Source organism: Dasypus novemcinctus, chromosome 18 (genome assembly GCF_030445035.2).
Source record: "Dasypus novemcinctus isolate mDasNov1 chromosome 18, mDasNov1.1.hap2, whole genome shotgun sequence".
In the NCBI taxonomy this organism is placed as follows: Eukaryota; Metazoa; Chordata; class Mammalia; order Cingulata; family Dasypodidae; genus Dasypus; species Dasypus novemcinctus.
In genome coordinates, this window is record NC_080690.1 from 82,886,572 (window position 1) to 83,121,255 (window position 234,684).

The window sequence follows — 234,684 nt, forward strand, 5'->3', positions numbered from 1 at the left end:
GGGGGAGGAATACGGGTCCAAAAATAGGCTAGAGGGGGCCGTGCATGCGGCAGCTTGCCACGGATCAGATGGAGGGGGCTGCCAGGGGGAGGCGGAGCCGGGGGGGGCCGCTGGCGCGGAGGGCGCGAGAGGAGCCGTTGCCCATGCGGTGTTACAAAATGGCTGCGGGCCATCCCCAGCGGTGCTACAAAATGGCGGGGAGGGAGCTTCCGGCCCACCCAGGCAGGAAGTCGTCGGGGGGAGAGAGGGGCAAAGGGACCTCCCCTTTACGAGCGAGGAAGAAGGCAGAAGTTCACCATCTTCACCGGCGCTCGGCACTGCTAGATTACATTGTTTAGGGGGACAATTTTCGAGCGCGTTATTAAGGCGCTCAACAAATGACTCAGAGTCAGAATCGGAGTCGGTATCAGAATTCCAATCAGGGTCTCTGTTAAAGTCGCTGTCCTGACAATCACGGCGGCGGCGGTGGCTCGGCCGGGGGGAGTCAATGGTAGGGGTGCCTTGAAGGCAGGAGTGGATGATAAAAAGCGCCAGTAATAAGCCAGGAGGGAATCTTTTACCTTCCTGCTCCACAGCAGAAGTGACCCTATCTATAAGGCGAGTATAGGGGTCCGGGTCCCAAAGCTGACACGTGGTAAGCCACGGATTAAAGGGGAGAAGAAGGTCCCAATACACTTGAAGCTGTTTCAAAGAGATCTTACACCGGTGAGTGTCTAGGAGACCGGCGAGGGCCCGAACTTGTGGGGCTTGCTTAGCAGATAGGATGTTACCCATTGCTAATGGCCTTTTGGAGCCGATAAGCAAAGGGGCCCTTACCTTGAGAGCACGGCAATGGGAGCCGAGGTGCGCGGTGAGACGAGGGGTCGGAGCCGGTGGGGCTCCGACGGTGGTCACGGGCCAAGAGAAGGCCCCGACGAGGGGAGGGCGGGACGACGAGCAGTGGAGCAAGGCAAAGGGGAGCAAGCGCAGAGGGGAGGAGGCAGAGGTGAAGGCAGGGGTGGAGGTGCTCAGGCACGCGCTCCTGAGAGTTTTATTGGCGCCTCTTAATCATAGCGGGTCGGTATAAGCCCCCGACATGGAAGGAGAAAGCCATCCAGCGATTCTCCCAGACCGCCGTGGATCATATGAGGTCACCAAGGTTCAGGAGCAGCAATGCAGAGCGAAAAGATAGGGGTGAGAAGAGAGGAGAGCGTAGGGCTATGGTAGGGTTACTTCAGATGTGCAAGTGCGTGCTCCCGAGAAATCCAAGGCTCCTCTTAATCATAGCGGGTCGGTATAAGCCCCCGACATGGAAGGAGAAAGCCATCCAGCGATTCTCCCAGACCGCCGTGGATCGTATGAGGTAGCCAAGGCTCAGGTAGCAGCAATGTTGCACGAGAGAAGTCCCAAGGTGAGAAGAGAGGAGGGGGTAGGGCTGTGGTAGGATTACTTCAGACGTGCAAGTGCGCGCTCCCGAGAAATCCAAGGCTCCTCTTAATCATAGCAGGTCGGTATAAGCCCCCGACATGGAAGGAGAAAGCCATCCAGCGGTTCTCCCAGACCGCCATGGATCGTATGAGGTAGCCAAGGCTCAGGTAGCAGCAATGTTGCATGAGAGAAGTCCCACAGTGAGAAGAGAGGAGGGGGGGGGCCGCCAGGTTATGGAGTGAGGCTGTGGTGGGGTTGCCTTGCCCCACATTGGGCGCCAACTGCGACGGCTTGCTCGGTCGGTAGAGGTGGGGTCTGGCTGCGGATGAGGGGTCGGTCCAGCTCTGGACAAGGGGTCGGTCCCGCTTGGGACGAGGGGTCGGTCCGGCAGCAGACGAGGGATCGGTCTCACAAGGGGTTGCGCGGTTCGGCTGACGGGGTTGCCCGGCGAAGCCGGCGACGAAGGGGTCGCCCGGAGAAGCCGGCGACGAAGGGGTCGCCCGGAGAAGCCGGCGACGAAGGGGTCGCCCGGAGAAGCAGGCAACGAACTGGGGACAAGGGAGGCCAGGCCCTTGTCGGGGGCACTCAGGACTGGAGGGCGCACGGCAGAAAAACTACCGCGGAGACAAGGTAAACACGCAAGTCCACTTTATTGTGGGAGAGGCAACAGTTTTATAGGGGCTGGGGAAGGCTGATTGGTTGAAGCCACGCCCTGTTCTGATTGGTTGCCGGTGAAAGGTCAGTGGACGGTACTGGATGGGGGAGGGGTGGTGGTTAGGGATTGGCTGTCACTGTTGCTGGGGGAAGGGGCAGGGTTTAGGGATTGGTGGCTGCTGTTGCTGGGGTGGAGGGCAGACTGGAGTTTCCCGCCCACGCCTGGCTGTTGCTGCTGTCGGGGGGAGGGAAAAGGGCAGACTGGATTTTTCCGCCCACACCTGGCTGTTGCTGCGGTCAGGGGAGGGGAAAAGGGTAGACTGGATTTCTCCGCCCACGCCTGGCTGTTGCTGCTGTCGGGGGAGGGGAAAAGGGCAGACTGGAATTTTCTGCCCTGCGCCTGCGCAGGGAGAAGGAAGAAGAAGGGTGCCACCCCACAAGGCATCGGGTGGCGCCATCTGGGAGGAGGGGCGGCCGCGGAAGCATGGCTGCTGAGAAGGGGAGACCCGAGGGCACTCTGCGCCCATGCTGAGCTTCCTTCAGGGGTGGCGGTGGGCCCGACCAACCACCCTATTATGGGGGCAGCGGAATTAGGCCTACCGCGGCTGCTCCCCTGCCAGGCCAGCAAACCACACTTCAGCCCGAGGGGTGACCGCACTACTGGATAATTATTACTACTAGTAATAGTTGTTACTACTGAAGACTATTGCAGACTGGCAGAGTATTACCTTTATAAAAGGATATTTTTACCTTTTAATGGCCTTGAACATGGTGAGACTCATCCCATATTTATGGTCCATCCCTTATACTGGTTACCCACCATACTTCATTCCAGAAGGGGAAAGGGGGGGCTTGACTGTAACCATTCCCCACTGGCTCTGGGCATAGGTATTTATTTTCCCCACTCAGCCATCGCTGGTGCTTGAAATTCCCACAGTCTATTATTTTGCAGGCATCAAACTGCATGGTCTGGGACTCCTGACCGTTGGTTATATTTACTATCAATTTAACATTTTTGTCATAACCTGAATCTGAAACCTCATAGTCAGTATAATTATTCTCATTTTCAGAAACTTTAAATACTTCATCTGCTTGTCTCTTAAGGCACTAGACAAGTTGCTTATAGATAATAGTCTTCCCTCTAAGTGGAGGGATATCTTCCTGCAAAGTTCACTGATATAGAGTCTGAGTAGTCCTGCTCCCTTTCTGATATGCCCTCCCAACTACTGCCTTCTCAGAGTGAGCCTTAAGGGATTGGGAGTTGCAGTTATTTCCCAGGATTCAGATGGTGATGTTGGATACTCATCGTTTGGGTGGGGTACAGGTCCTTTTTCTCAAGAATAGTGGGTCCAGCCTTTTCTTGCTCTCCAGACTGCAGTCTAAGTTGTCAGCAGGACTTGATATGGTCCTTCCCATGTAGGCTGAAGTTTGGACTCCTTCCATGATTTGATTAGGACTCAACTGCCAGTTGGTGTTGGTGGACAGTGAATTCAAGAGGCAGGGTGTGGGCAAGCAAACCACGATGCCTGAGGGATGACAAAGTAGAGGACAAAGCCAGAATGTAATTCTTACAGAAGAGATCCTTCTACTCTAAGGATGGGAGATCTCTAATCCTTCTAGGAAAAGGCAAGCCAGAAAGCATTTCATAAGGAGAGATTCCCAGTACTTTCCTAGGGACGGTTCTAATCCCCAATAGGGCTATGGGGAAGCACTTAATCCTGGGTAACTTTGTTCCTAAGACCAACTTCGAAAGATGCTTCTTTAAAGTCTGGTTCAGTCTCTCCACTCTCCCTGAAGACCGTGGGTGCCAAGGTGTATGGAAGTTCCATGTAACACCCAGGCTTCACATAAAATTCTGGAGTACATGGGTGGTAAAGTGGCTACCATTGTCTGAGTCTATATTTTCCACTAATCCATGAGGAATGATTTGTTTAAGGATAATATTAGAAGTTCCTGATGCTGTAGCTGTGGCCAGAGGATATGCCCCCACCCATCCTGTCAGATGATCTACTATAACCAAAACATACCTTAATCCTCTGGAATGGCCTGAGGGTCAGCTCTTCTTTTTTTTAATTTTTAATTAATTTTTAAAAAATATTACATTAAAAAAATATGAGGTCCCCGTTCACCCTCTACCCACCTCACCCCACCACTCCTCCCCCCACAGCAACACTCTCCCCCATCATCATGACACATCCATTGCATTTGGTGAATACATCTCTGGGAATCTCTGCACCCCATGGTCAATGGTCCACATCACAGCCCACACTCTCCCATGCTCCATCCAGGGACCACAGGAGGATGCACAATGTCCGGTAATTGTCCCTGCAACACCCCCCAGGAAAACTCCAAGTCCCGAAAATGCCTCCACATTTCATCTCCTCTTCCCATTCCCTGCACCCAGCAGCCACCATGGCCACTTTTTCCACACCAATGCCACATTTTCTTTGATTACTAACCACAATAGTTCATGAATGGAATATAGTAAGTCAGCTCAAATCCTTACAGTGTTCCTCCATCCTGTGGAACTTGGATTGGCAGTGTCCATTCCACATCTATGTGAAGAGGGGCTCAGACTCCACATGGATGCTGGATGCAATCCTCCCGCTCTCAGTTGTAGGCACTCCTGGCTCCATGGTGTGGTGGTTGACATTCTTCAACTCCATGTTAGCTGAGTGGGGTAAGTCCAGTAAATCAGAGTGTAGGAGCTGAAGTCTGTTGAGGCTCAGGGCCTGGCTATCATATTTTCAGTCCAGAGATTCAGATCCCCTAGATATATCTTAAACCCCAGCACCAACTACAATTCTGGTAAAGTAACAGGAAAGGCTTATAAAAAGAGATCACATCTGAGTCCAGCTCCATCATGCAGAAACACCAACTCCAAAAAAGGGCCAACTGACATGGCAGTGAACTCCATCTGCCATGACCATAAAACCTGTCAGTCTCTTTAGCCCTCAGAAGGACCAATACCTGGGGTTGTATCTACTTTATCTGTCTCTGAGACTCTGCTCAGGTGTGCATAAGGGCAATCCTTCTGACAACCTCCAGACTCTTTTTTAGAGATTCATAGCCATATAAACTCATTTGTCCTTTCCATTTCCCCCTTGATTTAGGTCAAAAAACATTTTTAACTCCTGTTATTATATGTAGACAGGGATATTCTGCTGGTCTGAGTTGACCCTTTTATTCAAGGTCATTTTCTAGTTACATCATCAGTTGGTACTTGGTAGTGATCCCTCAGTGCCGGTGAGGCTCATCTCTGGGAGTCATGTCCCATGCTGGGGGGAAGGCAGTGCATTTACATGCTGAGTTTGGCTTCGAGACTGGAGGGCCAGCTCCTGTCCCCTTGTTCTTGCTTTCTTAAGACTTGCTTATTAACCTTTTGCCAAATTATGCATCGTTCACTTACTGTTTAGCTATAGCATAAAGGCCCACTCTTCCAAAATACTTACGGACCAGTTCACACATGGCCTGTACCCCTCAATGAATCCCATGGTATAAGACTGCTAATTCCTCTCTCACACTTGTTTATTCAACATTTGCTGGCCATCTGGGAGAAGCCACCTCCCTTGATCATCTAGAGTCACTCCTAACTGCTCCAGCTTTTTCACTTCCTTTTCAGATAATGCAGGGGGCCCCAAAGTCTTCGGGAATTGAGGATATCAGGATCATCAACTTCAAAGGACAACTAAGGGAGGCTTCCCTAGCCTCTTCATCTACTAACCTATTACCCTATGCCTCAAAGGTATGACTTTTCTGATGTCATTTGCATGCAACACTGATATTTCCCTGGGTAAAAGTAGATTGGCCAATACTTGTTTTATTATTTTCCCATGGACTAGCCCTTTTTTCTTTACTGTTAATCAATTCCCTCTTTTCTCAAATTTTCCAAAGTTGTAGACTACCCCAAAGGCATACATAGAGTCCAAGTAGACTGTACCATAGTCTTCCTCTAATAACTTGAGGGCTTGTTTTAATACATACAATTCACAAGTTTGAGCTGACCAGTCATTGGACAATTGGTCACCTGCTTTCACCACACAAGTTAGTCCATGCATAATTGCATAGCTCTTGTGCCTCCTTCCTTCTAGGACCCTGGAGGACCCATCTATGAATAATTTTCCTCCCAAGTTCAGGGGAAGGTCCCCAAGGTCAGATTGGACTGGGGTCTGATACTCAATCAGTCAAAACAGTCATGCTCAGGACCCTCCATTTGATCAGATCCCTTCCAAAAGAAGGAGGCTGGGTTTAGGGTATGGGCTGGTGTCAATGCCAAGTAATTTTTTCCATTAGGATAGCTTCATACTTCAGAATCCGGCAATCAGTCACCAACACCTTCCTGCTTTCTGAAACAGAACAGTTCTGACCTGATGAGGGGTGCTAATGACTAAGGCTCTCAAAAAAGTCAGCTTCCTGCTCTCTTCTACTAGGAGAGTAGTTGCTGCCACAGGTTGAATGCAGCCTGGCCATCCCCCAAAGGCGGCATCCAAAATCTTGGAACGTATGGCTAAAGACCTCCTTTGACTTCTCCAGATTTGGATCAGAATCCTGAAGGTTGTCCCTTTATCACTGTTAACAAACAGGTGGAAAGGCTTCTCAAGGGAAGAGAGGGCCAGAACAGAAGTTTGCACAAATGCCTGTTTGTGCCCCTCTAAAGCCTCTTATCTCTCCCTGAGAGCTTACACCTTCATTCTTAAAGGGATGCTGAAGGACCATAGTCATGGTCACTCTTTTGTAACTGCTTCCTGCTGGTTAGGGGCAGTAGGCCTTACCTGAAAAGGTGTCAATCCCTTCTGCTATTCTATTCTGGTTGGAGGAAGATGATTATGGCAACCTGCATGAAACTGGCTCACATTCTAGTATGGCTAACAAGATGGAGGAAATAAACTTAATTAGAATTTGGAGGACATAGGGTATCATTGAAAGGATGCTGGACCACAAAATTAGAAAAGGCCAGGTGCCTAAAGCCTGCAACCTCTCAAAGTTGCTGGGCTTTATTTTTCAGGTTTTCATCAGAAACTGGTTTCCCGGTCCTGGGTGAGGAAAGATTACCCATAGACTATCTTGAAGGGGTTAAGCTGAAGTGGATCCCGGCCACCTCATTTACTGCTTCCTTCCTGGTGGGAAAATGCTTAGCCCTGGCAGGATGGCATGTGGGTTTGCCAGTCCTCCCCAGGATATGAGTGGGACAGGTTTTAGAATAAGGGCTAGGAGGGAGACTTGGATTAAACATGTTCATTAACTACTTAGGAAATGAAGTCTACCAGGACTTTTGACCATGTTCCACATCGCTATGCATATGATCTAGAAAAGATGTCCCCATAATCAAGTGTATATATAGAATAGGAGAGATATAGGTACAGTACTTAACACCAATCAATGCACTAATGAATGCATAAGTTACTTTTTGAGTTGCAATTAAGAGATCTAAACTCCAGGCTTGCAACACCATACAAGTTGCCTCTACATGGGAGCAGGCCATGACACCAATTATATTTATGTTCTACACACAGCACTATGGTAATTACTGTTCCACTTAGTATGTCCTTCCCATAGCCAGTATGCCGCAGCACCTTTGACCCTAGAGAGAAGCTACAAAGGTTGGCTCCAGTATTCCACTGGTCTTGTGCATAGCATAAGTCAGCACCATGGAGCTTTTTATGTATACATCTTCACCATGATGACATTAAGTAACACATATTTTACTTCAGCAATACACATGCCCAATGGAATCAAGATTATCTTCCTTTACCAACACTTTAATATGCAGATTGAGGTGGCCTCTGACAGTTTTTCCTGTTATGAAGCTTCTTTTTGATATTAAAATCAATTCAGTTTCTGTTTAATAATAATGTACTGGAATTAGCCATTCAAATATTTTGGTTTAAACACTGTTTCTACAAACTTCTTATAACTATCCATAACCACATAGTTGCTTCATCTTGATAAATTCTACCTTCACAAAACACATTCCCTTACTTAATGCTACCTTCTACAATACCCTCTACAAATCATCATATGCATTCAAGTTTTGTCCTACATACTTCCATCCTGATTTTATGAAAACCAGCTATCTTATCTTAGGAAAAAACACATTCTTTTAAACAAACTTATGCCTTTCAGTATTTACTTAAGTTTCATATTCCTCATTCTGTTCTGTGAAAAAAGAATAAACCATTCTTCCCAATTTAGATTTCCACTTTCTCCACCTCAGTATTACAATTTCTTCATTTACTAGTCTAAATAGTTTTATAGTAGAATATCAGTATGTTTTTTAATGTTTTTAATGTAACAGTCTTTGTGATGTATTAACTTTAATTTAAAAAGTATTAAAATTAGATTTCCTTTATTAATGTTTCATTTTTTAATTTTTAGCCATTTGAATAGAGCTCTTTTAAGAATTTTCATTGTCATTTTAATATTACCACCCAGAGAAATTAAAACATACACTGAATAATCAGAAAAACACAAAAACAATTATGAAAGCAAGGTTGGCACAGAGCCAATCCTCATCTGCCCCAATTTTGACCAGATATTTCCTTTCCCTTAGTCCACTCATTATTTGTCCAATGCTCCAACATCCTCCCTAATGGACTACCTGCAGGAATGTTCCTGCGAGATCTTACAGATACCCACTCCCCAGTTGACCATCTGCCTCTGTTCCCCATTCTGAGTCTTGTCTGGGCTTCTTTCAAGTCCAGACTCATCAGAATTTCCCCACCAGCAAGGCAGTACTTAACAGTCCCTTTCTTACCTTGGCCCATCCACAGGGTTACCTGGTCAGTGAGAGGCAGGTTTTCCCTTCTCCTTTTCTCATCCACAATCAGCAGATCTAAGTATCTGGTCTCAGGTCCTTCCAGCTGTAGATATGGGCCCCCAGTGGTGGAGTCCAAGACTGCTCAGTCATCAAGGTGTGCCTTTCCCTGGTCCACCCTGGAAGACCCCCTCTGAATCTTTGGATCCTGGATGAGCCCCCAAGATTGTTAGAAAGAAAGCTGTACCTGTAAGAAAACAAAGCTCAACCAATTGTGGAGAAGAAAAGAATTTTATTAAGGATCTTGCAAGAACAGACATGCAACCTGGATAAAATGGCCAGCATGCCAAAAAGCAAGAAACACTGACATTTATACCCTAAACCTAATGAACTAGTTCCTCCCCTGTTCCCCAATTATTGGGTGCTTCAGGAGTCACAGCGTATTTTAATCACCTAAGTTATTCAGTTCCCACTGTCAGTCCCTGCTCCCATACTCTCTACATTCTGGCAGGCTGTGGGTGCTGGGGGCTGCTTTCAACCCTTGGGTGATTTTCAAATTTGGAGCCACTTTCACTGTTGGCCCAACCCCCAACTCTCACCATTGACTCTTCTCATTTTGACCCCACCCCTGCTTCTTATCATTGGTCCCCCTCATTTTGGCACCACTTTTGAAACTCTTGGCATGCCAAAGCCAAAGTCACTAGAATTCCTTTCCCTCACTCCTGGACCAGCAGAGCTAGTTCTGGCTTCTTTGTGAAAATTAAATTTAACCTTTTTCCACATTTGTGTCTTCATAAATAAACATAATTCATTTATAGGAAAAAACTTCTTTCCAAGCTTTGTACAAACTAAATTTGCATATATACCTAATTTCAAAGTATTTATGAAAAGTGTAAATACAAAATACCATCATAAATTTCAAAATTCATATAGAATTAAGTTGTATATAATACATTTTTTTTCTTGGAAATAGTGCCATACCTATATGTGCCATTAATCCTTGTTTAAAATACTGTATATTACTGTTTAAAAATACATTAACTAAAGTGTTTTAAGTATTTCAACAAATCTGTTAGTACAAAATGTATTTTCACAGTTTCATTTGTATAGTTTTGCTATATTATGTAGGGAAAAAATCAAGGAATAGTACTAAAAAACTTAACAACATTAATGTTCTCTGTTCTGTTTCCATGTTCATTCTAATTCAACCTGGATAACCACATTAATTAATTAGTGCTGTTACAATTTATTATCTTTTAAACTGAATAACTTTTTAGGAAAAAAGGTTTTTCCTAGGCTCCTTGAACAACCCTGCCCCTCCCCTCTCCAGGACAAGAGAAAGTAATTTTAGCTTAGAACTATCTCTACTTGGCCTAGAAATTAAGAGTGGTGGGGACAAAGAAAATGTTACTGAGTAAACCTGATTTTGTACAGTCTATCCTGTAAGGCCCCAATTAAATTTTAACAGTTTTGAGATTAAAGTAATAATCCAGTGTCCAAATTTCAGCATGTAAAGAAAAATACCCTTAAAATCTATGAAAATGGTTTTCCAAATTATAATTAAAACCAAACAATTACAATACATTCTCCAGAGCCTGAGTCAGGATGCTTTTGAGGTTCAGAAATTGAACATATTATGAAAACAAAGAACTTTTAACCTATGGAGGAAAAGATAGAAGGAAATAGTTATTATGTCAGCTATCATTATTTTAATTTTATTCTACTTAGGGCAATGTCCCTAGTTTTATATGGATACTAATAAAATAAGATAATGTCAGTGTGTTAAATCTTTAAGATGATGAAAATTGTAAGTTTTTGGTTAAACTACTACAAAATTTTTAAAACAATTGTTTTGTAGAGTGTGTGTAGGTCAGTGGTTCAGCACCTGCTTTGCATGTACAAGGTCCCAGTTTCAATCCCCAGTACCTCCTAAAAAATTAATTATTTTGCCAAAATTGAAATGACTAGTTCTTCACAGAACAGAATGATGGCCATAAGACAAGACTTAAAGGGATATGATTCTTATAATATTTATGTAATCTAAGTATCTTTTTCCAAATGTGTGTATATTTTAAAAAGGGATAAGAAAGAAGGAGAAGGTTTCTGAAAGCTTGTTTAAGAGAGTGTGTTTTGCCCCAAGATAAAATGGCTGGTTTTCATAAAAACAGTGCGGAAATATGTAGGACAAGACTTGAATGGATGTGGAAGGTTGTAGAAGAGTTAGTGTAAGTAAGTTCACATGCTGCTGGCTGTAATTCAATAAGTTTATTTAAAGGTGAAATTTACCTTGAGATGAAGTAACTAACTAGTCTACATGGCTAAGGATGGTTATGGGAAGTTTGTAAAAGGATTTTCCAAACTGAAAGATTTCAGTGTAAATGACTGATTCCAGGAAAACATTAAGTGGAAATCTAGGAGTTGATGTTAATTAGATAAAGTAACTTACAGCAGAAAAAACTGTCAAGTTGCCACCTCAATCTGTAATAAACTATACTAATAAGATCTCTTTACCAAATGATGTACTTTCAGTTAAAGTAACACAATTTCTTAAATCGCTCTTCTGTTTGGAGTGGAAGGATATAAAATTCCTTTTGAGATAATAGATGTGTTTATAAAAAACAAAGAATCTGAGTCTTATCAAAGTGGCTTCATCAAATCCTTATTGTTTAAGAAAAAATACACAGCAACTGCTCCTTTAGAAGTTAAGTCTTTTTCTAACTATTTTACTAACTTATCTGTCATTGTGATAAATCGAGGCCTATTTAAACATAATGTTCAGACCTGACAACATTTAATATTTTAATAAAACCTTTAAGTATATCTTAAACTGCAAACTGTTAGAAAACAACTTGTTCTTTCACCTTGGAAAAAGTCAGGTGCTAAAATATATACACTTACTGTGTGTAAAAATTCAGATTACATTTATCACTTTCTTTTGCTGGATATGTTCTATTTGTCCTTTTTCTTTAAACAGGGTAAGATAACCAAAGATAGAGAAAATGTTCAGTAAAATAAAATAGATAAACAAATTTCTAAGAGATTGTGATGTCACATGCTACATTTAACCTAATTTTATTCATGCTTGCCTTAGAAAAGACATAGACCATTCAGTAAAAATATACAGTAGAAATAAAATGTCTTATCATATACAACTTTTAATCTACAATAATGATGTACTTAAATACTTCCATGCACACAAGCCTAACATTACAATTTTTTAAAAATAAACACAATTAAGACTTCTAGGAGCATTTTATAATAAAGTACTTTCCAATTTTTTTTGGTAGATAGATCAAGCACCTCTGAAATACAAGTTCCTTTACATAGTGAGCAATTTGCTTAAAATGAACACGTAAGTAAATTAAGCATGTTGACAGCCTTAGAATAAACTGACATTATATATTCAGCTAGGTAGGCAACATGCCATAGTACGAAATGGAAAAAGTGTGTTTGCAAATCAATTTCCAAAACTAAGTTAACGTTCTATAATTAAATCCAGAAAATATACTGATTTGCTAAAATAAATAATATGTGATGTGTTAACACTTCACTATAAAGAATGCATACCAGAACATTTATAAATAGTGAATGAATCTTAAGAATAGTTTACTATAATAAATGCTGGCTAAATAGAAGTACATATTGTGGAGCACTATTGGTGGTATATGTTTTGCCACACACTTTTGTTACCTTGAGGTAGAAAGCACATATGCACCAAATTCAGCTTTCATTTTCAGTTGCTGCTGGTACTGTTACTAGATTCTATCTAGGTTTTTTGCTATGCTGCAGAAATGAATTTCAAGAGCATGCTGGGTGAGTTCGGCCAGTAATTTATTCAGGTAGGGAGGGAAGAGAAATGGGAGAAAATAACAGAAAATAACAGAGCAGGGGCCCCACGAAGTGCAGAAGGAAATGAAAAGGGATGAAGAGGGCTAATTTACAAGCTATAATTCCCCATTATAGGTTATAAGTTCCCAGGGTTACTTGTGTGGCCACATGGCAGAGGAAAAATGGTGACAGAAGCATGCAGAGGGCAGGACAGGTCTGCAGGCAAAAGAGGAAGGCAAGAGAGCACACTAAAGCCTCACGGTTTGCTTTAAAATTGTGAATTATTTCACCCCTTTGCTAATGGAAGGGGAGGGGAGTTTCAGCTGTTCCCAGTTTGGATAGATTATCCCACCCATCAATTTGTGAGGACCCAATGATAAAGTTTCTAGAGAACATCCGGGCATTTCTTTGTTCTAGGAAGTAGAATCCCAGGGCTGGGGTCCCTCCAGCAGCCATCTTGGGGGTTCCAGATGTACACGTGGACTCCTTGTCAGGTTTCAGATCCACCTATTAATTCCCTATCTTATTAGCCTGTTTTAGTATCATATGGGTTTTAAGAAATGTGTATAGTATGAAAAACTTAAAAATTTTCATGAATGAAAAATGTTTTAGGAAAAAAATAGATCCTTTCATGCAATTATGCATAATCTTCCTGTGTAAATTTCAAGGTGAGATTTGTTTCCTGCAAAACAGATCATTGTTCTTTGAGAATGTTTTCACTTCTCTTAATGCATTTCTTTTGTCTCCTCCTGCATTGCATTATTTCACTCTATTTTTAAAATTTTTATGTGCAAATCATATGCCAGTTAAAATGAAAACTCTCACATGCAGAAAATCAGTCTGGATTTTAAAAACCAAGAACTAAAGAAATCCTTACTAAAATGACACTGTCTGATTCAAGTAAAAAAATGACTTAAACACTAGTAATTAAAAAAACCTCATTTCATGAAGAATACAAAGAGAAGTGTCTGCTGAGTGTTTTAGGTCAGAACTTTTGGAATGCTGCTGTATGTTTTATGAGGAATTTGAGGAGAAGATTTCATAGCTAGAAGGTGTTAATGTGGCCTGTACTGACTTAAGTGGTGACCCAATGGGACCATGAAGCTATGGGATGCCCATGGATTCAAGCTGCTTGTCAAAGAGAATCTCCCCATTGCTGTTCAGAAATCCTTCCTCATTTCCTCCCTCCCCAAGCTTCCCATCCTCTCCTGGATCAGTTTTTAGCATTTTGGGATCTTATTTCCTGCTAAAGAACCTGTTAAGCAACTGGTGTAAGTGTTTTCCTTCTCATTTTGTTCATCCTTCCTTACCTCATAACAAAACTGACTTATGAGAAAACAGTCTTCCTCTCCATTCACAAACTGCCTGTCCCAAGAAGACAGGTACAAGACTTCTAACTGAGACAAATTTCCCAGTCCTTTTTCCTCTTATTCTTGGCTTACTGAATTTGATATCAAGCTTTTCAATTCTAGTTGGGATACTGAGCTAGTCAAGTGAATTAATTTATCAACAACATCTGTAAGCTAATGTTGTGAATGAAGTTGAATAGTTCCTGCAATAAAGGAATCAAAATCAAATCCCTGATTCTTTTCCCTTTCTTTTTCAGCCAGTTGCTGTGATGCTTCCTCTTGACCTATCTGGTCTTTAAACCATCCACTTCTTTCACATTTTGACTTGCCTTTCTTATCAGATTTTTCTTTGCTCTGTTCCTTCCAATTGGAAAGATCTATAATAAGCTTGGGTTCATAGTATTGATTAACTTCACTCTCTTTCCAAACTAAGTTATCTAAATACGATGATGACCTCATTATGTATTTCAAGTATGGCTACTCTCCAGATCAAGTATTTGTTTTTGTGATGATCTTGGTGCTGCCAACAAGGCTCCATAGAGTAATTCATGTCAAAAGCAGGATCCTCAAGATACTTTTCACAATCTCCATCCAAATATTTTCAAGGATCAACTTGTACTTCATCAGTGACATCAGACAGAGCTCCTGGGTCAAGCTGAACTTGCTCAATAACAAAATTGTTATGTATAGGCCAATCATGCTCTGAAAACTGACAATCATGGTATCTTTCTCAGTTATAAATGTGACTGTAAATTTCATCCATAAGCAAATATCATCAACTTCATATTCAATATGAAAAAGATGACTTGAAATTGGCTCATCTGTTGGAAAAGAATATACGCTTATGTAAGGATAGGAAAGTTGCTTTCTCTGCTGTGAATGAATCCATTGGAATAAATGTCAAGATCTGTTCCAGGAAATGCAGTGCTTCTCTACTAATTCCTGTGTTAAAGATTTTTGTTGCTCAGTCATGTCATTTCTAATGTAAACTGGAATTACACTGAGAAGATCCTGATGCTCTTCTTCATGTATAATGGGAATAGACTCTAAAATCAGCTGCATCTGTTTAAGTACATGTGCACCTGCAAAGAGGGTTTTACCAGTCAGCATTTCAGCAAAGATGCAGCCTGCAGCCCCCATGGCAATGGCTTTAGTATCATTATTAGTACAAAGTAAAAGATGTGGAAATCTGTCCCATTTAGTAACCAATCCTTCAGAAAGATGACCCCTATGGGAATAACGGGAATCCACGTTCCATGCAAGACCAAAGTCACCTATCTTCAGCACCACATCTCTGGTATTAATGAAAAGATTAGCTGCAGTATGTTTGCAGAATGAATATACTTGAGCCTTTGCAGCAGTTGATCAGTGAAAAGTCTGGCATGCTCCTCCAGTAAAGTGCCCTGAGCCAGCACTTTAGCCAAGTCTGTCTCCATGTACTCCTAAAAGATGTAAACACTGTTCAGTTCAGTAAGAGAGCCCACATCATCTGTTAACTGTCTTCTATTGGGGCCAAGAGGTTCAAATACTTTCACAGAGTCATCATGGTCAAGTCTTCTAATAATTTTTATTTCACATAGAGCATGTTTACCACTCTGGGGATCAGTAAGGACAATTTTCTTTTATTTTTAAAGTTTTATTTTATTTATTTCTCTCCCCCCATTGTCTACTCTGTGTCCATTTGCTGTGTGTCCTTCTGCATCTGCTTTGCATTATACAGTGGCAATGGGAAAATGCATCATTTTTGTTGCATCATATTGCTACGTAAGCTCTCTGTGTATGTGGTACCACTCCTGGGTGGGCTGTGCTTTTTCATCTGGGGACACTCTTCTTGTCAGGCACACTCCTTGCATTTAGGGCTTCCCTATGCAGGGGACACCCTTGGGTGTCATGGCACTCCTTGCACACATTAGCACTGTATGTGAGTCAGCTCATCACAGGGGCAAGGCAGCCCTGGGTATCAAACCCTGGACCCTCCCTATGGTAGGCAGACATTCTTATCAGTTAAGCCACAATCACTTCCCAAAAGTATCTTTCTAAAAGAAGAAAATGTGAAGAAATGAAATGTGTAATTTTCTTATATATTTGGGAATTTTATAAAAATATTTCTTATAAGACTTTTAAAATACTCACTGTCAAATCTGTCCTAATACTTATCTGCATGGTAATATTGTTGTTTACAGTTTTTTCTAAACATTTTAAAATTTATTCATTTCTACCCCTACCCCTCATTGTATTTGTGCTTGTTTTCTGCTCTCTGTGTCCATTCACTGTGTGTTCTTCTGTGCCTCCTTGTCTTTCGGCAGCACTGGGTACTGATCCTGGGACCTTCTGAAGTGGGAGAGAGGTGCTCAATCTCTTGCACCATGTCAGCTCCCTGGTCTGCTGCATTTCTTATTGTCTCTCCTCTATGTCTCTTTTTGTTGTGTCATCTTGCTGTGTGAGCTCTATGCATGGGCCAGCACTCCTGTGTGTGGCAGCTTGTCTTCACCAGAAGGCCCCAGAAATCAAACCCTGCGCCTCCCATATAGTAGACAGGAGCCCAATCATTTGAGCCACATCCAGTTCCCCATTTTACCAGTTTTTAATGGAAGTTGCACATGAGATTCTTATTCCTGCATCATCTAAATTGTTTCTTCCTTACATACACCCTCTTTCTTTCCTGCTTAGTGAGATTTGGCTTTACATTCAAAGGTCTTTTTGTGGTCTTTCTCCAGTTTTAGACTAGTGATGACTGCCTTGCTGGGGTGAATGCCCGTGTGGACAGTGGTGCCATTAGCCTTCTCCTGCTGCACTCATCGATGTTGATGACATAGTTCTTCCTATAAACCTGGACTACTTTGCCAATTTGCTGACCTTTGTAGTGTCCTTGCACAATCTGAACTTCATCATCTTTTCAGATAGGCATGGACTGAACATTATATTTCTGTCTCAGTTCCTGGGAAAGAAGGAAAGACATAATTTTCCTCTAAATGTAGAAAGGTGCATTGAAATGCTGTATTTATCAGCCAAAGGGGTGCTGATGCAAAATACCAGAACTCTGTTGGCTTTTATAAAGGGTATTTATTTGTGGTAGAAGCTTACATTTACTAGGGCATAAAGCACAAGTTACTTCCCTCACCAAAGTCTGCTGCCAAGTGTTGGAGCAAGATGGCTGCTGACATCTGCCAGGGTTCAGGCTTCATGGGTTCCTCTCTTCTCAGGGCTTGCTTCTCTTTCTTCACAACCAGGCTCTGCTGTGTGCTTACTTCCTGGGCTCCAGCTCAAGACTCTGACCTCCCTTCTCTGTGGTGCAGTTTCTCTGTGAGTGTCCACCCTTGCAAGGGGGCAGGACTCAATGTCCTAATGACATGGCCCAGTCAAAGCCCTGATCATATTTAACCAAGTAAAAGCAAAACCTCTGAATCCAATACAATCTAATATGCTGTATTATTCAGGGTTCTTAAGGGAAACAGAATCAACAAGAGATATCTGTCAATAGTATGTGATTCTATAAAAGTCTCTCGTGCAGCCATGGGGATGCACAAGTTGAGGTTCTGCAGGCAGGTCACAATCAGGGGCTGCAATGAAAGTCCAATGAAGGTTTTTGATGAGTTATGGGAGATGTTGACTGTCCAAAGATGAACTGAGAAATTCTCACTCAGTGCAGGAATCACTTCCCCTTTTAAGGCATTCAACTGATTGGGTTAAGCACCACTCATTGCTTATAACAATTTCCCTGATTGATGCAATTATAACCAACTATCTATGACTTACTACTGCAGTGAAGTCAATGGTGACTAAAGTCTATAAATGCCCTTGTATTACAGTTAGCACAGTGCTTGCTTGATCAAACAACTGTGCACAATTACCTGGCCATGTTGACACAATAGCCTAACATTACATATCCCAAGAGGAAAAGAGGAGTTCTTGCTCTGGACACAAGGGGATTGAACTTCATTTTGGCCACTGCCGCTTCAATGATGGCCACAAAATGGAAAAGCTACACTTTTAATTATTTTAAAAAATGTGATGTTATACAAAGAACCAAAATCTCTTATCAGTTACACTGTTTTGCTCAGATGCTTCTCCTAAAGAACATGCAGTCACCATATTGTAAACAAGAAGGGACTTTAAAGGAAAAGCAAGGCAAAAGTTTATTATATTTTGCCTGTTGATTAAAATATTTGTGGTAAGAAATAAAAGTAAAATGGAACAAACCTGCTACTATATGTTACAGTTAAAAATCTCTAGAAATAGATTCATGGAAGGAAATTAGGCCCTAGACTCTAAAGCTCTTGCAGCAGTCATTTATTCCAGGGCTCTGACCTCTAATTTTTATTTCTAAGTCCTAAGATATTGTATGTTTTGTGTGTAACCTAAAAGCTCCCTAGAAATTTTAAGTACCTGGAACCCACTTTTCAGCCCTAAAAGTGAAGAAGAAGCAGCCCTATGGCTACACAGAATGACTGGCCTGGAGGAACTAGCACCGGGAGGTAAAACACAATTGTCATTATGGCCAGCTCCTCTGGAGGGTCCCCGTGTGTGGTGCTGTAAGTCAGTGCCCTCCAAGCAAGTGTCCTTGGCCTGTGGAGGAAGCTCCACTGTCACAGCACTCACCTGAGGAAGCCTGCCCCTCTCCCTCCAGCACCTGCTGAGCACCTGTGCTTGCACCCTTAGGCTTCTCTTCCAGACTCACAGGCCTCTTCTAACTTCTTCTTTGACTGGGTGCCACCGTGGCAACATCCATGTTCAGTCAGTCTGTTAGAGGTGCAGGTACGTGCCAGCACCCAGCATCTCTGATCTCCCCTGAAATGTCCTTCCCTCATCTTTCAGATAAGAGCCGCCCTCTGGGTGGCAGCTCCTAGTGCCCATGAGCTCCTGTAATTGCTCATCTGGTTTGTACTGTAGCTGTGGCCTCTATCACAGCACTGCTGTGTGTAATTCGTGCTGGAGGAGGGCTCAGACGTGGGCTTTCAGCCCCTGGGTAGGCCTCAGGTACCAAGAACCATCATCCCCAACCTCAGGGCCACCTGGAAGCCTCACAGCCCTGACTAGGGATACCCAGTTAGCTGGAGGTGACCTGCTGGCAGAGGAGGGAGGCGTCTGTGCTGTTGCCAGCACACCCTGCTGCACCTGGGTCAACATCCCTGGACAAGTTGAGACCCACAGGGAACATTCCTAAAAAGCAAAACTGAGGGCAGAAGGTGCAGGAGGCCCCTGGGCTCTTGGCTAAGGCACCTAGAAGAGTTTCAGAGTATGCCCGTTTAGTTAGGCCAGCGAAGGTTTATTGAGAAACTAGAGGAAAGTGCTCACCCAGACACCGATGCAGGCTGCTCCAGGAAGAGGGGCACTTGGGGTCAGGAGCTGCCCATAGTAAAGCCTTTTCCCACTCCGCCCCTGCCCTGCTTCGGGGAGGGGCCCCACCTGCCTGCTGGCCTCCTTGCTTGCCCCACCCATTAGCCCTTAGGGGACCAGTGGGGAGGCCTTTAGTTCAGGTTTCCAGGGCTTCCCCTTGGCCCCAGGAGAAGTCCACATGAGGTCTCATGGGCAGGGGCTACTCAGGGTCTTTCCACATGGGGTCTTTCCTACTTGTTTCTTAGTAGCTGCATCTCTGCAGGGGCTTTCAGGTGGGGTCCCAGCTGTGACTGGCCTTTGGTCTTTTTTCTGTACTGAGCTGCCTCAAAACTAGAAAGAATTATGTTGCTGGATTTTGCCTAGGTCCCTGGCTAAACTGCAGGAAATGAATTTCAAAGCACACCTTGGTAATTAGGTCAGATGATTTATTCAGGTAGGGAGGGAAGAGAAATAGGAGAAAATAAGAGGTGATCTCCCAGGTGGGGAGGAAGGGGCTAAGAGTGATAAAGAGGCCGATTTACAGACTGCAGTTCCCATTACAGATTATAAATGCCCGGGGCTGCTTCTGTATTGATCCAGGCAGGTGTCAAGAAGCCAGAATAGGGCACAGGGACAGGGTGAAGGCAGGAGAGCAGGAGGCCTTGGTGCTGGTTTTCTAAACCTCTAATTACTCTGCCCCTTTGCTAATGGCACAGGCGTGGTCCCAGCTGTTTGCTGTCTTCACTGATTTCCCCCACCCACCCACCACCTGGAAGGGCCCAATGATGAGGCCCATTGAAAAGATCCAAGACTTGTCCTGACTTTTGGAGGAAGACTCAGTGTTTATGGTAGAATCTCACTGGGGTCTTCCAGCAGTCATCGTGGGGGTATCGATGTCCACATGGACTTTTTGCCAGGTTCCAGTTCTATCTTTTGACTCCCTATCTAGCCTGCTTCAAATAGATCAAAATATTAACAGTGGAACATCCAGGAAATCTTGAAAGAAGCCAAATGGCTTCACAGCCTGAACCCTGCAACCAAGGAACATATGGAACCAAGGATGGGGGTCCTGGTTAATGCCCCTTGGTGTATTCCCTCAATCGCCACTGATGATGCTGTTCATCATCCTTCTCCTCAACCTGTTTCTGTCATCATCATGCATCGTTCACTGCATGTCACCTTAAAGTCACCAGACTTTTATCCTGTTCCCTGTAGCTTTGGAGCAGTGGTTTTTCAAGGGGTCCTTGAGCCTGAAGTGAAATTCAAAAAAACTGTCCATGTGGAGATGTGTTGGTGTGGGTATGATATGTTTATTAATAATACACAGCACAGCGTGGACTTAGTAAGGGGTCTGCAGTTTTTCCCTGACTGGCAATGGAGTTCTTGGAACAAAAATGATTATGAAACCCTGATCTAGGTTATCAGTCTATGAAAAGCCTGAAACTAGTCATACCTTTTCTTCAGGAACTCAAAGGACTCCTTCAACCAAAAGGAGGGAATGTGAAGTTGGAATAATCAATGATTTCACTAACCATCTTGATTTACTTGAGCTTCCATTTTATCCAGGAAATTATAAAGAAACAAAGTTGAATGGAAGCAGGCTGACATACCAATGATCATTTGTGGTGCTAATTAAAACCCCTGCCTGAGCCTGGGAGAAAGAACTGTAACAAAGAGATGAATGGGAAATGGATGTGGCTCAAGCTATTGGCTGTCCACCTACCACATGGGAGGTCAAGGGTTTGTTTCCTGGTGTCTCCTAAAGAAGATGAGCAAGACAGTGAGCTGGCACAACAAGATGATGCAATGAGACACAAGGAGGAAAGCAGAATGAGAAACAACAAGCAGGGAGTGGAGGTGGCTAGAGCAATTAGGTGCCTCCTTCCCACATGGCAGTTCCCAGGTTTGGCTGCTGATGACTGCTGAAATAAAGATGAGCACATAACAGACAGAGAGCAGACAGTGAGCACATACAAGGTGGGGGAATGGTGTGGGCAGAAAGAAAGAAAGAACGAAAAGAAATCTTTAAAAGAAGACTTCAAGCCAACATCAGCAAATCTGCTGTTCTTCACCAAATGGCCAAATCATACATCAATATCCTGATTGCTTGATTGCTAATAAATGATCAAGGACATCCTGCTCAAACAGTGCTGATGGTCCCAAAGTAACCATAAACCATGCCCCCTTTTTCCCTTCCCTTTTCCTTTGTTTCAAGGAGCCATATAAGATGCTCCCCAGCTCACCCTTTTGAGCAGAAAGCTCTGTTAGTGCTGCTCCTGCATGAATGCAACTTTAGCTAAATAAAATTGTTCTGCACCCCCTTTTTAAATTCTGTTTGCTTTATTTTCAACAGAACACATACATCCTCTGAAACTACTTCATTAGCTAATGATTACTCAAGCTGTTGTTAGAGAGCCATTTCCCATCTCCCTTGGTATTTCCAAGGCTGTGGCCCAGCATGGCAACCTCAGGAAGCTGCAGACTGGTCTGTGCCAATCTCCTGCTTTCTTAAATGCTCAACTCCCTCAGCTGTGGGAAACAGCCAACAGCTGCTTCCAGGACTGCTGATGCCTGAGCTGCCAGAAGTTTCTGCAGGATGCATTTGAGATGGCTGCTGATTATATGTTGATAGATGGGATTCCTTTCCCTACACTAACTGTTAAAAACCTGGAATTTTTGCAGAATGAATTTGTGGTGAAGGACGAAGATGTCATTACACTTTCTTACCCAAAGTCAGGTAAGGAAGCAAGATCTGAAACTGAGGAAGGCTGTGGGCCTATGTCACCAAGGCCTGCTCTCTGCTCCCCATTGACTGTTGGTGATCAGAGTGGCATTGTGTTGATGCCAAGGACAGAGAGAGGCCCCCGTAATCCAAAGGCCCTGACAAATCATATGGAGACTTTCTGGACAGAATCCTACAGCCAGTGCTTGTGATCACAAGGGAATGTTTAGGGGGGAGAGTGAATGAAGTATTTCTACCCTGAGATTTCAAGAATAAATGTGAGATTGTTAGATGAGGGGGGAAGGTATGTGTGGAAAAGCCTAGAGTAAAAGGATGCGTATTCAAGAAATTGTAAAGCTAGGGACCATTGTCCCTTGGAGGATGGGGAGGAGAGCAATGTGGTAAGACTGGATGTGTTTATAGTGATAACCTGAAGCCCTAATCACCAAAGGGATAAGCAGTTTTCAAAAGGTCACTGGTGCCAAATTTACATTCTTCTAAAAAGAATTCACACAAGCAATTTTAAGGCTTGGATTTAACCTGCCCAATATCCCTCTACCATTCATAAGGTAAATGTATTAGCCAAAGAGGTGTTGATGCAAAACACCAGAAACTGTGTTGGTTTTTATAAAGGATATTTATTTGGAATAGTAGCTTACAGATACCAGGCCATAAAGCATAATTTACTTCCCTCACCAAAGTCTGTTTGGAGCAAGATGACTGATGATGTCTGTGAGGGTTCAGGTTTCCTTGGTTCCTACATTCCTGGGGCTTGCTTTTCTCAGGATTCAAGGTTCCTTCCTTCCTGGGCTGGCTTCTCTTTCCTCTGAGTGCTGACTTCCCAGGTCCTCAGCATCAAACTCTATCAAATCCCCAACTCTGTTCTTTGCCATGTCTTTTATCTATGAGTCCCCACCCACCAAGGGGTGGTGAAGCAACACCCTAATCATTACTCAATCATGCCCAGGTACAGGTCAGATTACAAGCATAATCCAATCCTTCTTTTTGGAATTCATCAATTATATCAAACTGCTACAGGTGCTGGTGCAAAATACCAGAAATTGGCTGGTTTTTATAAAGGGTATGAATTTGCAATAGGAACTTACAGATACCAGACCTTAAAGTGTAAGTAACTTTCCTCACCAAAGTCTATTTTCACGTGTTTGAGCAAGATGGCAGCTGATAGCTACAAGGGTTCAGGCTTCCTGGATTCCTCCCTTCCAGGGTCTTGCTTTACTCTGGGTTCAGGATTCCTTTCTTCCTGGGGCTGGCTTCTCTGTCTTCTGTGAGCTTACTTACCAGGGGTCCAGCTTAAGTCTCCAGCATTAAACTCCAACACCAGAAAACCCTCAACTCTGTTCTTTGTTATGCCTTTTTCTTGGAGACTCAATACCCTAATCATAACCCATCATGCCCAAGTACAGATCAAATTTCAGGCATACTCCAATATTTAATTTTGGAATTCATCTATAAGAGCAAACTGCTACACTCCACCCTCTGAATTCCAAAAGGGCATTGCAATATTAAAACAAAACAAAACAAAACAAAAAACTTGGGAAGTGGATGTGGCTCAACTGATGGAGCACCTGCCTACCATATGGAAGGTCCAGGGTTCAAACCCAGGGTGACCTGGCCTGTGTGGTGAGCTGGCCTATGCACAGTGCTGCTATGCCCAAGGAGTGCCATGCCATGCAGGGCATCCCCCACATAGGGGTGCTCCATGCTTAAGATGCACACCCCAAAAGGAGAACTGCCCTGTGTGAAAAAAGCAAAGCCTGCCCAGGAGTGGTGCCACACACATGGAGAGCTAAGACAGCAAGATGATACAACAAAAAGAGATACAGATTGCTGGTGCCATCTGACAAGAATTCAAGCAGACACAGAACACACAGTGAATGGACACAGAGAACAGAAAATGGGGGGCAGGTAGGGAAGGGGAGAGAAATACATAAAAATAAATCTTTAAAAAGACAATCAGTTTCACTGCAAGTACTAAATTATATCACAAACAATTTAAAGAATTAAAATTTGTCTAAGGGCAAAGTCCTGTTTGTTCTAGACCTCTGAAATTTACACAACAATTCATCTGCTTTCAATACACAAATAGACAAAGGATAAAAAATTTCATTAAATAAGGAGAAATGGAGAAGAAAACATGAGTCATGGGTCCTCTACAGTTCAGTAAACCTTCAGGACATTCTCCATTTGATTTCAAACTCTGAGAGTCATTCTTAAGATGATTTCTTCTCCTTGGGGCCATATGAAGACCCACCCTTTCCACAGTCTTGCCCAATGGCCATTTTCTTGGTTCCACCCTCATCAAGCATTTGGGTGTTGACCAAGCTCCACACCTCTCCCTCCAAGAGTGTTGGGGTGTTTGCCACACCTTACCCAATCTTTGTATTAGAGTCTTAATCCCCCTAGTACAGTGATGTGAAGACAACATTCCCCCTAAACTTGGCATACAGGCTCAATCCTCTCAGAGCAATGAGGTGACCACCTTGCTTTCCCTAACCTTTTGGGGAAAGATCCACCCCTCCTAGACCTGTGGGGTGCTTACATTAACCACCCTAATCCTTGGGGAATGTGTTCCAATCTCTCTGTACTCTGGGGTGGCAAAACTCTACCAGAACAAGGGACAGGAATATCCACCCTCTTCAACTGGTGGGGCAAACTCATCCTCCCTGTACATGTGGGTGGGGTTCCTCTCTTGGCCCAAGGTGATGTCCAAGTTCCAGACCTCAGTTTCCATGGTTTTCCTCTTAAAACTGTTTCTCCTTTAATCTCTTCTTTCTATGTTCTCTTCATTCCAAGCTGACAGTGATTTTGTTCGTATGGCTCTCTCAAAAAGTCCCTTGGTTTAGCATGCAGGAAGCAGGGGTCCAAACCATCAGACATTAAGACTTTCCACAAGTCTTTCCTAGATAACTGCATCTTCGATCTTGATTTGCCAGTTCCAAGTTTAGCTAAGTCCACAAATGGGGCAGTTCCATTGTGAGCTTGACTTCCAAAGGCTTGGAATTTCCAGAATCAGTTTCTCTTTTGTTTTTGCCAAACCATTCAGACCTTAGCTTATCTCTCTCATCTAGCATTTTGCTATAAGCTGCAAGCAGAAGCCAAGGTACATTCTCAGGGTTTACTTAGGAATTTTTTCAGCTAAATACCCAGGCTTGTGATTTTCAAATTTTGCCTTTCATACAACACCAGGAATTCATCTTGCTAAGTTCTCTGCAATTTTAAAACATGGATCACCTTTCTTCCAGTTTCCAATAAGAGTTCCATCATTTACTTCTGAGGCATCATAAAAAGTCTCTTTAACATCCATATTGTTATCAACAGTCTCTACAAAGCACTGTAGGTCTTTTCTTCCAAGCATTTCACAACTCCTCCAAGGAATACCCTTTACCCATTTATAAAACTGTCCCAGCAATTTGGTAATTGCAAAAGGACTACCCCACTCCCAGTATCATATTCTGTACTAGCCATAGGGCAGCTGATGCAAAATACCAGAAATTGGTTGGTTTTTATAAAGAGTATGAATTTGGGGTAGGAGTTTACAGATAGCAGACCATAAAGCATAAGTTATTTCCCTCACCAAAGTCTATTTTCATGTGCTGAAGCAAAACGGCAGCCTGTGGCTGTGAGGGTTCAGGCTTCCTGGATTCCTCTCTTCCAGGGTGCAGCATTTCTCTGGTGCAAGATTCCTTTCTTCCTGGTGCTGGGTTTTTTTTTCTCTGTGAGGTTACTTCTCAGGGCTCCAGCTTAAGGCTTCAGCCTCAAACTCCAACATCAAAACTCCAACATCAGAAAACCCTCAACTCTGTTCTTTGCCATGCCTTTTATCTGTGAGTCCCCACCCATCAAGGCATGGGGATTCAATGCCCTAATCATAAATCAATCATTCCCAGGTACAGATCAGATTACAAACATAATCCAATATTTCTTTTTGGAATTCAATAATAATATCAAACTGCTTCAGTAATACTGGCACCTCTAAATCCAAGAGCTTGTGGCCCAGTGCTCCACACAGGGCAGCCTCAGGCCAGGACAGCAGGCCCCATTCTTATCTGCTTTTCCCTAGGAGGGTAGGAGTTCCCCCTGGCTCACATCCTCTCTGCAGAGGAGCTGGCCTCTGGAAGCTTCTGGCTCCAGGAGCTTGCCCCTCACATAAACTTGTGGAGCAGCGCCCTGAGTATAGTGTTACATTCATCTAGTGGCCAATTCTTTTTCTTGTTCACCTCTGAAATCCTCACATTCAAACTCACCCAGCTCTGGATATGGAATAAGAGAAACTGGTTAGGGGTGGGTGTTGTGTGTTTGTCCAGGAGGGAGCAAGGGTGGAGGAGTGGGAGCAGGGGATGCCCAGCCATGTGCTTTACGTTTGAAGTACTGAGTGAGTGCTGCTGAGGAAGGAAAATGAGGAGCATCAACATACTTGGATTTATGGGCATTGGCATTATCAGTGGAAGAAAAAAGTGCCTTTCAGAAGTGGTGGCATGGCCAGAGATCAGGCTGTTGTAGGCACCACTTTTTTTCTTTATCTAGGAACCAATTGGTTGTTAGAGATCATCTGCCTGATTCATTCAAGAGGAGACCCCAGCTGGATCCAGTCTGTTGTCACCTGGGATCACTCACCATGGCTAGAAATTGTGAATGGGTATGAAAAATTAAGGAATCATACACCTGAAAAAGGCCCACGATTCTACATCTCCCACCTCCCCATTCAGTTCTTCCCCAAGTCATTCTTCAGTTCCAAAGCCAAGGTGAGCAAACCAGGGCAACGACCCTCTCGCCCTCTTGTGTGTGCTGAATGCCTGTGTTTTAAGGACCAAGTTAATATGACATTTGTTAACATGAGCATATTAGGCAAACTTGTTCCAAGCTATAGTGTCTGACAGTAAATAATCGCTGTGGTGTTGCTCCCAAAAATATTGCCTTCATTAGTAAGTTGAGCATTGTCTCACCCCAAGATTCAGTTGCCCATTTATAGTGTATAAATCAGAACCTATATTTCAGAGGAAATATGACTTGCCACTCACATCAGGAATGCAGTTGTGTTTCTGTAATCATGATATCATCTACACATGGCATGGTTTTCCCAATCAAAACACCACATGGGAAGTGGATGTAGCTCAGTATTTGAGATCCTGCCTCCCATGTATGAGGTCCTGGGTTCAATCCTTGGTTTCTGGCAAAAGAAAAAAAGCTCCACATGCCTCATGCATAATTCCAGGAGTTCTGAAGTGTGGCTCTAAAACTGAGTGACCCTGGGCAATAAATATGAATGTGTATTCTTCTTAGATTATTGTTGAGATCATGTGACACCAAAGATGTTGAGTCACTTGCATGACACTCCCCTGTTAAACCATCTTACATGATGTGGTAGTAGAAGTATTATCAAAAGGTTCTAAAACCACAGTGTGCTATATTATGTTCGTGTTGTGCTATATTTCTCTTTGTCTGCCTGTTTATTGTCAGGTTCATTTACTCACTGATTTCTCCAGTGTCATGGAGGTCATGTTTATTTTGTTACTAATTTTTTTTTTATCATTTTACACTAATGTGGCATATTGTTAGGCACAAGATAGAGACTAAAGGAAATATTGGATGAAGAAAATAATGAATGAAGACAAAACAAAACAAAAAAATGACCTATGAACAAGTTCTGGAAAATTATTGGGGTTTTGCATCAGAAAATTTTGGTTTGATTCTTGGCTTTTCAGCTTTTGTTTATCACCAATAGCACAATGCCTTTGCAGCTTAAATTGCTAGTAGTCATTCCTGAATTCATTTATTCCTTTGTGCATGCATTCCTGCTTTGTTTTCCTCATATATTTAAATATTATATCCCTAGTATGTATTTTGCTCTATGAAAGAAAAAATGTGCTGATTAACGTCAACTCAAGTCACCTACTAAAGGATTAAGTGGAAAAAGATGATGGATCAACTATGATTAGGTACTTTCATAGCAATAATACTGCTTAGTGATTGTCTGACATCATATCTGACTCCTGGGAATGCTCAAGAAATAAGGCCTATTTTTAAAAACATCATAAATATATTGAGGGTAAAGCAGGGAGAGAAATATAGGGAAGGTATTGGGCCTCCCCATGAGGGCAGGGGTTTGCAGATGGAGTATGGATGGAGGCTTTGGTCCTTCATTTAATGTCTGAGCAAGGGAAAGCTGGGGTGTTGAACTGGTGTGACTGGAGTTTGGGAACTGTTGAGATGGGATAACCTGGAGACAGAACGAGGTGGAGTGTAGCAAATGTGCTGTGGCCACCTGAGAAGATAGATTTAAAACTTCTTTACTGTGCCATTAATTTGCTGTAAACAGTTGTCTGCCTTTTAAGTGAATTACAGGAGGAAAAATATCTTTAATATTTACTCACTTAGTTACTGTTTCTGAGGCTCTTTGTTCTCTCCTATACATGCACTACTATTTTCTTTCATACTGAGAGACTTGTTTTAGCATTTTTAAAAAATATATTTTTTATTTATTTTTTAAAGAGACATGATCACACAAAATGTTAGCTTAAAATATATAGGAGGGAAGTGGACATGGCTCAAGAGATAGAGCATTGACCTACCATATGTGAGGTCCAGTGTCCAAACCCAGGTTCCTCCTGGACATGTGGTGAACTGGCCCATGCATGGTGCTGCCATGTGTAAGGAGTGCCATGCCACACAGGGGTGTCTCCCTCATATAGAAGACCCGTGTGCATGCAGTGCACCCCACATTGAGATGCCCCATGCAGAAAAAAGTGCAACCTACCCAGGAGGGTGCCACACACACGTAGAGCTGACGCAGCAAGATGAGGCAACAAAAAGAGACACAGATTCCCAGTGCCACAGAAAATGTGAGCAGACACAGAAGAACATACAGTGAATGGACAAAAGAGAGCAAAAAACTGGGGGGGGGGGGAGAGGGGAGGGGAGGAAGGGATAAGAAATAAATAATAAAATAAACCTTAAAATATATATATATATATATATATATATATATATATATATACACACACACACAGGAGATTCCCATATGTCCCATTCCTCAAGCATTTTTTATGGTAGGGTAGAGCTTCTGGTAATAAATTCTCAGCTTTCATGGATACAGGATTAGAAGCTAATGGTTGTGTGTGTGCTTATGTGTGGGTTTTCCCTCCAGCACTTTAAGGCCAGCTTTTGACTTTCTTTGGGCCTATATGTTTTCTGATGAGAAGCCAGGGGGAATTCTTACCCTTTCTACACTGTACAAAATGTTAGTATCTTTCTCTGGCTGCTGGGTTGCCTCCCTGGATGCAGGGGTGTTGATGAGCTAAGGGCAGCTGCCATCTTGTCTCCAGCCTCCCTGTGCCATGTCTGGAGCCCAGCTGTATGCCCTCAGTTTACAGGGTATTCTGGCAGATGTTTGAGTCCCCATCTCTCTAGACCAGTCTCCTTTCTGGGATGCCGTTCTGTCCATTTCTGTCACCCCAGGGGCCCCAAGTCATAGACCTCTGCCCCTGTGCCTCAGCATGACTGAGCTCACACTGCAGCTCCCTCCACTGCATTTGAGAAATTGTCCCCAACAGAGAATGGGGAGACCATGACTCTCAATTCCTTAGTTCCCTGCTCCTTTGAATCCAAGTCTTGCTCAGCTTCTTGGCAACTGCCTGAAAACTGTTGTCTGAAATATCGTACTTAGTTTTATAGTTTTCAAAGGCAGGAGGATTAGTTTTCTACCCTCTCCTCTTTCATGTTAAAAGAAGAAATCCTATTTCATTAGTATTTCTTGAAGGTGATGAAGAGAGAGAATTGAGGTAGAAGATTACTTAGAGGCATCCTGATTATTTGCATAGATTTCAGGGCCTGGATATTATCACAAGATATAAAGTTGAAGAAGAAGGAATATTTAGGAAACAATATTCCTTGAGGAACTTCTAATGTTAGAAGTTTAAATGCAAATGACTCTCCATTATGCTTTCACAAAAATAGGCAAAACCTCTCCTCCCCTCGTTTATGACAAAAATCCCACTGGACCTTGAGGCTCCCCTTATCTGCTGTCCATTATCCATGCTGAGGTAACTTTTCTCAACTGCTCAAGGTCAAAAACGTAGTTGTAGGCCAGGTCCTCTCCATGTCAATATGGTTCTCTACTGAAAACATGAAAGTGGTAGAGAGGGAGGAGGGAGGTTGAGAGGGGTGGAGAGAGGGGGGAGAGGGAGAAGGAGAGAGTGTGTGAGAGAAAGGGGGGGGAGGAAAGGGAGAGGGAGAGAAAACCAGCGAAACAGAGAGCCTGAGAGGCCCCCTTCCCTCTTTCACCCCTTCAGCAACAATCATTCAGGGCTGTCTTGTTGCAATACCCTCTGAAACCCCTGGGGATTAGTCACATTTCATGGTCACAGTTACTTGAATATAGAAATGCTGCAGGGATTTTAACAATATACAGTATGTTCATGAAAACAGTTAATAAATGCTTTGTAACATAGGTATGAATATATGTATTTTATGAATGTATGGTTATATGTACTGTATAAATATGTACTTCCAGAACATATCTTATGTACTATCTGTAATATTACATAAAATAGTTATGCATATATATAAATATATGAACCACATGTAAAATTTTTTTGTGCTATATAAAAATTTTGTGAACATGTTGATGTTTATTACATATGTGTAAATATGTGTATTACAAAATAAATGGTATGTCATATATTTTACATATATAAAATATAGACATATAGTAATACATGTACTGCAATATTGTGTTTTACTTGATATGCATATTTATATATACTTGTATACTGAGTTTAAGTTAAACATATACCATACTATATATTATATACCTATATATTATATTTAATTATATCATTATGTATCTATTGACACAAGTATATATTTTGCATGTAGAATAATATGAGTATAAAAATTTTTATAGTTTACATCATTTATATGCTATTCATATACTATAAACAGATAAACACTGTGTATGTCAATACAGTATATATACTATATAAATATGTATTTACATATAGTAGATATAATTTATTGATATATTTATATTATAAAAACACAAACACTTAGAAGCAATTTAAAGTAAAACATTTCTGAGTATGGTCACACATGAGGTGCCAAATGATGGGAAAAGCATGAGGTACACTGTTAGGTTGATATCAGCAATGTTCTCCTCCTCTGTTTGGCATGATCGTCATTTTATCAAACCATAAAGTTATCTTTTGAATGTTTTTTATACTTCACTAAAATAAAATCATAAAGGAAATGCTGTCATGTAAGGTAGACCCTCCCATTGTAATATCACACCTCTTCCTTTTGCCAATGTGCTGCTTTAGAGCAAATTTTTTAACATAAATAATATGCTGTTTTGCTTGTCCTCTCATATAAATGCTATTATACTGCAGACAAAGTGCTGCAATGGTTGGTTGCTGACATATGGCACATTCTCAGCAAGTGTTATTAGTTATCTAACTATTCATATTGTCCTGATGATTATTATCATTTTTCCTTCAAAGTACTGGGGAACATTTCCTTGGCTTGTATTGAAATGTCCTGGAGGGTAGAAACAATCCACGTCTTGTTCACTGTCCCATCTAGAGTATCTACATAATTTCTGGCACACAACAACAAACATTGCTGAATGAATGAACAGAAGACTGACAAGTAGCCACATGTTTTAATGGGGAATAGCTGTTTCACCATTTTCTAAGATCTAGGAGCAAGGGAATCAGATCCATTTATTTCACACTTTTCTTTTCTTTTCCATTTAGGCTATTTACATAATCGGAAATCCCAGAGATATTATTGCTTCTGGTTATTTTTTTTTTGGAAAGGAATGAAGACTGTGAAATCTCCAGAGTCACTTGAACAATTCTTTCAATGGTTCCTTCATGGAAATGGTGAGTCTGTCTTGAAATACAGCTCTCTATGGGATGGTGGAATTCTTGTACCTCAAATCCAATTAACAATGTTTCAGAGTAAATAGCCACATTGCCCTCCAACCTTGATATCAGTAAGCCTCTAGTACTGCCCACATTAGTCTAGACACTCTGCCTCCTCACAAGTTTTCCAATTATTCTTTTCAAACACACGGATACTCATGTTCTCCCACTCCAACCATTTTGTAGATCTCTGCATTCTGAAGATCAGCTAATCCTTGGATTTCCTCTTTAAGCCTTCTCTGCCCTTGATTGCTAGACTTCAATGTTTATTCATTCATTTTTCACCTTCCCCTTTCCTTTATCAGTTGATATTAAATCCAAATGTTCTCTGTTAATTACATTTATATGTCTCAGGAGAAATGTCCACTTAACAGAGAAGTGGACCATAGCATTCTAACAAAAGCATTCCTCTCTCTAATCCTTCACATCCTTTTCTTTCCCTTTGACACATTTCATCAGTTAGCATATTGGTTGGCCCTTCTTTGTCTCTCTCTTCTAGAATGGTTTTTCTTTGAACCCAACTAGAGACTGTGCCTTTTACTTGGTAATGTATATGCAACATAATCCCATGTTATCTGTATTATATTAGAGTTAAATCCCATGACCTGGACTTCATTTACACTATCTGATTTTGTTCCTGATTGCTAAAACAAATACCAAATGCTAGTTGGCTTAAAGAGTGGGGATTTATTTGCTCATAATTTTGAGGCCAGAAGTCCAAAATCAAGGTATCATCATTGAGGCAATGCTTTTTCACAGAAGACTGAGGTAATCTGGGCTTGGCAACTGGCAATGCTTGTCATCATTTTTTCTGTTACATGGCAGCCTCTCCTGGCTTTTCCAGGTTCAGCTGACTTCTGACTGTTTTGGGTGGCTTTCTCTCTATGTATCTGAATATAATTCTGTTTATAAAGGACTCCTGGAATAGGATTAAGGCCCTTCCTGCTCTGTTGGCCACACCTTGCTTGAAGTAACCTCATCTAAAGGTCCTATATAGGATGGGGTCTCACCCACAGGAATGGATTAAGGTTAAGAACCTACCCTTGTGGGATACATGACATGAAGCCAACTCTCACCTGCTTCATACAGCAGACTGTCCATCCTGTTCTTTCTTTGGACCCCTCCAGTTTATTCTCCGTGGAGTTTCCCTGCAGGTTTTCAAACCACAGATGATTGCTTCTTCATGATTTGTCCTCCTGCTCAAGCAAAATCTTTTCCTTTACAAACAATGCACTTTGTAATACAACTACTGAGCCCTCTAGTCTCCATTCCTGCCTTGCTGCAGGTTTCTCTTTGTTTACACTTGGTTGAAACTGCATGTGCTAAGCACCAGAAAGACCACATTCCTTTAGTCCTTGGCATGAAGTTTACCTCAACCTTTACTAAAAATGCTATCAATCGTTTCTCCAGCATTTTGTTCTAATTCCTGCCATGAAGTGTCCACTTGCTCAAAAGGACATTGCTCTGGGAATTAAGAAGAAACACAATATCACCACCATTTGCTTCTGTCTCCTTTAGGTGCACATGCATCTCTCTTTCAGTCAAAAAAAATGAGAAAAAGATTTTATCCAGATTATCCCAATAAGGACCGTCTGCTGCCCATGGTTAAAGAAAGTTTTAATACATCTACCTACATCAGTGGGGAGACCTGTGGAAAACAAAGCCTAGGAATAGGACTAAGTCCTTTGAACAGTCATGCATGCCATTCATAGAGGACCCCAGATGATAGCTATTGAGCTAGAGAGAGGAATAGCTGCCAGTGGCCAAGGACTGGAGGGAGGGTTGTGGCTGTGGACATTTAAGGGCACCCTGAATGATCTTCAGTTTTCATTTTAAAATTGAGAAAATAGGTTTTTCTCTACTGCCTAAGTAAAATACCTATGTAATTAATGTCTTCATAGTAAAAGTGCAGAAGTAAAAAGCTGGGTCCTAAAAATGCATTTAATATGTAATACATTCCATTAAAAGTGTTTGAAAGATATATAAAAATCAAGAGATAAACTCCAGCATTGTCAAACACTCTTGGGCATTCAAATCCAGCCTTGAATACACTGTAGGTTGCCTCTCCATATGAATTATTGACTAGGTTTGTCACTGACCCATAAAACAATAAAAGTATCTACTACAACTCTGGTTGTGCTCCTGAAGTCAATGAAAACTATGTTACAGTTTCAAAGTCCTGCAACAGCCAATAACAGCTCAATATAGCCAAATGTACAATGGATATCACCTCCAGACTGGGCTGTTTCATAATGGCAGAGTGCTATGCACCAGACAGTAGAATACTGGAAACTCCTTTCTTAGTTTCTCTATAGGGTCAATGGTGCTGAAGCTTCTGTAAAGAACATACCAATGGAGCAATGAATATTAGAATACTGGGAGTAAAACTTAAACACAGTTGGAACTATAGCTTGCTCCCATGGAGAGATAACATGTATGGCATTGCAAACCTAAACTTACAGTTATTAACTGCACCTCAAGGAGAAAGTAATGCTTTGAGTAGTACATTAATATTTATAGTATTTAATACTATACCTATATCCTATTCTAAATATATGTCTGATGATATGGTAATACCTCTAATAAATCATATGCAGAAGGACATTCAGCATGTTCAAAGTAATCATCAACTTCATTTTCTGAGTAGTTAATGAACATGTCTATAAGGTAAAGGAATGGCCACCTTGCCTGAGAACCGTGAAGCCAACAGCCCTCTTAATTAAAAAGCCACTAAATAAGCTTGGGTGTGCCCTCCACAATCTTCATCCCATATCATGTGCTTGAGGTCAGGGGCCGCCAGTGGCTTACGGGCAGCCAGTATCAATTACTAAAGACCCCAATGTGCAGAGAGGAGTATGTCAAACTCTCTACCCAACCACACTACCTCCTGTAGTGGGCCCAAAGTCAGATCCTGAGGGACCCCTTCTCCATTCCTGCCTTGAAATTCTTAACCAAAATACTCAAGCAGACCAGATTTAAAGGATAAGCCTCTTGTGAATGCAAATATCAAATGGTTCACAGATGGAAACAGTTTTATTAAGAAAGAGACAAAAAAGGCAAGCTATAGAGTGGTTCCTCAATTTGAAACCATAAAGCCCAAGTTCTTCCCCCTGGAACTTCAGCCCTGAAAGAAGAGCAATTTGCACTTAGCCAATGTTTAAAGCCAGCAGATGGAAAACAGGCTAATATTTGCACAGACTCTATGTATGCTTTCCTTATCCTTCATGCTCTCTCTGCTGTTTAATGAGAACAAAGATTGCTTACTAACAGTGGGTCACCAATTAAACATAGCTAAGAAATCCTAGATTTAGTAAAACCCATACTGTTACCTTGGGAAACAGTAGTTATGCATTATCCAGGGCATCAGAAAACAAACAGTGCTATTGCCAAAAAAGCAATACTTGTGCTTACACAGTTATGAAAGTGGCAGCACAAACCCACATTTCCCTCCTGTCCCTTATTCTAGCACCTGTACCCAGTACTTGGAGTTCCACAGTATAGTCAGTATGAAATAACCAGGGCTCCTAGCCTGTAGTTCATCCTGAAAACTGATGGGTGGCTTGTTAAAAATACTCAAGTCAACCTGCCGGGAGCTGTGCAGTGGAAAGCCCTTCATGAACTTCACAAAGGAACTCCTCTGGGGAGGTATACCCAGGTCCTATGATCATGGCAAATGGTTCTGGAGTTTGGAGCCTTGCCAGTGGGCCCTATTTTGGAGTTTGTACTCCTGAGAGTGACAGAGTACACAGTATGTAGCTTCTCTACACATGCCTCTTCTGTTACTTTTATTAAACCTTTGTTTGGAGCTGGGATTGGTGTATGCCCAGGGGACTTGAATCTCTGGACAGTCCATGTGCTAGCTGGGCCCTGAGCCTCAGCAGAGTTGCAAAATCTACTGTTCAGTTCATTGGATTTACCCAGGTCAGCTAACAAAGAGGTGAGGATGATCAACCACCACACCAAGGAACCAAGAAAGTCTACAACTACAAGCAGGAGAATCCCATGCATCAGCCATGTGGGATTTAAGACCCCTCTCAATTTAGAGTTGGAGTGAACATCACCATGCCAGGGTCCTTGGGATGGGAGAATAAAATATGGATTAGAGTGGACTTACTGGTATTCTGCTATAGAATTATTGTGACTCTAGCAATGGAAGAAATGATATCATTTGTGTAGAGACAGAGACCACGGGCATTGCTGAAGGCAGGGAGAGAGAAAAAGAGGTGTGATATGGGGGCATTTTTGAGCCTTGGAGTTGTTCTTAATGATATTGCAGGGACAGATGCAGTACATTATATACCCCCTGAATGGACTGGGGGAGAATGTACACTTTAATGTAAACTATAATCCATGCTGTGTGGCAGTGCTCCAAAATGTATTCATCAAATGCAATGAATATACTACACTAATGAAAAAAGTTGTTGATGTGGGAGGAGTGGGGGGTGTGGGAAGTGGGGTATATATGAACCTTTTATATTTTTTAATGTAAAAATAAATAAATTTATTTAGCAGTGAAGAAAGGAGAAAAAATGCATTGAGGCAGGTCAGAATGGGGAACTGGAGAAGGAAAAAGGGAGAGCAGTAAGCACTTCATATCAGGGACAACAGAAAGCACTGTATACAGCCAGACCAGAGCTATTGTGGGCATCCAGACCTGAGTTATTGCATATAAAACCTCAGGAAATAAGAGATAACATCATATTCTGCCCAACCAGAGAAAACAGAATATACTGGCCCTTATCCCTCCCCTACCAAATGAAACCACCAGGAAGAAGACACTCCCATTTCATCCCTACTTAAACCTGGGCCCCAAGGCACCGGGTTACCACTTTGCCAGTAAAAGCACCCACATGCATGTCTCAAGTGTGTACTTTCACTGCTTTCACTTTGAAATGAACTGTTTGCTTAAAAAAAAGAAAGAAAGAAAAAAACCCAAGCCCAAACGCCATATGATAGGAAAGTGAAAATAAAGAGGAAGAAATATTTGAGGTAACAATGAACATAAATTTCATAGGATTAGAGATGAAAGATTCTCTGAAGACCTGAAAAAGTGAGAGGTTGGAAGTTGACTTGACGACAGAGTCCAGGGCCCTGAAGATCTGAATGTCTTGTGGTGAATTAAATTGAACAGTAGCATCCATTAAGGTCTAAATTTACCCCTCTCCACCATCTACCCAAAATTCACCAGAAGATGGCAATTTGACAGAAGAACATGTGGAAACAAATCAGGCAGTGATTCCCGAGCTCAACTAACACGGCTTTGGGCTGTTGTAAGGAATGTGTGCTACTCCTCAGATGGTGCTAGAAGACTCCATCTCAGTGCGACCCCTATGCCCAATAATTATCGATCAGCCCAAGCAAGTCCAGGGGGAACAGCCAGAATATGACAGGCTCTTGAAACCCCACGAGTGACTGGAGGTAGTGGGTGCAAGCCCTTGCTCAGTAACAGATATGCTCATGCTCTTGATTATGGTGATGGTTTCACAGGTGTATATATGTCTAAAAATATATACTAATGTCTAGATATACTCATAGTGGAAACAATTAAAAACAACACCTGGGGGGGTACTGGGCCCCTGCCCGGGGGGTCACTGTCATGGACCCTGGGGGAGCAGTGGCAGTCCCCCAGGTGCAACGGCAAGAACGAGGAAGGAAGGAGGGCCGAACAGTGGGCTCCTGATACTAATGGCTATGCTTTTGAGCCTATACACCTGCAATAAGAATAAGGCCTAGAGTAGCACTGTGCCTGGGAATTTCCTCCTGACAGCCTTCATGTTACTCAAATGTGGCCACTCTCACAGCCAAACTCAGCATGTAGATGCAGTGCATTCCCCCCAGCATGGGACATGACACCCGGGGATGAGCCTCCCTGGCACCGAGGGATCACTACCACATACCAGCTGAAGATGCAACTAGAAAATGACCTTGAATTAAAGGTTCAATACGGATCAGCACAATATCCCTGTCTACATATAATAACATGACTTCAAAATGCTGTTTGACCTAATGTAAGGGGGAAATGGAAAGGAGAAATGAGATTATAAGGCTATTAGTCTCTAAAAAAGAGTCTGGAGGTTGTCAGAAGGAATGCCCTTATGCACAACTGAGCAGAGTCTGAGAGACAGATAAAGTAGATACAACCCCAGGTATTGGTTCTTTTGAGGGATAAAGAGACCCACGGGTTCTATGGTCATGGCAGATGGGGTTCACTGCCATGGCAGATGGCCATTCTTTGGAGGTGGTGTTTCTGCGTGATGGAATCGGACTCAGAGGGGAACTCTTTTCACAAGACTTGCATGCTGCTTTATTGGAATTGCAGTTGGTGCTGGGGTTTAAGATATATTTAGGGGATTTGAGTCTCTGGACTGATAATATGACACCCAGGCCCAGAGCCTCAACAGACTTCAGCTCCTACACTTTGATTTATTGGACTTACCCCAGAGTGTAGGAGCTGAAGTCTGTTGAGGCTCAGGGCCTGGCTATCATATTGTCAGTCCAGAGATTGAAATCCCCTAGATATATCTTAAACCCCAGCACCAAATATAATTCCAGTAAAGTAGCATGAAAGGCTTGTGAAAAGAGATCCCATCTGAGTCCAGCTCCATCACACAAAAACACAGCCCCATGACCATAGAACCTGTGGGTCTCTTTAGCCCTCAAAAGAACCAATACCTGGGGTTATATCTACTTTATCTGTCTCTGAGACTCTGCTCAGGTGTGCATAAGGGCAATCCTTCTGACAACCTCCAGACTCTTTTTTAGAGACTTATAGCCATATAAACTCATTTGTCCTTTCCATTTCCCCCTTGATTTAGGTCAAACAGCATTTTTAACTCCTATTATTATATGTAGACAGGGATATTCTGCTGGTCCACGTTGAACCTTTAATTCAAGGTCATTTTCTAGTTGCATCTTCAGCTGGTATGTGGTAGTGATCCCTCGGTGCCAGGGAGGCTCATCCCTGGGTGTCATGTCCCACACTGGGGGGAAGGCATTGCATTTACATGCTGAGTTTGGCTTTGAGACTGGCCACATTTGAGTAACATGGAGGATGTCAGGAGGAAACTCTTAGGCACAGTGCTGCTCTAGGCCTTGTTCTTATTTCAGGTGTATAGACTCACAAGCATAGTCATTAGTATCAGGGGCTCACTGTTGGACCCTCATTCCTTCCTGGTCCTTACCGTTGCACCTGAGGGACTCCCGCTGCTCGCCTAGGGACCACGACAGAGCGCCATTTATCTATTTGTTCTTTTGCTGCTCATGCTTTTGGTGTGAAGTTCATGAAGCCATTTCCTATTACAAGGTCCTGTAGATGTTTCCCTACACTTCTTTCCAAGGTCTTTATGGTCTTGGCTCTTATATTTAGGTCTTTGATATATCTTGAGTTGATCTGTGTATAAGGTGTGAGATGGTAATACTTTCATTCTTCTACATATATCCCCAAATTCTGTGTGTTTCTTTGGGGGAAAATCTTAATTCTATACAAGTAAGTAATTGCAGTTGGTAACAATTATAGAACAGCTTGACTTGTAATCTCAGGATGCTTTTCAGTTAATAGCGGTTCTTCCAAGGTTTAAAAAAAAAAAAAAACCTGTACAGAAGGATGATGCAGTTCTCCAAAGACAGGAAAAGTTAAGTGTATGTGGTATTTTTATCACAGCTTTGAAAAATAGTCTCATTTTTAAACAAGAATCAAAGTATGCATATGTGGAAACCCCAAAGGATCCCAGAGTTCCACAGGGTGTGATTTGAGAGCACCTCCCCCAGTCAACTTCAACCCCTTGGCATGGGCAGCATCCAAAGGTTCTCAGGTTCTGGACCCTTCCTTCTTCTCCCACCTTTTTATTTATTCTTTAACAGCCTAAAATAGTACCATTTATTATCTCAGTTGCATAGGTCAGGAGTTAGGTGGGTTTGGCTGGGTTCTTTGCTTTGGGGCTCACCGGGCTGAAGTCAAGCTGTCAGCCAGGCTACCTCTTACATCTAGGCTTGGGGAAGCATCCACTCACAAGTTCATTCGCTCAGTTGGCAGCATTTAACACTTAAACTGTAGGTCTGAGATCTCCATTTTCTTCCTGGTTCTTGCATGAGGGTCACTCTTGACTCTTTTAGACCATCTAAACTTCTTATGTGGTCATCTCCATCTTCAATGCCAGTGCTATCAAATCCACCCCTTTTCAACATCTCTTTCTGCCTCCATCCCCACCCACATTCCATTCTCTGTCCATTTTAAACTAAAAAGCACCACTTGAACCCCTCCTTTATGCCATTGCACATGCCAGTCCCTCTGTCTTGAATAGCGTTAGAGACCCTTTATCAGCCTAGATGCACCCCAGTCCTCAAGACTCAGCCAGACATGACTTTATTTGGGAAGCCAAAACCAGCTCTTGTTATACAGGGAGGACAGCTGAATGAATTGAATGGGATTTCATGCTCTCCTTGGCCATATTTTTAAGCACAAGTCGCACCATATTTTAAGTTTCATATGAGGGTGTCTGTGTGACCCACTACACCAGGTATCAGCAAAATTTCTTTCTAGAGAGCCAGATTGTAAATATTTTTGCCTTTGTGGCCTATACTATCTCTGTTGCAACTAGTCATCTCTGTGATTGTAGTGGAAGCAGCCATAAAGAATATATAAATAAATGGGCTGTGTACATGGACTGGTGAGTGGACAAAATGTGGCATATTGATTCAATAGAATACTACTCAGCTATAAAAAGGAATGAGATACTGATACATGCCACAACATGGCATGACAGAGAGGACCTTGAGGGGTCAGGAGCACCACTCTGACAAGGAGATGTTTGTGCTATAAGATGAAGAGGAGCCAGTGCAGTAAGCTCTGAGAAGCACCTTCCAGGTGGTGGAACAGCATGGCGTGTTGGAGGCACAAGGTGGTGGATCATAATCTGTGAGGAGTGTAGACTGGGGACAGTGGGAGGAAGTGGGATTAGAGCAGGTCATGTAGGACCCTGGGGGCTCAGGCAAAGAGTTTGAGAAGGAATGAATTTGTGAATAAATGTACAAATACATTTCTCTCTTCTTCCTTCTCTTTCTTAGAAATGACCCTTGCTGTTCCTTTTAGTGATCCTGCTCCATCTTAGCTCAATCTTTGAATTTCCTCCATCTCCCAGATATTTTCTTTCCCAAACAGTCTGCTCTGTGCCCTGGACTGCTAATTTAGAAGGTAATGACTTGGGTCCTTTGAAGACTAACACCTGCCTGCCCAAAGGCAAGGTGGGAAAATATCTCCTGTACCATGAGAAGATAAGCCCACAAAGTAGCTGAGTAATCATCTGTAGGGATTTCCCTACCAAATCCCCTTGTGATCCCTTTTCAATCCTTCCCAATTGTTTCTATAATGAACTGTATACTTGTTGAAATGAATGTATGGTTCCATGCTTCTTTGAACAAGTAAACAAAGCACAGGAACCGTCTTTCACTTATTTATATAACATGCACCAAGTGTGTGAAAGTCTTCAACATAAACCCAACACCAGAGAGAAACCTTATTAATGAAGGCATGCGGGAAAACTTTCTGCCAGAGCTTAGTCCTGATTTGACACCTGAGAATTCACTCGGAGAAAAACTTTAAAGGAAATGAATGTGAGCAAGTCTTCACATACAATTGAATCTCTAAATTTTTACATTTAATGAACTTCTAGAAAAGTGCCTTGTTCAAAATAGGCCCTTAGAATTTTGTTGAAGAGATCAATGAGGAATTGATCAATGAGGAGGCTCTTTGTCTCTTCAGAGATTTAACCTAAGCTCTCTGACTTGTGAGTGTGACACTAAAAAGGTGCAGTCCTGCTCTTGGTAACAATGGCAAGGACTCCAGTTCCAGGAAACAGTTTAACAATGCAAGGTCTATAAACTTTAAGTATTTAGGGGAAATGCAAACAAAATATGCTAAAAAGCTTATCTAGAATGTTTGAAGTCCATGCTAAAAGCTTACCTAAGATGTGAAAGATATATGCTGATTGAAGCCAATTGAGAACTGAAACAAAAGGACCATTTGGCCTTTCCTCTCTGTATAAAAAGGGATTCAAACTCTTGTTCAGGGCTCGGGATTGAAACAGAAAGCTCCCAATTCCGGCCAGCCGTCAATAAATCATTTTTCCTTCTCAAAATCATTCCTGAGTCCTGGCCTCTCTATACGCAAATAATTGAACCTCTCTCAAATTCTACAACAGAATAACTGAATGAACTCAATTCAGACAGTTGAGACATCACACCCTAAAATTACTCAAAAAATATAATGCACGTGAGGAATACAGCAAACAACCGGGATAGTGTGGCAGAGAGTTAAAATCAGATTGAGGTCAGGCTCTGTGTATATCTAGCTCCTCTTCAAACTCACTCTCAGGAGTAAACTCCAGTCACTAGAAAGCTCAAGACTCACTAACCTCTTATTTCTCTCCCACGGATAAGTTAAGATCAGAAACAAGAATTTTAAATTGGAGGCAATTGTTTGATGAGAAAAGCAGAGGGGGAAATTTATAAGTCCCATTGGAATGGCCTGTCCTTGGCTCACCTTCATAATTGTGCCTGCACACTCACTCACACAATGTCTCTCTGTCCTCTTTCCTTCTCTCTCCTCTCCATATCTAACTTTCTTTATATGCCTGTGTTCCTCTCTCTCTCCCTCTCTTTCCATCCTCAGGCCCTTTCTTGGAATTAAGCTCTTTGGAGCCTGCTTCTCTGCTCTGATGTGGCTGTCCTAGGAAAAGCGGTCAAGCAGGCTGAAGTCAAGGAGAAGCCAGCTGCCAAATGTTAAGATAATGGGCAGCAGTAGGGGCTCTGCTGCTTGAAAAACTAGACCTTCACTATTGGAAGTGAGGAATATTTAGATGGAGTGTCAGGTGTGGGGGATATTAAGGTTTGTCAGAAGAACCCAGCGTGGACGTCAGGCAGGGCAGCGAGCATACGCTGCCTCCACCGCTGACTGACTTTTCTACAGTGCTAGTTGTTTACAGTGAATTAAGCGAAGCCTCTCCCAAACAACACCAGACGAGTCAATGAAGCAGGAAGCCCTCCAATCCCTGCCACCGCCACCCACGTGTGCTTTCCAGGGAAGATTTCCATCGCCTCCTCCAACCCCCGACGCATGCGCTCACCGCCTCCTCCAAGCCCAAGCGCAGCGTCGATGACCTCTCCGGGGTCAGTCGCTTTTGACGTCACTCGGCAAAGGTGGAGAGAGAGCGGTAGGTGTTCCCATGGAGACCAAGATGCCGATAGAAAACGTCCGAGAGCGAGAGTCTTGCTTGCTACAACAGCCGGGAGACCCGGGAATGAGTCAGCCACCGCGGCGGGCCCCGCCAGGCAGGGGCGGGGAAGGAGACGCCTGGTCCGGAGACATTTCCCTGTTACACCGGCTGCCCCTTCGCCTCTGCTCTCCACTTCCGGAATCAGCCCGGTTCCAACGCATGCGCTGAACTACAACTCCCAGCAGCTTCTGCGGCACCCCCCTTCTTCCGGACCCCAACCATCATTTGGCCAAAGCATTTACTTAATCTCAACTTTACTAACAAGTGCGCCTCCCTTTTCTCTATTCTTCGGAGACTACAAAGCCCGGAAGTCTCTGGGCCCCTCTGCCCAGGCTCTGAATCCCGGGTTTCCTTGGAGACTGAGAGACGCGGGAATTGTGACGGAGGAGGCGGGGCCTGCCTGGAGGACGGCTTCCGATTGGCTGAGCTGACACACACCTATTTTAAAGGGCGGAGCAGGCGTGCACCAGCGAGTCGCGGGGTCCGCCCCCCTCCTCACGGCGTGGGGGTCGCGGGTCTTTCGCAAGCCGCTGTCAGCGCTCTGGGAGGCGGGGGTCTGCGCGTGCTCTGAACGGGCGCCCAGGGAGAGGAGTGCGACCCCCCGTCTTCCCGCGTTGTGGATGCCGACGGGACCGACCCCAGATAGGGGTTTCCGAAAGGATTTCTGGTCTCCATGGTAACACCCCCTCCTTGTTCCTATGCGACGTCATAGCGCCCCTTGGAAAGAGAGAGCAGATTTGAAGAGGGTAAGGAAGTTTGAGCCACGCCCCCTCCTCCAGGGCGCTTAACCTTTGCCCCAGACGCCGGGAACGGTGCGCTGGTAACTTTCACCGTCTACGGTCCTCAGTTTCCCCTTTTGTAAAATGATCTTTGAGACCCTGCTCTGCCCTTAGTAGCTCTGGGCCCTCCGGCAGGGTATAAACGCTCCCGATCTCAGCTTCCCATATGTAAAATGAGGATGGTAATAGTGCCTGCCTGTGTTGTCATGAGAATTAAGGTACCACAATGAGGATAATAGTGCCTCCTTCGGTTGTCCTGAGAATTAAGGCACTAACATCTCGGCTGTCCTGCTTAGCATCATCTCCCTAGTTTGACTGGGGCTTTGGACAAGGCGCTCCTCCTCTCTGGAGTGAGTCTCAGTGTCTGGATCTGCAGGTAGGATGCGCTGGATCTCATCATCTCTAAACTTCCTTCTTATCACATAACCGGCAGCTTTGTGTCCCAGGAAGGCTGCTACAAGGTTAAGTGGCAGGAAATCCAAATTCCAGAAATCTCTGTCATGCAATTGCTGTTGTCCCTCGTCATTCCCAGTTTTTGCAAGTGGAGTGATGGGAATGGACTTGGCCACCTTCTAATTGTAGCTTCTTGTCCAGGCCCTCCCCTTGACTCTACTTGTTGACTTTGGTCAAGATCTCTGGGCCAAATTTGTGCCATCTATAAAATAACCAGGAGGTGCACAATTGAATTTCGAGGACTAAAATCGTATGTTAATACAGTATGGCAATAAAATCTGTTACTCTCATTTACTGTGTTTTCCTCCTGGTGTTAGGTGTACTTTCACCATGGCCTATAAATACTTGGGCAGTGAGGCTATGAGGAGGTATGGATTTTGCTCAGTGGCTACAGTGAATCAGGTTCACAAAGTGTTGCTTTTTCAGATTTCTTTCAGTCTTTCTCATTAAAGAGTAAGCCTGTCCCTAAAAGCTTATCTGGTTATATCTCTTTTCATTGTATTTATTGTCCTGACCGCTTTCTATTATGGCAAGTGATACTGGTTTTCCATTAGGGACAATGCAGTAAGGTTTTTTCCTAAAATAAAACCTTCACATTGAATTATTTGCAATCCTTGTGCATCTTAGAAGTCACTTGGGGAGCTGTAGAAATATATGTGCTGCTGAAGCGAGCTCTTGAGTTGTAGAAATCTTACTGTTAGAAAGAAAGCAGCATCTGAAAGAAACAAAAGCTCACTTGATTGTGGAGAAGAAAGGAATTCTATTAATGATATTACAAGAATGGCCCCAAGACCTGGATAAAATGGCTGGCACACAAAACAGCAAGAAACACTGACATTCATACCCTAAACCTAAAACACAGGTCCCTCCCCTGTTCCCCATTGATTGGGTACTTCAGGAGTTACAGCCTATCCGAGAGGTCTAACTAACTTACCAGTTTCTGCTCTCAGTTGCTGCCTTTGCATTCCCTGTGCTCAATGGACTCTGCAGCCTCGGGACTACTTTCACTCCTGGTGCGCTTTTCAAATTTGGCACTGCACTCACTATTGGCCCTGCCCCCACTTCTCACCATTGGCCCTTCTTGCTTTGGCCCCATCCCCAGCACTCAACATTGGCCCCCTTTATTTTGGCACCACTTTTCAAATTCCTGTGGCACCAACGGTGCTAGAACCCTTTCCCTCCCTCCTCCTTCGGCAGAGCCAGCTCCAGCTGCTCCTTTGTGAAAGTTAAACTTCACACTTTCCTACAAATCCCCCTCTTTCTTTTAAGTTTCTCTTTTAAATTTCACAATTTAGTTTCTCAAACCTGCTAATACCCTTCTAACATTCTTCATCATAGAAATCTTCCTCCTTAAGTGGATACAAGTTATTTTGCTTATACTGTATGGACATCTGTTTGGTTAGGGCTGTTTCAGTGAGTTTTTGAGCTCACTGTCAGGAACATGGGATTTTACAATACCCAGCTGCTGTGGGTTCCCCAGTCATGATGATAAGGGAGGTCAGGACAGATAGTGCCACTCCTTTCCATTTTCCAGACCAGCTCTAACCCATCCTGTGAGTGGGTTATCAATGCCAGAATTTTCTGCTAACTCTTCAGATAAAGTTGTTAATCCTTGCAAGGCCTTGGTGATAGTCCTGTCTGGGGCCATATTTTTAGGGATGAAGGTACAGCAACTAATTCCAATCATAACAGAGATGCCCCCTTTTTCTGCTAGCATCATTCTAGGACTATCTTATTTTTACAAGCCATTTGGCGAGTAACACCCAACTGTTCTGCTATTCCCTTAACTGCATCACTAGTATAATTGATAAATCTTTGTTGATTATGATATACAAATTAATCCTATCCACATTTTTGTTAACAGTGATCTGCTGGAACAAGAAAGACTCAAATCCTGTAGCTATCTGAATTCTAGCATTAAATATGTTAGGGATTTCCCAGGGAACTCTTATACTACCTAGATAAATTCAGTCAACAAAGTAAGCGAGTGAAACCCTTTTCTTTCTCTTTCCCTGGTTTTGTGTTTTTTCCTCTTTTTCAAATGCCGGGGTAAATGAGATGGCCAATTGACCTAGAGCAAAGGTTCCTCCCCACTTCTCAGGTAACACTGGTCAGAGTATGCCCTTTCCACAGTACCACCAAAGGTCTGCTCACGGTATGGCCAAATTGGAGATATTGACAGTAATATCCTCACTCACGTTCCATACTTGTATACACAAGGCCATGGTCCCAAGGCCTACAGCCCTTTTTACCATCTTGAGAGACAGTCAGAGTGACTTCCTGGACGAAGGCAGGAAGCAGGTATGGCTTTGGTGTTTCCTTTTTTGACAAGAAGGAAGAGAGAGGACAACATACTATATATTTTTACCAGGAGTAGCACTCTGGAAGAGGAGTATCATGCACTTAAACTGCCTTTCATGCTTTTCCCTTCCTAGTGGAAATGTACAATATGAGCTGTGGGTTGGCCTGTTGCACTAGTGTAAAAGTTACTTTTGTTCAGACTCTGGACTGTGTATTTGACCCATTATACTGAGGCATTTGCATCTCCCTATCTGGTCTTATTTCTATGGTCTGCTTTAAATCTTCTGCCTTAAGTATCCTGACTGCTTTGGGATCATTTTGCATTGGCGAACTGACCTTTGGTGGGTTGCCCTTGTTATCTCTGAAGGGTTATCTGAAGAGGGCATTGTCAATGTCATATCTACAGGGTGAGGAAGGACTTGAACACCGAACCTACCCAGAGGATTTTTTCCTGTAATGTATACCCCATTATATATACTGTAGCGACTGCTTGGTCCCTGGTTCTACTCCCAGTTTCTAATTTGTCTGCCTTCTTAATAGTTATTACTACTGTGCGACGGCTTGCTCGGTCGGTAGAGGTGGGGTCTGGCTGCGGACGAGGGGTCGGTCCAGCTCTGGACGAGGGGTCGGTCCGGCAGCAGACGAGGGATCGGTCTCACAAGGGGTTGCGTGGTTCGGCTGACGGGGTTGCCCGGTGAAGCCGGCGACAAAGGGGTCGCCCGGAGAAGCAGGCAACGAACTGGGGACAAGGGAGGCCAGGCCCTTGTCGGGGGCACTCAGGACTGGAGGGCGCATGGCAGAAAAACTACCGCGGAGACAAGGTAAACACGCAAGTCCACTTTATTGAGGGAGAGGCAACAGTTTTATAGGGGCTGGGGAAGGCTGATTGGTTGAAGCCACGCCCTGTTCTGATTGGTTGCCGGCAAAAGGTCAGTGGGCGGTACCGGACGGGGGAGGGGTGGTGGTTAGGGATTGGCTGTCGCTGTTGCTGGGGGAAGGGGCAGGTTTTAGGGATTGGTGGCTGCTGTTGCTGGGGTGGAGGGCAGACTGGAGTTTCCCGCCCACGCCTAGCTGTTGCTGCTGTCGGGGGGGGGGGAGGGGGGGAGGGAAAAGGGCAGACTGGATTTTTCCGCCCACACCTGGCTGTTGCTGCTGTCGGGGGAGGGGAAAAGGGCAGACTGGAATTTTCTGCCCTGCGCCTGCGCAGGGAGAAGGAAGAAGAAGGGTGCCGCCCCACAAGGCATCGGGTGGCGCCATCTGGGAGGAGGGGCGGCCGCGGAAGCATGGCTGCCGAGAAGGGGAGACCCGAGGGCACTCTGCGCCCATGCCGAGCTTCCTTCAGGGGTGGCGGTGGGCCCGACCAACCACCCTATTATGGGGGCAGCGGAATTAGGCCTACCGTGGCCGCTCCCCCGCCGGGCCAGCAAACTACACTTCAGCCCGAGGGGTGACCGCATTTCCCCCTTCTTTTCAAATAAGGGCCAGGATGGCAGCAGCAACAAGTAGCCGAGGCCCAAGAGGCAGTAAGCAATGAGGGAAGCGGGGCTGAAGAGGGAGGTGAGTATGATGGGGACACAAATGTACAATTTGGGGGGCGGTATCTTGCCGTTGCAAGCAAGGGTGGCCAATGTCCAATTCTCGTTGATCTCGGTGGCTATAAGGTCCATCTGCTTGTTAAAAGTCCAGGATGACAGCGCGTTACAGGTAGTTGATCTCTTCTTGGCGGCGAAGAGCGGTAGAGGCAGACTGTGTGATGGTCTGGAGGATCGCAGTGGTGAGGACAAGTCGCATCAGGGCACCAGCGATGGTGGTGGCGGCAGCGTCGGGAGTGGTGGAGACGTAGGCGAGGACAATAAGAAGGCCAAAGTCTTCACGGGCGTGAGAGAGGCCGATGTTAATGGGGCGGGCCGACATGGGGCGGCCCAATCTGCAACGCAGTAGGGGTTCAAGCGAAAAAAGGAGGGGGGCGGGGGACGAGAAAGGACGCTTTGGATGGCTGAGAAGAGGAGTGAGGTCGAGACAGGAGGAAGCTCCGCAAGCTGCGGTCCGGGGAAAGCGGGTTGCGGGCTGTTTAGCGGGGCTGGTGAGAGGGGTTAGCTTGGCCAGAGGTGGCGAGGGAGAGCATAAGGAGAAGGAGAGAGACTATGTTAATTGGCTCGGCAGCATGGTGAGGGTTGCGGCGTCTGCACTGACGGTAGAGTGCGAGCAGTGAATGGACTTCAGGGTTGGATGGTTGCCTCTCATGGTGGAGGGTGAGCTGGCTCAGTTGGTGCTGGATCACTCGCATCTGGCGCTGTGCCCTGCGGGACATCTGCTGCTGAGGTGGCGGGTTTGACGTATCTCCCGGGGACCCAGATTGGCTGAGCGGCATCCTGCGGGAAGACACAAGCGAAACCTCGGCCCTGGGTAAGAAGGGGGCATGGGCCACGCCACTGACCTGTTTGAGGGTCCTTCCAAAGGACCAGGGGGGCCTGTGTGGGGCGATACGAGGGGCCCCAATGCCTATGGACTGCCGAGAGACCATCCTTATCAAAGGTCAAGAGATTTAGATGGATTAGGACAGCGGTAATGATGTCTCCGGGAGGAGCGTGAGGGAGGATTTCCCTCTGTTTTTCAATTTGTTGTTTCAGACGGTGATGGGAGCTCTCCACAATGGCCTGTCCTTGTGGGTTATATGGGATACCAAAATGGTGGGCGATTTGGTAGAGCTGAAGGAACCTCGCAAAGGATTCACTGCGATAAGCAGGGCCGTTATCCGTCTTTAGGTCCCAGGGGACCCCCATGAAGAGAATCCCTTGCCGAAGGGCCTTAATGCAGTGCTTAGCAGTCTCCCCAGGCAAGGGGACTGCATAGCACATGTGGGAGAAGGTGTCAATTATAACGTGCAAGAACTTAAGGCGTCCAAAGGACGGGACATGCGTGACATCCATCTGCCACCTGGAATTAGGCCTAAGGCTGCGGGGATTCACCCCCTGCGGTTGCAGAGGCCCCAGAGGCAGGAAGGGGGCACAGGTTTTGCATGTCCGCACTAGGTGCTTACAAGTCTCAATTGGCAACTCAGGCAAAAGGTGGTGGAGTGAGGCGGCAGAAAAGTGAAACCTCGAATGTAAGGATTTAGCCTGATTGATAGCATCTCCGACCGAATCAAGGGCAAGGGCGGAGACCGTCTGATCCGCGGTGTCGTTGCCTGCCGCTAGGGGGCCAGGCAACCCGGAGTGGCTCCGGATATGAGCAATATACCAGGGTGCCATGCGTTTTTCAAGAAGGGTCTTAAGGGCATCCAGTGCCTCATCAATAGGAGAGGAGGTCAGGAAGAATGTAGCTAATGCCAAGACCCTGCAGACTTGCAGAGAATAGAGGCTATCTGTAAAGATGTTAACAGGTTCACAGGGGAAGGCGCGAAGCGCTTCTACAATAGCCAAAAGCTCTCCCGTCTGGACGGAGTGTAGGTTAAGATGCGTAAAGACTTTCGGCTCTGCGACTCCGTCCAGGTACACAACCATGGAGTACTTAGTTCTAGACGCATCCGTGAAAATAGTGACGGACCTCAGAAAGGGGGAGGAAGATGGGAAGGGGAAAAAAGGACTTCGGAAGGGAAATTTGGACACGCCTTGGAGTAGGCGGTGACTAGGGAAATGGCAATTGAAATCGCCTGCAAATCCCTCACACAGCACCTGCATTTGCTCATTATCCCTAATGAGGGAGGTGGTTTCTTTTGCATTAAGCGGCCAAACAATTACAGCAGGCTGAGTTTCAAACGTATGGACGGACAGCTGCACTAAATCGGCTGCGAGAGCGATCCATAGTCTTACTGCGGGGCAGATCTTTTGCATCTTGCTTTTAGAAGGATGGAGCCAGAGGAGGGGCCCGTCCTGCCAAAGAACTCCAGTGGGCGTTCCCTTGGTGGGGAGGACCAATGCCTGGAGAGGCCGCTGGGGATCGAACCGCTGGAGGCAGCAGTTATTAAGGGCCTTATCTACAGCGGCAATGGTGGCTCGAGCCTCTGGTGTGATGGCTATCTTTGCGGACACGGCAGAGGGGGGTTTATGACTGGTTTGTAAGAGAGCAAATAATGACTGGAGCTGTGCTGTGGTAACAGACAGAGCCGGACGGACCCAATTGATATTCCCACAGAGCTGCTGGAGCTCTGTGAGGGTGACTCGGTCTGGCACATTTAGTCGCACAGCCATTGGGGTTACATGCTGGGAGATATGGAACCCCAGGAAGGTTAAGGGGGGTTCAAATTTGACCTTGTCATTCTGGATTGTTAAGCCAATGGCGGACAGATTATGCCGAAGTTGAGAGAGGACATACTGCAGCTTCTCATGGGTCTCACATGCGACCAGGACATCATCCATATAGTGAATGAGGTAGCCCAGATCTCGCAAGGGGGCGACTGCCGCGTTCACATACAGCTGGCAGATGGCCGGGCTATTGCGCATGCCTTGTGGAAGGACTTTCCACTGATACCTATCGGCTGCCCCTCGGTGGTTGGGGACAGGAACAGTAAAGGCAAAGCGCGGGCGGTCCTTTTGGTGAAGCAGAATGGAAAAAAAGCAGTCCTTAATATCTAGAGTAGCCACAAAAAAGTGTTTAGGAATGGCCACTGGGTGAGGGAGTCCCGGTTGGGGAGTTCCCATGGGGAGGATATGCTTATTAATCTCCCTCAAATCATGTAGGAGGCGGTATTTGCCAGTGGCCTTCTTTTTAATGATAAAAACGGGCGAATTGTAGGGACTTGTGGACGGTTCTATATGTCCAGCTTCAAGCTGCTCTCGAACCAACTCACAAAGAGCTTGGAGTTTGTGGGATGGCAAGGGCCACTGCTCCACCCAAATAGGCTCCTCTGTATCCCACCGCAGAGGAGTGGGTGTGGGAGGTGTTAATTGAGCAGTGGCGCAAACTATTGGGGGGGCTGAGTGGCTAACTGAACACCGCACTCCTCCAGGACATCTCGCCCCCAAAGTATAGTATCAAGGGTGCTAAGGAAGAGGGGCCGGAATGTGCCCACACATCCCTCACCATCCTCCCAGGCAATAGGGTGACTGGCACGAAGGGAGGTAGAGGAGCCAGTGGCCCCTTGGACAGAAGGGCCTTCTTGAACAGACCACTGGGCGGCGAAATGAGCAGGGAAACAAGAGACCTCTGCACCTGAGTCGAGGGTCCCAGAATACCAGCAGTGGTGAATCTTAAACCTCATGGTAGGCCTGGTGGACGTGATGGGGACTGTCCACATCAGGGCTTTGGAAGGTTGGGATGGGGAGCCTCTTTGGGGTGGGGCTGAGGCCTGCCCCTCCTGGAGTTTAAAGATGGCTGTTGCCGCTGCAGGGGAGGCTGCATACGGCAGTCGCGAGCCCAATGGTACCCCCGGCCGCAGCGGGGGCAGGGGGTAGAAGGGCCCTGTCGGGGCAGTGGGGGGGGAGGAACAGGAGGGCCCGGCGGTGCAGAGACTGCCAGGCATTCATGGGCAAAATGTCCTGGCTCGCCACATCTAAAACAAGAGGAGTTAAGTGCCATGGCTGTCGTGACAGCCTTGGCGAAAGAAGCAGCCTGTTGGTCAAGGCCGTTACAGGCAATTACCCAATTGTCTATCGACTTTTCTCTCACGGGAGCGATTGCCTGTCGACAAATGGGGCTGGCCCCTTCAAGGATAATTTCACGGGCGAGGGCGCACTGAGCCTGTTCATCGTGGACCCTGCGCTCACATGCCCGGAGGACTCTGGAAACATAGGTAGAAAAGTCCTCATCCTTGGTCTGTGTGAGCTTAGTGAACTTGTCAGCACTACTGGCAGTGCAGGCGCGAAAGGCCCGTAGGGCTACCTCACGAATCTGAAGCCAGAAGCCAGCCGGAGCACGGTAGTAGGCCGCAGCCTGGCTAAACTGACCGGTGCCGGTGAAGGCTTCTGGTGGGTGATTAACACCCCTTGCGACGTTGGCCGCAACCTGCTTTTCAGCCTCGGCATGAAAATGGGCGCGCCAATTTATAAACTGGCCAGGCGTGAGGATGGCACGGGCCAGTTGGAGCCAATCGAGGGGGATGCACAGAAGGGTGGACATCTCCTCTAACAAATGCTGAGCATAAGGGCTGCCTAACCCATCCTCCTTAACGGCCTTGCGGAGCTGTTTAACACTTTCCGCATCATGTGGGTACCATGGAAAGGGGCGCTGAGGGGTGGGAGTTACGTTGAGGGGAAAGCAGGTGGTAGGAGGCGGCAGGGAGGTAGGCGGAGGTGCCCCGACGGGGGAGGAATACGGGTCCAAAAATAGGCTAGAGGGGGCCGTGCATGCGGCAGCTTGCCACGGATCAGATGGAGGGGGCTGCCAGGGGGAGGCGGAGCCGGGGGGGGCCGCTGGCGCGGAGGGCGCGAGAGGAGCCGTTGCCCATGCGGTGTTACAAAATGGCTGCGGGCCATCCCCAGCGGTGCTACAAAATGGCGGGGAGGGAGCTTCCGGCCCACCCAGGCAGGAAGTCGTCGGGGGGAGAGAGGGGCAAAGGGACCTCCCCTTTACGAGCGAGGAAGAAGGCAGAAGTTCACCATCTTCACCGGCGCTCGGCACTGCTAGATTACATTGTTTAGGGGGACAATTTTCGAGCGCGTTATTAAGGCGCTCAACAAATGACTCAGAGTCAGAATCGGAGTCGGTATCAGAATTCCAATCAGGGTCTCTGTTAAAGTCGCTGTCCTGACAATCACGGCGGCGGCGGTGGCTCGGCCGGGGGGAGTCAATGGTAGGGGTGCCTTGAAGGCAGGAGTGGATGATAAAAAGCGCCAGTAATAAGCCAGGAGGGAATCTTTTACCTTCCTGCTCCACAGCAGAAGTGACCCTATCTATAAGGCGAGTATAGGGGTCCGGGTCCCAAAGCTGACACGTGGTAAGCCACGGATTAAAGGGGAGAAGAAGGTCCCAATACACTTGAAGCTGTTTCAAAGAGATCTTACACCGGTGAGTGTCTAGGAGACCGGCGAGGGCCCGAACTTGTGGGGCTTGCTTAGCAGATAGGATGTTACCCATTGCTAATGGCCTTTTGGAGCCGATAAGCAAAGGGGCCCTTACCTTGAGAGCACGGCAATGGGAGCCGAGGTGCGCGGTGAGACGAGGGGTCGGAGCCGGTGGGGCTCCGACGGTGGTCACGGGCCAAGAGAAGGCCCCGACGAGGGGAGGGCGGGACGACGAGCAGTGGAGCAAGGCAAAGGGGAGCAAGCGCAGAGGGGAGGAGGCAGAGGTGAAGGCAGGGGTGGAGGTGCTCAGGCACGCGCTCCTGAGAGTTTTATTGGCGCCTCTTAATCATAGCGGGTCGGTATAAGCCCCCGACATGGAAGGAGAAAGCCATCCAGCGATTCTCCCAGACCGCCGTGGATCATATGAGGTCACCAAGGTTCAGGAGCAGCAATGCAGAGCGAAAAGATAGGGGTGAGAAGAGAGGAGAGCGTAGGGCTATGGTAGGGTTACTTCAGATGTGCAAGTGCGTGCTCCCGAGAAATCCAAGGCTCCTCTTAATCATAGCGGGTCGGTATAAGCCCCCGACATGGAAGGAGAAAGCCATCCAGCGATTCTCCCAGACCGCCGTGGATCGTATGAGGTAGCCAAGGCTCAGGTAGCAGCAATGTTGCACGAGAGAAGTCCCAAGGTGAGAAGAGAGGAGGGGGTAGGGCTGTGGTAGGATTACTTCAGACGTGCAAGTGCGCGCTCCCGAGAAATCCAAGGCTCCTCTTAATCATAGCAGGTCGGTATAAGCCCCCGACATGGAAGGAGAAAGCCATCCAGCGGTTCTCCCAGACCGCCATGGATCGTATGAGGTAGCCAAGGCTCAGGTAGCAGCAATGTTGCATGAGAGAAGTCCCACAGTGAGAAGAGAGGAGGGGGGGGGCCGCCAGGTTATGGAGTGAGGCTGTGGTGGGGTTGCCTTGCCCCACATTGGGCGCCAACTGCGACGGCTTGCTCGGTCGGTAGAGGTGGGGTCTGGCTGCGGATGAGGGGTCGGTCCAGCTCTGGACAAGGGGTCGGTCCCGCTTGGGACGAGGGGTCGGTCCGGCAGCAGACGAGGGATCGGTCTCACAAGGGGTTGCGCGGTTCGGCTGACGGGGTTGCCCGGCGAAGCCGGCGACGAAGGGGTCGCCCGGAGAAGCCGGCGACGAAGGGGTCGCCCGGAGAAGCCGGCGACGAAGGGGTCGCCCGGAGAAGCAGGCAACGAACTGGGGACAAGGGAGGCCAGGCCCTTGTCGGGGGCACTCAGGACTGGAGGGCGCACGGCAGAAAAACTACCGCGGAGACAAGGTAAACACGCAAGTCCACTTTATTGTGGGAGAGGCAACAGTTTTATAGGGGCTGGGGAAGGCTGATTGGTTGAAGCCACGCCCTGTTCTGATTGGTTGCCGGTGAAAGGTCAGTGGACGGTACTGGATGGGGGAGGGGTGGTGGTTAGGGATTGGCTGTCACTGTTGCTGGGGGAAGGGGCAGGGTTTAGGGATTGGTGGCTGCTGTTGCTGGGGTGGAGGGCAGACTGGAGTTTCCCGCCCACGCCTGGCTGTTGCTGCTGTCGGGGGGAGGGAAAAGGGCAGACTGGATTTTTCCGCCCACACCTGGCTGTTGCTGCGGTCAGGGGAGGGGAAAAGGGTAGACTGGATTTCTCCGCCCACGCCTGGCTGTTGCTGCTGTCGGGGGAGGGGAAAAGGGCAGACTGGAATTTTCTGCCCTGCGCCTGCGCAGGGAGAAGGAAGAAGAAGGGTGCCACCCCACAAGGCATCGGGTGGCGCCATCTGGGAGGAGGGGCGGCCGCGGAAGCATGGCTGCTGAGAAGGGGAGACCCGAGGGCACTCTGCGCCCATGCTGAGCTTCCTTCAGGGGTGGCGGTGGGCCCGACCAACCACCCTATTATGGGGGCAGCGGAATTAGGCCTACCGCGGCTGCTCCCCTGCCAGGCCAGCAAACCACACTTCAGCCCGAGGGGTGACCGCACTACTGGATAATTATTACTACTAGTAATAGTTGTTACTACTGAAGACTATTGCAGACTGGCAGAGTATTACCTTTATAAAAGGATATTTTTACCTTTTAATGGCCTTGAACATGGTGAGACTCATCCCATATTTATGGTCCATCCCTTATACTGGTTACCCACCATACTTCATTCCAGAAGGGGAAAGGGGGGGCTTGACTGTAACCATTCCCCACTGGCTCTGGGCATAGGTATTTATTTTCCCCACTCAGCCATCGCTGGTGCTTGAAATTCCCACAGTCTATTATTTTGCAGGCATCAAACTGCATGGTCTGGGACTCCTGACCGTTGGTTATATTTACTATCAATTTAACATTTTTGTCATAACCTGAATCTGAAACCTCATAGTCAGTATAATTATTCTCATTTTCAGAAACTTTAAATACTTCATCTGCTTGTCTCTTAAGGCACTAGACAAGTTGCTTATAGATAATAGTCTTCCCTCTAAGTGGAGGGATATCTTCCTGCAAAGTTCACTGATATAGAGTCTGAGTAGTCCTGCTCCCTTTCTGATATGCCCTCCCAACTACTGCCTTCTCAGAGTGAGCCTTAAGGGATTGGGAGTTGCAGTTATTTCCCAGGATTCAGATGGTGATGTTGGATACTCATCGTTTGGGTGGGGTACAGGTCCTTTTTCTCAAGAATAGTGGGTCCAGCCTTTTCTTGCTCTCCAGACTGCAGTCTAAGTTGTCAGCAGGACTTGATATGGTCCTTCCCATGTAGGCTGAAGTTTGGACTCCTTCCATGATTTGATTAGGACTCAACTGCCAGTTGGTGTTGGTGGACAGTGAATTCAAGAGGCAGGGTGTGGGCAAGCAAACCACGATGCCTGAGGGATGACAAAGTAGAGGACAAAGCCAGAATGTAATTCTTACAGAAGAGATCCTTCTACTCTAAGGATGGGAGATCTCTAATCCTTCTAGGAAAAGGCAAGCCAGAAAGCATTTCATAAGGAGAGATTCCCAGTACTTTCCTAGGGACGGTTCTAATCCCCAATAGGGCTATGGGGAAGCACTTAATCCTGGGTAACTTTGTTCCTAAGACCAACTTCGAAAGATGCTTCTTTAAAGTCTGGTTCAGTCTCTCCACTCTCCCTGAAGACCGTGGGTGCCAAGGTGTATGGAAGTTCCATGTAACACCCAGGCTTCACATAAAATTCTGGAGTACATGGGTGGTAAAGTGGCTACCATTGTCTGAGTCTATATTTTCCACTAATCCATGAGGAATGATTTGTTTAAGGATAATATTAGAAGTTCCTGATGCTGTAGCTGTGGCCAGAGGATATGCCCCCACCCATCCTGTCAGATGATCTACTATAACCAAAACATACCTTAATCCTCTGGAATGGCCTGAGGGTCAGCTCTTCTTTTTTTTAATTTTTAATTAATTTTTAAAAAATATTACATTAAAAAAATATGAGGTCCCCGTTCACCCTCTACCCACCTCACCCCACCACTCCTCCCCCCACAGCAACACTCTCCCCCATCATCATGACACATCCATTGCATTTGGTGAATACATCTCTGGGAATCTCTGCACCCCATGGTCAATGGTCCACATCACAGCCCACACTCTCCCATGCTCCATCCAGGGACCACAGGAGGATGCACAATGTCCGGTAATTGTCCCTGCAACACCCCCCAGGAAAACTCCAAGTCCCGAAAATGCCTCCACATTTCATCTCCTCTTCCCATTCCCTGCACCCAGCAGCCACCATGGCCACTTTTTCCACACCAATGCCACATTTTCTTTGATTACTAACCACAATAGTTCATGAATGGAATATAGTAAGTCAGCTCAAATCCTTACAGTGTTCCTCCATCCTGTGGAACTTGGATTGGCAGTGTCCATTCCACATCTATGTGAAGAGGGGCTCAGACTCCACATGGATGCTGGATGCAATCCTCCCGCTCTCAGTTGTAGGCACTCCTGGCTCCATGGTGTGGTGGTTGACATTCTTCAACTCCATGTTAGCTGAGTGGGGTAAGTCCAGTAAATCAGAGTGTAGGAGCTGAAGTCTGTTGAGGCTCAGGGCCTGGCTATCATATTTTCAGTCCAGAGATTCAGATCCCCTAGATATATCTTAAACCCCAGCACCAACTACAATTCTGGTAAAGTAACAGGAAAGGCTTATAAAAAGAGATCACATCTGAGTCCAGCTCCATCATGCAGAAACACCAACTCCAAAAAAGGGCCAACTGACATGGCAGTGAACTCCATCTGCCATGACCATAAAACCTGTCAGTCTCTTTAGCCCTCAGAAGGACCAATACCTGGGGTTGTATCTACTTTATCTGTCTCTGAGACTCTGCTCAGGTGTGCATAAGGGCAATCCTTCTGACAACCTCCAGACTCTTTTTTAGAGATTCATAGCCATATAAACTCATTTGTCCTTTCCATTTCCCCCTTGATTTAGGTCAAAAAACATTTTTAACTCCTGTTATTATATGTAGACAGGGATATTCTGCTGGTCTGAGTTGACCCTTTTATTCAAGGTCATTTTCTAGTTACATCATCAGTTGGTACTTGGTAGTGATCCCTCAGTGCCGGTGAGGCTCATCTCTGGGAGTCATGTCCCATGCTGGGGGGAAGGCAGTGCATTTACATGCTGAGTTTGGCTTCGAGACTGGAGGGCCAGCTCCTGTCCCCTTGTTCTTGCTTTCTTAAGACTTGCTTATTAACCTTTTGCCAAATTATGCATCGTTCACTTACTGTTTAGCTATAGCATAAAGGCCCACTCTTCCAAAATACTTACGGACCAGTTCACACATGGCCTGTACCCCTCAATGAATCCCATGGTATAAGACTGCTAATTCCTCTCTCACACTTGTTTATTCAACATTTGCTGGCCATCTGGGAGAAGCCACCTCCCTTGATCATCTAGAGTCACTCCTAACTGCTCCAGCTTTTTCACTTCCTTTTCAGATAATGCAGGGGGCCCCAAAGTCTTCGGGAATTGAGGATATCAGGATCATCAACTTCAAAGGACAACTAAGGGAGGCTTCCCTAGCCTCTTCATCTACTAACCTATTACCCTATGCCTCAAAGGTATGACTTTTCTGATGTCATTTGCATGCAACACTGATATTTCCCTGGGTAAAAGTAGATTGGCCAATACTTGTTTTATTATTTTCCCATGGACTAGCCCTTTTTTCTTTACTGTTAATCAATTCCCTCTTTTCTCAAATTTTCCAAAGTTGTAGACTACCCCAAAGGCATACATAGAGTCCAAGTAGACTGTACCATAGTCTTCCTCTAATAACTTGAGGGCTTGTTTTAATACATACAATTCACAAGTTTGAGCTGACCAGTCATTGGACAATTGGTCACCTGCTTTCACCACACAAGTTAGTCCATGCATAATTGCATAGCTCTTGTGCCTCCTTCCTTCTAGGACCCTGGAGGACCCATCTATGAATAATTTTCCTCCCAAGTTCAGGGGAAGGTCCCCAAGGTCAGATTGGACTGGGGTCTGATACTCAATCAGTCAAAACAGTCATGCTCAGGACCCTCCATTTGATCAGATCCCTTCCAAAAGAAGGAGGCTGGGTTTAGGGTATGGGCTGGTGTCAATGCCAAGTAATTTTTTCCATTAGGATAGCTTCATACTTCAGAATCCGGCAATCAGTCACCAACACCTTCCTGCTTTCTGAAACAGAACAGTTCTGACCTGATGAGGGGTGCTAATGACTAAGGCTCTCAAAAAAGTCAGCTTCCTGCTCTCTTCTACTAGGAGAGTAGTTGCTGCCACAGGTTGAATGCAGCCTGGCCATCCCCCAAAGGCGGCATCCAAAATCTTGGAACGTATGGCTAAAGACCTCCTTTGACTTCTCCAGATTTGGATCAGAATCCTGAAGGTTGTCCCTTTATCACTGTTAACAAACAGGTGGAAAGGCTTCTCAAGGGAAGAGAGGGCCAGAACAGAAGTTTGCACAAATGCCTGTTTGTGCCCCTCTAAAGCCTCTTATCTCTCCCTGAGAGCTTACACCTTCATTCTTAAAGGGATGCTGAAGGACCATAGTCATGGTCACTCTTTTGTAACTGCTTCCTGCTGGTTAGGGGCAGTAGGCCTTACCTGAAAAGGTGTCAATCCCTTCTGCTATTCTATTCTGGTTGGAGGAAGATGATTATGGCAACCTGCATGAAACTGGCTCACATTCTAGTATGGCTAACAAGATGGAGGAAATAAACTTAATTAGAATTTGGAGGACATAGGGTATCATTGAAAGGATGCTGGACCACAAAATTAGAAAAGGCCAGGTGCCTAAAGCCTGCAACCTCTCAAAGTTGCTGGGCTTTATTTTTCAGGTTTTCATCAGAAACTGGTTTCCCGGTCCTGGGTGAGGAAAGATTACCCATAGACTATCTTGAAGGGGTTAAGCTGAAGTGGATCCCGGCCACCTCATTTACTGCTTCCTTCCTGGTGGGAAAATGCTTAGCCCTGGCAGGATGGCATGTGGGTTTGCCAGTCCTCCCCAGGATATGAGTGGGACAGGTTTTAGAATAAGGGCTAGGAGGGAGACTTGGATTAAACATGTTCATTAACTACTTAGGAAATGAAGTCTACCAGGACTTTTGACCATGTTCCACATCGCTATGCATATGATCTAGAAAAGATGTCCCCATAATCAAGTGTATATATAGAATAGGAGAGATATAGGTACAGTACTTAACACCAATCAATGCACTAATGAATGCATAAGTTACTTTTTGAGTTGCAATTAAGAGATCTAAACTCCAGGCTTGCAACACCATACAAGTTGCCTCTACATGGGAGCAGGCCATGACACCAATTATATTTATGTTCTACACACAGCACTATGGTAATTACTGTTCCACTTAGTATGTCCTTCCCATAGCCAGTATGCCGCAGCACCTTTGACCCTAGAGAGAAGCTACAAAGGTTGGCTCCAGTATTCCACTGGTCTTGTGCATAGCATAAGTCAGCACCATGGAGCTTTTTATGTATACATCTTCACCATGATGACATTAAGTAACACATATTTTACTTCAGCAATACACATGCCCAATGGAATCAAGATTATCTTCCTTTACCAACACTTTAATATGCAGATTGAGGTGGCCTCTGACAGTTTTTCCTGTTATGAAGCTTCTTTTTGATATTAAAATCAATTCAGTTTCTGTTTAATAATAATGTACTGGAATTAGCCATTCAAATATTTTGGTTTAAACACTGTTTCTACAAACTTCTTATAACTATCCATAACCACATAGTTGCTTCATCTTGATAAATTCTACCTTCACAAAACACATTCCCTTACTTAATGCTACCTTCTACAATACCCTCTACAAATCATCATATGCATTCAAGTTTTGTCCTACATACTTCCATCCTGATTTTATGAAAACCAGCTATCTTATCTTAGGAAAAAACACATTCTTTTAAACAAACTTATGCCTTTCAGTATTTACTTAAGTTTCATATTCCTCATTCTGTTCTGTGAAAAAAGAATAAACCATTCTTCCCAATTTAGATTTCCACTTTCTCCACCTCAGTATTACAATTTCTTCATTTACTAGTCTAAATAGTTTTATAGTAGAATATCAGTATGTTTTTTAATGTTTTTAATGTAACAGTCTTTGTGATGTATTAACTTTAATTTAAAAAGTATTAAAATTAGATTTCCTTTATTAATGTTTCATTTTTTAATTTTTAGCCATTTGAATAGAGCTCTTTTAAGAATTTTCATTGTCATTTTAATATTACCACCCAGAGAAATTAAAACATACACTGAATAATCAGAAAAACACAAAAACAATTATGAAAGCAAGGTTGGCACAGAGCCAATCCTCATCTGCCCCAATTTTGACCAGATATTTCCTTTCCCTTAGTCCACTCATTATTTGTCCAATGCTCCAACATCCTCCCTAATGGACTACCTGCAGGAATGTTCCTGCGAGATCTTACAGATACCCACTCCCCAGTTGACCATCTGCCTCTGTTCCCCATTCTGAGTCTTGTCTGGGCTTCTTTCAAGTCCAGACTCATCAGAATTTCCCCACCAGCAAGGCAGTACTTAACAGTCCCTTTCTTACCTTGGCCCATCCACAGGGTTACCTGGTCAGTGAGAGGCAGGTTTTCCCTTCTCCTTTTCTCATCCACAATCAGCAGATCTAAGTATCTGGTCTCAGGTCCTTCCAGCTGTAGATATGGGCCCCCAGTGGTGGAGTCCAAGACTGCTCAGTCATCAAGGTGTGCCTTTCCCTGGTCCACCCTGGAAGACCCCCTCTGAATCTTTGGATCCTGGATGAGCCCCCAAGATTGTTAGAAAGAAAGCTGTACCTGTAAGAAAACAAAGCTCAACCAATTGTGGAGAAGAAAAGAATTTTATTAAGGATCTTGCAAGAACAGACATGCAACCTGGATAAAATGGCCAGCATGCCAAAAAGCAAGAAACACTGACATTTATACCCTAAACCTAATGAACTAGTTCCTCCCCTGTTCCCCAATTATTGGGTGCTTCAGGAGTCACAGCGTATTTTAATCACCTAAGTTATTCAGTTCCCACTGTCAGTCCCTGCTCCCATACTCTCTACATTCTGGCAGGCTGTGGGTGCTGGGGGCTGCTTTCAACCCTTGGGTGATTTTCAAATTTGGAGCCACTTTCACTGTTGGCCCAACCCCCAACTCTCACCATTGACTCTTCTCATTTTGACCCCACCCCTGCTTCTTATCATTGGTCCCCCTCATTTTGGCACCACTTTTGAAACTCTTGGCATGCCAAAGCCAAAGTCACTAGAATTCCTTTCCCTCACTCCTGGACCAGCAGAGCTAGTTCTGGCTTCTTTGTGAAAATTAAATTTAACCTTTTTCCACATTTGTGTCTTCATAAATAAACATAATTCATTTATAGGAAAAAACTTCTTTCCAAGCTTTGTACAAACTAAATTTGCATATATACCTAATTTCAAAGTATTTATGAAAAGTGTAAATACAAAATACCATCATAAATTTCAAAATTCATATAGAATTAAGTTGTATATAATACATTTTTTTTCTTGGAAATAGTGCCATACCTATATGTGCCATTAATCCTTGTTTAAAATACTGTATATTACTGTTTAAAAATACATTAACTAAAGTGTTTTAAGTATTTCAACAAATCTGTTAGTACAAAATGTATTTTCACAGTTTCATTTGTATAGTTTTGCTATATTATGTAGGGAAAAAATCAAGGAATAGTACTAAAAAACTTAACAACATTAATGTTCTCTGTTCTGTTTCCATGTTCATTCTAATTCAACCTGGATAACCACATTAATTAATTAGTGCTGTTACAATTTATTATCTTTTAAACTGAATAACTTTTTAGGAAAAAAGGTTTTTCCTAGGCTCCTTGAACAACCCTGCCCCTCCCCTCTCCAGGACAAGAGAAAGTAATTTTAGCTTAGAACTATCTCTACTTGGCCTAGAAATTAAGAGTGGTGGGGACAAAGAAAATGTTACTGAGTAAACCTGATTTTGTACAGTCTATCCTGTAAGGCCCCAATTAAATTTTAACAGTTTTGAGATTAAAGTAATAATCCAGTGTCCAAATTTCAGCATGTAAAGAAAAATACCCTTAAAATCTATGAAAATGGTTTTCCAAATTATAATTAAAACCAAACAATTACAATACATTCTCCAGAGCCTGAGTCAGGATGCTTTTGAGGTTCAGAAATTGAACATATTATGAAAACAAAGAACTTTTAACCTATGGAGGAAAAGATAGAAGGAAATAGTTATTATGTCAGCTATCATTATTTTAATTTTATTCTACTTAGGGCAATGTCCCTAGTTTTATATGGATACTAATAAAATAAGATAATGTCAGTGTGTTAAATCTTTAAGATGATGAAAATTGTAAGTTTTTGGTTAAACTACTACAAAATTTTTAAAACAATTGTTTTGTAGAGTGTGTGTAGGTCAGTGGTTCAGCACCTGCTTTGCATGTACAAGGTCCCAGTTTCAATCCCCAGTACCTCCTAAAAAATTAATTATTTTGCCAAAATTGAAATGACTAGTTCTTCACAGAACAGAATGATGGCCATAAGACAAGACTTAAAGGGATATGATTCTTATAATATTTATGTAATCTAAGTATCTTTTTCCAAATGTGTGTATATTTTAAAAAGGGATAAGAAAGAAGGAGAAGGTTTCTGAAAGCTTGTTTAAGAGAGTGTGTTTTGCCCCAAGATAAAATGGCTGGTTTTCATAAAAACAGTGCGGAAATATGTAGGACAAGACTTGAATGGATGTGGAAGGTTGTAGAAGAGTTAGTGTAAGTAAGTTCACATGCTGCTGGCTGTAATTCAATAAGTTTATTTAAAGGTGAAATTTACCTTGAGATGAAGTAACTAACTAGTCTACATGGCTAAGGATGGTTATGGGAAGTTTGTAAAAGGATTTTCCAAACTGAAAGATTTCAGTGTAAATGACTGATTCCAGGAAAACATTAAGTGGAAATCTAGGAGTTGATGTTAATTAGATAAAGTAACTTACAGCAGAAAAAACTGTCAAGTTGCCACCTCAATCTGTAATAAACTATACTAATAAGATCTCTTTACCAAATGATGTACTTTCAGTTAAAGTAACACAATTTCTTAAATCGCTCTTCTGTTTGGAGTGGAAGGATATAAAATTCCTTTTGAGATAATAGATGTGTTTATAAAAAACAAAGAATCTGAGTCTTATCAAAGTGGCTTCATCAAATCCTTATTGTTTAAGAAAAAATACACAGCAACTGCTCCTTTAGAAGTTAAGTCTTTTTCTAACTATTTTACTAACTTATCTGTCATTGTGATAAATCGAGGCCTATTTAAACATAATGTTCAGACCTGACAACATTTAATATTTTAATAAAACCTTTAAGTATATCTTAAACTGCAAACTGTTAGAAAACAACTTGTTCTTTCACCTTGGAAAAAGTCAGGTGCTAAAATATATACACTTACTGTGTGTAAAAATTCAGATTACATTTATCACTTTCTTTTGCTGGATATGTTCTATTTGTCCTTTTTCTTTAAACAGGGTAAGATAACCAAAGATAGAGAAAATGTTCAGTAAAATAAAATAGATAAACAAATTTCTAAGAGATTGTGATGTCACATGCTACATTTAACCTAATTTTATTCATGCTTGCCTTAGAAAAGACATAGACCATTCAGTAAAAATATACAGTAGAAATAAAATGTCTTATCATATACAACTTTTAATCTACAATAATGATGTACTTAAATACTTCCATGCACACAAGCCTAACATTACAATTTTTTAAAAATAAACACAATTAAGACTTCTAGGAGCATTTTATAATAAAGTACTTTCCAATTTTTTTTGGTAGATAGATCAAGCACCTCTGAAATACAAGTTCCTTTACATAGTGAGCAATTTGCTTAAAATGAACACGTAAGTAAATTAAGCATGTTGACAGCCTTAGAATAAACTGACATTATATATTCAGCTAGGTAGGCAACATGCCATAGTACGAAATGGAAAAAGTGTGTTTGCAAATCAATTTCCAAAACTAAGTTAACGTTCTATAATTAAATCCAGAAAATATACTGATTTGCTAAAATAAATAATATGTGATGTGTTAACACTTCACTATAAAGAATGCATACCAGAACATTTATAAATAGTGAATGAATCTTAAGAATAGTTTACTATAATAAATGCTGGCTAAATAGAAGTACATATTGTGGAGCACTATTGGTGGTATATGTTTTGCCACACACTTTTGTTACCTTGAGGTAGAAAGCACATATGCACCAAATTCAGCTTTCATTTTCAGTTGCTGCTGGTACTGTTACTAGATTCTATCTAGGTTTTTTGCTATGCTGCAGAAATGAATTTCAAGAGCATGCTGGGTGAGTTCGGCCAGTAATTTATTCAGGTAGGGAGGGAAGAGAAATGGGAGAAAATAACAGAAAATAACAGAGCAGGGGCCCCACGAAGTGCAGAAGGAAATGAAAAGGGATGAAGAGGGCTAATTTACAAGCTATAATTCCCCATTATAGGTTATAAGTTCCCAGGGTTACTTGTGTGGCCACATGGCAGAGGAAAAATGGTGACAGAAGCATGCAGAGGGCAGGACAGGTCTGCAGGCAAAAGAGGAAGGCAAGAGAGCACACTAAAGCCTCACGGTTTGCTTTAAAATTGTGAATTATTTCACCCCTTTGCTAATGGAAGGGGAGGGGAGTTTCAGCTGTTCCCAGTTTGGATAGATTATCCCACCCATCAATTTGTGAGGACCCAATGATAAAGTTTCTAGAGAACATCCGGGCATTTCTTTGTTCTAGGAAGTAGAATCCCAGGGCTGGGGTCCCTCCAGCAGCCATCTTGGGGGTTCCAGATGTACACGTGGACTCCTTGTCAGGTTTCAGATCCACCTATTAATTCCCTATCTTATTAGCCTGTTTTAGTATCATATGGGTTTTAAGAAATGTGTATAGTATGAAAAACTTAAAAATTTTCATGAATGAAAAATGTTTTAGGAAAAAAATAGATCCTTTCATGCAATTATGCATAATCTTCCTGTGTAAATTTCAAGGTGAGATTTGTTTCCTGCAAAACAGATCATTGTTCTTTGAGAATGTTTTCACTTCTCTTAATGCATTTCTTTTGTCTCCTCCTGCATTGCATTATTTCACTCTATTTTTAAAATTTTTATGTGCAAATCATATGCCAGTTAAAATGAAAACTCTCACATGCAGAAAATCAGTCTGGATTTTAAAAACCAAGAACTAAAGAAATCCTTACTAAAATGACACTGTCTGATTCAAGTAAAAAAATGACTTAAACACTAGTAATTAAAAAAACCTCATTTCATGAAGAATACAAAGAGAAGTGTCTGCTGAGTGTTTTAGGTCAGAACTTTTGGAATGCTGCTGTATGTTTTATGAGGAATTTGAGGAGAAGATTTCATAGCTAGAAGGTGTTAATGTGGCCTGTACTGACTTAAGTGGTGACCCAATGGGACCATGAAGCTATGGGATGCCCATGGATTCAAGCTGCTTGTCAAAGAGAATCTCCCCATTGCTGTTCAGAAATCCTTCCTCATTTCCTCCCTCCCCAAGCTTCCCATCCTCTCCTGGATCAGTTTTTAGCATTTTGGGATCTTATTTCCTGCTAAAGAACCTGTTAAGCAACTGGTGTAAGTGTTTTCCTTCTCATTTTGTTCATCCTTCCTTACCTCATAACAAAACTGACTTATGAGAAAACAGTCTTCCTCTCCATTCACAAACTGCCTGTCCCAAGAAGACAGGTACAAGACTTCTAACTGAGACAAATTTCCCAGTCCTTTTTCCTCTTATTCTTGGCTTACTGAATTTGATATCAAGCTTTTCAATTCTAGTTGGGATACTGAGCTAGTCAAGTGAATTAATTTATCAACAACATCTGTAAGCTAATGTTGTGAATGAAGTTGAATAGTTCCTGCAATAAAGGAATCAAAATCAAATCCCTGATTCTTTTCCCTTTCTTTTTCAGCCAGTTGCTGTGATGCTTCCTCTTGACCTATCTGGTCTTTAAACCATCCACTTCTTTCACATTTTGACTTGCCTTTCTTATCAGATTTTTCTTTGCTCTGTTCCTTCCAATTGGAAAGATCTATAATAAGCTTGGGTTCATAGTATTGATTAACTTCACTCTCTTTCCAAACTAAGTTATCTAAATACGATGATGACCTCATTATGTATTTCAAGTATGGCTACTCTCCAGATCAAGTATTTGTTTTTGTGATGATCTTGGTGCTGCCAACAAGGCTCCATAGAGTAATTCATGTCAAAAGCAGGATCCTCAAGATACTTTTCACAATCTCCATCCAAATATTTTCAAGGATCAACTTGTACTTCATCAGTGACATCAGACAGAGCTCCTGGGTCAAGCTGAACTTGCTCAATAACAAAATTGTTATGTATAGGCCAATCATGCTCTGAAAACTGACAATCATGGTATCTTTCTCAGTTATAAATGTGACTGTAAATTTCATCCATAAGCAAATATCATCAACTTCATATTCAATATGAAAAAGATGACTTGAAATTGGCTCATCTGTTGGAAAAGAATATACGCTTATGTAAGGATAGGAAAGTTGCTTTCTCTGCTGTGAATGAATCCATTGGAATAAATGTCAAGATCTGTTCCAGGAAATGCAGTGCTTCTCTACTAATTCCTGTGTTAAAGATTTTTGTTGCTCAGTCATGTCATTTCTAATGTAAACTGGAATTACACTGAGAAGATCCTGATGCTCTTCTTCATGTATAATGGGAATAGACTCTAAAATCAGCTGCATCTGTTTAAGTACATGTGCACCTGCAAAGAGGGTTTTACCAGTCAGCATTTCAGCAAAGATGCAGCCTGCAGCCCCCATGGCAATGGCTTTAGTATCATTATTAGTACAAAGTAAAAGATGTGGAAATCTGTCCCATTTAGTAACCAATCCTTCAGAAAGATGACCCCTATGGGAATAACGGGAATCCACGTTCCATGCAAGACCAAAGTCACCTATCTTCAGCACCACATCTCTGGTATTAATGAAAAGATTAGCTGCAGTATGTTTGCAGAATGAATATACTTGAGCCTTTGCAGCAGTTGATCAGTGAAAAGTCTGGCATGCTCCTCCAGTAAAGTGCCCTGAGCCAGCACTTTAGCCAAGTCTGTCTCCATGTACTCCTAAAAGATGTAAACACTGTTCAGTTCAGTAAGAGAGCCCACATCATCTGTTAACTGTCTTCTATTGGGGCCAAGAGGTTCAAATACTTTCACAGAGTCATCATGGTCAAGTCTTCTAATAATTTTTATTTCACATAGAGCATGTTTACCACTCTGGGGATCAGTAAGGACAATTTTCTTTTATTTTTAAAGTTTTATTTTATTTATTTCTCTCCCCCCATTGTCTACTCTGTGTCCATTTGCTGTGTGTCCTTCTGCATCTGCTTTGCATTATACAGTGGCAATGGGAAAATGCATCATTTTTGTTGCATCATATTGCTACGTAAGCTCTCTGTGTATGTGGTACCACTCCTGGGTGGGCTGTGCTTTTTCATCTGGGGACACTCTTCTTGTCAGGCACACTCCTTGCATTTAGGGCTTCCCTATGCAGGGGACACCCTTGGGTGTCATGGCACTCCTTGCACACATTAGCACTGTATGTGAGTCAGCTCATCACAGGGGCAAGGCAGCCCTGGGTATCAAACCCTGGACCCTCCCTATGGTAGGCAGACATTCTTATCAGTTAAGCCACAATCACTTCCCAAAAGTATCTTTCTAAAAGAAGAAAATGTGAAGAAATGAAATGTGTAATTTTCTTATATATTTGGGAATTTTATAAAAATATTTCTTATAAGACTTTTAAAATACTCACTGTCAAATCTGTCCTAATACTTATCTGCATGGTAATATTGTTGTTTACAGTTTTTTCTAAACATTTTAAAATTTATTCATTTCTACCCCTACCCCTCATTGTATTTGTGCTTGTTTTCTGCTCTCTGTGTCCATTCACTGTGTGTTCTTCTGTGCCTCCTTGTCTTTCGGCAGCACTGGGTACTGATCCTGGGACCTTCTGAAGTGGGAGAGAGGTGCTCAATCTCTTGCACCATGTCAGCTCCCTGGTCTGCTGCATTTCTTATTGTCTCTCCTCTATGTCTCTTTTTGTTGTGTCATCTTGCTGTGTGAGCTCTATGCATGGGCCAGCACTCCTGTGTGTGGCAGCTTGTCTTCACCAGAAGGCCCCAGAAATCAAACCCTGCGCCTCCCATATAGTAGACAGGAGCCCAATCATTTGAGCCACATCCAGTTCCCCATTTTACCAGTTTTTAATGGAAGTTGCACATGAGATTCTTATTCCTGCATCATCTAAATTGTTTCTTCCTTACATACACCCTCTTTCTTTCCTGCTTAGTGAGATTTGGCTTTACATTCAAAGGTCTTTTTGTGGTCTTTCTCCAGTTTTAGACTAGTGATGACTGCCTTGCTGGGGTGAATGCCCGTGTGGACAGTGGTGCCATTAGCCTTCTCCTGCTGCACTCATCGATGTTGATGACATAGTTCTTCCTATAAACCTGGACTACTTTGCCAATTTGCTGACCTTTGTAGTGTCCTTGCACAATCTGAACTTCATCATCTTTTCAGATAGGCATGGACTGAACATTATATTTCTGTCTCAGTTCCTGGGAAAGAAGGAAAGACATAATTTTCCTCTAAATGTAGAAAGGTGCATTGAAATGCTGTATTTATCAGCCAAAGGGGTGCTGATGCAAAATACCAGAACTCTGTTGGCTTTTATAAAGGGTATTTATTTGTGGTAGAAGCTTACATTTACTAGGGCATAAAGCACAAGTTACTTCCCTCACCAAAGTCTGCTGCCAAGTGTTGGAGCAAGATGGCTGCTGACATCTGCCAGGGTTCAGGCTTCATGGGTTCCTCTCTTCTCAGGGCTTGCTTCTCTTTCTTCACAACCAGGCTCTGCTGTGTGCTTACTTCCTGGGCTCCAGCTCAAGACTCTGACCTCCCTTCTCTGTGGTGCAGTTTCTCTGTGAGTGTCCACCCTTGCAAGGGGGCAGGACTCAATGTCCTAATGACATGGCCCAGTCAAAGCCCTGATCATATTTAACCAAGTAAAAGCAAAACCTCTGAATCCAATACAATCTAATATGCTGTATTATTCAGGGTTCTTAAGGGAAACAGAATCAACAAGAGATATCTGTCAATAGTATGTGATTCTATAAAAGTCTCTCGTGCAGCCATGGGGATGCACAAGTTGAGGTTCTGCAGGCAGGTCACAATCAGGGGCTGCAATGAAAGTCCAATGAAGGTTTTTGATGAGTTATGGGAGATGTTGACTGTCCAAAGATGAACTGAGAAATTCTCACTCAGTGCAGGAATCACTTCCCCTTTTAAGGCATTCAACTGATTGGGTTAAGCACCACTCATTGCTTATAACAATTTCCCTGATTGATGCAATTATAACCAACTATCTATGACTTACTACTGCAGTGAAGTCAATGGTGACTAAAGTCTATAAATGCCCTTGTATTACAGTTAGCACAGTGCTTGCTTGATCAAACAACTGTGCACAATTACCTGGCCATGTTGACACAATAGCCTAACATTACATATCCCAAGAGGAAAAGAGGAGTTCTTGCTCTGGACACAAGGGGATTGAACTTCATTTTGGCCACTGCCGCTTCAATGATGGCCACAAAATGGAAAAGCTACACTTTTAATTATTTTAAAAAATGTGATGTTATACAAAGAACCAAAATCTCTTATCAGTTACACTGTTTTGCTCAGATGCTTCTCCTAAAGAACATGCAGTCACCATATTGTAAACAAGAAGGGACTTTAAAGGAAAAGCAAGGCAAAAGTTTATTATATTTTGCCTGTTGATTAAAATATTTGTGGTAAGAAATAAAAGTAAAATGGAACAAACCTGCTACTATATGTTACAGTTAAAAATCTCTAGAAATAGATTCATGGAAGGAAATTAGGCCCTAGACTCTAAAGCTCTTGCAGCAGTCATTTATTCCAGGGCTCTGACCTCTAATTTTTATTTCTAAGTCCTAAGATATTGTATGTTTTGTGTGTAACCTAAAAGCTCCCTAGAAATTTTAAGTACCTGGAACCCACTTTTCAGCCCTAAAAGTGAAGAAGAAGCAGCCCTATGGCTACACAGAATGACTGGCCTGGAGGAACTAGCACCGGGAGGTAAAACACAATTGTCATTATGGCCAGCTCCTCTGGAGGGTCCCCGTGTGTGGTGCTGTAAGTCAGTGCCCTCCAAGCAAGTGTCCTTGGCCTGTGGAGGAAGCTCCACTGTCACAGCACTCACCTGAGGAAGCCTGCCCCTCTCCCTCCAGCACCTGCTGAGCACCTGTGCTTGCACCCTTAGGCTTCTCTTCCAGACTCACAGGCCTCTTCTAACTTCTTCTTTGACTGGGTGCCACCGTGGCAACATCCATGTTCAGTCAGTCTGTTAGAGGTGCAGGTACGTGCCAGCACCCAGCATCTCTGATCTCCCCTGAAATGTCCTTCCCTCATCTTTCAGATAAGAGCCGCCCTCTGGGTGGCAGCTCCTAGTGCCCATGAGCTCCTGTAATTGCTCATCTGGTTTGTACTGTAGCTGTGGCCTCTATCACAGCACTGCTGTGTGTAATTCGTGCTGGAGGAGGGCTCAGACGTGGGCTTTCAGCCCCTGGGTAGGCCTCAGGTACCAAGAACCATCATCCCCAACCTCAGGGCCACCTGGAAGCCTCACAGCCCTGACTAGGGATACCCAGTTAGCTGGAGGTGACCTGCTGGCAGAGGAGGGAGGCGTCTGTGCTGTTGCCAGCACACCCTGCTGCACCTGGGTCAACATCCCTGGACAAGTTGAGACCCACAGGGAACATTCCTAAAAAGCAAAACTGAGGGCAGAAGGTGCAGGAGGCCCCTGGGCTCTTGGCTAAGGCACCTAGAAGAGTTTCAGAGTATGCCCGTTTAGTTAGGCCAGCGAAGGTTTATTGAGAAACTAGAGGAAAGTGCTCACCCAGACACCGATGCAGGCTGCTCCAGGAAGAGGGGCACTTGGGGTCAGGAGCTGCCCATAGTAAAGCCTTTTCCCACTCCGCCCCTGCCCTGCTTCGGGGAGGGGCCCCACCTGCCTGCTGGCCTCCTTGCTTGCCCCACCCATTAGCCCTTAGGGGACCAGTGGGGAGGCCTTTAGTTCAGGTTTCCAGGGCTTCCCCTTGGCCCCAGGAGAAGTCCACATGAGGTCTCATGGGCAGGGGCTACTCAGGGTCTTTCCACATGGGGTCTTTCCTACTTGTTTCTTAGTAGCTGCATCTCTGCAGGGGCTTTCAGGTGGGGTCCCAGCTGTGACTGGCCTTTGGTCTTTTTTCTGTACTGAGCTGCCTCAAAACTAGAAAGAATTATGTTGCTGGATTTTGCCTAGGTCCCTGGCTAAACTGCAGGAAATGAATTTCAAAGCACACCTTGGTAATTAGGTCAGATGATTTATTCAGGTAGGGAGGGAAGAGAAATAGGAGAAAATAAGAGGTGATCTCCCAGGTGGGGAGGAAGGGGCTAAGAGTGATAAAGAGGCCGATTTACAGACTGCAGTTCCCATTACAGATTATAAATGCCCGGGGCTGCTTCTGTATTGATCCAGGCAGGTGTCAAGAAGCCAGAATAGGGCACAGGGACAGGGTGAAGGCAGGAGAGCAGGAGGCCTTGGTGCTGGTTTTCTAAACCTCTAATTACTCTGCCCCTTTGCTAATGGCACAGGCGTGGTCCCAGCTGTTTGCTGTCTTCACTGATTTCCCCCACCCACCCACCACCTGGAAGGGCCCAATGATGAGGCCCATTGAAAAGATCCAAGACTTGTCCTGACTTTTGGAGGAAGACTCAGTGTTTATGGTAGAATCTCACTGGGGTCTTCCAGCAGTCATCGTGGGGGTATCGATGTCCACATGGACTTTTTGCCAGGTTCCAGTTCTATCTTTTGACTCCCTATCTAGCCTGCTTCAAATAGATCAAAATATTAACAGTGGAACATCCAGGAAATCTTGAAAGAAGCCAAATGGCTTCACAGCCTGAACCCTGCAACCAAGGAACATATGGAACCAAGGATGGGGGTCCTGGTTAATGCCCCTTGGTGTATTCCCTCAATCGCCACTGATGATGCTGTTCATCATCCTTCTCCTCAACCTGTTTCTGTCATCATCATGCATCGTTCACTGCATGTCACCTTAAAGTCACCAGACTTTTATCCTGTTCCCTGTAGCTTTGGAGCAGTGGTTTTTCAAGGGGTCCTTGAGCCTGAAGTGAAATTCAAAAAAACTGTCCATGTGGAGATGTGTTGGTGTGGGTATGATATGTTTATTAATAATACACAGCACAGCGTGGACTTAGTAAGGGGTCTGCAGTTTTTCCCTGACTGGCAATGGAGTTCTTGGAACAAAAATGATTATGAAACCCTGATCTAGGTTATCAGTCTATGAAAAGCCTGAAACTAGTCATACCTTTTCTTCAGGAACTCAAAGGACTCCTTCAACCAAAAGGAGGGAATGTGAAGTTGGAATAATCAATGATTTCACTAACCATCTTGATTTACTTGAGCTTCCATTTTATCCAGGAAATTATAAAGAAACAAAGTTGAATGGAAGCAGGCTGACATACCAATGATCATTTGTGGTGCTAATTAAAACCCCTGCCTGAGCCTGGGAGAAAGAACTGTAACAAAGAGATGAATGGGAAATGGATGTGGCTCAAGCTATTGGCTGTCCACCTACCACATGGGAGGTCAAGGGTTTGTTTCCTGGTGTCTCCTAAAGAAGATGAGCAAGACAGTGAGCTGGCACAACAAGATGATGCAATGAGACACAAGGAGGAAAGCAGAATGAGAAACAACAAGCAGGGAGTGGAGGTGGCTAGAGCAATTAGGTGCCTCCTTCCCACATGGCAGTTCCCAGGTTTGGCTGCTGATGACTGCTGAAATAAAGATGAGCACATAACAGACAGAGAGCAGACAGTGAGCACATACAAGGTGGGGGAATGGTGTGGGCAGAAAGAAAGAAAGAACGAAAAGAAATCTTTAAAAGAAGACTTCAAGCCAACATCAGCAAATCTGCTGTTCTTCACCAAATGGCCAAATCATACATCAATATCCTGATTGCTTGATTGCTAATAAATGATCAAGGACATCCTGCTCAAACAGTGCTGATGGTCCCAAAGTAACCATAAACCATGCCCCCTTTTTCCCTTCCCTTTTCCTTTGTTTCAAGGAGCCATATAAGATGCTCCCCAGCTCACCCTTTTGAGCAGAAAGCTCTGTTAGTGCTGCTCCTGCATGAATGCAACTTTAGCTAAATAAAATTGTTCTGCACCCCCTTTTTAAATTCTGTTTGCTTTATTTTCAACAGAACACATACATCCTCTGAAACTACTTCATTAGCTAATGATTACTCAAGCTGTTGTTAGAGAGCCATTTCCCATCTCCCTTGGTATTTCCAAGGCTGTGGCCCAGCATGGCAACCTCAGGAAGCTGCAGACTGGTCTGTGCCAATCTCCTGCTTTCTTAAATGCTCAACTCCCTCAGCTGTGGGAAACAGCCAACAGCTGCTTCCAGGACTGCTGATGCCTGAGCTGCCAGAAGTTTCTGCAGGATGCATTTGAGATGGCTGCTGATTATATGTTGATAGATGGGATTCCTTTCCCTACACTAACTGTTAAAAACCTGGAATTTTTGCAGAATGAATTTGTGGTGAAGGACGAAGATGTCATTACACTTTCTTACCCAAAGTCAGGTAAGGAAGCAAGATCTGAAACTGAGGAAGGCTGTGGGCCTATGTCACCAAGGCCTGCTCTCTGCTCCCCATTGACTGTTGGTGATCAGAGTGGCATTGTGTTGATGCCAAGGACAGAGAGAGGCCCCCGTAATCCAAAGGCCCTGACAAATCATATGGAGACTTTCTGGACAGAATCCTACAGCCAGTGCTTGTGATCACAAGGGAATGTTTAGGGGGGAGAGTGAATGAAGTATTTCTACCCTGAGATTTCAAGAATAAATGTGAGATTGTTAGATGAGGGGGGAAGGTATGTGTGGAAAAGCCTAGAGTAAAAGGATGCGTATTCAAGAAATTGTAAAGCTAGGGACCATTGTCCCTTGGAGGATGGGGAGGAGAGCAATGTGGTAAGACTGGATGTGTTTATAGTGATAACCTGAAGCCCTAATCACCAAAGGGATAAGCAGTTTTCAAAAGGTCACTGGTGCCAAATTTACATTCTTCTAAAAAGAATTCACACAAGCAATTTTAAGGCTTGGATTTAACCTGCCCAATATCCCTCTACCATTCATAAGGTAAATGTATTAGCCAAAGAGGTGTTGATGCAAAACACCAGAAACTGTGTTGGTTTTTATAAAGGATATTTATTTGGAATAGTAGCTTACAGATACCAGGCCATAAAGCATAATTTACTTCCCTCACCAAAGTCTGTTTGGAGCAAGATGACTGATGATGTCTGTGAGGGTTCAGGTTTCCTTGGTTCCTACATTCCTGGGGCTTGCTTTTCTCAGGATTCAAGGTTCCTTCCTTCCTGGGCTGGCTTCTCTTTCCTCTGAGTGCTGACTTCCCAGGTCCTCAGCATCAAACTCTATCAAATCCCCAACTCTGTTCTTTGCCATGTCTTTTATCTATGAGTCCCCACCCACCAAGGGGTGGTGAAGCAACACCCTAATCATTACTCAATCATGCCCAGGTACAGGTCAGATTACAAGCATAATCCAATCCTTCTTTTTGGAATTCATCAATTATATCAAACTGCTACAGGTGCTGGTGCAAAATACCAGAAATTGGCTGGTTTTTATAAAGGGTATGAATTTGCAATAGGAACTTACAGATACCAGACCTTAAAGTGTAAGTAACTTTCCTCACCAAAGTCTATTTTCACGTGTTTGAGCAAGATGGCAGCTGATAGCTACAAGGGTTCAGGCTTCCTGGATTCCTCCCTTCCAGGGTCTTGCTTTACTCTGGGTTCAGGATTCCTTTCTTCCTGGGGCTGGCTTCTCTGTCTTCTGTGAGCTTACTTACCAGGGGTCCAGCTTAAGTCTCCAGCATTAAACTCCAACACCAGAAAACCCTCAACTCTGTTCTTTGTTATGCCTTTTTCTTGGAGACTCAATACCCTAATCATAACCCATCATGCCCAAGTACAGATCAAATTTCAGGCATACTCCAATATTTAATTTTGGAATTCATCTATAAGAGCAAACTGCTACACTCCACCCTCTGAATTCCAAAAGGGCATTGCAATATTAAAACAAAACAAAACAAAACAAAAAACTTGGGAAGTGGATGTGGCTCAACTGATGGAGCACCTGCCTACCATATGGAAGGTCCAGGGTTCAAACCCAGGGTGACCTGGCCTGTGTGGTGAGCTGGCCTATGCACAGTGCTGCTATGCCCAAGGAGTGCCATGCCATGCAGGGCATCCCCCACATAGGGGTGCTCCATGCTTAAGATGCACACCCCAAAAGGAGAACTGCCCTGTGTGAAAAAAGCAAAGCCTGCCCAGGAGTGGTGCCACACACATGGAGAGCTAAGACAGCAAGATGATACAACAAAAAGAGATACAGATTGCTGGTGCCATCTGACAAGAATTCAAGCAGACACAGAACACACAGTGAATGGACACAGAGAACAGAAAATGGGGGGCAGGTAGGGAAGGGGAGAGAAATACATAAAAATAAATCTTTAAAAAGACAATCAGTTTCACTGCAAGTACTAAATTATATCACAAACAATTTAAAGAATTAAAATTTGTCTAAGGGCAAAGTCCTGTTTGTTCTAGACCTCTGAAATTTACACAACAATTCATCTGCTTTCAATACACAAATAGACAAAGGATAAAAAATTTCATTAAATAAGGAGAAATGGAGAAGAAAACATGAGTCATGGGTCCTCTACAGTTCAGTAAACCTTCAGGACATTCTCCATTTGATTTCAAACTCTGAGAGTCATTCTTAAGATGATTTCTTCTCCTTGGGGCCATATGAAGACCCACCCTTTCCACAGTCTTGCCCAATGGCCATTTTCTTGGTTCCACCCTCATCAAGCATTTGGGTGTTGACCAAGCTCCACACCTCTCCCTCCAAGAGTGTTGGGGTGTTTGCCACACCTTACCCAATCTTTGTATTAGAGTCTTAATCCCCCTAGTACAGTGATGTGAAGACAACATTCCCCCTAAACTTGGCATACAGGCTCAATCCTCTCAGAGCAATGAGGTGACCACCTTGCTTTCCCTAACCTTTTGGGGAAAGATCCACCCCTCCTAGACCTGTGGGGTGCTTACATTAACCACCCTAATCCTTGGGGAATGTGTTCCAATCTCTCTGTACTCTGGGGTGGCAAAACTCTACCAGAACAAGGGACAGGAATATCCACCCTCTTCAACTGGTGGGGCAAACTCATCCTCCCTGTACATGTGGGTGGGGTTCCTCTCTTGGCCCAAGGTGATGTCCAAGTTCCAGACCTCAGTTTCCATGGTTTTCCTCTTAAAACTGTTTCTCCTTTAATCTCTTCTTTCTATGTTCTCTTCATTCCAAGCTGACAGTGATTTTGTTCGTATGGCTCTCTCAAAAAGTCCCTTGGTTTAGCATGCAGGAAGCAGGGGTCCAAACCATCAGACATTAAGACTTTCCACAAGTCTTTCCTAGATAACTGCATCTTCGATCTTGATTTGCCAGTTCCAAGTTTAGCTAAGTCCACAAATGGGGCAGTTCCATTGTGAGCTTGACTTCCAAAGGCTTGGAATTTCCAGAATCAGTTTCTCTTTTGTTTTTGCCAAACCATTCAGACCTTAGCTTATCTCTCTCATCTAGCATTTTGCTATAAGCTGCAAGCAGAAGCCAAGGTACATTCTCAGGGTTTACTTAGGAATTTTTTCAGCTAAATACCCAGGCTTGTGATTTTCAAATTTTGCCTTTCATACAACACCAGGAATTCATCTTGCTAAGTTCTCTGCAATTTTAAAACATGGATCACCTTTCTTCCAGTTTCCAATAAGAGTTCCATCATTTACTTCTGAGGCATCATAAAAAGTCTCTTTAACATCCATATTGTTATCAACAGTCTCTACAAAGCACTGTAGGTCTTTTCTTCCAAGCATTTCACAACTCCTCCAAGGAATACCCTTTACCCATTTATAAAACTGTCCCAGCAATTTGGTAATTGCAAAAGGACTACCCCACTCCCAGTATCATATTCTGTACTAGCCATAGGGCAGCTGATGCAAAATACCAGAAATTGGTTGGTTTTTATAAAGAGTATGAATTTGGGGTAGGAGTTTACAGATAGCAGACCATAAAGCATAAGTTATTTCCCTCACCAAAGTCTATTTTCATGTGCTGAAGCAAAACGGCAGCCTGTGGCTGTGAGGGTTCAGGCTTCCTGGATTCCTCTCTTCCAGGGTGCAGCATTTCTCTGGTGCAAGATTCCTTTCTTCCTGGTGCTGGGTTTTTTTTTCTCTGTGAGGTTACTTCTCAGGGCTCCAGCTTAAGGCTTCAGCCTCAAACTCCAACATCAAAACTCCAACATCAGAAAACCCTCAACTCTGTTCTTTGCCATGCCTTTTATCTGTGAGTCCCCACCCATCAAGGCATGGGGATTCAATGCCCTAATCATAAATCAATCATTCCCAGGTACAGATCAGATTACAAACATAATCCAATATTTCTTTTTGGAATTCAATAATAATATCAAACTGCTTCAGTAATACTGGCACCTCTAAATCCAAGAGCTTGTGGCCCAGTGCTCCACACAGGGCAGCCTCAGGCCAGGACAGCAGGCCCCATTCTTATCTGCTTTTCCCTAGGAGGGTAGGAGTTCCCCCTGGCTCACATCCTCTCTGCAGAGGAGCTGGCCTCTGGAAGCTTCTGGCTCCAGGAGCTTGCCCCTCACATAAACTTGTGGAGCAGCGCCCTGAGTATAGTGTTACATTCATCTAGTGGCCAATTCTTTTTCTTGTTCACCTCTGAAATCCTCACATTCAAACTCACCCAGCTCTGGATATGGAATAAGAGAAACTGGTTAGGGGTGGGTGTTGTGTGTTTGTCCAGGAGGGAGCAAGGGTGGAGGAGTGGGAGCAGGGGATGCCCAGCCATGTGCTTTACGTTTGAAGTACTGAGTGAGTGCTGCTGAGGAAGGAAAATGAGGAGCATCAACATACTTGGATTTATGGGCATTGGCATTATCAGTGGAAGAAAAAAGTGCCTTTCAGAAGTGGTGGCATGGCCAGAGATCAGGCTGTTGTAGGCACCACTTTTTTTCTTTATCTAGGAACCAATTGGTTGTTAGAGATCATCTGCCTGATTCATTCAAGAGGAGACCCCAGCTGGATCCAGTCTGTTGTCACCTGGGATCACTCACCATGGCTAGAAATTGTGAATGGGTATGAAAAATTAAGGAATCATACACCTGAAAAAGGCCCACGATTCTACATCTCCCACCTCCCCATTCAGTTCTTCCCCAAGTCATTCTTCAGTTCCAAAGCCAAGGTGAGCAAACCAGGGCAACGACCCTCTCGCCCTCTTGTGTGTGCTGAATGCCTGTGTTTTAAGGACCAAGTTAATATGACATTTGTTAACATGAGCATATTAGGCAAACTTGTTCCAAGCTATAGTGTCTGACAGTAAATAATCGCTGTGGTGTTGCTCCCAAAAATATTGCCTTCATTAGTAAGTTGAGCATTGTCTCACCCCAAGATTCAGTTGCCCATTTATAGTGTATAAATCAGAACCTATATTTCAGAGGAAATATGACTTGCCACTCACATCAGGAATGCAGTTGTGTTTCTGTAATCATGATATCATCTACACATGGCATGGTTTTCCCAATCAAAACACCACATGGGAAGTGGATGTAGCTCAGTATTTGAGATCCTGCCTCCCATGTATGAGGTCCTGGGTTCAATCCTTGGTTTCTGGCAAAAGAAAAAAAGCTCCACATGCCTCATGCATAATTCCAGGAGTTCTGAAGTGTGGCTCTAAAACTGAGTGACCCTGGGCAATAAATATGAATGTGTATTCTTCTTAGATTATTGTTGAGATCATGTGACACCAAAGATGTTGAGTCACTTGCATGACACTCCCCTGTTAAACCATCTTACATGATGTGGTAGTAGAAGTATTATCAAAAGGTTCTAAAACCACAGTGTGCTATATTATGTTCGTGTTGTGCTATATTTCTCTTTGTCTGCCTGTTTATTGTCAGGTTCATTTACTCACTGATTTCTCCAGTGTCATGGAGGTCATGTTTATTTTGTTACTAATTTTTTTTTTATCATTTTACACTAATGTGGCATATTGTTAGGCACAAGATAGAGACTAAAGGAAATATTGGATGAAGAAAATAATGAATGAAGACAAAACAAAACAAAAAAATGACCTATGAACAAGTTCTGGAAAATTATTGGGGTTTTGCATCAGAAAATTTTGGTTTGATTCTTGGCTTTTCAGCTTTTGTTTATCACCAATAGCACAATGCCTTTGCAGCTTAAATTGCTAGTAGTCATTCCTGAATTCATTTATTCCTTTGTGCATGCATTCCTGCTTTGTTTTCCTCATATATTTAAATATTATATCCCTAGTATGTATTTTGCTCTATGAAAGAAAAAATGTGCTGATTAACGTCAACTCAAGTCACCTACTAAAGGATTAAGTGGAAAAAGATGATGGATCAACTATGATTAGGTACTTTCATAGCAATAATACTGCTTAGTGATTGTCTGACATCATATCTGACTCCTGGGAATGCTCAAGAAATAAGGCCTATTTTTAAAAACATCATAAATATATTGAGGGTAAAGCAGGGAGAGAAATATAGGGAAGGTATTGGGCCTCCCCATGAGGGCAGGGGTTTGCAGATGGAGTATGGATGGAGGCTTTGGTCCTTCATTTAATGTCTGAGCAAGGGAAAGCTGGGGTGTTGAACTGGTGTGACTGGAGTTTGGGAACTGTTGAGATGGGATAACCTGGAGACAGAACGAGGTGGAGTGTAGCAAATGTGCTGTGGCCACCTGAGAAGATAGATTTAAAACTTCTTTACTGTGCCATTAATTTGCTGTAAACAGTTGTCTGCCTTTTAAGTGAATTACAGGAGGAAAAATATCTTTAATATTTACTCACTTAGTTACTGTTTCTGAGGCTCTTTGTTCTCTCCTATACATGCACTACTATTTTCTTTCATACTGAGAGACTTGTTTTAGCATTTTTAAAAAATATATTTTTTATTTATTTTTTAAAGAGACATGATCACACAAAATGTTAGCTTAAAATATATAGGAGGGAAGTGGACATGGCTCAAGAGATAGAGCATTGACCTACCATATGTGAGGTCCAGTGTCCAAACCCAGGTTCCTCCTGGACATGTGGTGAACTGGCCCATGCATGGTGCTGCCATGTGTAAGGAGTGCCATGCCACACAGGGGTGTCTCCCTCATATAGAAGACCCGTGTGCATGCAGTGCACCCCACATTGAGATGCCCCATGCAGAAAAAAGTGCAACCTACCCAGGAGGGTGCCACACACACGTAGAGCTGACGCAGCAAGATGAGGCAACAAAAAGAGACACAGATTCCCAGTGCCACAGAAAATGTGAGCAGACACAGAAGAACATACAGTGAATGGACAAAAGAGAGCAAAAAACTGGGGGGGGGGGGAGAGGGGAGGGGAGGAAGGGATAAGAAATAAATAATAAAATAAACCTTAAAATATATATATATATATATATATATATATATATATATATACACACACACACAGGAGATTCCCATATGTCCCATTCCTCAAGCATTTTTTATGGTAGGGTAGAGCTTCTGGTAATAAATTCTCAGCTTTCATGGATACAGGATTAGAAGCTAATGGTTGTGTGTGTGCTTATGTGTGGGTTTTCCCTCCAGCACTTTAAGGCCAGCTTTTGACTTTCTTTGGGCCTATATGTTTTCTGATGAGAAGCCAGGGGGAATTCTTACCCTTTCTACACTGTACAAAATGTTAGTATCTTTCTCTGGCTGCTGGGTTGCCTCCCTGGATGCAGGGGTGTTGATGAGCTAAGGGCAGCTGCCATCTTGTCTCCAGCCTCCCTGTGCCATGTCTGGAGCCCAGCTGTATGCCCTCAGTTTACAGGGTATTCTGGCAGATGTTTGAGTCCCCATCTCTCTAGACCAGTCTCCTTTCTGGGATGCCGTTCTGTCCATTTCTGTCACCCCAGGGGCCCCAAGTCATAGACCTCTGCCCCTGTGCCTCAGCATGACTGAGCTCACACTGCAGCTCCCTCCACTGCATTTGAGAAATTGTCCCCAACAGAGAATGGGGAGACCATGACTCTCAATTCCTTAGTTCCCTGCTCCTTTGAATCCAAGTCTTGCTCAGCTTCTTGGCAACTGCCTGAAAACTGTTGTCTGAAATATCGTACTTAGTTTTATAGTTTTCAAAGGCAGGAGGATTAGTTTTCTACCCTCTCCTCTTTCATGTTAAAAGAAGAAATCCTATTTCATTAGTATTTCTTGAAGGTGATGAAGAGAGAGAATTGAGGTAGAAGATTACTTAGAGGCATCCTGATTATTTGCATAGATTTCAGGGCCTGGATATTATCACAAGATATAAAGTTGAAGAAGAAGGAATATTTAGGAAACAATATTCCTTGAGGAACTTCTAATGTTAGAAGTTTAAATGCAAATGACTCTCCATTATGCTTTCACAAAAATAGGCAAAACCTCTCCTCCCCTCGTTTATGACAAAAATCCCACTGGACCTTGAGGCTCCCCTTATCTGCTGTCCATTATCCATGCTGAGGTAACTTTTCTCAACTGCTCAAGGTCAAAAACGTAGTTGTAGGCCAGGTCCTCTCCATGTCAATATGGTTCTCTACTGAAAACATGAAAGTGGTAGAGAGGGAGGAGGGAGGTTGAGAGGGGTGGAGAGAGGGGGGAGAGGGAGAAGGAGAGAGTGTGTGAGAGAAAGGGGGGGGAGGAAAGGGAGAGGGAGAGAAAACCAGCGAAACAGAGAGCCTGAGAGGCCCCCTTCCCTCTTTCACCCCTTCAGCAACAATCATTCAGGGCTGTCTTGTTGCAATACCCTCTGAAACCCCTGGGGATTAGTCACATTTCATGGTCACAGTTACTTGAATATAGAAATGCTGCAGGGATTTTAACAATATACAGTATGTTCATGAAAACAGTTAATAAATGCTTTGTAACATAGGTATGAATATATGTATTTTATGAATGTATGGTTATATGTACTGTATAAATATGTACTTCCAGAACATATCTTATGTACTATCTGTAATATTACATAAAATAGTTATGCATATATATAAATATATGAACCACATGTAAAATTTTTTTGTGCTATATAAAAATTTTGTGAACATGTTGATGTTTATTACATATGTGTAAATATGTGTATTACAAAATAAATGGTATGTCATATATTTTACATATATAAAATATAGACATATAGTAATACATGTACTGCAATATTGTGTTTTACTTGATATGCATATTTATATATACTTGTATACTGAGTTTAAGTTAAACATATACCATACTATATATTATATACCTATATATTATATTTAATTATATCATTATGTATCTATTGACACAAGTATATATTTTGCATGTAGAATAATATGAGTATAAAAATTTTTATAGTTTACATCATTTATATGCTATTCATATACTATAAACAGATAAACACTGTGTATGTCAATACAGTATATATACTATATAAATATGTATTTACATATAGTAGATATAATTTATTGATATATTTATATTATAAAAACACAAACACTTAGAAGCAATTTAAAGTAAAACATTTCTGAGTATGGTCACACATGAGGTGCCAAATGATGGGAAAAGCATGAGGTACACTGTTAGGTTGATATCAGCAATGTTCTCCTCCTCTGTTTGGCATGATCGTCATTTTATCAAACCATAAAGTTATCTTTTGAATGTTTTTTATACTTCACTAAAATAAAATCATAAAGGAAATGCTGTCATGTAAGGTAGACCCTCCCATTGTAATATCACACCTCTTCCTTTTGCCAATGTGCTGCTTTAGAGCAAATTTTTTAACATAAATAATATGCTGTTTTGCTTGTCCTCTCATATAAATGCTATTATACTGCAGACAAAGTGCTGCAATGGTTGGTTGCTGACATATGGCACATTCTCAGCAAGTGTTATTAGTTATCTAACTATTCATATTGTCCTGATGATTATTATCATTTTTCCTTCAAAGTACTGGGGAACATTTCCTTGGCTTGTATTGAAATGTCCTGGAGGGTAGAAACAATCCACGTCTTGTTCACTGTCCCATCTAGAGTATCTACATAATTTCTGGCACACAACAACAAACATTGCTGAATGAATGAACAGAAGACTGACAAGTAGCCACATGTTTTAATGGGGAATAGCTGTTTCACCATTTTCTAAGATCTAGGAGCAAGGGAATCAGATCCATTTATTTCACACTTTTCTTTTCTTTTCCATTTAGGCTATTTACATAATCGGAAATCCCAGAGATATTATTGCTTCTGGTTATTTTTTTTTTGGAAAGGAATGAAGACTGTGAAATCTCCAGAGTCACTTGAACAATTCTTTCAATGGTTCCTTCATGGAAATGGTGAGTCTGTCTTGAAATACAGCTCTCTATGGGATGGTGGAATTCTTGTACCTCAAATCCAATTAACAATGTTTCAGAGTAAATAGCCACATTGCCCTCCAACCTTGATATCAGTAAGCCTCTAGTACTGCCCACATTAGTCTAGACACTCTGCCTCCTCACAAGTTTTCCAATTATTCTTTTCAAACACACGGATACTCATGTTCTCCCACTCCAACCATTTTGTAGATCTCTGCATTCTGAAGATCAGCTAATCCTTGGATTTCCTCTTTAAGCCTTCTCTGCCCTTGATTGCTAGACTTCAATGTTTATTCATTCATTTTTCACCTTCCCCTTTCCTTTATCAGTTGATATTAAATCCAAATGTTCTCTGTTAATTACATTTATATGTCTCAGGAGAAATGTCCACTTAACAGAGAAGTGGACCATAGCATTCTAACAAAAGCATTCCTCTCTCTAATCCTTCACATCCTTTTCTTTCCCTTTGACACATTTCATCAGTTAGCATATTGGTTGGCCCTTCTTTGTCTCTCTCTTCTAGAATGGTTTTTCTTTGAACCCAACTAGAGACTGTGCCTTTTACTTGGTAATGTATATGCAACATAATCCCATGTTATCTGTATTATATTAGAGTTAAATCCCATGACCTGGACTTCATTTACACTATCTGATTTTGTTCCTGATTGCTAAAACAAATACCAAATGCTAGTTGGCTTAAAGAGTGGGGATTTATTTGCTCATAATTTTGAGGCCAGAAGTCCAAAATCAAGGTATCATCATTGAGGCAATGCTTTTTCACAGAAGACTGAGGTAATCTGGGCTTGGCAACTGGCAATGCTTGTCATCATTTTTTCTGTTACATGGCAGCCTCTCCTGGCTTTTCCAGGTTCAGCTGACTTCTGACTGTTTTGGGTGGCTTTCTCTCTATGTATCTGAATATAATTCTGTTTATAAAGGACTCCTGGAATAGGATTAAGGCCCTTCCTGCTCTGTTGGCCACACCTTGCTTGAAGTAACCTCATCTAAAGGTCCTATATAGGATGGGGTCTCACCCACAGGAATGGATTAAGGTTAAGAACCTACCCTTGTGGGATACATGACATGAAGCCAACTCTCACCTGCTTCATACAGCAGACTGTCCATCCTGTTCTTTCTTTGGACCCCTCCAGTTTATTCTCCGTGGAGTTTCCCTGCAGGTTTTCAAACCACAGATGATTGCTTCTTCATGATTTGTCCTCCTGCTCAAGCAAAATCTTTTCCTTTACAAACAATGCACTTTGTAATACAACTACTGAGCCCTCTAGTCTCCATTCCTGCCTTGCTGCAGGTTTCTCTTTGTTTACACTTGGTTGAAACTGCATGTGCTAAGCACCAGAAAGACCACATTCCTTTAGTCCTTGGCATGAAGTTTACCTCAACCTTTACTAAAAATGCTATCAATCGTTTCTCCAGCATTTTGTTCTAATTCCTGCCATGAAGTGTCCACTTGCTCAAAAGGACATTGCTCTGGGAATTAAGAAGAAACACAATATCACCACCATTTGCTTCTGTCTCCTTTAGGTGCACATGCATCTCTCTTTCAGTCAAAAAAAATGAGAAAAAGATTTTATCCAGATTATCCCAATAAGGACCGTCTGCTGCCCATGGTTAAAGAAAGTTTTAATACATCTACCTACATCAGTGGGGAGACCTGTGGAAAACAAAGCCTAGGAATAGGACTAAGTCCTTTGAACAGTCATGCATGCCATTCATAGAGGACCCCAGATGATAGCTATTGAGCTAGAGAGAGGAATAGCTGCCAGTGGCCAAGGACTGGAGGGAGGGTTGTGGCTGTGGACATTTAAGGGCACCCTGAATGATCTTCAGTTTTCATTTTAAAATTGAGAAAATAGGTTTTTCTCTACTGCCTAAGTAAAATACCTATGTAATTAATGTCTTCATAGTAAAAGTGCAGAAGTAAAAAGCTGGGTCCTAAAAATGCATTTAATATGTAATACATTCCATTAAAAGTGTTTGAAAGATATATAAAAATCAAGAGATAAACTCCAGCATTGTCAAACACTCTTGGGCATTCAAATCCAGCCTTGAATACACTGTAGGTTGCCTCTCCATATGAATTATTGACTAGGTTTGTCACTGACCCATAAAACAATAAAAGTATCTACTACAACTCTGGTTGTGCTCCTGAAGTCAATGAAAACTATGTTACAGTTTCAAAGTCCTGCAACAGCCAATAACAGCTCAATATAGCCAAATGTACAATGGATATCACCTCCAGACTGGGCTGTTTCATAATGGCAGAGTGCTATGCACCAGACAGTAGAATACTGGAAACTCCTTTCTTAGTTTCTCTATAGGGTCAATGGTGCTGAAGCTTCTGTAAAGAACATACCAATGGAGCAATGAATATTAGAATACTGGGAGTAAAACTTAAACACAGTTGGAACTATAGCTTGCTCCCATGGAGAGATAACATGTATGGCATTGCAAACCTAAACTTACAGTTATTAACTGCACCTCAAGGAGAAAGTAATGCTTTGAGTAGTACATTAATATTTATAGTATTTAATACTATACCTATATCCTATTCTAAATATATGTCTGATGATATGGTAATACCTCTAATAAATCATATGCAGAAGGACATTCAGCATGTTCAAAGTAATCATCAACTTCATTTTCTGAGTAGTTAATGAACATGTCTATAAGGTAAAGGAATGGCCACCTTGCCTGAGAACCGTGAAGCCAACAGCCCTCTTAATTAAAAAGCCACTAAATAAGCTTGGGTGTGCCCTCCACAATCTTCATCCCATATCATGTGCTTGAGGTCAGGGGCCGCCAGTGGCTTACGGGCAGCCAGTATCAATTACTAAAGACCCCAATGTGCAGAGAGGAGTATGTCAAACTCTCTACCCAACCACACTACCTCCTGTAGTGGGCCCAAAGTCAGATCCTGAGGGACCCCTTCTCCATTCCTGCCTTGAAATTCTTAACCAAAATACTCAAGCAGACCAGATTTAAAGGATAAGCCTCTTGTGAATGCAAATATCAAATGGTTCACAGATGGAAACAGTTTTATTAAGAAAGAGACAAAAAAGGCAAGCTATAGAGTGGTTCCTCAATTTGAAACCATAAAGCCCAAGTTCTTCCCCCTGGAACTTCAGCCCTGAAAGAAGAGCAATTTGCACTTAGCCAATGTTTAAAGCCAGCAGATGGAAAACAGGCTAATATTTGCACAGACTCTATGTATGCTTTCCTTATCCTTCATGCTCTCTCTGCTGTTTAATGAGAACAAAGATTGCTTACTAACAGTGGGTCACCAATTAAACATAGCTAAGAAATCCTAGATTTAGTAAAACCCATACTGTTACCTTGGGAAACAGTAGTTATGCATTATCCAGGGCATCAGAAAACAAACAGTGCTATTGCCAAAAAAGCAATACTTGTGCTTACACAGTTATGAAAGTGGCAGCACAAACCCACATTTCCCTCCTGTCCCTTATTCTAGCACCTGTACCCAGTACTTGGAGTTCCACAGTATAGTCAGTATGAAATAACCAGGGCTCCTAGCCTGTAGTTCATCCTGAAAACTGATGGGTGGCTTGTTAAAAATACTCAAGTCAACCTGCCGGGAGCTGTGCAGTGGAAAGCCCTTCATGAACTTCACAAAGGAACTCCTCTGGGGAGGTATACCCAGGTCCTATGATCATGGCAAATGGTTCTGGAGTTTGGAGCCTTGCCAGTGGGCCCTATTTTGGAGTTTGTACTCCTGAGAGTGACAGAGTACACAGTATGTAGCTTCTCTACACATGCCTCTTCTGTTACTTTTATTAAACCTTTGTTTGGAGCTGGGATTGGTGTATGCCCAGGGGACTTGAATCTCTGGACAGTCCATGTGCTAGCTGGGCCCTGAGCCTCAGCAGAGTTGCAAAATCTACTGTTCAGTTCATTGGATTTACCCAGGTCAGCTAACAAAGAGGTGAGGATGATCAACCACCACACCAAGGAACCAAGAAAGTCTACAACTACAAGCAGGAGAATCCCATGCATCAGCCATGTGGGATTTAAGACCCCTCTCAATTTAGAGTTGGAGTGAACATCACCATGCCAGGGTCCTTGGGATGGGAGAATAAAATATGGATTAGAGTGGACTTACTGGTATTCTGCTATAGAATTATTGTGACTCTAGCAATGGAAGAAATGATATCATTTGTGTAGAGACAGAGACCACGGGCATTGCTGAAGGCAGGGAGAGAGAAAAAGAGGTGTGATATGGGGGCATTTTTGAGCCTTGGAGTTGTTCTTAATGATATTGCAGGGACAGATGCAGTACATTATATACCCCCTGAATGGACTGGGGGAGAATGTACACTTTAATGTAAACTATAATCCATGCTGTGTGGCAGTGCTCCAAAATGTATTCATCAAATGCAATGAATATACTACACTAATGAAAAAAGTTGTTGATGTGGGAGGAGTGGGGGGTGTGGGAAGTGGGGTATATATGAACCTTTTATATTTTTTAATGTAAAAATAAATAAATTTATTTAGCAGTGAAGAAAGGAGAAAAAATGCATTGAGGCAGGTCAGAATGGGGAACTGGAGAAGGAAAAAGGGAGAGCAGTAAGCACTTCATATCAGGGACAACAGAAAGCACTGTATACAGCCAGACCAGAGCTATTGTGGGCATCCAGACCTGAGTTATTGCATATAAAACCTCAGGAAATAAGAGATAACATCATATTCTGCCCAACCAGAGAAAACAGAATATACTGGCCCTTATCCCTCCCCTACCAAATGAAACCACCAGGAAGAAGACACTCCCATTTCATCCCTACTTAAACCTGGGCCCCAAGGCACCGGGTTACCACTTTGCCAGTAAAAGCACCCACATGCATGTCTCAAGTGTGTACTTTCACTGCTTTCACTTTGAAATGAACTGTTTGCTTAAAAAAAAGAAAGAAAGAAAAAAACCCAAGCCCAAACGCCATATGATAGGAAAGTGAAAATAAAGAGGAAGAAATATTTGAGGTAACAATGAACATAAATTTCATAGGATTAGAGATGAAAGATTCTCTGAAGACCTGAAAAAGTGAGAGGTTGGAAGTTGACTTGACGACAGAGTCCAGGGCCCTGAAGATCTGAATGTCTTGTGGTGAATTAAATTGAACAGTAGCATCCATTAAGGTCTAAATTTACCCCTCTCCACCATCTACCCAAAATTCACCAGAAGATGGCAATTTGACAGAAGAACATGTGGAAACAAATCAGGCAGTGATTCCCGAGCTCAACTAACACGGCTTTGGGCTGTTGTAAGGAATGTGTGCTACTCCTCAGATGGTGCTAGAAGACTCCATCTCAGTGCGACCCCTATGCCCAATAATTATCGATCAGCCCAAGCAAGTCCAGGGGGAACAGCCAGAATATGACAGGCTCTTGAAACCCCACGAGTGACTGGAGGTAGTGGGTGCAAGCCCTTGCTCAGTAACAGATATGCTCATGCTCTTGATTATGGTGATGGTTTCACAGGTGTATATATGTCTAAAAATAATTCTGGATGTATGTAGAAAATATAGGCAAGGTATTTATGGACAGACTGAATGTGGCATGTGGGGAAAAAAAAAGAAGAGTAAGATGACACTCAAACATTCTTTTTGCCTGAGCACCTGGGAAGGTGAGACTGCCATAACTGATGTGGTCGTTCAGAAGATATTACGGTGGGGGAAATGGGGACAGTTTGGGATGTGCAGAGATTCAAGGCTTGTTAGATGTCCAAGTGGAAAGATCAAGAAATTCCATGGAAGCAGATGTGGCTCAAGTGATAGGGCTTCTGCCTACCATATGGGAGGATCTGGGTTCAATCCCTCGGGCCTCCTTGTGAAAAGGATGAGAAAGCATGCTTGTACAGCAAGCCAATGCAAGCATGGTGAGGTGAGGGCTGGCATGGTGAGCCAAGTGCTTGCATGAATGCATGCATTGTGAGCTGAGTACCCACACAGTGAGTTGAGTGCCCACATGATCAGTTGTATGCCCACATGAGTGCCTATGCAGCGAGCCAGTACCTGCATGGTGAGCTGAGTGTCTGCACGGTGAGCCAATGCCCACATGGTGAGCTGAGTGCCCGCGTGGCAAGCCAAATGTCCATGCAGTGAGTCAATGCCCGTGCAAGTGAGTCATGCAGCAAGATGATGACTCAATAAAAGAGACGAAGGGGAGAGTCAAGGTGAATTGCCGCAGAAACCAGAAAATGCAGTGGTGCTGCTGACAGGTAACCTCTCTCCACATCAGAGGTCCCCAGGAACAAACCCCAGTGAATCCTAGAGGAGAAAGATAAGAAGAGAAGACACAAAGAGAAATAGATGCAGAGGATCACACAGCAAATGGACACAACAAAAACAGTAGGGGTGTGGAGTGGGAGGGAGAGGAGAAAAATAAATGAATAAATCTTTAAAATAAAAGAAATCCCAAATCCATGTGAGAGAAAGACTGTGGCTATGCATTCTAAGGAGAGTTGTATTTTGCTACACATGCAGAGAAAGTCATGTTCTTCTCTTTAAGTAGGATAGGGCAGGGATTTTTCTCTAACTACCTCTTGTTGAGTGAGTGACTTTCCAAGTTTCCCAGTTTTTTGTTTTTTTTTCACAAGGAAGGAGGTGCCTGGTTTATAAAGTGCTAAGCTTCATGGATTTGGACCTCAGTGAAACAAAGGAATCTGGGGGAAACTGTTTCTGGAAGCAAGTCAGTGAGTAGGGGAGGAGGGTGTGTTCAGCATGGGGTGTTTGACTCTCAGATTTTGATGGTTATGAGTAGTTCCAGAAATGAAAAGTTTCAAAACAGGACACTGAAGGAAAGCAATGGAGACAGAATTGTGGAAACGTTAATTGGGATGTGGAAGATACTGATCTCAGCCGCAGTGAGATGAGATGCCTTTTACCTGGATGTTGAATTCACAAGGACATTTTCAGAGTCTGGGAAAGCAGAGGAAGTTTGTGAGTTAGATTCCAAATTCTTCTGTGAATGAGGCAATTTTCCTGGAGAAAAGAAGAGGGTAAATGCAGCATTGATGGGAGGTCCTTTAAAATTAGTTGGAAAATACTCTCTGGAAGCAATGAATGAAAGCAAGGAGGACAAACTCCAGGTGCTGGGGAGTCTGCAAGAATAAGAAAATTTCCCCTTAAAATATGGCGCTGCTGAAGGGGGGGAGGTCTTCAAAATTCCATCTGCTTTCAAGTTGTAGATTGGAGTGGGGAAAGGAGGATTAAAGAAGGAACTGGAGTCTGTAGGTGTGAGGGAAGAAGGAGGTCTTGAAGGTGAGGGATGTTTGTGGATGGCAGGGAGGGTGCACATACTCCTGGAAGTGTGAGCTGGGAGGTCAGAGGTGATGGGAGCTGACAGAACTAAAGAGACGGGTCTCTGATGACTATTGAAGGACCCAATTCAATGGGATGGGACAGCTGATCCATGCTGTTCCTCAATCAAACCCACGTATCAGAACTCGGACCTCTGGGAATGCACCCTACACCCCATTGACTCGTCTCCACACCTTGTCCTCCCAGTTCAGCCATGGTGAGCAGGTCAGCACGAAGACACCTACCTGTAGAGAAACATCTCCTTGCCTGAGATCTGGAAAGAGAAATGAGAAAATTGTTCCAAAAAGAGAAGCTGCACAGGTGTGAAAGCTATGGTTCAATGAAGCTAGAGTCATCATGGATCATTCTTTGGGGGTGATGTTGCTATTTCAAGATTCTGATCCATGGTCCCTCATGGGTTTCACTAGGGCCCATTTTCCTTGAGTTATTAAGATTTAGTCTTCTCCCGTTTGGAGCTGGCCCATTTGCAGTGCTGATGCACTCAAGGAGTGCCATGCCACGCAGGGGTGTCCCCGCAGGGGAACCCCATATGCAAGGAGTGCACCCCATAAGGAGAGCCGCCCAGCATGAAAGAAAGCGGAGCCTGCCCAGGAAAGGTGCTGCACACACGGAGAGCTGACACAACAAGATGACGCAACAAAAAGAAACACAGATTCCTGTGCCGCTGATGACAGCAGAAGCGGACAAAGAAGATGCAGCAAATAGACACAGAGAACAGACAACTGGGAGGAAGGGGAGAAAAAGAAATAAATAAATTATAAAAAAAAAAGATTTAGTCTTCTCAAGTATCTTCAACATAACTCCATTATCCTTAGTTGTCCATTATCCAGGGAACTCAGAAGCACAGCAGACTTGAAAGCTGGATGATATAAGGAAGGTTTATGTAAAAGCTGATTCTGCCGGCTGGATAGCTCCAGGATGCTATGTCTGTATGTAGTTTTTACAGCAAAACACACCTCTCAAAATTACTCTTTGATCCAAGATAATTCTAGCAGGCTGTCTTTGAATTGAAAATCTTCTCATACACAGTATGCTAATAATAGTGTTTGTCCTTGATCTCTGGCAAGGTAAGTTTGTGAATCACAGGTGAAGGGATCTGTTACTAGAAATTCATCCTTTAGATTTAAGACGTCAGACTCAAAGGCAGGATGTGTCTGCATATCAATCCCATGGCTGGCTGCTTCATTAAATTATCTCCAGATCTGCTGCCCTTGAGGGCACAGTCTTTCCTGGGTGCCAGGTATGGGTCATGAAGAAAACTGTGTCTATCCTAACACCATGGGACAATTTAAAAAGGGATTCCTTGCTGTGGACTAAGCCTCGATGAACGTTCCAGGCAGCAGGCTTATTTATGGCTCAGCGTGACTTCTTTCCTCGATTCCTCCCTTTTGAATGTCAAGAACCATTTTTGGAAAACTCCACCAAAACCCAAGCACATTTCTTGCTTTTTTGTGGGTCTCATTCGTCTAGAATAAATTTTCTTCTCAGGGAAAAGTGGATATACCATCTAATTTTCTTTTAAACTTTTAATTTTGAAATAATGTACTCACATATACATTGCAAAACTAGTGCAGAGAGTTCTGTGTCTCTTTCAGCCAGCTTCCCCAGGGATTACATTTTCCATAAGCCTAGTAAAATGATCAAAATCAGGAGGCTGGTGATGGTACAGTGCTATTAACTAAACAACAGACCTTATTTGTTTGCCCCATTTAACCAGAGAAAAATCCCCCATAGTGGTACTGGGTGGGAAAGAAACACAAAGAGATAAATAACTCCAGGGATACGCTTGCTATCAAGGCATTTAAAGAAGGCATTTTATCTGGGTGTGGCTCCAGTCATATAATTAAAATAATGTTAAGGTCAAACACTTGGGTGCCTTCCAAATTTAACCTTTAGGCACAGAGTGTGTGAATGGGTCATGTTGAGACACAAGAGTGGAAATCAGGGGAGCAAGTGCAGCTCAGAGGTTTGAGTGCCCCAGTGCCACCTGAAAGAAAAAAAGAAAATAATTAGCAATGATGTATGTGTCTAAAAGAAGGGTGGAGCTCAGAGCTTCTTAGACTTAGTGTAAGTTAGACATTTTTAGAGTCAGTGAAAATTTAGAGCAGATCTAACACCAAAGTAATGAAGGCGGGAAACAAGAAAGACATGAATTTCAAGAGGGAAGGGTTTCTGAGGGTTGGGTGGTGGATGGTGGATTTTAGGGAGATTCTCCAGTTAATTCTGTGTCTCACCATTAACTCTGCCACTTTGCAATAATTTCAGTTGTAAAGAAAATCACAAGAAAATAATTATCCCAACTTTTTAAAAAACAATCTTGTGTGCAGCACTTTACTATAATTAAATATGATATAGTCTTATTAAATCTTCTAAACAGCACAAAAGGAAGGAAGTAATTTCTCCATTCTACTTATAAGGTATTTGAGGTTTATAGGGCGAAGTGGTTTGCTTAAGATTCCACAGCTAACTAAAGTGAAAGCATGAATTTAAACCAGAATCAGTCTAAAACCAACAGCTCTCCAATTCATCTTACATGTTAAACAAATACACTTACCCTGAATTTTAAAACAAATACATTACCATTCAAGTGGACTCGGGTATAATTTGATTGACTCTAAGCTTCTAAAATTATCTTCTAATCTTGCCAAACAGTTAACTTAAAACTCAATATTGTTTCAATGATCCATATTATAAAGTTCAGACCTATCATTAAGATTTTTCAGAACTCAGAAGGAAACTCAGTGTTTTGTAAAACCTCTGGAGTGGACTGCAGAGGGGTTTCTATATTCTTTACTGGTTTCTATTGTTTTCATAAAAGGGTCAGTGACCTAAACTTTTAAACTTGAAAATCTGTCTCTTTCAAACATTTCAAACTTATGATAAATAAGACATCAGACTGGGAAAACCAATAATGTGTCCAAAGTAGTTATTTTTAATGTGTTACTTTTCTCTTGGTGGCATTTCAATAGGAAATTCAATCAACACTGATCAACCAAAATAGGTTCCATTTAAACTGATCATGGACTGATGAGGTCACAGGAAGCTGGGGCTGGCAGTTTCTCCAGCACTGTATAATGAGAGGCATTGCTGCTCAGAGCAGACCTGAGAGTTGACCCCATTGCTTGGACATTAAAAGCAAGACTGGAAGGAGGTGAGTTATGGGTGGAGGCATCCAAGGGGGCTTGGCAATTACGGTGGATTTGGGTTTCAATTCACCACGCATTATCTCTAAGACCTGTGAAAGGAACGGACCACCCTCGTCCTCCAAGTTTCTCACATGTAAAATGGAAATAACATTAACACTCATGATGTGGTTTTCACTTTAAACCAGTTTTCCCTGAGGGACACAATTGCCCCTTGATTGTGAACCACTGCTTTAAACAAAAATCACTAAAACTTAACCCATAAGAATGTGCCAGGCATATTATCAGCCCCCTATTATTTTATTCTCCAACAATTTGAGAAGTAGGTTTTATTGGCCCCATTTTATAGAGAAGGATGTTGAGGCTTGGCAAAGTTCAATTATTTGCTCAAGAAATTCCAGCTAATTAGAACTAAAACATGAAATTATAACAACCTTGAACAGAAAGGAGCTTCTCCAAATGATCTGAACTATGAACAATTTGACTGTTATAAATTTTAGGCTGATGTGTTCTCTTTGAATGGTTCTGCATAGCATTTAGTTTCCCTGAGGATCTTTCGAAAGAAGATCCTTTTGATCCTTTTTGGATGCTTCTCAAAAAGCATTCCTGGCTTTTTAGACCCATAGGGCAAAAATAAAACTTTTAATTAAAAATCTTCAACTTATGGGTTGGGTTAGAATCTGAGCCTGTTTCTTTGCCTGGGGACCCTGCAGCCTTCACTGGTGTGGTGGATCTCCCTGAAATCTAATACTGAAATGTGTCCCTGCTCTTTTTTTTCCTGTAGTTCTACTGTTTGCCTTAATGTGAAAGAAACTCAAACTGACTGAAAACCATCTATCTAATCACTGTCTTCTCACAGATTTCCAGTGATATGAACCCACTTTGTGTTCCCAAATGCTTTTTCTCATATCTCTATGCTTTGCAAGTGTTTTCCCACCTAGACACAGGAATCTCTGAAACCCCCCACCTCTTCGAGGGTGGGAGTTCTCCCCTATCCCCAATGACTTTTGCCCAAGGTCTCCTTTCTCAATTCTTTCTCCTCTCTCCATACCTTCAGGTTCACTGCCACCCCATGACTAAAAGGGAAGCAGGGTTGCATTTTTCTCATCCACTCTATGTGTAATAAAATCGATGTTTGGGAAGTTTCATTGGCTCTTGTTTTTCAAAGCTAAGTTTTGGACCTCCTAAAACCTTTCTCCTAATTCCATGTTTCCTGATTATTTGAAAGATCATTGGATTTTATGTGCAGTTTTCTGGGATGAGATTTCAAATATCCATTCAGGAATTTAATTCTCTTAATTCTTCCAAGATTTTCTGTGCCCTCACTTCTGGGGAGCACATGAATATCCTGGAATCAACAAGGCAATGATTTTTTTTGCAGGGGGTGGGGGTGAGAAATCTTAATATTTCCCAATATTGCTATGTCACGTGGTGTTTTCAGGTAGTAAACATTTTTCTTTGCTTTTCTGCATAATTATAACTAATGAAGCTTTGCCTTGTATCTTAACTTGATGGATAGGTATAAAAACTGACATTCTTTTTAAAACGGATTTTAGGAACCTCACATACATCATCAGGTTTAATTTACCAAAAAGAGCAATATTACCCCCAATTTAGAGATGGGAAAGCTGACCCTACTTCTGCACATCCATAGCTCAGGGTCTAGGGGTCATTCAGACACTAAAACCAGTATGTGTAGTAAAAGGTGGGCGTTGGGAGAATAGCAGTGTGGACTAATTTCCAGTGTACAAAATATACCAATGGGTGTGGTATCTAGTGTGGGCTGAGGGACTGGAGGGTTGGGAAGGAGGAGGCGCAACAAGTCAAACTGATCAGGTCCATCTTTTTTTACTTCCAGGCAGACATCTTTAGATAGGTCTCAATTAGATATCACCATCTTGAAGAGATTGCACATAGTCATACTGGAAATTTCTCCACTCAATATGGCTACAGATATGACAGTTTCATTATCTAAGGGAAAATCCCATGACAGCCCTGGGTCAGAGCCACTGCAATTTGTATCATCCCCAGGAAGTGGACTTGAAATGCAAGACTGCGACTCTGAGACTTGGCACTTCAGCTTTAGAGGCTTTGCCTGCCCGGATGAACTGGTCCCCATCACATGTCTCAGGAGACTTTCTGAGCTCTGCCATCTCTGGCTTAGGCCAGACTGCCACACCAAGGAGCAGCTTCTGGATAAGCTGGTAATGGAACAGTTCATGTCTCTGCATGCCCCTGGAACTCCAGGTCTCTGTCAAGGAGAGTGGTGTAAAGAGTTGCAAAGACTTGGAGAATATGCTGAGAACTAAGAGGGCACCCAAGATGTGGGTAAGTAGGAGCCTCATGATTTGTGTAGGAAAAAATAGCTGTGATGGAGGCTGCAAGGTAGATTTGGACTAGAAAGAATATGGGTTTATTCTAGATCAGCGGTTCTCAACTGGGGAGATTTTCCCACACCCCCTTGGGACAATGTCTGGAGGCATTTTTGGTTGTAATCACAGGAGGAGGGGTGCTTCTGGCCTCTGGTGGGAAGGAGCCAAGAATACTGCTAAACATTCCCCAATGCCTGGCACAGTCCCCCACAATATAGAATTACCCAGTCCCAAACATTAAGAGTGCCAAGAATGCAGACCCTGTTCTAAGTCTATATATTAGGGAAAGTCACCCTTGAGTCATCAACTATAATGCATTTCACCGGTAGATTGCTCACGAACTATTTATTGAGAATTTTCAATGTATGTCATTAACTTGGCACAACCAATCAAAGAGAAATGGTTTCAGATCCAGTAGTCAGAGTTACTATCTTCTGAAGATTAAAGAGAATGAGCATGTGGGATCAAAGTCTGCCTTTGGTCCAAAGTGACATAAAAAACCTCATATTTGGAAACAGCAGGAGGAGAGGAAATGATGGCAGATGCATGTAAATTTGTGTACAGATGACAGAATGGATATAAAGGATATTTATGTCTTGTTGCCACCAGTCTTTCACCAAAAGCAGAACTTTCTTTGGAGAACTAAAAACCATAGTTAATCTGAGATCAAAAGGAATTGCTAAAACCCAGCTGAATAAGGTGGAAGTGCCAAATATTTGAGGCATCACTTTTACAAGGTGTTGGATTATCATTGAGCCACATCTCACACCTTTAGAGCAGAGTAGGAAAAAAAATGATAGAGTAGAATTACAAATTTGGAGGAGTGCTCATCTGCTGAGGAGGCAGGAAAAAATGAAGAGGCATTCAGGCAGAGTAGATGGAGTGACCAGACTCAAGTCAGAAACATTTCTATGATAATTCAAAGGTGATCAACTTAACCTTGATCTAGGATACCAGCTCTCTAACTGGTAGCAGAGTGGTTTTGTACTCCCTCCAGCCTGCCAGTGTCACTGTTTCATGTCTGCCAACAGTAGGTTGTCTTGTGTGGGGAGGGGGCTGCTCCTGCCATGTGCTGGGTGGAGGCCAGGGATGCTGCTGCATGCCCTATCATGCACAGGAGAACCCACCACAAATTTATGTAACCCTGAACTTCAATAGTGTGGAGGTGGGAAACTGTTCTAGGAGATAGGTGGACAAAGAACTGAGAGATCATCAGCATGTGTGAGGCCATCCTCAAGGAAATATATTGGCAAAATGCATGTGGGGAAAGAGGCAATAGAGTGAGTTTGAAGTGGTTCTAAAAGTCTTCACTGGGGGAAGGTAAGTGGTTGTTCCAATCAAATCCAATGGCAAATCCAGAGAAAAGAGCTCTTGACAGGAAGTTCCTCAATCCCAGCCCAACATGAGATGCCATCACCAAACTGATTTGTATTTACCCAAAATAAGCCTATATTTTTCTCTTGGGTTTGAAGGACAATTCAATCAAATAATTACAGATTTAGATAGCATCTCAAATATTCCAAGTTCTACGCAGGTACGGGAGATTAGAGAGGAAAACAATTTGAAAAGAACTGCTGTTTCCATTGAGCTAATTCTGTACCAAGAAAGACAAACTTTAAACAAGTAATTAGAGTCAAGTTTTGGTAGTGAGAATACAGGGTGTATGAGAGAACTACATCCAGTTTCTTATGGGGAGTCTGATCTTGTTTGTTTTCACAGTCCGTAGTCTCACTGCAAGTTCAGGAATTTCTTCTGCGAAATTCAGATGTTCAAATGGCCTAATCTCAGTCCAGTGATGTGGATGATGTGAGTGCCTTATCTGGGAATTCCCCCTCCCCTGTGAGTGGGACACAGCTGGAGAAAAGCCAGGAGGTTTTTGGACAGCTTCAGGAATTGCCAGAGAACAGTGAAATATCAAGAGGGCAGGTGAGTGTGTGATGTCCTAATCTCAAGGGAGCCTGGGGAGGCAGTGAATGAGTGTAGCTGCTCCAGTAATGAGAACTTTAGCATAGGATGGGACTAGGGCAGTGGTTCTCAACTGGGGTGATTTTTTCCAACAGGGCACATTTAGTAATGCCTGGAGACAATTTTCTTTGCCTCAAATTGGGGGGAGCGGGGCTCTATTGACATTAATGCTGTTAAACATCTTACAATGCACAAAACAGCCCTTCTGCAACAGAAAATGATCCCCAAATGACAGTAGTACTGAAGATGAGAAAGCATGACCTGGAGTCATTTTCCTTTCAGTGTCAGGGGCCAGGAGAAGTGATGGTTGTGAGAAATAGACTTAGAATATTAAAAAGGTGAAAATGGAAAGATTTGAACATGATGTAGAGATGTGTTGGGTACAGATTAATGACAGACTTGGAAATCAGGTGATTATGTTTACCAGATGTGGGCAGTCTGGACACATTCACAAAACTGTTATTTACAATGTTGTATCACATGGAGATGGTTAGCATGGGGAAAAGATGGGACAAAACTTCCCATGCCCCAATCTAGACATGTCAGTAATTACATTTCATTGTCCATTTTCAGAGACATACATTCTCCTGCCAGACACCATTCCTGGGAAGAGTGAGATGGAGGAACTGAGACCTGAGCAGAACTAGGAAGAGAACCTGATGGAAGACAGGGATGCAGCAACAATGCTTAAAACCCAAGAACCTCCTTTGCTGAAGCGTCCTGGTGAGTGTGGAGGCTAAGGTTTCAGGGGAGCTAGTGACTCCTCCTTCCCCAACTGGTTATGGAACTGGATATCTGTATTGGGGAAAAAATTAGTGAGTATTGTTCAAAGCTAAAAGTGAAACATCATGCAGGAAATTTCATGAATCAGCAATGACTTACTGGTCAGCACTTTTCATATTTCAGGAAGAATGATGAGAATGAGAGCAGTGGGCATATTGGGGGTGTTTTGTAACAAATAAGAACAGACATGGTGTATTCCAGGAGTATTATCTTCCTCCCTGGGAAGGTGGCCACTTTCTCAGGGACTGATACATAAATCTTGGAATGTGCTGTCAGGGAGTGTTGTGTTCCTTCCCAAGGAGGCTGGCCACTTTCTCGGGAATTGGTGTGGTGCCCACAAATTGGCATCTGTAGTATGGAGCTCACTAATTATGAGCTCAATAAAAGGGACAGTCCCTGGTGAGGGAAGGTGAAGTCCCACCCCTGGAGAGGGTGATCTGCCCAGATGTTGTTTACAATAAAAACTCCGGTATCAACTGCTGATTCAGGTCTTCCCAGCCATGAGCTAGATGGTGGTGTGCCTCCTGGTTTGGTGAGTTTGTATGAAAGACTGTTCTTTTTCTCTGTCATTTTTTGACTCTGTTCAAAATTGATTTCATCTTTTGACTGGTTCTGTTACTCTTATTTCTCAGTCTAATTGTCAGTATACACTTATTAAACTACACACACACACACACACAGATGTTTTTGTATTGCATCCAGTTGGGACTCTGGTCAGACATGGGCCAGGTAAGGTGGTGTATTCCCTGGTTTAGTGAGCCGAAAAATATGTGTATGTATATCATGAAGGATTATGATATGGCAGTCGGGCCCCTGTTTATAGATCATCCTTTGCATATTTTATATTCTCTCAATTATTAACAGATGTTTAAAAAATAAATATATGTCTGTGTATTGCTTTCTTATGCTAGCTTTATTTAAGTCATTGTATCAATTTATATACATATATATAGCAATCATTGCAAAGCATTTTATTTAGCAGAATATCGTCCAGCATTACATTATCTCTGGGATAGCTGACTCTCAAATGCTGAGTCTTCTCTGTCTTTCCAGCGTGTCCTACAATCAAGTCTTTTAGGCCTGTGAGGTTGATGGGAAAATCTCAGCACACATCAATGTTTTCCCTTAAATGAGTTTGGTATCACTAAAAATACTTCTATTAAGTGTTATGTGTTGAATTCCTTCCTTCAGCAGATTCTGTGAGGGCAAAGGATGAGAAGAATTCCAAAGAAGGAATTTATATTAAAAATGTGAATGCTGACATATCTCCCACCCACGTGTTGGAGACAGAAGTTTCTACTCAGAGTGGGCACAGAAAATATTCTCCTAAGATTCTGAGATCTTTCAAGAGAAGAAAACCAGACAATACTTTCATTACTCAAGGACAGCCTCAAGAAGAAATTACATGTAGAGACCAAAATGAATTCCTAAATCAGTTTAATCAGTTTTTTCATCAGTTTAATCAGTTAATTCATCAACCACTATAGGATCAACCAGCCATCTTAATGGCCAAAGTAAAAAACCAACAGGAACAATACAGTATCAGTGTGAGGTGTGCGAGAAAAGATTTCAGTATAAGTCTCAGGTTGATATCCACAAGAGAGCACACATAGGAGAAAGATCCTTTAAATGCAAATCCTGTGGGAAAGGCTTCATGCAGCCCTCAGACCTCAGAGTTCACCAGGAAATCCACACAGGAGAGAAACCATACAGATATAAACTCTATCACAAGGAGTTTACCCATGAGTCCACCCCGCATGGTCACAAGAGGATACACACAAAGGAAAAACCATTCCAATGTAAGGACTGTGGGAAATGCTTCAGCCACTAGGGGAATCTCAATGTTCACCAGCACATCCACACTGGAATGAAATCTTACAGTGTCTCATGTGTAGGGAAATCTTCTGTCAGCTGGGAACTTTTAAACGTCACCTAAAAATACATTCAAAAGTGACTTCTTCATGATTCCATAACTACATCCTGGTTTTCTGTGCCTAAAAGAAAGTTAGTGGTGGTTTGTCATCTACGTAATCAAGAGGAAATAATGTATGTCAAACAAAGTACTTACAGGGCTCTACCTGAACAGTATTAATTACTAAGATCTTTGGATAATTATTTGTTATATAAACCTTTTGAGTGGATTTTGTTCTGTTTCATTATTTCCTATTATTTTATTCCATCTTGGTTTGGGTTTATGCTGTTCTTCTTCCAATTGAATGTGAGCCTCATTAATTTTCAGTCTTTCATAATTAAACTGAGGCTATTTATCCTCTCAAAATATAATTATAATGATAGATTTTTAATTTTTATTATTTTATTTTTTGAGTGTTAAAAGATTTATTTAAAAAAACAACAAATATTGAAACATAGCTTTCAAACATGGCTCCACTTTTGTTTACATTATGGCTCACATTTTAGACTGTACAATTAAAAAAATTTTAGGTACCTTATTTTTTACATTATGGTTTACATTTTTTAAATTGAAATATATCATTCATACCTGAACACACATAAACAATAAGTGTATAGTATAGTGTGAATTTACAAAATAAACATACATAACATCACACAGGGGCCTCATACATCACCCCTCCACCAACTCTTTGCATTGGTGTGAAACATTTGTTGCAAACTATGCAGGGGCATTGTCAAACTATTACTACCAACTAAATTCCTTATCTTACATTTGGTATATTTTTCCCCAAACACATACTTTTTTTAAAATGTATTTTTGTTACAGATATTATTAACTTTCAAAACAATCATACAGATGTGTAGATTTCCCATACAATTACACACTCTGGTGGAACATTTGTTACAGATTATGAAATAATATCATCAGACTATTACTACCAGTCTTGGTCCATATCATACATTTGGCAAACTTTTTCCATATACTTCCATTATCAACACAATATAGCTTGGCATTAATGCAAGAATATTATAGTATTGCTGTTAATCACATTCTATAGGTCACACCAATTGTAGTTTTCTCATGTTTCTCCATATTCCCATCATCCTGCAATAGTGATGTACATCTTCTCTAGCTCACAGAAGGACTCTCTTGCATTTGTACCCTTAACCACAGTTCTCAACTGCCTCTGGGTTCACTGTGTTATTCAGTCCCTAGATTATTCTTTAGCTTTGTTTCTATTGACATTTACTTCCCCAGACTACCTTTTTCAGTCACAATTCCATTTATAAACCAGTTGTTATTCACTATAATTGTGTTACTATCAACTCTATCCATCTCACACTTGTAGAGTCAAGTTATTTAAAACTTCTATGTACATAAAAGCATCCATAGTTCCTTTCGTCCCTCCTCTTATCTCCATATTACCAATACCCTAGGTTTTATTTCTGTGTGTTTATTATTAGTATTTATTTAATATTAATGAGACCATGCAATATTTGTCCTTTTGTGTCTGGATTATTTTGCTTAGTATAATGTCTTCAAGACTTATTCATGTTAACACATATGTCCCAATTTCATTTCTTCTTATTGCAGCACAGTATTCCATCATACGTATATACCACATTTTGTTTATCCATTCATTGGTGGATGGACACTTGGCTGTTTCCATCTTTTGGCAATTGTGAACAAGGCTGCCATGAACATTGGTGTGCAGATGTCTGTTCATGTCATATTTTTTAGTTCTTCTGGATATATATCTAGTAGAGGAATTGCTGGATCTTATGGCAGTTCTATATGTAGCTTTCTGAGGAACCGCTAAACTGTCTTCCACAGAGCCTACATAATTTTACACTCCCACCAACAGTGAAGGAGTGTTCCTGTTTTTCCACATCCTCTCCAGCACTTATTGTTGTCCATGTTTTTAATAATGGCCATTCTATGTGGTGTTAGATGATATCTCATTGCTGTTTTAATTTGTATTTCCCTAATAGCTAGTGATATGGAACAACTTTTCATGTGCCAGTTGTATTTCGTCTTTGGACAAATGTCTGTTTAAATCTTTTGCTCATTTTTTAAATTGGACTGCTTGTTCTTTTATTGTTGAGTTGTGTGATCTCTTTATATAGAATGGAAATCAAACCCTTATCATATAAGTGGTTTTCAAATATTTTCTCCCATCACTGGGCTGGCTTTTCACCTTCTTGATGAAGTCCTTTGAATCAGAGAAATGTTTAAGTTTGAGGAGGTTCCATTTATCCATGATTTCTTTTGTTGCTCATGCTTTTGGTGTAAGGTTTAAGAATCTACCACCTACCACCAGGTCTTGAAGATGTTTCCCTATATTTTCTTCTAGGAGCTTTATTGTACCTCCTTTTAAATATTTAGACTTTGATCCATTTTGAGTTAATTTTTGTATAAGGTGTGAGGTAGGGGTCTTCTTTCTTTCTTTTGGCTATAGATATCCAGTTCTCCCAAAATCATTTGTTGAATAAACTGTTCTGCCCCAACTGGGAAGGCTTGACAGGTTTGTCAAAAATCAGTTGGCCATAGATGTGAGGGTCTGTTTCTGAACCATCAGTTCAGTTCCATTTGTCTATGTGTCTATCTTTATGCCAGTGCCATGCTGTTTTTACCACTGCAGCTAGGTAATATGATTTAAAGCCTGGAAGTGAGAATTCTCCAACTTCACTTTTCCTTTTTAAGATGTTTCTGGGTATTTGGGGCCTCTTACCCTTTCAGATAAAGTTGACAATTGCCTTTTCCATTTGCTTAAAAAATGCTGGTGGAATTTTTATTGGGATTGCATTGAATCTATGTATCAATTTGGGTAGAATTGACATCTTAATGATATTTAATCTTCCAATCTATGAGCATGGAATGCTTTTCCAAGTATTTAGGTCTTTTTTGATTTCCTTTAGCAATGCATTATAGTTTTCTGAATACAAGTGCTTTGCATCCTTGGTTAAGTTTATTCCTAAACTTTTTTTTTTTAAGATTTATTTTTATTTATTTATCTCCCCCCCTCCCCTGGTTGTCTGCTCTCTGTGTCCATTTGCTGTGTGTTCTTCTGTGACCGCTTCTATCCTTATCAGTGGCATTGGGAATCTGTATTTCTTTTTGTTACATCATCTTGTTGTGTCAGCTCTCTGTGTGCACAGTGCCATTCTTGGGCAGGCTGCACTTTCTTTCACGCTGGGCATCTTTCCTTCCAAGGCACACTCCTTGCATGTGGGGCTTCCTTATGCAGGGGAAACCCGTGCGTGGCATGGCACTCCTTGCGCGCATCAGCACTGCACATGGGCCAGTTCCACGTGGGTCAAGGAGGCTCGGGGTTTGAACTGCAGAACTCCCATGTGGTAGGCAGATGCCCTATCCATTAGGCCAAGTCCGCTTCCCAATCCTTAAACATGTGATTACTTTAGTTGCTATTGTAAATGGAATTTTTTTCCTGACTTCCTTCTCAGATTGAGCATTATTAGTGTGTAGAAACACCACTGATTTTTGCATATTGATCTTGTATCCTGATACTTCACCAAAATAATTCATTAGCTCTTGCAACTTTGTTGTAGATTTTTCAGGATTTTCTAGATATACAATCATATCATCTGCAAATAGTTAAAATTTGAATTCTTCCTCTCCAATTTGAATGCCTTTTATTCCTTTTCTTGCCTGAGTGCTCTAGCTAGAACCTCTAGTACTATATTGAACAACAGTGGTGACAGTAAACATCCTTGTCTTGTCTCTCATTTCAATGGGAAAGCTTTTAGTATTTTACCATTGAGTATAATGTTAGCTGTCGGTTTTTCATATATGGCCTTTATCATGTTGAGAAAATTTCCTTCAATTCTTATTTTTTTGTAGTATTTTTATCAAGAAAGGATGCTGTATTTTGTCAAATGCCTTTTCTGCATCAATTGATAAGAGCATGTGATTTTTCTTCTTTGATTTATTAATCTGGTGTATTATGCTGATTGATTTTCTTGTGTGGAACCAGCCTTGCATGCCTGGTATAAAACCCACTTGATCATGATGGATAATTCTTTTAATGTGTTCTTGAATTCAACTAGCAAGTATTTTATTGAGGAATTTGCATCTGTATTCATTAGAGAAATGTGTCTGTGATTTTCTTTTTTTTGTAATATCTTTATCTGGCTTTGGTATTAGGGTGATATTGGCTTCATAGAATGTGTTTGGTATCATCCCTTCTTGTTGAATTTTATGGAAAAGCTTGAGTAACATTGGTATTAAATCTTCTTTGAATGCTTGGTAGAACTCACCTGTGAAACCGTCTGGTCCTGGGCTTTATATTTGGGGTAGTGCTTGATGACTGTTTCAATTTCTTTCCTTGTGAGACTGACTTGTCGATGTCTTCTATTTCTTCTAGTGTCACTGTAGGTTGTTTGTATATTCCTAGGAATTTTTCCATTTCATCTACATTGTCTATTTTTTTAAGCAAAAAGTTGTTTATAGTATCCTCTTATGATCTCTCTTATTTCTGTGGGGTCAGGAGTAGGGTACCCTTTTTCATTTATTTTTTTCATTTATTTTCATCTTCTCCCTTTTTTTCTTAGTTTAGCCAATGGTTTGTCCATTTTGTTCATCTTGAATAACCAACTTTTGGTTTTGTTAATTTTCTCTATTGTTTTATTTGCTCTCAATTTCATTTATTTCTGCTCTGATCTTTATTATTTCATTCCTTCTACTTGCTTTAGGGTTAGTTTGCTGTTCTTTTTCTAGCTCCTCCACATGTGTAGTTAGGTCATTGATTTTAGCTCTTTCTTCTTTTTTAATGTAAGCATTAAAGGGCTATAAATTTTCCTCTCAGCATTGCCTTTGCAGCATCCCATAGGTTCTGATATGTTGTATTCTCATTGTCATTTGTCTTGAGATATTTACTGATTTCTCTTGAAAATTCTACTTTGACACACTAATTTTTAAAGAGTGTGTTGTTTAATCTCCATATATATGTGAATTTTCCCTTTATTTCCTGCTTGTTGATTTCCAGCTTTACTCTGTTATGATCAGAGAAAGTGCTGTGTATAATTTCAATTTTGTTGAATTTATTGAGATCTGCTTTGAGTCCCAACATAAGGTCTATCCTGGAGACAGATCCATAAGCACTTGAAAAGAATGTATATCCTGCTGTTTTGGGGTGCAATGTTCTCTATGTCTATTAGGTTTAGTCCATTTATCATATTATTCAAGCTCTCTTTTTCTTTATTGATCTTCTGCCCAGATGTTCTATCCAATGCTGAGTGGTATATTGAAGTCTCCAACCATTACTGTAGAGATGTCTATTTCTCCCTTCAGTTTTGCCAGTGTTTGCCTCATGTATCTTGGAGCATCCTGGTTAGGTGCATATATATTTATGATTGTTATTTCTTTCTGATGTATCATCCATTTTATTAATATGTAATGTCCTTCCTTGTCTCTAATAACAGTATTGCTTTTAAAGTCTGTGTCATCTGGTGTAAGAATAGCTACCCCAGGGTTCTTTTAGTTACTGCATGCATGGAATATCTTTTTCCAACCTTTCACTTTCAATTTATTGCTATCCTTGGGTCTAAGGTGAGTCTCTTGCAGACAACATATACTTGGCTTATATTTTCTTATCCATTCTGCCAGTCTATGTCTTTTCATTGAGGAGTTTAATCCATTAACGTTCAATGTTATTACTGTAAAGGCAGTTCTTATTTCATCCATTTTGATCTTTGCATTTTGCCTGTCATTTTATATTTGACACTTTTAGTTCCTGTTACTGATACAGTTGTCATTTCTTGACTCTCTTCCATGTCTCTCTCTTCTGTCTTTTCTTTTCTGATTGTAACACTCCCTTTAGTTTTTCTTCCAAATCTGGTCTTTTTCATATACCCTTTCTCAGTTTCTGTTTATCAGTAAATATTCCAACCTCACCCTCATTTTTAAAAATAATCTTGCTGGGTATAAAATCCTTGCAGGCAGTTTTTCTCTTGCAGTATCTTAAATATATCATACCACTAGCTTCTTGCCTGCATGGTTTCTGAAGAGAAATTGGCATTAATCTTATTGTGTTTCCATTATATGTTATGCATTACTTTCTCTTGCTGCTCTCAGAATTCTCTCTTTGGCTCTGACATTTGACATTCTGATTAGTATGTGTCTCAGAGATGGTCTGTTTGGATTTATTCAGATGGTAGTACTTCTTGGACATGGATATCTACGTCCTTCAACAGGGTTGTGAAATTTTCTAACATTATTTCTTCAAATATTCTTTCTGACCCTTTTCCCTTATCTTATCCTTCTGGGACACCCAAAACATGTACATTTGAATGTCTCTTGCTGTCACTTATTTCCCTGAGACCCTGTTCAATTTTTCCATTCTTTTCTTCATCTGTTTTTTTATTTGTTCACTTTCAGAGGCCATATTTTCGAGCTCACCAATTCTTTCTTCTGCTTCCTCAAATCTGATGTTATATGCCTCTAGTGTATTTTTAAATTCATTTATTGCACCTTTCATTATCATAAGGTCTGCTCTTTTTAATATATGCTTTCAAGTTCTTCTTTGTGCTCATCCAATGTCTTCTTAATATCCTTAATCTCTTTAGCCATCTCATTGACTTTATTAAGAAGATTTATTTGAACATACAAGATTAGTTGTCTCACCTCCTTTATGTCTTCTGCAGGCTTATCTTGTTCCTTTAATTGGTACATCTCTTCCTGTTTCTTGGTACGTATTGTAATTTGTTGTTGGTGTTTCCGCATCTGGCTTGCTAGATGTATTTATTCTGGGTGCCATTGCTCCCTTTAGTTTAGGGACTTCTTACCTTTTCTCCCTTGTTGTTTGGGTACAGAAAGCCAAGGATATAGTTGGTGCTGTAAGCTATTGAAGCTGAAGCTGCTCACATTCCCCCAGGAACTGATGAAGTTTCTCTCACCCTTCTCCTCTGTTTGGGGAAGGGACTGAGCTGTAGCCATGTATAATAACCCCAGTTGGTCATAAGACTGTCTGTAGCTACCTGGAGACACTGGTGAAGCTTCACACCCTTCCTACCATACCTTAGGTAGGGATGGAGCTATAGTTTTGGTCAGCAATCTATGCTGTGTCGGTTCAAAATGACCACAGTTGCTCAGGTAAACTGATGTATCATCAGACCCTCTCCAGACTGGGAGTGGGAAAGGACTCTCTGGAATGCCCAACAATCTAATTTCTGTGGGCCAAATATGCTTAGGGAGTACTGTCCCTTCTGCCCTTTAGGGGTGGGAACAGAACTACAAAATGCTCAACAGTTCGGTCTTGTAGGCTGAAAGTACCCACCATTGCCAAGAGAGGCTGAGGAAGCACCAGCTCCCTCCTGTCCTATTGGGTGGTAGTGATGGTTTTATAGGTGCTCAACAGTTCAGTCCCTTTAGGCTGAGAATATCTGCCATTGCTTGTAGAGGCTGAGGAAACACCAGCCCCCTTCTATGCTCTTAATGCATGGGGCTGGATCCATAGACACCTGACAGTTCAGGCCCTATTGCTGAAAGTACCCACTGTTGTCCAGAGAGGCTGTGGAGACACCAAAACACTCCTCCTATTCTGTTGGTGGTGGGTGTGGATTCATAGGCATTTAATAGTCCAGCCCATGCAGGCTGAAAATCTGTTGCCCAAAAATGCTGTGGAAAGATTAGCCACCTTCTTTTCTATTGGTTGGCATGGGTGCTTCTACAAGTACCCACCAGAACAGTCTGTATAGGTCAAAAGCATCTGCAGTTACACAAAGACGTTGGGTGAACCCCCAACTGTCTCTTGTCCTATTGGGGAAGGAGGTGGATCCACAGGTGCTGAATAGTCAAATTTGTGCAGCCCAAAACTATTGCCCTGAGAGGTTGAGGAAACACTAGTCCCCTCCTATCCTGTGGGGGGATAGAGGTGGAGATGGGCTCAAAGGCCCTCAACAAATCTGTGTGAGCTCAAAATTCCTGCCATTGCCTGAAGAAGCTGGCAATACCCAACTCCTCTCCTTTCTCTTGGGGTGTGGAGATGCAGTTCCAGGTGTCTGACTATTCAGCCTCTACCAGCAGAGAGCACTTGCACTTACCTGGAGAGCCTGGTGCAGGTCCCACCAGCTACTTCTCTGCTGGAGGTGAGGCTGGAGCCTAGGCTAGGGCTGCAGTCTGATCTTGGGGGAAAGAAGCCCATCCCTAACTTTGCTAGCTTTCAGTCAGGCTCCCCCTCCTGCTGGGGGCAGAGGTCACATGACAGATACCAGACTTTCCTGATCGAACATGTTCAGAACCTAGCTGGTTCTAGGATTATACTTTAGCCAACTGGGTCCACTAATCAGTAGCTGGGGTCAGTGGACATCTGTCTCTTCCTCCACCATTTGTGGGAAGTGGAGCTCTTAACTCCAGCCACAGAACAGCTCCTGAGGTGACTTGCGCCCTAGAGTAGGATGGCACCAGCCTCTGGGTGTGGATTGCAGCTTCCTAGAGAGGTGGTGCAGGTCCCCCCAGCTTACTCCTTGCCAGAGGTGGGATTGGGGTTTAGGCTAGACCTGAAATCCAACCTGGGTATAAAGAAGCCAGTCCTTACAAGCACTATGATTTTCAGTCAGTGCCACTACCCCTCATGCCTGGGGTGGAGTCAGATTGGTGGCCACTGGCTTCCCTCTGACCTGGACAGGCTCAAAGTTTAGTGTTGCAACCAGCCCAAAAGGTATCAGGAATGAAAGGCAAGAGAGAAGGTATCAGAGAATCTATAAGTCATACCTACAGACAAGTTTATTTATATTCAGCTACCTATTTATAGAGCAAGTCTGCATGCTAAAAGCCCATACAGATTTATTGTTATCTTATCATTAGAAACAGGGATAGGCTGTTTATCTTTTAACTATTCATAGTGACTTTTTTGTTTCTACTAAACTGGCCTGTTGACCAAGGGAGTCTCAACAAAGAACATTCTTTTCTTGTTCTGTTCCCTAGGTTACATCAGGTCTTATTTTCTTCAGCCAACAAATCATTACTTCTTTCATCTTCCACTTTTTGTTTCAGTGCAAGGGTAACTGTGCCTGTCTTAGGTTGCCCTTATTACAATTTAAGGGTCTTGCCATCATTGACTACCAGCCAAGCACTTCTGGCACAATATTTAAAGGTTGTTTTGCAATGCTCATGCAAGAACAATGTTGTTGGCACATCCTAGCTGGTCAGGGCTCTGTAATTGCTGTGTAATATATCATTTAAAACACGCCCTTGTAATAAGCAGTATTACTAAAACAGGCATCCCTATTCCTCAGGATGATACAAAATGCTGTGATTTCCACCAATTTACAGGAATAAGTTTTGTAACATGAGAAGTTAAATCAGAAAAAAAGCATCTTTTTCAGTGGCTACATGTATTTGATTTTGAGATCATTCTAATATTTCCTTTTGCAATTCAACAATTTCTAATGAAATATTCATTTTGTGGTCCAATAAATGATTTTTTAACTTTTCTCATTCTATCTCTGAGGAATTACATACAAGTGGTGTAATACAGAAGTTATTTTCGATTCCAACCACACTTAAGTCCTCTCAGCAGATTCTTGAGGGACAAAACGGGGTCCCTGTTAAGGGACGAGCGGGGTCCCTGTTGTGGGACGAGTGGGGTCCCGTTGTGGGACGAGAGGGGTCCCTGGCATGGGGAAGAAAGCCTCGTACGGCCGCTGAGGCTTCCCTCAGGGGCTCCATAGGCGTGGAGGGCGCACGACCCAGGAAGAAGTCGTGGAGACAGGCTGATGGCACAAGTCTGGTTTATTGCGGAGGGGGATGCAGATTTATAGGATTAGGGAGTGGTGTGGCGGGTTCTGATTGGCTAGGGCAAATGCTGTTTCCATATAAGGCAATGTTCTGGCATTGGGCTAGTGATTGGCCAGTAGAGTATGTGCTAACTCTTGATAGGCTGACACTGTTACTAAGCTGATAGGTGGTTGTAAGCTGTTGCTGGGCAAACAGCGTACTAAGAGATTAGGTTTAAGGGAGGGGGGAGGGGAAGTGAGAGCTGGGCTAGGCGGGAGATAGGAAGGGGGAGGGCGGTGCCGGCTAGCCGTTAGCAGCAAAGGCCTAGTCAGGCGTGATCACCTTGTCTAGGCCCAGTGGGCAGAGGCGGTGTCACCTCTTGCCGCACTGTTTGCCACTGAGGCAAGCCGGGTGTCCCTCCTCCCACAGATTCTAAATCATTAACTCTATTATTAAGCTGCTCATCAATATGCTCCAGACTATGCTGTAAGTCAATGGCATTTTATGCCAATCATGCACATATTGCAGGGTCTGAACTTTTTCATGCAATGCAATGATGTCCACGCCAGTGGCTGTTATTATTCCAATTAGTCCCAATAGTCCACCAATAATTAGTCCTATTAATCACTTTGTTCATTTTATATATGCTTGTGCAAGATGCAACAGCAATTGGCTTTCAGGTGATGACTGCCATATCCAGGCCAACTGCTCTGGAACTCATACTCATTTTCTTCTCCGAGAGGCCATGATAGTTTCATCTTTCTGTAAAATATTCTCAGAAATACAAGTATATAGTGTACAATTTTTACAAAACAGGGTTTGATTTCTAATTTTGAATTTTCCTGTCACAAAAATGTAGGGGTCTCCTATACATGTCTTAAAATGATATGTTTAATTAAAATAAAGGTATTGTCTGGTGTCATTCTTATTCCTGAACCATACATAAGTGGGGGCCGGTACAAGAAATACTTTCCACAAATTTCTTTGAACAAGTTGTGTACTATTAGTCCATAGGGAAGATAAGCACCTTCCTTTGTTTTTCCAAATAACTTATCTATTAGTAAATATAGTTTTTTGATTCATAGACCATGGAAAAGGATGTTGTCCATTAGCACTAACCTGACAGTTGTTCATTCCATACCATGTACATCTGCTGCTATTATTAGTTAAAAGTGACAACTCCTCTTCCTTATGGCAATCTTGGCATCTTTATTCATCACCTTGTTCTTGTGGTGGACATCTATAATTTTGTAACATGGCCACAGAACCTTTAGAGGATGAAATACAGTAATAAATAATTTGGTACCATTGGCTTTAGTAATGATCATACTGTGATTCTGTATTCTCATACAAGGAAGCTCCTTTCCTATACATAAAGGATGATCATCAAAAGGAAGGGTTAAATTTGTTATAATACTTCCTTCTTCCTCAGGTTTCAAAGGCAATCAATGATCTATGGTTTTATTTAAAAATACTGGAAATGGGGAATCTACCCATGTTAAAGCTCTCAATGATGGCAGATTAGGTATAAAAGCCCAATAAATATGATTTTCAGCTACATTATCCAGAATCATTGATTTTATCCAGAAAAGGGGAAGCATCACCAAGGAAGGATGTCTCATTCTCTGCCTGTGGTTTAATCCACAATGCCAGTAACCAAATTTGTTCTCCATCTCCTGTAATTACAAGAGCATATCCTCGCCCCCATACTTTAACTTTCCATTCATACCAAGTGTTAGTCCAAACATCTTTCCAGTGTATTGGCTGATATTCAGTTTGGCCAGATAAAACCATTTCTTTATTTAAAGCATAATGTCATTCAGCCAGTGTGATGGAATCATATACATTAAGAAAATTTAAAGTAAATAAAGCCTTTGTCAGTTGGTCCTTTGGTACTATGATACCATCATCTCCCCCTTTTTGTTTTAACAGCATTTGCTTAAGGGTATGATGTGACCATTCAACTATGGCTTGGCTGGTAGGATTATAAGGAATTCCTGTGATATGAACAATGGAATATTGAGAACAAAATTTTGCAAATTGTTTACCAGAATAAGCTGGACCATTACTGGTTTTAATTTATACAGGGCATCCCATGACTGCAAAGATGGGTGAAAAATGTGAATGAACATGACAAAATTTTTCCCCAGTATGCACTGTTGCCCAGAGAAAATGAGAATAAGTATCAATACAAACATGAACATATTGCAATTTACCAAAAGATGGGACATGTGTCACATCCATCTGCCAGATCTGATTCAGAGGCAGCCCTTGGGGATTAGTGCCTTTATTAAATGGTGCTGACAGGAGATGGCCACGGGTAGAACAATGCCTTACAATACCCTGCACTTACAGTTTTGTTAAAGATGGAAATTCATGTCTCAATCCCTTAGGGCTGAGATGAGTAAGAGCATGATATTTGGTGGCATCCTGCACAGATCCTACCAGTATATCAGCTTGCACATTGTGTGTGGACAAGGTTCTGGGTAAAGGAGAATGTGATCAAATATGGGTAATATTCAGAGGATTTATTCATTGATGAATGAGTGCCTGCAGTTGTAGTAACATTTGAGAAAGTTCATTGGTTACAGAGATATTAGCAGTTTCAATTTGAGTAACTGTTAAACAAACATATTCAGAATTAGAAATAATATTAAGAGATTCTTTACAAGTTTTCAGGACCATAAGAACGCTGATAATTCTGTAAATTGTGCAGAAGTATGTGGTGTTTGCCAAACCTTTTCTGTAAGGAGAGTGACATAAGCCACTTTACCTTTGCTACTACAGTCTGTGAAAATGGTAAGTGTGTTTTTTATTGGAAAGGATTTAACTATTTTTGGTAAAATCCAAGTTGTTCTTTGTAAAAATGTTAATAGCTCAGAGGTTGGATAATGGTTATCAATAACTCCCTGAAAATTGCTATTATCAAATTGCCATTGTGAATTTGTAGCATAAAGATTTTTAATTTCATCAGTAGAGAGGCTGCATATTACCCCATCAGAATCAGTCCCTTTAAATTGCATGAGCCATAATAGACCTTTAGCAATGATAGAAATAAGTTTCTGTAAATATGTTTGCAATCTTTTTTTAATTATTATTAGGAATAAATATCCATTCTAAAATGGCATCTTAACAAAATAAGGCAGTCGGAGATTGTAGGGTGGGAAAGATAATCAAATCTTTTATCAGGATTTATTTGAGTTAATTATCCTTGTGAAACTTGCTCTTCAATGAGAGCTAATTCCTCCTCCACCTCTAAGGACAATTTCCTTGGTCTCAAGAGGTTGGAGTCCCCTTTGAAAGTCTGAAATAAATGCTGAAACATATAGATAGGGATTCCCAGAGTAGATTGAATCCAGTTAATGTCCCCTAAAAGTTTTTGAATATCATTTAAATTATTTAATTTATCTCTTTTTTGTTGTATCTTTTGTGGGCACATACATCCATTTGCCAGTTGCATACCTGGATAACAATAAGGGGCATTCCGCTGAACTTTCTCAGGGGCACTCTGTAACCCATACTCAGGAAGCACCTTTTCAACATACTGAAACAACTGTTGAAATTTGTCATCTGAAGAATGTGCAAATAATATATCATCCATATAATGAATAATCATGGCTTTTGGAAACTTTTCTCTGAGCACCTGTAGAGGTTGATGAAGGAATAATTGGCACATGGTAGGACGGTTCATCATAACTTGAGGAAACACACACCACTAATATCTCTGCATAGGGGATTGATTATTTATAGCAGGAACAGAAAAAGCAGATTTCTCTTTATGAGAAGGATGCAGAGGAATGGTAAAGAAACAAACTTTCAAATCTATAATAATCAAAGACCAATTATTAGGAATCATAGAGGGCTGTGGAACCCCTGGTTGTGGTGTCACCATAGAGCTCATAACTTTATTAACACCTCTAAGATCTGTGAGGATCCGCCATTTGCTGGATTTCTTTTTTATTACAAATACTGGTGAATTCCAAGGGCTTTGTGATGGTTCAGTATGCCCTTGGGATAATTGCTCTTGAACAAGGGTGTGAAGGGTATTAAGTTTCTCCAAAGGAAGGGGCCATTGATCAACCCAAGCTGGTATATTCATAAGCCAAGTTATGGGGATAGTAATGCCCTTTGTTACAATGGCCCCTACATTAAATTTGTCTGTATGGATTCAGAAGGTGTTTAGAAACCTAATCCTGGACATTCATTTTTCTTTCTGATATTGTTATACTTCATATCCATGTAGTTTTAGTTTATTCTGAAAGTGTAGGAGTATGTAAAAATACTCCCAATTGACTAAGCAAATCCCAGTTCCACAGATAAAGTCCTACATCAGTCACATAAGTTTGTAGTGTAGATTTTTGCCCATCAGGTCCTAATACATCAAAAATAGAGGTACTCTGATAAATATGTGTCATAGTCCCAATGCCAGTAAATACTGTTGAGACCTTTTGTAATGTCCATGATTGAGGCCAATATCATTAGCAATGATGGATACATCAGCTCCTGTGTTTATTAGTCCCAAAATCACTTTTCCATTAATAGTAATAATAACTTCAGGCCGATCACTGCCTACAAAAGTCTGCCAATAAATTTCATTCCCTGTAGACCCAAATCCCACATTTCTATCAAAAGGAAGAGTTAATGGTTTGTGATAGGGCAGGAGAGTAACTGAGCTATGCCTTGCCCCAAAGTAACTTGTACTTGACTAACAGCTTGCACCATAACCTTAATATCTTCCTTATAATCACTATCTATAATGCCAATTTGTACTAGCAATCCTTTCATAGTTAAATGCGGTCACCCCTCAGGCTGAAGTGTGGTTTGCTGGCCTGGCAGGGGAGCAGCCGCAGCAGGCCAAGCCGCTGCCCCCATAGTAGGGTGGCTGGTCGGACTCACCGCCACCCCTGAAGGGAGCTCGGCATGGGCGCAGAGAGCCCTCGGGTCTCCCCTTCTTGGCAGCCATGCTTCCGCGGCCGCCCCTCCTCCCGGATGGCGCCACACAATGCCTTGTGGGGCGGCACCCTTCTTCTTCTTTCTCCCTGCACAGGCGCAGGGTGGAAAATTCCAGTCTGCCCTTTTCCCCTCCCCCGACAGCAGCAACAGCCAGGCCTGGGTGGAAAAATCCAGTCTGCCCTTTTCCCCTCCCCCGACAGCAGCAACAGCCAGGCGTGGGCGGAAAAATCCAGTCTGCCCTTTTCCCCTCCCCCGACAGCAGCAACAGCCAGGTGTGGGCGGGAAACTCAAGTCTGCCCTCTACCCCAGCAACAGCAGCCACCAATCACTAAGCCCTGCCACTTCCCCCAGCAACAGCAACAGCCAATCCCTAATCACCACCCCTCCCCCCTCCAGTACCTCCCACTGACCTTTCGCTGGCAACCAATCAGAACAGGGCGGCGTGACTTCGACCAATCAGCCTTCCCCAGCCCCTATAAAACTGTTGCCTCTCCCTCAATAAAGTGGACTTGCGTGTTTACCTTGTCTCCACGGTAGTTCTTCTGCCGTGCGCCCTCCAGTCCTGAGAGCCCCCGACAAGGGCCTGGCCTCCCTTGTCCCCAGTTCGTCGCCTGCTTCTCCGGGCGACCCCTTCGTCGCCGGCGTCGCCAGCTTCGCCGGGCAACCCCGTCAGCCGAACCACGCAACCCCTGTGAGACCGACCCCTCGTCCCAAGCGGGACCGATCCCTCGTCCCAAGCGGGACCGACCCCTCGTCCTGAGCTGGATCGACCCCTCGTCCGCAGCCAGACCCCACCTCTACCGACCGAGCAAGCCGCCGCAGTTAAACTACTCCTACCTACAATTAAGCCAACAGTTTCAGGAGGTAATAGGCCTTTTATGCCCATAAGTATAGTTTGCATACCCATAGCATGAGTAATAAGTGTAGTTTCTGTAAAAGGTAACTCAATGGCAGCATTCCCTCGAGTAGCTGCTCTTAGTGTGGAAACTGGGATGCATGCTGCTGGCCATTGATGACTGGATATATTTCCCATAGGCTCATATTATTTGTCTGAGGGCCTTGTGCTACACCGGCAAAGTGGTTTCCTGATGACGCCATTAAACATTTCTGACACACAGGGCAAAACTTAGGAGGGGTTTTTCTCCCACCACACTTTTCCAGTTGAACAAAGTATAATCAGCAATCCTTTTGAAAATGACCAGATTTCCCACATTTAAAACAATTTCATTTTTAGCTTATGGCCTCTGATTACCTCTCATTGCCACAGCTAATAACTCCATCTGGCCTGTAGTGGAACCTATGTCCTGACAAGCTTTGATACAATCTTGGACTGATCCCCCTGCCACCTTAATTGGTCTAATAGCTGTTTTGCATTCATTATATATATTTGTACTATCAAAGGCCAATGTTAAGACAATCAAATCTCTTGCTTCAGGAATGTCAACACTTTTTGCACAATGTTGGATAAATGAGCTATAAATTCAACATAATCATCTTCTATGCCTTCCAATTGCATATGATCTAGTGCAGCAGCAATCTGATGACATAAAACCCAAACAGTCAAAGGAACACTCTCACCATTCTGATAAGCTCAGCAAAGTGCCTTCATAACTAATTTCCATTGTTTAAAATTTAGAGATATTTCGTCCCTGTGGTTGAAACCTATAACAATGTTTTTGAACTAAGGCAAAAAGTTCGAGCAATTCTGAAGTTTTAATAGGCACCCCAGTGGTTTTCAGTAAAGTTTTCAAAACATGAGAATATTCTTTCAGTTGTCCTGTTTGATTTCACATTACCCTGATGATCCATAGAAATTTTACTTACCGTAAGACTTGAGTTGAAAATTTAGTGGATGAGATTGTGACTCTCGTGGGAGTCCTTTCAGCTGGTTCCTTGATTCAGCAGAGAAGAAGACTTCTTTGGACCCCACGTTGGGTGCAAGATGTTGCAACCATCCTGAAGGGTATGGGAATGAAAGGCAAGAGAGAAGGGATGAGGGGTACTGCAAGTCAATGCCTACAGTCAAGCTTATTTCTATTCAACTACCTATTTATAGAACAAGTCTACATGCTAAAAGCCCATACAGATTTATTGTTTTTAACTTATCATTAAAACTAGGGATAGGCCTTTTATCTTTTAACAATTCAAAGTGACATTTTCCTTTCTACTAAACTGGCCTGTTGACCAAGGGAGTCTCAACAAAGAACATTCTTTTCTTGTTCTGTTTCCTAGGTTACATCAGGTCTTATTTTCTTCAGCCAACAAATCATTACTTCCTTCAGTTTAGTTGTTCCTAGGATTCTACTTCAGCCTTCCAGGTCCACTATTCAGTAGCTGAAGTCAGTGCTACACCATGTTTTCCTTCCATTTTTATTGGTGGAGTTGGAACTTCAACCACAGAATAGCTCCCAAGGCAGCTTGCACACCACGGGCATCAACCTCTACAGTGTGGAGGGCTCTAGTCACGATTCCTCTGTGCAGATGGGCAGTCTCCTCCTTCTACACTGTCAAGCATGTTGCAAGATACTCCTCTGGTCTCTTGAGTCCTCCAAAAGGTGCTTTAGGTAGCTCTGGGTGACCACCAACTGCCCTGTTACAGGAGCTGACTCCAGGAGATCCTTACTCTGATGCCATCTTGGCTCCACCCCCCATAATGGTAGATTTTGAAATACTTGTAGATTCACAGGAAGTTGCAAAGATACTGCAGGGAGATTCCCTATGCCCTTCACCCTGATTCCCCCAAAGGTAATATCATACATAACCAGAGTTCACCAGTTTTACATGCAATCAGGTATGTGTGTGTGTGGCTCTATGCAATTTTATTACATGTATAGATTTGTGTAACCACCCCTGCAGTGGATACAGACCTGCTCCATCACCACAAAGGCCACTTCTTTTAGTTAACCCTCCTCACTTCCAGAGATTCTGACTTAATTGATTTGAGTGGAGGCCTGGGAATCAGGATTTCAAACACTTCCCATGTGATCCTAATGTGCAGCAAAGTTTGAGAAGTCTTGATGTCTAGTATAACAAGGAATTTCTAGCATCTCAACTTCATTTAGTGTGACCCAGTGGTCCTCAAACTTTCATGTATATAGACTTCACCTTGAGATCCTATTAATGTGCAGATTCAGATCCCATAGGTCTAGGGTGGGACCCAAAATCCTGCAGTGCTGACAAGCACCCAGATGCTGCTGATGCTGCTAGCCAACAGACCACAATCTCAAATCAAAATGTGGGTTTTAATCAATTGAGCAAATTGTTAAAATTTCTCACCTACTCAAGCTGGCATGTTGATTCTGACGTCTGGGAAGTACACCCAAATCCCTTAATCCTGTCTCCCACTCAGAAAAGCATAGAATCTTGGAGAATTTTCCTTTAAACCCAGGACCTTGTACATGGGAAGCAGGTGCTCAACCACTGAGCTACATCTGCTCCCCAACAGCATGGAATATTAATTGTTCCCACACCCACTCTTACACAGCATCCTCTAATCCATTATCACATGCAAATCATATTGCACTTTTAAAAAGGTAAATCTAAGACTGCTGTTATATACTTCTTAAAGTTTTGGTTTCTTTTAAAGATTTATTTGTTAATTCCCCCCCTCCCCCCGCATCGTTTGTACACTGTCTGCTTTCAGTGTCCACTTGCTGTGTGCTCTCTGTATCTGCTCATCTTTTCTTTAGGAGGCACTGGGAACTGAACCCGGGACCTCCCATGTGGGAGAGAGACACTCAATCACTTGAGTCACCTCCGTTCCCTGCTTTGTTGTCTTTCTCATTGTATTTCCTCTTTGTACCTCTTGTTATGTCATCTTGTTGCATCAGCTTGCCATGCCACCCCATCACCCCAGCTCACTCTCTTGTTTGACTCCTTCAGGAGGCACTGGGAACTGAACCCAGGACCTCCCATGTGGTAGGTGGGCATCCAATTGCTTGAGCCACATCCACTCCCTTTAAAGTTTTAATGGATTTCCATTCCTCTAAATGGAAAGACCAAGTGTTTAGCATGGTCTGCCCCCTCTACCCCACCTGACCTAGCACTGGTGACTGCCATTTGTGAAGGTCCCTCAGTTACTCTCTGCTCTTCAGGGTCTCCACTTCCTTCATTGCCTGCAGGTAGGGGGCTTCTTCTGGACCGCTCACTTCTGTTGAAGAGGGGCAGGGCTGCCTCACGCTGGGGTCATAGTTGAAGGTACACTAGCTTAGCAATACTGGCCTTTCCTATCTTCTCACTTACTCATCCCCTGGGGAAGAGGCTTGGTTCAGATGATTGGCATGTTTCAAAGGAAAAGGAGATGGAGAAGCATCATCAGAACAGTCTTATATAGAGGCAGAAAACACAGGAATTTGCACAGACTAAGTTGAATCCAGCAGAGGTTGACAAAGGTTGGCCTGGGGCCCATTTTGCAATGGCGCATGGGGTAAAAATGCTTTTTATATTTTTAAATGGTTGTAAAGAAAAAAAAACCACAAAGAACAAAGATGAGCGTGTAACAGAAATCATTAAATGGCCAGCAAAACCTACAGTATTTAATATCTGGCCTTTGCAGAAAATGTTTGCCCTTCCTGAAGTGAAGAATCAGAAAACCACAATGGAGTACCCATAGATAAAAAGGGAATTCTAAAGAATACACAGGGATGAGGAGGGGTCATGGGGGTGAGCATCTAGGAGAAACAGCATGCCCCTCACCCAAATGGAGACTGGGAAAGCCATACACTCACTAACAGGGTTTACCCACACTCACTAACAGGGTCTACCCACACTCATTAACAGGGTCTACCCACACTCACTAACAGGGTTTATCCACACTCACTAACAGGGCTTACCCACACTCACTAACAGGGTTTACCCACACTCACTAACAGGGTCTACCCACACACTCACTAACAGGGTTTATCCACACTCACTAACAGGGTTTACCCACACTCACTAACAGGGTCTACCCAGACTCACTAACAGGGTTTACCCACACTCACTAACAGGGTTTATCCACACTCACCAACAGGGTTTACCCACACTCACTAACAGGGTTTATATCACACTCACTAACAGGGTTTATCCACACTCACTAACAGGGTTTATCCACACTCACCAACAGGGTTTACCCACACTCACTAACAGGGTTTATCCACACTCACCAACAGGGTTTACCCACACTCACCAACAGGGTTTATCCACACTCACTAACAGGGTTTACCCACACTCACTAACAGGGTTTATCCACACTCACCAACAGGGTTTACCCACACTCACTAACAGGGTTTACCCACACTCACTAACAGGGTTTATCCACACTAACAGGGTTTACCCACACTCACTAACAGGGTTTACCCACACTCACCAACAGGGTTTACCCACACTCACTAACAGGGTTTACCCACACTCACTAACAGGGTTTACCCACACTCACTAACAGGGTTTATCCACACTCACTAACAGGGTTTACCCACACTCACTAACAGGGTTTACCCACACTCACTAACAGGGTTTACCCACACTCACTAACAGGGTTTATCCACACTCACTAACAGGGTTTACCCACACTCACTAACAGGATTTATATTACACACTCACCAACAGGGTTTATCCACACTCACTAACAGGGTTTATCCCACACTCACTAACAGGGTTTACCCACACTCACTAACAGGGTTTATCCACACTCACTAACAGGGTTTACCCACACTCACTAACAGGGTTTATCCACACTCACTAACAGGGTTTACCCACACTCACTAACAGGGTTTATATCACACTCACTAACAGGGTTTATCCACACTCACTAACAGGGTTTACCCACACTCACTAACAGGGTTTATCCACACTCACTAACGGGATTTATCCCCCACACAATGAAGCATTCTGGGACCAGCAGGGCAGGCTTCCCAAGCTGACCCATAAATGGCTTGTGGACATCAAACAGAGGCTGGCTTGGCGTTTTTGTGGAACTTAGGGAGGCGTTCCTGCATTGTTTGAACTTCCTCCTGGCCCCGGGCAGGGCGCTCCAGCTCCCAGCCCCTACCACCTTACCGAGAGCCTGGGCTGACAGGGAAGAGCTGGGAGGGGGCTCAAAAGATAGTCGTTGTCCTGGTTCAAGTCACTGAGCAGTGTGAGCTCTCAGATCTTAGTTTTATCACCCAGACACAGCTATTTTGGCAAATAATTTCCTCAAAAAGTTATAACCAAACTGTGTGGGTATGTTGGGGGGATAGACAATGGGAAATCTAATTTCTATGTGATTTTTCCATAAACCTGCAACTGCTCTAAAATTTAAAAAATTTAAAAAATTAAAAAGTTATTACACAGGATTCAGTGCCTCAGTGTTTCTGCATCTGCAGGATGGGCATAAGTTAGCACCCTCCTTCTCTGTTCTTGGGAGGATTAATGATTTACTTCACCTAAAGTCCTTACGTTAGAGCTCAATAAATGTTATAAAGCAGGTGAAGCCCATTCATAACGCTTCTTCCAGAGAAAAGTGTTTTTAGGGGTAGCAGATTTTCAGTTTTTATTGCGTCTACTAGTGACCTGTTTCAAAATCTGCCATGAGCTGGGGTCAGGCTATAATTTAAAAACTAACAAGGTACATGCCTTTTTTTTTTTTTAAGTCAGCTCTCAACATCAAATAACATGATTCTGAGTCTTTATTTTGCCCAGGGAGGGTGCAGTCCTCTTGGGAGAGGGTGAAGCCTCTGCTTCTTCCCAGACAGCCAAGGGGACGCCAAGGGCGCTGGCCAAGTCAGAAGCAGAAGCGCCTCCAGCGCCCCCCACTGGTCACGCGCGGTGGTGCGCCCACTTGGAAGGAGGCCTGCGGGCTGCGGTGATGGCAGAGCGGGCCCCGGGGGGTGGGGGGCAAATGGCTGAAGCTCCTTCCCCGAAGGGTGGGTTTGGAGCAGAGAGGCTCAGAAGCGCAGCTCCTTTCCCCAGGAGCCGCTGCCCAGCACCACCAGGACTTGCTCTGCTCCGCACCTTGCGAGGCCCCAGTCCAGCACTGCCTGTTGCATAATTGTAATTCTGGAGTTTTGCATGCAGAAATGCACTTGCATGGCAATCGGTAGCAATGGCCCAGGATCTGTTCTTTTTGTCGTCTTCAAAAGTAACAGAGGAGATAGGGAGCAAGAGTGCTCTGTGGCTGAGGGCATATGCTCATTTTATTTTATTATTATTATTTTTAAATCAATTTTATTGATATGTATTAATAAAGCATAAATCCATCCAAAGTGTACAATCAATGGTATTTGGTATAATCACATAGTGGTGCATTCATCACGTCAATCATTATTAGAGCATTTGCGTTATTCCAATAATAATAATAAAGAAACAGACAAAAAAAGCCCCTCATTACCTCTCTTTATGCTTTTCCTATTGTACAAAGTTGCTATTCTGTTTCTGTCTCTCTAGCTTATTTGTATTTATATTTTGTAAGAGCAGTCCTAGATATGCAATATACATATAAGGCTGTAAAGCTTTGGAAATGAATAGAACTGGTGAAAGTACATCATAGTGTTTGTATCTAGCAGAGCTATTATATGGGTATGACAGTGGTTGAAAAAAGTCTAAGGACATGTATATTACTAAAAGGAAAGGTAAAGTATTGAACTTGGGACTATATAACATGGTGAACCCTCATGGAAGTCAAATATGGGTGATATAGCATATATAAGAGGACAGGTGTTTTTAAGTACTAGGCTACATTGACACTCCAAAAAATAATTAAGAAGCAGGATTTAAATGATTACACTAGCCAGAGTTGCTTTGGGATAGATTAATTCTCTGTCTAAATACCTAGGATTACATGATTAGGCATGAAGAAATAGCATTTTAAAATGTCTGCAGGTGACTCAAGGTGAGTGTTTTTAAACATGTAATGGGCACAGGAGAGCAGAGAACACACGGATGCTGAGTGGAGTTTTCTTCTCAACTTTTCTATTCAGGCTTTCTTCTCCCTTGTTCCCTAAAACGGCTCTGCCCTGGCATGAGTCTTTTGTGGACCCCAGGAAATCCTGTTCTGAAAGTGAAGCCATTGCCTTGCTGGCTTCAGGGAGCCTTTTGATTGGATTCAGTTAAGGGGCCTTTTGATTAGATTCAGTTAAGGGGCCTTTTGATTAACTCATTCCTTTTGATTAGCTTGCAGCACCCAGGTGGGGCGTGGTCCCTCACTGGAGTCCTACATAAATCGAGGACAGGGAAGAGCTGCCGCTTCACCTGCCGTGTGAGGACTCCAGTGTCCACAGCTGCAGAGACACAGACACCCCCAGAGGCTGCGAGAGGGCGGGGGCTGGAATCCACGGAACAGCCAAAGCTGGAGCAGCGGGAAGAGAGAGGGAGAGAGGAGCCCGTGCCTGGGGCCCGCGGCTGAGCTGGGGAGAAGGGGGCCTGGAGGAGGCCGAGGAGAGCAGCCCTGGGCCTCCCCGCGGGGCTGCAGCCAGGCCGGCCGTGGCTCTGATGGCGCCTTGACTCGGACGTCTCCACAGCCTCAGAGCTGGAAGCTTTCACCCGAATAAGTCCCCGTCACAACAGGCTCCCCTTCAGGAAGTTCGCACTGGCAGCCTTCAGCAAACCAAGACGGCTCTGAACAGAGTCGAGGGGACTTCAGCTGGCCGAGGCCGACGGCCATTTCCCAGGCCTCTCCTGCCTCAGCCGCAGCCCCGCCGGGGGTCGACGGCCCCTTCCTCTCAGGACCCCTCGTCCTCTGAATGGAGGGGCACGCTGACTTTATTTTCCTTCTCACTGGCTTCTCTCTGCCTCCTTTCTCTTGCCTCCCCCTCTTCTACCAGACCCAGAAATAGCGGAAGGTCCTAGTTATGCAGTAAAAACGTCAGATTGTCAGAGGGAAGGTTTTTTAAAGATTGTTTAAGCAACACTCATATGGAGCAATTAGAAAATATAAAGAAAAATAAAATAATTTAAAACACACACATTGCCAATACCTAGAGGAGAAAAAAAGAAAAAAGAAGGAAAAAAAGCAACATCTCAGCTTAGGTCAGGAGGGACAGGAAACCGGAGGGTGCGGTCACCCCTCCGGCTGAAGTGTGGTTGCTGGCCTGGCGGGGGAGCAGCCGCGGCAGGCCAAGCTGCTGCCCCCATAATAGGGTGGCTGGTCGGACTCACCGCCACCCCTGAAGGGAGCTCTGCATGGGCGCAGAGTGCCCTCGGGTCTCCCCTTCTCAGCAGCCATGCTTCCGCGGCCGCCCCTCCTCCCGGATGGCGCCATACAATGCCTGTGGGGCGGCACCCTTCTTCCTTCTCCCTGCACAGGCGCAGGGCGGAAAATTCCAGTCTGCCCTTTTCCCCTCCCCCGACAGCAGCAACAGCCAGGCGTGGGAGGGAAACTCAAGTCTGCCCTCCACCCCAGCAACAGCAGCCACCAATCCCTAAACCCTGCCCCTTCCCCCAGCAACAGCGACAGCCAATCCCTAACCACCACCCCTCCCCCGTCCAGTACCGCCCACTGACCTTTCGCCGGCAACCAATCAGAGCAGGGCGTGGCTTCGACCAATCAGCCTTCCCCAGCCCCTATAAAACTGTTGCCTCTCCCTCAATAAAGTGGACTTTCGTGTTTACCTTGTCTCTGCGGTAGTTCTTCTGCCGTGTGCCCTCCAGTCCTGAGAGCCCCCGACAAGGGCCTGGCCTCCCTTGTCCCCAGTTCGTCGCCTGCTTCTCCGGGCGACCCCTTCGTCGCCGGCTTTGCCGGGCGACCCCTTCATCGCCGGCTTCGCCGGGCGACCCCGTCGGCCGAACCGCGCAACCCCTTGTGAGACCGATCCCTCGTCTGCTGCCGGACCGACCCCTCGTCCCAGGTGGGACCGACCCTTCGTCCCAAGTGGGACCGACCCCTCGTCCAGAGCTGGACCGACCCCTCGTCCGCAGCCAGACCCCACCTCTACCGACCGAGCAAACCGTCGCAGGAGGGGACCAGTTGTCAGCGGCAAGGCTGGGCACTGGGGCTTCGTATTTCGTACCACAATCCCTTCCAGGGCTGAGTGGTGGGAACAGACACTGATCAGGGTCATCAGGGGGCCCCCATTCTCCAGAGAGCCCCTCCTGGCTTCCTGGCTTTAGATGTGCAGGGAAGTTAGGGAAGTAGACGAGTGACTTACCGAGGGTCCTGGAGAGTCAGGACCAGGAGCCACGAGCTGTGAGCAGGCAGGGAGGATGTGGGTCAGTGCTCAGGAGGGAGGTCATGGTCCAAGGTCCACAGGGGAAGGGGTGGCAAGATTTGGGGTCAGCGCCGAGGATCTCATCGTGAAAAACCACGTACCTGGGGTCAAGACCGGGACAAACGTGAGAGCAAGGGGATTTCAGAGGATGGGCATAGACTGAGCCTGCCCCAGATGTGCCATCAGGACAGATCCAGAGCTTCAGAGGATGGGCCGAGACTGAGCCTGCCCCAGATGAGCCGTCAGGACAGATCCAGAGCTCTCCGGGGCCTCTAGAGCAGCGGGGCTCAGAGCTGCAGCACCTGGGTGGTCCTCGCCAGCTCACCTCTCACCAGCTGTGTGGCCCTGGGCATGCTCGGAACCTCTCTGGGCCTCCTGCAAACAGGTAAGAGGCTGGGCCCCAGGTCTGATTCAAAGCAGGGGCGACGTGAAGGCCCCTCAGCACTGTGGGTGCTGACAGTGAGCACCCGGCTCCTTCCTGCACCAGCCCAGAACCTCTGGTCTGCTGGACACTGGCCCGAGCGGGCCAAGCCATGACCTAAAGGGCCCAGGGCCCCCTGTGGAGCAGTGTCCTCACAGCTTGGGGGTGTTGGGCACTGGAGTCACAACACGGCATGGTCAAGTCCAGGCCCCTTGTCAGCGGGGTTGGAGCACGAGCCATAGTGAATCAGGGGCTTCGTTCCTACGACTGGTGTCCCTAAGAAAGGAATAGGGGACAGGGGAGTGGGAGCCGGAGGTGGACACAGAAGAAACCACGATGGAGAAAACGAGCAGCCTCGGGGGCCCAGGGTTGCTCTGCTCTTACAGCCCCTTTCAAAGTCTCAGTCCCCCTAAAGTGTTCCCAGTTATCCACTCCCGCCCTTCTCTCTCGCCATGGCCCAAGGCTGTTTCCCCCTTTGGCGTGTTCTCTCCCCACAGAGAAGCTGCTGTTTTGCCCGCCTGCCCCGAGGGCCTGGTAATGTCCCTCCTCACAGCCTGCCAGGAAAGACGGAGAGCACGGCTTGTCCTCTGCTTCAGAGGCCCTGAGAGGTCCTTAGAGTTTTAATGAGCCCAGAGTGCGCAGCTCAGCCTCTGTACCCGGAGACGCCAAACTGTCACCAGAAAGTTAACTCCGAGGATCTGGAAAACTGTGTTTATCAGTTGCCTGCCTCGGGGGGCCTTGTGCTTCAAAGCTTATTGAAAAACAATAATTATCTCTGCTTCTCATCATGGAAACTATGTGTTTATTCAATAAATTTGGAAAATCCAGGAAAAGGATAATGGAGACTATATAAGACCTCTGTAACCCACCGTGTAAAGACAAGCAGCTTTAGGACTTAATGTGTGTCCTTCTGATAGTTTTCCTATGGAAACATAAAGAAATAAACCAATAAATACCATTTGAATCTAAATCTAAATAATTATATCTATAAATATCAATGTTTATAGTTTTTAGATTTACAAATATAAATATATTTTCATACACATTTGTCAAAAACCACTTACAAATGTATGTTTTAAAATACAAAACAATAGGGGGGCATGGAGAGACTTAAATACAGACATGATTAGATTTTCATTTAAAACAAACCGAATGACCTGGAGGCGAGTTTGGAGACAGAAGTGGGTCACTTGCTGTCAGCAGCCCATACCGGGGAGGAGAGAAGAGTGGAGAAGGATTCAGAGCGGAAAGGGCAGGGGCCGTCATGGATCATCAGCTGCAGATGGAGGTGAAGGAAAGCAAATGGGTGGTTTTAGGTGGGTGGTGGACTTCACCAAGAGGGAGGCCCGAGAGAAGAAGGGGGTGAAGAGGAAGTGTTCATGGGGTGTCCCAGAGTAGAGGTAGCAGGTCCAGGGCCCTAGGCCATTTCCTGACTTGCCCTCGTCTCTAGAGGGGTTGGTTAGCTCTGAGGCATTGAAGACAGTGCAGAGAGCAGAGCTAGGCTCCAGGGTGAGGCCCAGGCGTGCTCGTGGAGGCTGGGAGGACACGGAGGTTGGAGGTGGAACCATGGGGGGCCTCTTAGGACAGGGACATGGGGCTGGAGATGAAAGAACAGGCTCCGGTGACGTTCAGAAGGTCAAATCCCTGGGACCGGGTGACTGATCAAGGCTGGGAAGAGAGCAAAGGGGGCGGGGGATGCCCCCAAGGGCTGGTCTCAGTGTTCTTGGAGAGGACGTCATGGAGGACACGAGCACTTGCTCCCTGGGCTGTGGCCTGCAGGGCCCCCAGTGCTACACAGGCCGTGCACGTGCTGGAACTAGGCGCCCCTGTTCTCAGCTGCCTGGTGAGTTGGCCGCCTCCTCTCCTGTCTCCCCCATCCCCCCTCACCTTCCTGGATGCAGGCCCGGGTGACATGGAGGCCACAGCAGGTTTCAGAAAGCTTGCTGCATGGCCCTTGGTGCTGCCCCAGGGGCTGCGGGAGCAGTTTCAGGGCCATCAGCCCACCTTTCTGTGGCCTAGAGGTGCCAGCCCTGTGTGGGCTTGGGGGCACAGAGGGGCCGCCTGAACCCTGCTCTCGACACCTCCCCGGTCGAATGGGAGTGACAGACACACAGACACCTGCCGTGTTTTCCAAAGATGGTCGCGAGGCACTCTTATCGCACAGACTCCACACTTGCCATCTCACCGTCAAAAGGTGGAGTCCGTTTCCTTCCCTTCCAAGTCACAGAGTTGTGGCTCACCTGTCTCTGAGGAAATGTGGCAGCTGTGACCTTGCATGGCTTCTGAGGGCAGGTCAGCAAGGGCAATCCAACCTTCCCTCACTTGAGGTGGAGGCTGGACTGCCCTGAGCTGACAAGTGCCCTGAGGCCGCCATGCTGGGAGGAAGCCCAACTCCCCATTCCACATGGAGAGGCCCTGAGGACAGGCCAGGCAGCCCCCAGATGCGTCAGGCACCTGCTGTGAGACCCCGAGGAAGAACCACCCACCTGAGCCCTCCCCTAAATTCCTGACCCAGAGAAACCATGAAAGAGAGTGAAATGAGGTTGTTTTAAGCCACCTCATTTAGCAGCAATAGGTAATGGGAGCAGCGTCGAATCTGCACCCCCTGCGTATCCAAAACCACTCTCTGCCTCTACTTACCTCGCCCCTCTTGGGATTTCCCTGTAAGATTCAAGCTCAAGAATTCAGCCAACATGCTCCTTTGGAATTAGTCCCTGGGTGTGAATCACACACCTGGCCTCACCTCCCACCTCAGATTTACTCTTTCTGGCCTCTCTGCTCCTTCTGTTTGTGAGAAATGGTGAAATCCAAGAAGGTATGACTATGGATGCATACTCAAAATTTTGGTGGCTGAAAATTCATTTTCTGAGTAGCTAAAAATGACCTTTAAAAGACTTTCATGGGAAGCGGATTTGGCTCAGCTGGTAGTGTCACCTACCACATAGGAGGCCCATGGTTCAAACCCAGGGCCTCCTGGCCCATGTGGTGAGCTGGCCCATGCCCAGTGCTGATGTGCACAAGAAGTGCTGAGCCATGCAGGGGTGTCCTCCACATAGGGGAGCCCCATGCTTAAGCAGTGCACCCCTCAAGGAGAGCTGCCCTGCATGAAAAAAGTGCAGCCTGCCCAGGAGTGGCACCGCAAGCATGGAGAGCTGATGCAGCTAGATAACGCAGCAACAAAGAGACACAGATTCCCAGTGCTGCTGACAAGGATGCAGGTAGACACAGAAGAACACACAGCAAATGGACACAGAGAGCAGACAACGGGGGCGGAGGGAAGGGGAGAGAAAGAAAAAAAATCTTAAAAAAAAAAAGACTTTCATATATATGAGACTTTTAAAATACGTTTCATTTTCTATTTGCAGAAAAAACTGTAAGGTGTGTTTGTAGGCCACTTAATCGCTGAATATCTTTACCTATAGATCTCGCATTGAATACATTAGTCATCAATAATCTACCTACTTAAAGGGCCCCCGTTTGAACTCTCATGCTTTGAAGACCCATCCATTCTTGCAGAAGATAGCATTGAAAGTCCCGCTTTTCATTTCTGTGTGATCTCTGTTGGCAGCATGCTGGCATTATTTTAGTTAATTCATTTTACTCAGAACATTTATTATCACTGCGGACCCAATTGTCAGGTTATCAGTTCAGTTATCAGCACTTCGAAGAAATAAATTTTGAGGAGATATGGAAGGACATTTTGTAAAATGTTACAATGAGGCTCATGACCGACTTTGAGCTAGTAGGAGTTTTAAGTACATTGTTAAAAATTTGTATTGGATAGCTAATAGAATTACCAGACAGTGAGAGATACTGAACTTGCCAAATAAAATCCAGAGAGCTGGCTGACCTCACAATGTTCTCCATGAACAAGTTAAGTAAGAGAGAGGGACTGTGCAATTGTTAGCTCAGTACTGAGAAAAGAAAATGTCACTACCTCTCACCTTAGGCTAATATAATTCTAATAGCTAAAGTTTTCTAGCTAAAATAAGCTTGAGTTTACATGACTTATAAACTGTTTGATGAAAATTTTTAAACCTTTGTAACATTTCCAAATATGAGAGGAAAGGTCATAGATGCTTATAAAGAGAGGGTTTCATTACAATATATTTGCTTTTTTCACCTCCCTGTTTTGTGATGCATCTTTCCTCAAATATTTAGTTGGCCTAAACATCGCTTCTCAACTCCTTTTCCAGAGAAAAAATTATTTAATTTTAGTGGGAGTTCAAAATGGAAATTTGATTTCAGAATGGTTGATGGAAATAGACCTAAGCAATGTTATATTGGTACATCATGAAAATGAAACGAATTCTAACTTTTCTCATACTTAATTCCAAGGAAAGGCATCATGGGTTTCTGGAAGAGATAAATATATAAGAACTTCTTAACTATCTAAATATATTTTTAAACTTAACGTTCAGCTTTTCTACATTTAAGTAAAATGGTTAGGCTCATAATGAAAATGTAAATTTTCTGGAGGAACAGAATTTAAGACTTAACCATGTTTGATATATTTTAGTGAGATCAAAGAAACAAAGTTCAGTTCACATTTCACTCAAACTATAGACTTATTGATTTTTGAGAGAAATATGGCAAATGAGGAAAAGTCTATATGAAGCAACTTGAGTACCAAATTAACCAACTAATTGCAACTATCTGACCTCACTCTTAATCATTTTTAGTACTGACTGCACTCCACTTCTAAGAAAAGAGCACGCACTGCCCTTTTCCCCTGGCTTTGTTGGGACTGAAGCTCCATAACTAAGTCATGATTCTTCCTAGCCCAGAAGTCAGATCAGATCCACTAAAACCCAACCTTTCTGTCTAATAATAGAGTAAAAACCTGAACATCATTTACATTTGAAAGCATCTCCTCTAACGTTATTTAAATGCCAAGTATGTTCTTCTAGAAAAATATGTATTTTTGTTTCTGTTGTATAGCTTTTAAGTTTGTCTCAGAAAAGCATGGTTTAGGGTGGACACTCATTACATTTCTGAACGTATTATTGGTGATTATTGGTTTTATAGAAATTTCAGAGTACTAAATTTTTAAACAATTAGCTCTTCACAATTTCTTTTGGTTTTCCAGTGTACTCCAACAGGGCAGCCAGCCCTGGCTATGTGCCTCTTGGAGTGTGCTGCGAACACACTTTTTAAGTAATTAAAAATCAAGCGATCCTTTTAAAAAGCATTAGGTGTTGTTGTAATATCTCCACTGAACTCCTCAGGAAACTGAGGCTCAGGAAGGACCCAGAGCCAGGAGGAGGGCTGGAGTGGTGGGGTCCTGTACCCTCAGACCGCACAGCCTGGCTGCTCCCACCATGCCCCTGAGTCCCTGGGGGCTCTGAGCCCTCCTCCCTTGACCTCTCAGTGGGGCAGGGGATGCCAGTGGACCGTGCACCCAGGACAGGCAGCCAGAGCCCAGGACATGGCGAGCAGTGCCAGGGCTTGGCTGGTGGCCTGGGAGTCACTGGATGATGGGAGAAGGAGCCACAATGCCCAGGTCAGAGAGGGCTGATGTGGACGAGCCGGTCGCAGGGGGCCGGGGTCTCTGTGGTGCTGCCATGTGGGGTAGTGGCCCATGGCAGGGTGGGGGTGCTCAGGCCTCCCACCACAGCCAGCTCTTGGATGGTCCCAGGAGCAGCCGGGGGCACTGAGCTGTTTTCACTGGTTTCCCTAGACAGCTGGGACGTTGCTGAGATGGCTTAGGGTTGGTGTACTCTCAGGGGCCTTGAATCTCTGGACTGGCCATGTGCCAGCTGGGCCCTGAGCCTCAGCAGAGTTGCAACCCCCTCTCCCCACTTTGTTAGACTTACCCAGGTCAACTAGCAGGGAGGTAACAATGGTCAACCACCACTCCAGGAAGCCGAGAGGGCCTATAGCTGCAAGCAGGAAAATCGCATCCCTCAGCCATGTGGGATCTAGGCCCCCTCTTGATTTAGAGGTGGAGGGACATCACCATCCCTGGGTCCACAGGATGGAGGAATAAAATATGGATTAGAGTGGATTTACTGGTATTCTACTACAGAACTATTGTGACTCTAGCAATGGAAGAAACTGTCCTTCTCTTGATTCTATACCACCATTAATCCTGCCCAAGCATGTTGAATGTAAAGATGACTCAACTCATGGTTGCTACAGAAAGAAGAGGTAGGTTGGGTTTGGCTGGTGGGCCATAGCTCTCTGAATCTTGATCTAGGATGACAAGCGTCATGCTCGGTGTAGAACTGTTCTGGAATTTTCCTTTAAAGTCAACAAGCAGGAGCCAGTGGGAAAGAAGCAGCATTCCATTTGCAGGTGGTGTGGTTGCAGCCTGGTCTCCTGCCAGCCCAGGGAGGCTGCAGGGCATGTGTGGGCAGCCAGCCCTGCCACGGGCCTGGGAAGATGGTGAGAGACCAGAGTCCTGCTTGTCCTTGACGGAGAGCATCCTGCACCAGCCCGGCCCTGCAATGCTGGAGCCAGAGCCTTTCCTGAAGATGTCCCTGCTGATTCTGCTTTTCCTGGGCCTGGCAAAGGCCTGCATTCCCCGAGAGAGAGAGTATAGTTATAATTAGTGGGTTCTGGTGGGTTTTGGATGTTTACCATGGAAGAATACTGGAAAGAACATGTGAACAAGTGTCCTGTTCAGTCCACAGGCAATCCACAAGGGCTACTGAGTCCCAGGTTTGTCCCATGTGCTTCATGCTGGGAGTCCAGGGTTGGAAAAGACAGGTATCATCCCTTCTTCATGGAATTCTCATGTTCCACAAGCACACACATCCTAGCTTGGGGGTTCAGAGAAGGGCCCTCTGGATAAGTGGCATTTGAGGAGAGCCTTCAGAGGTAAGCAGGAGTTAGCCAAGTAGAGTCAGAGTGGGGAACTGTTCCAGGCAGAGGAGACCATTCGTGCAAAAGTCCTAGGGCTGAAATGCACTGAGTCTCTGCAAGGATATGAGAGGAGCTAGCGTGATCAGACCATGGTGGATGGGTGCTGGGGATGGGAGATAGGGACTGTAGGAGTAAGAACAGAGAGGAACGAGCCAGAAGAGACCACCCCTTGGTGCCGTTAAGAATTCTGGATGTTATCATAGCGTAAAAGGAAATAGGAAACCGTTAAATGTTTTCAGCAAGGGCATGACATTTTAGAAGTGTGTGAGTGTGTGGTCAAATGCTCAGTCTTGCCTCCGGTGAAGAACGACTAGGTAAGAGACAAAGAGGAAACTCTTGCAGCCATCGAGAGGGGTGGCAGTCGGAGAAAGGGATATGTGGGACGGTGTGAGATATTATGGCAAGAGTCGACAGGACTGAGAGTTGGATTGGATGTGGGTGGTTAGGGAAGGACAGAAAGAAAGAAAAAAACCCATTTTTTAAAAATCTGAGGACCTGGATGATTGCAACTGTCACCTTAACTGAAATGGGAAAACTCAGTAGAGCAATTGATTTTCTTTTTTTTTAGGAGGCACCAGGGATTGAACCCAGGACCTCGTATACCGGAAGCAGGTGCTCATTCACGGAGCCACATCTGCCCCCCAATTGATTTTTTAAAACTTAAAAAAAAAATACTTTTAGACTTACAGGAAAGTTGCAAGTTTAGAGTTCCCAAATAGCCTTCACCTTCCCCAAACATCAACCTTTTACATATCCAGATAATTATCTATCAAAACCAAGACAGTAACACCAGCATGGAACAATGAGCTAAGCTACAGACTTATTTCAACTTCCCATTTTTACACGGGAAAATGATGTTATTTTCCATTCCAGACTCCAACCCAGGACCCCACCTCTCACTGAGCTGTCGTAGTCTTCTCCAATCTGTTATAGGCCTGTTCTTTCGTTACCTTCAATAATTTGACACAAAGAGCACTGGTCAATTATTTTGTAGAAGGTTCCTCAATTTGGGTTGGTCCGATGTTCTCTCATGATGAGTGTGAGGTCATGCATTTTTTCAAGAATCCCACAGAAGTGGTGTCATGCCTTTCTCAGCCCATCGTATCAGGTATTATATGACACTGATTTGTCTTATTTGTCACCATGACTGTCTTGATCACTCATTTAAGGTGATATTTACCAGGTCTCTCCACTGTAAAGTTAATATTTCCCTCTTTGTCATTAATAAACATCCTGGAGGAGATACTTTGAAACTATGCAAATATCCTGTATCTTTTTTTAAAAAATTGCCCACTTATTTCTGTATCTGTCTGTGGATCTTGACTGCAGTGGTGATTTACCATTTCCTTTATTCCTTCTACATGTATTAATTGGAACTCTTCTGTAAGGAAGAGCTTATCTTTCTCCCAATTTCTTTATTCAATTATTTATATCAGTGTGAATGCATAGATCTTTGTTTTATTGCTAGATTATTTTTTGTTAAGAGAGTGATGACTGCATATTCTTTTTGGGGTATGTTTGAAGTGACGGTACCTCTGACACTAAGCACAGGCCAGTGTCCAGTTTGTGGACCAAGTGAATGTTGACTGGATGGAAGGATGGATGGATGGATGGATGGATGGATGGATGGATGGATGGAGGGAGGGATGGAGGGATGGAGGGATGGATGGACAGATAGATGAATGGATGGATGGATGGATGGAGGGATGGAGGGATGGAGGGATGGAGAGATGGATGGACAGATAGATGGATGGACAGATGGATGGTTGGATGGATGGATGAATGGACAGATAGAGGGATGGAGAGACTTGAGCAGCTTTATGAGTGGGTGGAGCAGCTGGTCTCTAGTGGTATTTGGCTCTGGTCTCCTTGGTGATTTTGGTGACTTGAGTCTAACTTTGATTTTCTCATTGTCACCCTGCTCCTGTTGGGACATGGACAGCTGATGTTTCCAGTTGCACTTGAAGAAAACCGTAAGAGCTGCCGACACCCCAAGTTTGAATTCCTATAACTAGCTCCTCTCAGATCCCTTTGGATCTGGGAGTTCTGGGGAAGGGTGGGGGCTAGATCAGGGACACAGGCTGTGGCCTGGTGACAAGGCATGATTAGGACAAGTAACCCACCACCATTCTTGTTGTATGCCCACACTCACAACCAAAAGGACTTCCCTCCTTCATTGGGAGAGGGGCAGGGTTCCTGTGAGAAAGAAAGAATGGTGGCAAGACCTCCACTAGAGTGACACCCTGACGCACACATTCTCTGGCTCACAGTTCTCAAACTTTACGTTTTCAGGGACCCTTCCCACTCTCAAAATTGAGGATCTCAAAGAGTTGTGTTTTTTTTTTTTTTTCTTCAAGGAGTTACTGGGGATTAAACTTGGGATCTTGTACATGGGAAATAGGTGCTCAACCACTGAGCTATACTCACTCCCTGTTTATTTTTATTTCTTCTATTGTGGGTTATCTCTATTGATATTTTCCTTCCTAGAATTAAAAAAATAATAAACTTAAAGATATTTACTCATACAAATAGCCAATAAGCACATGAAGAGATGTTCAGCATCATTAACCATCAAATCAAAGTTATAATTAGATACCCAAGAGAAGCGAAAAGTTATGCCCACACAAAAGCTTTTATAGGAATGTTCATAGCACTGTCATTCACACTAGCCAAAATGTGAAAATAACCCAAATGCCTATCAACTGATGAATGGATAAATAAAATGTAGCATGTCCATACAATGATATATTATTTGGCGATGAAAAAAAAATGAAGTACTGGTTTACACTACAATAATGTGAGCCTCGAAAACATGATACAGAGTGAAAGAAGCCAGTCGCAAAAGACCACAAATTATATAATTACATTTGGATGAAATGTCAAAAGTTGGCAGATCCATGGAATATAGACTAGAGGTTGCCCAGGGCTGGTGGATGGGTGGGAGAATTGGGGGATAATGGTTAAGGGGTGTGGGGTTTCTTCTGGAGGTGATGAAAATGTTCTAAAATTGATTGTGGTGGCAATTGCCCAACTCTGCAAATATACTAAAAACCATTGAATTGTGCACTTTAAATCAATGAAGTATATGGCATGCAAATTACATCTCAATAAGGCTGTTATAAAATATTGATTTGTTTAAAAATGACAGCAAGAAACATGTTACACATTAACATAAACATAGTATTTCAACGAATGACTACATTGTCCAAACTAAAAAAATTATTGTTTTATATATTTGCAAATTTCATAAATGTTTGGTTTAATGGAAGATGGCTGGGTTCTCATTTCTGCTTCTGCATCAATCTGCTGTGATTGCTGTTTGGTTGATGGGCAGGATGAAATCCCAGTCTTACAGGGAATTGCACAAAGGAGGAGTACACAGACCCCTGAGAGGATCTCTGATATCCGCAGGGGTCAAAACACTGGAACGTTATTCCAGGTCACATGACATGGGAAAGGGTCTCTCTTTCCCAGCTCTACTGAACCTGAAGAAACTAGAGGACAGGGATTGTATTTTATCCAGATGTTTCTTCCCAGAGCCCAGGAAAAACCTTTTGGTATGCAGAGACCTAAAGAAAGCGAAGGGTTTTGTGAAATGTAAAGCACTTGCAAATATAGTTTAACATTATTATTTCAGATGGAAAAGAGAGAAAGGAGCCAATATTAATGAAGCACCTACTGCATCTTGGGAACTGAAAAATACGTTCTGCCATTCAATTCTCAAAACAGGAACCGTACCATATGGGGTCTGGAGTTGCCAGAGCCCAGATCCTCACACTAGACCATCATCAGAATCACCTGAGGAGCTTTGTAAATGTTTAGCCCCCACTCCAGACCTGGAAAGCCATGAGGTCCTCAGTAAGACTTTGGAATCTTTATGCCTGGAAAGCTAATCTGTGCTAGCTTCTTCCTATATTCAAATCGGAACATTCTAAACCTAAATAAAAGGTTAAATAAATTATTTAGTAATTTAAATAGGTTTAAATTATTTATACTTTTTGCTTTAATTTAAAATATTATGTTATTTGCTTTTAATTTAAATGGTTGTTTTACTAAAAATGTTTAAATTAATCATTTAAAACACTATATTAAAATTTAATAATATTTAAATGAAAATTTAAATATCCAATTTAAAATGCTAAATTCTTTTAATTTTAAATATTTTGCTTTCATTTAAAATACCATTTACAAAGCTCAGGATTTTAAAAATCCTCAAGGTTTTACAGTAAAAAATTTCCTTCCCAACCTGTTAACCCAGCTCTCTTTCTCAGAGGCATCTAATATTACCTGTTTCTTATAAGCCTTTCCAGAAATACTTTATGCAGGTAGAAGCAAATATGTATTTATATATTCATAGTCTTCCTTTTTTCCACTTTTTTTTGCACAAAGATAGCATATTGTATACCCTGTTCTTCATGCATCTTGCTATTTTCACCTAATAATACATTTTGAAGATAATTTCATTTCAGTACACAGAATGTCCTTAATAATTTTGTTTTTTTAAATGGCTGCATAATATTTCTTGTGTGAATATCCATAATTTTTTTTCTTGTTTCTATTTTTTTCTCTTTATCTCTTCTCTGGACATCCATAATTTATTTAACTAGTTACTTATTGATGGGCATTCAGGTTGTTTCCAAGATTTTGCTCTTAAACTATACTTGAAAGAAAAAATAATCTTATACAATAATATCACACATGCAGGAGATATACATGTGTAGGATTGTTTGTAATATTGCCAGGTTAAAGCATTCCCAACACCTTTGCCAATAAGTATTATCGAGTGGTTTGATCTTTGTGACAAACCACATAAAAACAGTCTTTCATGAAATCCCTCCCCGTATCACAGTAGGCAGGTAGATGCTCCGTGAAGGAATAAAGAGATGCATGTGGAAATGAACTGAGATGGATACTGCTCATTCTAATCTTCTCTTCCTTATTTTGTTTTCCTCGTGGACTCACTGACTGCCCTGTCCAGTCAAAAGTAAGTCGCGTCTCCTTCTCACTCACAAATGGGGAGAACTTCAACTCAGAGGTGGAAGGGGGCAAAAGGGAGAGTGAATCTGCTGACTCCCACGTTTAACCTGGGAGAGAGTCAGAGAGACTCAATTCAAACACGCGTTCTTTACCTAGAACCTGAAGACTCCTAGGTGGACTTCAGGAATTCAATGAATGCTGTGATCACATGGAAAACAGGCTGTGGGGGAGAGAGGAAGTGAGACCCTGAGTGCTCTTCTGGGAATACAGAGTCATGCACTTGGCCGGATTTTCAGGGAGACCAGAGACAAAACACCAGTTAGGAACCTCTAATGCACACCTGGGTTGGAGCTGGTGTATTTGAGGGTGGATTTTAGATGAGAAAAGTAGGGTGTAGAGTGGATAAACTGTCCTCTTTTCCAAAAATTAGCTGTCCTGGTCTCCAGATGAGAAATGGAGGTGACAATTGGTTGTTATGGCAACCCTCCTTCTGTTAATATTCCCAAACTTGGACAGATGGGGGACTGGTTTCCCCAAACAACCAGAAACCCTGGGGTTTCAGTCTTATGGGAAAAAATGTGTCTCCAGAGGGAGGGCCCATTTGAATGGGTCAGAGCTTCACATCCAGGTTCTAGCCTATCCCAGGCCCTATGGGATGCAATGGGGTACAGAGATGACTCCATTTGTTTCCTGTTCTCTCTGGATCTTTGATGGGAAAATGATCCCTGCTGGGCACCATCAATCCACACCTTCCTGCTGCCCACACGCCAACAGTACTGAAAGGTAAGGTCCTTGTTCCTGCTCTCCCATTTGGTCCTGATTGTCCTACAGGGGTAACTTCTGCTGACTTCAACCTACCTTTCTCTTTCTGACTGTTCCTGCCCACCAAGCTTCCAGTCTAGGAACTAGAAAAATTGAGGATGAGAAAATCTCTGTTGATGGAAACAAAAAACTTCCCCCACCTCAAAATGCATTATCCAGAAATCATCACTTCTTGGTGTCCCAAGAAGATCCATCGAAGGATAGAGGAAAGCCATGACATCAGATGGCTAAATTTAAACCTACTTGAGACCCAGTAGTTGACGGGCACATTGATGTCCCTCTCTGCTTTCTGAGGTCAGGCAGGAAAAGTAACCTTCGACGCTGTCTGTTCAGTAACCCCTATAGATGGCCGTGTGGAGCAAGTTCAGTGGAATGAGAACATTGTTTTAGAATTTAGTTTGCAAGAAGAGGCAGGAGGCAGAATCAGGAGGTGAGGTGATGATCTGCAGGAAAGGGCACATGTCTGTCTTCAGAGTCCATCCTGCCCCTTACTAGTTGGACAAACTCAGAAAAGTCATTTCACCTCTTTCTGCTTGCTTGGCAGGGTCAAAGGCAGTGACAGACGTGAAACACTTTTCAGCTCTACCTGGTAAAGCCAGGATCCAACAGCTCTTCCTCCTTACCTCTCTCTCCTGGTAGGCTGCCCCTTCTCCACCCCCCAAGTCCACACCTACGTAAGAAAGCAATTTTGGTTGTCATCATACTACTACCACTATTTACACCATATAATGATTACTAGCATTTACCAAATGTCTACCTTGGGCCAGAAGCTAGGCTGACCGCAGTATACATTGTTTTGCTTCATTATCATCACAGCTCTACATAGGAGATAATACCTCCATTTTAAAAGGCACAGAGAGGTTCAGTCACCAGCTCAAGAGAGCGAGTTAGTGAAAATGTGTGGTTTGGGTAGCAGCTGTTAGGGTTTCCTGAAATGATGAGCATTTGTTACCTCATGACTTTTGCTGATATGGGGAGTGGTTTTGTGAGCTGCCTAAATGCAGCAGTTTCTAGTAGCAAACTTCACAGTGTTTCTCAGAATGTTGCAAGCCTCACCCTGATTCCATTTTGTGGATAAGAAAGTGAAGGTTTGTAGGGGACATTGCAGAAATATGAACTTGAGTTCTTGCTCTTTCATCCACCAGGTACATAAGTCTTGGCAAATTACATAATTTCTTGGTGCTTAATATACTCATTGCCAATATGGGGTTAATACACTAAGCTCACGGGGAAGGTGCTATGTAAAAAGAAGCCAAGCCTCTGCGCAACTTTCTTTTTTTGCTGTCACTGGGTTTTTATTTTTCCTTTTTAATTTTTTGCCCTTTTCTTCCTTTTCTCTATTTTCTGCACATCTTTCCAGAGTCAGTAAAGGATAGTTCCTGCTTCTCTTCCTAGCAAGAGTAAAGGATGGACCACAGCTCCCCTCCCAGCCTGTTTCCTATTATGTTAAAGCTCTCCCCTGTGTCAAATGCAGAAAGGTCCTCAGTAATCTCTCAGGGACTTTGATCTTAATCCATAACTGCTCTCCATGACCCACTGTGGACTCTATTTCCCAACTTGCACCCAGCCCCCAGCACCCGACCTTGTTTTTGATTTTCTAATTATGGCTTCATCTCCTTGGCCTGGCCCACTATGCTGCACCATATCTGTGATGCTGGCCATGATGTGGACTCTCCTTCTGGATGGGCTGCCACCAGGGATTGTAGGTAAGTATCACAGAGCACCACAGTGGCCTTGGGACATGATAGACTTGGTGGACTTGGGTGGGCAACTCTGACCAAGGATCCCCAAGCATCTAATATGTGGCTGGACTCATGCAGGTGATGGAAACCCAAAGGTAGAGCAGATCTTCTCACTTGTTAGAGTCTGGTGGGGAAACAGAAAAGTAAATAAATTAAATTAACTAAGTTCGAGACTAATACCACCTGCTAAGATGGAGAGCTTTGAGGAAAGCCCACAGCGTGCTTGGGGCACATGGATGTGCTTCCCAAAAGGTGACCATGTTGAGCCTGTTGACCTGAGGAAGTCCGCTAATGAAGACATTTCTTTTGTTGCATGTGTGCATGGCTTGGTGTGTCTCTCCTGAAGGAATGCTGAGCAGGCTGGCACCAGAAAGTAAGTGTGGTGATTGTACCTTTGCCCTGGGGTTTCTTTTCCCTTCTCCAAAGGTAATTATTCTTGAGTCATTTATGCTTTTATTTAGAGTTGGATGAACTTTTCAGATGTTATCCAATACCAAGTTTGTTTCTTTGAGTTGTAATAGAATGGAAATCTTTATTACTGTATATGATTACAGCTGGAAGTTTACCTAAGCTGTAGAGTTTTAAATTCTAAATGTTGTATAGACTCAGGGCAAAATTTTGAGGAAGCATAAAACAGAAGGCAAAATCTTCTTCAGCCCATCCCCTGTTCTATTTTTCAGGAGCAACAACTATCAACAGTTGCTTATGTATTCTTCCAAGAAATAGTCATGCATGTGGATGTACATCCTTAATTTTGATTTTCAGCACATGTAACTTTACCTTTCTTTTAGATACCTGCATAAGATTCCACTCCTACTATACTGTAGTTTAGTGAGTCTCCTGTTGATACATTTTGCTTTTGTTTTTTCCATTACAAATAATTCTATGATGAACATACTTGTACAATCATTGCTTTCCTTGTTTTTGCAAATAGACATATCTATAAGATATATTTCTAAAAGTGAAATGGCTGAGTCAAAGTCTGCGTCCATTTTAAATTTTGACAGAGGCTTAACAAATTTACACTGCTATCAAGAGCTTACTTTCCCTCACCTTCACCAACACAAAGTATTTTCAATCTTTAATAGTTTTGGCAAGTGGTCACTGAAAAAAAAAAAAAGACCCTTTTTTTAAACAGATGGACTCAAACCCCAATAGGGTTTTTCTCACATCCACACATGATCATGACCATTATTTATATGTTTCTTCAACTGAAAGTCATTTTCTTCCAAAGACATGAACTTGGAAAGGAAACTTTACATTATTTGAGTAAACAGAAAGCCTCTTTTTCACTTGTCATAAACATAAGGCAACTGTGAAAAACACAATGAAATGGAAATGTCATGAAATTAAAACTAGATGCTGTTTTCTGCTGAGGGTCTTTGATGATTGCTCTTAGGTAAAAAGGAAAATTAGCAACTGTCAGGACACTGACATCATCAGGAGACTTTCTCTCATCTTGAAAGAGAATTGGCGAGGGAATAACCTTGGCACCTGGTGACTCTAGGAGTTAAAACTGAGCCTGTGCCCATCTGAAATCTCAGCCATCACCAAAGCTTCATACCCCACCTCCAGAGCTGCCTGGCAGAGCGAGAAAGCCTGTTTCTTTCAGAAACAGATATACTTGGTGTTCCATCCAAGCTCCATCATCTGCCAGTGTCTGTATCCCAGGACATGTCTGTTTTCTTCCCAGTAAAGCAGGGTATAGCAGCACATATCAGGCAGGTGCCTGCTCTCAGGAGCTGGCTGAAGCTGGTTCAGTCCTTCCTACCCCACCACTGCATGGCCTTCAAAGTTCAAAATGCTTCCCAAGGTTTCTGCTCCTTCCAAATTTACAGTTTCACAGTCCTCTCCACCTTGATCAGCTGTGCACTCTCTCTGCTTTCACATCAACCTGGAGGCAGAACTTCTCCCCTTTGCTGTTTCCCACAAGAAGTCTCCTGCTACTTCCAATTAATGAGCTTTGGTGAAGATCAGAGGGTCAGGGGAAGGGTCACAGACTTGAGGGGTGGGTTTTCCCACCCACTGCCTCTCTAGCCCCTCCTCCTCCTCTGCTCTCCTTCCCTCCCTCCCATCCTTCCAGAGAGCTCCAAATCCTCCTTCTAACAACTTGAATAGTTCAGGTCTCCCAGACAGCTCTGTATCCCCTGAATATCAGCGCTCTCTCCTGGAAGGCAGCTGGATCTACAAGAAGCAAAATGTCCTCATTTTGCATATGAAGTGCCTGCCATGAAGCACAAGATCAGTCTAGGGGAGCAGGTGTAGCTCAGTGTTTGAGTGCCTGCTTCCCAAACACGAGGTCCTGGGTTCGATCCCCATACCTCCTGGGAAGTTCATTCTAACATAGCCAAGGTTAGGTATAGCAGCATCTTGGACTTAAGGGTGGATGAGGAAAGGTCACAGGCTGGTGGGAGAGCATGGGACCCAGGAGAGATGGGGCCGCTGAGTCCCAGAGAGAAGCTGAGAGTCAGAGGCAACGTGGAACAAACAAGGACATTCAACGGGCACCATAAGTGTGCAGATGGGTTTCTGGGACCTCACTTACATTACTTCTTTAATCTCATAACCTCTAATAGGGGTAGCTACTATTTTAAGTGAGGGCCCAATTTGTCCTCGTTTGTCCAGTCATTCCCAGTTTAGCACTGAAAGTGCTAACTAAACCCATTTAGGGTCGTACTTTCATGGTGATGAAGCAGAGGCACAAGGAGGTGGAGGAACTTGCCAAGGGTCACAAAGCCAGTGGATGTCAGAGCCAGGAGGCAGGCACAGGCCCGAGTCTTTCGTGATGTTCTTAGATTGGAGTCCAGGGTCTTTGACATTGCCCCTTGGCCCTGCCCGTGTCTGGCTCTGGGGCCGTTTCTCAAGCCACGTCCTCCTCTGCTACTTTTGTGCCCCTTTTGGTCCTTCCCAAGCCTCATACTCCTGCACTCAAGCCTGTGCCCACCCTGTCCTCTCTTCCTGGGATGTTTTAACCCTCCCTTTCCAAAATTTTCCCCCTGGCTACCTGCACTTGTGTTTCAGGTCTCAGACACAGTGCCACTCCCTCCTGGATGCCTTCTCCCATATCCCCACAAGGTCAGAAACTGCCAACCCTATAGGTTCCCCTGTACCCTGCAGGTGCACCCAGAAATACATCCCACTGGACCCCCAATTTGTGACATCTTTGTTGCCCTCCTCCCCAGACCAGACAGTAAGCTCCCTGGGCAAGAGGACCTTGCAAATTTGCTTTCCCATGTATCCTTGATACCTTGTCAAGACCCAGCATGAAGGAGATGCCCCTAAATACTTGTTAGAAAAACCAGCCCACAGTTGAGTCTGCATCTTCAACTGAGCCTGAGTGAGCTGGGCTGCCTGGTCTCCAGAAGCTCCTCCACCTGCTCCCCACCTGGCCAGGGAAGGTGACTCAGGGGTGCCTGGGCTGGAGTCTAAATGTTGGTGTCTCTCTACTCTGTATGTCCACGGGAACCTGGGTGCTGCATTCTCACCTCCAGATAGGACAGAAGAAGAGCGGAAGTACAGTGATGGTCCTGGGTCTGTAGTATTGAAAATTAGATTCATTTCAGCTCCTCTAGGGGAAACTCTGCTAAAAATTCTCGGGACGGTTGGCCCAGGCCCCAGCATTTTGCTTTTGTTGGCCTGGGGGTGAGAGCACACTCAGCTGAGATTCTACTGAAGAGTCTATGCAGTTGTGTGCTGTGAAATGCTTAAAGTTTTAGAGGGTGATTGATGTGCAGGGTAGGGGCCTGATTTGTAGCGGTTGCCAATTTCCATGGTGTAAATTTTATAACCCTGGTTGATTTCAAGGTTCTAGCAGTCAGCCTGCAAAATTCATGGAAATTTAACCACCACCCCTGGCAGGCAGGTCCAGGCAGGCTCCAGCTCAGCAGTGAGTCTCAATTGTTCCCCTCTCATCTTTGAGGATCAATTCTTCAATGAAAGGGAACTTACCCCATTCATCCTTAAAGGAGGAGATGTGGGGGTGTTTGGGTAAGAAAGGAGTTGTGCCTTTTAGAGAGGGCAGGAAATTTCTAGTAACAGTGATGATGGAGCAGTGTCTTGGGAAGATAGAGGTATGTGGACTCCAGGTCAGATGAGACAGTGAAGGACCCTCTTTCCCATCTCTGTTGCTCTGTGAGGGCAAAAGCTTGTCCATCTTTTATGTCCCTTGCTGAAAAAAGTGTCTAGCCCACAGCAGGGCTACAAAAATGTTTCTGGAATGGAAGTACTTCCTATAACTACTAAATTGTGCTAGTTTTGCTAATTGGAAGGAGATGAAGGAACTTAATATTGGAGCACCTACATCTTTACTGTTCTTTACTAAATTATCACAGTCGTGTGAGTCAGGTGGTGTCAGGATGATAAGGCAGGGTTCCCAAAACTGGCTGACCCTCAGAAACCTTTTGAAAACTGTGTTTCACCCGTACCTTCTGCATGAGAATTCCAAAGGGCGAGATTCAGGAATCTGTTTTTCTGGAAGGTTTCTCAAGTTTTCTGATGATATGGTCCAGACAATTTGGGAACCACTGAGCTAGACCAGGGCTTGACAAACTATAGCCCTTTGGGCAAATCTAGCCTTCTGCCTGTTTTTATAAATAAAGTTTTATTGGAACACAGCCATGCCCATATATTCTATGGCTGCTTTCACTCTCCAGGGCAAGTGAGCAGTTGTGACAGGGACCATATGGCCAACAAAGTTGGAAATAGGTACCAGCTGGTTCTTTTCAGAATATTTGCCAACCCCCTAAGCCTCAGTGCCTTTTAGGGTCTTTGCTTCAAATTAGGGCCTAGGATCCCTCATCAGTTCTAATGAATCAGAAGAGTAGAGGGTTAGGCTTGGGGTTCTGTGTTTGTAACATGCCTCCCAGGTGATGGCCCTAACACTCACAGAACCCACACACATGCACCTTCCAAATTCAGCTCAACCATCAGATTGCCCAGGTAGTGGCTTATCATAGCTTCCTGGGCTGCAGTGGACAGAGAAGCAAGTGGTGTTTTCTCTGTCACCCATCTTTGGTTTCAAGGTCTGATTTCATCCTCCTCTTGAGAAGGAGAGAGGTGTGTTAGATTCAGTGGTATCTGCCTCTTTGGGGTCATTTCTTGGACATTTCAATCCTTACTACCCTCAGCTACTGTATAAGTCTCCCTTCTTCCTTTTATAAAGCAAGATGATGATGCCTTAATTGTTTTAATATAGCCTACCAATAACCATGGCATATTCAAGGAAGTATGAAAAAAAGAGTGCATGACAAAACTGGTGACATCTGGGTAGGTTGTGTAGCCTAGTTAATTGTATGGTGCTGTTGTCAGTTTCCTGGTTTTGATAATGTATTGCAGTTATGTAAGATGCCAGCAATGGGAGAAGCTGGGTGATGGGTACTATATTTGCAATATCTTGAGAGTTAGTTCACAATAAAAAGTTTAAAAATTTATAAAATATCTAATGAAGGAATAACGGGGTATATTAGGGAAGGGGTTAATATTGACCCTACTCTCTTGTTTTTTTCCATATTGACTCTCTATTTCCTCCTTCTGCTATACCCACCAGTAAAAAGTAAGTGGTTTCTCCTTTTCTGGGGTAGCTAGGATGCTTTTGGATGCTGAGAAGGAGAGGGAATGAAAGTGGACACTCCTGATTGGGATCTGGGAGATCCATGAATGTCTTAATTTACTGCTGCTGTCTCTGAAGGAGGCTCAGGGATAAGCTGCAGGTGCCCACATGCTCTGTGAGATTGCATGGAAAGTTATGAGTGTGTGTCTGGGATATGGTTGGGTCGAGGGCTGCATGTATGACTGCTTATGTGAGTATGTGCACATAGAAGGCTGCACTGCCCCAGAATGCAAAAATGCATATTACGTCTGGTGTATTTGTTGGGAGGACTATTGAATGAGGAGATTCAAAGAGGATACACTTACTCCTTCCTCAAACCATCTCTCTCCTGACTCCCAGGAGACAAATGAGAGATAAAATTGAAGAGTCAAGGAGATTCTCTTCTGATGAACTTCTCAATCTCTGGGGCTGAATCCCCTAGGAAACAGGGTAGCTGGAATTCTGGCCACCTGGATAAATGTGTCTCCAAAGGTATCAGATGTCATGAAAGCATTTAAAGCCACCCATCCTGGACTCCCAGCCTCTCCTATGGAATCTGGAAGAGTACTTCCCTCTGCTGGGAAGTATTTTTGGAGGACCAGCAGGATGGTATGAACTAGGAAAGGGCTGTTAACAGCTTTCTTTTCTTTTCTTCTCCTGTGTTCCTGTTGGTGGCAAATGACTCCTCTTGGATTTTGTCCTCCTTGCTGGTCACATTCTGACAGTATTGAAATGTAAGATTATTTTCTCACATTTTTCCATTCTTTTCTAAGAGCTTCACTCCTAGCCATGGATGACCTCTCAGGAACTTTCCACTTCCAATGGTCCATTTTTAAACCCAGGGACTAGTAAGATTAGCTATATTACTTTCACCTTCGAAAGGTGGGGTCTTTCATGGGAATCAATTCCATCTCAAATCAGGGATACATAGGAGTTTGTGATGATGATGATGATGAAGGTGAAGATGATGGTTGTGAGGATGAGTCCCTCCCCGAGCTGGCTCACTAGACTGTTTGCTCATTGTTTTTGCTCATTGTCTGATCATTTTGTTTGTTTTTCTTTAGAAGGCACTGGGAACTGAATCCAGAACCTCCCATATGGGAGGTGGCTGCTCAACCGCATGAACCACATCACTCCCCTTAGGATGATTTTATTTTTTTGAGCTTTCTGGGCACCAGGCCCTGACGTAGCATTTTTAATGTCCTGAGGATAAGGATATTGCCAACTTTACTTCCCAATATATCCTCAACACCTTCTCACTACCTAACATGTAGTAGATGCTCCATAAATACTTGTTAGAAAGGTCAACTGCTCAATTGAATCTGTGTCTTCAATTGTACCGTGACCAGGTGGATTGCCTCACCTCCAGTAGCGCCTCCACCTCTCCTGTCCTCTGACTGGCCAGGGAAGCCTACTTGGTGTACAGACTTGAGTCTAAATGCTGACCTCCCTCTTCTTGGTGGTCTCACCTTCCTCAGTGCCCTAGGCCCTCGCTGCTCACCATGGCCCACCTTGGGCTCTGCTTTCCTTTGCTCTGTTCTGCTCATCTTCTGATCTTGAGATTCTTTCCCCCTACTTATGGCCTCACCTCTCATGGTCCCTTGGACTCGACATTCTGGACCCGCTCTGTGACCCTGGCCTCATTTCCATCCCAGGCAACACTTCCCACGCTCCTTCTAGATGGTAGCATCAGAGATCCTAGGTAAATGTCCCACCCTGTTCATGACCTGGGACCTGGGTGGGAATCTTATTTGGTAGGAGTGTTTTGAATCCCTGTGACATGTCAGGACACATGCAGAGTGGTGGAGACCCAGAGGAGGAGTCTGATGTGGTTATGCTCCTGCATGAGCATGCAGTCTGATGGGGGAGGCAGCCAAGTAGAGAGGGTCCCAGGGCACTATGAATGGAGGCATGAAGGAGGAGCAAGGAGGGCGTGGGAGAGGGAAAAGGTGGCTGGGACCTGCAGGATCTCCCAGAGGAATGAGGACTTGGGCTGAACTTGCCTAACCTGTTAATCTGGGGCATTTCTCATGCTGCCTTTTGAAATTCAATTGTATTCCTTCCTTAGGTTTGCTGAGCCTTCAAGTATTAAGTGGTAAGACCGATAACTGTGCTGTTTGGCTTTTTTATTCCTCCTGTGCACAGAAATAGAGTTAATGGTTTTTAATAAATGCTGCTAGAACATTTAGGTATCATCAGCTTTACTCTTTCTCATCATCATCAATGTTTAAAATGTATTCATTCATCCAATAAATATTAATGAGTGCTTACTCTGTGCCCTGTTTTAGGTGTTGAGAATATAATAGTGAATAACACAAACAAAAATCTGTTCCTGAATATAGCAGAAGGGACACGAATAGGGGTAGACTAAAGTCTGTTGGATGCTAGTAAGTACTGTGAAGGTTCTAGAGTAGGGGACAGGCAAAGGCAGTGTGGAAGAGGCTGGCAGCATTTTAGAGGGTGACTACTGAGCACAGACTCAAAGGAGTGAAGGAGCAAGCAATGAGGACATCTGGGGGATGGAGCACATGTGTGAAGGCCATGAGCAGGAGCGTGCCTGGGGTCATGGGATGGCTAGGAAGCCGGCTGCATTCCCTTCATTCTCATATGAGGCATTTCAGTAGCATTGTTTAAAAAGCTGGGGGAGCAGAGGTGGCTCAAGCAGTTGAGTGCTGGCCTACCACATGGGAGGTCGCACGTTCACTTTTTGATACCTCCTGAAAAAACAAAAAGCAAGCCACAAGTAAAATAAATGATAAAACCAACTCAGTGGAGCTGATGTGGCTCAGTGGTTGAGTGCCAGCTTCCCACATACGAAGTCCCAGGTTCAATCTTCAGCCCCAGAACCTGAAAAAAAAAGTTTGGGCAAGCATTTCATAATTTAGTGATTATTTATTTTCTTCCTCCCTTTCTTCTTTCTCTCTCTTTCTCTTCCCCTCTCTATCTCTTTTTCTTTCTTTTTCCTTTTCCTCCTCTTTCCCCTGTCCCTTCCCTTTCTTCTTCTTCTCCTCCTCCTCCTTCTCCTTCTCTTTCATTTTCTCCTGCTCCTCCTCCTTCTTCAGAAGAGATTAGTGACTGCAAAGAAGAAGGCAAGTGCATGGAATGGAGATTCTTGGGCCCTGTCTCTTCCCATTGGGAGGACAGGAGTGATGTCTTCCTTCTCGTTACAATAATGCTGGGGAGGAGATTCCCCCGTCAGGCTCAGAGCATCAGCACCTGGCCTGGGGTTCCTGAAGGGCGTCCTGCTCCTGGTGCTCAAAGGCCTGCCCATTTCATACAACCTGCGGGTTTCAGGGAGCCTCCACCTACTGAGGTCTGAGTGGAAAATGTTTTTATTTTCCCAGTTGCAGTTTCTGTTGATGGTCAAACCCTCTCCCACCTGCCCCATAGCAGCAACCTCAAAGAAACCTCGAAGTTTTATACATTTTCATTTTCTTTTGTTTTTAAAAGTTTAACACAAGATTATCCACTTTATGATCCAATTTATTAGACAATCCTTAAAAGATAACACTATTGTGATAGAAAACAGGTCAGCAGTTCTCAGGGATTAGGGATAAGACAAGAGTGTGAATAAAAAGGTACCATGAAGATTTTTTTGGCAGGGTGGAACCGTTCTGTGTCCTGATTGTAAGTTATTACATAAATCTATACACGTGCTAAAATTCATAGAAATGCTCACAAGGAGAAAAAAAAAGTCAACTTTATATTATGATCATTTAAAAAAACTTTAAGCAAGGGGGAAAAAAGAAACTGTTCTTACTGGTGAGAGTCTTTATATGTCTACCTTTCTAGAAAGAAGTTTGCACTAAGAGTTTTAAAAATTATCAAGTAATTCCACTCTTAAGAATAGTAAATGGCACAGGAGAAATTAGAAATTTAAGGACACAGACTTTCATATCTACATTACTTATATTGGGGGAATTTGGCAATTTAAGTGTCTGTTCATTCGAATGGTTAGGTAGAACCTGGTATAGCCACACAGTGGATATTTTTCCAGTCATTAAAAAGCATTGCTTTCAATGAAAAAATGTAACACAGTTTGGTTTAAAACCCCCATCTCTCATCAGATTCAAACTTATAACTCATATTCCCCAACCCACATGTATTAATTTTCTTTTTTTGTCTTTATTTTTTAAATAATACATTAAAAAAATATGAGGTATCCTTATACCCCCATCCCCCTCATGCTACTCCAGCCCCATAACAACAATCTCCTCCATCATCATGAGACAGTCATTGCATTTGGTGAATACATCTCTGAGCACCGCTGCACATCATGGTCAATGGTCCACATGATAGCCCACACTCTCCCACAATCCACACAGTGGGCCATGGGAGGACATACAATGTTCGGTAACTGTCCCTACAGCATTACCCAGGACAATTCCAAGTCCCGAAAATGCCTCTACATTTCATCTCTTCCTCCCATTCCCTAACCCCAGCAGCCACCATGGCCACTTTCTCCACACCAATGCCACATTTTCTTCAATTACTAATCACAATAGTTCATGAATAGATTATCAGTAAGTTCACTCTAATCCATACTCTATTCGTCAATCCTGTGGAACCTGGAATGGTTGTGTCCACTCCACATCTGTAACAAGAGGGGGCTTATATTCCACATGGATGGTGGGTGCAATCCTCCTGCTTTCAGTTGTAGGCACTCCTGGTTCCATGGTGTGGTGGTTGACCTTCTTCAACTCCATGCTAGCTGAGTAGGGTAAGTCCAATACACCAGAGTGTAGGAGCTGAAGTCTGTTGAGGCTCAGGGTCTGGCTATCACATAGTCAGTCCAGAGATTCAGGTCCCCTGGTTATATATTAAACCCTAGCACCAACTACAGTTCTGGTAAAAGTAACAGGAGAGGCTTGTGAACAAAGATCATATCTGAATCCAGCTCCATCACACAGAAACACAAACTCCAAAGTAGGGCCAACTGACATGGCACTGAACTCCATCTGCCATGACAATAGAACCTGTGGGTCTCTGTAGCCCTCAGAAGAACCAATACCTGGGGTTGTACCTACTTTATCTGTATCTGGAACTCCACTCACATGTGCATAAGGGCAACCCCTCTGATAACCTCCTGGCTCTTTTTGGAGACTCATAGCCATATAAACTCATTTGTCCTTTACATTTCCCCCTTGATTCAGGTCAAAAAGCATTTTTAACTCCTGGTAACATATGTAGATTGAGATGTTCTGCTGGTCTGAGTTGACCCTTTTATTCAAGGTCATTTTCTAGTTACATTATCAGCTGGTACCTGGTAGTAATCCCTCGGCACCAGGGAGGTTCAACCCCCGGAATCATGTCCCACACTGGGGGAAGGCAATGCATTTACAAGCTGAGTTTGGCTTCGAGACTGACCACATTTGAGCAACACAGAGGTTCTCAAGAGGTAACTCTTAGGCACCCTACAGCTCTAGGACTTGCTCTTATTTCAGGTGCACAGGCTCACAAACATAGTCATTAGTATCAAGAGCTCATTGTTGGACATTCATTCTTTTTTGGTCTTTGCTGTTGCACTTGGGGGATTGTTGCTGTTCCTTTAGGGACTGTGGTAGAGCTCCCCTGGCTAGGAATTAAGCACTCCCTCAGTTGTTGTTTTTAATTGTAACCACTATGAAAATATCCAAACATTTTTATGTACCCTGGATATATGCCCTGTAGAACTCCCTGCCAACCATGTGTCCCCTGTCAATAACATCCCAGACCAGTATTCCTCCCCTGCCATTGTTGAACCTCTCTGTAACCCAAAACTTCCTGAAAAGTGAAGCCCAATATATTGCCAGGTTCTATTAATAGTAAAATGGAATATAGTGATGAGCTTGAAGGTTAGATATAGAGTACATATTAATTTGGAAAAATTAAGGTAAAAATAAATTGGGGTATCAAAAAATTAAAAAATGAAAAGCTTTGTTTTTGGTGTTTTGCCTTCCATCACTGCAATAAGTGTTGCCCTGTATGCAAATTGGCAAGGCAACTATTTACATCTTTTCCTCAGTGTCTACATCCTATCTTTTTCTTTTCTTTTTTCTAATTATTAAGCTTATCTTCACAAGTGTTTTAGATCACAGTAGTTCGTATATACAATATACAGTACTCCCACATATCCAACATAAAACGCTTTTCCCTTCCACAGCAATAATCTTTTTACATTTTCATACTATTATTTATTGAAACTGATGTACAGATATTGAGACAATAGCTTTCAAACAAGGTAACATTTGTGTTTACGTTATGGTTTATATTTTAGACTATATGATTGTTTAAATTTTTAGTTATCTTATGTTTTACATTATGATTTACATTTTAGCCTATTAGTCCCTATATATTTCTGGTGTAATTTTACATGTCTTATATCCATCCTTGCATTCTCTTTTGGAACACTTCTATTGCCCACACAGTTACATTGGTTCCATCTATTCAATACCTCTTTCCCCCTCCCCTTAGGGCCCACAGTGACAGTCAATCTTCATTGTTTGAAGGGCCATGTTCAGAGATACTTGCAACAGTTTTGAGGGCCTGACATGTTCAACTGCCCTAATGCACTGGGAGCCACCATTTCTCTTGAGAGATACAGTTCTTTCTATTTGAGGGCACCAGTCCTCCTCAGGATCTTGGTGTACCTTCACTCTCATTATATGGGTCTCTATCCAATGATATAACCCACTATGGCAAAATGAACACTCACATATTCCCTAGGACACTGTCCTGTGTCAGATTATCCCCTTTAAGTATCTTAACAGGTAACTTTCCTTATTATATTTTTGAAAAAGTTTTCTCAGCATTATACTCTCAACCAAATATCTGACAATCTCCTATGTTTGTATGTTGCCCTACCCTCCCCCCAATTTCTTGGGCAATATTACCCATCTTCCCATCCCTAGTCCCCCTCAAGCCTGCAAAGTCCCACCAAAGGAAACTCTATTCCTCCATTTTATCCCTTCCTTGTACAAATACTTACATCCAGCTTATCATAGATTTCACCCATGTAGATGTCAGCTTACATCCTTCCTCTACACCCAATTTCCTGTAAGCCTATCATCCAGTCTCTAGCTCTCTGAGGCAGCTTGGTTTACTTATTTCATATCATTGAGGTCATGCAGTATTTGTCCTTCAATGCCTGGGTTGCTTCACTCAACATAAGGTTCTCAAGATTCATCCATGTTATCACGTGTGTTTGTAGTGTATTCATTCTTAAAGCCGAGTAGTATTCCATTCTATGTATCCATTCATCCGTTGATGGGCATTTGGGTTGATTCCAACTTTTGGCAATAGTGAACAATGCTGTTATGAACATTGGTGTGCATATATCAGTTTGTGTCCTTGTTTTCAGTTCTACTGGGTATATACCCAGCAGTGGAATTGATGGGTCATATGGCAAATCTATGGTTAGTTTTTGAGAAACCATCAAACTATCCTGCAGAATGGCTGGATCCTTCTGCATTCTCACCAGCAGGGGATGAGTGTTTCCATTCCTCCACAACCTCTCCAGCATTTGTAGTCTTCTGGTTTTTTTTTTTCAAAGCTGCCAATCTTATGGTAGTAAGATGGTATCTCATTGTAGTTTTTATTTGAATTTCCCTGATAGCTAGAGATTTGGAGCATTTCTTCATGTGTTTTTTAGCCATTTGTATTTCTTCTTTGGAGAAGTGTCTGTTTAAATCTTTTTCCCATTTTTAAAATGTGTTATCTCTTTATTTTCAAGAAATGAGTTCTTTGTATGCAGGTTATAAGTCTCCTATCAGATATATGGTTACCAAATATTTTCTCCCATTGTGTAGGCTCTCTTTTCACTTTCTTGACAAACTCCTTTGAGGTGCAGAAGGCTTTAATTTTGAGGAAGTCCCATTTATCTATTTGTTCTTTCACCGCTTGTGCTTTGGGTGTGAAGTTCATGCAGCCATTTCCTATTACAAGGTCTTGTAGATGCTTCCTTACATTGCTTTCTGAAGTCTTAATGGTCTTGGCTCTTACATTTAGGTCTTTGATCCATCTTGAGTTGATTTTTGTATAAGGTGTGAGATGGTAATCCTCTTTCATTCTTTTACATATAGATATCCAGTTCTCCTTGCACCATTTGTTGAACAGACCATTCTCTCCCAGTTGAGAGGGTTTGGTGGCTTTATCGAATATTATATGACTGTATATATGAGGATCTATATTAGAACCCTCAATTCGGTTCCATTGGTCTGTGTGTCTCTCCTTGTGCCAATACCATGCTGTTTTCACTACTATAGGTTTGTAGTATGTTTTGAATTCAGGTAGTGTGATTCCTCCAATTTCATTTTTCTTTGTCAATATGTCTTTTGTATTAATTTTCTAAAACTCCCATAACAAATCACTACAAACTGGGTTGTTTTAAGCAGATTTTTAAATTTAAAAAAAAATAAGTCTGTGCTGGAGGATCCTTCTTTGCCTCTTCTATCTTCCTCACCCTGAGGCTGCATAATCCAGTCTCTGCCTCCAGGACCACACGCCATCTTCCCTCTGAGTCTTTGTCTTTGTGTGAAAATTTCCTCTTTTGTGAGGACACCATTCATTAGATTTATGGACCACTCTACTCCAGAAGGACCTCATCTTGACCTGATCATATCTGCAAAGATTCCAAATCCACATAAGGTCACATTTGCAGGTATAAGGGATTGGGTTTCCATGAATCTTTTCTGAGGGACATAATTCAATCCATAACAGCACAGTAGACTCATGTATCTTGAGGAAGGAAATAGCATGGGGTGGCATCAAAGCCAAGAGCTGGCCCTTTAACTATAGCGTAAGACAAGGCCTCTGGGGGTGAAGGAAAAGAAGGAGCTGGACCTCAGAAGATCTGGGAAGAGTGTTCCAGTCAGTGGAACATTTCAGTGAGTAGAAAGGTTTTGAGGGTAGGAATGGTCTTGGTATACTGGAGGAACAGAAAGAAGTTCATTGTATTAAAGAATTCTGATTGGCTTGGGGAGGGGCACCTGATCCAGACGGAATGAACTTCAAGTCAGAAAGGCATCCTGAAGGAGAAGACAATTTTTCTTGAAGAATGTTTGAAAGATGGATAAGTAAAAGAGCACTCAAGGCAAAAGGCACTCTCTATGGCTTACAGTGTCCTGAGACCCCAATTTACTTTCTTGCCCTCTTGTCTCCCCAGGTAAATTGTGGACTCAGAGAACTAGAAGCAGTGAAAAAAACCATGAAGGAGTCTTAGCGGTGGGTGAAGCTAGAGTCAGGCAGAGGCAAGATCATGAATATCTCTAAGTCTGGATAAGGAATTAGAATTTATCCTTTGGTACTAAAATATGTGTTAGGTCACTTTTGGTTGCAAGCAACAGAAACTAAACTCAAAGAAGTATAAATGAACAAACAAGATAATTTTACTGGTTCATCTAACAGTAAATGCCCCAAGAAGGCTTCCAGTTTGGCTGATTGTGAAACCTGAGCAATATCAACAGAAATCCACCTCTCTCCATTTCTTGCCTTTGCTTCTCTCTTCATTCTCAGGAAGGTGCTTTCCTCAGAGGGGTTGGATGATTCCAGGAACTCCAGACTTACATTCTCATCTCTGAGTAAAACTAGCAGGGGGGAAAAAAAAAAAGTAAAGACTTTCTCTATCCCAGAAGTTCCAAAATAACTGCAGGAAATATGTTCTTGTTGACTCAGTTTTGGTAGGATGTCCATCCCGAACCAAATAATGTGATCAAGGGGCTAAACCAGCCTGTTTCCTCCATGTTGGTAGCATGGAACATATGTTCACCATTGGAGCTAGGGTGTAGACTCAATTCTACTAAAAAAAATTGGCTGAGAATTGGGGGGAAGTGGTTTCTCAAAGACATATTAGTGTTATCAAAAGAAGAGGGAAGGGTGGCTTCCACTTCTGGGTATAATGGAGTATTAAGTCGCACTCCCATAGAGAATATCTGGAAGAGCTGGATAATGTATACAAATATTTGAAGCCATTAGAGAGCTGCTGAGGCAACCAGGATGAAAGAAGACAAATCCTGGAGAAATGGGAAATGTGCAGAGAGGTGAGCTGCTTTTATTTTTCCTTAGAACTTTTGTTGATTCTGGCTATGGAGAAAGCGCCTGGGAATGCAGGACGAGGGCTGACACTAGCAGGCACAGAAACTAGCCAAGCTTTCAGTGTCTCACAGGGCTAGAGAGAGAAAAATTAGAGACTTGAGTGAAGTGTTTCTGGAGAGAAGGAAGGCGTGCAGAACTGAGCTCAAGACTCTGTTTTCAGCAATTGCATTGAGAGTAAGAGGTTAAGCCAAGCAAGGGAGTAGATGTGCCTCAAGCAGTTTGGCACCTGTCTCCCACATGGGAGGTCCCATGTTCAGTTACCAGTGTCTCCTAAAGAGGATAAACTGATGCAATGAGATGATGCAATGAGCAGGGAATGTACGTGATTCAAGTGGCTGGACACACACCTCCCATGTAGGAAGTCACAGGTGTGTTCCCAGTGCCTCCTCAAGAAGATGAGTAGACAATGAGCAGACACAAGTAGACAGACAATGGAGCCATCTGAGGGAGGGGAGGTCCAGGGATTAATAAAATGCCAAGCAAAGGGAGATATCAGGGGTCACCCCAGAATCTCAGTTGGAACATCTGGAGCACTCCAATCTAGGAACAGAAAAAAATTCACATATAAATGGAGTCTTGCAAAATCTACAACTTCATCTCAAGAGAGCACAGTCCTTGATTGGATGAAAGTGATTCCCCTCCACTCTGCCTAGAAAGGGAAAGAATGACTCCTCTTTGATGGAAGATAACATTATCCAGAGCCCATATTATTTTTTAAATACTAAATACTTGGTGTTTAATTAAAACATTAATGGGCAAGCCAAATGACAGGACTGTATGACTGCAAAATGAGAGAGAAAACAAAACAAGACTATTAAAAAAGCCCAGGTAATCCAGGTGTTATAGTGATCAGATAAACACTCTAAAATAGCTATGATTGATATACTCACAAAAATAGAAGGAAAAAAACATGAGAAATGATAATTTCACCAGAGATTTAGAATTAAATAGAAGAATCAAATGGGAATTTTAGAATTAAGAATATGCAACAGAAATTAAGAATTCAGTAGGTGGTCCATCAAGCCACAGATTTTAAAAATTCTGGGAACCACAAGGGAGATAAATAGATAGAAAATCACAGCTATGAAATTCATAGCAAAGTGGTTGAAAACCAAAAACAAGAAGAAATACTTAAAAGCAAGCCCATATTCCTCCAAAAGAGACATTTCCATCAAAGAAGCAAAGAATGACAGCTGTCTTTTCAACAGAAGTAATGAAAGCCAGAATATAATGGAATGACAGTTTGTAAGTGCTGGAAGAACTTAGAAGTCTATACCTAGAAAAAATCCTTTAAAAATGAAGGCAAGGGAAGCAGATGTAGCTCACTTGATAGAGCGTCTGCCTACCATGCAGAGAGTCCAGGGTTCAAACCCAGGGCTTCCTGAGCCATGTGGTAAGATGGCCCATGTGCAGTGCTGCCACGTGCAAGGAGTGCTGTGCCACGAAGGGGTACCTGCTGCATTGGGGAGCCCCACGCACAAGGAGTGCACCCTGCAAGGAGAGCTGCCCTGAGTCAAAAAAGCACAGCCTGCCCAGGAGTGGCACCACACACATGGAGAGCTGATGCAGCCAAATGATGAAAAAACACACACACACACACACACACACACACACACACACATTTTCCCAGTGCCACCGGATAATGCAAGTGTAAGTAGAACATACAGCGAGTGGACACAGAGAGCAGAAAACAGGGGCGAAGGGAAGAGAAATGAATAAAATAAATCTTTAAAAAAATGAAGGCAAAATAAGAACTTTGACGAAAAAAATAAAAATCACAGATTTTGTTGCCAACAGACTTGCACTAATGAAATACTAAAGGGAATTATATAGGCAGAGAGGAAATGATCCCATTTCCATATGGAAGCATGGAAATAAAGGAAAGAATAAAGAACAATGGAAAAACCAAATATGTAGCTAAAGAGAAATGTATATTATTTTTTCTAAAATAATATCTATTGGGAATTAAATGCATAGAGAATTAAAATGCATGACAACAATAGCACAAAATGTGGGTTGAGAAAAGGACTTAAAGTGCTCTAAATTCCCAGCATTGCCAAGGATGTGGCAAAAGAAGTAATTTATGTTGAATTCTCATAAATCAAGGATGCATATTATAATCTCTAGGATAACTGCTAAAGGAATGGTTAAAGAATACATCACATCATCTAAAGGAGTCAAAATGGTATAAAGAAAATATTTTATCAGAAGGAAAGAAGGCAAGAAAGGAAGAAAACTGGATAATATAGGTGCGTCAAATAGAAAAGCAATAGTTAGATAATATTTATAAACACAACTATATCAGCAATGTCACTGACTTTATATGAACTTATTATTCTAAATAAAAACTCAGATTGTTAGCCTGGATGAAAACAAGCACCACCCAAATGTTTACTGCTTTCAAGATGATACAACAAGTAGATATTTAAGAATATAGAATATTTAAACACAAGTAAAAACTGTGACTTAGTTGATATATATATATGTGTGTGTGTGTGTGTATGTATGTATATGTTGGGTATATAAACACCCAACATTGAAAGAATGCAGCTTTTTCAGTGTAGCACGGAATTTTACCAAAGTCAGCTATATGTTGGGTCATTAAGCACACCCCCATTAATTTCATATTGAAATCATTTAACCATCTTTGAATACACTGGAATTAGGCTAGATATGACTCACAAAAAGATTATAAAATCAATAAAAATCTATAAATTAATAAACATACTTCTAAATGAGTCAAAGAAGAAATTGTAAAAGAATTAGGAAAAATTTTGAAATGAATGATTGTGAGACTATCATATTTCAAATCTTGTAGTATGCAGCCAAAGCTCTGCTTGGAAGGAAATTTGAAATCTTAAATGTTTATATTAAAAACAACAAAGTTAGAAAGGCGGAAAATCAATGATTTGAGTAGCCATCTGAAGAATTTTGAAAAATACAACCAAAAAAACCTAAGTAGAAGGAAGGAAATGAAGTAGAAACAAAGTGTACAATAGAGGTCAACAAAACTAACAGCTGATTCTTTAAAGTGGCTAATAAAACTTTAGACTTCTAGCATGACTGATAAGAAAAAAAAATTAGAGAAGATACAAATTGCCAATATCAGGAAGGAAAAAGGGGAACATCATGATAGATCCTGCAGGTATTAAAAAGATGGTCAGTTTGAAAAAAGCCATGCCAATAAAATTGAAAGTTTAGATGAGATGGACAAAATTCTAGGAAAACATAAATTACCAGAGATGAATCAAAAAAAGAGACGGAAAAGCTGTACAGTCCTATATCTATTAAAGAGATTTAATCTGTAATTAACTTTCTCACACATATACAAAAAACCTTCCAAGATCAGATGACTCTGATACCATATTCTTCCAAACTTTAAGAAAGAAATCACACTGATGTTACACAAAATCTTCCAGACACTAGAAATCAGTCAACATTTTTCAGTTCATTATTAAAGGCCACATAAATGTGACACAATAATCTGACAAAGACAGTACAAGAAAGAAACATTTCAGGTCAATCTGTTCCACAACATAGATGTGAAAATCCTAGACAAACTGTTAGCAAATCCAATCCAACAATGAGTTTAAAAAATCAAGATCACGTTGAGTTTATCCCAGGAATGCAAGGATAGTGTAATATGTAAATGTTATTCTAATTCTTACCTTATTAACATTAAAGGAAAAATCATATTATCATCTTAATAGATACAAAAAGAATATAATATTCAAGTCATTCATAATTAAAAAGAAAACTCAGAAAACCAGGAATAGAAGGAAAGGTTGTAATATTATGAAGAGTAGCTACAAAAACCCACAGAAAACAACCTGTTTAAGAGCAAAATATTAAAACTGCCCCCACAATCATAAATGAGACAACAATTCTATCACCACTTCTATTCCATATGTACTGTCAAATGCAAATCCTATCCAGGCCATGAAAAGAGAATTAAAGGTACAATGATTGAGAAGGAAGAAATGAAACCCTCATTATTGACAGACAATATGGTTGTGCATGTAATAAATACTTGTGAAGAGAGGTAGTGACTGGAGGTATCTAGGGGGTGCTTATGATATGCTGGTAATGTTCTATTCTTTCATTTGGGGATCTGTTAAACATGTATATTTACTTCGTTACAAACTTGAGTTTTTCTGGGTGTAATACTTTAATAAAAAGTTTAAGGTGCAAACTTTTTTAAGTAGACAGAAATGACACCTGTGCACTATATTAGGTTTAAAAGAAAGAAGTGACATTGTCAGATCTGGGTTCTGGGAAGATCCTTCTGGAACCCACGTGGTCGATGGATTGAGGCAGATAAAGTATGGAGTGGGAGGCTGATGAAATGAACCAGATGGGAGCTGATGAGGCTGGGAGCTGATGAAATAACCAAGAGGGGAGCTGGAGGCTGGCACCTTGGGAAGGCGAGGAGAGATGGTTTTGTGAGAGATGGTGGAAATATAAGGGTCTGACAGGGTCATGTCAGGGATGTGAGAAGTGAGCAAGCTGAAATGACTACTGGTTATTTGTCTGGGGTAGTGGGTGTGTGGTGGCAAAGTCATGAAGATGGGGCCCCCAGCAGGAACCCTGGGTGTAGACCAAAACCTCAGTTCAGGAGGCAGACAGATGGGATTGGAGTTTACAAGGGAGTCCTATGCTGGAAATGGACTCCTATGCTGGAAATGGATATTTGGAAATGACAGAGTTTGAGAAATGGAATGGAATACCATCATCCTAAGTCATTTCCATTGTATTCTCCCCCCAGTTAAGCCTCCTCAAGCTATCACCCCCACTAAGACACCAGTTCTGAAGAGAAGGAACAACTGAAACACTTTGAAGTGTGCGTACATGATTGCCACCTTCTTGTTTGTGTCCTACAACAAAGGAGACTGGGTAAGAAGGAGCCAGCACTCTAGGGCCTTGTTCCAAGGAGGGAGGAGGGTAAATGGAAGGCAAGAGTGGAAGGCAAGAGAAGAAGGAGGGCACAGGGGAAGGAAGATGAGGAGCATGAAAGTGTCAAGCAAGCAAAGGTGGGAGAGGAGACCCCTCTTGTAAAAGATTCTTCCTTCTTCTTCCCTCCTTCCTTCACTCTTTCTCCTTCCTCCCTCCTTCACTTCCTCTCTCCTTCCTTCTCTCCCCTTTCCTTCCATTCAACAAGTAAAGGAGGTTCTTTTCTAAATTTCTTCAGTTTTTTAAATTAGAGAAGTTGTAAGCTTCCAACACAATCATGCATAATGTGCAGAATTCCCATAATGATCCCTCCACCAACACTTTAAATTAGTGTGGAACATTTGTTACAGATTATTAAAGAACATCATCAGACTATTACCTCTAACTATGGTCCATGGCTTACACTTAGTATATGTTTCCATACACCCCCGGCTATTAACACCATATATTAGTATTGTACATTTGTTATAGCTTTTGAGATAACCTGCGTATATTTGTACTGTTAACCACAGTCCATCTTCTACCACATGGTTCACTGTATTATACAGTCCCAAGCCTTGTACATTCTATCCAAAGTGTACATTCAGCAGCTCTCAATTTCATTACAGAGTTATGCAGCCAATAGCACAGTAAATCTTAGTCAAATTATTGATCCTTAATATTGATATAGTACCTCCTTTGACATTCATGCAAGATTACAATATTGTTAAATATACTCCGTAAGTTACACTCATTGTATTTTTCCATGCATCACTATATTCTTACCATCCCGTAGTAGTGATGCACTTTTGTTCATAGAAGAACATTCTTGTCTTTGTTCTGTTAATCACATCCTGATCCACCTCTGGATTCTAGTTTTCTTTCAATTGACAGTTACAGCCCTAGGCTCCCTCTAAGGGAGGTTCTGAAGGACCAGATCCTTTCCAGGTTGCTGGGGACTCCAGTGAATAAGCAGCCTTCAAGTAGGTCATAATTTTGTGAAGGAGACAGCCATCAAAACAACAACAAAAGACCAAATTCCCAGTGGTAGTATTTCCTAGGAGCCTTGGGGGCTGTGCTAGGGCAGAAAGCATTGACTCCTGTCTCATATAAGGTAAGGGTGGACCTGTGGGAGGCTTATTCCAGGAGAAGGCCTCCACCCAGTCTTAAGGACAGGAAGAACAAGTCAATTGAAGAGGGGAAGGGGCAAGCATTCTAGGATGAGGTAATGCCATGCACAGGGGCCAGAGGTGCAGGAAACATGGCAAGGTGCAAAGTGGCAGGGAGTCATTCATTCATTCCTCATCTATGTGCATGGTAGGCTCTGTGCTAGGTGCTGGGGACTCAGAGGAGAACAAAACCCCTGAGGTGCCTGAATTCATAGAAGCACACGATAGGAACAGGAGAACAGAAAAGAAACCCAGAAGCCAGCTCCAAGAATGAACTAAATCAGGGCATGTGTGGGCATATAGGGCAGTGGGAGGGGTTAATATTTGCACGGAGAGATCAGTGCCTGGGAGTCACTTGGGGACAGTTGTGAACAAAGTGAATATGAAGGAAAGGCCCTGAGGCAGAAAGACAGTGCATGCCTTTTAAGAGCCAAATGTGAACTCATGGGACTTGAGAGGGACCTGGGGCCAGGATCTCACCTTATAGACCATGGTGGCGGGCCCTCTTTGGCTTGTGTATGTGGAAAGTGAATTGGATCAGGGCAGGAGAGTAAACAGACTGAGAGAAGGAAGTCACAGTTTGAGGGAGGAGATTTGGAGATGACAGTGGAGATGAAGAGAAGTGGATGGCATTGGGACCAAACTTACAAGTAGAACTGCTGATGGGGTGGGTGTAGGGCTGAGGGAAAGGGAGGGGCCAAGGGGAGAGCCCCCGGCTTTGGCTTCAACCCATGGATAGACCAGTCATTTTCCACCAGGGCTGACTTTATCCCTCAGGGGACATTCGGCAATGTCTGGAGCATTGGCGGTTGCCACCATATTGGGGAGGGGAGGTACTAATGGTGTATAGTGGGTCGAAGCCAAGGGTGCTGCTAAATATTCTATATTACAGAGGACAGACCCCTGCAACATAGAATGGTACAGCTCAAAATGTCAAGTGCCAAGGTTGGGGAACCCCAGGCTAGAGGATGGTGTCACCCTGGAGATGAGGGATAAGTAGATGATTACAGATGGTGCTTAGATGAAAAGCACAGGATGCTATGAGAAAGACACCTTGGAGATGGGTTGGAAGATGGGCAGAGTGTGGGAGCAGTGAGTGGTAAGGTGGGATAGACATGAGAGGATTTCACAATGGGGAAGGAAATAAGGAGAAAAGGTGGGGATGGAAACCAGCCTGCTGCACCTCACTGTTCCTTTCTGTGTTACTGGCGCACTCCTTCATCACCCTCTCAAGTGTTATTGCCACTACTGTAACCCAGACTTGGGATGTCAGGGTCAGGTATGCTATGATGGGGAGGGGCTTTGTTCTAACTGGGGGGAGCTGCCTAGTGTCGAGGCAGGGATCTCAGGTGGTTTTGGAAACTCTAATTAGGACCACAGGCTTGTTTACAAAGTTATCACCTCCACTCTCAAGCCACTACTTGACAAGGCCAATGAAGAGAATTACAAATGCTGGGGTCATGGAGAGATGGTGGCATTCATTAATTAATTCACTCAATAAAATTTTAAAAATCTCTTTTTGTGGTAAAAGACGCCTAATATAAAACTTACCATTAGTGACATTTAGTACATTCATAACGTGCAACCATCATCCCTATCTAGTTCCAGCACCTTTTCAATACCCCCAAAACAGTTATTCCCCCTTCCCTTCACACTCACAGTTCCTAGAAATCACTAGACTACTCTCTGTCTCCATGGATTTTCCTAATCTGGATATTTCATACAAATGGAATCATACAATATGTGATCCTTTTTTGTCTGGCTTCCTTCACATGGCATATTTTGAAGGTTCATCTCTGTCATAGCATGAATCAGAATTTTCTTTCTTTTTATTAGAAAATGATGTTCCATTCTATGGACAGAGCACATTTTGATTATCTGTACATATGCTGATGGATATTTGGATTGTTTCCACCTTTTGCCTGTTTGAATAGTGGTGCTATGAATATGCATGTACAAGTTTTTGTTTGAACACAGGTTTTCAATTCTTTGGGGTATACACTTTGTTGGGTCATATGGTAATTCTATGTTTAACTTACTGAAGAACCCACTCAACAAAATTTTTGGACCTACTTCTGTATACGGGATGCTGGATTCAGCAGTGAGCAAGGAAGACATGCTTCCTGCCCTCATGAGGGTTTCTTTCCAGTCAAGGGAGACAGAAATGAAAAAATAAGTAGATGCTTACAGCTGATGCTTAGAGCTACAGAGGAAAAGCACAGGATGCTATGAGAGAGAAAAGAGAATAGCCCTAACAGGGACTGGTGGGAGGTCAAGGAAACCTCCCTGGGAAAGTGACATTAAAGCAAAGATGTGTAGAACAAGGAGATATCAGACAGACAGAAAACAGGCAAAAGAGACTTGAGGTGTAGGGTTCAACTTGCACAAAGCCCCTGGGTGGAAAGTAGCATCAAAGTGCCTGAAAGAATGATGGTGGCTGGAGAAGAGGCAGGGGGGCAGAAACAATGTGGCAGGAGAAGATGTGATATGCACAAGCAGACCACATCATGCATTTTGGACTCAATCCCAGGAGCCATGGGAAGCTACTGAAAGGCTTTTAATGGAAGAGGGACATGGCCCTGTGATTTTCAGTAAAGCAGTGACAGCAGTCAGGAGGCTACTCAGTCCTTATGAGAGCTGATGGTGACTCAGACCAGCTAAGGTCTGGGTGATAGAGAGGGTGAGAAGTGGATTCACAAGAGAGCTCTCACACCTGTTTTTGCTTGCCTGGATAGCTACTATCAGCTTCCTCTCTGGCTTCCCTACACCCCCTCTTGCCCTGCCTGCATTTCACCATCCACTCAGCAACCAGAGTGCTCTTTTACAAAGGTGGACCCCATCATATGACACCCTATTGCTTCATTTAAAACCTGTCAGTGGGATTTCACCAACTACAGTGATGTTCAAACTTAACAAATAAAATAAAACTGGAACAACTTTCTACATGGAATCTCAAAATATAAAATATTTTCAAGTAGCTTATCACCATAAATACTTTCCATAAGTTCAACTGTATAACATTTACTTATTAGGAAGCCAATCGATGAGATTTGCAAGCAGAGGATACAGATGATATTTGCCATCTTATGTTAGCCTTTGCTCCCCAAATTCTGTCAGTGTTTTCTTTTGATTGTCCTATATGGAGAAAATCTTAATCTATACAGGTAAGTATTTGCAGTTGGTAAGTTATAGAACAGCTTGCCTTGTAATTTCAGGAAGCTTTTCTGTTAATAGTGGTTCTTCCAAGGTTTTCACAAATAAATGGTACAGTAGGGTAGGTCTCCAATGACTGAAAAAGTTGAGCACAAGTGCTATTTTTATCATGGCTTTGAAAAATAGTCTCATTTTTGAAACGAGAATCAAACTATGCCTATGTGGAACCCCTGAAAGACCCCAGGGTTCCAAAGAGTGTGATATGAAAGCACCTCCCCCAGTCAACTTCAACCCCTTGTCATGGGTGGCATCCAAGGGTTCTCAGGTTCTGGACCCTTTCTTCTTCTCCCACCTTTTTATTTATTCTTTAACAGCCTAAAATAGCACCATTTATTATCTCAGTTGTGTAGGTCAGGAGTTAGGTGGGCTTGGCTGGGTTCTTTGCTTTGGTCTCACCGGGCTGAAGTCAAGGTGTCAGCCAGACTACCTCTTACCTGTAGGCTTGGGGAAGAATCCACTTACAAGCTCATTCACTCTGTTAGCAGCATCTAACACTTAAACTGTGGGTCCAATGTACCCATTTTCTTGTTGGTTGTTGGCTGGGGGTCACTCTTGGCTCTTCTAGACCATCCAAACTTCTACTCATGTGGTCGTCTCCATCTTCAAAGCCAGCACTATCAAATCCACCGGTTTTCAACATCTCCTCCCCCTCCATCCCCACCCCCATTCCATTCTCTGTCCATATTAAACTACCTATGAGTAGAGGAGAGTCCCCCTCCTCTATACCATTGCATATGCCAGTCCCTCTGCCTTGAGTAGCCTTCAGGGCCCTTTCTCAGCCTAGACACACCTCAGTCCTCAAGACTCGGCCAGGCACGGCTTTAGTTGGGAAGCCAGAACCAGCTCTTGTTATACAGGGAGGACCGCTGAATGAAGTGAATGGCATTTCATGCTCTCCTCAACCATATTTTTAAGCACAAGTTGCACCATATTTTACATTTGGTATGAGGGTGTCTGTCTGACCCATTAGGCCAGGTATTGGCAAAATTTCTCTCTAGAGAGCCAGATTGTAAATATTTTTGGCTTTGTGGACCATACTATCTCTGTTCAACTACTCAACTCTGCAATTGTAATGGAAAACAGCCATAGAGAATATATAAATAAATGAGCTGTGTACATTGACTGATGAGTGGACAAAATGTGGCATGTCCATTCAATGGAATACTACTCAGCTATAAAAATGAATGAGATACTGGTACATGCCACAACATGGATGTGCTTGTGGTGCATGCTATAGAGAGAGTGACAGGGTGGTATGACAGAGAGGATGTGGAGGGATCAGGAGTGCCCCTCCAACAAGGAGATGTTTGTGCTGTAAGGTGAAGAGGGGCCAGCACAGTGAGCTTTGAGAATTGCCTTCCAGGTGGTGGAACAGTTGGAGGGTTGGAGGCACAAAGTGGGTGGAGCATAATCAGTGAGGAGAGTGGTCTGAGGGGACAGTGGGAGGCGGTGGGCTTAGGATAGGCCATGTAGGACTCTGGGGGGCTGAGGCAAAGAGTTTTAGAATGAATGAATTTGTGAATAAATGCACAAATAAATTTCTCTTTTCTTCCTTCTCTTTCTTAGAAATGACCCTTGCTGTTCTTTTTAGTGACCCTGCTCCGTCTCAGCTCAATCTGTGAATGTCCTCCACCTCCCAGATATTTTTTCATTCCCAAACTGCTCTGTCCCTTGGACTGCTAATTTAGAAGATAATGACTTGGGTCCTTTGAAGTCTAACACCTCCCTTCTCAAAGGCAGGGTGGGAAAGCATCTCCTGTACCATGAGAAGATAAGCCCAGAAAGTAGCTGATAATCATCTCTAAGGATTTCCCCACCAAATCACCCTTCCCCACTGTTTCTATAATAAACTGTATACTTGTTGAAGTGACTGTATGGTCCCAGGCTGCTTTGAACAAGGAAACAAATGCACAGGGACCATCTTTCACTCATTTACATAACATGCACCAAGTGTGTGAAAGTCTTCAGCATATCACCCAACACCAGAGAGAAACCTTATCAATGCAAGGCATGCAGGAAAACCTTCTGCCAGAGCTTAGTCCTGGTTCAACAACTGAGAATTCCCTCTGAGAAAAACTTTAAGAGAAATGAATGTGACAAAGTCTTCAGATACAATTGAATCTCAAACTCACTCTCAGGAGTAAACTCCAGCCACTAGAAAGCTCAATACACACTGACCTCTTATTTCTCTCCCACGGATGAGTTAAGATCAGAAGCAAGCATGTTTTCTTGGAGGCAATTGTTTGATGAGAAAAGCAGAGGGAGAAATTGCTAAGTGTCACTGGCCTGTCCTTGGTTCACCTTCATAACTCTATCTGCAGACTCACACAAGCTCTCTCAGTCCTTTTTTCCTCTTTACTCTGTCTCTAACTTTATCTGTCTGTGTCCCTCTCACTCTCCCTCTCTTTCCACCCCTGCCCCTTTCTTGGGATTAAGGTCTTTGGAGCCTACCTCTCTGCTCTGATGTGCCTGTCCCAGGAAAAGTGTCAAACAGGCTGAATTCAAGGAGAGGCCAGCTACCAAATGTTAAGGTAACGGGCAGCAGTAGGGGCCCTGCTTCTTGAAAAACTAGACCTTCACTATTGGACGTGAGGAATGTTTAGATGGGGTGTCAGGTGTGGGGGATGTTAAGGATTGCAAGAACTCAGAGAGCATGGACACTGGCAGGGCTGCGAGCGGACGCTGCCTCCACCGCTGACTGGCTTTTCTACAGTGCTAGTTGGTTATGGTGAACTAAGCGAAGCCTTTCCCAACCAGCACCAGATGATTCAGTCAAGCAGGAAGCCCTCCAGTCCCCGCCACCGCCCAGAACGCGCGCTTCCCACGGAAAAACACCACCTCCTCCTCCAAACCCAGGCACCTGCGCTCACCACCAACTCCCATCCAAGGCGCATGCGTCCATTGGCTCTCCGCGGCAGTCGCTTGACGTCACCCCACAAGAGGCGGAGAGAGAATGAAAGCTGTTCCCATGGTGACCAAGACGCCCATAGAAAACGTCCCCTAGCGATAGTCATGCTTGCTACATTCGGCCCCAAAACCCGGGAACGAGTCAGCCACCGCTGCTGCCCCGCCAGGCAGGGGCAGGGAAGGAGACGCCTGGTCCGGGGACATTCCCCTCTCACACCGGCTGCCCCGTCGCTTCTGCTCGGCAGTTCCAGAAAGAGCCCTGTCCCGACGCATGCGCTGAACTACAACTCCCAGCAGGCTCTGCGGCCGCATCCTTCTCTCCGAATCCAACCATCAGTGGGCGAAAGCCTCTACAAGCACTTAGAAGCCGCTGATGTTTTACTTACTCTCCACTTTACTAACTAGTGCGCCTCCCTTTTCTCTGTTCTTTGAAGACTACAAAGCCCGGAAGTCTCTGGGCCCCTCTTCCCAGGCTCGGAGCCCCTGGGTTGCCTTGGAGACTGAGAGACACCGGAAGTCTGAAGGATGGGGCGGGGCCTGCCTGGAGGAAGGTTTCTGATTGGCTGAGCTGACACACGCCTACTTTAAAGGGCGCGGCAGGCGTGCACGTGCGCGTTGCGGGGTTCCCACACCTCCTCGCAGTGTGGGATTCGCGGGTCTTGTGCAAGCCCCTGTCAACGTCCTGGGAGGCGGGGTCTGCGCGTGCCCTGAGCAGGCGCTGCGGGAGAGGAGTGGATCCCCTGATTCATGGGTTGGCGAGGCAGACAGACCGACCCCTGGGGGGGCTTTCCAAAAGCATTTCTGGTCTCCATGGTAACACTCCCTCCTAGTTCCTATGGGATGTCATAGCGCCCCTTGGAAAGAGAGTGAGCAGATTTGGAGAGGGTAAGGGAAACTTGAGCCCTGCCCCCTCCTCCGGGGCGCTCAACCTTTGCCCCAGACACCGGGAAGGGTGCGCTGGTACCTTTCACCATCTCCTGGCCTCAGTTTCCCCTTTTGTGAAATGACCTTTGGAGACCCTGCTCTGCCCTTAGTAGGTCTGGCTTTCAGGCAAGGTATAAACACTCCGTACCTCAGTTTCCCCTCTGTAAAATGATAATGATAATAGTGCCTGCTTGGGTTGTTGTGAGAATTAGGGCACCAAAATGACCAGTCACATATTGGTTGCTGTGCTTAGCATCATCACCCTCGTTTGACTGGGGCTTTGGACAAGGCAGTCCTCTTCTCTGGAGTGAGTCTCAGTGTCTCGCCACACAGGGGTGTCCCCCACATAGGGGAGCCATACACGCAAGGAGTGCGCCCCATAAGGGGAGCCCCCCCAGCGCAAAAAAAAAGTGCAGCCTGCCCAGTAATGGTGCCACACACACGGAGAGCTGTCAAAGCAAGATGAGGCCACAAAATGAGACACAAATTCCGGGTGCCACTGACAAGAATACAAGCGGACACAGAAGAACACACAGCAAATGGACACAGAGCAGATAACTAGGGGGGAGGTGCAGGGAAGGGGAGCAAAAAAAAAATCTTAAAAAAAAGAAATAATACTGCTAGAAAGAAAGCTGCATCTGTAAGAAACAAAAGCTCACCTGATTGTGGAGGAGAAAGAATTTTATTAACTATCTTGCAAGAACGGGTGCGCAAACTAGACAAAATGGTCGGCTCATGATACAGCAAGAAACACTGACATTTATACCTTAAACCTAACATGCAGGTCCCTCCCCTTTCCCCATTAATTGGGTACTTCAGGGGTTACATCCTATCACAGAGGTCTAACTAACTTACCCATTCCTGCTCTCCCTCATCACTCCTGTGGTCCCTACACTTGATGAGCTCTGCCGGCTTGGGGCTGCTTTCACTCCTGGTGTTTTTTTCAAATTTGGCCCCGCCCTCATTTCTCACCATTGGCCTTTCTCGCTTTGGCCCCACCCGCAGCACTCACCATTGCTCCCATCTCGCTTTGGCGCCACTTTTCAAATTCCTGGCGTGAAAAGCTGCTGGATTCCCTTTCCCTCCCTCCTTGATCAGCAGAGCTGGCTCGAGATGCCCCTTCGTGAAAATTAAACTTAACCCTTTCCCACAATTCTATGCCTGGCCACACCTCCAGAGTTCGACTCAATTGGTCTTGGATGGATCTGAAGGATTGTGTTTTGTTTTGTTTTTAACATCAATTTTATTGATACATATTAATAAAGATTAAATACCCAAACTGTACAATCAGTGGTATTCATCACTTCAATCATTTTCAGAGCATTTTTATTATTCTAGTAATAATAATACTAAAAAAACAAAAACTGAACAAACAAAACTCATCACCTCTCAATCTCTCTATGCATCTCCAGCCGTACACAGCAGCTATTCAATTTCCTTCTCTCCAGTTTATTTGTATTGTATGCAGGTATTGTGTATTAAAAGGAGATTTTAATAATGTATGAAGGAGATTCTAATAAGGTATGAAGATCTGTTTGGCTCTAACAGTCATTAGTTCATTAATTCTTTCTAGTTCCTAAAGAGATCTGGGTTTGCCCCTCTTTGGCCACCTCCATTCTGTTAATCACCCTTCAGGTAGAAATAAACCCTTTTGACAGACAGTACATGTGAGTGATTGTAGGTGCAACTTTCAAGTATGTATTGTAGCCTCAACATTGGGTATAAAGTGCCAAGAATGTGAGCAGAAGGGTGATTGTAGAGATTTATTCACAGAAGAAATGGCAGCAAATGATGAGTCAGAGCCAGTTTAAACTCCCAAATTTTAAAGAAGGGCCATTGGGAAGTTCAGAATAAGCCTCTACTACAAGGTCATCACTGGCTGATTGAATTTGTGCACAAAAAAATGCTGGCAGGGGAAGCGGCTGTGGCTCAATCAGTTGGTCTCCTGTCTACCATATTGGAGGTCCTGGGTTCACTTTCCAGGGCCTCCTCGTAAAGGCAGGCTCACCCACATGCTGTAGAGTGCTGCCGGGCTCGCAAGCGACATGGAGAGCCACCTGACCTGCAAGTGCTGCGAAGTGCTGCCTAGCCGCAAGCGCCATGGAGAGCCGACTTAGCAAGGTGATTCGATAAAGAAAGGGGGGCAAGTGAAAAAAACACAGAGGAGCACACAGTGAATGGATGCAGAAAGCAAAAACAACAACAAGCAAGTTGCAAGGAGGAGTGGAAATAAATAAAAATAAATACAGACATACAGAAGACTGCACAGTGAATGGATGTAGGAAACAGACAGCAAGCAAGCCACAAGGGGAGTGGGATTTTTAAAAATGCTGGCAGGAACAGGAAATATAATGTACTGCTGGGCTGTGTCCCTTGTGTAGCTTCACTGGAAAACAACTGGTATCCACAAGTTTTGAGAATCTATCCAGAAACTCAAACATGAGAGGAAAAGAGATTACCAATGGAAGCAGCTACTGCAGCTCAAGTGAAACTACTTTTCAAGAATAAGTGGATGAGGGCTTACAGGTTTTCCTTTACACCTCACAAGCAGCCATGAGGTTAGTATTTTCTCCAATGAATGGCTGAGAACAAGGAGGCACATTGTTTAAACAGCTGAGGACAGGAGGCACATTGTTTAAACAGCTGAGGACAGGAGGCACATTGATTAAACAGCTTGCTGATGGGACACAGCTAGTAAGGAGCAGAATGGAGAGGCTAACCCAGGTCAGTCTGATGCTGGAGCCCCCACGCTTAGCCATCACACGGCATTCATTCACTGGTGTATCCAGGGTTTGTTTCTCATCGCGGTGCTGCTGACACCAGATCCTTCTCTGCTGTGTGTAGGATGTTTGGTAGCATTCCCAGCCTTGGCGCGCTGATCCCAGCAGCACACCCAACTTTCATAACCTGCACTGTCTCCAGACATTGCCCAGATGTGTCCTAGTAGACAGACTGACAAACACTGCCCTAGGTTCTTAATTTTCCATAAGCTGCTGGCACTCCATGAGCCTCCACCAGAACCTAACATGACACTGTACAGGCATTACTGAATTAAACTTTCATAGCAGCCCAATGAGGCAGGTCCCATTCACTGCTGTTCACCTTTTACAGGTGAGGAGACTGAGGCACAGGAAGGGTCATTGTACGATATTCCTCAGCTCCTAGGAGGTGGAGGCAGAACAGAGGCAGCAGAGCTGACCCCAACCAGGGTCCTTTCTGTCCACGAGCTGGTAAGGGGTGGGGTGCTCCCTTTGATAGGGTGCCTCTTCCCTCTTTTGGAAGCTCAATGGGTGACACATGCATTTTCAAACTGGGAGACACCAGAACTGGGCGGTTTCTGGAGAGTAAATGGATGGGGTGATGGAGGACGGGTTGGAGGCCATCCAGTGCCCCAGCCCAGGGCCAGGGAGTGGGCCAGAGCCACTCTTGGAAGACAAAGCCCAGCCAGGGAGGAAGGTCAAGCAGACACTGGGCTAACTAACACAAGGGCAGGGCATGGGCTTTCCTTCTCAGTGAGTTGATTGCATGGGTAGCTGGTTCCAGCTACATCCAGCTGAGGAGCTCATGTGCAGCAAGGAGTGACAGTGCGCCAGTTGGCTGATGGCCTGGAAAGGGGACATGATCTCAGCAGGGAGAATCCCCATCTCACCCTCAGATGGCCAGTGTCTCCTGGGAACTCCTCAGGGCCCTCCACCGGAGACCCTGGCTGCAGCCTGCCCTCTGGAATTTGAACATGCACATCCCCATGGCCGTGTGACAATTTCATAAGACCTTGTAGTGTTTCCAGAGATGACCCATTGGTTTGTTTCCCCCAACCATGGACCCTGACCAGCACTGACCTGGACCCTCCCAGCCACCTGGGATGCAGGCTCTTTTATTGTGTTTCTGTTACAGGACTCATGCATCTTGGTTAAAAGTTGGCACTCTGTGTTCTGACCTCTTCTGACATCAGAACTATCCTCTTGAGCTCCCTGGCTTCGTGGCCTCAGTGTCAGGTACCTTCTCATGGGGTTGATTCAAGTTTAATGCATGTTTGGATCTTTAAAAAGTACCTGGCATGGGAGGTCAGTGATCGTTTTGTATCATTTTACTTTTTTATGGTGATAAATGCAAAGTGGCTGGCATGTAGCTGCTTCAAACATAACAGAAATGAGCTGCTTAATAGAACTCTTAGCAGCTAAAAATAGCTACTGTGTCCTCTGCACCCCTTTTTGCCAAAGGGTGCAGTGCTCTTGCTCTTCTCTCATTACTGCACCCCAGGAGTTGTTACTGCAACCCTGTCTCCCCAGCAGGAAAGGCCCACCTAGAGAAGGCTTCACTCACTGGGCAGCTCACAAAGCAAGCTCTTGGGGAGCCACGTGGCTACGCCTCTGCAGTTACCCCCTAGCTTTCCTGCCTCTCACATTGTAGGCTACTTAGCAATACCTGTTCAGCCCCTTCTCAGGGTCCCTGAACCCCTGGCCCCCCTAAAGCTCCTCTTTTTTCTCAACTTGATTCAATGTTAGAAAGAAAACTTCTGGAAGAAAATAAGGTTCACCCAACTGTGGAAAAGAAAATAATTTATTCTCAATCTTGCAAGAAAGGGCTCACAACCAGAAAACATGGCTGGCACCCCAAACAAAGAAAAATGACACATTTTATACCCCTAAGCCTAGCACTCAAGCCCTTCCTCTGTTTCTCCATAGATTGGGTACTTCAGAAATTACAGCCGATCTGAGAAGATCTAACTTTCCCGTGCAAAAGTTTGTGATTAACCACTTCCCCCATCACATTCCAACCGTTTTAGTTTTTACCTGCTCCCCTTTGTCAAATAAGGAATGGAATTTAGTGGTGAATTGGTATGACTTAGTTCATTCTTGTGCATCTTTTTTACTGCCTATAGGACTGGCTTAAGCAGGTTTCCTTTGTTTAACCCAGGAGTGGGAGACTGAGGCAGTAGGCTGCCAGGTTACATTAATCAATATTTTCTTCCTTTATGTGAAAACTAAACTAATCTTCATTTCTTACAATTGCCCCTCTTTCTTTTAAATTCTTTTTAGTTTTCACATTTCCATTCTTCAAATTTTCTAAGCACTATATCACACTTTTCGTCATAAGAATCTCCTTCTTTAAGGGGGTACAGATTGTTTTGCCTACACTGTATGGGCATTTGTTTGGTTAGGGCAGTTTCAACGAGTCTTTGAACTAGCCCTCGGACACATGGAATGATACAGCATCTGACTGTGGTAAACACCCCAGCTGAGATAATGAGGGAAGTTAAGATGGGCAGTGCAACCCCTTTCCATTTTCCAAACCAATTTTCAAGCCATCCTGTGAGTGAATTATTAAAGCCAGAATTCTCTGCTAATTCCTCAGATAGGGCTGTTGGGCCTTGTAAAGCTTTCATGATAGTTCCATCAGGGGTAGTGTTATTGGGAATGAATGTACAGCAACTACCTCCAATCATAACACAGACTCCCCCTTTCTCAGCTAGCATCATATCTAAGGCCATTCTATTTTCCCATGCCATTCTGCTAGTAGCATCTAATTGTTCTGCAATTCCTTTAACTGCATTCCTGGTGTAATTAATAAATCTCTGTTGGTTATAATAGATATAATTAATCCAGTCTACATTTTTATTCATGGTGACCCACCAGAACAAGAATGACTTAAACCCAGCTGCTACCTGATTTCTAGCCTTTAACTCATCTGGGACTCCTCGGGGAACTCTTATATTGTCTAAATAAATTGGCTCATCAAAAGAACCAAGTAAACTTCTTTTCTCTCTCCCTCCCTGGGATGATACTCTCACTTCTCTTTCAAATGCCAAGGTGTATGGGATAGACCATTGGACAAGAGAAGAGGTTTCATCCCACCTCTCAGGCAGTATTGGTCGGAGAACACCCTTTCCACAGTACCACCACAGGTCTGCTCGAGGTCTGACCAAATTGGAGAAACTGTCATTATGATGACTACTTACATTCCACATTTGTGTACACAAGGTCATAGTTCCAAGTTCATGGAATCCTTTCCCCTGTCTAGAGAGACAAGCAGAGTGATTCCCTGGGCCCAGATGGGAGGCAGATATGGCCTTGAGGTTTCCATTTTTGACCAGTGTGAAGAGAGAGGACAACGTACTACAATTTTCACCAGGAGTAGCATTTTGAAAGAGGAGTAACATGCAATTAAACTCCTTTTCATGCTTTTTCATACCAAGTGGAAAGGGTACAATATGAGCTGTGGGCCGGCCTGTTGCACAAGTGTAACAGTTGCTTATGTTTAGATTCTGGACTGTATATTTGATCCATTCTACCCAGGCATTTGTGTCCCCATATCCTGTCTCTATTTCTATGGTTTGATTTAAATCTTCTGCTTTAAGTATCCTAACTGCTATGGGATCATTTTGAATTGGGGAATTTGGTGGGTTTTCCTGTGGTATTTCTGAAGGGTTGGCTGGAGAGGGCACTGTTGATGTCATATCTACAGGGGGAGGAAGGACTCAGATACAGAACCTCCCTGGAGGATCTTTAACTGTGACATCTGCTCCCTTTCCATATACTCTATTGACCATTTGGTCCCTGCCGCTGTTCCCAGTTTCTAATTTATCTGCTTTCTTAATAGTTATTACTACTGGATTGCACTGAAGACTTTTGCAGTCTGGTGGGGTATTACCTTTATAAATGGTCATCTTACCCTTTAATGGCCTTGAACTTGGTGAGACTCATCCCATATTCACAGTCCATCCCTTATACTGGGTAATCCACCATACATCATCCCAGGAGGGGCAAGGAGGGGCTTGACTGTAACCATTCCCCACTGGCTCTGGGCATAGGTATTTATTTTCCCCACTCAGCCATCGCTGGTGCTCTAAATTCCCACAGTCTATTACTTGGCAGGCATCAAACTGCACCCTCTGGGACTCCAGACCTTCAGTCACATTTTTAACTAATTTGATGGGGCTAGTTGGTTCTTGGGTTTGAAACATCATAGCTAGTAAGGTTATTTTCACTTCTAACTTAAGATCTGAATTTCTTCTTTGGTATTCTGATAGGACTACGGCCATTGTTAATTAGGACAATACAGAGCCCAATCCCCAGCCCCCCCACCCCAGTTATTTTTTTTTCAGTGTAATCTTTAAGGGATCTAGGGCTGAAATTATTTTCCAAGACTCAGATGAAGTTGTTGAGTACTTTTCATCTGGTTCAGGTACTGGTCCCTTTACTCAAGTGTAATGAGTCCAGCCTTTTTCTGCCATTCAGACTGCTGTTTCAGTTGTTAGCAAGACTTGATGAGGTCCTTCCCAGGTCGGTTGGAGTTTGGACTCTTTCCACAACCTGATTAGGACCCAGCTGCCAGGTTGGTGTTGGAGGATTGCAAATTCAAGAGGTGGAGTCTGAGCCAGCAAATCCTGATGTCTGGATGTCTGAGGGATGACAAAGTAGAAGACAGGGCCAGTGTATAATTTTGAAGAAAGAGATCCTTCGACTCAAAGGAGGGGAGTTATCCAGACTTCCCAGGAAGGGCAGAACAAAAAGCATTTCATAAGGAGAAATTCCCAGTTCCCTCCTAGGGGCAGTTTGGATTCTTAACAGAACTATAGGTAAACATTTAACCCATGGTAATTTGGTTTCTAAGACCAACTCAGAGATTTTTTTTTAAGGTTTGACTCATTCTTTCCACTTTCCCTGAGGATGGTGGGACCAGGGTGTATGGAAGTTCCATATGATACCTAGACCCTGCATAATATTTTGCAACACTCTGGATGTAAAGTGACTACCATTGTCTGAATCTATGTTTTTTACTAACCCATATCAGGGAATGTTTGGCCAAGGATAATTTTTGAAGTCCCTGATGCTGTAGCTGAAGCAAGAGGGTATGCTTCTACCCACCCTGTCAGGTGATCCACAATAACCAGAACATACTTTAATTGACCTACAGGAGACATTTCCGTATAATCAACCTGAATGCTCTGGAATGGTCTGAGGCCAGGCTCCCTCCCCGCTGGCACTTGCTTTCTTAAAACTTTCTTATTAACTTTTTGTCAGATTATGCACCATTCAATTATTTGTTTGGCTATAGTATAAAGGCTCATACACCCAAAATGCTTGGGGACAGGTGACACATGGCCTCTATTCCCCAGTGACTCCCTTGGTGCAAAACTGCTAGTGCTTCCCTCATTATTTGCTTATTCTACATCTGCCAGCTGTCTGGGAGGAGCCACTTCCCTTGGCTATCTAAGGTTGCCCCCAGTTGTTCTAGTTCTTTTACTTCCTTTTCAGAGAATACAGGGATTCTAATTTCTTTGGGGATGGAGGGTGTCAGGACCATTAGTTCCAGAGGGAAACTTCTTTGGCTTTTTCATCTGCCAATCTGTTGCCTTTTGTTTCAAAGTGTGACACTTCTGATGCCCATTTATATGTACTACAGATATTTCCCTTGGTAAGAGCAGACTGGCTAACACTTGTTTTACCAGTTCTACATGGACTAATTCCTTCCCTCTGCTATTGATCAATCCCTTTCTTCCCAAATTTTTCCAAATATGTGGACCACGCCAAAAGTGTATTTAGAATCTGTGTAGACCATACCATCTTTTTCCTCTAACAATTTAAGGGCTTGATTTACTGCATACACCTCACAAGTTTGAGCTGACCAGTCATTGGGCAGTCAGCCAGCTTCTTTCACCTCACAAGTTAGCCCATCAACAACGGCATAGCCATTATGTCTTTTCCCTTCCAGGATCCTAGAAGACCCATCTATAAACAATTTTTCCCCCGAATGTAAGGGAAGATCCCCTAGGTCAGGTTGAACTTAGGTTTGGTATTCAATTAAGTCTAAACAGTCATGTTCAGGAGTTTCTACTTGGTTGGGACCTTTCCAAAGGAAAGAAGCTGTGTTTAGAGTATGATCAATTGTTAGTATTAAATCATCTTTTTCCATTAGAATTGCCTCATATTTTAGAATTCAGAAATCTGTTAACCATCTTCTTGCTTTTTGAGACAAAATAGTCCTGACCTGATGAGGGGTGCTAACAACTAAGGCCCCTCCTAAGGTCAGTTTCCTGCTTTCTTCTACTAAGAGAGCAGTTGCTGCCATGGCCTGAACACAGCCTGGCCATCCCCTGGAGACAGGGTCCAGGATTCTGGAAAGGAAGGCCACAGGCTTCCTTTGGCCTCCCCAGATCTGGGTTAGGACTCCCAAGGCTGTCCCCTTATCTACTGTCACAAACAGATGGAAAGGTTTCTTGAGGGAGGAAAGGGCTAGAACAGGGGCTTGTACCAAGGCCTGCTTGAGCCCCTCTAAGGCCTTTACTTCCTCCTCCTTCCATTCTAACTTGTCAGGCTCCTCCTCCAACAGTTTTTGGTATAACCCTTTGGTTTGGGATGCATAAGAATCGATGCATAATCTACAATATCCCACCAATCCCAAAAAATCTTCTTGGTTCTCATTTTGTCTGGGAAAGAGGTAATTCAGTAATGGCCTGAATTCTTTCTGGATTTATCTTCCTCCTTCCCTCACTAATGAGATGACCCAGGTATTTGACTTCCTTTTCTACAAATTGTAGCTTACTTTTTGGCACTCAGCCCTTGATCCTCCAGGAAATTCAATAAGCTCTTTGTATTTCAGACCACTCTTTGCCTTTCTTCACCTGATAACAGCATATCATCTACATATTGTAAAAGGGAAATTTCAGGTGGGACTGCAAATTTCTCCAATACTTTTTCCAGTTCCTGCCCTAAATGTGTTGGGGGATTCTGTGATGCCTTGGGGTAAAACTGTCCATCTATACTGCTGTTTTCTTCCTGTAGAGGGATCCTCCCACTCAAAGGCAAACAAGTCTCTACTCTCTGGGTCAAGGGGACAGACCCAAAAGGCATCCTTTAGATCTATTACACTAAAGCATTTATGATGACAGAGGATCTTACTAAGGAGAGTGAATGGATTTGGGACTAATGGGTGTCAAACCTGAATGATTTGATTAATGGCCCTTAGATCCTGTACCAACCTCCAACTTCCATCTGATTTCTGAACAGGCAAGGAAGGAGAATTGAAGGGAGGCATGCAGCGCTCCAAGAGTCCATCCCAAAGAAAGCCTTCAATGATGGGTTGAAGTCCCTGCCTCTCCTTAAGGGGAATGGGATATTGTCTTTGACAATTTCCCCTTCCTTTTTCAATTTGATTTTAATAGGGCATATGTGCAAACCCCCTTTATTCCCTTCTCTTACCCACACTTCCTCTCTGATATATTTTTCATTTCTTCAGTGAGCATGGCTAAAACTACTTCTATCTGCCTATCCCTTACTTCCAAATCCAAACCCATAAATACTATTAAGTTCCTTCCCAACAAATTACTCCTGGCTTCTGGGATGCACAACAAAGGGCTTACAATTGTGATTGTCTGCCCAACAAATATTAGTGGGAGAAAGAATGGGGACCTCAGATCCTTCTCCTTTTACCCCTGAGACTGTAAGGGAACTTCTAGAGAATTTGGTTCCTCTGGGGAGATGAGTCACAGAGGATGGGGCTGCATCAGCCAGAGTCTACTAGAAATGTAATTTCTTCCTGATATGGGCCCACCCTTAGATTTACTAAAGGCTCCCTGTGGGCTTTAGAAGTAAGGAGCCTCAGACCCCCCTAATCCTCAAAATTCATGAGGGGAATTACCTGACTGTCTTTCTTTAAACTCAGGCATTCCCTTTTGAAATGACCAGGTGTCCCACAGCTATAGCACCCTGCAGAGCCTTGCATTCTCCTTGTCCCCTCATCTAAATAAGCCCATTTTGCATCTTTATCTCCTCTGCATGTTTGTCCCTGATTCCAGTCTTTTCCTAACCATTTGTTTGACTGTGCTAATCATAGCCTTTGCTTTCTGTTTCTGCTTTTCCTCCTCTCTCCTTACAAATATTTTCTGGGACTCTCAATAACTCTTTCAATGGCTTATCCATCCATCCTTCAATTTTCTGAATTTCCTTCTGAATTTCAGGCCAAGACCCTTTCACATAGCTGAGTTTTAACATTCCCTGAGCCACAGGATCATCAGGGTACATCCCTGAATATTTCCTCACTCGGTCCCTCAATCATTGCTGGTAAGCAGAGAGAGTTTCATCCTCCTCCTGGGCTACTTCAAAGGCCTTACTCAAGTTTTGAGATTTGGGTACACCCTATTTGATCCCCTGTATAATGAGGTCTCTAAGATCCTTCATTTGTGCTCTGTCCCCCAGGTCATTATTATCCCAATTAGGGTCTGTGTCTGGGAACTTCTGTTCTGCTGGCATTACCCCCTATCTGGTGGATGCTGCCTTTCCCACTCCTTCATAGCTGTCCTCTGCACCATTCCTCTTTTTTCTCCTATAAAGAGGATATTCAGTATGGACATAAGTTCAGGCCAGGTGTATAAACTAGGACCCAGGAATTGATCTACTTGTTCAGCCAGCCCCACTAGATCTTCCATTAGAGATTTCATCTCCTTTTTGAAGTTCCTTACTTCAGTACTTGTTAGTGGGGCATTTACATAGCTAATTTCCCCTGGCCCCATTGGTACTTCTCTCAGTGGATACAAAGGCTCAATGGAGTTTTGTTCTTTCATTCTCTTTTCCTCAGATGCTCTGGGGAATGGAAAATTTTGTGTATCTATCTTACACTGTTCCAATTCTTTCCTCATCTGTTGGTGGGTTGTAACTGGTGGGGCTGTTGGCCCCACTTGATTCTCTGGTTCCCCAGGGTTTACAATGGGTTCTATTGGACCTTCTCCTGGGAGGGGAGGGGGAACATAAGGAGGAGGGAGATTATACAGGGGGTCCCAGAGTTTAGTTTCTACAGCTTTTGTTTCTGCAGCCTTAGTTTCTGCAAGTTTAGTCTTGGGGCCTGGGTTTTCAGCTTTCATAGGATAGAAAGTGGCCCCCTTTCCCTTTAACCAGCACATGGCATAGGCACACTCTTCTTTGGAGAAGGGTGTTTTTCTATTAACATACAGTACAAGGTCAGCACAAAGCCAATCCTCATCTGCCCTGTATTTTGGCCAGAATACGTCAGGCAGTAAAGTACTTTCCTTGGTCCAGATACAACAGCAGTATTTAATCATTTTCTGCTTCTCTTTTCCCTTAGTCCAATCACTATTGGTCCAATACCTTAACTTCCTCCCTAGTGGACTATCTGAAGGAATGTCTCCCAGGGATCCTACAGATACCACCTTCCCCCTTTTCCCAGTCGACTGACTGCCTCTGTTTCCCATTCTGAACCTTGTCTGGGTCTCTTTCTTTTGAATATTTTGCTTTGTCCTTATCTGGCCCTTTCCATCAAGGGAAAAGGAAAATGCGAATTGGGACTCCACACTCACTTTACACTGTATGTCACGCGTCTCATGCACATGCAGTGAACCTTAGACTCATCAGAATTCCCAACCACCGAGGTAATACTTAATAGCCTTTGTTCTTACCTTGGTCCATGCATGGAGTCACCTGGTCAACAAGAGGCAGATTTTCCCTTCCCTTTTTCTCATCCACAATCAGCAGATCTAGTGTCTGTTCCCGGGCCTGCTGGCTGCCAGAGGCAAGGACTCCACCAGTGGAGTCCAAGACCAATTAAACAGCGGGGTGCACCTCCCTGTCATCCACCCCAGGGGTCTGCTCTCTGAAGCCTCAGAATCCTGGACGAGCCCCCAAAGCAGTTAGAAAGAAATCTTCTTCTAGAAGAAAATAAAGCTCACCCAATTGTGGAGAAGAAAATAATTTATTCTCAATCTTGCAAGAAGGGGCGCACAACCAGAAAACGTGGCTGGCACCCCCAAAAAAGAAAAATGACACAATTTATACCCCTAAGCCTTCCTCTGTTTCTCTATAGATTGGATACTTCAGAAGTTACAGCCAATCTGAGAAGACCTAACTTTCCAGTGCAAAAGTTTGTGATTAACCACTTCCCCCATCACATTCCAACCATTTTAGTTTTTACCTGCTCCCCTTTGCCAAATAAGGAATGGAGTTTAGCGATGAATTGGTATTGTCTTAGCTCTTTCTTGGGCATTTTTTTTTTTACTGCCTATAGGACTGGCTTAAACTGGTTTAATTGTTTAACCCGGAAGTGGGAGACTGAGGCAGTAGGCTGCCAGGTTACATTAATCAATATTTTCTTCCTTTATGTGAAAACTAAACTAATCTTTGTTTCTTACATTCAAGACCGTGACAGTCCCTGAGCCTGGATGAAAGGTGCCCTCCAAGCTTGGGGGTGGCCTGGTGGCCACGTGGGCCCCACCACTGTCCTGCCAGGGCCCCTTCCCAGCAGAAGGATGGCCTGGCCCCACGGGGTGGGAGTCTCCCACAGGGCAGCCTCTCGAGCTTGAGGGACAGGACATCTTCAGAGTCAGAGTTGGTGACTCTCAGGCAAATTGAAAATAACTCCTCAGGCTGGTGGGTCATTTGCAAGTCGTGGCCCCATGAGACGGCCTCTGCCCTCTGCACCTCCTGGAAGCATCAGAGATGCAGCTTCTCAGGCCCCACTCCAGAACCACTGGACCCGGAGCTCCAGGGTGGGTCCGCGAGGAGTGGACCTCGCCCTCCAGGTAACTCTGGTGCACTCGAGTTTGAGGAGCAAAGGGTGGAGAGCGGGGAAATGAAGATGACCAGGACACGTAGCTGAGCAGGGGCGCCCTTTCAAGGGCAGCAGCTGTCCAGTCTCCTCCAAGCCCTTCTTGGGGGTCTGTGCACTCAGGCTACTTAGGGAAACGCACTCTCAGGGGAGGCGTGCGTGGGCGGGACAGGCGGGGGTGCCGGGGTCCTCTGGCATCCCTGAGGTTCCTGACGTGGGCAGAACCGCCAGAGTAAAGCTTGGTCTGTCCTTCGTGGTGAGAGGTGGGCAGCAGGGCTCCCGCCTTCACCTGCCTGCCCATTAGGGTCTCCGGGACTGGGAGCCCTGGGGGAGCAAAGGAGCCAAAGCGCAGAAAAGCTTCCTGCAGGTACATCCCCTGCCCTCTCGTTTCCTTTATGAATCATCTAGAGGTACTCGTTTCAAAATAGCAATTGTGGTAAGTAAATATGTGCTGCTTCCCCTTTGTTTAGGCTTCAGACAACATTGTTTTGCCTTTGGACATAAAATAGTAACATTTTATTGATGAAGATAAATTGGAAAATGGAAGTGATCACAGTAAATAATTGAAAAACCTATGCCCCATCTCTGTAGCGACTGATCCTTCCAATCTCTTCGTCCGGTCACACGTAGCCCTGCTTTCTGAGAGTCTGTGTTTCTGTGCGTTTCCCCCGGGCCCGAGGAGGGCGGGGACTGGGGGCTGGGGGTGCACCCGCTCCTGCCGCGGCCTCAGGGCCCCTGGCCTCTCTGTGGGGGCTCGAGTGTGGCTGGTGGTCGCGTGAGGCTCCGGGCGTCTGCTGGCATGGGAGCCTGTCCCGAGCCTCGGCACAGGACATCAGACACAGCAAAGGGCCAGGGTCAAGGGCGAGGAGGCAGGGATTTAGGCGGGGAGGCCTTAGACAAGGATACCTTGACTTTATTGTTATTATACTCAGGATAAAAGTAAGGTCTAAACGCGATAAGCTGCTTGCTGGCCAAGCACCAGTGCTGAGACACGCACTGTGGATCGTTTCTGGAGTATGGACCTGAGTTTGGTGCCCAAGGAAACATTGAACAGAAAGCGTAGCCGGGGTTCAGAAATCTTCATCGACCGCTGAGTAAGTGAACGGCTCCAAGGAGGACCGTCTGGTGTAGTACGCGGGTATAAGCGTCAGGGAGAACTTGACACGCTCAGTCCTAAAAGGCAGCTCTGCGCAGACCCTGCGGGCAGGGCCGGGGTTCCTGCTGACCCTGCTCGTTGATTGTCCCGTCGCTGAGTCAAACTCAGGGTAAATGTTCATGTAAACCGGCCTCTGTCTCAGCTGGTCCACGCTCTTTGCCCCTGGAAGGAATCCTAGAAACCGGGGCCTTTCCTGGGAATCGGTCTGTGGCTGTTTGGGGGTGTCAGAGCATCCAGACCACGGCCGCCCCCAGGAACCCGCGTTGTGGGGTCTGCGCTGCCCGTGGGGAGAGAAGACCCTGGATAGAAGTGGAGGAGCTTCCCCGCGGGATCCCTGGTCGGGCTGCACTGCGCCGCGCTGGCAGGTTGGTGCAGGTGGGTTCCACGTCCTCCCAGCCCTCCTCGGAAGGAAGCTTCCCGACAACGCAGCTCCACGTGCCGCTGCTGCAGGAAGACGAGTTACCCCGCGGTACCAGAGCTGGGACAGAGGCCGGAGGTGCTGGGCCCGCGCTTACCCCGAGACTCCGCTCCCTCGGGGCCCTGCCTCAGTGGCCCCCTCTGGTCCACGTGGTGGCCTTCGTTCTTTTCCACCTTCTGCACGAGCAGGCGCCTGGCACGAAGAGTGTGCGGCCCTGGACAGCTCCCGCTTCCCGGGGAGGTCGAGGACCTGGCCACGCAGGAACAGGCCACGCAGGACGGGCAGGAGAGCAAGCGGGTTCAAGGACTTGAATTGACAGGCTTTCCAGGAAACGATGAGTGAAAGGCAGTTTTCCAAATCTTACCTCACTAATAACCTCCTTCGGAAGCAGAAAGTACCTGAAAACTGTGTATCAAAAAATAAAATCTTATCTCTAAGAAAAGGGATTTCCGGTAAAATTTTCCTTCATTTTGATCTGTCATTTTTACAAATGAACTTGTTTCTTATAAAAATGATTAAAAGTTACATATACAATAACTAAGGTAAGGCTGAAATATTCAAAGGGGTCAGCATTAAAAATCAATATAAAATAAATTTAAAATAGCTGGATGACTTACACATTTCTGGAGTTAATTATTAAGTGAATAAAGGTTAAAGACCTTTGATGTAGAGTGATTGCATAAAACTGTGCACTCTCAGCCTGGCAGTGTCATTTGACCTTGTATGAACTTGGTTGACCCACTTGAACTTCAGCATTCAGGAACCCCTTCTTGGAAGGGGAGAAATTGTGTAAGTAAGTGAGATTCACATTAAAAGGTTGTTTAACATATTACCAGTCCATCAATAAGTGAACATTATGCTGTTGAGGTCATGGGTTAATATGGCTTACACAGTTTTTTCAGATCAAATATGCAAATCTAAACTAATTTTATTATAGAGTTACAGTTTGACATGAGCTTTTATTGTATGATTGGGTGGGACTGTTTCACAATTCAGTGAATTATAAGTTGTGTGGCCTTGGTAAAAGTTACCAGAGACTGGGGTGGTTAGAGGGCAAGGAGTTAAGAGAATCAAGTTGATCTTAATAATTTCTAAATCCCCTTCATTTCAAAAGTACATCTGCATTTCTTTGAAATTCTGCTTGCTTATTGATTTCATAGGGTTTCCCCATTCCATGCTATTAAGTCCACTTATCTCAGAAAGTTACCTGAGTAAGCTGTTGTTGGCTAGAGCCATTCCCTGTCCTCTCCCCATTTTTATAATGATGACCCAGAAAGCACCCTCACCTGTGGACTTTTCTCCCACAATCTCTCTGCCCTTTGTGCCCAGATCTGGTTCTTGTAAAGATTGTCTCCCTTGGCCCAAGGACACAGAGCCAGCTGCCTCAAAGACTGCTGTCCCTGGAGCCCCCAGACCAGCGTGGCAGGCTGTTTTTCTGGATGGATGCTGAGTATGTGTGGCTTGAGGAGTTCCTTTCCCCAACATTGTACACAGTATCGAAAACCTGAGACCTCTGAGGGATGAGTTTGTAGTGAGGGATAGAGAAGCCACTGCATGTGCTCATTCAAAGTCAGAAAAGGCTGAAGGCTGTGAAACAATGTCACTGATCCCATGCCTGGAGGCTCTGTGTTGGTGGCATGAGTGGGGTCCCACTAAAGCCAGTGGTCAGAGAGGCAGGAGGGCGGTCAGTTACAATTCCAAGGGAGGCAGAAAGTGGGCACTGCAGAGATGCAGAGGTCCTTAGAGGACAGACCACTGATGAAGATTCTGGTGATTATGTGGGGCACAGTTAGAGGGGCCAGGGTGAGAGCAATTTCTATACAGAAAAAAGCATCTGTCCTGAGGAGCCAGAGAGAATGTGAACACGTTCAGTGTGAAAGCCCTTAGGAAACAGATGTGGCTCAACCAGTTGGGCTCCCATCTACCAAAGGGAGGTCCAGGGTTTGATGCCCAGGACCTCCTGCTGAGGCCATGCTGGCCCACATGGTGAGCTGGCCCATGCAGAGTGCCGGCCCACATGGGAATGCAGCCCCATGCAGGAGTGTCCCCCTGTGTGGGAATGGCACCCACAGGAAAGCCACCCCACACAGGAGAGCCGGCTGATGCTGAGAGCTGGCTCAGCAAGATGATGCAACAAGAGACATAGAGGAGAGAAAATAAGAAGACATAGCAGAACAGGGAGCTGAAGGGGCCCAAGAGTGCAATCACATCTTTCCCACTTCAGAAGGTCCCAGGATTGGTTCCTGGAACTGCCTAATGAGACCACAAGAAGAAAGAGAAGAGCACCCAATGAATGGACACAGAGAGCAGACAATGGGGGAAGTGTGTTGTGGGGTGGGAGAAATAAAATAAATCTTTAAAAAAGAAAGAAAAGACCCAGAGGTGTGTTTGAGAACTTGTAGAGATGGGTGTAGGGCCTATGTGGCATGAGGTGAGGCTGGGCATGCTTCTGAAAGAATACACAGATTAATCAGACAAATTAGTGTGGAACTTGCAACTCAGGAATTAGGGAAGTATCTGAAAGGCAATGGTAACCCACAGAAAGGACTTAAATAGAGAAGGGATATGGGTGTATATTTTGAGATCCTTGGGACCACTCTATGCTCAAGGAATTTGAAGGTTGAGGTTAAAAGGAGAAAAGACATAGTATCTAAGCAGGTAGGTCAAGCACTGACTGTGATTAGAACTTGGCCTGTGAGAGAGAAGATGGCAATATTTTGATCATAGGTTCAAAGTGCTTTGCTCACTAGATGGGGTAGGGCATGATTTCTCAACCTCAGCAGTTTTGGCATTAGGGCATGATTTTCCTTTGTTTTGTGGAGCTGCCCTATACACAGTGGAGTGTTCACAACATCCCCCGCCTCTACCCACCCTCATCCCCAGTCACAATAACCTAAATGACTCCAAACATGGCCAAATGCCTTCTGGAATCACCTGATTAGGGATCGAGGGTGAGGGAAGCTCACGTACATTTCTGAGTTCACAGACAAGGAAAGTGGGGTGAATGTTGATGTGGGCCTTGAGGCCAAGAGAGCAGAAAGAAGCATAACTGGAAAGGCTGGCAGGGGGAGCAAGGGACTCCAAGGCTTAAATGTCCCAGAAGCTATGTGAGCGATGGGGAGATGTGAGTTGGTTTAAACTGGCAGCCACAGCAGTGAACACCATGACAGCATACTTGCACTGTGCACCAAGGGGATGTGTGCTGTATTTGCTTAAGAAAATTTTGGGCCAGGCGTGTTTTGTTCTGCTGCCTAATTAGGACTAGTGTAACTGAACCAATATTTTAGTAGAGGTGTAGACAGCTCTGGTAGAAAACACTGGGCTAACTACATCATAAACAAAGACTGAAATACCCAGAGATGGGTTCCAGAAGTTCCATGATGCAGTATAGTAGATTTGAAGGCACCTCTAACTGTACAGCTTCCTCTGATTGGCTGCTAATGGCTGCAGCACTTGGGCACAGTACGTCCCCTCACAGCTCATTCGAAGTCAGGAAGCAGATGGCCATGTGTGACAGGGAATTGTCTTCTGGTTGACTTTTTAAAAATGAGAGCAGGATCTGTCTTTCCTTTCTGAAGCCTCTCAGGACACTTTCTCTTACAGATCATTTCCAGGGATCAAGTCACATGGTCTACCCTAGCTTCGATAGCATAGGAAAGAAAAAGAATACTTGGCTCTTGTAAAGTCAGAAATAGCATTTAATTCACTGAGAGTCTGTGATATCACTTTTCTTCCCTGTTCTCTCTATAGGCAGTGCTTCAATAAGGAACACGAGCCTGGAAGATGGTAGAGCTCATTCTGATGGAACTTGGAAGATCTAGCAACTTTCTGCCTTGATGATTCTCCCTCTACTTTGCCACCTAGTAACTAAGAGAGATGTGCTATATGAAGGAGTAAGAGAAATTATTTAGGAGCTTCTTCAAACAGGAGTGAGCCAGCAGTTGAGCGGTAATAGCTAGAGAAGGAGGACAAACAGGGTGAGTGTTGCCTTATGGAAGTCAAAAGACCAGTGTGGTTCTAGAGTAAAGAGTTCATCAAACACCGCTAATGAAACTGGTAAGACAGTGAATATAAGTAGCCATTGGATTGGTGGTCATTACACATCACCAGTAAACAACATAATGGTTTTGTGATGTAGCTGCAAAGGCAAAAGTCAGTTTGAAGTAGGTGGCACTCTTTTTTCCTTCCTTTTGCAGGAACAAGTTGGATGTTGGAGATCATCAGTCTGATGCTCTTCAGGGGAGGTTCTCAGCTGGGATCATTCACAATAGCTAGAAAAGATATGTGTTGAAAATCAGAAAGGTCTTCCAGGCTAAATTCCAAGATTTTCATATGTCCTAATAATGTCCTTTTGAGCCCTTTCCCCTACATTATTAGATCCAGTCCAGTATCATGTTTTACATTTAATTGTCATTATCTCTTTAGTTGCCTTTGCTGTTTTTTTTAAGTCACATTGTAGAAACATATTATAGCATTAACTTCCCCATCTCAAGCACTCCCAAGCACAATGTTCATGGGATTAAATCATATCACAGTATTGTGCTACCCTCACCACCATCAATTACCAGAACTTTCCATCACTCCAAACAGAAACCCTTCACCCATTATTCATTAACTCCCCCAATGTTTAGAAAATAGATGTTAAGATAGATGATAGATAGATATATGATAGATAGATAGATAGATAGATAGTTAGATAGATAGATAGATAGATAGATAGATAGATAGATAGATGACATAACCAATGTGGCAAAATTTTTAAATTGGGGGACCTGAGTGGGGGGAGCGTTGGAGTTCACAGTATGGGTTTTGTATTGTTTTTGCAATTGTCCTGAAAGTTTGAAATTATTTCAAAAAAAGCAGTTTAAAGGAAATCAGAAAAGCCCATACCTCTACACCACCTACCTCCCCATTCAACTCTTCTCTGAGTCAATCCTCAATTTCAAGGCCAATGAGAACCTATCTGTAATGGTAACAATAGCACTGACCATTCCCTTGAACTCCTGTGCTTTAGGCAGAGATATAAAATGAAGTTCATCAATGTGATCATACTAGACAACCTTGTTCTAAACTACAGAATCATTTACTAGATGGTCTCCTTGGTGTGGCTTCAGAGAACACTGTCTTCTTTACTTAGTTAAATCCCTGCTGCATGCCATCCTGAAGTTCCTGATGTTGGATCGTCCATGTGGGAAGCAGCAGAGTTACAAAATAAGCACCAATAAACAGAAGAAATATGGGCTTGGTGCTCCTGTTTGAAACCCATTTGGGTTTCTCTAACATGATATTCTCTGTGGATAGCCTGTTCTCTGTGAATAGCTCTACAATCCTCGGATGCATAATTCCAAGAGCTCTAAAGAAAGAATGGAGCCTGGAGTATTCCTGAGGCTATTTAGCTTAGATTATTCTTATGGCACAGTATACACTGTATCAATCATATCATATCATCATATATTGTCATGCTATATTTATCTCTACTTGTTTATTGTCAGATTCATTAATTTGACAGTGATTGCCATGGTTATGGAGTCCATGTACAACATGCATACAAACAATACTTTTTACTATTTTTACTGTTTTATACCAACTTGGCAGAATGATTGGCACATAACAGAAAATTAAGGAAATACTGGCTAAATAAAATAATATGTGAAATAATAAAAAGGAAATAGCCAGAGGCCAGGCTCTGGAAAATAACTGATCGTGTCCAAGTTCTGGTTTGGATCTTGATTCTGTAGATTTTATTTATCTGCAAATAGTGTAGTATCATTGCAGCCTGGGTACTGTGCTTAAATTGGCAGTATTCTTTCACTCTTGATTCATTTATTCATTTATGCATGCATTTGCACATTTTTTTCTACATTACATTTGGGAATCATGCACCTAATATATGCTGGACTTTCTATATAAGAACTGGGAAGAATGTGATGGTTACATTCAACTCAAGGCACTTTCTGAAGGAAGGTGTGGATTAAATGGGTAAACAAATAAAAGACAAACAATTAATTTCCATATTGATACTGTTGTTTACATACTGTGGCAGTTTGAGATTATTTATGAATTCCAAAAAGAGAGATTATGTTTGTAAAGTGGTCTGTTCCCCTGGGTAGGATACCCTTCCATTGTATTAGATTCAGCTGTGATGTCTTTGATTAGATTGTTATGATTAGGGCTTTCATTTGACCATGTCAGTGGAGTGTCAGTAGAGTCTGAGTCCTGCCCCCTTCCTGGGCTATATAAATGGACACACAATCAAGGAGACACACAGAAGTAAACACAAATAAGAAAACACACAAGAATAGAGAGCATTCTGTAGAAACAGTAGAGCAGAGAACTTGATCATGGGGCCCAGAGAGATGTGCTATTCTCCCGATAGTTTGCAACTGGAGAAACCACAGTCCTGAGTGGCTAAGGAGGCCCAGAAAGAAATAAGCCCTCCAACCTACAGCTGAGATCAGCAGAAGCTGGCCCCATGGAGCCTTAAGAGGAAGAGGAAGGCTGAACCCTCAACAGATGACACCTACCATCTTGCTTCAACATGTGGCAACAGACTTTGGTGAAGAAATACCACTATTGTATCTTGAGTTGGATGCTTTAGGCCTTGTAAAAGTAAGCTTTTTAGCCTAAATAAATGCCCTTTATAAAAGCCAACAGAGTTCTGGTACTTTGCATTAGCACCCTTTGTGGCTGACTAATACACATACTATACTGCAGTATCATTGATATTATAAGAATATAATGTATAATATAAACTATAAATACATGAAGAGGATGAAGCAAGGAGAAAAATTCAGGGAAGGTTTGGGGCTTCCCCAGGAGGTCAGTGCAGGGGTTTAGAGATGGGGTTAGGACACCAAAAACACGGTGACTTCATCAGCAACTGAAAGATGAGAGGAAAGGCCAAGCTAGTACCTGAGTGTGGTCAGAGCTTGGGCTCTATGGCGGCAGGAACAACAGTGGAAGAAAGGGGTAGGGAAGGTAACGTCTGTCATTTTGAAACCTATGAGATGCTAACTGGTAATCAGGGAACTAGAGACTGGGGGATAAAGGCTCATTGGAAAGGGAGAGGTGGGGATTTGGGTGAAATCACAAGGAAGTGGTGTTACAAAAAGAAGCATTGGGAAAGAAAGGGTTAATTCCCTCTACCAAAACCATGAGTTGCGGTCACCCCTCAGGCTGAAGTGTGGTTTGCTGGCCTGGCGGGGGAGCGGCCGCGGCAGGCCAAGCCGCTGCCCCCATAATAGGGTGGCTGGTCGGACTCACCGCCACCCCTGAAGGGAGCTCGGCATGGGCGCAGAGTGCCCTCGGGTCTCCCCTTCTCGGTAGCCATGCTTCCGCGGCCGCCCCTCCTCCCAGATAGCGCCACACGATGCCTTCTTTCTCCCTGCGCAGGAGCAGGGCGGAAAATTCCAGTCTGCCCTTTTCCCCTCCCCCGACAACAGCAACAGCCAGGCATGGGCGGAAAAATCCAGTCTGCCCTCTTCCCTTCCCCCGACAGCAGCAACAGCCAGGCGTGGGCGGGAAACTCAAGTCTGCCCTCCACCCCAGCAACAGCAGCCACCAATCCCTAAACCCTGCCCCTTCCCCCAGCAACAGCGACAGCCAATCCCTAACCACCACCCCTCCCCCTTCCAGTACCTCCCACTGACCTTTCGCCGGCAGCCAATCAGAACAGGGCCTGGCTTTGACCAATCAGCCTTCCCCAGCCCCTATAAAACTGTTGCCTCTCCCTCAATAAAGTTGGACTTGCGTGTTTACCTTGTCTCCACGGTAGTTCTTCTGCCGTGCGCCCTCCAGTCGTGAGAGCCCCCGACAAGGGCCTGGCCTCCCTTGTCCCCAGTTCGTCGCCTGCTTCTCCGGGCGACCCCTTCGTCGCCTGCTTCTCCGGGTGACCCCTTCGTCGCCGGCTTTGCCGGGCGACCCCGTCAGCCGAACCGCGCAACCCCTCGTGAGACCGATCCCTCGTCTGCTGCCGGACCGACCCCTCATCCCAAGTGGGACCGACCCCTCGTCCAGAGCTGGACCGACCCCTCGTCCGCAGCCAGACCCCACCTCTACCGACTGAGCAAGCCGTCGCAATGAGTTAGCTGTCAAAAACTGTCAAAACTTTTCATGTACTCTCTGATCAAAAGCTTCCAACAATCAGAGGGACCCACAATGAAAACAAAGCCTGCTGGTGTTTGGTAAGAGAGTGTGGTGGCATTTGAATTACCTGCCCACCATTCCTTGACAGCTCTGAAGGTGGCATCTTGCCTTCCTGGTGCAGCTCAGTGATGCCAGGGGGAAAGTATGGGTTTGGACCTGGGAGAAATGTTTTCATGTGCTCTGTCTTGTCTTGTGGCTCAGGGATTTGCCTCTGTTAGTGCATCTCACAGCTTCTGCAGGACTGAGGCAGCCTCTTACATGGCATGTTTCAAAAGAATTTGAAAGCACGTCTTCTAACCCCCATTGCTAGAGCAGGAGATAACTGCCAAGGAGCACAGGAGACAGACCCAAAACCCAGGGAGAAAGTTTCTGGGGAAGGAGATGCTGGGAGGAATGAGGGCTTTGAAAAGGTCCTACAGTATGAAATAAATAACCAAAAATAAATTAAAATAATGAAAGTCTCCAACACATCCTGAGGGTTCTTAAGGCCATGTACATGGCCAGACAGGCCAAAGGTTCAGAGAGACCTGTGAAGACCCTTTGCATTCACCACTTGTTGAACTTTAGGACCCACAAAGCAGGAGGTGAAGCTAAGTCAGAATTGTAAGTGCTTGGCTAAGTGTGGAAGGGGAGTGTATTAGAGTTCTCTAAGGAAACAGAATCAACAAGAGAGGTCTGTCAGTAGTATACGATTTTGTAAGAGTCTTTCACATGACTGTGGGGATGCACAAGTCCAGGTTCCACAGGCAGGCTGCAACCAGTGGCCCAAAGAAAGTCCAGTGAAGGTTCTTGATGAGTTCTGGGAGATGCTGGCTGTCCAAAGACAAGCTGGGAAACTCTCAATGCTGGAATCACTTCTCCTTTTAAGGGAGTCAAGTGATTGTGTTAAGCTTCACTCACTGCTGATGGCAATCTCCCTGATTGATGTAATTACAACCAGCTATCTATGATTTACCACTGCAGTAAAGTCAATGGTGACTAAAGTCCATAAATACCCTTGTATTACAGTTAGCCTAGTGCTTACTTGACCAAATAACTGGGCACAATTACCTGGTTGAGTTGACACAATAGCCTAACCTAACATATGCTGAGAGGAAAAGATCAGTTCACAAACATAATCCAATATTTCTTTTTGGAATTCATCAATAATATCAAACTGTTACAAATACCTTTTACAATTCTTGCTCTAGTCAGAAGTCACAAAGGGATTAAACCTCATTTTGGCCACTGCCACTTCAGTGATGGCCACAAAAGGGGAAAAGCTACAGTTTTAATTATTTAGAAAAATGTGATGTTATACACACAGCCAAAATCTCTTATCAGTTACATTGTTTTGCTCTGATGTTTCTCTTAAAGAACATGCAGTCACCCTATCATAAAGAAGAAGAGACTTCAAGGGAAAAGCAAGGCACAAGTTTATTTTATTTTGCCTGTGATGAACACAATTGTGGTAAAAAAAAGAAAAAGTAAAATGAAATGTAACTTCTACTATGAGTTATAGTTAATAATCTCTAGAAATAGATTCATGTAAGGAAATTAGGGCCTAGACTCAAACTCTTGCAACAGTCATTTATTCTTAAGCACTAATCTCTAACAGTTATTTCTAAGTCATAAGATGCTCTATGCTTTGTGTGTAACTTATTAGCTCCCTAGATATTTGAAGTACGGGACACACTTTTCAGCCCTAAAAGTGAGAAAGAAGCAGCCCCATGACTACCCAGAATGACTGGCCTGGAGGAACTAGCACCGGGAGGTAAAACACAATTGTCATTAAAGCCCGCTCCTCTGGAGGGTCCCCGTGTGTGGTGCTGTAAGTCAATGCCCTCCAAGCAAGTGTCCTTGGCCTGTGGAGGAAGCTCCACTGTCACAGCACTCACCTGAGGAAGCCTGCCCCTCTCCCTCCAGCACCTGCTGAGCACCTGTGCTTGCGCCCTTATGCTTCTCTTCCAGACTCACAGGCCTCTTCTAACTTCTTCCTTGACAGGCTGCCACTATGGCAACAGCCATGCTCAGTCAGGCTGTTAGAGGTGCAGATGCGTGCCAGCACCTGGCATCTCTGGTCTCCCCTGAAATGTCCTTCCCTCATCTTTCAGATAAGAGCCACCCTCTGGGCTGCAGCTCCTAGTGCCCATGAGCTCCTGTAATTGCTCATCTGGTTTGGACTGTAGCTGTGCCCTCTATCATAGCACTGCCGTGTGTAATTCGTCATGGAGGAGGGCTCAGGCTTGGGCTTTCAGCCCCTGGGTAGGTCTCAGTACCAAGAACCATCATCCACAACCTCAGGGCCACCCTGGAGCCTGGCAGCCCTGACTAGGGATACCCAGTTAGCTTGAGGTGACCGGCAGGCAGAGGAGGGAGGCATCTGTGCTGTTACTTGCACATCTGGTTGCATCTGGGTCAATATCCCTGGAGAAGGTGAGACCAACAGGGAACTTTCCTAAAAACCAAAACTGAGGGCAGAAGGTGCAGGAGGCCCCTGGGCTCTTGACTAGGGCACCTAGAAGAGTTTCAGAGCATGCCAGTTTAGTTAGGCCAGTGAAGGGTTTATTGAGAATGAGAGGAAAGTGCTCACCCAGATGCCGATGCCGGCTGCTCCAGGAAGACGGGCACTTGGTGTCAGGAGCTGCCCTTAGTAAAACCCTTCCCCACTCCTCTCCTGCCCTGCTGTGGGGAGGGGTCCCAGCTGCCTGCTGTCCCCTTGCTTGCTCCACCTTTTAGCCCCTAGGGGACCAGTGGGGAGGCCTTTTGCTCAGGTTTCCAGGGCTTCCCCTTGGCCCCAGGAGAGGTCCACATGGTGTCTTGTGGGCAGGGGCTCCATGGGGTCTTTTCTGCTTGGTTCTTAGTAGCTGCCTCTCTGCAGGGGCTTTCAGGTGGGATCCCAGCCATGATCCGTCATTGCTCTTTTCCCTGTACTGACCTGCCTCAAAACTAGAAATAAATATGTTGCTGGATTTTGTCTAGGTCCCTGGCTAAACTGCAGGAAAGGAATTTCAAAGCACACCTTGCTGATTAGGTCAGTGAGTTACTCAGGTAGAGAGGGAAGAGACATAGGAGGAAATAACAGATGATGGTCCTATGTGGGAAGGAAGGGGCTGAAGAGTGATGAAGAGGCTGATTTACAGACTGCAGTTCCCCTTACAGATTATAAATGCCCGGGGCTGCTTGGGTATTGATCCAGGCTGGGGTGAAGAAGCCTGAATAGGGCACAAGGACAGGGTGACAGCAGGAGAGCAGGAGGCCTTGGCACTTGCTCTTTAACCCACTAATTACTCCATGCCCTTCCTAATGGCATGGGAGGAGACTCAGCTGTTTGCTGTTTTGATTGATTCCCTCACCCACCAAACCCCCATGGTGCCTAATGATGAGGCCCCTGGAGAAGATCCAGGGCTTCTCCTGGTTCCAGAGGAAGACTTAGTGTTTATGGTAGAATCTCACAAGGGTCTTCCAGCAGCCAATGTGGGGGTATCGATGTTCATGTGGACTTTTTGCCAGGTTCCAGTTCCATGTATTGACTCTATCTAATCTGCTTCAAATAGGCCAAAATGTTAATAGTGGAGCATCCAGGAAATGTTGAAACAAGCCAAATGTCTTCACAGCTTGAACCAGGAAGCAAGGGACGTGTGGAATCAAGGGTGGGGGTCCTGCCTAATGCCCTTTGGAGTTTTCACTCATCTTGCTCCTCATGATGCTGGTCATTGTCCTTCTCCTTAACCAGTTTTCAATATCAACAGCTTCACTGCATGATACCTCAAGGCCACCAGACTTTTCTCCTGTCCCCTATAGGTTTAGAGCAGATGGTCTTAAACCAGGGGTCCATGAGTTTGAACTGAAATTCAAAAAACTGCTCTTGTGGGGATGTGTTGGTGTGGGTGTGATACATTTATTAAATAATACACAGCACAGGGTGGACTTAGTTAAGGGGTCTGAGTTTTTTACCTGACTGGCAAAGGTGCCCATGGAATGAAAAAGGTTAAGAACCCTTGCTCTAGAGAATCAGTCCACAAAAAGCCCCAGACTAGTGTTACCTGTTCTTCAGGGACTCAAAGGACTCCCTCAACCAAAAGGAGGGAATGTGAAGTTGGAATGATCAGTGGTTTCACTAACCATCTTGATTTGCTTGAGCTTCCATTTTATCCAGGAAATTATGAAGAAGAAACAAAGGTGAACTGAAGCAGGCTGACATACCAATGATCCTTTATGATGCTGATAAAATCCCCTGCCCCAGCCTGGGAGAAAGAACTGTAATAAGGAGACCAATGAGAAGTGGATGTGGCTCAAGTAGATGGGTGCCGGCCTACCACATGGGAGGTGGTGGGTTTGTTCCTAGGGCCTCCTAAAGAAGATGCACAAGACAGTGAGCTGGTGTAACAAGATGACACAATGAAGAGACACAAGGAGGAAAACACAATGAGAGATCCAACAAGCAGGGAGTGCAGTGGCTCAAGTGATTAAGTGCCTCCCTCCCACATGGAAGTTCCCAGATTTGGTTCTTGGTTACTATTTAAAGAAAGAAGATGAGCATATCAGAGGGAGAAAGAGAGCAGACAGTGAGCACATAGGGTGGGGAAAGTGGGTGGACATAAACAAAAAAAGAAAATAAATCTTTAAAAGAAAAGAGTTCAAGCCAACATCAGCAAAGTCTGCTAGTCTTCACCAAATGGTCACAATCTTACATCAACATCCGATTGGCTAATAAATGATCAAGGACACCCTGCTCAAACAGTGCATATGGCCCCAAAGGAACCGTAAACTGTGCCCCCTTTCTCCTGCACCATTACCTTTGTTTCAAGGAGCCATATAAGCTGCTCCCCAGTTCACCCCTTCGAGCAGAAACCTCTGTCAGTGCTGCTTCTGTATGAATGCAACTTCACATCAATAAACTTGTTCTGCACCCCCTTTTTTTTGTTGTTTGCTTTATTTTTAACACAACTCATGCATCCTCTGAAACTACTTCATTAGCTAATTATTACTCCAGCTGTCATTAGACAGTCATTTCCTGTCACCCTTGATATTCCCGTGGCCTTCGTCCAGTAAGGCAACCTCAGCAAGCTGGAGATTGGTCTGTGCCAAACTCCCTTTCTCATAAAAGTCCAGCTCCCTCAGCACCTGGAAAAGGTCAGCAGCTGCTTCTACAACTGCTGACACCTGAGCTGCTAAGAGGCTCTGCAGGAAGCATTCATCAGGACTCCTTCAGGATGGCTGCTGATTACATGTGGGTAGACGGGATTCCTTTTCCTACACACACTGTTGAAAACCTGGAGCTTCTGCGGGATGAATTTGTGGTGAAGGATGAAGATGTCATTACACTTTCTTACCCAAAGTCAGGTAAGGAAGCAGGATCCTAAACTGAGGAAGGCTGGGGGCTGATGTCACCAGTGCCTGCTCTCTGCTCCCCATTGGCTGTTGGTGATCAGACCAACATCCTGTTGACTCCAAAGAAAGGGAGAGGCCACCATAATCCAAAGGACATGACATCATACGGGGCCTTGTGGAGAGAATCCTAAAGCTGATGCTTGTGATCACAAGGGGGTGTTTGAGGGTGGGGGGAGTGAGTGAAGTATTTCTACCCTGAGATTTCAAGAAGGAATGTGAGATTGTTAGATGAAGGAGGGGAAAGTGCGTGTAGAAAAGCCAAGAGTAAAAAGATGCATATTCAAGGAATTGTAAAGCTAGGGGACCAATGTCACAGGGAGAATGGGGAGGATAGCAACAGGGCAAGGCTGGATGTGTTTTCAGTGATTACCTGCAGCCCTAAACACCCAAGGAATCAGCAGTTTTCAAAATATGGCCCCTGGTGCCATATTTACTTTCTTCTAAAACAACCCCAACAAGGAACTTTGAGCCTTGGAGTTCACCTGCCCAACATCCCTTTACCAGTGATAAGGTAAAACCAGCACCCCTAGGGCTGAGAGCTTCCTGCCAGCTGCTCCCCACAGGGCTGTCTCCAGCACATCAGCAGGCCCCTTCTTTTATGCTCTCCCCAAGAGGGTGGGGGTTTCCCCTGGCTTGCATCCTCTCTGCAGTGGGGCTGGCCTCCAGGAGCTTCTGGCTGCAGGAGCTTGCCCCTTGCTTTTGTGTTATGTCCGTCTAGTGGTCAATTGTTTTTCTTGGTCACCTCTGAAATCCTTAGGTTCAAACTTACTCCAACTCTGGATATAGAATAAGATAAAATGGTTAGGGGCGAGTGTTGTGTGTCTGATGAGGAAGGAGCAAAGAAGAGGGAGCAGGGGGAGCAGGGGATGCCCAGCAAGGTGTTTCAATGGCGGAGAACTGACCAAATGCTGCTGAGGAAGGAAAATGAGGAATGTCAACATATTTGGACTTATGGGCATGGACATCATGAGTGGAAGAAAAAAGTGGCTTTGAATGTGGTAGCATGGCCAAAAATCAGGTTGCTGTAGATGCCACTTTTTTCTTTCTCTGTCTAGGAACCAACTGGTTGTTGGAGATCATCAGTCTGATTCATTCCAGAGGAGATCCCAGCTGGGTCCAGTCTGTGGTCACCTGGGATCGCTCACCATGGCTAGAAAATGTGGATGGATATAAAGAAATAAGGAAGCGTAGACTTGAAAAAGGCCCAAGCTTCTACATCTCCCACCTGCCCATTCAGTTCTTCCCCAGGTCATTCTTCAGTTCCAAAGCCAAGGTGAGTGAACAAGGGCAATGACCCTCTGAACGTCTAGGGCATCATGAATGCCCATGTTTTAGGGACCAAGTTAATATGTGGTTCATTAACGTGAGCACATTAGACAACCTTTTTCCAAGATATAGTATCTGATACTACGTAATCTCTGTGGTGTGGCTCCAAAAATACTGCTTTCATTAGTAAGTTGATCACTATCTCACCCAACATTGAGTTGCCCATTTATAGGTTATAAATCAGAACCTATATTTCAGAGGAAATATGGCTTGCTGCTCACATCTGGAACCCAGCTGTTTTTCTCTAATCATGATATCTTCTATCCATGACATGGCTTTCCCAATCAAAACACACATAGGGAGCAAATGTAGTTCAGTGGTTGAACACCTACCTCCCATGTATGGGGTCCTGGGTTCAATCTCTGGTTCTTCTGCCCCACCTCAAAAAAGCTCCACAAGCCTCATTCATAATTCCAGGTGTTCTGAAGTATAGCTCTAACACTGAGTGACCCTGGGGTAATATATGTGAATGTGTTTTCTTCTTAGATTATTGTTGAAATCATGTGACACCAAAGATGTTGAGTAACTTGCATGAAACTCCCTTTTTTAACCATCTTACATGATGTGGTAGTAGAAATATTATTAAAAGATTCTAAAACCACAGTGTGCTATATTTTGCTAATGTTGTGCTATATTTCTCTCTGTCTGGTTGTTTATCATCAGGTTCATTTATTTCACTGCTTTCGCCAGGGTCATGCAGTTCATGTTTATTTTGTTACTATTTTTTCTTTACCATTTAACACTAATCTGGCATAATGTTTGGCATAAAATAAAGACTTGAGAAAATATTGGATGAAGAAATGAATGAAAGAAAACAAAACAAAACAAAACAAAACAAAAGGACCTAAGTCCAAATTCTGGAAAACTATTGGGGTTTGGGTCAGAAATCTTGGCTTTCCAGCTTTTGTTCATTCACAATAGTGTATTGCCTTTGCAGTTCAAATTGGCTGTATTCATTCCTGAATTCATTTATTCCTTTGTGCATGCATTCCTGCACTTTTTTCTTCATTTATTTAGGTATTATATACCTATTATGTATTAGGCTCCATAGTAGAAAAAAGTGTGCTGAGTGAGGTCAAGTCAAGTCAGCTCCTAAATGATTAAGTGGAAAAAGATGATGGGAAAACCTTTAATTAACTACTTCCATAGCAATAATACTGCTTAGTGATTGCCTGCCATTGTATCTGACCTCAGGGCATGCTCAAGAAATAAGACCTATTTTTAAAAACATCATAAATATATTAAGAGGGTGAAGCAGGGAGAGAAATATAAGGAAGGTGTTGGGTGTCTCCAGAAGGGCAGGGGTTTGCAAGTGGAGTATGGATGGAGGCTTTGGTCCTTAATTTAGGGTCTGAGCAAGGAAAAGCTGGGGTGTTGAACTGTGTGACTGGAGCTTGGGATCTGCTGAGACAGGGACAACCTGGAGACAGAACTAGGTGGAGTGTAGCAACTGTGCCATAATTGTGGAAGCAGAGAGATTCAGTGATCACGTATGGAAAGCCAGTACTCAGGAATAATTTTGGGAAGGAAAATTTATTAATGAAAGGCCGGGCTCAGGAACTTTTCTGTTCAAAAACCTGAGCCCAGAAAAGGATTTTTGAATTCCTTTTATTCAGAGGATATAGGAGTTGGGAGTCAAATGGTGCTTTGTTTGAGTAATAGATGAGCTTGAATTAATACATATTCTCCACATTCCCAGTAAGATTGAATTAACATATTGACTTTGCATTCTCCCTGACTATCTAAAGTCTATAGAGCCTGTATCACTTATTTGGCTTTCCAGGACTGGATTGGTTGGCATGCTTATGGAAGGTGGGGCTGCAGTTCTTACTGTTTGACACACACAGCCCAGGTTATTCATGAAAAAACACCCAGGACCCCTCACAGAGCCCATATCACCAGGGACACCTGAGATGGCAGATGCTAAAGACTGCTTTACTGTGCTGTTAATTTGCTGCAAACAGTTGTCTGCCTTTTAAGTGAATTACGGAAGGAAAAATATTATCTTTTATATTTACTCACTTAGCTACTGTTTCTGAGACTCTTTATTCCTTCCTATAGATGCATTACCATTTTCACTCATCCTGAGAGACTTGGTTAAGCATTTTTTAAAATATAGGTTTTGTTTACTTTTAAAAGATACATAGATCACAAAAAATGTTACCTTAAAAAAATATAGGCGGTTCCCATGTGCCCCACTCCCCAAGCAGGTTTTAGGGTAGGGTAGAGCTACTGGTAATAAATTCTCAGCTTTCATGGATAAAGGATTCAGGGCTAATGGCTGTGTGTGCATGCATGTATGTGTTTTCCTTCCAGCACTTTAAAGCCAGCTTTCCACTTTCTTTGGGCGTATATATTTTCCGATGAGAAGCCAGGAGGAATTCTCACCTTTTTCACACTATACAAAATGTTAGTATCTTTCTCTGGCTTCCTGGGTGCCTCCCTGGATGTACATAAAATATATAGACATATAGTAATATATGTACTACAATATTGATTTTACTTGGTATGCATATTTACGTATACATGTAATGTATACTTTAGTTCAAATTAAACATATACTATACTATATATTATATAGCTATATATTATATATAATTATATAATTATGTAACTATTGACACATACATATATTTTATATGTAGAATAATATGAGTACTAAAATACTATTATACTGCAGACAAAGTGCAATGGTTGGTTGCTGACATAGGGTACATTCTCAGTTAGTGTTATTAGTTATCGTAACTAATTATATTATCCTGATTATTCCTATTACCACATTGTTATCACCATACTACAAAAGAGGAAACTGAGGTTCAGAGAAGGGTTCTCACTTGGACAAGTCACATAACTAAAGACTCAGTTCTCCGGGCATGTCCAGGTACAGCCATGGGGCAGGCACGTGATCAGAACTGGATCCAGCAGACCCTAGACTGTTTTCAGGTTTATTGATACCGTTTTTCTGAGAGGCTTCCCAAACTAAAGCAGCATAATGAAGTTGTTCATCCCACCATTTTGAATTTTATAATAAATAGAACATTTATACACTGTTAGCCATTAACATCTGTCTGATTTGTGACTGGGAAATGCTGATTTAGTAAACACTTATAGGTAAAGAAGCTGGACCTAGAGCATGAATTGTCTGGAATAGCACTGATTAGGGAGTGAGTCAGGGGCAGAGTCTCAGCAAAACTCAGGTTTCCTGATTCACACTCAGATCAGCTTACACAGTGGCACCAATATAGCATAACATTAATTTTATTTCAAAGTACTGGGGGGATTTTCCTTGGCTTGGGTTGAAGTGTCCATCAGGCAAGAAACAATCCATGTCTTATTCACTGTTCCTTCTAGAGTATGTACATAATTTCTGGTCTACAGTAGGTCCTCAACAAACTTTGCTAAATGAATGAATGGGAGAAGACTGACAAGTAGCCACATGATTTATTGGGGAATAGCTGTTTTGCCATTTTCTAAGATCAAGGAGCAAGGGAATCAGATCCACTTTTTTCCCACTTTTTTTTTTTCTTTTCAACTTAGGCTATTTATATCATCAGAAATCCCAGAGATATTATTACTTCCGGTTATTTTTTTTGGAAAGGAGTGAAGATTGTAAAATCTACAGAGTCATTTGAACAATTCTTTCAATGGTTCCTTCAGGGAAATGGTGAGTCTCTTGAAATATGGTTTTCTATGGAATGGAATTCCTGTACCTCATATCCAAGTAACACTGGCAGGGTAAATACCCACATTGCCCTCCAACCTTGATGTCGATTAGCCTTTAGTACCACCCACCTTTGTCTACACACTCTGTGCCTTCACAGGGTTTCCAATTATTCTTTTCAGGCACATGGATACTCATGTTCTCCCACTCCACCCTCTTTGTAGAACTCTGCATTCTGAATATCAGCTATTCCTTGGTTTTCCTCTTATGCCTTCTCTGACAATGATTGTTAGAATTCAATGTTCATTCATCTTTTGCCTTCCCCTTTCCTTTATCAGGTGATAACAAATGCAGTCTTTTTTTATTAATTACCTTTATATGACTCAGGAGAAATGTCCTCTTACCAGGCAGTGCCCCAAGACATTCTTACAAACGCAGTCCTCTCTCTAATCCTTCACTTCCTCTTCTTTTCTTTTGACACATTTCATCATCTATCATATTGGTTGGTCCTTCTGTGTCTACCTCTACTAGAATGGCATCTCTTTGAACCCACCTAGAGACTGTGGTTTTCATGACTGTGCACCTATTACTTGGAAAAGTATATGAAACATAATGGACATGTCATGTGTATTATGTTAGAGTTAAATCCCATGATTGACCTCTGACTTCATTCACATGATCTGTTTTTGTTTTCTGGCTGCTAAAACAAATACCATGTGGTACTCAGCTGAAATAGTGGGAATTTTTGGCCCAGAGTTTTCAGGCTAGAAGTCCAAATCCAAGGCATCATCACTGAGGTGATGCTTTCTCATGGAAGACTGAGGCGTTCTGGGCCTGGTGACCGGCAATGCTTGTCCTTGGCTTTTCTGTTACATGGCAGCCTCTCCTGGCTTCTCCTGGTGCCACTGACCTCCAGCTTTTTTGGGTGGCTTTCTCTCTATGTGTCTGACTTACATTCTGCTTATAAAGGACTCCAGGAATAGGATTAAGGCCCTTCCTGACCCACTGGCCACACCTTACTTGAAGTAATCTCATCAAAAGGTCCTATTTAAGATGGGTTCTCATCCACAGGAATGGATTATGGTTAAGAACATACTTTTGTGGGATGCGTGGCACTAAGCATGCTCTCACCTGCTTCATGCAGAAAACTGTCCTTCCTGTTCCTCATGAGAAAAAGATTCTACCCAGATTATTCCAATGAGGATGCTCTGTTGCCCGTTTAAAGAAACTTTGAACACATCTACCCATATCAGCAGGGGGAGCTAGAGAAAACAAAGTTTGGTAATAGGACCGAGTCCTTTGAAAGGTCATGCATGCCATTCATAGAGGACCCCAGATGATAGCTTCTTAGCAGGAGAGAGGAATGGATGCCAGTGGCTAAGGACTGGAGGGAGGAAGATGGCTTTGTGATTTAAGGGCACCTGAAGGATCGCTGTGGTGATGGGGCTGTTCTCTAGTTAAACTGTAGTGGTGGTACCTGGATCTGCACATGTGAAAAAATTACCTGAATCTAAATACACACAGAGGAGTAAATCCAGGAGACTCTGAATAAGATCAGTAGATTGCATCAGTGCCAAGTTCCTAGCTGTGATAATATACTATAGTTTTGCAAGATATTATTACTGGGGGAAGCTGTGTAAAGGGGTACTCAGATCTTCTCTAGTCTCTCTTTTTTTTTTTTCCTAAGGTTCATTTTATTTATTTTTCCCCTTCTTCTTCATTTCCCCCTCCCATGAATTTTTTATTTTTTTATTTTTTGATATCTGTGTCCATTCGCTGTGTGATCTTGTATGTATTTCTTTTGGTCTTCTCTTTTTCACTTTTTCCCTTCTAGGATTCACCAGGATTTAATCCTGGAGAACTCTGATGTGGAAAGAGGTTCCCTGTCAGCTGCACCACCTCAGTTCCTGGTTTCTACTGTGCTCAACCTTGACTCTCCCTTTCATCACTCTTTTGTTGCATCATCATCTTGCTCCATGAATCACTTGTGCAGGCACTGGCTCACTGCATGGGCACTGGCTCACCATGTGGACAATGGCTTACTTACTGCACAGGCACACTTTCTCTTCCTCTTTTTCCCCAGGAGGCCCTAGGGATTGAGCACAGGTCCTCCCATATGGTAGGCAGAAGCCCTATCACTTGAGCCACATCCACTTCCCTCTCTAGTCTTTCTTATAACTGCATTTCAATCTATCTCAAAATAAAAGGCTTAAATTCTTTTTAATCTAAACTATGATGATATAAACATGAAACAAAAGCACCATGCTTTGTGTAACTGTCACTACTTCTGTTGACTCAGTTCCTGCAGTAAAATCAATTGATAGTTTTCTCTGGCCAGACTCTTAACTCTTCAAGCATTTCAGATAATAATGTATAGCTTTTTAAAGGAAAGTGTAAAAGATAATTGTTATGGTTAGACTGTTGTTTGAACTCAGCCAGGTAATTGTGCCATATTGTTTGGTCAAGCAAGCACTAGGCTAACTGTAATACAAGGGCATTTATGGACTTTAGTCACCATTGTGTTTACTGCAATGGTAAATCATAACTGATTACAATTAGATCAGTCTGGGAGAATACAATCAGCAATGATTTCACTTACCCCATTCAGTGGAATACCTTAAAAGGGGGAGTGATTCCCACATTGAGATAGAATTTCCCAGCTCGTCTTTGGACAGCCAACCTCTCCCAGGACTCATATGAAACTTCATTGGACTTTGATTGGAGTCCCTGGTGGCAGCCTGCCTGTGCAACCTGGATTTGTGCATCCCCACAAATGCAAGAAAGACTCTTCTAAAATCATGCACTATTGACAGATATCTCTTTTTTTATTTTTTTATTTTTTATTCATTTTGTAAAAATATTACATTCAAAAAATATGAGGTCCCATTCAACCCCACCACCCCTACCCCACCACTCCCCCCCCCCAGCAACACTCTTTCCCTTCATCATGACATATCCATTGCAATTGGTAAGTATATCTCTGGGCATTGCTGCACCTCATGGTCAATGGTCCACATCATAGCCCATACTCTCCCACGATATCTCTTATTGATTCTGTTTCCCTAGAGAACTTTGATTAATATAATAGTCATTTGTAGAGACAATGGGTTAGTGATCCTCTACTAAAGTACCCATGGCCCAGCTTCAATGCTTTTCAATTAATTATCATCTAGTTTTTTCTATTTGTCCTATTTATCCCCTGCCTTATTCTCCTGTATTATTTTCTGCGGCGGCTTGCTCGGTCGGTAGAGGTGGGGTCTGGCTGCGGACGAGGGGTCGGTCCAGCTCTGGACGAGGGGTAGGTCCCGCTCGGGATGAGGGGTCGGTCCCACTTGGGACGAGGGGTCGGCCCGGCAGCAGACGAGGGATCGGTCTCACAGGGGTTGCGCGGTTCGGCTGACGGGGTCGCCTGGCGAAGCCGGCGACGAAGGGGTCACCCGGAGAAGCAGGCGACGAAGGGGTCGCCCGGAGAAGCAGGCGACGAACTGGGGACAAGGGAGGCCAGGCCCTTGTCGGGGGCTCTCAGGACTGGAGGGCGCACGGCAGAAGAACTACCGCGGAGACAAGGTAAACACGCAAGTCCAACTTTATTGAGGGAGAGGCAACAGTTTTATAGGGGCTGGGGAAGGCTGATTGGTCGAAGCCACGCCCTGTTCTGATTGGTTGCTGGTGAAAGGTCAGTGGGCGGTACTGGACGGGGGAGGGGTGGTGGTTAGGGATTGGCTGTTACTGTTGCTGGGGGAAGGGGCAGGGTTTAGGGATTGGTGGCTGCTGTTGCTGGGGTGGAGGGCAGACTTGAGTTTCCCCGCCCACGCCTGGCTGTTGCTGCTGTCGGGGGAAGGGAAAAGGGCAGACTGGATTTTTCCGCCCACGCCTGGCTGTTGCTGCTGTCGGGGGAGGGGAAAAGGGCAGACTGGAATTTTCCGCCCTGCGCCTGCGCAGGGAGAAAGAAGAAGAAGGGTGCTGCCCCACAGGCATCTTGTGGCGCCATCCGGGAGGAGGGGCGGCCGCGGAAGCATGGCTGCCGAGAAGGGGAGACCCGAGGGCACTCTGCACCCATGCCGAGCTCCCTTCAGGGGTGGCGGTGAGTCCGACCAGCCACCCTATTATGGGGGCAGCTGCTTGGCCTGCCGCGGCTGCTCCCCCGCCAGGCCAGCAAACCACACTTCAGCCAGAGGGGTGACCGCAATTTTCAAGCAAAATTAAGCTATTAACATTGAAACAGTAACTGATAAACATATGCAAAGATACTATACCTCACTCAAAATAAGACAAGTATGAATTTAAATGCTATTGCCATTTCTCACCATTTGTTTTGGTTCCTATTGCTGCTCAGAAAGTAACCACAGACTCTAGAGGTTTATAACAAAATAATATTTTTATACCTTATACTTCTGGAGATCAAAAGTCTGAAATGAGACTTTTGGGTAGAAATCAAGGTGTCTATCAGTAGAACTGCTTTCCTCTCTGGAGGCTATAGGGAACAATCTGTTTCTTGACTTCTTCAGCTTCAAGAGGCAGCCAGTGTTTCTTGGTTCATGGCCACATCATTCCAAACTCTGCTTTCACCATCATATCTTCTTCTCTGACTCTCACACCTGCCTCCCTATTACAAGGACCCTTTTTTTTTTCTGAAATATTTTCTCTCTTTATTTTTCTTTACCTGGTACATTAAAAAAATATAAAATGTCCCCATACACCACTACCCCCCCCACCCCACTCCTCCCACATCAGCAACTTCGTTCATCATCGTGGGACTTACATTGCATTTGGTGAATACATTTTGGAGCACTACTGTACCACATGGATAATGGTTACTATGTAGTTTGCACTCCCCCCACCCCAGTCCACCCAGTGGGCCATGGCAGGACATACAATATCCAGCATCTATCCCTTCAGTACCACCCAGGACAACTCTAAGTCCTGAAAATGCCCCCACATCATCATTCTTCTTCCCTCTTCCTACCTTCAGCAGCTACCATGGCCACTTTCTCTACATCAGTGCTACAATTTCTTCCATTACTAATCACAATAGTTCCATAGTAGAATATCAGTAAGTCCACTCTAGTTCATACCCTTTTCCTCCATCCTGTGGTCCCTGGGATGAATATGACCATTCCACCTCTGTATTGAGAGAGGGCTTAGATTCCATTGGACTTTGAATGCAATTCTCCTGCTTGCAGTTGTAGGCACTCGTGGCTCCCTGATGTAGTGGTTGACCTTCTTCACAAGGACCCATTTGATTTTACTAGCCCCAGATATAATGAAGATCTTCTCAAGATCCTTAAATTAATCAAAAGATAACAAAGTCATAGTTTCCTGGTGTTTTAAGGTGGATATTCCTCTGTCCATGACAGAAAACGTTCAAAACCTTTGAAATACCTAGATCATGAGGCTGTTGTTAGATAAGCATGGCCATTTTTTTCTCATGGGAACAGAAAATGGTCCAAGCCTAGGAATGCTTATTTTGTAAAATCTAACAAAATTAGATATGCATATTCCATTTGATGCAGGATTCTTATTTCTTTACATGAACGAATACATTAGGAAAAGTGCAAAAAGGAGGGATATACTGGACTGTTTAAAGCAGAATTATTTATAACAACAACAAACAAACAAACAAAACCAAAAAAGTAGGACCAAAACATCTACCAACAATATAACAGAATCCTACTTGATGTAAAAAAGAACTCCTGATATCCTACCACAGAGTAGACTCTAGAATGCATTAGTAAGTTCAAACAATTAGGATGTGAGAAAGAGTGTAAAGAGTAAGCTACCAGTTACCTAATATTGGGGGACAGGCACCGAAAATTACACAAGGAGAGATCTCACACATCTGGTGCTGGGGATATTGGAAAGGGCATGGAGATTTGGCAAGATATGAAGCTAATAATATCTTTGAGATCGAGATCATGGGCCATAGATATTGTAGTAAAGAGCATGGACTTCAACCTGTATTTCATTAAAAATAATTATTTCTGAAGGGTACCCTGGGTTTATGTAAATGGATTTCCATAAAAGATACATTTAAAGCATCATAATGCCAAAAATATTTGTCAGATTATTCAATAGGTTCACATTTTAGGAGAATCCCTTGCAGACCAACAGAGTAACCATATTCTCCACTACGAGCATTTTTCCTTTAGCTGTACGATATGCCCCGGTTGGCCATGATCTTGCAAGTTTCTACATACCATGTTCTATTCTACGAGTTTCTACTCTCTGTGTTTAAGTGTTGATTATTCAACCTATTACTAGGTGTTTCTCAAAAGACTAATGACATAAATTCTTTAAACACCTATTTGCTTCTTGGTTATAAAGGACTTGGTGGGTGGGGAGTGGGTTATGTGGGAAACTCTTAAGTTTTTTATTTTCTTTTTTTTTTAATATAACATGCCTTGTGATCTATCAAATTTTATTAAAATAAATATATAAAAGATTTTTAAAAAAAGAAATGATCCAATATCTTCATTAGGCCCAGTGAGCAGCATACCACAAACAAACAAACAAACAAAAAAAGGATTTTGGGTGTATTAACTGAGAGACTGCCTAGAGTTTGTCAGTACTCAAAAATTTTGGGGTATTTATTGTCAGGAAAGACATAGCTTTCATTTTGATTTTTGGAATGCTGATTCCAAGGTCTTGCTTGGAGTTTATGATCCACACTTTGTCCAGAAATTCATTTCATCATGTGAGCCCTGGGGCCATCATCTCAACAACCAGAGGTCCTACTTAATTAGACCAACCTGTTACTTGCAAACAACATTAAACATCACAACTTACTCAAGCAAAAAGGGAATTATGAAAATGCTGTGCTTTATCAGTGAATCCAATATAGGAATTCACACAGACCTCATTAAGGATAGAAGGAACCCTGAAGTCAACCAGAATATACTGTATTTCTGCATGAGAATTTTGTTTGTTTTTGTTTGAGGATAGGTTTCTATTATTTTATGTAAATATGACCTGAAAAAGAACTCACCATTCCTGGAATTGTGGACCTATATTTTATTGTTGAGACAGAAAGGGGAACAAATTTTTCTCTTGATGTCCAAGGAAGAGGCAGTGGTCCACATGGATCACAAACCCCATCTGATCACATCAGCAATATTCAGGTAATGGGATACCTTAGGGCATGACTTCTTATACTTCAGTCCTTTGAATAAAGTAAATGTGTAAGGAAAAATTTTCATAAAATATGCTGTTTCAAAGGTATAGGGTGGGTGAAGAACAGGGAGATCAGTGTCTGATACATTTAATCAGATTTTCTTTTGTATTGGGGAAATAAATGATATTCATAAAGGAAAGAACAACACCATTGACTCTGTAATGCACTGAGTCCATAACACACTTATTCTTTAACTTGCTATCTCAATTTCCTTCAAATTCCAAAATTCATTTTTCTCATATGTGAACTTGGTCTTAAAATATTTTATCGTATACAGCAACTAGTGTTTTGCCATCATTGGGGTAAATGCAGAACACTATTTCTCATGAAAATTGGGAAATGGAAAAGAATATCCACTACTTCACTCATTTACTCCTCAAATACATATGGCATTTCTAACATTGGTCAGAATATTACATGCAATTGGCACACAAGGGTGATTCTACTGTGACCTTTTCTCTCCACTTCTCTTGCAGTGTCATATGGATCATGGTTTGATCATATTCGTGGCTGGCTGTCAATGAGGGGAAAAGATAATTTCCTGGTAGTGGCATATGAGGACTTGCATCAGGTGAAAATTCTTCCAAAAATTTCATTCCCTTTCCCATTTCATAGTGTCTAACTTACCTCCATTTTTAATGTTTCTATTCTATCCTTTCAGTTAGAGAATATCCCAGTGAGGAGATCAAGTTGAGTTATTCCCCACCTTTTCTCCATTGTCCTACATATGTAGGACATGTTCTTTCTTTACTTTTCTTATTCATTTCTTCTTCAAACATCTGAGACATGCAGTGAGGAATTACTTGATGGGATGTACACATGCTGAAATGTGTCATCAACATTTCTTTGGCCAAAGAGCTGATGTAATATTGAAACAAGGAGCAATGTCAGGTTGGAAAGAAACATGGGATTTGGAAAGGTCAAGATTGGTACAAGAAATATTTAGATAATCCCAGATTAATAGAATGTAAATGTGATTCTAGCATGCACAAATATGTAAATATTCAAGTATACTGATAGGAAGAGGTGGCTTTTATCAAAAAGGGTGACCCAAGTGGAGCTTAACATCTTTGTTCAGTTGGTGCAATTCAGGACACCTCTGAAAACCAGGCACTACCAAAGCAGAAGCAAAATTGGAGTTTTATAGAGTGAGAGGATGAGAGGGGAACACATGCTTGTGGCTTGGTGAAGAATTATAAATATTGATTTAGATGTGTTTTAACCTTTGTTATCTCCTTTCCACCTCTCCATCACATCCAATTGTCTTTGGTGTTCTTTCTATTGCAACTTAGGCTTATCCCATATTGATCATTTTCTAGATGTGCAAAACCTAGTTATACTCTTCCCCCTTCTCATTTTATCTCCTCCAGGTATTCCTTCCTCTGTGCCCCTGCTTCTATTTACAGTTCTTATTTTTTCCTCTTGAATTTTATTTCCAAATTCTGATGCTTTGTTTCCTAATCTAGGACAGAAAAGGCACTGTAGAGCTCATCAGCCAGTTCTTGGGCTACAAGCTAACCCCAGAAGAACTGAGCTCAGTCCTAAAGAACATATCCTTCCAAGTCATGAAAGATAACAAAATGAGCAATTTCTCTCAATTACCAGATACCATAATGGATCACAGCAAAGCACAATTGTTAAGAAAAGGTGAGAAGTTTTCCTTGATCTGAATCAGGAAATGAATGTGCAATGAATTTCCCTGCTTTTTAAAAGCCATTTTAGAGACCTATATTCATACTCCATACAATCGCTCTGAAGTGTAAAATTAAGGATTTGTGGTGTAATCACAAAATTGTGCATTCATCGCTGCAATCAATTTTAGGATATTTTCATTACTCCAAAAATAAAACCACCCTATCCCTTACTACCCTTCTTTTATTGAAACATTAGACATGGAAAAAGGGTAATATTTGAATCCTGAAAGCTGTACAAGTCATCTGAAATCTAAGAATTTAAGGAATGATCAGATGTGTGGAAATGGAGGTAGCAGCAACAGATTGTGTGTCTCAATAGAGTTGAACTATTGGGAGAAATTGAATGCTAATGTGAATGATGTGGAATGTAGAAGCTGGAAGTTAGAGTTGTCTATAGGGCACTGAGATGACTGAGCAGCAACAGACCTTAGGAATAAAGTGGCCTTGAGCTGAGTGGCTTACAAGGAGAAGGGCATGATCATTCAAAGATATAATTTCAAAGAGCAGCAATCCAGACTATAAGAAGGATCATTATATGGAAATTGAAATCAACAAGCTTTCTATGATAGTTACAGGAATCCAGTATGCTTGAGCTAGAATCTTCATTGATTAAGGGGTTGACCTGATGGTGGTAGAAAGCTAGAAAGGAGAGAGTCTCTGGGTAGTGTAGCTGGTTGCTATGAGATTCAAAAGTGAGAATGAGGGAAACAGATGTGGCTAAACCAATTGGGCTCCTGTCTACCATATAGGAGGTCCAAGGTTTGATGCCCAGGGCCTCCTGGTGAGGGCAAGCTGTCCAATGCATTGAGCTGGCCCATGCGGCACCTGTGACCTGCACAGGAGAACTGCAATCTGTGGGAATGCCACCTCACATGGGAAAAGGTGCCCCACAGGAGAGCTAGCTGACACAGAGAGGAGGCACAGCAAGATGTCCCAAGAAGAGAAACAGGTGAGAAAACAAGAAGACATAGTAGTAGAGGATCTGAGGTGGCACAAGAGAGTAATCTCCTGTATCCTGATCATGAAGGTCCCAGGATCAGTTCCCTGAGCTGCCTAATGAGAATACAGACACAAGAGCACTCAGTGAATGGACACCAAGAGCAGACAATGGGGTGAACAGGGCAGGAAGGTGAGAAAGAGATAAAAATAAATCTTAAAAAAAAGTGAGAGAGAAAAAAAAGGACTGGAATCAGAAGTGAGTAGCAAGAACACCCTGTCTACATAGATGGTCAGGCCAAAGTGTGGTTTTGGAGGAAAAAAACAACCGTTGTCTTACAGACATGTGACTACTGAAGAGGTGTACATGTAAAATCCTGAAACAGTGCCTGGCATATAACAATTACTTAACATATGTCAGATGTTCTTGTTGTTTTACCTTCTCACTTTTCAATCCTCACAATATTACTATGAGGCAAGTATTAGGGAAAATCCTATTTAATATTTGGCAAACTTCGGGCTCAAATAGATTATGCAACCAGACTTCTGCAGCTAGAAACGATGGCTGGCTGATTCCAGACAGGAATTTCTTAGCCACTCTGCTGTACTGCCTACAATTTCCAGGTCAGTGTTCAGAGAGAAGGCAAGCAGGGACAGACACAGGCAGCAGAATGCAGTCTTGAGATCCTATTTATAAATGTGATGGAGACTCATTCTTTTTATTTAACAGGAATTACTGGGGACTGGAAAAATCACTTCACAGTGGCACAGAGTGAAACTTTTGATAAAGTATATGAAGAGAAGATGGCAGGACTTCCACAAGAGGCTTTCCCATGGGAATGAGGAGCCCATGTTTCTCAATCTGATGTGACTACTGACCTCCTTCCTGTCCTGTGCACAGGCAGGCCAGCTGAAGTACAACCTCGATCAGTGCATTCAGGATGCTTTAATTATATAATGCAATTATGTATCTAAAAATTGAAAACAACCAAGTGCTTCATCACTTGCATGGAATACTCACTTCAAAACCTTATGTAATAATTCAGACATAGAGAAAAATAAAGAAAATAATATTTTAAACATACATAAATTTTACCCAGGTTGAAAAGTAAAAGGAAATTCTTTTTTTTTCCCAAAGTAAATTTATTTTTTTAATTATTCATTTTTTAAAAATATTACATTCAAAAAATATGAGGTCCCATTCAACCCCACCGCCCCCCACCCCCCACTCCCCCCACAGCAACACTCTCTCCCATCATCATGACACATCCATTGCATTTGGTAAGTACATCTCTGGGCATCGCTGCACCTCATGGTCAATGGTCCACATCATAGCCCATACTCTCCCACGTTCCATCCAGTGGGCCCTGGGGGGATCTACATTGTCCCATAATTGTCCATGAAGCTCCACCCAGGACAACTCCAAGTCCCAAAAACGCCTCCACATCTTATCTCTTCCTCCCATTCCCCGCACCCAGCAGCCACCATGGCCACATTTCCCACACCAATGCCACATTTTCTCTGTGGACCTTGGATGGGTTGTGTCCATTGCACATCTATGTCATGGATACTGGATGCAATCCTCCTGCTTTCAGTTGTAGGCACTCTAGGTTCCATGGTGTGGTGGTTGACATTCTTCAACTCCATGTTAGCTGAGTGGGGTAAGTCCAATAAATCAGAGTGTAGGAGTTGAAGTCTGTTGAGGTTCAGGGCATTGCTATCATATTGTCAGTCCAGAGATTCAAATCCCCTAGATATATCTTAAACCCCAGCACCAACTACAATTCCAGTAAAGTAGCATGAAAGTCTTGTGAAAAGAGATCCCATCTGAGTCCAGTCCATTACGCAGAAACACCAGCTCCAAAGAAGAGCCAACTGACATGGCAGTGAACCCCATCTGTCATGACCATAGAACCCTTAGGTCTCTTTAGCCCTCAAAAGAACTTCTTTGCAATATTTGTGACTTGTGTATTAGAGTAAGAAAGGAAACAGTATATACACCACTACTTGTTTTCTGTAAACATCACCAATCTCATTTCTTTCTGTCTTTTGCCCACTATTACAAATTATTCTGAATTCAATGTGTCTATTTCTGTAGCTGATGCTTTGGTGGTGCCTTGTCCAGGTATCAAAACCAGGTGACCTATAATCAAAAGTTCCTGGACAATTTCAAACTGACAGGAGTCCTCTTTCCAGAAACATATTCTTTCCCCAAGGCACCCAGAAGCCAAAGAATGATTTACATCGAAGACCCAACATTGTGAGTTAATTTGTGGACTAACCTCCCTGTAAGCCACTCAGTTGAAGCTACAAACCCTCAGCTCCTTTTTTCTAAGGTCTGCTGCCCTTCAATCATCAGTGACCTATAGCCCACTCTCAGATTCAGCTTCTACATTCCACATCATTCATATTAGCATTCAATTTCCCCCAATAGTTCAACTCCATTGAGACACACAATCTGTTTTCCTACCCCCTTTTCCCCACACCTATTCATTCCTCAAGTTTTTAGATTTCAGATGAGGCATACCAATTTCAGGATTCAAATGCTAACTTTTTTCCATGTCCTAATGTGTCAATAAAAGCAGGGGATTCAGGTGTATGGTGGTTTTCTTTTTGGAGTGGTGAAAATGTCCTCAAATGGATTGTGGTGATGAATGTACAATTTTGTGGTTCTACTAAGAGCTGTTAATTGTAGTATTGGAGTATAGATAGGCCTCCTGTCCCATGTTGTGAGCTAGCCCATGCACAGTACTATCACATGGAAGGAGTGCCATGCCACACAGGGGTGTCTCCGTGTAGAGTTACCCTACACACAAGGAGTACATCCTACATGGAGAGCCATCCCATGCAAGAAAAACGCAGCCCACTCAGGAGTGGTGCTGCACATATGGAGAGCTGCCGCAGGATGATGATGTGACAACAACAAAACAGTGAGAGTTTCCTGGTGCCGCATGACAAGAATACATGCAGACAGAGAACAACACACAGAGAATGGACACAGCAGACAATAGAGGGGGAAAAGGAGAGAAATAAATAAAATAAATCTTTAAAAATAAAACAAAAAAAAAACCCTGTAAAAACATACAACAGCCAGGGAAAACTTAGGGAAGGAGGAAGTTGGTGAATTTAGTGAGAGAATGATGTGGCATTTTAATTTACTCACCTACCATCTCATACTTCCCACCAGAGTGGCAACTTGTGAAGACAATAGCCTCTGTGGTAGTTTGATATTATTTATGAATTCCAAAAATAGATATTGGATAGTATTTGTAAGCTGGTCTGGTCCTCTGGGTATATTAGATTGTTTTAGATGCAGAGAATTCACTTTTACTTGGTTAAATTAAGTCTAGGGCTTTGATTCCTCCTTGTCAGTAGGACATTGAGTCCCAGACCCCTTGGTGAGTGGACACTCACAAAAGTAAACACAGGGAAGAAGACAGAGAAAGAGAGACAGATCACTGGACAGGGTTCTGTGGCCTGCAGAAGATAGGTGAGCCTGATAGTCTACAGCTGTCCTTGTGAAGAGACCAGAGCAGCTGAGCCTAGGAAAAGTTGAGCCCTTGGTAGAGACAAGCCTTATGCTAGCCTACAGCTGAGAACCAAAGGAGCTGGACCACAGAGCCTTAGGAGGAAGAGGAAGGCTGAAGCCCTTCCAGTAGACACTGGCATTCATCTTGCTCCTACACATGGCAACAGACTTTGGTGAGGGAAGTAATTTATGCTTTATGACCTTGTGACTTTAAGCTTCTACCCTTTATTTTCAGCCAAAGGGGTGCTGATCTTAATAAACAGAAATTGGTTGGTTTTGTGAAAGGTATTTATTCGGTGTAGGAGTTTACAGATATCAGGCAATAAGCATAGTTTACTTCCCCCACCAAGTCTATTTTCACATGTTGGAGTAAGATGGCTGCCGACATCTGCAAGGGTTCAAGCTACCTGGCCTCCTCTCTTCAAAGGTCTTGCTTCTCTTGGGGTTCAGGGTTCCTCCCTTCCCAGGGTTGCTTCTTCTTTGGCTCAGTTCATCTCTTCCTGGGGCTTGCTTCTCTTTCCTCTGTGAGCTTACTTCTCAGGGCTCCAGCTTAAGACTTCAGCACCAAACTCCAACATCAAAAACCTTCAGCACTGTCCCTTGTGCCTTTTATCTGTGAGTCCCCACACACCAAATGGTGGGTATTCAGTGTCCTAATGATGTGGCCCAATCAAAGCCCTAATCATAGTTTAATCACACCCAGGTACAGACCAGATTAAGGATTGGGATGAAGTGGGGTGTGGGTTATATGGGGACCTCATATTTTCTTGAATGTAACATTTAAAAGAAAATTAAAGAGAGAAAAAATTAAATGCAATCATGAAAAATATTTTTCATATCAATGCAAGGTATTCATGGTTGGGTAAGTTATGAGAACACTGAATGATGTGATACATATTTGTTTGTAAGTTCACAACTATTCCTATACACTTATTGTTCATGTATCTTTATGTATGAGTAATATACTTCAGTGAATTTTTTAAAAGCCCAAAAAATTCTGCACAAATTAGGTATATTTCCACAAAATTTCTGTAGCAGTTTGATATGGTTATAAATTCCAAAAGTAGATAGTGAATTATGTTTGTAATCTGATCTGTACCTGGGTATGATTGAGTTATGATTAAGGTGTTGGCAAAGATAAAAGCCATGGCAAAGGACAGAGTTGAGTGTTTTTGATGTTGGAGTTTTGATGTTGGAGTTTGATGCTGAAGCCTTAAGCTGGAACCCCAGGAAGGGAGGAACCATGAACCCAGAGAGAAGCAAGAACCCAAAAAAGGAGGAACCCAGTAAACCTGAACCCTCATAGCCATTGGCAGCCATCTTGCTCCAATATGTGAAAATAGAGTTTGCTAAGGAAAGTAACTTATGCTTTATGGCCTGGTATCTGCAAGCTCCTATCCCAAATAAATACCCTTTATAAAAACCATAAACAACAACAAAAACCATTATCCAATATCCAATTTTGGAATTCACAGCCATATCAAACTGCTACACTCCACACTCTGAATTCCAAAAAGACATTACAATATTAAAAAAAAAACCTTAAATCAGTAAAAATGCAAGTACCAAATTATATCAAAATCAATTTACAGAATACAGTCTGTCTTGGGACATCATCATGTCTGCTATAGATCTCTGAAACTTACAAAACAATTTATGCTTCCAATACACAAATGAATAGACAAAGGACAAACATTTTCATTACAATAAGGAGCAACTGGGAGGGAAACATGAGTATCGGGTCCCCTACATTTCAGTAAACCTGCAGGGCACTCTCCATTTGATTTCTGTCTGAAAGTCATTCTTTTTTTTTTTAATTTTTTTTTTATTATTGATTCTGTAAAAATATTACATTAAAAAAAATATGAGGACCCATTCAACCCCACCACCCCCACCCCACCACTCCCCCCCCAGCAACACTCATTCCCATCATCATGACACATCCATTGCATTTGGTAAGTACATCTCTGGGCACCTCTGCACCTCATGGTCAATGGTCCACATCATGGCCCATACTCTCCCCCATTCCATCCAGTGGGCCCTGTGAGGATTTACAATGTCCAGTGATTGCCCCTGAAGCACCATCCAGGGCAGCTCCAAGTCCCAAAGATGCCTCCACATCTCGTCTCTTCCTGCCATTCCCCATACCCATTAGCCACCATGTCCACTTTTCCCACTCCAATGCCACCTTTTCTCTGTGGACATTGGATTGGTTGTGTCCATTGCACCTCTATGTCAAGAGGAGGCTCAGATTCCACATGGATACTGGATGCAATCCTCCCGCTTTCAGTTGTAGGCACTCTAGGCTCCATGGTGTGGTGGTTGTCCTTCTTCAACTCCATCTTAGCTGAGTGAGATGAGTCCAATAAATCAGATTGTAGGTGCTGGAGTCTGTTGAGGCTCAGGGCCTGGCTATCACATTGTCAGTCCAGAGATTCAGATCCCCTAAATATATCTTAAACCCCAACACCAACTACAACTCCAGCACAGTAGCATGAAAGTCTTATGAAGAGAGATCCCATCTGAGTCCAGATTCATCACGCATAAACACCAGCTCCAAAGAAGGGCCATCTGACATGGCAGTTAACCCCATCTGCCATGACCATAACACCCATGGATCTCTTTAGCCCTCAAAGGAACCAATATCTGGGGGTTGTATCTACTTTATCTGTCTCTTAGACTCTGCTCAGTTGTGCATAAGGGCAATCCTTCTGACAGCCTCCAGACTCTTTTTTTTTAGAGACTCGTAGCCATATAAACTCATTTCTCCTTTCCATTTCCCCCTTACATGAAAGTCATTCTTAAAATGATGGTTTCTTCTCCTTGGTGCCTTATGGGAACCCACCCTTTCCACATGCTTGCCCAATGGCCATTTTCTTGGTTCCACCCTCATCAAGCATCTGACTATAAACCAAGCTCCAAGCCTCACCCTCTAAGAGTGTTGAGGTGATTAACACATCTTACCCAATCTTTGGGTAAGACTCTTAACCTCCCTAGTACAGTGATGTGAAGACAACATTCCCCTTAACCTTAGGCAAACAGGCTCAACCCACTCAGAGCAACAAGTTGACTATCTGGCCTTCCCTTTAGCATGCAGGCTCAACTCTCTCAGAGAAATGAGTTGACCAGCTGGCCTTCCTTAATCTATGGGGGCAGCTGAACCACTTTCAGACCTGTGGGGTGTTGACCTTAATGGCCATAAACCTTGGGGAATGTGATCCACCCTGTCTGTACCCTGGGGTGACAAAACTCTCAGAGAATATTGGGCAGGAACATATACCCTCTTAAACTGCTGGGGTAATTTCAACTCACTGTACACTTGGGTAGGGTTCTTCTCTTGACCCAAGGTGATATCCTATTTCTAGATCTCAGCTTCCATGGTTTTCCTCTTGACATCCTTTCCCCTTCATTCTCTCCTTTCCATGTCCCTTTTATTCCAGGCTGACAGTGGTTTTGTTCATATAGCTCTCTCATAAAGTCTGTTGGTTTAGCACGTGAGAAGCAGGTGGCCAAGCCATCAGACAGTAAGACTTTCCACAAGTCTTTCTGACATAACTGCATCTTCTATCCTGATTCACAACTTTGGAGTATAGTTAAGTCCTCCAATGGGGCACTTTCATCAGGGAACTTGTTTTCTAGAGGCTTGGAATTTCCAGAATCAGATTCTGGTTTCTTGGTGTCCAACAGTTCAGTCCTCATGAATGGACACAGAGAGCAGACAATGGGGGGAATGTGGTAGGGGGGGGAAGAAATCAATAAAATAAATCTTTAAAAAAATAAAAGAACTGAGAATCAGTAGTGCTAAATAATCTTTATTAGGTGGTGCAGCTGCCATCTTGTCAAGCTAGGTTTCAATATGATGTCTCCTTGCTTACAAAGATCTTTAGAAAACAACTACATGGTACCACTTCCAGGTTCTCTAAAATGAGAATAGTGATGTGCATAGATTACCCAATCTCTCTTCTGCTCTGATGGATACAAAGGAGTATGGGTGGCAATTAGTAACAAAATGAGAGGTTGTACAAATAGAACAGATAGAAAGGCTGCTATGGGGGCTAATCAGTAATCTGCTGGTAAATGTTTAACCAAGAGCTTTTGGGAGAAAAAAATCCTGATGTGCAGTGTTTACCATTTTCTGTGTTATAAATACTCCCACTGGTTTGCCTCAAGCTACTGTGATGCCACTGGACATGGAGTTGGGAAGAGCACATCATTATGTATTATTTCTACCACATAGGTACAATAGACAGAACAACTTTAAGAACACTGATTAGGGGCTGGCAAACGATGGCCCATGGGCTCAGTCTCTCTCCACATGCTTTTGCACAGCCCACGAAATAAGAGTAGTTTGAAAAGATCACATTTAAAACCTTGAATAAAAGGGGAAAATGGTAAGGACAAATGAGTTTATCTGGCAAAGAGACTTCAAAATGAGTCAGGAGCTCAACAGAAGGGTCATACTTAGCACACCTCAGCAGGACCCCAGAGATAGCCAAAATAGATACAACCCCAGTTAGTGGTGATTCTAAGTGATACAGACACACACAGGTTCTATAATCATAACAGATGACTCTGGAGTTCAGGGCCTTGCTAGTGGACCCTACTTTGGAATTTGTGCTCCTGATTGTGAAGGAGGTGAACTCAGATGTGACCTTTGTACACATGCCTCTTCTGTCACTTTTGCTGAACCTGTGTTTGGTACTGGGGTTGGTATAAACTCACAGAAGACTTGAATCTCTGGACTGTCCATGTGCCAGCTGGGCCCTGATCCTCAGCAGAGTTGCAGAACCTACTATCTGGTTCATTGGACTTACCCATGTCAGCTAACAATGAGGTGAGGATGGTCAACCACCACACCAAGGAACCGAGAGAGTCTACTACTGCAAGCAGGAGAATCCCATACATCAGCCATGTGAGATCTAAGCCCCTTCAGAATTTAGAGGTGGAATGGACATCACCATCCTGGGGTCCTCAGGATGGAGGAAAAACATATGGCTTACAGTAGACTTAATGATATTCTGCTATAGAATTATCGTGACTCTAGCAATGAGAGAAATGATATCATTTGTGTGGAGACAGTGGCCACAGGCATTGTCGAAGGCAGGGGAGGGAAAAAGAAGTTTGATATGGGAGTATTTTCGGGATTGGGATATGTCCTGAATGATATTGCAGGGACAGATGCAGGACATATATCCTGCCATAACCCACTGAATGGACTGGGGGAGAGTGTAAACTATAATGTAAGCTATAATCCATGCTATGTAGAGGTGCTCCAAAATGTATTCATCAAATGCAATGAATGTACCAAACTAATGAAAAAATATGTTGATGTGGGAGGAGTGGGGTGTGTGGGAGTGGGGTAGATGGGAACCTATTATATTTTTTATGTAAAAAAAATAATTTATTTGTCAGTAAAAAAAGGAGAAACAAGGTATTGAGGCAGGTCAGAATGGGGAGCTGGACAAGGAAAAAGGAAGAGCACTAAGCATTCATCTCAGGGACAACAGAAAGCACGGTAAGCAGCCAGACCTGAGCTATTGTGGGCATCCAGACCTGAGCTCTTGCATACAGAACTCAGAAAATAAGTGATCACATCATATTCTGCCCAACCAGAGAAGACAGAACACACTGGCCCTCAGCCCTTCCCTACCAACTGAAGCCACCAGGCAAGAAGACACTCCCATTTCATCCCTACTTAAACCTGGGCCCCAAGGCACCTGGGGTATCTCTTTGCTAGTAAGAGCACCCACAGGCATGTCTCAAGTGTGTACTTTGACTTCTTTCACTTTACAATAAATAAACTGTTTGCTTAAAAAAAAAAAAAAAGAAAGAAACAAGCCCAACATCAGATAATGGGAAAGTGAAAATGGAAAGGAAGAAATGTTTGAAGAAATAATGAAGATAAATTTCATAGAATTAGAAATGAAAAATTCTCTCAAGACCTGAAAAAGTGAGAGGTTGGAAGTTGACTTGAGGACAGACCCCTGGCCCCTGGAGATCTGAATGCCTTGTGATGAATTAAATTGAACAGAAACAATTATTAAGGTCTAAATTTGTCCCTCTCAACCATCTACCCAAAATTCACCAGAAGATGGCAATTTGACAGACGAACATGTGGAAATATAAATCAGGCAGTGCATCCCTAGCTCGACTAACACGACTTTGGGCTGTTGTAAGGAATGTGTTCTACCCCTTAGGAGGTGCTGGAAGGCTCCATGTCAGTGCCACCCCTATGCCCAATACTTATTGATCAGCTCAAGAAAGTCCAGGGGAACAGTCAGAATACGACCGGCTCTTGAAACCACACCAGTGACTGGAGGCAGTGGGTGCAATTAGCCTAGAATAGTGGGTTTGTTTTAATGTGAATATTGTGTAAGTCAAGTTCAGAATAGAAGAAAAAGAAAACAGAGAACTTGGAGACAGTTGTTTTGTATACAAGTCTTGCCCCAGTATGAGAGTCAAAAGGGAGTTGTCATCACTGGGATAATATCAAAGAGAAAGAAAATAAGGGCCATGCATGGCTCTCAGAGAAATCATTCTTTCATCTATTCAGGAAAATTTCCAAAACAATAATAATGATGCAGAGTCAGGTGCTAGGGACTCAGTGGTGCATAAAGCAGATTTGGTTACTCTGTCACCAACTCCCACATCCAGAGGGAGAGATTGTTATCATGAAATGGTATTTTGTGATTAAGTTAACATGGGACTGCCACGGGAGGGTTCTCAAGGGGGTGCTGTGTGTTTAACACAAATTCTCACATTCAACTGACCTTGGAGACAGGCGCTTCAGAGCTGAGGGGGAAGAACAAACTTCAAGGCACATGGAGCAGAATATGCAAAAGGCCTGAGTCAGGAAGAGTTTGCCTTTGGAGTTTCTGAAGGAGATAAACACAAGGCAGCTAATATAACTTGCAGAGAGGAGTCAGGTGGGCCTGGGCCAGACTACGTAGGGCTTATGGACTGTTAAGTGTTCAGGAGCTTGCTGAGTGTAATGAAGGATTTCAGAGGAGAGTGGCAGACTCAATTTGCATGCTAATTATTTTAATGGTCAATCAACATGTAATGGATCAGAGCAGAGGCCAGTTATGCTGATCATTTGCTTTTTTAAGTAGAACTCTCTAGATAGCTATGTTCCAGCAACTTGAACCTGAACCCTATGGAGTGTGGAACCTGAAAAGCCTGGACCTTAATAAATTTGCCACTGTGAATGAGTCCTTGACAATGATCAGCCCACGGTCACCCCACTTCTCCTCTCTGTGTCAGCCAGTCCATTCAGGGCATCCAATGCTTTCTTGCCCAGGCAAGAAGTGATATGCCCTATAGAACCACATATCCTACTGAGTTATTGCCCAATCAAAGCCTTAATTATTATTTAATCAAGTAAAAGTGAAACCTCTGAATCCAATATAATCTCATATGCCCAGAGGTAGAGACCAGTTTACAAACATAATCCAATATCTGTTTTTGGAATTCATAAACTATACCAAACTGCCCAGCGAGGCACAGCTGTAACCCCAATCTTTTCAACAGAGCAATGGGAGGGACATGCTTTCTGAGTAGGTCCCAATAGAAGATGCACACAAAGCCTCCAACAGCATCAGCCATGAGGGAGTCACTCAGGAAATGGTGGGTGTAAGGAAATGCATCAGCCATAAGGCACATGGTGCCAGGTGCCTCTGAGTGGAATATAGTGGGTGGTTAGAAGAGGCTCAGGAGCCACCGTAAATCCAGCTCTAACTCTTAACAGCCATGGAAGCTTGAACAAGCTACCACGACACTGTGAGCCTCAAGTTTTTCATCGTAAATTGACTAATGGGGTTGAGCTGAGGATATAAGATAATTGAAGGTGAACTCCTTAGAACTGAGTCTTCCACAAAGAAATGCTAATGTAGAAGAACCTTTGATACATAAAATAATATTTAAGATAAATTGCAAAGTGAAAAAATTATACATTATAAAACAATATCTCTGCTATGCTCCCTTTTTTGTAAATATTTTATAGTGGGATTTATAAACATAGAAGAGAATAGAAGGAAATAGTCCACAATCATAGATTCACTTATGCCTGGCTGGTTGGAATGATGAGTTTAGTCTTCTCTGAGCTTTTCTAGATGTGATCTAAATGATCACTTCTTGAGATTATATCATCTATCTATGTATCATCTCTCTGTCATCTACCTATCTATAGCTCGGTCTCTGTATCTATCTCTATAGAGAGGAGAGTGAGAGAAGAATATGTGCACTGTTCTATGTGCTTTACACATAGAAACACATTTAGTCCTTTCAACAACACTTTGAGATGGGAAATACCATTATCCCAAGTCTACAGATGAAGAAACTGAGGTAAAATTGATTAAGTAACTTGCTCAGGGTACATGGGTAGTGTCAGAGGCAAGTATAAATATATTTGGAAGAGAATGCACTAAAAAATGTGAGCAGAGAGTATGGGCCATGATGTGGACCATTGACTGTGGGGTGCAGAGGTGCCCAAAGATGTACTTACCAAATCCAATGGATGTGTCATGATGATGGAAACGAGTGTTGTTGGGGGGGGAGAGGGGGGGGGGGTGGGGGAGCGGGGTTGAATGGGACCTCACATATATATTTTTGATGTAATATTATTACAAAGTCAATAAAAAAAAAAAAGAAAAAAAAAAAAAAGAAAAAAAATCCAAAAAAAAAAAAATGTGAGCAGAACTATGTGTTTTTGTTTGTTTGTTTGTTTTGTCATTTGTCTGAAATTCCCAAATTGTCTAGGGCAAGGTTCGTAAATTGCTTCTTCAAAGGACCAGACAGAAGATGTTTTTGGTCTGGGGCCATGTGTCCTCTGGTACAACCTGTCACTGTGGGGTGAGGCTACTACAGATCATACTGAAACGAGAGGGTACAACTGTATTCTGACCAAGAAACTTTATTTATGGATGCTGGAATCTGTATTTCATATAATATTCATTCATCATATCATATCCTTCTCTTGATTCTATACCCCCAATGACCCAGCCCAAGCATTTTAAAATATAAAGACCACTCAACTCATGGTCACTACAGAAAGATGAGGTAGGTTGTATTTGGCTGGTGGGCCGTAGCTCTCTGAATCTTGATCTAGGATGGAGAGCATCATGCTGAGTGTGGAACTGTTCTGTAATATTCTTTAAAGTCAACAAGCAGGAGCCAGTAGGAAGGAAGCAGCACTCCCTTGGCAGGTGGCATGGGTGCAGCCTGGTCTCCTGCCAGCCCAATGAGGCTGCAGGACATGCATGGACAGCCAGCCCTGCCATGGGCCTGGCAGGATGGTGGGAAAACAGAATCCTGCTTGTCCTTGATGGAGAGCATCCTGCCCCAGCCCGGCCCTGCTATGCTGGGTCCAGAGCCTTTCCTCAAGATGATCCTGCTGATTCTGCTTTTCCTGGGCCTGGCAGAGTCCTGCATTCCCCAAAAAGGTAGACTTCCACCCCTGCTCTCCCCTGCTTTTCTTGGATGGGGAGGTCCCTGCAGGTTGGCTTCAGACGGGACCTCCTGCAATCTAAGAAGACCCCCTGGCTTAGATGTTCCCAGTTCCCTTTGCCTCAGTGACAAAGGTGGATGAGTCCTGGAGACTGAGGCCTCTGCCCTTGGAGACAGACTGGTGCTCCCATACGGGTTTTGTCACAGATTCTCTGATTTGGGGGTTGACAATGCCTCTGTTTGCCTCGAGGCCCTGTTGGCACATTGGGGATTGCAAAAATCCCAGTGCCAAAATATCTATCATGTCATCAGTGAGGCTATATCTCTGCCATGGCCAAGAGAGGGTATAATTATAATTAGTGGGTTCTGGTGGATTTTGGATGTTTCCCATCAAAGAATACTGGAAAGAACCCATGAGCATGTGTCTCGTTCAGTCCACAGACAATCCACAAGGCTTACTGAGTCCCAGGTTTGTCCCATGTGCTTCATGCTGGGAATCCAGGGTTGGAAAAGACAGGCATTATCCCTTCTTCATGGAATTCTCATGTTCAACAAGCACACACATCCTAGCTTGGGGATTGAGAGAAGGGCCCTCTGGATAAGTGATATTTGAGGAGAGCCTTCAGAGATGAGTAGGAGTTAGCCAAGTAAAGGGTCAGTGGGAAACTGTTCCAGGATAAGGAGACCATTCGTGCAAAGGTCCTGGGGCTGAAAGGCACTGAGTCCCTGCAAGGATCTGAGAGAAGCAGGCATGTCCAGACCATAGTGGAAGGAGTAAGAATGGAGAGGAGGAAGAGCTGGAAGAGACCACCCCTTGTTGGTGCCATTAAGAATTCAGGATGTTATTATAGCATAAAAGGAAACTAGTAAACAGTTAAATGTTTTCAGCAAGGGCATGGCATTTTAGAGGTGTATGAGTGTGTGGTCAAACACTCAGTCTTGCCTCTGGTGAAGAATGACTAGGTAAAAGACAGGAAACAATTGCAGCCATTGAGGAGGGGATGACAGTGGGAGACAGGGATACGTGGGATGGTGTGAGACATTAGGGCGCAAGTTGACAGGACTGAGAGATGGATGGGATGTGGGCAGTAGGGAAGGACAGATAGGGAAAAAAAAAACATTTCTTTTAAATCTGAGCAACTGGGTGATCGAGACTGTCACCTTAACTGAAATGGGAAAGCTTGATAGAGCAATTCATTTTCTTTTTTTAAAGAGGTACCAGGGATTGAACCCAGGACCTCCTATACAGGAAGCAGGCACTCAACCACTGAGCCACGTCTGATCCCCAATTGACTTTTTAAAACCTTTTCAAAAAAATACTTTTAGACTTACAGGAAAGTTGCAAACAGAGAGTTCCCAAATAGCCTTCACTTTCTCCTTACATCAATCTTTTACATATCCAGATAACTATCTTTCAAAACCAAGACAGTAACACCAGCAAGGAACAATGAACTAAGCTACAGACTTATCTGGATTTCCCATTTTTACACTGCTGATATTTTCCATTCCAAGCTCCAACCCAGGATCTCACATCTCACTGAGTTGTCTTAGTCTTCTCCAATCTGTGATAGGCCCCGTTCTTTCCTTACCTTCAAGAACATGGCACAAAGAACACTGGTCAGTTATTTTGCAGAAGGTTCTCAATTTGGGTTGGTCTGACTTTCTCTCATGATGAGTGTGAGGTCGTGCCTTTTGTCAAGAATCCCACAGAAGTGGTGTCATGCCTTTCTCAGCCCATCGTATGAGGGATTATATGATACTGATTTGTCTTATTCATCACCATGACCATCCTGATCACTCAGTTAAGGTCATATTTGCCAAGTCTCTCCACTGTAAAGTTAATATTTCCCTCTTTGTCATTAATAAACATCCTGCATGAGATGCTTTGAGACTATGCAAATATCCTGCTTCTTCTTAAAAAATTTTGCCTGCTAATTTCAGAAACTATCTGTGGCTCTTGACTGAAAAAATAATTTCTGTAGTGTTGGCCCAGTGGTTATTTCCCATTACCTTTTTTCCTTCTATGTGTATTAACTGGAACTCTTCTATAGGGAAGAGCTGATCTTTCTCCCAAATTCTTTTCTTTCCTTTTTTTCTTTTTTTTCTCTCATTATTTTTTTAAATGTTACTTTAAAAAAATACAAGGTCCCCATATACCCCCCCACCCCACTCCTTCCACATTAACAACGTCCCTCATCATCGTGGGACATTCATTGCATTTGGTGAACACACCATGGAGCACTGCTGCACCACATAATGTTTACACTGTAGTTTACGCTCTCCCCCAGTCCACGCCGTGGGCCATGGCAGGACATACAATGTCCAGCATTGGTCGCTGCTGTATCACCCAGGACAACTCCAAGTCCTGAAAATGCCCCATATCTCATCTCTTCTTCCCTCTCCCTGCCATCAGGAGCTACCGTGGCCACTTTCTCTGCATCAATGCTACAGTTTCTTCCATTACTAATCACGATAGTTCCATAGTAAAATATCAGCAAGGCCAATCTAATCCATACTCTTTTCCTCCATCTTGTGGACCCTGTCTCCCAATTTCTTTATTCAGTTATTTATATCACTGTGAATGCACAGATCTTTGTTTTATTGCCAGATAATTTTTTGAAAAGAGAGTGATGACTGCATATTCTTTTAGAGGTATGCTTGAGGTGACTGTACTCCCAACACCAAGCACAGGCCACTGTCCAGTTTGTGGACCAAATAAAAGTTGACCAGATGAATGGAGGATGGATGGATGAGTAGATGGATGGATGAACAGATGGAAGGATGGATGTACCTGAGCAGCTTTATCAGTGGGTGGAGCAGCTGGTCTCTACTGGTTTTTGGCTCTGGTCTCCTTGGTGATTGTGGTGACTTGAGTCTAACGCTGATTCTCTCCTTGTCCCCCTGATCCTTTTGGGACCTGGATGGCTGATGTCCCCAGTTGCACTCGAAGAAAAAATAAGAGCTGCAGACACCCCCAGTTTGAATTCCTATAACTAGCTCCTCTCAGATCCCTTTGGATGTGGGAGTTCTGGGGAAGGGTGGGGGCCAGATCTGTAACACAACTGTGGCCTGAGGACAAGGCATGACTAGGACAAGTAACCCACCAACATCTTTGTTGTATGCCCACACTAACAACCAAAAGGACTTCCCTCATTTTTTGGGAGAGGGGCAGGGCTCCTGTGAGGAAGAAAGAATGGTGGGGAGACCTCCATTAGAGTGACACCCTGACCCACACAGTCTGGCTCATGATTCTCAAACTTTATGTTTTTAGGGAACCTTCCCACGCTTAAAATTGAGGATCTCAAAGAGTTGTGTTTTGTATTTTTTTCTTCAAGGAGGTACCAGGGATTAAACCTGGGACCTTGTACATGGGAAACAGGTGCTCAACCACTGAGCTATACAGTCTATTTTTGTTTTTTTTAATGTGGGTTATCTCTATAGATATTTAGATTCCTAGAATTTTTAAAAAATTAAACTTAAAGATATTTACTTATAGAAATACCCAATAAGCACATGAAAGGATGCTCAACATCATTAACTATCAGGGAATTGCAAATCAAAGACATAATGAGATACCCAAGAGAAGCGAAAAACTTATGTCCACACAAACACTTTTATAGGAATGTTCATAGCACCATCATTCACCTAGCCAAAATGTGAAAATAACCCAAATGCCAATCAACTGGTGAATGGATAAATATAATGGAGCATGTCCATACAATGATATAGTATTTGGCAATGAAAAGAAATGAAGTACTGATTTACACTACAACATGATGAACCTCAAAAACATGATGCTGAGTGAAAGAAGCCAGACACAAAACACAACAAATTATATGACTCCATTTGTATGAAATGTCAAAAGTTGGCAGATCCATGGACTATAGACTAGAGGTTGCCTAGGGCTGGTGGGTGAGAGGGAGAATTGGGGGATGACAGTTAAGGGGTATAGGGTTTCTTCTGGAGGGGATAAAAATGTTCTAAAATTGATTGTGGTGACTACTGCATAACTCTGCAAATATATTAAAAACCATTGAACTGTACACTTTATATTAGGGAAGTATATGGCATGCGAATTACATCTCAATAAGGTTGTTATAAAATATTTTTAATTTGTTTAAAAATGACAAGAAACTTGTTACACATTAACATAAACATAATATTTTAATGAATGACTATATTTTCCAAACTTTTAGTCCCCACACCAGAACTGGCAAATCATAAGGCCCTCAGTAAGACTTTGGAATCTTTATTCCTGAAAGGCAAACCAGTGCTAGCTTCTTCCTATTTTGAAAATGGAACATTCTAAACATAAATAAAATGGTTAAATAAAGTATTTAATAATTTAAATAAGCTTAAATTATTTATAATTTTGTTTTAATTTAAAATATTATGTTATTTGGTTTTAATTTAAATGGCTGTTTTACTAACAATGTTTAAATTAAGCATGTAAAACTTTACCTTAAAATTTAATAATATTTAAATGAGACATAAATATTCAATTTAAAATACTAAATTCCTTTAATTTTAAATATTTTGCTTTCATTTAAAATACCATTTCCAAAGTTCAGAATTCAAAAAATTCTCAAGGTTTTACAGTAAAAATTTCCTTCCCACCCTGTCCACCCAGTTCTCTTTCTCAAAGGCATCTAGTATTACCTGTTTCTTATAAGGCTTTCCAGAAACAGTTTATGCAAGTAGAAGCAAATATGTATTTATATATTCATAGTCATCCTTTTTTCCATCTTGGTTCAAAGACAGAATATTGTATACCCTTTTCTTCATGCACCTTGTTTTTTTCACCTAATAATACATTTTGAAGATAATTCCATGTCAGTACACAGAATGTCCTTAATAATTTTGTTTTTTTTTTAAATGGCTGCATAGTATTTCTTATGTGGATATCCATAATTTTTTTTCTTGTTTTTATTTTTTCTCTTTATCTCTTATCTGGACACCCATAATTTTATTTAACTATTTACTTATTGATGGGCCTTCAGGTTGTTTCCAAGATTTTGCTCTTTTAAACTATACTTAAAGAAAAAATAATCTTATACAATAATATCACACATGCAGGAGATATACATGTGTAGGATTTGTTTCTAATCCTGCCAGGTTAAATGGTCCCCAACATCCTTGCCAATAAGTGTTATCAAGTGGTTTGATCTTTGTGACAAACCACATAGAAACAGTCTTTCATGAAATCCCTCCCTGTATCACAGTAGGCAGGTAGATGCTCCATTAAGGAATAAAGAGATGCATTGGGAAATGAACTGAGATGGATACTGCTCATTCTAATCTTCTCTTCCTTATTTTGTTTTCCTCGTCGACTCACTGACTGCCTTTCCAGTCAAACTTAAGTCGCGTCTCCTTCTCACTCACAAATGGGGAGAAATTCAGCCCAGAAGTGGAAGGGGGCAATAGGGAGAGGGAATCTCCTGACCCCCACGTTTAACCAGGAAGAGAGTCAGAGAGACTCAATTCAAACACTTGCTCTTTAACTAGAACCTGAAGACTCCTAGGTGGACTTCAAGAATTCAAGAATTCGATGAATGCTGTGATCACGTGGAAAACGGGGTGTGGGGGAGAGAGGAAGTGAGACTATGTGTGCTCTTCTGGGAATAGAGTCCTGTGCTTTGGTCGGATTTTTAACAAGACCAGAAACCCAACACAAGTTAGGAACCTCTGCTCCAGAACGCACACCTAGGTTGGAGCTGGTGGATTTGAGGGTGGATTTTAGATGAGAAAAGTAGGATGCAGAGTGGATAAACTGCCCTCTTTTCCAAAATTTAGCTGTCCTGGTCTCTGGATGTGAAATGGAGTTGACCATCAATTATGGAAACCCTCCTTCTGCTAATATTCCCAAACTTGGGTGGGTGGGGAAGGGTTTGGTTTCCCCAAAACTACCAGCACCCCCAGAGATTCAGTCTTATGGGGAAAAAAATGTGTCTCCAGAGGGCCCCTTTGAATGGGTCAGAGCTTCACATCCAGGTTCCAGCCTATTCCAGGTCCTATGGGATGCAATTGGGGTACAGAGATGACTCCATTTGTTTCCTGTTCTCTCTGGACCTTTCATGTGAAAACGATCCCTGCTGGACACCACCAATTCCCACCTTTCTGCTGCCTGCATGCCAACAGTACTGAAAGGTAAGGTCCTTGTTCCTGCTCTCCCGTTTGGTACTGATTGTCCTACAGGGGTAACTTCTGCTGACTTCAACCGACCTCTCTCCTGCTGACTGTCCCTGCCCACCCAGCTTCTAGTCTAGGAACTAGAAAAATTGGGGATGAGAAAGTCTCTGTTGATGGAAACAAAAAACTTCCCCCACCACAAAAGCCATTGTCCAGAAGTCATCATTTCTTGGTGGCCCAAGAAGATCCGTTGAAGGATAGAGGAAAGCTATGACATCAGATGGCTAAATTCAGACCTAAATTGATATCCGGTACTTGACAGGTGCATTGATGTCCCTTTCTTCTTTCTCAGGTCAGGCAGGAAATGTCAACTCCAGCACTGTCTGTTCAATAATCCCTATAGATGGCCGTGTGGAGCAAGTTCAGTGGAATGAGACCTTTGCTTCAGAACTGAGTTTGCAAGGAGAGGCAGGAGGCTGAATCAGGAGGTGAGGTGGTGATCTGCAGAAAAGGGCACATGTCTGACTTCAGAGTCCAATCCTGCCCCCTGCTAGTTGGATGAACTCAGAAAAGTCATTTCACATCTTTCTGCTTGCTTGGCAGAGTCAAAGGCAGTGACTCATGTGAAACACTTTTCAGCTCTATCTGGGAAAGCCAGGGCCGAATAGTTCTTCCTACTTACTGCTCTCTCCTGGTAGGTCTCCCCGTCTCACCCTCTCCCACCCCCCAGTCCACACCTATGTAAGAAAGCAATTTTTGTCATTGTCATACTATTACCACTATTTACACCATATTACAGTTACTAGCATTTACCAAATGCCTACCTTGGTCTAGAAGCTAGGCTAACTGTAGTATACATTGTTTTGCTTCATTATCATCACAGCTCTACATGGAAGGTAATACCTCCATTTTAAGAGGCACAGACAACAACAGAAGCGGACAAAGAAGAAGATGCAGCAAATGGACACAGAGAACAGACAACTGTGTGTGGGGGAGAGAAATAAATAAATAAATAAATAAATAAATAAACAAATAAATAAAATCTATTTTAAAAAAAAGAGGCACAGAGAGGTTGTTCAGTGACCAGCCCAAGAGCACCCAGACAGTGAAAATGTGTCGCTTGGATAACAGCTGTTAGAGTTCCCTGCAATGACAAATATTTGCTACCTTATGA

The 234,684-nt window shown here is 43.4% G+C and overlaps 2 protein-coding genes, 2 long non-coding RNA genes and 3 pseudogenes across 7 annotated transcripts; 3 read left to right on the top strand and 4 right to left on the bottom strand.

Moving 5' to 3' along the window:
- Positions 1-2,038: 2,038 nt before the first annotated feature.
- Positions 2,039-43,343, bottom strand: LOC131274416 (uncharacterized). Of its 2 annotated transcripts, XR_011646409.1 has the most exons (5): positions 43,092-43,343; positions 33,048-33,119; positions 8,816-9,062; positions 4,568-4,732; positions 2,039-3,587 (listed from the first exon to the last, which is right to left on the bottom strand). It is a non-coding gene; the product is annotated as an uncharacterized lncRNA (long non-coding RNA). The 2 variants fall into 2 exon arrangements; XR_009181690.2 differs by lacking the exon at positions 33,048-33,119 and having other exon boundaries at positions 43,092-43,339.
- Positions 14,723-16,155, bottom strand: LOC139436928 (mitogen-activated protein kinase 6 pseudogene; annotated as a pseudogene).
- Positions 21,885-32,115, top strand: LOC101417539 (sulfotransferase 2A1-like; annotated as a pseudogene).
- Positions 43,344-43,362: 19 nt separating the features above from the next.
- Positions 43,363-126,419, top strand: LOC131273035 (sulfotransferase 2A1-like). Of its 2 annotated transcripts, XR_011646408.1 has the most exons (10): positions 43,363-43,987; positions 58,698-58,820; positions 75,005-75,059; positions 79,590-79,807; positions 84,815-84,943; positions 95,283-95,464; positions 97,315-97,784; positions 99,548-99,754; positions 100,367-100,516; positions 125,310-126,419. XR_011646408.1 is itself a non-coding variant. In XM_058280889.2 (5 exons), the coding sequence occupies exons 1-5, from the start codon at positions 43,940-43,942 to the stop codon at positions 84,881-84,883; spliced, it is 513 nt and encodes a 170-aa protein (XP_058136872.1). In that variant the 5' UTR covers positions 43,363-43,939; the 3' UTR covers positions 84,884-89,515. The 2 variants fall into 2 exon arrangements, 1 of the variants encoding a protein (XP_058136872.1); XM_058280889.2 differs by lacking the exons at positions 95,283-95,464; positions 97,315-97,784; positions 99,548-99,754; positions 100,367-100,516; positions 125,310-126,419 and having other exon boundaries at positions 84,815-89,515.
- Positions 55,053-62,388, bottom strand: LOC131274417 (uncharacterized). The gene is made up of 3 exons (XR_009181693.2): positions 61,830-62,388; positions 57,582-57,746; positions 55,053-56,601 (listed from the first exon to the last, which is right to left on the bottom strand). It is a non-coding gene; the product is annotated as an uncharacterized lncRNA (long non-coding RNA).
- On the bottom strand, positions 67,737-72,133 carry LOC139436929 (mitogen-activated protein kinase 6 pseudogene; annotated as a pseudogene).
- Positions 126,420-199,442: 73,023 nt separating the features above from the next.
- On the top strand, positions 199,443-215,503 carry LOC101417110 (sulfotransferase 2A1-like). 2 transcript variants are annotated; one of them, XM_071208981.1, is made up of 4 exons: positions 199,443-199,572; positions 200,676-200,893; positions 204,484-204,610; positions 215,139-215,503. In XM_071208981.1, the coding sequence occupies exons 1-4, from the start codon at positions 199,443-199,445 to the stop codon at positions 215,249-215,251; spliced, it is 588 nt and encodes a 195-aa protein (XP_071065082.1). In that variant the 3' UTR covers positions 215,252-215,503. The 2 variants fall into 2 exon arrangements, 1 of the variants encoding a protein (XP_071065082.1); XR_011646246.1 differs by lacking the exons at positions 199,443-199,572; positions 200,676-200,893; positions 204,484-204,610 and adding exons at positions 212,261-212,349; positions 213,245-213,425 and having other exon boundaries at positions 215,139-215,219.
- The last annotated feature ends 19,181 nt before the right edge of the window (positions 215,504-234,684 follow it).

What these genes read in the sequence shown, in the direction of transcription:
- LOC131273035 (XM_058280889.2), top strand. Translation starts at nt 43,940, where the DNA reads ATGCGACGTCATAGCGCCCCTTGGAAAGAGAGAGCAGATTTGAAGAGG. An exon ending in AGAGAGCAGATTTGAAGAGG is followed by an intron (nt 43,988 to 58,697) that starts GTAAGGAAGTTT and finishes CTTCCTTTTCAG; the next exon opens with ATAATGCAGGGGGCCCCAAA. An exon ending in ACTTTCTTACCCAAAGTCAG is followed by an intron (nt 75,060 to 79,589) that starts GTAAGGAAGCAA and finishes TTCTTTATCTAG; the next exon opens with GAACCAATTGGTTGTTAGAG.
- LOC101417110 (XM_071208981.1), top strand. Translation starts at nt 199,443, where the DNA reads ATGGCTGCTGATTACATGTGGGTAGACGGGATTCCTTTTCCTACACAC. An exon ending in ACTTTCTTACCCAAAGTCAG is followed by an intron (nt 199,573 to 200,675) that starts GTAAGGAAGCAG and finishes TTCTCTGTCTAG; the next exon opens with GAACCAACTGGTTGTTGGAG. An exon ending in TCTTCAGTTCCAAAGCCAAG is followed by an intron (nt 200,894 to 204,483) that starts GTGAGTGAACAA and finishes TTTTCAACTTAG; the next exon opens with GCTATTTATATCATCAGAAA.